The sequence below is a fragment of the Mustela erminea genome, chromosome 11, assembly GCF_009829155.1.
Source record: "Mustela erminea isolate mMusErm1 chromosome 11, mMusErm1.Pri, whole genome shotgun sequence".
NCBI lineage: Eukaryota > Metazoa > Chordata > Mammalia > Carnivora > Mustelidae > Mustela > Mustela erminea.
In genome coordinates this window covers 70,704,300-70,953,316 of record NC_045624.1, presented here as the reverse complement: position 1 = coordinate 70,953,316, position 249,017 = coordinate 70,704,300, and the positions used below count along the sequence as shown (strand labels likewise).

General features: G+C 41.1%; 1 protein-coding gene, 1 non-coding gene and 3 pseudogenes across 2 annotated transcripts; 1 reads left to right on the top strand and 4 right to left on the bottom strand.

Annotated features, from left to right (window-relative positions):
* Nucleotides 1-6,836: 6,836 nt before the first annotated feature.
* LOC116569703 lies at nt 6,837-6,955 on the top strand (annotated as a pseudogene).
* A 6,226-nt stretch (nt 6,956-13,181) lies between these two features.
* On the bottom strand, nt 13,182-245,823 carry CDK6 (cyclin dependent kinase 6). Its single transcript, XM_032305106.1, has 7 exons — nt 245,514-245,823; nt 182,823-182,958; nt 134,661-134,828; nt 81,070-81,179; nt 29,687-29,737; nt 24,019-24,154; nt 13,182-18,643 (listed from the first exon to the last, which is right to left on the bottom strand). Exons 1-7 carry the CDS (start codon nt 245,744-245,746, stop codon nt 18,497-18,499), a joined length of 981 nt encoding a protein of 326 aa, XP_032160997.1. The 5' UTR covers nt 245,747-245,823; the 3' UTR covers nt 13,182-18,496.
* Nucleotides 35,841-35,924, bottom strand: LOC116569714 (annotated as a pseudogene).
* Nucleotides 186,376-188,918, bottom strand: LOC116569100 (annotated as a pseudogene).
* On the bottom strand, nt 209,371-209,472 carry LOC116569744. Its single transcript, XR_004277173.1, has one exon. It is a non-coding gene; the product is annotated as a U6 spliceosomal RNA (small nuclear RNA).
* Nucleotides 245,824-249,017: the final 3,194 nt, after the last annotated feature.

The following is a 249,017-nucleotide window of genomic DNA, read 5'->3' as shown; positions in this document are numbered from 1 at the left end:
AGATCATGACCTGAGCTGAAACCAAAAGTCAGACACTCAACCAACTGAGACACTCAGGCACCCCTACAGGCAAAGTTTTTGAACAAAGGAATAAGATGAGCATGATAAAAGACAAAGCTTTAAATAATGATGGTCTAATAATAACAGTAACAGTATTTAATATTAATACTACTAATAATGATTCACTGGAGGAAGGATTTTTAACTTGAATAGCATTCAAAGACTTTAATTCGAAAGGCATCTTTGGTGCACCTGGGTGGCTACATTGCTTAAGCATCTGCCTTTGGCTCAGGTCATGATCCCGAAATCCGAGGATTGAACCCCATGTTGGGCTCCTTGATTCTCCCTCACCCACCTGCTCTTTCTCTCGCTCTCTCCCTCTCAAATGAATCAATAAAATCTTCAAAAAAAGGTCATCTTTAGGTACACTTGGACCGACTTGATCTGTATCCAAATTTAGTAGTATAAATGTTCTATACTTTTCATTGTTGTTGTGAGAAAAACCAAGAATTTCACATTGTATGTGAGAACATCAGCAAAAGAGACAACAGAAACCCAATCCACAAACTCAAGTGTTTGTTGTTGGAGTGGGCATAACCCTAGACTGGAAATGGAAGCATAGAGCTTTCATGTTTGAAGACATAGTCATTGTGATTATCCAACTATAGTAAGCATAACAGTAAAAGACAGGGAACAGGGTAAATATCCATTATAAGGGAGCTGGTTAAATAAAGTATGGCACATCCAGGCAATGGCCAACTATCCAGATATTTAGAAAGTGATATACAGCTGTATGTACTGATCTGGAAAAATGGCCACTATACAATATTAAGAGAATTTTAGAAGAATATATAGAATATGAGAGCATGAGCATTAACAAGAAGATATATTGGCTGAACCACATGAAATTGTTGATATTCAGCAATTTCTAACCTATAAGAATGGCAATTTCAAGCGATTTAACTTACTACATATATATGCTTGAATATGTCTAGGGAAATTTCTGAAACGTTTACACACTAAACTCTTCCTGGTGGTTACTTTATAATAGTATTAGTGAGTTGAAGCGGGGGGCATAAGAATTATTTTTTCACCAGATAGCCTTGTTTTCTGATTTATTTGATTATAAAACTGCTCAACTAATCAACTCCCCTTTCTCTGATTCCACACTCGCCATTTAGTTCTGGATATAATTTTACCTACACAGAGAGAAAAGAGTGACCATGATTATCTTGTGCTCCAAACAGGTATATGTCTCACTGTAAAAAAATATAAAGAGGATATATATATATTTAAAGATTTTGAATCATGAAAACCAAGTAGCCATTCACTTTATTTACTTACCTACTTCTTAATAGTCTTGAGTTCTTTTATTTTTTTACACTTATCAGCCATGAATTCATTGGGAATGGGCTCCAGCAGCTCAGTATCCTCTCCCCTGGTTCTCACAAAGTGGAGAAGGCTTAGCACTCCAGACAAACCCAAGGACCTTTCTCTTGGGGTCCTTCTTTTCCTGATCACACACTTCAGGAAGCCATTTTGGTTCTTGGAGTACTTAATAGGCTCAATACGTACATTAATTCTCAAGGCAAGAGTCTTGCCCTTGTTTGTTTACAACCATGTCAATAGCCATGCTGGGTAACACTGCAGACTCTTCAAGTCTTGCCATTGATAACATTTGTGGGGCATTCCTTTTTGAACAGTGCCATTCCCCTGATGTCTACAATATCACCTTTCTAATAGATTGGCATGTATGTGGCCCAAGGAACCACTCTGTGTCTTCTTAAAAGGCCTAGAGAACATAAAGTGGGTGCCTTTCCTCTTTCCCTTTGTGTTGGTCATTTTGGCAAATTACTGGAAGATGACGGTTCCGGGCGAAAGGGAGCACTTAAATTACATTTCCTTTTACAAACCTGTTGCTCAGTGCTATTATTAGGGCAGAGGCAGTGGAAGTTACCAACTACAGTGATTCAGAAAGGAAAATTCCTGATGTTCATTAGACCTTCAACCAAATCAATGCATGATAATTTTACTGTAACTCTCCTCTTGTTCCATCTCTATTGAGGTGACTCACAAGCTATAAAAGTTCTTCTCCAATTATTTCAGGTTGGCTTTTGTTAGCAATGAAAGAGAACACCTTTAATTAAAAAAATTAACTTGCTTGAGGTATAGCTTACATGCAATAGAATTCACCAGTTTAAAATGTATAGTTTGTTGAGTTTTGATAAATGCATAGTCATGTAAGTACCACTACAGTCAAAATATAGAACATTTTCATTTCTCTAAAAAAAGTTCCCTTACACTTAGCTTTGTGTTTTTTAGAATTTCATATAAATGCAATCAAATAAGAAGTATCCTTTCATGTCTGATTTCTTCCACTTATCATGATACTTTTTGAGATTCTCCTGTTCTGTGCATAGCAACAGTTGTTCCTTTTTATTGCTATGTAATATTCCACTCATTTATAAATCACAGTTCCCATCTTCATGGACACAGTGATGGCCATTTGGATTGTTTACAGTTTTTGCCTATTATGAATAAAGCTGCTATGAACATTCATATTAAAATGTTTGTGTGCACATATGTTTTCATTTTCTCTGAGTAAATACCTACCAGTGGGGTTGCTGGATTGAATTGTATGTTTAACTCCCAACTCTTTCCAAAATGGCATCCTGTATTGTTTTGCATTAATTACTGAGATCAATGGTGAGAGTTTCAGTTGTCCCATGTCCTCACCCACACTTGGTGTTGTCAAATTAAAAAAATTTAGCCATTCCAAGAGGTATGTAGTGATATCTCATTGTGGTTTATATTTGTGTTTCCTGAATGACTAATGTAGTTGTCCATCTTTTCAGGCACTTATTTTATTTATCTTCTTTGGTGAAGTTTTATTTCAAATCTTTTGCTTATTTAAAAAATTGGATTATTTGTCTGAATACCAATCCTTTGCCAGAATGTTTTGCAATATGCCCCCACCCCAATCTGTGGTCTGTCTTTTCATTTTCTTAATGATTTCTTTCTAAGAACAAAGTTTAAATTTTTTTTTAAAGTTTTATTTATTTATTTGAGAGAGAAAGAGAACATGAGCAGGGGGTTGGGGGACGGGGCAGATGGAGAGGGAGAGGGAGAGAGAGAATCCCAAGCAGACTTCCCACTGAGCATGGAGCCTGATGCAGGTCTCCATCCCAGGAAACTGAGATCATGACCTGAGCTGAAACTACAAGACTGATGCTTAATCAACTGAGCCACCCCAGTGCTCCTGTTCTGGTAGCTTTTTGTTTTGTAGGTTTTTTAGGAGTTTCTCCACAGACTCTCATGTTGTCTGTGAATAAGGACAACTTTGCTTTCTTTCCAATCTTATGCCTTCTGTCTTTTTGACTATTGTACTACTAGGATCCCTAACACAATATTGAATAGAAGTGCTGAAAACTGACATCTTGGCTTATTCTTGAACCTAAGAGGAAAGTAAGTTGAATTTAAATTCTATTTCGGTTCAACACTGTACCAGGTCTACTTTGTACCTCACACCTTTTACAATACACAAAATGAGAGTACCTCTCATTTTACATCTAACACTTTCCTCATCCATGTACCAACCAATTCTTCCTGAATCCACTCTGAAGGGAATTTTTACCCCTGCACCATTTCATCAGGACTTCTCTTCAAGGTCACTCATATTTTCCATATTGCTTAATCAATGGTCATTTCTCAGCCCTCATTTTTTTTTTTTTTTGGACCTACCAGTGGCATTTGTCACAATATCACTGTATTTTCCTCAAAAAATTTTCATCATTCTCCAGACATCATGTTCATCTGACATCACATGTTCATTCTTAAGGCCATTTAGGGCAGGCTACGGTGGAGGCTCAGTCAGTTAAGCGTCTGACTCTTGATTTCAGCTCAGGTCATGATCTTAGGGTCTTGAGATCAAGCTCCACAACAGGCACTGTGCTGAGTGCGGAGTCTGCTTGTCCCCCTCCTTCCAGTCTTCCCCCTGCTCTCTTTCCCTCTCGAATAAGTAAATAAACAAATAAAATCTTAAAAAAAAGTAAAGGCCATTTAGTCTTTGCTGCTTATTTTTCTTTATCTCTTTCTCTATAAACATCAGGGCCTGGTTCTGATTCTTCTCCTCTCAGTCAATGATAATTTGATCTTTCCAATTGCTCAGATCAAAATCCTTAGAGATGTTTTAGCAGCTTCTCTCTCATTGCCTGGAACAGAGTAAAGGTTCAGTGAATGCTGAGTGAGTGAGTGAGTTTCCAATGATCGATAGAGGACATACATCTAACTGACATGCTCAAATAGATGCATTCACAGACTACTGCTCCTGGAAACAGTATTTCATATACTGAACAAACAGGGTGGGCTGGGGAGAAATGTCTATCAGCAGGGGATCTGCTAAGTAAATTATAGTTCATTTACACAATGACATACATACTATGCAGCCATACTACGTAGTGATATAAATTTGTATTTACTGAAATGACAAATCATCCAGGATATTATATAAAGCAAATAAAATACCCCCAAAGCATAACTTATTGAAGGGTGGGCACAGTTCATTTCTGTGGTGTAAAATTATATTCATGTATCTAACATGTGTCTTTCTAAAGCTAGATATGTAGGAATTATTTATCAATATATTGACCATAGTTTTATCTAGGTGGTAGGATTTCAAATAACACGTTTTCTTTGGTTTTTGTATTTTTAGATATTTTATGGTCAACATGTAAGTTACACATAAATTGTCTCAGTCACTCATTCATTCAACACTATTGAACCTCCACTCAGTTTTAGACTCCCTAGACCCTAGAACATCCAATCACATTTAAAAAAAAGACTTGTTTAAGAGAGATCAACCATGAGCAGGAGGAGGGGAAGAGAGAGAGGAAGGGAGAGAATCTCAAGCAGACTCCCCTGTGAGCACAGAGCCCCAGGCAGGGCTCAATCTCATGACCTTGAGATCATGACCTGAGCTGAAACCAAGAGTGGGCTGCTTAACCGACTGAGCCACCCAGGTGCCCCAATCCCATTTCTTTCTTATCTGTTGTGTGCAACCTTATTTTAGGACTGTTTGAAGTTGACACCACCATCTACTTTTGACTCGGAGAGAACGACTTGAAGAAATAAGATAGTTTGTATTTGTAGGGCATGTCCGAGTATCTAGCACTTGGGGGATGGCTCTTTGAATATTAATTGCCTCCCATCTCCTCTTCAGAGAACCACTTTTGCTGCCCCACAGTTAAATAACACTGTATCACAGAGGCATCCTACAGGCAGGAGGGAAGGTCTATTGTCACAAACCATCACTCTGGATACTTTTGCCTCTTTGCATCGGGTGCTGTTTGAAAGCTGAGGCCAGTAGGTGTTGAGTGAATATAAGTAAACGTGACTTTATCAGCTTTCTGAATACACTGTCATAATAAATATCATTTTACAAGGAGGAATCCTGGAGATCACAGAAGTACAGGATTTAGAACACCAGACCCCATTCCCAGTGCTCATGTCTCCTCTATGCTGACGCAGTACTTCTCGAAGATGTTCTGCAGGAGTGAGTTGTAACGGGGGTGGTGTCTGGTGATGTGGTGGTTCTGTGCAGTTATTGAAGTCACAGAATGTCTTTGAAGTCCTCTATATTACTTAAAAAATTTGAATTTTGCATTTATTCCACCATTTATATACTTAAAAAAGCATCTTTCTTCAATGAAAACCATTTTTCTCTTTTAAGCAAAATTGATGCTTGAAGAAAGTAGATCTTTTTATCTGTGGCTTTGTATTCTCTCCCCACTGTATACTCCAGGTTTCTGGGAATTCCCATTTGAAAAGCGCAGGCTCCCCTAGCATTGCTTTTACCCACACTTAAATAAGGACACTACTCTTGCACTTAGTTTAGATTTGCTTTCCTTTCTCTCTTTTCTTCTTAAGATTTTATTTATCTGACAGAGGGACAATGAGAGAAGGAACACAAGCAGGGGGAGTGGGAGAGGGAGAAGCAGGCTTCCCGATGAGCAGGAAGCCCATGCAAGCCTCAATCCCAGGACCCCAGGAACACAACCTGAGCCAAAGGCAGACACCCAACTACTGAGCCACCCAGGCGCCCCTGTACTTAGCTTTCCAGTAGCTTGAAATTACAGTGCAGAGCAGCGGCCTCAAGCTATAGTACTGGTAGAGGGGAGAGGGAGCTGTACTAGGACTTCCGCAGCAATTGACAGAAATTTCCCCAAGCTACCTAAGTTCAATGGAGGAAAAAAAAAAAAGAAGCTAGAGACAGACTTCATTATAAGGATATGGGGAGTTCCCAAGCCTGGGGAAGATGAGTCAGAAAGCTGTCTGGCTTCAGCCTCTGCACATTACCAGCCCCCTCCCTAGGCCAGCACCTCAGGGTCCCCGTGCACACAGCAAGAAAAACAGCTATCTGCGGCTCTGAGTTTACAGGTAGCACTTGCAGACACCTAAGAGATGGACGCACTATCTCTTGGTCCCACATTCCATGGGATATGATGGTTGTTCCATTTGCTACATCCAAAAAAAGGGGGCATTTGTAGAACAAATAGGACCTCCTGGGGCCCATCCCTGCCATGAGTTCTTCCCTAGAGAGCAGGTAAACTGGGTCGATACAAGGGCAAATCAGTGGCAAAGGCCTTTGGCCTTTTAATGGAATGTTCTAAGTTAGAATAGCAGAGATAGCTAGGGATCAAGTGAAGGATCGTTCTGTACGCTGCTTTGATGTAAATGGTCTAGTCAAACCTGACTGCAGATGCCCACGGCTTGTGGAAATACGTGTAGTTATGCCTTAATCTAAAAACTTTCTATTTCTTTTTTTAAAAAATGTTTTGAGCTTTGCGCAGTGGCAGTATCGTAGCCAATGAGGTTTATCCGAGGCGCGATTATTGCTAATTGAAAAAACGTTTTGAGGTTTTATTTATTGAAGAAATCTCTACATTCCCATGTTGGGCTTGAACTCATGACCCCAGGATCAAGAGTCACATGCTCTTCCAACTGAGCCAGCCACCATCATCTTGATTTTCTATATTATCCCCCCCCGAATATTTCACGCAAATTTTAAAATGTAATTTAGGGCCTGTTAAACAAAATTAAGGTAAGTCCTGGAGGACTAATTAAAAAATACCTGGTATCAGGGCACCTGGGTAGCTCCGTCAATGAAACGGCTGACTTCTGATTTCAGCTCAGGGTCCTGGGACGGAGGCCTGCGTTAGGCTCCGTGCTCAGAGGGGAGTCTGCCCAAGACTCTCTCTTTCCCACTGTCCCACCACCCCCTCCCCCACCACACTTGCATGTGCTCTCTAAAACAAATCTTAAAAGGGTACCTGATATACACGAAGACAGGGCCATATCAGACGGCAACACTTCTGATTCATTGTATACTATATCAGCTTATCACCCTGTGTCAGTATATAAGCAGTTGAACCAAGAGGAACACACATTAATAGAAACGGTCTTCCTCTTTAACACCTTTCACTGGTTCCAAATCCCTTTATATGGATTCCAAAATCCCTTTATATATTCAACCTTTCCAACATCACCTCAAAACCCCTACACATACCCACCTCCCCTTACTAATTGTTCTCAAACATTATTAAGTCACCGCCTATTAGTGGGGTTGTGAAATCAGTTTAGTGGGTTGCCACCAGTGTTTTCAGAGTGAAGGATAATAAAAGAGAAAAGAGAAGCGAGGCACTCAGCATCATTTCGTGAGATCTAAGTTCCCAGTATATACATGTGTGCATCAGCTCGTGCATGTGGCTACCAGATCCTGTGGTGAGACTGGATTTCTCTCTGTAGGTTATGACCTGGATGTTAACAACCACGGCCCCAGGGGTGGCCTCACCAATCTTACTGCTTGTGCTTACATCACTGCATGCATTGCACACGCACAGTATTTCTGCTTGTATGCTTGGGAGACATTGATTTTCGGCTGAGTGCACTCAAGTACCACTTCCAGTGTGAACCCTTTGCTCATCTCCAGGTTATCAGCAGCTGGTTACACAAACCTTTTCATGGTCCCCATCTGGAAGCTTTGGAAAGGCCTGCCATGCTTTACTCGGTTTTATGCTGTCAGCGTTCAGATGATCAACTAGTAAGAGCTTACATTTGTTACTGCGGCTTTAAGCTCAATGAGCCGCTATTTAGTTTTTAAAAACATCTGAAACCTGAAATTGAGTCTCTTACAATGAAAGTTTTAAACACATTCTGCTAAAACTTGCTATTTAATTATGAGTTACTTTACTTACTGTAATTATATTCATTTTACATTAAGTAAAAAGAGCAGTGACAATAATTCATTCCCAAGAAAGCAGTCTAAGATGGCTGTTTTTATGATTTTTATTTGCTACCAATATTTTTATTGTAAGAAATACAAAAGGTATGACAAATATACAAACCATTCTCTTTTTGCTTCAATTTAGCTTGTGCATATGTGAAAACAATGAACTGGACAGTGATGTTTCAACACTAATTCTTAAAAAACAATGAATTCGATTACCCAACAATAAATACCTAAATTTGCATTCTAGCACCCAGTAAGACATCCAGTTTCCAAAGGATTTGTGATCTGCAACCCTCTAGATTTTCTGACATGTTACCTTTGCCATTGCAACAGAGTCAACATTGGCAGCTGTCCCTCTCCAAGTGAGTCCTAGAGTAAGGCGCATGCTAGAATGACTGCCCTTGACCTCGGGCAGTCCAGGTCATTTAAGCATCTTTGACTTGAGCTACTTTTTAGAACAGATTGCTAGTGATGGGGGATTTAATGTAAGTTTGGGTAGTCCTTGGATTATATATCTTACATGATACAAAAAATCTACTTTTCTATTTTCCTCTTCAGGTGGGAAGAGTCTAGATAAACTGACCTGTATTTTTATCTACCTAAAGGGAAAAAAGCAAGATCATTTAGCTCAGGGTGCTATGAAGGGGGTAACTTTACATATAAGCTTTTTTTTTTTTTTTTTGTCCCAGGAGAGCTTTTTGTATGGAGGGTCGCTTGCCAGAGCAAGAGAGCCCTTCCCATTCTGCTCCTATCTACACCCATGGCCACTTCTCTTTGGGGGCTAAATGATCTGGTACATAGGAAGGTCTCTGCTTTCAAAGAGCTGCGCACACCCCCATATGGGGAGAGCACAGGGTTTCTGTACTCTGTGAGAAAGGATACCCACGTGAACCCAACAGGCCAGTGTGGTAACTCTCAACCTTACCTACGGAGAGAAGAGCAGAAGCACTATCTATACCAAGCCATCGGCCAACATTCTCGTAAGACTGTGTTCCAGTGATTTCCATACCGCTCCTTTGACCTGCTCAATACAAAGCACCAAAACAGCATTCTGTAGCGATCTGAGCAAACGGAATGAGAGTCATTTTGCACCTTTAAGGAACATGCACCCTTGTAAGTTTGTACCCTGATATTAAAATAGCAGAATGAGTTTCAAGTACGAAGAAATACGGTAAAACTACGGCCTATAGATGGACAGAAAACAGCAGCCTGGAATGTGGTTTATAGTCTTGTTTCGTTTCTTTGTACCACAGCCAAAGTTGAATGCTCTGTAGGATGACTTGGTTTTGAAGTTAAGATGCACACAAACATGCCAGAGGGCATTTGGGATTGGTGCTGTAAGCACACTTCGTGCCCAGCCAAAGGTCAAGTAATAGTGGTGGCCAAGCCTGAGCAGGCACACCTGTGATGCCTGAAGCCTCCCTCTCATCATGTCCCCGCTGCCCAAAGAGCGGCAGAAGAGGATAAAGAGCACCACGCAGACAGGCCAGATGGGGGCAGGGAGCACCTCAGCGGGAGGGAGGGAGGATGCAGGGGAAGGGAGGGCACTGGTCATCCTGGGCTGGTTCACACAGCCTAGATTAGTATCTGACATGCGCATGCACACAATCTCTACATCTCCAGAACCGTGATTTCAAACACAGAAACCAACAGGTCAAATGTCCAAATTAAGATTTTTTTTTTCTACATTTAACACATTTTCTATTATAAAAGTTAAAAAAAAAAAAGCTTACTGGGTAGGACAGCCTTGCTGAAAACCTAGACTAAAGCTTTAACTAAGCCCTATGGGAATGCAGAAACACTACACTAAAACACTTTACAGTGAAAACATGCACTGACACATCTCTGACATGGTAATCCTATAAAACCCTCTAGATCTAATCTGCACTCTACAGGAACCAATATTGTGCTTTTCTTAACACATACTGCTCTTCTATACCAAACACTTGCCAATGAACCTTCAGATCAAAACCTAAAATAACCAGAAATGCCACAAGCTTCTGAGGTGTTGGGGACTGTTGGTTGTTAACACCCACTGCTGACGACTGTCCGTGCAGTCCTTGGGTTTGTTACCAGACTGAACTGCTTCTGTACAAAACCAAGTTGCTTGCAGCGCAGAAACTTGAATTTCTCCATCTGACACATTCTGGAAGCCCCAAGGCACAAGTTGACAGTTTGCTTCTACAGGAAACTCTCACACTGTTCTCCCTGTAACAGCTACTACCTGTTCCCACTACTGCACAGGACAACCACTGAGGGCACAAGCTCGCAGGGAGGAAGCTTCTCAAGGCCAGATATGAGAAGGCACCAGCCAGGCACCTGTCTCTGCCTGGCATCTTACTCTGATGGCCGTGTGGCCTAGTTCCCAGATTAAGGCAGTATTGGATGCTTTTCTATCTGGTTTTAATTTTTTTGCTGTATTTTCACACTATACGTCTCTGACAAAAGAACTACAAAGTCATTTGCTTTATTCCTTTACATAATGGTAAAACACCTAGACACAAAAATACTACCCCTACAGACTTGAATTCTACTCATCATGTTAAAATGCATGCAGTGCTTTCGGGGCTTCGGCTAATTTTAATTTACTTAGCTCTATCAAGACCTGATAATGAACATTAAATGTGAAACCTAATGCCATTTCCTTTCAGCTGTATTCTCACAGGACTAGTGTGATTCAGAAATAAATAACATACATGAATAATAATAGAAATAATTTATGCAAGTGTAGAACAACTTGAAATAGAAATTCTCCACCTTGATAAGTGCTGATTTTAGGGGTAGTTGCTGCTATTCATCCCAAGTACTAACTAATATATTTACTATTGGTCATAGTAAAACACATGAATACAAAATAAGTGAGAAACTGTAATATTCACGTGGATGTTGTTGCAAACACAGGACCAAACTGAGAAGCTGTATAATGTACTTGGTAGTGGGGGAGGGCAGTTCAAGAACTGTATTACTGCTGGGAACTATTTTCATTATTCAGACTTCAAGGTTAAATTAGAAGTTGCTGGTGATCACAGAAGTATTGCTAACTAATACATATTATTGCATTTCAAAAAAACTTAAGATTAGAAACTTTCAAGTACGATGGGTATCTTCAGGACTGTAACCTAAGCATGTCAGCAGAATTTGGCCAGAAACCACAGAGCGTTAGAAATTAAGTAACTGTGTGTGGCTCTATGCTCACTCCTTAGTGCTACAGTAATAGGTCCTTACTGCAATATGTAGTTATATGCCCCCTTTATCAAGGAAACCTGTATTTGACAATCCAAAGTCCTAAGGTAGAGGAGTTACTTGCTTGATGAAACAATTCATACACAAGGTCCTCTAAACAGGAAAATCTCCTACTATGTGAGATAATTGGTTTATTTACCCTTAGCTATTTGACACCCCCCCTCCAAAAAAAGGCAAAGTAGAAAGTAGAAACTAGAGAGTGAGGAGCTTTCGCCAAGGCAGAAAATAAACAAATTTTCAAAACAAAACTTTTCCACACATATCTTTTGCCACCATATATGTAGAATGATAGAAAATAAAAAAATAAAAAAATCTTTCTTGTAATTATACATCTTCTCTTAAAGAAAAAAAAAAAAAAAAAAAGCTGAGCTTAGCGCCTGAGAGATGCCCGGTACATGCTTCATACAGAGCGGCATCTCTTTATTATACTATTATTACTATACCCGAACTTTCAAAGAATTGTGTTGTACTTTATTTATGCACAGAAGACACCCGTTTGCTTCTAGGGACATTCTACTTCCTAGGACTGCAGAACAGATGCCTCTCTGAGACAGCAGCAGGGCACATGGACCGCCGACCGTACCCCGCCGGGTGTGTACTAGGTTTCAGGTCCCAGCCAGCTCCGCCCACTACCACTCGACTGCCAAAGGGGCGGGGTGACCGCGCGGCGTACCCTGTGGGGGGTGGGGGGGGTTTCAGATGGGCGTCTAGTGCTGACCACGAGCAAGTTGAGTTCAGACTGGCCCAACTGGTAACAAATTCGAGGTCTGAATTCGGCTTTCCATTTAGAGGCTTAAATTGGACTCTACTTTGGTGGGGTTTTGAGAAGACAGATAAGGCCGAGGAGTCCCCACAGAGCTCTGGCCAGCCCCTAGTGTGTGCGGTGTTTCGATTTAGAATGTATTAGTGAGACTTGCCTGCCGGCTACTCTGCAGGCAAGTTAAGCAAGCACTATGGAGTTTCCACCCCGCAGGAGGAGTAAACTGCCTTTGTTTTACCGTGCTAAGGCAACTCTGAAAAGTACTATAACTGTCTTCCTCCTAAATTAACACTTACTGAGGAAAAGGATTTCTAAAATTACCTAAAATCATCTGGGGGATGATCAGTCTCTGAGTAGACCTGTGAATTAAAACATAGCAGTGTATGGGTATATCTCTATATAGATACAGAGAGAAAGTTGTCAAAGAACTTCCCAAGTGGAGAAATGAAAGATTTATGTAAATATACTCCTAGGTTATTATGCTCACATGCTTGGACAGGATTTTTACAAAATTGCACTTCTTGTGAATTTACACGTGTGATGAAATTACCATGCCTTTTAGTGTATAAGGGCTCTGTTTCAGCATGGCCAATTCTTCAGAAAAAAATCATTTTGTCTATTTAAATACCAATGTTACTTATTTTACTCACCTGATTTCTAAATGAGGATTTAAAATTTTAATCAATGTATAAAGACATCATGGTACGAAAGGGGAAAACACCAGACGGGGGTACAGGTACTTTGGCTGAGGCCACAGGAGTTTTCCACTCCTAAGGAAACTATCCAGGTCACAGGTGAGTGTTGCCTTTTAACTATTAAGTCTATCTATCTTTGTAACTTCTGCACCTAGAAGAGTGAGGTAATTAGGTACCTCAAAAAAAATGCTTCTTGGAAAATAGGTCTTGGCTCTCTTTATGCACTTAAGTGATCAAAATGGGTGTATTATTCACTCTCAAGTACAACTCCCCTTCAGACAATTGTTCAGAACCTAGCGAATAACTAAAATATCAAGGTCAATCATCCCCAAAAAACAAGTGCTAAGCAAGAGTAAAATATGTGCAGAAAAATAAAGTTAGAATGAAGTCTTGCAAAGTACCTCTTTAGCCTTACTCAGATTCCACCCTCCCCCCGAAAGTGCCACCTTGTGGAATATATTGGAATGAAACAAGAAAGCCCATGTCTTAGGTCAGTGTGAAATTTAAAACAGACATTTGCAAGAAAAATCGTTTCCCTTTCCTACCTTACAACCTTCAAATTGCAGTAATAGTCTTTAAGTAGATGCTTGGGGGAAAAAAAATAAAAAGCCTGTATAAGTTTTCAAGAGGCTCTTGTTTTCTTCCTGAAGGCCCGAGCACCAGTATCAAAGGAAACATAAATATGTTGATGGAAGTTCATGCATTTATCTAAACTCCCTGGGAATGCTAAGAAATAGAAAACATTTTGAAAAAGCTGATTCATATTCATTAAGACAAACAAACAACTGAGAAAAAAAAACAACAACACTTAAAATCAGACCCCTCCTCTTTCACATATCTGCTGTATACAAACATCAGAAGATAGAAAAGGCCAGAGGAACCTTGTGGTTTATTTTCTGAAAAAGTACAAGTTAGAAATGCTTGAGATATAGGTATGTAACACAAAGAGGTTGAAAACTGCATGGATAAGAAATGAAAATGCTGTTTTCTTGTGCTTGTGGAGGAAAACACCACTGTTAATTGTCTGGGGGCTCACATTGCTGGATAGGCTTTTGGGTAGCCTCGAGAAGTTTCTCCATGGTGGGGAAGGAGCACATAGCTATGTTTCTAGTTATACATCTGAATTGTACTGGATGCACATGATTTGGGCTTCAGTTTTTCAAAAAAATCCTGGTGGCACAGGAAACGTGCCTTTTAAAAATTCAGTATGTATATGTATTTCTTACAACAAACACTCTTAGGCTTGTATAACAAGTGTAGCTTCTCCTAGCTGCTTCCTCCCACAAACTAAGAAAGGAGTACAGGTAGTTTAGTTTCTTCAGGCTGATAATTAAAATGGCAACTGCTTTGGAACAGCTTTTCTGTAAGACATGTTTTAGAACATATCGATTTCATAGTTGCCAGGGGACTGTAATATAAATTCTTACAATATATTTGTTAATATCTATCCTTCAAAATATATCTAACTTTGAAACTACCCTTTTTTGAAAACCTTCACTTTTTTCTGAATTTCCTCTATCCATTGTCCACTGTTTTAGGACTTTTAAAGATTTTGAAATCATGTCACATCTTTATTTTTATAAAATAAAGACACTGTTTTAACATGTCACAATGTAAAACATGCATTCTTCTGAATTCTATCAATACCTCAGAATTTATAATGTTTCAACATTTTCTTTCCAAGGTAAATATTCTATAGTTTCTGTACTAACACAATTAAGTAATTACAGTGGCTTGTTAACTTTTACTATTACTCTTTCTTAGACCTGATGATGCAACAAAAGCCTGCTTTTGGAAAATGTTAGACACTCTCTTGTGTGCTTATCATACAAATAGTCCAGTTGTCACTTATAAGAAGCAATTATTTGAAGAGCAGAATTTTAATGTTTGTATTAGAAGCTTACATGATTTTAATTTCCATAAAGGAATGAGGATTACATTACTGACTTTAATAGGCACCACTTTTAAGAGAAGCAGCTGTAGTTAAAAGCTCAATTTTAATACATAATTGAAGGTTCACAATGTTTGGTACTATTTAGGTTTTTTCCCAAGATGGACAGTACCGCATTCTGGAGTCATCAAACTAAAGATAAAATCTTTAGTAAGGGGTACAGATTCTCTTTATATCCCGTGCATTCTGAAATTTTCATTTTTACTTAAAAAGGTAAGGATTCTACTCTGAGGTAAATACTTTGAACTATTTTTCCATAAGACACAATGGGCTAAATGAAAAGTGTGCCATTCCTAGTGTGCGATTCCTGAGACAAAATCATGAGAATACAGAGGGATAAAATGGCTCGGAGCTCTTGTCCAAAACAGGTTCTTTGCTTCTTAGGTTCCTGTCCACTTTAAAGGAGAGACAAAAGTGGGAGGCGCCAAGGCACTGGGTTCTTAACAGCTCTTGGAAGCTATGTTTTTAAGGTTAGAAGATTAAGGCCTTATTTCCTTTGCCACATGATAGCTTATGATGCTGAAACGGACAGGTGTCTCTTTTATTCTTCAGTGGGACTGTTAGAATTCCAGCCTACACCACAGTTCCCACAGTGCCTGGACCACCAGAACAACTGTCACGTAGAAACCAGCAGCCACAGGCCAGCACCAGTTCTCTTATGAAATGCGAACGTGATTTTCAATCTGACCCCAGATTTTTCCTGTTATAAGAGGCTTCAGTATACCCCTGGGGCAGTGTGGCCTTTGCAGCTAACCATGCCTTCACTTTTGGCAAAGACCTTTGAAACCATATGTCACAGAAGAATAAGCTGTATTCAGTCACGTCCTATGCTGCTATACGTGTCCAGGTGCCCTAATGCTAAGGGTGCTTCTGTGGGATCTGCATTCGAGAATGGGTAGGCCAGATATACAAGACATAAAGCAGAGGGTAATCATTCAACTCCCAAGAAGTACGCATGGAAGAGCTGGGGTCAGACTCTGAAAGTTCAGAGAGGCTGAGGTGCCTCCTCCTCCTGCCTCTCCGAGGATAATCTGCAAGTATCCAATGCTGAAACTGTTTGTGCCTTTTTTTTTTTTTTTTAAATAAACACTACCAAGAAATGAACCAAAAGTATATGCTAGAAATAAAGTGGGGCTCTCTACTTGTTTAAAATTCTCAAGAATGCTGAAAAATTCCAGTTTAGAACAGCTGCATTTTTCTCGAGAGAACTTAGGAAAAACTTAAAAAAGGAGAGTCAAATTATGTACACTCTGATCGTGAATGTGAAACACAAAGCACATGACGAATCAGTGCAGTGAGTTTTAAAACTCTAATGTCTAGGCCCCAGCAAAAATGTCTTGTTATTCTGACCTGCCGTCAAAGGAAAAGCAGAGCTCACTGTTCCAAGAGAGACATCGCCCCCCAACCCCCAGGCTCTGGATTCATTATATCTCAAGCATTTATAAGGGATAACAAAGCATAATCAATATTGTGAACAATGAAGAAAGCGTAAAACAGTCATATGGCCCATCTTCTCATTTTGTATCCGGTTTTAGACAAATCTTCCTGCCCTTCAAGTTACTGAGTTAGAAAAATGTTAAACAACGTATATATTAAAAAAGAGTAATTCCCACCCCAAAAAAAGCTTTCCAGGAGAAAAGTCTCCTAATTTTTTTCTTGCTCAAGATGGTAGTATAGAAATACTGAGCTGTGAAGAATTCAGGAAGGCTTGACAACATATAAACATCATCTGGAACATTTTCTACTGAGGGAAGCAATGTTCATTTTTTGAAAACCCTAACTCTAAACATAGTCTAACTGTTGCACGCACTCAAATCACGAGTCAGAAAGCAAAGACAGCTAAACTTCCAGAAAGATGCTTAATCTCTGTGTCTTTGAGCACTAATCACATATAAGGCAGAGATGACACTGGAACATCAAGAACAGTAGAGAAAACGGCAAGAGAAAAAAATAAAGCTGTTCACAATGCCCAGGTCAGGCTGGCTCTACAGAGAGGAGGAGTAGGCACAAGGCACTAGGAATGAGCACAGCCTGGGGGATGGAGAAAAGATCATTTTAGAGAGTAGATATAGATTTCTAAACAACAGTTAAAGACATTCCCTCTGATTCTAACTGACAATATATTCTACAAAAATTGTAAAACACTAAGTAACTGTTTAAAGCAATCTATGTGCTGGTGATAAGAGAAGAACCAGTCCTCTACTCACTGCCTAGATAACAACAATGAATGCCAGGTAGGAAGATTGCATGAGAATGAGGACATACTGGGGGGGCCCTGTTAGGATCGCAAAATCGGAGCCACAAACCACAATCTGAATCTAAGTATTCACAAAAGGGCCACTGAAAGCAAGCAAGCAGGAGGTGTTTGTGAAAAGTGTGGGCAATCTGTTATCAGTTATGTAATGGTAGTACTATATATTAGAGGTCTTGGGGGATAGATAGGATGGACACTTTGCAAACAAGGCAGTGCATGGTACAAAATGTACAGTGTAATAGGGAAAACTTAAATGGTATTCCTGTCTCTGGTCAGAGAGAACTATTCTCCACACCAAGACAGCAAACAGTTTCTGACAAATTCCTAAAATCAAAAGCAAAATAAAGTAACAACAAAACCCAAGAAGGAAACAGATTTCAAATCAGGAAATAAAGGCTTTCTCTAATTTTTTTTTTGACAAATTTTACCTATTTGAGGTATACTCCCTAAATCTATAGCAAGTAAGAAAAAGCTTATAAGGGTATTTTTCAAAAATAAACAATAAAAGCATATAAAACAAGTTAAAATGGACTTATACTGAGTAAATTCAGCTTTTTTGGAAGAGTAACTAGAATGTATGCTTTAAAAAAACAGGTCTCTTAAAAGATACCAGTATTTTTTTTTCCTTTTGTTGTGTGTATAAAACCTCATCTAGATAGTGAACCTTTTAATGCTAGCAAACTTACTGCTTTTGACCATGAAATTCTGAGGACATGAGCTCAACTTTCTAATTCAAGAAGCCCATTCTGATAAATCACCTGTAGTCAACAGAAACCTGTTATTTATAGGTCGCTTTGAGTCTTTCAAATTCAATTCTTCTTGTTGTTTACAGAAAGTAACACTTTAAGAGAACAAGAATCACACACACACACATGCACGCACACACACACACTCTCACTCAAAAGTACCGAATCAGGCTAGGGCAGCTGCAGAGAGATTACATCATAACTCAGCTGTGCCTGGATTGCTCACTTCACACTGGCAGCATTCAAGGTTAGAAAAATGAAATGGCAGCACAATTGGTCAGCAGCTTCTCTTCTTCTGGAATTTTTCCAGGTTCTCGAAACAAACAGACAGACAAACAAACGAATGAACATAAAGCTGCAATCACTCTTGCATTGATTTCAAAACAGTAAACTAAGCGGTTTCCATGGAGAAGCAGAGCCCGTCCAGAAGACGGCAACTAGAAGGTCCCCAGCCAGTGATCCTCAGCAGCTCTGCTGGGGCTTACTCAGGGTGAGGGAGGGGTGGCATCAGCCACCAAGGGTGTTCTCCGGGTGATCAGCACAAGGCAGTGGCGGGGGCCTTAGGCTGTGTTCATGTCTGAGCTGTTCTGGTTGGGTGGCAGACGGGCGTCCAGGTTCTCCTTGCGCCTCTCCAGGTCATGGAAGTATGGGTGAGACAGGGCACTGTAGGCTGATATTCTTTTGGCTGGATTGAATGTTAAGCACTTCTGTGATAAAGAAGAATCATCGATTAATGTAAAACATGTCCATCTAAATCATATGTTTAGACAGTTACACATGTATTCACTACATGAATTAAGTGTGTTTAGAAAGAGAACAAGCATCTACTTCAAGGCACACTACAGGGCACCTGGGGGGCTCAGTTGGCTGAGCGGACAACTCTTGGTTTCGGCTTAGGTCATGATCTCACGGTGATGAGACGGAGCCCTTCATTGGACTTCATGCGTAGTAGGGAGTCTGCTTGGGATTCTCTCCCCCCCGCCTCCTGCTCCTGCTCGCTCTCTCTTTCTTTCTCTAAAATAAATAAGGGGGTGTCCGGGTGGCTCAGTTGGCTTAAGTGTCTGTCTTTGGCTCAGGTCATGATCTCAGGGTTTTGGGATTGAGTCCCATATTGGGCTCCCTGCTCAGCGGTGAGTCTGATTCTCCTTCTCCCTCTGTGATCTCTCCTGCTTTTGCGCTCTCTCAGATAAAGTCTTAAAAAAAAAAAAAAACCTTAAAAAAAAGGACACTAAACAAAAGGTATAGATACAGCCGTCTTATATATGACCTCAAGGTATAAACTGCCCTTCAGGAAAAGGTAACAGCTTTTGGGTTGCCTGTGGACTGTTACCTCCCCAGGCTTTCCCTTCAACCCACGCCGTATCCTTTAAAATATACTATTATTATTGTAGTATGTATACAACTTTATTTAGATAGTGATTTTTCTAATGCTAGCCAACTTAGTGCTACAGTCAGGACTAAGCTTTTAAACTTTTTACCCTCCCCCAAGGTTTACTGATGAGTCAGGAGTGGAAGGGGGGTTACCTTGCTCAGGGGTAAAAGGCTAATTAATCATTAACAGTTTCTGACATATTTCTATAATCAAAACTAAACCAAACCAACAACAGAAGAAACAAAAAAGGAAATACATTTTAAACCAGGAAATAAAGATGTTCTCTATTACGGAGGGGGCAAGTAAGGGCCAACCCCTAGGACCAACTTTTCTCAATCCACCAGCCAGCTAAGGACTCTGCCCCAGGGCTGGACCATCCTCCAGGTTCAGTTCTGGTACCGAACTCTATTCTGGGCTGTCAGCCCAAGTGCAGGCAGAAGGTCAAAGCGGGGGAACGCCAACCTCTGGAGCAGCAATCTCTACTCCCCAACTGCCGATTCACCATCAAGCAGGCGGAGCGCTTCCCTAACCTCAGCTCCGATTCCACTCCAATCCTGGGTGTCCTTCAAATCCTCTTCCTGTCTTTCCACCAACACCTCCACAGTACCTAGCAGGTGGCCAGCACTAGTGAAGGATGAGTCAGACCCACCCATCACCCAGGACACACAAGGAGCAGAAAAACCCTACCGGCTTCCCCATCCGTGTAATGCAGTGCACACTGCAGTGAGCTGGGGACCTGAAATGTCTATCAGTTTCAGTCCTATCTGTCATCTAAAGACTTCACATTACCATGGTTACGCTGACCTTGTCCATTTAACCTGGGTTTTTGCTCTCGAGGAGCTCAGAGTCTCAGTCAGGTCCTGACTACATTAGGACCCTCTCTAACATTCTGTTGAACACTACTGACCTGGAAAATTCTATATATAATTCCAGGCAAATTTTTGGGTCTCCTGAAATCTTAATTAAGCTGGGCTCCCCACCAGTCCGTGGATGGCGGTTTCTCACAACGTCTCCTGAAAACAAAAGCACCAAAGGGCGAGCAGAGGAAGGAGCTTATTGCTAGAATGGTCCTACTGTCTCTAATAGCAATAAACATCTAAGAGAAGTTTTACATGGGCTGGATTCCCTCATGACAGTAGAGCAGGGGCAAAATCCTTGAGCCTGAGTTTTCTCTTCCCCAGAGTCCAGGAAGGAGAAAATTAGGTAGTGACATTAGAAAAGGAAGCAGCCAGTTTAATCCCCAGGACATAGGGACAAAGAAAAAAAAAGTTGTGGGAACATGTTCAAGATAGAGAGACATGTCCCTAGAGGACTGTGAGGGAGGAAGCCCATCCCCACAGCTATCCTGATGGCTTAGAGCTGGGAAGAGGGTGGAGAGGAGAACTCCTTAGCCTAATGTGAGTGTGTGAGAATCTCAAGTTGGAAGTCTCTTTCTTTTTTTAACGATTTTATTTATTTGTTTGAGAGGGAGGGAGAGACACAGAGAGAGAGCGCACACCCGCACACCTGCGCTCAATGGTCTGGGAGGGGCAGAAGGAGAGGGAGAGGCAGACTCCCTGCCAAGTAGTGAGCCCATTTTGGGGCTTCATCCCAGGACCCTGGAATCATGACCTGAGCCGAAGGCAGGACGCTCAACTGACTGAGCCACCCAGGTGCCCCAAATTGGAAGTCTTAATACTTAAATCCTATAGAAACATTGATAGACATGGTGGCTAAGTCCCATCAGTGTTCTACCTCAACAGAGAAATTAGATGACTTGAGAATTAATTCAAAGTCTTGTGTAAGAATCTTGTTTCTCCAAGAAAATCTAATTTACTTGCCAAATAACTGATAAAATGAACTTCTGGAACTGCTGTTTAGTCAAGAATTGACTACTGTGATGGACTGGATCATTTTTCAACACGTATCCTCCTCCTTCCCACCCCTCCCTTCACGGAAGAAATATTCTTTCTTCTATTAGAGTTGGCCTTGGCCATGTAACTTACTTTGGCCAATGGAACGTGGACAGAAGCAGCAGGGTGCCTTCCAAGCCTAGGCCATTGGGGCCATCATGTGTTTCTGCTTGCCCTTCTCGGAGCATCCACCTTCTATTATGAGAAAAACATGCCCCAGGGACCCAAAGGGCCTCTTGTTCTGGGGCCCGGAATGAGACACACGGAGAACACTTGTCCTTGACTCACAGGCCGCAGCACAGTGGTCTCTGCCAATCTGCAGACCCGTGAGCAAGAAATAAATGCTTACTGCTGTATGCCAGGGAGATTTTTGGGTTGTATGTTATGCAGCAAAAGCATACTAATCCAAGGAAAACCCTTGTCTCCTAGTATGTGCCTCAAGGCTCTGAAAACAGTTCGACAGCAGAAACTTTTTTTAGCAAGAACTTCATACTTAGAATAAGTACCCAGCCTCCAAGTTAACCACGATAAAGGGGACAAAACTTATAAAGATGGGTAGGTTTTGGATGTTAAAAATAACCATCCCCCTGAATGGTCTTATGACTGTGCACTACTTATGTGTGTGAGAACATTTGTAAACACCAAGGTAGACATCCATCCGTACACGGCTGAGACACTAGAGTGTCAGCCTTGTTTTCAAATAAAATAAAGGACAATTCTCAGAGTGCTAAAACTCAAATGCTGTTTCTTAAATGAAACAACTTTCGGAAATACCTTTCCCTCTTTCATCCTTACTAAATCACTTTGAAAAGAGGCAACAAATATGGCTGGGGTTTCAGCTGCCTCTCTGGTACTGGACGGCTCTCTTTCTTCTGCTCCATAGTCCTCCCCTGTGTCCCTCTAGCAGGAAACAGTAAGATCTTTCAGGAGTTCTAAGCTTTGAGGTCCTGGGCTGTCCTCTCCTGGAATGCCCTTGAATTATTATGTTTTATCCTTATGTTTCTTCTAGTCCTGATGTCACTGGGGCTGCTTCTTGTTCCTTTGTTTTTTCTAATCTCTGCTGACACTGTCACCCTCTGCTTTGTGTCTCTGGTAGTCTCTTTGTGCCTTTTTCTTCTCTGTCTGCTACTTCTCTAGTTGAGCATGCGTGTGTTGTATGACTTGGAAAGTCACCACTAGTGGGAGACACTGAATGAGCCTGGGGCATTGTCTGCTATCTTTACATTTTAAGGTGATTCCTCCTGATGTTGGAATTAACAGATACCCTGAGCCGTCTCTGGGTATCCCAGTAGCTGAAGGAGTGGGATGCTTCACTACTAAAATTGGCTATCATTGTGATTCTGTGTCCAGAATCTTCTAAGAGGAGCATTCCATTCAAAGTTCTTGCTGAAAAGGAAAGCCCATGGCAGCCGTTTGTTTGTTTGTTTGTTTGTTTTTTAAACACATCGTCCCTTCCTGGCACAGCTGACTGGACCAGGAATGGTGACTCGGCTCTAGGCAGCAACTCTTATCATGGCTTGGCAAAAAGGTGAGGTGTGTCAGCCACATTCTTCCTTGTAGGAATCCGATATAGGAAATACTAACAGAACAAATGTGAGCAGTGGAGGTTAGAGCTCAAAGCATCCATGAGTTGGCTTAAGTTCTGAAGTCAAAGGGCCTGGCACAGCTAAGGGGGGCAGAAAGTACTACCGAAAAGAGGCAGCGAGGGGGAGAAAAGGCCTGCAAGGCAGAGACAAGCAGACACCCGGTGATGCTCTTAGCAGGACTGAGAGAGCATTCACACTCCGGGAGGCTTTCCACTGCCAGGCCACATGAAACATTCCATCAAACCCCCTTTTCCTAAGGTAATGCAAGTACTTGTCTGTTATCTGAAACCCGGGAAAATTTTTCCTGAACAGCAGGTGAGTCAGCAAGTGTGTCGGTACAGTGAGCCTCTGTACAGGAGACTATATTCTCCTTTCTAATGATAATAACTGATTTCCAAGGATCTGAGTCAAAGTCCTTAGTGAGTGTCTTAGGGAATAAAGCCATCCTTCCCCGTATCGTGGCGGCGCAGGCAATCTGAGTAAGCCGGAAAACGAGCCGCCATCAGGTGAAGATGGAATTAGGGCTTTCGCTGGGAGACCCCATGGCTCTACGAACATACCCATGAATGGCTGTGTCCACGAAGAGCTAAAGAAGAACATTTCTACCACAGCCTACAGACTCGTTGGTCTGCGTCGGAAATGTATACTGCTTCGGCAGAACGGAGCCCTGGTGCCTCCAGGTCCAGGAGCGCTTTCTTGGTGAGATATCAAAGGTTGTCAGTAGTAGGGAAAGGATACACTCATTACTCACTGGGTTCTGAACACCAAGGGTAGCTCAACAGGTCCACTCCTCTACCTTTGGTCTGTCCCCTGAGTGTAGGGAAGGATGTGGAAGGCCAAGTATTACGAGTCTGACTCTCAAACAGAACACGAGTCCTTATGTTCGGTGAGGTACTTTCTACCTGCACACCACCTTCACTGCCTATGGAAAGCGTGTGTCTAGATCAATCGAGAGGCTTCTGTGGCTGCGTTCAAATGAACATTGAAAGACGACCAACTGAAAGCGTGTGGATCAGACTCTTTCTCTTTCTGCAGGAAGCGAAGGTATTCCAGAGTCAGAGGCCACCAGCTCCCGCAGGTGTGGGAATGAAAGCTGAAGAGAGGTTGTGGCCTCTTGCTCTGTGCGTTTATGGTATGTGATGCCAAATGCTGCGTCCACCTCCCCGGGGACCACCTGGCGGACAGGTTACGTCCCTCAACAGCACCATATAGACCGACTCCGGTGAACTTACCAGAAGTAGGTCTTTGCCTTGTTCATCAATATCTGTTACAAACTTCTCAATCGGCTGAGGAGCTTTTGCGTGAAATGCCTGCCTGGGAAGGGCGACATCTCTAGGCCAGTCTTCTTCTCCTGGGAGTCCAATTACGCTACAAAAGAACCAGGTGTGAACGTTAGCATCATTAGCTGCCATGCTGAAGCTATTTCCCCGTCGAAATTCAGATGATGGTGAAGTCTGAGAGGCAGGCATGGGGTACACAGCATACTGGGGGCCCCTCACTGATGTTACTGGCCAGTCGGTCATCTCTGTTCTCCTGCGATACAGAGATCACAGAGTAGAGGGCCGTCTCACAGGAGCATTGTAAAATTCACCGGGAAGCGGTAAGAGAATCCTCTGGTGGCACATAGTAAACGTATGAGGGGATGCGGAAAGAGAAAACAGTATTATTACCAGTAAGTCCTGACATACTGACAGAGTAGGAGGCCCACACAGGCATTATTTTCCTTTATGCCCAAGACTGCTTTTTGTATTCTGATCATATTGACATGCTTTTATGATGCTCATCGAGCATGACTCATTAACAAATAAATTTGGTTGCACTTTGGGCTAAAGAATAATTCCCCAAACAGTAATTACATACATCAGAATCAGACCAAAAAGAGGCTAAAAAGGTATGTTAATCCTGTGCTAGGCAAACACTATTTTATCATTTAATTTCAAATCAAATTAATTTAGTTTATATATATTTTATATTAAAAATAAGTAATTTTTGTGTTTTAAAAGATTTTATTTATTTATTTTAGAGAGCAAGTGAGCAAGTGGGGGGAGGAACAGAGGGAGAGAGACAAGCAGACTCTGGGCTGAGCACAGTCTGACACAGGGCTTGGTTTCGCAACTTTGAGATCATGACCTGAGCCAAAATCAAGAGCCGGATGATTAACCGACTGAGCCACCCAGGTGCCCCTACAAAACTATTTTATGATATTCCAAAGTGAGCAAGCAATAAATAAAGGCAATATCATTTATGTTTCCCCCGAAAATTATTCTGGGGTCAGAAACATGGAGAGAGGATCAAGTGATACAGAAACAGTACAGGCATTGTATGTCAACTATATTTAAATACGAAAAATAAATTAAAAAAAAAAAAGCATAGGTTTTGGAAAAGGCAGAACTGGGTTCAAATTCTGGGTTCCACTAATTGGCAGGTAAGGACAAATTACTTAACTTCTGTGAGCCTCATAGCCTTCCTTGTCTTTATTTATTAACAATCGTAATTTACAGTGATAATTTATATGAAATGCATAGCACAGTGCCTGCCACACAGTACTTGTCAATATCAATACATTACCCATTGTTATTTTAAAGATTTTACTGATTTGAGACGGAGAGAGCGAGCATGAGAGAGGGGAGGGGCAGTGGAAGAAGGAGCAGCAGAATCCCCCAATGAGCAAGGAGCCCGACATGGGGCCGGATCCCAGGACTCCAGGATCATAACCTGAGATGAAGGCAGATACCCAACCAAATGAGGCACCCAGATGCCCCACCCATTATTATTATTGTAAGAGGCAAATAATGTTATTAATCTAAAATGCACAGGCAATGTATCACTACCACACTAAAAATACAAACTATTGAGTCCTATTGATATGTGACTTGAGGTTCTTCAGAAATGTTATTAGGTCAGTGGCTTTATACAACTTATACACTATGGAGATTTTTTAAAAAGAAGATTTTATTTACTTATTTGAAAGAGATAGCTCACGTGAATTGGGGGGCGGTGACAAGCAGAATCCATGTTTAGCACAGAGCCTGATGGGGGACAAAGGGGGCCACGTCCACCACTCTAAGATCACGACCCAACGTAAACCAAGAGTTCGAGCTCAACGGACTGAGCCACCCACGTGCCCCTGCACCATGGAGATATTATTTAAAGTGTATGTATATAGGGGTGCCTGGGTAAGTCACTTGGTTGAGCGTCTGCCTTTGGCTCAGGTCATGATCTCAGGGTCCTGGGATCTAGCCCTGAGTCGAGCTCCCTCCTCATTGGCAAGTCCGCTTCTCCCTCTCCCTCTATGATCTCTCTGACTTCCACTCTCTCTCAAATAAATACATAAAATCTTAAAAAAAAAAAAAGTCTATGTATAGATAGTAAGTAGGTTTGAACAAGGGAAATCAGGGGGTGCAAGAACTTAGGTATCTCACTTATAGACTCTAACTCCAAACTGAGAAGTTATAGTGTAGTGGACAGAATATACGGCTATTCAAATTCACCACACTTTTTTTTTAAGCTTTTATTTTTAAGTAATCTCTACACCCAATGTGGGGCTCGAACTTACAACCCTGAGATCAAGAGTTGCATGCTCTACCGAGCCAGCCAGATGCCCCGACCAAATTATTTTAATTACAGTTAGAAATGGTGCTAGCCTGCATCAGAGCCCTCTCCTTGGCCTGCACTCACTGGGACAAAGATCGAGAAGATATGTTCTCCCGAAGGGATTTCCAGGTTTCAGGAAGATGTGGCTGTCAACATCACAGGCTCTCTGTAAGGCTCTCTTTCCCCCTGCCTTCCCTCAACACAGCCCAGGTCACAGACCTCACCTGGGAAGAGCAGACACCTGTATTGTAATTGCACCTGTCACTGGGTGCCTGGGGAAAAGACACTGTAATCCTACCTCTGTTGGACATGCTGGGAGAGCTACAGTGTTGAAGCAAATAAAGACAGACTCATGGACACAGCTACCAGAACAAGTGAAGGGAAATGACAACTTGGGCAATACACAAATTTGCTTAATAGCAAGATCTAGAGTAAGAATAGAAAGAAAAAAGATACCACTATTAATTATGAAAGGATATATATATATATATATATATATATATATATGCTTGGAAAGAATGGGATAGGTAGAGGAAGAAGAGAATGCTTATGAAAGAACTTTATTTGCTTCATTTTTAGCTTTTCAGCTATTTTTATATATTTTTTGCATATCATCGCCAATCATCTAGAATCAATTATAAAAATTCTTAGTAATAATTTAAAATCTTTTCAAATATATTGAAATAAACCGGGTAGTATGAGCAGCTGTAGGCCAAGAGCAAAGCAGAGTGCCTCTGTGTGTACATGTATGTGTGGTTACATGTCCAGCTAGCTAGCTATATAATAACTTTCAAAAGTATTTCTAAATCTGTTGCCTCCTCTGATCCCATAATGACCTCCTGAGACACAAAGGTCATTATTACTTCCTTTTTATAGATGTGGAAACGAAGGGATGAGTGAAATTTATCAATCACACAGTGAAAGTTCAGCCACAGATCAGGAATGGGAGGGAACCCAGCTCTCCTTATTCCAAAGCCAATATTTTGTTTCCATTTAACTATGACTCTGCTCTGAAGAATGCTCTAAAATGTCACGAGCTAACAGCATTCAGTTTCACTTTCAAAGTACTTGCTGTTCTTTGAAGTATAAATCTTTCTAAATGCAGAAACAGTTCTCCCTGTAAGAGAATGTGAATGTGGCTTTCCTAAAAAAAAAAAAAAAAAAAAAAAAAATCTCTTTAATACAGAGTATGAACTCTAATGGCCCATATACGAATGTTCTGAGACTCTGATAGGTCCATTAAAAAGTGCTTGCATCAAATTTCAGTATTTGGACAGCTGAATATAAGCCTTAAAAGTTGACATTTGTACTATAAAGACTGACAGCACAAAATCTATAAATGGCAGAAGGGACAGAAATCATTTTTCAAGTCCTTTAGAAATGACACTAGGGTGCAGCATTGTCCCTTTTCTTTATGCCAAAGTAACAAATGCAGAGTAAACAGAACATAATCTCAGCAAACAGTGCCAGAAACCAAGAAGGAAATGCTGAAGGCATAAGGCCTACAGAACTTCACGGCTTCTTATTTGCTGGCAACCTAGGGTCTCAGGCCTTTGCCACAGCGGGGACTGGCTTTCCCTTGGGCGCAAGGTCAAACATGTTTGTCAGAGGTTCTTTCGGGTCCATCTCCCTGGCTTCAAATATGAAGGGGCACTAACAAGGCTAACAAGTCCATAGAGCCCAGAGCTAGAGGTGGACAGAACGCCCAGGTGATGTCCATAAGGGAAAGGCGGTGATGGGTTTAAGGTCTGGCAAGCTGCGTGCGGTCAAGATCACTTTCCCTTTTAACAGAGTCACTGGTGTGTCTGACTTTCCCGGTTCCTGCTTCAAGTTCACACTGCACACAAGCTACATTCAACAGTGATGGGGAAGACTAGAGGGGGGTTCATCACTTTATGAGCACAGAAGCTGACATCCAGAAGAAGAGAGAACATGAGTTTTGTCCTGAATCTGTCCATCTTATGAAGTGGCAGGAGGAGGTGGGGGAGGAGCGGGAGGAAGGTGACCCGGAGGAGGAGGAGGAGGAGGAGGAGGGGGAGGCGCGGGAGTCTTGGCAGCAGCCCTGGGCCAGGGAAGCCCCCACACAGTAACACCAACAAATATGTTTCAGGCCTTAAAGCCATGGGGTGTGAATCATCAGTGGACTGGCATCATCAGAAGTCTAGTGGAGCTTTCCAGTCACCAGAAGAACAAATTGAGGTTCCAGGTTTATTCTAACTGTTTTAAGCAGTCATGCTCCGGGGGATAGCATTAACATATAATTAGTTTCTTTACGGGTATTTTTCACCAGTTTTATGGACTGAAAATTTCATAAAGATCACTGAAATTCCTACAAAAATGTTACAGACCAATGATCGGGGCTACTTCTGGCTCTGGAACTCCCACTTTTTTTTTCTTACTTCACCCTGATTCTGGTGGGGCTTGGGAAGTGCACATACTTCATGCTTTCTGAGAGGAAAAGCCCCTTCTTAACATTCTAGAAACATGAAAGCATCCATACTCCCACAGGCACAAACATTTAGACATGAATAGAACTCTGCAAATCATTGAGCCAAGTAACAATTAGATCCAAAGAATTTGAGTGCAAGAAAGGATCTTAGAATTTACATCCAAAGTTTCATTATTCAGGTGAAGAAGTTAATGAACAAAAAGGTTAAACAATTAATGATGAATTATAACCACAGCTACCGTTTTAAAAGCATTCACTATGTACCAGGCATCGTGTATACACTTTACACAGCATTTTAAATGACTTTCTCAAGATTGCACAGAATTTAGCAACAAACATACGGTTAGAACCTGGAAGTCTCATTTTCTGTGTCGGTGCTCCAAAGAAAAATGGCTTGCGGAGCGTACCAACCGAAACAAAACAATGCCAAACCAATCTAGATGACTCAATGGGGATACTCAATGGGGACAGGAAGCCCAGAGGGCAAGGATGGGTTACCAGGCAACCAAGCACCTCACCTCAGATGGTGGATGCACGTGAAATGGCCCCAAGCAGACAATACATCTGAACTCAAGAAATGGAGCTCAGTGAAGTGGAGAAGGAGGATCCTGGAAAAGATTGACAGGAGCAACATAGAACCTTCCAGAGCTTCTATGTTAGGCCACACATGATGATGGACTCTGCGTAAAACAGCATGTCTGCCATGTCCCCACTCACCACACAAATAGTAAGACCAACTGAGGGGGCAGTGTGGGGAAGGAAAGACAAGAGATAAACGTTTATTATGAATGTCAGACGAAAGGCACTGCGATTGCTTTAAGGCTACGGATGTTGATGTAAAATTAGTTACTACTTACTCCAAGATTTTTCCAAGCTGATCGACATCTGAACTTCCCCGAAAAAGAGGCCTACAAGAATAAAGATACATATTAAACAGAGAATTTTCTCAAGTTACCATTCAGTCATATTGGTCATGATACCACTGGTCACAGGAAGCAAAAACATTCTTCAAGGGTGAGGAAGGTGTAAAGAAGCGAGACACCAATCCTTTGGACAGTGAAGGTTTTTCTTGCATTTCACTTCACGGTAAGGATCTCTCATCAGTATTTGCGGGTCCCTGACTCCCCGGTTTTATCACCATGGTGGGCATTCTATTCACACTCACTGCAACGGCAGTGCAGTTGGGGAGATACAGGCCTCGGTTTCAAAGCCCTACCCAACTTCCCGATAGTGTAGAACACATCACTGTTCTGGTCTGGAGCGTGGGGTAACGTGGGCTTCTTGGAACCTTGGAAACTTCTTGGAAACTTGGAAACTTCTTCTCTGAGCACCCTTTCCTCACCTCTCTGCTATCACAGGACTTCCTCAGGGCGAACCTCTCTCTCTAGGGGTCCTGATCCTGCAGTGTGACATGACCTCAGGACCCATTTTTCTAATTTTATCACCTTCCTTTCTCACAGCATTACGGAACTTAGCCATCACTCCGGGCTTCAGAGGCGACCATGAACACACAGCCCTCAGTGTCTACATTGAACATTTAACTGGTAATTAAATGAGCTCACTTGGTGATGTTTTTGGCATTTTCCCAAGTGGATCAATACCCCTGGAGGGCAAGAATTTCTCTTTCTCTAATTGCCCTTAGCCTTTGGCCTTGTGCTTTACCTAGTGCTTTGCCCTAATCTTTGGCCTAGTGCTTGGTTAATAAATATTTTATTTAATAAATTCCTATGGCACATGTGGAAATGTTTCCTAATCCCCTGCTCAATGACTGACTGATATTTTTCAACAATAATGTGCTTTAAAAAATGTCTGTAGCCTATGACCAGAAACCATGTTTTTAAAATGTTATGTATCGGGGCGCCTGGGTGGCTCAGTGGGTTAAGCCGCTGCCTTCGGCTCAGGTCATGATCTCAGGGTCCTGGGATCGAGCCCCGCATTGGGCTCTCTGCTCAGCAGGGAGCCTGCTTCCCTCTCTCTCTGCCTGCCTCTCCATCTACATGTGATTTCTCTCTGTCAAATAAATAAATAAAATCTTTAAAAAAAAAAAAAAATAAAATGTTATGTATCAATTATAAGTATAAATATTATATATCAATTTTAGAAAAGCCAAACAATGGAATCTTAACAGCTGTTATTTCTAGAACACTAATGTTGAACCTGACGTGATGCCATGTGCTTCCCAAACATTATCTCATTTAATTCTCACAAAAATTTCAGGGGGAAGGTAGTATTATTATCACCCCTATTTTCTGATGAGCATATAGGATTGGAGGTGTTTCATGACTTAGTGAAGGACAAATAAAATGCAGACTTAAAATTCAAACCAGGTCCGCCTTGCCCCAAAGCCTATCTGCTTCATCATTATATCGTAATACGTTTCTTTTGGTTACTAGTGTTCTCCACACTCACAGACAGCCCCTACAGCTGAGCCTCTGGGGTGAAACAGTGCAGAGACAGTATGAAGAGCACTTTATAGAGAACCCGGCGTCGCGCAAGCAGGTGCCTGTGGGCTTCTGTACTTGGACTGCTTTGCCAATGTCCAAGTGTCTTTAAATTCTTCCCCTGCTCTAACAAGGAACAAAGCAAGTCACCAGACTGATGGAAGTTCTCTATTCTTTCCATATACTTACTGTATTATGGCCTTTCTAAATTTTTTAAATTTAAGTTTTGGTTTTTTTTGAAGATTTTATTTTTAAGGAATCTCTATACCCAACACAGGGCTCGAGTTTACAGCCCTGAGATCAAGAGTTGCGTACTCAACTGACCGAGCCAGCTAGATGCCCCTTAATTAGGTTTCTGATTTTTAATTCTGGTATAGTCGACACACAGTGTTAGGCCCTTCTAGATTTTGACATTCTTCCCCCAGTGCAACTGTTTTACAACTGTTTTGCTCCCATCTTAATGGATAACACCATTTTTCTTTTCCTTTCCAAAGCACAGAACTTGGCTTGCACAGAAACAACAGTGTCCTTTCTTTTCACACTCCTGTTTCCTTAGTATTAAGGTATAAAATTACAAAACTACGTATAACCAGCATTCTGAGGTTTGGACAAACACAAACGACCCCTCTTTGTGTCGCACGTATCACACGTATCTTGGATGGCTTGACGGATGGGCACACTGGGTCAGCAGGCACAGAGGGAACCGAGGACACGCCTTTAATTTGAGGAGCTGATGAGGCAGCTTTGTAAACATAGCAAGCCCCTCACCTTGTGTGAAGAAGGCTGGTACCCACAGGATCATGGAGCCCCTTAAAAGAAACTGGCCATGGCTACTGGGACACAAACAAGGCAGGCTACCTTGAGTGGATTTGTTTCCAGGCAGAAGCACTAGCCCTCCTCTTTCCTGAGGTGGGTTCTGGGACCCCAGCCTGAACTCAGCTCTGGCAGAGCTCATGCTCTCACTGGTTTGCTTTGTGGCTCCCTTTTTGTTTTTCTCCCTTGGTAATATTGTAACATTTTTGCTAGCTCCACTATGCACTGAAGCAAATGCTTGCTATATTTTATCTTACATTCGCTATGTTTTAGCAGAGGGCTTTCAGATCATGTAGTCCACCATACTTCCAAAGCCTGAAGTCTTGCCCCTCTTGGCTGGACCTGGCCACACACAATGAAAGGTGCGTTTACATCCTTGAGTTAGAACTGGCTCATGAGTTTGGCCTGCTTTCATGAGTGCAAGAAGCAGAAAGGTCTGAATCCTAACCACTTCTCTGTGACCTTCTGTGGGGAATACTAGAAACTCCAAAGCAACAATTCACTGTATGGCTCAGAATGACTTTTGCCACATAGGAAGACCTGACATGGGACTGTGAGGTCTATTAATTGGGCTTGATGATGGATATGGATTGGCTTGCTACATACATCCTGAACCACTACATCCTGACCGTATGCAGTTAACTCCTCTAAAACAGTTGGGTGCAAAGACACAGTCACAAGGTAATGGCAATGAGCCACATGAAGGTGGAGGGCAAGTCTACCTGGAACTGGTACTCTTAGTTGACCAAAAGGTGGTCATGAATGTGATCAAATTCTTAGGACCATCCATTCAGTTTGGGGCTGAGAAAGTTTAAGTTGGTATGTAATAGAAGATGCTATGTTCATTAGACACATGCAGAATTGACAATGGATTTAGAGGAAAGATGAAAGCTTTCATCATGATTACCTCTTCGGGGTGCTATAGTGGAATCCCAAAATGTAAGAATAAGATTGTCTCAATTCTATGATACAATTTGTCTTTAAATAAGGCTCTGTGGTCAAAAGTCTTGGCTGTATCAGGTCTGTGACCTGGATGCATTAGGTACTGAGGACTGTATTTTTACTAAGGTTACTTTGCTATTTCTTCCTTCCTCAGATAAGCTGAGTTAAATACTCTTCAACTCATGTAATTTATGGCATATTTTAGGTGGACGATGATGGACATCTTTGACTATATTCTTTGATTTAGTGGCAAGGGAGAGTTTAATTTTACTGCCTTGAATAATTTTATAATTGTAGGAATGATTCAGCTAAAACACACACATACATGAGTCAAACTTGGCTGGTTCTTTATTACCATGACATAGGGCTGAGCTGGAAGGAAATAGAAGGCTGAAGGACCAACATGGGGGAGAACAAGACACAGAAAGAATGAAAGACAGCTGAACTAGAGATGGCCAGACAGAGACAATGTGAGGAGGTCCCAAATAACTCTGAACTCTGTTTCTTCCTACTGCCTAAACACCTACCTTTCCTGGAAATCTCAGGGCATATTTATATGGGCCCTTCACGATGACTGAAGATATGAGGGAATATTTTACTCTGTATCATGAGACAGAGGCTCATAAAATGAAAAAGTCATACATTTTTCAGTCACTGCAGGGAGAGGAACCACTAAGCTATCCTAGAAGCCTCCTGTCCCAGGTGACATACTTACTAATTCTTTTAAACTAATTACTTAAAAATAAAATTAACAAAAGAGATATTCTACTGAAAGCAGTAAATCTGAAGCCTGGTTTTATATTTTTTAAAAAACACTTCTTTTTTATATATAAATTTTGGGGGGGAGGTTAACTAGCAAAATGGGAAAGATTATACCTACCAAGAACATCCCCAAATAAAAACTGTGCAGTTATTTTATTGGATTAATAGACTAAAAAATCCCTTTATTATACACGGCATTACTGAAGGACAGTAACTTTTATGTATTTTACTATATCAAAAACTATAATTAATTAATTACTTCAGATGACTTCTTTCAGTAATTTAACCAAATGTTTGGGTAACGGTGCACAAACATTATCGGTAAAAGTCTTTTGTTCAATCTACATTTCACGGATCCATTTCTAATTTTATACATTTCCTTTCTCTTCACCTCAGCTATGATCCTCCTTTTTCCTCTGATTTTCTCCACACTCACTTCTTGGGATGATGAGCTTCTTTTGCATAAACCTCTTCCCATCTCTCATGGCCCTCAACTTCTTTTCTATTTCAAATTTCCACATAAACAAAACTGGACCCTACTGGAAGACTTGGCCATTCTACTCTTTGAAGTCAATTTATTTGACAAGATAAATAATATTTGGGGGAAAATATCTGAAACTGAACATTGTTATGTTTTTATGAAAGAGAATTTTAGGTTATTTCCAAGTATTTTCTTCAAATACCTTTCTTCACTATTATGCTTGATAATAGTTAATGCTGATAAGATAAACTTTCTACAAACAATAAATTTTAATTTATAAATATAAGCATTTTTTTTTAACTAAAAGGGGATTATTGCAAAATACAATGACTAATTGCATTCATTTCAAACCAGAGCAAAGTAAATTTTATTCTCATATGACCATAGGTGCTGCATGCCACAACAAAATGGTTCCTGGGGTTTTCTGTAGCAAGGATTTTTCCCAAAGCTTTTTTTGAATTTCAGCCCTTAATGCACACCACTCCCATCCCCCCCACATGTTGATTTTTCCAGGTATTTGTCAACCGGGGAAAGGGCACAGGCTTTGGTGATGAACTGTCCTGGGTGTGAATCGCTACTCAGTCATTTCTCTCTGAATGACCTTAGGAAAGTCACTTAGCCTCTATGAAGCTTATTTGCTTTATCTGTAAAATATCCAGGTTATAGGAGACCTACAGTAAGTGGCAACTAAACACACAAATACTTTCTCACACTCATACATGGTAGACATCTCTCTTGTTCCTGGCCACTGCTATACACAAATGACAACAAAGTGTTTCACATAGTGAACAAGAAAGGAAAGGGACACTTGTCACCACACAGTGGAAGCCCAAATCATAGTAAAGGCTAATAATTACTCCTCTGGGGTCACTATTCTCTACACCTGTTCCAACTCTTATACCTTTACCATCAGGAAAACAAAGAATGAATGTGGGCGCCTGGGTGGCTCAGTGGGTTAGGCCACTGCCTTCGGCTCAGGTCATGGTCTCAGGGTCCTGGGATCGAGTCCCGCATCGGGCTCTCTGCTCAGCAGGGAGCCTGCTTCCCCCTCTCTCTCTCTCTCTGCCTGCCTCTCTGTCTACTTGTGATCTCTCTCTGACAAATAAATAAATAAAATCTTTTAAAAGAAAAAAAGAATGAATGTCAGGTTTTCAAAAAAGGTTTGATTGACTTGGAATTGGCAAGATCATTTCTTCCTCTGTACGTAGTTTTAGCAACACTCACCACATCTTTTTTAAGCGTGAAGTGATTTTTCTTGGGTCAAATGACAAAGAACACCAAGTTTCAGAACACATGCCTTTTTAAACAAACTAAAAGAACATGTAACTATCATTCATAAGCTCAATAAACAGAAAACATTTAGAAGTAGGGTATGTTTTCTAGCAGATGAGACGTGTATGCTGATATGTCTGTTATGGGAAGGAAATGATTCATGCAGAAGGGAAGATGAAAGGTTTCGTTCAGTTACAGTACTTTCATTGTACTAAAAAGACGAGGAAGTCATGGATCACCCTATAGAACACCTCAGTAACCTGCATTTGACCTGCAGTTGTGCTGTAGCTGCTATCTTTCTTGATTAGCAGAGGAATTTTCAATTAGTAATAATCGTGCCTCAGATAAACCTCATTGGCTACTATACTGCCACTGCGCAAAGCTGGCAGAGGGATTTTCCATGTCCATAACATGACCTTTGGAAATATATTGCTTACTATTTTACGCTTGCTCCTGTGTTCAGGTATAGAGAGAGCGGTTATCTGTTAAGTTAAAAATGTTAACTTATCACTTTACAATTACCACCTATTCAAATAACCAGATTAAGCAGAAAATCAATTAACTGATTTGCTTCGTAAACACTAATTGAGTGATCACCCACTAAGCACACAAGACTGCATTAGATGCTGGGAGATAACCCTTCCCCCCAAATATATATTAAATATAAATATTATATAATATATGGTCTTACTATATAATATACATATATTTCAGTTACACATTTTAATACAAATATATAAAATATAAATTTATAATATCTATAAATATATATGTATATGTGTGTTTGTGTATGTATGTATATATATATAACAAACTACCATAATGATCCTTGCTTCTGTGGGAGACATGTGATACAAACGTGGGATCTTGAAATAAAGAAGTTTATCTCATGTTACTTTGGGAGACAAAAGCTCAAGACAATCATTTAATCTTTACTAAAATGTTGGGAGATAGTCTGACTGACTGCCTTTTACAGATGAGAAGTAAAGAAACTTAATCAAGGAAGCTCTGCTCAGTGAGTGGCAGAGTTGGTCTGCCTGACTCCAACGGACAACAAACAGAAGCAGTGTTTTAGAAAGATTGATTATGGCAGAGGTTTCCTGAGTCACTCAGAGGGGATGAAGACAGAGCCAGGGAGGCCAATGGGGAGGTCAGAGAATGAATCAGAGAGATCACAAGGACCTAACTCAGAGGGAGAGAGCAGATGGGAAAGGACGCAAAGACATATAAGGGAAGGTGATCTGAATTTGGTAAAAAACTCAACATGTCTTGGGGGGTTAGAAGCAGCATGGTTTTAAGCTTCCAGGCTGAATGAGAAAAAGGTGACGAGAGGGTGGTGTGGGAAGACCAGAAGATAACTGACTTAATTTTAAACATGTTCCTTTATAATAAAAAATAATGTATAGAAGAGTGCTTTGAAATCCGAGAATGAAAAACATGCAAAAGATTAGTTAAGCATACCAAGATAAATACTGGTAACGTATGTGCACGCAAACACTTGGACGTGGATGCGTGTGGTAGCACTCTTCATAACAGCCCCAAAGTGGAAACAACCCCAAGGTCCGTCAGCTGACAACGGGATAACAGAACGTCCTATAGCCATACAATGGAGTGTCGTTCAGTCATAACCAGCAATGAAGCAGGGGTGCCAGTGGCTCAGTAGGTTAAGCATCTGCCTTTGGCTCAGGTCATGATCCCAGGGTCCTAGGATCTATCTCACATGGCATCAGGATCCCTGCTCATAGGGGAGTCTGCTTCTCCCTCTTCCTCCGCCCCACCCCCTGCTCATGCTTTCTCTCTCTCTTTCTCTAAGAAATAAATATAATCTTTAAACAAACAAAAAAGGAATGAAGCAGTACTATGACATGAACAACACTTGAAAACAGTAGGCTAAAGAAGCAGCTGGTCACAAAATACCATGTATTTACTGCACGATTCCATTCATACAGAAGGGGCAAAGCTAGGAAAGTAGATTAATGGAGCCACCTAAGCCTGCGAGGCTTGGGGGGAATGAGATGTGCCTGTGCCTGTTAAAGGGAATCGAGTGTCTTGCTGGGTTGATGAAAACATTCTAAACTTGACTGTGGTAACAGGTGCCCAATTCTGTGGATATACTGAACTAAAAACCACCAAATTTTTATTGGTGAATTGTACAGTATATGCACTGTAAGTCAATAAAGTGGTTTAAAAAAAGTTAAGAAAATGTATTTCGAAGCAACAGATTCAGAAGGATGGTAAAAAACTGCTTTAGGGGACACCTGGGTGGTTCAGTCAGTTAAGTGTCTGCCTTCGGCTCAGGTCTTGATCCCAGGGTTCTGGGATAGAGCTCCCTGCTCAGCTGGGAGCCTGCTTCTCCCACTGCCTGTTGCTCCCTCTCTGCTTGTGCTCTCTCTCTCTTTGACAAATAATAAAAATCTTAAAAAAAAAAAATCAAAAACTTCTCTAAGCCCAAATACATAAAAAAGGCGTAAGTACATGGTGTTAGAGTGCAGTGACATTTATTTTACCATATATTCAGTCAAGCACCCATTTGGAGACATGTGCTCTGTATGTAATTTCTGAGTAACCTACTAAGAAGATCTCAATTTACCCCCAACACCTGACTCTATCAGATTAGAACTAATCTGATAAGCCAAAAAATATAATAAGCCAAAAATAATAAGCTAAAAAAGTCTCTGTATAAACAAGGGTTTTAACAGAACTCTCTTCTGCTTTCCTCTGGATGGCAAGATTATGGGTGATTTGTTTGTCTTCTGCATTTTTCTATCATTTTTTCCTCAGCATCTTTATGAGCACTAAAAACTTTTATAATCAGAAGTAACCCCCCCCCCAGCTCTGTAACTTGCTAGATAGTACCACTTGTATGCCTTCTGTTCACCCCACCTCTGTATCCCCTAGTCGTATGCTAACTCACTTCTACTCCTCAGTTCCCTGTTGGTCTGTCCCACCAAACTGAAAGTTCACTGTGGACAGGGCCAGCCCTTACTTGCTTCTGTATCCAGAGCACGTGATTAACTGCCAACTCTATTCAGGAGGGCACTCCTTTAACGAACAGGAATGGTTACTGTCCCCCCCACTGAGAAGGCCTTCTCTCCCTTCTTCCCATCTACTTCCACCCCTCCCATCTCAAAATTCGCACCCTTGGCTCGCCTGTGGGTAATTCAAGTGCGAGCCTGTGTATTTGCTTAGATATCTACACACGAACAGATGCATACTCATTTAGAGCCCAAACCGATTTGACTGATATTGTTGTATCCGTTTATGTTTTAACTGGTCTGTGGCACTAGACAGCACTGTCCTGCAAATAAGGGGTATTTATTTATTTATTTATTTTTTAAATGAATATTTTATTTCTTTCTTCGGCAGAGACAGATCACAAGTAGGCAGAGAGGCAGGCAGAGAGAGAGGAGGAAGCAGGCTCCCTGCCGAACAGAGAGTCCGATGCGGGGCTCGATCCCAGGACCCTGAGATCATGACCTGAGCCGAAGGCAGAGGCTTTAACCCACTGAGCCACCCAGGCACCCCAAAAAAGGGGTATTTAAAAAGGGGGGGGGAGGCTGGTTGACAATTAGTCTCCGAAATCTAAAATCTCACTAAAACCATCAGAGAAGTAGCAAGAGGCACACAAGAGAGGCACTTTGCCCTCAGGTGCTTTTAGATCACCCAGGTATGCAGGTCAGGGATGGGCTTCTTGGAAGACAAAGAAAGAGAAGGGTTGAGAAGAAGGGTAGAAGGAGGCCAAACAGCGTGAGGGATTAAAGAGGGTGTGGAGGGGAGAGAGGTTCCAGAAGGAAACCAGCCCAGAAAGGAAGGGGTGCGCTCTCTCTCTTTGACAAATAAATAAAGGTGGGAAAGGGCAGGGAGAAAAAAAATTTAAAGCCCAAGTCATACATGGCAAGGATGGGAGCAAAAAGAAGAATCTGAGATGAAGTTCTGTCCACGGAGACAGAGACTGACAGGAAAAAACCCTTACCAGGGAAGGGAGATGCTGCTGCCCTATCTGTCCACAGTAGAGGACTCGGAGTCTGGTCGTTTCCTTACAAATAAATAGCTGGATTAATTTTTCCTTGTTACCAGCTGTGAATAATTTATTTCTCCACAGAGGGCTCGTATTTTACTGGGCTATGTGTGAGTAACTTCCTTGAGAGCGAGCGAGCACTAAGAGAGGCAGACAGGAAAACCCTACCATTTTTTCAATTCAAAATTGAGAATTAAAATTAAACCAGACCTCACCAAACCACTGGAGACTCCTGAAACACTCACAAAACTTACAAATTAATATACTTACTGACTTAGTCAATTTTACAGATGACTCAAGAAGCCCAACTGGTCATTAAGATAAAAAAAAAATGATTTCTAACCACCTCAACAAGTATTATCTGTTGTATGCCAGAAATAATTATGCTCTAAATACTTATTTAATTAAAGAATTGCCTTTCTGTTGTTGCAGTGCTATCTTTTCTTGTCTCAGTGGACTTGGGCTGCTCTAACAAAAAACCACAGGCTGGGTGGCTTAAACAACAGAAATTTATTTCCTCTAGTTCTGGAGGCTGGATGTCTTGGATGAAGGTGCCAATAAGATTGGTGTCTGGTGAGGACTGTCTCCCTTTGCAGCCAGCCAGTTGTTTGCTGTGTACTCACATGGTAGAGGGAGACCAAGCTCCCTTGGGTCTCTAATAAGGGCACTAATGTCATCATGGGGTTCTCATCCTCCTGACGTAAAGAACCCTAACTAATCCCAAATAACATCAAAGTTGGGGGATAGGGCTTCAACACTGAGTTTGGTGGCTGCGGTGGTAAGACACACTTTCCTCCTCATGTTACTAAATACAGTATCTTTCCAACCTTTAAAATTAGAAACAAATTAGCCACCTGGACTCAAGTTGACCCAAATGAATCAAGTCTTCTCTCTCTGAAAATGTTCTTGTCCAAGACGAGCAATAAACATGATCTATCTCATTCTGTGTCTGCGATCCAAGTACTCATTTTATATACTTTGTGGTAAGTCCCCCCCCCCCCCCCCCATTATATGTTCATACTCTCACAGTGCCTTCCTTATCTCTTGTTCTCTGTTCACACTGCTCAGGTGAGTGTTTTTTTTTTTTTTTTAAATTAACATATAATGTATTATTAGCCCCAGGGGTACAGTTCTGTGAATCGTCAGCTGAGTTTTTTATTTATTTAACAGAGGGAGAGAGAAGAGTACAAGCAGGGAGAACATCAGGGAGAGAGGGAGATGCAGACTCTTCACAGAGCAGGGAGCCTGGCAGGGCGCTCCATTGCAGGACTCAGGGATCCTGACCTGAGCCAAAGGCAGACACCTAATCAACTGAGCCACCCAGGTGCCCTGCTCAGGGAAGTTAAGGCAGGAAAGAAATGTCATACATCAAGTGTTTTGTACAGGCTGGGTTCCTCGTTGTATTATTACATTTTCATCCTCACTCTTACCCAATATCAGACCAAGAACTACAATACTTTGCATTTGAAAGAAAGTTTTAGCGGAGGGAAAAGAAATCTGAGTAACTCGCAAGGGTGAAGCATTTCTATCATCAGACCCCATCATAAAATCATCTGTCTACCATCCCTAACCCTTTCTTTATATTGTGCCTTCCTAGGAGGGAAAGAAAAGCTGTTAACTGGGAGTTAGTTAGTCCATGAGTGAGAACCTTGGGACCCATGTTCCTCTCTGTACTTGGCCATTTGGGTAGGGCACCCAGGAAGAGTGTGACCAACCAGCGCAGTCTGCCCATGATGGCCCTAGTGTTAGCACTATCCCAGGAAGCTTCTCTGTTCTAGGGAGAAGGGGATTGTTGGCTACCCTCTACAGGAAACCCAGAACAAGAGGTTATAGAAAAAGAAATTAAAAAGAGAGAAAGAGACAGAGAAATCTTTTATTTTATTTTATTTATTTATTTGACAGACAGAGATCACAAGTAGGCAGAGAGGCAGGCAGAGAGAGAGAGAGAGAGAGAGAGAGAGAGAGGAGGAAGCAGGCTCCCCGCTGAGCAGAGAGCCGGATGCGGGGCTCAATCCCAGGACCCTGAGATCATAACCCGAGCCGAAGGCAGAGGCTTTTAACCCACTGAGCCACCCAGGCGCCCCGAGACAGAGAAATCGGGGAAAAAAAAAAAAAAAAAAACCATCGTTATTTCTAGGGCTGTTTTGAAAAATCCGATGAGCTTCTTTCAAAACAGTATGAATGAAGGTGGTCCAGACAGGTTTCATTCTTTTTTTTTTTTTCCTAACAACTCACTGCCATTATGTGATAAGGGACTAGATTATTGGTAAGCTCCCTCCTCATACCATAATTCAAGATGCTATGACTCTCTCTCAGCAAATGACTGTGTAAAAATATATACAGTTGACCCTTGAGCAACACAGGTTTGAACTACATAGGCTCACTTATATGTGGGCTTGTGTTTTAACAGTACTGTAAACATATTTTCTCTTGTGATTTTCTTAGTAACATTCTCTCTTTTCTACCTTCATTGGAAGGATACAGTGTCTAACACATGTAACATACAAACATGTTTTGAGACCCATGTTGTCAATAAGACTTTCTGTCAACAGCAGGCTATTAGTAGTTAAGTTCAAGGGGAGCTAAAAGGTATACATCCATTTTCAACTGCTCTGGGGAGGGGTTTGTGCCCTCAATTAACCCTTGTGTTGTTCAAGGGTCAACTGTAGCCTAAGGAAAGAGCATCACCAATTGACATGGAGAAACAGTTCTAAGGCAAGTGCATCTATCTGCTACAGAGACAGCCACCAAGAGAAATGGGGCGGAGCTACTTATCAAAGACAACAAGAAGTATCTTCACCTTGTCTAATCTAATTCACTGGTAGCAAGAGGCTTCAAGCTGGGCTGAGAAAGGATTCTAAATGCTGCCTAGGTGTAGCAGAATAGAGTGCTGAGATTAATCAGCAACACAAAGGGAAAACAAAATAGCCACGCAGACTTCAGGTGATACCAGCGAATCAAGTTTTCTCTCTCTGATGCACTGCCCTCCAAGGAATAAAAGTTAGCAAATGTAAAAGTCAGCCCATCTGATGACGACACACCCCAAGAGCAAATATTACATATAATAGCGGTACAAAAATGTGGCTTTCAAAGCCACTTCTTACATATATTCTAGGAATCCACTAGGCTTTGTCTACGACACAACATGTTCACCATGGAGAGTCTTACAAGCTCTACCGTGGGTATGCCTTTTAGTATATAATTCTGAGCACCTCTGTGCTCATGCACACATGCTTTCTCTTGCAAACACTCCAATATTGACATCAACCATCTGTCATCGAAATGACATAATCCAGGGCTGACGGTTTTAATGTTGATTCTGGGGGAAAATAATCACTAGAAATTTTCTCAAATAGAAGTGTCTGTTGGTTGAAGTGGCTTACTTAAAAAAAAAAAAAAAGCAGTTTTGCTCAAAAAAGAACCAAAAGTATCAACTCAGAGAGTATTACAAATGATCCAAAAATATCCTCAAATTGGATTCAATCTTTGGTTAAAAATACTCCAAATAGCAGAAGACTGATTTTCTCATTTTTCCTTAAAAAAAAAAAAAAAGAAAAAAAATGTCTTCTTAGCATACAAATATGGGTACTGGCCCTGTGATGCCGTCCCCATGTGACACTAGTATTGAGAGAGTAGTGCCGTGATCAGCAAAAGTTAGCATTTATTGTCTCAGGATAAAATTTTTCTGACCCAAAAGCCACCTTAATTTTTTTTAAGATTTATTTAGTACATTTATATTTTTAATGATGGGTGGGTACTTAAAAAAAAAATCACAAGCATTACCTCAATTCTTTTCTCTTTTTATAAACAAATGGATAAAATGGTATCTCTACAGATCTCCCCTCTTTTGCCAGACAAAGGAAGGCACCCTCCCTCAGAGCAGGATCTGAATCTGGGCTCCAGAGTCCTTGGTTTGAACCAGAACAAAGAGACAAGAAAGTGGCCAGCAGTCATAACAAAGCTGTGACTGAATACGATTCAAGCCTCTATGAAGACAAGAATCAAGGACATATTTAAAAAAAAAATTATCTGCACACACATTTCTACCTACCCTTTTAGACAGAGTTTTATCTTATGACAAGAAGCAATAATAATCTTTTTTTGTTTGTTTGTTTCTGAATGGTACAGACAACTGGTATCCTGTATGAATATAATATTCCTATCTAGCCCATTTTGGGCAGAATCCAATAATGTGTGATAACTCAACAATTTAACACAGGAAGCAAAGCCCACAACATTCCTTAGAAATTTCACAGACTATCTGGACAGAACAGACCCATATGAATGGGATTGTTTCAGTGATATTTGAAGAATGCCATTTTTCAGGGTGGACACCCTGGGTTTGTGACGGATACAAATTCAGATATGAAAAAAAAAACACAATTAAATGATTCAGACTCTTGCGTTGTGTTTCCACAGACCTTATTTCTGCACGGGTCAAACAAAGGAAAGTTGGTGTTTGACAACTGTGGGTGACTCATCAGAGGAAGTTCTTACCATATGGATGTGCTTGCTGAAATAAAGCTGGTTAACAAAGCCAGCCTTTTTTCTCCCTGTGGGCCACTGAGGGTTTCATTTTAGGAAATGGAAGTGTCAGTGTGGACAAACTGTCCTCAAGTATTTATAGCATAACGTGTAGTTTCCTTAAACTGTCTTTGAACAAAGAATATGTGAATGAAAAATAAGATTGACCTTTCTCTCATTCTCTTGGGTTGTCTGAATTGCATTCTGTTTATAAAACCTTAGCACTGTGACTTGGGCATAATGGGACAGGAAAGTGGTACAGCGACACTGAGGTATGCTGTGCGTTTCCCAATACATTTTAAGAGCTCTTTATTCATTAAGGAAATCATGACTTTCCCTTCTTCATTGCATACATACATTTTTCTCCAAGATGACCCAGTCCTTTTTAACTTCGAGGTATTTTAATTTTTTGATGAAGTTTTCCATTTTTATACAGTCAGGTATATTAATATTTTTCTTCCTGACTTAGAAAAAAGAAGATTTATTTTATTTGAGGCAGGGGAGGGGAACAGGGAGAGGCAGAGAAAGTCTCACTCAGGCTCTGCGCTGCAGGACCCTGAGATCATGACTAGAGCTGAAACCAAGAGTCGGATGCTTAACTGTCTGTGCCACCCAGGAGCCCCCCCTGTGACTTTTTTTTTTTTTTTAAGATTTGACAGAGAGAGATCACAAGCAGGTAGAGAGGCAGGCAGAGAGAAAGAGAGAGGGAAGCAGGCTCCCTGCTGAGCAGAGAGCCCGATCTGGGACTCGATTCCAGGACTCTGGGATCATGACCCGAGCCGAAGGCAGCAGCTTAACCCACTGAGCCACCCAGGCGCCCCCCTCTGTGACTTTTTAATGCATTGAAAGTCTAGTCCATTCTAGGGTCAGAAGGATTTCCTATAGTTTCTTTATCCTTTTATGGTTTCTTTTTTAACACTAAACTCTCTTAACTACCTCTTCATTTGCTCCTCCATAAGGAATAAAGACTCCAATGAGATTATCATTTCCCTCCCCCACCCCAAAAAGTTGACTAGTTACCCTAACTTATTTGTTAAACAAGCCATTCTGTCCTACAGGTTTTATGATTTTGATAAATCACATCACTTTCTAAATTGGGGTCTTTTGCTATGATTTCTTCTGCTAGTACTAGACTGCTTTTTAAAAAACCTATATATGTGTTTTTTTAAAGATTTTATTTATTTGTGAGAGAGAGAGAGAGAGAGAGAGAGTATGAGAGGGGGGAGGGTCAGAGGGAGAGGGAGTAGGAAGCCTGATGCAGAGCTCAATCCCAAGATCCTGACATTGTGACCTGAGCCAAATGCAGATGCACAACCAACTAAGCCACCCAAGTGCCCCTAGATTGTTTTTATTATTATAGCTGCAATTTAGGGCTTTGGGGTGGAAAACTTCCCTTCATATACATTTTTTTAAAATTCTTTGCTATTTTCACCAATTTAACTCTTCAAATGCATTTTAGAAAATCCCACTGGGATTCTGATTGGAGTTGCAAACCCACGAGTTAATTTGGAGAGATCCTGTATCTTTTCAATTTCCAATCTTCTTATTCAGGAAAATGTATCATCTTCCTATCATTTAACTATTCTCCACATCCATGCAGGTATTTTATCCCTCTCAAACTTAACAGTTTTCTCAATATAGGTCCCACACATTTGTTTACATTAGTCTACATTTTTAAATTTTACTGGGCATGAAATGGAGCTGCTACCAACTGGAGAAACTGTCCCTCTGCCGTCTGAGGCCATAATCCTGACTGCTGTCCCGAGTCATGGATTATTTCAGATTTGAAGAATGGAAGACGAAGGAAAAGAGGGGCATGTTGGGGGGTTTATACTCAGTAGTATGAAGACTGTAAGGCTCCCAGAAAGGCTAAAAAAGGTTAAAAAAAAAAACACACATGTAACCCAAAGCACTGGGGGTTGGTAAAAAAGAGAAATAATGTGCTAATAAGCAATCAGAGTGATGACTCATTGCATTGGATCATCCCTGGGAAACCACCTACTAAGCAGAATTAGCAGTTACAGTGTTATTTTTGGTGCAGGATTCATCACTACTTCCTCCTGGGGGAAAACAAAACTTATTAAATCCCAGCTCCCCAGAACACTTTCAAACGGTCATCCTGGCAGACGCTCCTGTCAGGTAACAAGGCTATTTCTAGAACAGGGTCGGGTTGTGCTACCAGTAGAGACTTCTTTAGAACAAGATAGCGGCACTTAGCCACGTGGAATGGAAAGGACTCTGGCTCCAACGCTGGCTCTGTAACTGATTAACGAATCAGGGAGTGCAGGCAGGGGGCCGCTTCACCTCCGCTCCTCTGGTAAAGGACAGATAATCAGGGCCTCTGACCCACTCTATACCCCAGACATGCCACAGAAATAATCAACTATGTGGATGCAGCAGTTAGAACGGCTGGGAGGTAAACTCGGCTTCTCAGCAGAGAATCAATCAAGGAGCAAACAGAATGAACTCTCACTCCAGAGTCATTTATTTTTGCTTAATACTATGTTACCTACCCCCCACCCGCACCCATCCATGGTTTCTCTTCTTTTTCTCACTGTGTCTAAATGTGCAAAGATTCAATGCTGTTGTTCAGGCCATATCTCTGGGCAAAATCTCTGAATTTAATTTACCTGTGATATTCTGCTGGGCTATTCACAAAGGTCACTGGCTCAGAAAATTTAGAGATGATGCAGTCAGGAAAATCACAAATATGGGGGGAAATGTGTTTTCTTACCCAGTATCCAGAGCAGTAAAGCTAATTAGTTAGACCATTTCCTCTCTCCCCTTCAATAAGGTAGTAAATGAAATACACTCTCTCTTTCTGAACGCATTAATAAATTATTGTTAGAATGCATGTTTCCCCAACTAGCAGTGAGTCTGAACATTTTATTTCTTATGTTTATTTATCATTCGCAACACTTCTGAGAATTTCTACTTCTCAATTCTAACACAGCCATATGCATTTTGCTTGATGAAATGGGGTAAGAACTATAGGTAAGACCTATTTTGCTAATGCTTACTGAAGCAACTCTGAAACAGTCATTACTAGCCTAATTTTATAGAGGAGGAAGCTGGGGCTGGGGAGAGTTTTGTACCTTAAACAGACACAGTCATGTATGTGGTAAGTGTAGGGGCTGGAATCAATATTGCTAATCATGATTGCCTATTGATACTATTTTATCATATATTCAGTGCAACCTACCACAGCACATTACAAAAAATTAATGTTATTGAACAAATATTAAAGTCAACCTTTGGCCTCAGCATGAAGTCTTTGTTTTATTTACGAAACAAATGAATTTTTAAGAACGAGGAGGTTGGGGACGCCTGGGTGGCTCAGTTGGTTAAGCGGCTGCCTTTGGTTCAGGTCATGATCCCAGCGTCCTGGGATCGAGTCCCATATCGGGCTTCTTGCTTGGCAGGGAGCCTGCTTCTCCCTCTGCCTCTGCCTGCCACTCTGTCTGCCTGTGCCTGCTTTCTCGCTCTCTCTCTCTCTGACAAATAAATAAAATCTTAAAAAAAAAAAAAAGAGAATGAGGAGGTTGAGGGCATATGACTCTTATGATGTTTGCACTGCACATTCTCTACTGGGGTAAATGGACAGGAGGTTTTAGGTCAGCCTTAGAAATGAAACATTTGGTTAAAAAAAGCACTTTCAGGTTGTGTCAAATTTAGTGCCTATGAACACACACATACACACACACACACACACACACACACACACACACACACCCCTTTGATTACTTTGGTTTTGCATGCTGAGAAGTCTAAAGGGCATTTACGTTTTCCTTTATGTGGTAACAGAATGGCTCTCCTTCAATTTACCTAAATATATCTTCAGTATATCTCTGATGTCATTTTTTATTAGCATGAGTACTATTTCTTTTATACATGATTAATTTCAAAAGATAAACTGGTCCCTGAGAGAAGCCCCCAGTACCAGGCAAGAGTCTGCAGGCTGGGCTTGGAGCCATGGAGCAACACGGCCACACCAATCCCACAGCCCTGTCCCAGAACGTCCTACTGTGTCAGGTTTCACCAACCCCCTCACTTCAGGCTGAATTTCCCTGGTACCTCTCCCCACTTGTTTGGGAGTCTTGCTTTGCAAGGCGTGGGCTCTGACAGGTGGCAGGACAACTCACCCCGTGCGGCCCCTCCAGGCCAGCCAGGACTCCAGCCTTACTCTGTCACCAGCCAGCTATGACCCAAGGGGATGACCTGAATTCTGAGCCTCAGTTTGCTTAGTCTACTCCCTGAATGTCCCAGGGAACGTCACTTACATCCTAACTTACAATAAAAATGTCCACAAATGAAATTTTGCCACTAATGCCCGAAAATGTCTTTGACCCCCAAAGTTAACCAGCTCTTAGATACCAATGATATGAAGAAAATGACTAACTTCTGTGTTTCAAGCAGAACTACCATATCTCATCAAATGGAAGATGCTACCGAATTGATTGCCAAGTTGCACACTGATCCAAAAAACATTCAAATATGAGAAAAATGAACATCTCAGAAACACTGAACTATGGTAGCATAGCTGATAGTTATTTTGTCACTCGAATGTAGTAAAATGTTCCACGTGTCTGTGTTCCAGATTCTCTCCAATATAACTCTGGAACTTATGTTTTCTGTTTTTTTATAGAGCCACTTAATTTTCTGGTTCACCGAGTACAGATATACTTAAGGTTTTTTTTTTTTTTTCTTTTTAAAGTATTAAAAAAATTTGACTCTCTGGTGAAAACACATGGAAAGCCAACAGTCTAAAGTTCTTAAAATAAAACAGCAAATGAGGATGCTGACTGCTAAGCACTTCTCAGTTACAATACACATTTCATTTTCTTCCTCCCCTGCCCTTTTTAAAAAAATATCTGTTTCTTTTAGAGAGAGAGAGAAAGAGCTAGGGAGAGGGGGCAGAGAAGGAGAGGGAGAGGGCATTCTAAGCAGGTTCCCCGCTGAGACAGAGCCTGATGTGGGGCTCGAACTCAGGACCCTGAGATGATGACCTGAGCTGAAACCAAGAGTCTGGCATTTAACCGACTGAGCCACCAGGCACCCCACAATAAGCATTTCTTGATAACTGATCAATGGTAGCAACTTCACTGAGTATTTGTTATACAAAATTCAGTAAAGAGGAAAATGGTATAAACTCTTAACACAATTAGGTGACCAGACCTCCAGCTGCCTTTGCATACTAGTGATCTGAGGAGCACGTTAGGAAGCTGATAAAAATAACTTCAGTTAAGCCCTAGTCATTCTCCTCCCTCAAGAGAAGCTTTCTTGCTCAGTATTACCAGAGAGCTGGGGTTTGGTACTTAAAGCCTTCCTGTTCTTACTGGAAAATTGGGAGTCCGTGCCTGAGCAACTACCATGCTAAGCCTCCTGCCTAGAGATCACACCGGACTGTGCAAGCTTAAACAGCTTTGTACAATTTCCTTTGACTCCCCCACCTTTTCTCTGATTTTTTTTTTTTGTTGTTGTTGTTTTATTGTTATGGGTAGTGACAGTTTCTGGTTTCTTTCCTTTATCAACGGTTTCCTTTACCACAGCCTCTATTCCTTCTGCTGGAAGGCTGGCACAATTGGAAGCTGGAAGAAAAACCACAACTGAATAGGCTGGCACTTGCTTTAACAGTCATTTCCAACCACAGATTAATTCTATTACTGGATCTGACTAACGGCTCTCACTCAGCCCAACTGTCATCACGGGAGAACATGAAAGCCAGTGAAGCCAAAAGGGAAAGTAGAAGCAAATCCACATCATGGTATAGTTCTACTGATTTCTCATCTTTTGGATGCCAGCGTAGCTCTCTGAATATCTTCTTCTTGGTTCTCCTTTATGATCTGTATCACGTATGGATCAGGTCGTAACAGCCTCCTGTTCCAACGAGCTGGAGGCTGAAGTCGGCTGGTCAGGGCTGCCTCGGGCACCAGCCTGCATGAGAGGGCAAACTGCTCAGCGGCCCACGGGGTACCTCTCTATCCTGCATCTTGCACTGTCCATCTCTGGAAACTGCACTGGGTGCTGGTGTTCAAGCATGTTAAGTTCAAGTGAAGGAAGCCCTCCTGGAGGTTCTGTGTTGACTGTAAAGCTGTTCCAATGCTAGCTCATCACAATCAGGAACCTGGTTTTTTTTCTCCATCATTTACCTTGGTGTGGCAGACTCCAGCTCCAGGCAGGGTGACCGGGTTTTCCAACAGATACTAAGAGAGGACTATATGGTATATGACAGGGCATATGACTGGGTCAACAAAAATCAGATTCTAGCCCACCTTGGAGCTTGTTGCATGAATAGAAATGCCATTATATGTGTAAAGCCTTTGGGAAACTGTCAGTGGTCCTCATCTTTTGGCCCGAACAGAATCTATTTGCACACAGAGAGAAGAGGACTTGACAGCTATTATTTTCTAACTGACAACGGTGAGGTCCTACTCTGGATGGCGTTTCACACACATTAATCCCAATCTTTCTCCTTAAAACTGTAGAGAAAGGCATATGCTTTATATACCACTGGTGGGAAAATAGAGTAGAAGAATCTTTCTGGAGGGCAAACTGGTTCCATGCATCAGTTAGGTTTTTGTTTTTTACTTTTAAGATTTTTATTTATTTGATAGAGAAACAGAGAGAAAGAAAGAAAAAGTACCCACGAATGGCAGGGAGGCAGAGAGAGAAGTAAACTTCCTGCTGAGCAAGGGGCTCCACCCCAGGACCCTGGGATCGTGACTTGAGCCAAGCAGACAGTTAACCGATTGAGCCACCTGGGCACCCTATCGATTAGGTTTTTGAATATCCTTTACCTCACTATTCCACTTCCAGGAATTAGTCTTGAGCAAATAGTCATGGGAATGTGGAAAACGTAAGTTACCAGAACAGATACCACAATCTTGCTTTGAAAATCCTAGCAAACTGCTAATAACTATTCACTACATGCTTACTGTGTGTTGGGGAGAATTTAAATACACATAAATAAGATCAGGAAATATTTTTACATGAGATAAGCAGGTTACAAAAAAGCATGAGCTCACTTTTTGAAGAAAACTGAAATGTTATAATGCATAGGAGAACAGTCAAAAGATATTTGTTAAACCATTAATAATGATAATCTTCGGGTCAGCGGTTTATGGTTTTTCTTTCTTCTACTTTCTTCTTACCTTCCTAAAAAAAAAAGTATTTTGTGGAGAGCAATTTTGAAATTATGTAAATCTTCTGATCTGTATCAAATGTTCACTCAGAGTCTTAGCATTCACTGATGACTTCCTATCAATTCCTTCTGTATTTATTAGTTAGCATTCCACTATTAAGAAAGTTTTTTCTTCCCTTTTGTTTATCTATTTGCATCAGTATGGACTCATGGATTTTGTTTTATTCAGTAAAAGAATTCATTATTTTAATGGGTCATAATCCATTGTAATAATCATGCATTTTTATGTTCAAATGGTCTCAGATTTGTCCAGGGGTCTCTTCAAGCCAACTTCTCTTTTATTATTTTATTTATTTACTTATTTACTTGAGAGCAAGCAAGAGAGCAGGGGAAGGGGCAGAGGAGCAAGGAGAGGGACAGGCAGACTCCGTGCTCAGCACCGAGCCTGAGTGGCGTTTGGTCTCATGGCCTTGAGACCACAAGCCCCACGACCTGAGCCGAAATCAAGAGTCAGACGCTCAACTGACTGAGCCACCCAGGTGCCCTCCATTGTTGTTATTATTTTGAAAACATTTTCTTACCTTCTAGTACAGCAAGATGCTCTAGGCTTCTCTTACATTCTTTATTCATATTTAAAAAACTGTTATACAACAATGTATTACTTTTGCTAAATGAAAGCATATGTATTATTTAAAACTAAAACTTACATAGGATGTAAGATTATTTAAAAAGTCAAGGAATGCCTGTTAAGTGTCTGCCTTTGGCTCAGATCATGATCTGGGGTCCTGGGATTAAGCCGCTCATTGAGCTCCGTGCCACTGGGGAGGCTGGTTGAGGATTCTGTCCCTTTCCCTCTGTTCCTACCGCTGCTCGTGTTCTCTCTCTCTCTCAAATAAATAAATCTTAAAACAAAACAAAACAAACAAGGCTCCTCTCTGAGTTCCAGCTGAGATGGGAGAGGGGAGCATCTGCCTTACAAACCAGTCTAAAAGGCAATTATATCCAGTGAGATCCTTAAATACCTAAATCATGGCTCTTTTCTTGATTGAAAACAGTGAGGCAGCCACACAACCCCAGATATGAAAGGAAACAGTTAAAGTACATTCTGTTCAATGAACTTCTCATAGCCAAATGTCTCTTCGTCACCCCCCCCACACACACCCCGCCTCAGAAAACTGCATTGAAGAAACAGTGAGCCAAAATCATTTTCATCTGTGATTGCGTTTCTTCCTGCTGACTGTTTGGAGTTTCCCTATGAGCCGGCATGAGGCACTGCTTCCTGGGGCTCAGAACAAGTCTCCATGAGGGCTGACAGGCCTCGAGGACTGCACTCTGGATTCTGTGAGGCACCAAGGAAAATAAAACCGAGCCTCTCCTCCCCTCCCCCATCCTCCCTTTCAAGGAGTGAGTAGACCTCTCCCCGAAGACAGCCCTGCCTGGTTTCTCTCACCTTATTAGATGGGTTTACTGCAACTCATGGTATGCTATGTACATGCTCTGCCAGACGCCAGGATCAGTTTTAGCCTTTGTGGTGACTCTGGTGGGGCGGAGGGGACACAGGGAGCCCTGTGACATATTAGTCATTACTTCAGTATTGAGTCATTTGGCCATACCACCCAGTCAGCTGTGACCTAAGTTCATGCTTTGTGTCCTAGGTGTGAGGTTCTGCCTAGAATCCCCGAACTCCAGGTCCTATCCGGGCTTTTTGACTGACTTCTCCCCATGTTCGATGTTACTTTTGACAAGAAGCCACCACTTATCCTGTTCTAGAAAAATGATACACCAAGGTTCTTTAATAACACGAACCATAGTAACAGTGGCTTAAGTTTTCCACCATAGATGCAAGGAAGGACCGAAAGCTCAGTGCTTATACGCACTCTTTCATTTGACCTCAGATCAACCTGAAGTGGGAAGTCTACATTAATACCCTCATTTTACAGCTGAGGAAATGAAGGTTGAGAGATTATGGTTAACAATGAGTCAGTGTCACCCAACCAAGTAGTGGCGGAGGCAGAACCCAATGCTCCAAAGCCCGTTCTTGCGACGCTGTCACGATACCGTGTCCTTCAGAGATGACTATGAAGCACTTAGTGGACATGAGTCTCTGCCTGAAGAAAAAGTCTACTTTTTTTTAAAAAAGAAAAATGAGTGAATGGAAACCACCCTGGTGAGCCTGTTGAGACCAAGTCATGGTCTTCAGTTGAAGCTAAGAAGAGAGGAGATCCTGAGGCACTACGAGTCTGCGGGGAATTTGGGGCCGGTCGGCCACCCTGGCCTTCAGGAACCCATCTGCTCCTTCTGCACATTTGTGGAACTGGGACGAACTCCTCACTGTGTTGAGCACAGGGACTATGTGGTCCCTGACCTCGTGGGGCTGGCAGTTCAGGGAGGGAGAAAGGAAAAGAACCCTTATGCAAGCAGTGAGTGCTGTGAAGAAACTAAGAGGCTTCTAGTGACGAAGAACAGAGCAGCGAGGAACGGCCACCTGAGGAGCTGCCATTTAACCTGGAGGATGACCCCAAAGAGGAAGAGCTGATGAGGTCTATTCGCGTCCCTTTCATCTGCAGTGGTGACTGGAGTTCTCAAGTGCTTTTCAAGAATGCCTTCCTTGGGTTCTGTTAAGCAGGTCAACCACTACTTTACAGTCCATGTGCTATATTACCAGTGCTTTCTCCACAGTTCAAAACATCCCACATAAGATACAACTGAGGTGGGGTGCTTGGGTGGCTCCATGGGTTAAAGCCTCTGCTTTTGGCTCAGGTCATGATCCCAGGGTCCTGGGATCGAGTCCCACATCGGGCTCTCTGCTCAGCAGGGAGCCTGCTTCCTCCTTTCTCTCTGCCTGCCTCTCTGCCTACTTGTGATCTCTGTCAAATAAATAAATAAAATCTTAAAAAAAAAAAAAAAGATACAACCGAGGTTTTACCATTCAGCCTAGGACTGTCCTCTTTTTTTTTTTTTTTTTTAAATACAGAAAATCACTTCAGAAGCAGGGGTAAGAGAGAAGCTCTTTGTGCTTTGCAGAGTTCATCCAAGTGTACCATTTGTTTCTTCCCTGCGGAATGGTCATATCAGTTCTAGGAAAGATGATGAAAGAAAAGAAATGGCTCCGGAGGGTCCTAAAAAAACAAGGCCAAGTGTGCTATTCACGTGGGCCCTGAGGGGGGACAGGAGAAGGCAGAAAAGCAGGGAGAGGGAGCCAGTTTTTTGGCCATCAGTGCTGTCTGTGCAGTGGTCAGATGCAGCACTCAGAACCCAGAGGCTTTTTCAGTCAGAACTGCTGAGTCCTGACCCAGCTTCTTCCTATTTCTTAAAGCGGTCATTTTATCATCTCACAAGTGGAGATTCTAGAGAGTCTGCTGAAGGCAACAGCACTGAAGACATAGGGTCATTCCTTACTAGAATCTGGCTGTATTTTCTCTGGGAGAAGGGACGCTCCCTACAGATAGGGGAACACCTCACCTGACCAGAAGCCATTCCTAAGAAGGGAGTATTTTTTGATGTTTACAGAATTCAAATCACGATTGTTTCCTTGTATTCCAAGCCTGTAATAAAAATGGTCACGCGCTCTTTTCGTGAAGCAGTGAAGCAATTCGATATTCTGGGACCCTCTCCTCCCTGGCTTCCAGAAGTCTATTTTTAACTCCATTATACTACTTCCTCTATGACGAATAATTAACCCTAAGGACTAATCCAGTCTCATAAAACAAAGGCTTGTGAAATCTGCTCCTGAGGCAGATTAAGTGCAGAATTACCCATCAAGTGATGTGTGCAGCCTGAGAAGGCCAAAATTCCTTTCCCAAGGCCTGCCCCACCGCCTCCACCCAACACCCCCCCCAAAAAGAAGGGAGGAAAGCCTGCACTCCAACGACTGGAGCAGCCATTTTGTTCCACACACGTCCAGGGCCTTCAAGGTTTCTTCCGTCCCACAGAAATGACATGGAGTGGCACGCGGTCCCGCTCTCTTTTGTCTGCGGAACTCCACACCAACGGACCGAAGCTGTCAGCACCCGTGGCTGCCAACGTGGGCCCCCAGACTGCGAGGCCACAGGGTCTGATATGTGGCCTGGCGCTGCGCCGGGGCAGGGCTGCGTCTCCAAAGGGGCCGGCAGCCAGGCAGAGCCCTTTCTGCCACGGCCTGGCCCCCTGTCTGCGGGGGAAGACAAATCCGATTTTACGAGGTCTGGCACAGAAAGCAAACTGTCTGCCTCCGTTTCCAAAAGCACTTGAGTGGCAGAAGCGAAGGAGGAGACAAGCACAGACCCCAGGTGCCAATATCAGAGTGGATCTCTCTGGAGATGAACTTCTGGTTAATTTGGTTTGGACTCCACAGTGTTTTCAACTCCGCTCTCTTTCACCTGAAACTGTCCTTCTTTAAGAAAGTTCTCTCAGCGAAGTCACTCAAAGCCAGAGAAATGGCATCACAGGGCTTTGACCTTTCCTGCTTTTTAAAGGCCATCAAAACCATCATTCCCCTCCCAGACCCATTCCGGAAGAAGAGGCTTATCTAGTTTTTAAGGTATCGTGTTACCAGCATTTCAATGGCACAAGGAAGATAAGTAAATGCTTGCAAAATAAGGTCTGGCCCAAGCCTCACCTGACAGGCAGTTTCCATCTCGCTGTGTGCACTTGATAATAAGACTTCAAACTCATTAGAAACTGCTGTTCCATCCAGAAGCAGGCTTCTGTGACACGGGGAGGGTTTCTGATTACTTTGCAGGGAAGCCACTGTCACAAACAGGATTTCCTAAAGAGGTCTTAGGGCAAGGAAGCTTCATTCTAAGTTCGGCTCTGCCATCTGGGCAGCCCTGCTGCTCCTCCCCTACTGTAAACAGGCAGTTGGAGGGGCCGGGGGAACAGGGGAACACTCTTTCCTATTGTTCTTCATGCCTCTCACTTCCCTTTCATCTCTGGTAATAGCTGGAATTTATGAGGACGCTGGATGACCTTCCAAGTCTTTCCTTTAGAGTTTATTTACTTCGTGGATACTCCTTAGAAGGGCTCTCCATCTTTTGGCCTCTCTCGTCCCAGCTGTATTTGCCCAAAGGTGTGGCTTCGTCGCCGTGCACTGTTAAACGGACTGGAAAGAAGTCATAAAGATGGTGTGTGCAGTTCTTAGAGTCCCACAGTGATTGTGCATAATTACACTATTTCCCAGCTTACACCTGACGCACCGGCCAGGACGTGCTTTTCCCAGAACACACAGTTATTTCTCTGGCTTGTAACATGTTTCCTGTTAAAGATCCAATTGCTCAGCTCCAAAATCCAGCTCCGGACTAACTTCGCGAAGCCTCTATTTTTCTAGTCCAGTTGAGAGCAGTGCTTAATTTTTCTAAGCTCTTGTAATATTTAAATGTCCCCATATTGGGTGGGAGGTTGGGTGAGCCTGGTGGTGGGTATTATGGAGGGCACGAATTGCACGGAACACTGGGTGTGGTACATAAACAATGAATTCTGGTACACTGAAAAGAAATTAAAAAAAATGCCCACATAGCTCATCACTTAAGCACGCATGGAGTCATGTACTGCCTACTAATTATTACACGCTAACACGTCATGTCCACTTTTCCTATTTGCTCATGTAGGTTATGACCTCCTTAAGGTCCTTGCCACAGACCTTTGTATATGTTAATGAGAAGTGGTCTTTCACGACTTTGCTATCTCCCATAGTGCCGAGAATAATCTTAACTACCTGCTAGGCTTTTCGAAGAAAAGCCATAGGAATCCCTGGTTTGGGGAAGTTTCATTTCCTTATGATGTACGTGGGTTGAATATATATATGTAAGTGTAAACATTAGACTTACCCAGAGGAAAGAATGCTAGAACCAGTAACTATTTAATATGCTTACATCATTTTGGGTAGTAAAATGATGTAACATTCCTAAATTTAAAATGAAGTGCTTTCTGAGAACACAAAATAAAATCCAAACTTCACTGAAGAAAAATTCTGAGATCGTTTGACCGGGAAGAATACGGCAAAACTATTTTGAGGAAGGCAAGGACCGAATACTTACTGCATTTGGTCTGCTTTATGCCCAAACTACTCAGAATGACAGGCTCTGAGCTGCAGACTTTTCGTTCAGTGCACTCATGCATTCATTCCTTGTTTGCGAAGGGCCTGCCTTATGCCACGCCATTAGATGCTAGGTGTATGGCGGTGAGCAAAAGAGACGCCCCCCAGATTCATGAGTGATGGGATAAATAGGTTTCAAAGCAGAAGACACTGTAATAAATAGGTCTTTGCTGGGTTAAGTGCTACAAAGGAAAAAAAACAAGGTGCTACTGCAGTGAAGCTATCACAGGGTTCCGATTTTATTCTGCATGAGAGAAGGCCTGTTTGAGGAAATAACATTTAAGATGAGACTTGAAGGATGAAATGGAGCAGTGAGGAGGTGAACTGGGGAGTTGGCGGGGAAGGGTTCAGGCAAGGACGTCAGGAATCATAGTGAGCAATCTCTCCAAGGCGCTGATGTAACTGGTGCATCTGCAGGGCAGAACCAAGACACACATGGATCCCAGGAAAAAGGAGCGAGGACATCCATGGGTGCCTTCAACAGATACTTATGGAACGCCGACTATGAGCGAGATCCAGTTCTATGCTCTTGGGCTATCCATGTAAACAAAGCAAATGTCCCTACCCTGTGGAGTTTCACGTTCTGTGACAAGACATAAAAGCATTAACTAAAGCATACATTTAATACTGCAGGGCTGGCCACAGATCTTGGTATATAATGAAAGCAGAGCAAAGAACCCTGATACAAGGGAGGGAGGAGACAGCTGTTACAATTCTAGATCTTTTGAGTTAGCTTTGGTCCTGGACTAGATTTTCAAGTGGGCAGTCTTGGAAGATAGAGATGGTGTGTCCTTCTGGAGTACGAGCAGGTCTGTTTACTCTTTAACAGAATGCATCCTGCTGGGGCAAAGATCAGAAGCGCCAAGTTCCTGAAGACTGGAGTTTGATTTGTGTAACACAACCTGTTGTGTGTACAGGCATCACTCAGCCCTCTTCTCATTTCCCTACGGGAGCTGGTGCACATGCTGGTCCTCTGGCTGCTGCTATTGCTGTGAGTATTAAACTGTCTTGTCTCTGACCCAGGAGTCTCGTGTCTTCTGCAAACATCCATGAAACTGGGGCGGGGTAATCTGTTAGCTTGCAAGGACAGTAAAATCTCAGATGCTTCACAGTTCTTGTGATCAGTCAACGGACAGACTGAAGAATGGGGACTTGTTAGTTTAGAAAGGCAAAACCCAAAAGAGGGGATAAGGCTCAAGTCTATAAAATCAATCAGAGGAAACTTGGTTCTGTTCACCAATTCTGAACATCAAATTAAGGGGTCAATCCCTAACATGTGGGAGAGGTTAAGTAGGGGACAAAGGAAAGGAATTTCTTTACATAGAGGAAACTGACTTTATAGATACCATCCCAATAAATGGCACTGGCTGAAAATACAAACTATTTTAAAAAGGCCTCACTCAACTTAGAGATGATAGACCTAGAACAGAATGCCCAATTCCGTATGTATGTGATGTCTCAGTCTTGGTCAAGTGGTGGAGCATGTCCCTCTAGAACATGAATTCTCATTATCTGTCAGGGTAGGACTACTGGGAAAGATAATTAATCTGACCTAGCCAGGGCCACTTTTGATCTACAAAATAAGGATTAGAACTCTTCACTGCTTTATGCAAGTCTAATTTGGATATATATGCAGAGAGACATATCTGGAATGTTTAACTATGAAATTTCCTTTAGAACAAGATGCAATTTGTAAAAATCTTAATTCATAAATCTGAAATAATCTTGGTAAAATATGCCCATATTTTAGAGCAGTTTTCTCTCAAATGAGGTGCTAGAACACTTCTAGGAAATTTTAACCGGCATTGAAAAGAAAGTTCTGTGATAAAATATGTTTGAAGAGCCTTGCACTATATATCCTGGAAATTCTAATATCTACATTAAGAGCTCTGAGGAGTCCTGAGTAAGGAAGCTTATGTTTACCCTGGAATTTATCCTATTATTTCAGGATTATCCTACCATTTCACAGCACGCCTTATATATCACATCTTATGAAACAGTATTCTTCGAAAGAGCGGGGAGAGAGATGTCCTTTAAAGGTGTTAAAAAATAAAGATTTTTAGGGTAAGTAATGCACTATAATGGCAAATTATCTATAAAATCTTACTAATTTGAACTGGAAAGTAACAGTGGACAAGGACAGAAAAGATTTCCTGGTTTGGATAGCTAATACAGGATGGTAGGGTCATCTCTACTTGGGGGAGATCCTGGGGATCTTTTGCTTCTTGGGTCCAGAAGTCAGATACCCCCAATTTCAGGAATATTTATATTTTTCAGCAAAGTGTAACAATCATAATGATACCTAACATTTATTGTGGCCTATCAATATGCTACGTACTATTCTGAACACTTTACATTAAATTCTCACAATAAATTAGGAGAGGTTCTCTTATTATCCACTTCCACAGAAAAGGAAACTGAGGCACAGGGAGGTTAAGTAACTGGCCCACACTTAACAGCTTACCACACTTACCACTTAACAGCTGGTAAGTGAAAGAACTGAGATTTCAACCCAGGCTGCCTGGCTCCAGAGGGGCAATCCATATGCTCTATCTGCAAACTTTCATATTACAAGTGCAATTTATATTACACTGTAATTCATCGTAACTTCCAGTTGGGTCAAAGCCTTAGGTAAGTAGTCTAGAAAACTCTACATTTACTGTTTATCCCACTGGCTTTATTGTTGTTGTGTTGCTATTCTTTTATATGTTGGTGTGTTTGTTAATTTTCTATTGCTGCTTAATATTTCTAATTAATTAATTAGAAAATTAATTACATTACTTAATGTTGATTAATATAATTAATATTTCTATTGCCATAACTTTCATGGCTTAAAACAACACCCACGATTCATCACTGAGTTCTGTAGATCAAATGTTTAGGGATGCCTTGGCTCAGTGGTTGGTTCTGTTAGGAATCTTACAAAGCTGAAACTGAGGTGTTGGCCTGGCTATAATCCATTCAGAAGCTTCTGGGAGGACCTGGCTTCCTGTCTCATTCAGGGAATCGGCTGAATTCAGTTCCAAATAGTTGATGTACTGAGGTTCCTGCTTTTTGGCTGACTGTCTAGTGGAGGTCACTCTTAGCTCCTGGAGACCTCACTCTGGTTCTTAATGTGGCCTCTACATTGCAGAGGCAGCAACACTGGGCTCAATCCTTCTCATGACTTCCCTGTTTGCCCCATCTTTTACCTCTAGCCTGAGAAAGGGCTCCTGTGATTTGATGAGGCCCACCCAGATAATCCAGAATAATCTCCCTATTTTTAGGTTCATAACCTTAATTACATCTGCCAAATTCATAGGGATTAGGGTGTAGACATATTTATGGACCACTGCAGGTACAACTTTTGGTGACTATTTCTGCACCAAGATTGCTAACATGGTGAATGATATGCTACCCCTGATTCAAAAAACAAATGAAACAAAGGAAGAATTTCACAGCTTCATGCTAAATTCCAAGTTTTACTGTTTGCAGAAATCTTTAGGTTCCGGAAATGGGGTCAAGATCAACAGCCAGTTCAGGATGGGTGGAAGGTCTCTGACATAAACTGCATAATGAATTGCCCGAGATCAGTAGTTGCTCAAATGGCAGCGGGAAGAAATGACGGCCAGAAGCAAAGGATAACTTTCAGGGACTTAAAGAGAATAGAGGGATTGCTGCAAATGTATATTCCTAGGAGTGCATCGCCACAAACTGATATAATAGTAAAAAACAAACAAACAAACGAACAACAACAACAAAAAGGATTAACATGGAAGGGCAGGAGGAAGAATTTGGACCAACACTGGCATGCCAGACGGTGACCCTTTATTTGGATCCTATGGAGGCCCAGGGGATCTTGGAAGAGTGGCAAGGGCATTTAGGAAGCTAGAATACTCTGGGTAGTGGATTCTGCACCAATGGGTATGGACATATGCCAACATTTTAGCAACGGGTATGAGATACAGTAATATTAACAACCCTAAGATATCCAACAATGCGACTCCCATTATATTCCTTGTTAAGTTATACTGATACAGTATTATTTTACTAAGCAATTCCACCAAAGCTGAACATTTTGGTGGATTCCACTTTTTGTATTAATGTAGATAATCTTTAAACAGAAAAAGTCAGTGTCTAGGAAGAATGAGAAGATGCCAGAAATTATGATATCAGAAGGAACAAATCACCCACCTGAAAATTTAACCCAGTCTGCCTTTTGTATCATTTCAGCAATTTCCTTAAGTGTCAGTTCAGCTCTCTGTGTCTCCTCGAGGGGACTGTAATTTGGCTATACCATTTTCTGTCTTTATAATTGTTCCTTATCCCATTCATCTCCGTTTCTATTTCATCTTTAGTTTTTCACTTTGACCTACTCTTCTCTTATTTTTTAAAGGCCTTTAGAGACCATTTCTTTCTAGTTATAGATGGGCTAAAACGAAACATAATTTTAGTCATATTTAATTAGACTTTTAAATCTGATGGTACACTCTGCCTGAAGCTTTTTCAGGGGAATTTCTGAAGTCCAATTACAGGGCTCGTCTCCTAATAAGGACTATTAATTCATAATGAAATTATTTGCTTTTAAGCTTCATCCAGATCCTGTTGTGAAAAATATACTAACCCAACCACATTCCTATAGGGTCATTAGTATGGCCAGTACAAACAGGTGAGGTCTGCTGAAGTCACAGTTCTCAGAATGTGTGAAGGGTTGGGTGTTGGATCTAGACAGCTCCTCAGGGAATGCCACCAGTCCTTTCATACTGTGGCCTTCCATTTCTTGATGTGCTAATTTTGATACCTCTTTCAGTTAGCTCAAGTTTGCCCAAACTGTATTTAACAAACAAACAATTAACTGCATCCTTGCACACAGGAACTTTTCTGTTGCCTTCATCTGTTTAAGACAATTCACTTGAGTACAAAGGTCTTGAGCACAGACTCCCTACTGCCCCAAAGCTAAAGGTGTTTCTTTATTATTTTGTGCCTTTTAGTTAAATAAAAAAGAAGTCTGAGGCCAGCCTGATTTCCCTACTTTTTCGTATAGCTTTCAAATAAATGTGTTTGTTCCTTGTAGGCTTTTCTCTTTCTCCATGAAGTTCAACCATTTGCCAGATGTGTTCCGTGTGGCAGATTCCATGGATTGCCTCTCCAGTATCCATTTTTCCCTTTTACCTTGTAAGAGAACTTGATGTTCTTCAGACCACCATCTACGTGGTCAACAGAATTCATGTCTCTGGTCTCAGTCCCTGGTTCAAGTGTAGGCATATACCAGAAGCAGTCCTAAGGATGAATTTTGGCACCTGCCTTGGAAGCCCAGGTAAAGAAGAATGTGTTCTTTGTCTGAGTGTCCTGGTGTTGCAGATGTGACACTTGGAACCGCTGTAACCACTTTGTCATGAGGGAAGAGAGTCTTCCAAGATGCTAAGACATAGCCAAGGGAATCTTAGAGAAATGGAGCTGTAGTTTCTGGATTAAGCCAATCCTGAAGCTTGCTCATCTCTGGAATCATTGTTCATGTGAGCTAGCAAATTCCTTATTCTTTAGTCCATCCAAACTGAATTTTCTGAACTCACAGCCCCGAGCACCCCAACTACTACGTTCTCTTTTTCAATGATTTCCCCCCAAATGTTGCGAGATCTTTTAATCCACATATTCAAATCTTGTCTCTCTTCAGGAATGTGTTTCTGTAATTATGTTTCCGATTACTGCATTTCAAGGTCATCAATTTCTTTTTTTTTTTTTTTAAAGATTTTATTTATTTATTTGACAGACAGAGATCACAAGCAGGCAGACAGGCAGGCAGAGAGAGGGAGAGGAGGAAGCAGGCTCCCCGCTGAGCAGAGAGCCCGATGCGGGGCTTGATCCCAGGACCCTGAGGTTAAGGCAGCGGCTTAACCCACTGAGCCACCCAGGTGCCCCAAGGTCATCAATTTCTTAAGCCACGTTTCCATTCTTTATCCTTCCTATTTGTCATTTTCTCACCATTGCAAACTTCTTGTTCTTTTTCTAAGCATTGTGTGAGAACGTCTCAATACTGTCCTTTAAATCAGTGATTCTGTGTCCTGTAGTATTAATCCTACTTTTTACTCCTTCCGACCAGCTTTTCTTTCTTTATTTTTTTTTGAGAGCTCAAGTTGTGTGTGTGTGGGGGAGGGGCAGAGGCAGCAGGAGACTCCTAAGCAGACTTTACCCTCAGTATGGAGCCCAACTTGGGGCTTGATACCACAACCTTGAGATCATGACCAGCCAGAAACCAAGAGTGCCACGATTAACTGACTGAGCCACTAGTACGCCCCTCCCTCCAACCAGGTTTTAGTCACGCCCGTGTAGGGGGTTTCCTTGCAACTGCACATAGCATCCACCTCCCTTCCCATCTCAGTTTACATTTCAGAATGCTCAGCACTTGCGGCCTTTGTTTCTGTTTTAGGAGCATGTCTTCTAGTGTTCTTTTGAGTTAGTCTACGAATTTTTAGAAATTTTCTTTTGATTTTACTAATCCTTTTCCAATTTTATATCTGTTTCTTGGGCTTCTGGATAATGTTACTTGCCTTGATCAGCAGTATTTTTTTTTTGAAAGCTGCAAGGACTGTGTTCTTTTAGTTGGTGTTCTCATTCTGAGAGGGGCGATCAACCTGGACAAGTTGTAGTCAACAAAATGTACTTTAAACTCATTTTGTAAACACGGCAATACTCTTTGAGTAGCTCTTAGATCAATTTTAACAGCTACCATGTTTCATCTAATATTGCGCTCACGGGTCTACCTCCTGAATGTCCCATTCTTCTTAGCTCCCTTGCTTCCTTTTTGCACCTGTTTTTCTGGGATATATATTCATATGAAACAGATATAATGCTGATAGGAGAAGGGAGGCAAGACACTGTGGAGATCTCAACAGGATCAGTGCTTGGGAACAGACTGACCATTTTTTTGAACTGGAGTCAACTTTGTCTTTCTGAAACAAGGAAAGGAGGGAGGGGGGATAAAGATCTATTTTTAAGTGACCATGAACAACACTGCATCACCAAATGGGTTTTAGATCTAGTTCTGGCTAAATGAGAATTTTTCCAAATAATTTTGATACTTATTTCATGGCCAGTCTGAATTCTGCTGTTGGAGGGTTTGTCTTTTTAGTAGGAACTGAGAGAGGGGCAGCAGGTATCATTTTAAACCAAAAGCTCTAAACATGTTTAATGACTTCTCACTGAGGGCTTAGAGACGCAATACAAGAAGCTGTTAGTACGCAATCTTTAAAAAGAGGTACCAGTTTAGAGAAAAAAAGTGCAAAATGTCCACATATTCAGTTCACTTCCATTTTTTTTTTAAATCTTTCTTATTTTATTTTATTTATTGACAGGCAGAGATCACAAGTAGGCAGAGAGGCAGGCAGAGAGAGAGGAAGGGAAGCAGGCTCCCTGCTGAGCAGAGAGCCCGATGCGGGACTCGATCCCAGGACCCTGAGATCATAACCTGAGCCGAAGGCAGAGGTTTAACCCATTGAGCCACCCAGGCGCCCCAGTTCACTTCCATTTTTAATCAGGACCATATACTGCTAAACTGAGTGCCTTTCAAATTAACTTTACTTCATGCTGATACCTGTAGAAATCAATATATGACTGACCAGAAAACACACAACAACTGGCTTTCAAGTTATTTCCAAGTATCAAAATATTACTATGTCGTATGATTATTAAATGGTGGGGCAACATAGCGCAAACACATTTGGCAGGCTCCCGATGCCTGACTTCCAAGGTTTTGGATCTTCTCCCAAGTCACGGATTGAGAATGTCCAGCAAACTCGAACTGTGCCAGCGATAGAAGAGCTAGTAGTATCCAATTCAGCTTGTAGTAAAAATCTTATTTCTGATGAAAACCTGCCATTCTGAATTGTCCTTTGCAATACTTGAATTAGCAAATAAATGTCGCCCATGTGTTTACAGCCGTCTCTGTCCCACCGTTCTTTCACATATTAAGCTTTTGTGACATGTCATAAGAAAACAAGACCCAGAAATAATAAACCAGTTTCCTGCTTCTATAGAAGTACATAGGCACATAGATGACACACATGTGTACACATAGGTACACCCCCCAAGCAGCTCTCAGGCCTATCCCGGAATAGATTCTAATCTTGAAAATTTAACTTAGCTAGCAAACTGGAACAATAAACCAGAAGCTAAGTACTATCATATATTATATATGGTAGTATATATTAAATGCCCTCTGTCTCCCATGGTTAAACTGGGGAGAAGGGAAGCCGGAGTGACTCAGGGAGAGTGGAAGGAAGAAAGAGAGAGGGGCAGAAGAGCAGTCTGAAAGGAGACAAGAGGCGAAAAGGTGAAAGGAGAGAAAGAAGAAAAACTAGGACACTTCTTAAATTTTTATAAGGAAAAATGTCCAGTGCTTCTCAGCAAAGCCAAATGCTGGGTCTTATCAGACAACGAGCTCCTCCAGTCACCAGGAGAAGGCCAGATGGGAGGCAGAAGCCCAGTGTGAAACAATGGAGCATGGGTCTCAGACAGACCAGACCACCCCACAGCACTGGGCCCCATGGAGTTACTGACAGATTGTCACTACACCCTATCTTTTTAGGACCAAGACAAAATGACATATTTGTCACATCTTACATTTGTTGTAATGTGGTGCCTTAATACTGTTCTGTGGAAAACTATCCAGGTATACAATAAAATCTCCTGAATTTATATTTATCTCAAATATCTTATCTTCTTCATAATGGTGTCTATTGTCCTGTCTAGTAAATTTGCATGAACATTATAAAGCAATGAAAGTAAACATTATACTTCAAAGAAATTACCAAGGACAGACGCAACTCAGACCAGAAGTCCAAACTCCAGCTAAAGTAATTCTGCACAGGCCCAGTACTTTCCATCTTGCAGGGCTGGGAGGTACCTCCTGCTCATGGGAGCCAGGGGACAACGAAGACAAGTTTGCCATGGACTGATCAGATTAGACTGGTATGCACTGTCTCTCACTGTAAAAAATAGCTATTTTCTCTGCTGATGTTTTATAATAAAAAGCGGATGGCGTCTTGTCTCAAACCAAGTATTTTCATCCAAAGCAATGGTTCAAAGATGTGACCTGGAAGACCTGAGCCTTTATGACCAAGGTAAGACACACACTGTGAGAGTCAATGCAAGTGCTTCCAATACAGACCCAATGAGTAGACCCAGAAGGCAAAATCTGAAGCAAAGATGCCTGAGGTCTGGAGAAGACTAAGAAGGGCGGGCAAGGTGAAGACAGGGCTATGTTCCAAGTCCTGCCTGGAAGGAAGATCACAGCTCAGGACACATAATTCTCTAAGCCCAGGTACTCTGGAGCTCTGCAGAATAACCTTCATGCTCTCTGTGCACTGGAAAAAAAAACGAGTCTGAAAAACTGCTTGGGGCTTGAATTTTAAGATAATTTTTTTTTTTTTTAACTGACAAAAGGAGGTTGATTCCTTCCCTATCGCTACACAACTGATAAAAAGGAAACCCACAGTGAATTTTACAGTTGAAGGAGGTCTCTTATGCTTCAAGCCAAGCTTAACACAGCTTTTATAAAATTACCATATTCCCTTATATTTCCCTCTTGATATTATTTTTAAATACAGATGAAGGAGATAACCAGGGCTTACATGAGTCCTTGTCTTTTAAAATTTTTCTTTCTTTCTTTTTTTTAAAAAAAGATTTTATTGATTTATTTGAGAGAGAGAGACAAAGCGTACACAGAAGCACGGGGGTGGGGGTGGGGGTGGTGGTGGTGAGGGGCAGAGGGAGAGGGAGGTGCAGACTCCTCATTGAGCAGGGAGCATGATGCAGGGCTTGAGCCCAGGACCCTGGGATCCTGACCTGAGCTGAAGGCAGATGCTTAACTGACTGAGCCATCTAGGTGCCCCTGTCCTGTTTTACTCTTGACAATGCTTCTTAATCTTTGAGAACCTCAATCCTATCTCTCACTTTAAACTTAAAACAGAGTTTAATGGAGGCTCTTTGGAGGGCAGTTTGGTTTAACTGGCAGAATTTTAAATATGCATGTTATCTGACCCTGTAATTTTGCTTCTGGAATTCACCATACAGAAATACTTAGACAAATGTTCCACAAAACAAGCAAAAGGATTTTAATGCAGAATTATGTGCAATAAGACCAAAACCAAATAGCCCCTAAATGTCCATCAATGGGAAATTATGAAATAAATGAACTGACAATTATTCAGCAGTTCAACCATGAGTTAGATCTCTATGAACTGATATAATACATTATAATAAAATAAAGCAAATAAGGCAATGTACAGAGTATGGTATATAGAGTAAGCCCACTTCTGTGAGATAAATTTATAGGTGTGCATGTGTATGTATATGTGTATGTATATATTCATTTATAAACACAAACACACACTTTTGAATTTGTAATAAACTGGAAATCTGGAAGATCTGGAAGTATAGCCAGAGGGTTCTCTTTGGGAAGTGGATTTTGGATGAGAGTACAGAAAAGAGAATATTCCCTTTTATACTTCTGTGCCATTTGGCATTTTTTTCGCAACCAGACTCTTCTACCTTGTGGCTAAAAGTTTTTCTTTAAAAAAAAAAAAAAAAAAAAAGCGAATTGGTGTCTAAATAAATCTCATTTGTTCCTGCCCTTAGCAATCCTCAGTTCCACAAGTGGCACGTGGAGAGATCACAGAGCGGTCGAGGCTCCAGGGGCAAGCAATTTTAGAGGAGGACGCGGCGGGGAGGATATGGGGGTCTGACAAACCCTCTTGAAGGTTGGTGTTCAAGTGCCACCAATTCGGGGACAAAGGCCAAGCAGCTGTTCTACACCAACTCTCTCAGTTCTACATACAAGGACCCCAACTGTTACAGCCTCTGCCAAACTAGAAAAGATGCAGGAGAGAGAATGAGGAACCTCACCGAGGTCCAGCGAGCCTCGGATGGAAGGGCGCTGACTCACTTTTCCTCCCCTTTCCAATAAACAGCAGTCTGGTTTTTCTTTCTTTTCCTTCTGTTTGATGGTTTAGACCTGTGCAGTCTAGTCCGTCCACGAGGCTACTGAGCATTTGAATTTGGCGAGTCTGAACTGACATGGGCTGTTAAGTGCAAACACACAGGGGCTCTGAAGACTGATTATGAAGAATGTAAAATATCTCATTCACATTTTTAAATATTCATTACATGTTGAAGTAATATTTTGGATATATTGTATTAAATAAAATATATGATTCAATCTAATTTTACCTGTTTCTTGTCACCTTTTTAAAGGGGGCTACTAGAAAATTCTAAGTTACACTGTGGCTCATGTTATGTTTCTTTCTTTTTGAAAATTATTTATTTATTTATTTGAGAGAGAGAGAGAGAGAGAGAGAGAATAAAAAAGAGAGCACGAGACGAGAGATGTCAGTGGGAGAAGTAGACTCCCTGCCCAGTAGGGAGTCTGATGTGGGACTTGATCCTGAGACTCCGGGATCATCACCTGAGCCAAAGGCAGTCGCTTAACCAACTGAGCCACCCGGGTGCCCTCATGTTATATTTCTGTTGGACAGAGCTGCTTTAGACCTTCTTGGATGGAATATCTATATATTTAAATGTTTATAAAAGGGAACAGCAGGGCGGAGAGGCAGGTATGAACAAACACACACCCACACACACCCTGACTGTTATAATGCTACTCTCTATGATCTTGATGCCTCTCTAATTTTTAGTGTTGCTTACTACAAATTCGGTTCAGGGTACCTGTTACAGGTCTGAGTTGTGTTATAGCTGGTACATAGGTACCTATTATATATACCTGTTATAGCTCTGAGTTCCCGGTCTGCCAAGGAGCAGATGTGGGATCCTGGGACGTCACTTGGGGAGATTTAAACTGAATAATGCATGTCAACTGTTCAGGACCATATACAAGGATATGTAATAACCCTCTGTCTGTTGACAAGCATTAGTTGTATTAGACGTGGGGGAGAGTTCCAGAAATCACCAAATCATGCCTCTACCAGAAGCAAACAATACCAGAGTTAGAATGAATCTTGGACAGTATCCACTGGTGTGTGTTAAAACTCTTACAAATCTCAGCAGCCAGATATATAAAAAAGAGGAAATCAAGTTGCTTTGAATGAAGCTCAGCATGGGAGCAAGAAAGGATGGTAACTCCTGAAGTCTGGGTGTGGGAGGTCTGAAGGCCACGGATGTGCTATCTTAACCTGGCCTTTCCCTTTGCTGGATAAAGACATGAAGCTCCAGGTTGATGACTTGCCTTCAGTCACAGAGCTGGCAAGGAGATAGGGCTGAAGCAGAGCAAAGCAGCGGATTGCTAAGAAAGAACACTGTGCTGCATCACATGGTTCCTGCCCCCAGTGTGGGCACGCACAGGAAGTGGCTGAGGAAAGCGCCACAAGACAGGGGTAGCCAGAATGCTGAGGGGCTACAGAGGTGTGGGGGAGGGCGGCAGGTCTCTCTCCGAGGAACCAGTTTCAAGGTGCAGTTCTAGAAAAAGAGGGCAGGTGGGCCCCCAGGTCAAGAGAAGCTTGTGGGTTCTATGGGAGAAAACCCCAAGGCCAATTTTGGGGACCAAAGGTAGGTCATTTTCATGAACATACAGTTACATCTTAGAGCAGAATATATGCTGAGGCCAGAAGAGAGATGGGGCTTCTTTAAAAGGTCCTGAGAGCCAAGGATCTTACACCAGCTTTCACAAGTTTTTGCAAAGGGTTGAGAATAGGAAAATGAACTTATGCTAAATCCATGAACAGGTAGGAGGCAGGAAAGCAGGCCGCCGCGTTACCGCTGTAGGCTGACTGTTAAGGACCAAACTGAGGCGATAGAAGTCCAGGTCTGAGGGATCCTGTGGAGACAGGGTCTACAGGACTTGGATGTATGAGAAGGATGAGGAGGATCCCAAATGACTTTAGGGACCTAGCTGGGTAACTGGGGGTATGTGGGTTTCATTAACGGGGAAAAAGATGGTGAGAGGAATTGCTGGTTTGGGGGTCTGATGAAGGCGGGGTGTCTGTGAGACGGTTGGTGGAGTGTCATTCCCTCAGAGAACTGAAATGGGGGTCTGGAGCCCATCTGCATCTGATCTAGACAGAAAGTCTTTGGGAACATCCAGGTTTGGGAGAGAAGGAAGAAGAGCGGTAAAGAGATAAAGGCAGTGTGCTCTTCACCGACAGCAAGGGCAGGGAGGGTGTAATGGAACCGGTGGTCACGAGATTCAGATACCGAAGACACTGAGCAACAGGAGAACGGAGAAATGGTCCTTATCTGCTCAGAAGGCAGCAGATGGATGCCAGGAGGATGGCGTGGTCAAATATGCCTGTGTTCAGAGCCTCTTCTCATCAGTCATTAGCTGTGGTACTCTGTACTACATGGTGTACATGTTGGGGGAGTCCAGAAGCAGGTGCATCAAGAACACAAGTCAAAGGACTTGTCTTGTAAGGGGAGAATGCAGCCTTCTTTGAAAAGGGAGAGAAAGGGGAGAGAAAGAGGGTCCCTGGGTGGTTCGGTCTGTCAAGCACCCAGCTCTTGATTTCTGCTCAGGTCACCATCTCAGGGTCTTGAGCCCGGATTCTCTCTCTTGCCCTTCCTCCCCTCCCTCACTTGTGCTCTCTCTCTCTCTCTCTCTCAAATAAATCTTTAAAAAAAAAAAAAAAAAGAAAAGAAAAGAAAAGGGAGAGAAGGAAGAGAGAGGGTGAGATAAAGAGAGATTTCTGAGCCAAACGAAGGCACAGAGGAACTCACTTTGGATAGCTTCACTCAACTCAATCAAGTGGAGATGTGGCTGAATGTTGGGTTGGGAGAATGGGAACAGACTGGGCTTAAGGACTGTGGGGGATAGAAGGGGAAGGAACTATGCATGGGACCAGGTCTGAGACCAAGAGAGAGAGGACCCAGAGGAGACGATAGAAACCCAGATGGCAAGTGTTGAAAAGCTTGTGGGCTCCTGTTGCCCTTACTTCTGCCTATGAGTGGAGCTTTATTTTTAATGGTGAAACACTTGTGAAACGATGAGCCCTAAGGTGCAGTGAGTGCCCCTGAGGAGTGAGCAGAGGACACAAGTCCGTCAGAAGGTCCCGAGTGCTTCAGCACAGGCTAGGGGATAGGGAGATGGTAAGCTGAACGATGCAGCGAAGCCAGTCAGGACCCCCAATCTGCTATTTCCTCCTCCGTGAAAAGCACTTCCATCAACAACAGTTCTTCTTACTCTGGAGTAGTTTAAGAAAGTGGCTATGCTTACACAAAAGCTCTATGTTTCAAAAAACAAAACAACAAAACAAAACAAAACCAAAATCACTAGTTCTCTATGTGACAGGTGAGGTAATGAAGACAGGGGAGACAGAAGGGAGAGAGGATGGCAAAAAGGAGCCAGGAGGCTTTGGCAGAACAGTGCCCTCAGCACCAGGTGGCCAAGAAAATCCCAGTTCTCTTCTCAAGGGAATAGAACATTGACAGAAAAGGGCCTGAAGGAGACTGCGAGGAAAAGTTCAGTGAAGTGGGGCCACCTGTGGCTCAGGACAGGGATTCCAAAGGACAGAGTGGAAAGGACTAACAGAAGTTGGGGGAGCCAGAGAGGGGGAAGGAGGTTGCTCAGAATAGGGATAAGACCATGGGGAGAAGTCACAGACCAGTAACCGTCAGTAAAAGGGAAGCGATGACTTAGGTAGCTGGAGGGAAGAACCGGCAGAACTGGCAGGAAGGGTCCTATTAAGATAAAATCTAGTTTGCAGAGAAGACCACAAAACAGGCAGCCCCAGGGTGCTAGACTGGAGTGGCCCTGGGTTGGGATGCTGGAGTCCCGCAGAGCTGCCCTGACAGGCAAGGGCCACGCCTGACGCCGGCTTCTCAGTACACATCACAAAAACAAATGCATTTTTCAAATTCGTGTTAAAGTAAGATATGTATTAAGAATAAGAGAGGGGCGCCTGGGTGGCTCAGTGGGTTAAAGCCTCTGCCTTAGGCTCAGGTGATGATCCCAGGGTCCTGGGATTGAGCACCACATCGGCTCTCAGCTCAGCGGTGAGCCTGCTTCCCCGTCTCTGTGCCTACTTGTGATCTCTCTCTCTCAAATAAATAAATAAAATCTTAAAAAAAAACAAAAAAGAATAAGAGAAATAATGCAACAACTGGGTGGCTCAGTTGGTTAAGCATATGCCTTCTGTTGGGGTCAGGATCTCAGGGTCCTAGGGATCAACTCCCACATGGGGCTCCTTGCTTGGTGGGGAGCCTGCTTCTTCCTCTACCTGTGGCTCCCCTTGCTTCTCTCTCTCTGACAAATAAATAAATAAATAAAATCTTTTAAAATATTAAAAAAAAGAAAGGATAAGAGAAATCAACATCGATTACCTTAAAAGCACTCATTCATTCTCAGAACTACCCTCATGCATTATTCAACCAAGATCAGTTCTTTTCCTTAGTACCATCCTGGGTATTTCCTTACACAAGAAAATGCTTCCTTAAAGCTATTCCTATTTGGTTGGTTCTTTTTTTTTTTTTTTTTTTAAAGATTTTATTTATTTATTTTGACAGAGATCAGAAGTAGTCAGGGAGGCAGACAGAAAGAGAGAGAGGAGGAAGCAGGCTCCCTGCGAAGCAGAGAGCCTGATGCAGGGCTCATCCCAGGACCCTGAGATCATGACCTGAGCTGAAGGCAGAGGCTTTAACCCACTGAGCCACCCAAGAGCCCCTGGTTGGTTCTTTAAAGGAAAAAAAAAAAAAAAAGGCCTAGGAAAGCATCCAAGAAGAGGTAAGAAATCTCAAGGCTCAGCGAAGTGCCCTGGTTTCCATACACGTGTTCTGACCTAACCTGTGGTGACGGGTTTCCACTCACAGGCTAGGGCTTGGGTGCCTTGGTGTTCAGGTCACTCTGTTAAAGACCTCATTTTACTGATGTCATTTTAGAGAGCACTCAAAGAAGGGGAAACACCAACAGAATAACCAACGGGAAAATTGGCAAGACACTCAGTGACATTTTAAAGACATTTGTTCACAGACCATTCAGCCACAAAGGATGGTTTCACTGTCAGTTTCTCAGCTACTGGGTGTTTAATTCATAGAAATCAATGACGACAAGTCGAGAGAGGCCACCATACATGGGATAATATAACCATGAAGCCTTGTTTGTTTCCTTCCAACAGTGACCGTATTTATTATATTGTTCCTGGCGGCATTTGGCATTTCTTAGCTAGGGATCAGTAGAGCAGGCAACTCAGAACTTCTAAGAATTACTATCTGCTTACCACAATCTCCATATTCAAAGAACTAGTTTGAGAATTAGTTTTTTTTTTTTTCCAAAGAATTAGCATGTTTTAATTTTTAAACGTGCATTTTCTTTTTATGAGTTTGCTATAACCTGGAAAACCCCATCATTTTCAAACCACTAACAAGAAGTCCGAGCAGGAGCACAAGATAACCTGGATAGCTAACAACTGTGAACTTAATTTGCTATGAAGTTAAAACCAATCTATCCTACCCATCCCTCATCCCTCCATCACTCCTATCCCACTGCATGTCATCCTTAACCTGACTAGTGTTTTTTGGTATTAAAATGTAACTCAATGTGGAGTTCAGATGGGCCACCTACAGACAAAGAGCTAATGGACGAAGATAAAAGGCTTCGACTCTTTATTCAATTCATAGCTGCTGCACCAAGTCATTGGTGGCAATCACTAAACCCAGATCATAGAGACAGAGAGTATTCAAACTCCCTGGCAACCCTTAATATCACAGAGCATCATTCAACCTTTCTAGTATAGGAAAAACTGGAAATCAAAACTATTAAGCATATGGTTTGCTTCTTGACCTTTCTAAAATGTCACAGCTGCCAAACTGCAATAACGCAGAAAACATTGCAGATAAAAATATGACCTAGCAGGTAAAACAGCAGCAAGAGCAGAAACATGACAGAGGGGGGAAAAAACGTCAAAGCATACAGAGTCAGGCAAACCTGAGTTCAAATTTGGCTCTGGTATTTAAGAGCCGTGTGCCCATGGTCAAGTTATCTACTCTCCTTGCTGAAGACTTTCGTTCGTCATCTGGAAACTCTGGAGGATAGTCCTCAGAACGTGGGTTTACTGAGGTAACACACGTGAAGGGCCTGGCCCTGGGTCTGTCATATGACAGACAAGTGTTACCTCCCTTTGTTTCTTATTTTTCTCCCCAGGTTATGGAGAATGGTGAGCCTTAACTAATGCAGAAATGACCATTCCTTAACGATTTTACATAAACAACTAGGATGTGACCTCTAAGGAAGGTTAATACTGACTTCTGGCCTTCCACTGAAAAACCTCTTTCCCTCTCCAGAAACAATATTCTCCTTATACCTATTCACAGAACCCTTTGCTTCTTCACAGGACTTACCCTGGCTGAGGTTAATCAACTAAATTGTGCATACAATGCCTCTCTTCCCCACTAGGATTTAATTTTTCTCTCTAAAATGGGTCTTGCATATAGTGGCCACGCAGTAAGTTATTTGTAGACTAAATGAAACACCTGTTACAAGGTTTCCAGCATGTGACATTTACCACTGGTAGTCTGTGAGAAAGATGATTTTAGGGCTTGAACATGGACTAAGTTTCTCAAGAATTTTAATGGTTATATATTTATTTGTGTGTGTACTAGACAAATAACTGGCTCATCAAATCTGTGATTTTATATATTTTTGCTTTGGATGAGACTAAAAAATAGTAAACTGTCTAGAAAATATAAAGAGGAACCAAATGGGGCTGAAGAATACAATAACCAAAATGAAAAATACATTAGAGGGAATCAATAGCAGGATTTGAGGGTACAGAAGAATCAATCAGTGATAGCGTCAAGGTAAGTGGAAATTACCCAACTGGAATAGCAAAAAGAAAAAGGAGTGAAAAAAATCAAGATAGTTTAAGGGACCTCTGGGGCACCATTAAGTATACTAACATTCATATTATGGGGCTCCTAAAAAGAGAAAAGAGACAGAAAAGGACAAAAAACCCATTTGAAAAAAATAATGGCTAAAAACTTCCCTAACCTGATGAAGGAAAAGACATCCAACTCCAGGAAGCACACAGAGAGCCCCAAATAAAAGGAACTCAAAGAGATCCACACCAAGACACATTATATTCAATGTGTCAACAGTTAAAAAGAGAATCTTAAAAGCAACAAGAGAGAAACAACTTATGGGAACCCCCACAAGACCATGAGCTGATTTTTCAGCAGAAACTTTATAGGCCAGAAGAGAGTGGCAGAATATATTGAGAGTGCTAAAACGGAAATATTTGCAACCAAGACTATTCTACCCAGCAAGATTATTCTTCAGTATAGAAGGAGAGATAAAGAGTTTTGCAGATAAGCAAAAGCTAAAAGAGTTTATCAACACCAAATTGGCCTTACAAGCAATGTTAAAGAGATTTCTTTAAGCGGAAAACAAAATGGCTAAGTAGTAAAATCATCTAGAGTTATAAATAATCAGGCAAGGAATACAAAAAATAATATGTAGAATATAATGTCAAAAACATAAAACATGGATGGGAGGGATTAAAAATGCTTTTAATCCCTGCTTTTAGAATGTGCTTGAACTTCAGCAACTGTCAACTTAAAATAGACTCCTATAATATATAGGACAGGATCTTGTATATGAATCTCATGGTAACCACAAACCAAATAGCTCTGATAGATACACAAAACATAAGGAGAAAGAAATATAAACATAACATTAAGGAAAGTCACCAAGTCACAAGGGAAGAGAACAAAAGAAGGAACCAGAACTATAAAAACAACCAGAAAACAATCAACAAAATGGCAATAAGTACATATCTATCGACAATTTACTTTAAAAGTAAATGGACTAAATGCTCCAATCAAAAGACACAGAGTGGTTGAATGGATAAAAAAACCAAGACCTATCTATATGTTGCCTACAAGAGACTCGCTTCAGATCTAAAGACATGCACACACTGAAAATAAAGGGATGGAAAAAGATATTCCATGCAAGTGGAAATGAAAAGAAAGCTAAAGTAGCAATACTCACATCACACAAAACGGATTTTAAAATAAAGACTGTAGGGGCACCTGGGTAGCTCAGTCAGTTAAGTGTCTGCCTTCTTTGGCTCAGGTCATAATCTCTGATCTTGGGATGGAGCCCTGCATCAGGCTCCCTGTTCCATGGGAAGCCTGCTTCTCTCCTACCTCTGCCCCTCCCCCTGCTTCTGCCCATCCCAATAAATAAATTAAAAATAAATAAATAAAATCTTTTTTAAAAAGCAAAGTTTAATAAGAAACAAAAACATTATATATTCATAAAGGATCAATCCAACAAGATAAATATCTACGCACCCAACATGGGGCTTCTAAACATATAAAGCAAATATTAGCAAAAATAAAGGGAGAAACTGACAGTAATATAGTAACAGCAGGGGACTTTAACACTCCACTTACACCAATGGATAGATCATTTAGACAGAAATATCAGTAAGGAAACACTGGCCTAAATGACCCATTAGACCAGATGAACTTCACAGATATTTATAGGATATAACATCCCAAGGCAGCAGAGTATACATTCTTTTCAAGTCCACATGGAACATTTTCCAGGAGAGATCACACGTTAAGCCACAAACCAAGTCTTTATAAATTTAAGGATTAAAAGCATATAAAAACATCTTTCAAACCCCAATGGTATGAAACTATAAATCAATCATAAGAAGAAAACTGGAAGAAACACAAACACATGGAGGCTAAACAATCTACCTAACAACCCACAGGTAAATGAAAAAAATCGAAGAGGAAATCAAAATATGCCTTGAGAAATGAAAGGTAACCACAATAGTCCAAAATCTAAAAGACACAGCAAAAGCCAAAATTTTAGAGTGAGACAGGTCTACCACAAGAAGCAAGCATCCACCCTCACCCCTAAAAGAACAGAAAAAGAATAGTCTAAAGTTAGTGGAAGGAAAATAATAATAAAGATGAGAGCAGAAATAAATGAAATACAGCCAAATCTAAGGTATCGTGGGTTTGTTTCTAGACCACTCTAATAGAGTGAGTATCAATAAAGTGAATCAAATGAATATTTTTGGTTTCCTAGGGCATATAAAAATCATGTTTTTACATACGCTGTTGTCCATTAAGTGTGTAATAGCATTATGTCTTAAAAAAAATCCAATGTATATACCTTAATTAAAAATACTTTATTGCTAAAAAATGATGGCCATTGTGTTTAGTGAGTTATAATCACTGGTCATAGATCACCATAACAAACATAATAATGAACAAGTCTGAAATATTGCAAGGATTACCAAAGTGTGACAGACACACGAAGTCATAAGCAAATGCTGTTGGAAAAATGTTGTGGACAGACTTGCCTGAGTCAGGATTGCCACAAAGCATTTGTAAAAAAAAAATGCAGTATCTGCAAAGCACAATAAAATGAGGTATGGCTGTAGTTAGTAATATATAACAAGTTTGAATGGTGAAAAATAGTAGCTAGATTTAACGTAGTGATTGATTTGTAATACACATGAATGTTCAATCACTAGATTGTACACCTGAAACTAACATATTATTGTATGTCAATTATACTTCAATTTAAAAAAGTAAATTGTTTAGGGTAAACAATTATGTAAGTATAGTTATTTTAAGAATATGGCAAAAACCATGAAGGTATTAAGAAAGATGACAACATGTGGGAAAACTGCCATTGTAACAGGTGGGAACCCAGAGTGGACACATGCCACGATTCTCTGATTTAGGGTTATAGCCTAAGGTAATGAGGAAGACTGCTTTCAGAATCTCTGGCTCGCAAATTCTCCGCAGGACAATGTAATAGGCGTGTCAGCGCTGACCCAGGAATCAAGCTAGAGTTAGGTCAAGCAGGCAGTTGGACCCCCAAAACTCATCTGGCATGAGTAAGAAGCATGCACATTCAGATATCTTGGTGTAATTATAAGAAATACCAAACATGAAGAGAGCAGGAACAAGGGTCAGATCCCATGGCTAGATTCAAGGTCAAAACCAAACCAGCAGGAACTACCTACGAGAGAAAGCACCTAGCCCAGGAACTATGTGTGGTAGGTCTGGATTCACTCTCCTTCAGCCATAAAGGCATATGGGCCTGGATTCTGATACTGCTTCCACCTTCAGGCAGTTAATTCTCAATTTAGTACCTCTACACAAGGCTCCAAGAGAGAGGATAGCTTTCTTTTGTGCACATCTAAAGAGCCAATGGGTCTCTACCAACCATCTCCCTTTCTAAGCAAACTGAAGCCAGCTGTTGCTGCCATCATGAAAGGAGCCTTTCTCTGAGCCTCCAACCTTAGGTTCCCCCTTCTGGTGCTGGGTGAAGGGAAGGGTATCCCTGTCATCCTGGATTGGAACAGAGAATGAATTTTCCCATGGAAAAAAATGTCATCCAGAGACAATAGGTTTTGATGGATTAGCACAAATAACATTTCATATATATTCCAGGTTATATAGAATTCTGCAAGCTAGATGGGGCCACTTCAGTGGGAAAATGTTTTAATGCGATAAAATGAAAACTCAGGTTGTAATTGTTCTGTAAGTACTGACCAGCTATACTTAGAAATACCGCAAATTCCTTACTAGTGAATGCTTAATACTATATATCTTAAATTTTACTTTTAACATCTTTCAGGAAAATACTGGTTGTTTCATCAAGAGTGGCTGTGCTCAAGTCTTATCCTACTGAAAAATAACGGATCACTCTCCTCCCATTACAAAAGGGCTCAATCGTTGTATTTGAGGACACTTCTAGACACATAAAGGTAATTCTTTTTTTTTTTTCATATAAAGGTAATTCTAATAGACATTTCTCTCATCAGTTCTCAGCTAAATGAACTTATTTATGGGATGAACTAGAATGAGTCTCCTCTGACTTTCACCCTGCTTATTTCCTGTTCTGACCATAATCCTTAATTTTTAAAAGGTTTTATTTATTTACTTATTTGAGAGAGCACACACAAGTACATGCCCTTGAGCAGGCAGGTGGGGGGAGCAGAGGGAGAGGGATAAGCAGACTCCCAGCCAAGGGGGGAGCCGGCCACGGAGCTTAAAGTCATCACCTGAGTCCAAATAAGAGTCGGGTGCTCAACTGACCAAGCCGCCCAGGCACTCCTGACCATAATCCTGTAAGCTCATGTTTTCTACACTTGTCTGATGAAAAGAATTACATGACGTGCTTTTTTAAAAACAAGAATGCCTGGCCCCATCCCAGTAATGAATCAGAATCTCTAAAGGAGAGGTCCGGAGTTGCACATTCGAAGTCTGCTCATCCCTGGTGATCCTGTCATCCAACCCAGTGGTTCTTGCCCTGGAGAATGAATTAGCATCACCTTAAGGGCTTGTTCAAACACAGGTTGCTGAGCTCCAGCCCAAGAAGTTCTGATCAGGTGGGTGGGCCGGGGGGAGGTGGGAATTTGATTTCTACCAAGGTCTTTAGGGATGCTCTAAAACACTTATTCAACCTGTTTGGCAAACACTAAAGCTGAAATCAACATTACTTTTTCCTTCCCTGCTTGGTACAGAAACAACACTGAATTAAAACGCACAAGCTTCATTTGGGGCAATGCCCCTGCTCCTTTTTAGCTGCTTGATGTTGGACAAATAAATCTGTCCCTGCACCTCTGCTATCTTTCATGGTGAGGCATAAAAAGTAACAGAAGCGAAGAGGTTTGGTACTGTACTTGGCACAGAGTAGGCCAACATCAAACATCTATGTACTCTGATTTCTTGGGCATGATCCCCTCCTGTGAGCTGCATTTACGAAAATGCTGAGTTCTAAAAATAGGTCCCAAAATTTATGACATGCACCAAACTTCATTTGGTTAAAACAAAGCACAGACAGACAGGCAAGGAATGGCCGACCGGTTCTTTTCCTTGGGAGCTACCATGTAACTAACATTTTGAATGTAACATGTACAACAGGAATATACTCAGCTTTCCAGCTCACATTTCCCATGGAAACAAAAATAGAAAACAAGGAGCTAATAGATTACAATTAGGTTCTCTGCTTCATTTTTGATTTGCTGAATTTAGTACCCATGTATGGATTATTTTCCGGGCAGATCTTTATTATATTGTTTTGCCTATTTCTTGTGACCTGAAAATAAAACAAATGAATCATAGCTCTCAGAGTCAGAGGTTCCTGGAGGTCCTCTAGCCTATTAATGCCACCGAGACACCTCCCATGTGTGGCAGTCCAGTTTCTTCTTGGAACACCCAATGAGAACCCCTATCTTCTCTTCAGATAACTGTCCAATGTTAGATTTTTCCTAGGTCTGAGCAAAAACCTTTACTTCTATCATTTCCCTATCCCTGGTCCCGGTTTTGCTCTGTCGTGCCTAAATATGTCTAATCTCTCCTCATTCCAACAGCACTTTCAGTATTCTGAAGTAGTGCTAACATCTTCCTCGCCTTGTCCTTTTCATCCTGAACATTCTGTGTAAGCCACTATTCTCACCATCAAAATTTCCATATATGTAATAGCCCCGGTCCTTCTCCTGTGGACAAGGTCCACCTTGAGGATATTTCTAGATCCTATCATCAGCAACAAAAATAAGCTGTAAGAACAATGGCATGTTTCTTTCCAGAGTTTCCAAGAGCTGGAAGCTAGAGTCCTACAAAACTACACTGTTCAGGACTGAGAAAGCGTTTCCAGGACAGGCTTGGACGTGGCAGCCCAAAGCAGGGGGATCGGAATATCTGTGTATCTGTATATATCATGACCTTACTTGCAAAAGAAATGCTATGCTGACACTTAAATTATCGAAGACCCAAAAAGTCTTTCCAAGGAAGACAGAATAAAACGAAAGGCATTTCTTACTTTCTACGAAACATTTCTGCAAATATGCAGCCAACACTCCAGAGGTCCACGGGGGTGGCGTAGCTGGACTGAAGCAGGACTTCTGGAGCTCTGTACCACAGCGTGACGACCTGCAAAGGCAAATGGATTGGAGTGTTACTGAGGGAGACGGCTGGTTGCTTCAACTTCTCATCTCAGCCGGTTTAATGCCAGCTCAGCAAGGTGCCTGGCATCATATGGGGACACTGAGATAGAAGCAGTAAGTAATTCAGATTCATTGCTGACAGGCCAGGAAATGACGTCATCCCCACAACCTGGGTTCCCAGCTCAGACGCTGTTTCTTACGAGGATGGTTAAACAACTGAGTTTTAGGAAGCAAAGCAAAGACTTAAAAAAAAAAAAAACAACAAAACCCACGGATCTTAACACTGTTTTTTTTTTTTTTCTGAAGAGGCTTAAAAAAACAATACATGGAGAACAGGTGTCAGCAAGGATTCCAGCTCAGTTCCTACGTCAGCATTATTGGGAAATCAGAAGAGGATTCCAGTGATTGCTGGGTGCTGACCTTGAAGTATAAAGAGCACCCAGGACAAGTCAAAACTACTCTTATCATGAGACTGTGGGGAATCAAAATAAAGCCCCCTTCAATGCCACTCTTTTCAGAAAACAAATTAAGAAACCAAGAACTTGAGAATGTGTAACTCAACTGTCTACACCAATGTGTAAAAAAGTCATCCAGAGGATAGGATTCCTCAATAGGAAGAATCTCACTTAATACAAGAGTAGTGTCCACTGCTGTGGCTCTATCCGCAAGGCTGAGAGGTCTGCAAGGCAGAACGCCTATAAAAGGTTCAAGTGCTTCTCTTTTGGGGGCACAGAGATTCTACAGATGGCTGAAATAAAGGAATATTCTTTGCTGTCACACAAGGAATTCAATACATAAATCTACTATATAAGCATTTTATATTATTCAGATTCCCTTTATCCTTACTTACTATTTGGTCTAATTGCACTTCTGGGGACATCTATCAAAATTTCCTACAATTCTCCTTTATGTATTTTGACGCTGTAGTACTTGGTGCATTCAGATCGCAGTTGCAATTCTCCAGAACATGATTGCCATCTGTTTCCTTCCTTCCTTACAGACACACACTACCCCTCCCAGCAAGAGACAGAGGCTGGGGCGCCTTGGGGGCTCAGCTGGGGGAAGAGCTAGGTTCTTGGTTTTGGCCAGATCATAATCTCATGGTCATGAGACTAAACCCCAAGTTGGGCTCTGTGCTCAGCGTGGAGTCTGCTTCAGATTCCCTCTCCCTCTCCCTCCCCCCCCTCAAATAAATAAATTTTAAAAATCGTGTCTAAAAAAAAAAAAAGAAGAGAGAGAATTTAAGTCACCTTCTGTTGAAAATGAGTTGGTCTTAGTGAGTTGGTTGTCTAAACTAACAGAATTTTTCTGAGACCACCAAAACTAGGTCAGCAGAAGCCTAGTAGTCTGGGTTGTCTTCTTTAAGATTTTATTTTTAAGTACTCTCTACATCCAATGTGGGGCTTGAACTCACAACCCCGAGACCAAGAGCTGCACGCGCCACTGACTGAGCCAGCCAGGTGCCCCATAGTCTTGCTTTTGAAACGCTTCCTCTGGAATCCAAATATCATGTGGTGAGAAGCCCACAAAGATGGTCCAGAGGACAGCCCCAGCTAATTCTCAGCTGAAAGCCAGGCAAGTGAGCCATCTTGGACATTCAAGTTGGACTGATCCCCCACACGACTGTGGTCCGCCCGCCCCTGCCAATGTCACAAGGAGCAGAAGGGCCCAGCTGAGTCCAGTCAACTCATAGGATTATAAATGGCAATAAAGTGATTGTTGTTTTAAGTTTGGGTGAGATTATATAGCAATATCTAACTGAAAGAAGATTCTTGACTGGTTCCTCCTCTTCATCTCATTTAATAGGTTTTGTTTTGAATTCACACGGTCAAATTTTGTGTAATGGATATCTATCTGGTTGACATCTAATAGAGGAATGGTGGTGATGTAACAGAAATGTAAAAAAAAGAAGCAAACAAAACCCAAATAACTGAACAGTTTCACTCAGTTATCACTGGTTCCAATATATCTTTCCAAAAGCATATCCCGCAGTATCTCCATAACCCTTCTAGCCTTGTTACATACATAGACCACAGCACTGGATGTCCACTCTGACTCTGCATCAGAATCATCTACTGGGATTGTAGAAAAATATGTGTCTAGGGGCACTTGGGTGGATCAGTCGGTTAAGCAACTGACTCTTGATTTTGGCTCAGGTAATGATCTCAGGGTCACGGGATCGAGCCCCGCACTGGGCTCCCCGCTCAATAGGGGGCCTACTTGAGATTCTCTCCCTCTCCCTGCTCTTGCTTTCCTCTCTCTAAAATAAATCAATCAATCTAGAAAGAAAGAAAGAACGAACGAACAGACGAACATGCGTCTTGGCCTTATCTCTCCCTCACTGAATTAGATCTCCATGATGGGGGGCCTGGAGTTTTTCCTTTACTTTTTTTATTTCTTCTCTCTCTCTCTTTTCTTTTTTTTTAAACAAAGTTCTTCAGGTAACACTAACCCTTGGCTAGGTCTGAACACCACTCAGTGATATAAATAAACCCTCCAGCTCCTGCCTCCATGCTTTGGTTGGCACTGTTCTCATCAGATGAGAAGCTCTTCCTTCTCCTCCCCACATCTGGAAATTCTACTTATCCTGCAAAGCCTAGCTCTGATGCTATCACCTCCCTGAACTCACTGACATCTGAAAATCATATCCTGTAACACAGTTCATAATATGGATCGTTCCAGGCTGCATGGACCCAATTTTATCCAAGGCTATGTCTGTAAATACCCAATACAATATCGCTCACATAACAACTGGGTTTTAGCAAACACCAAATTGACAATTTTAAGGCAATCACTGCTAGAAGATAACCAGACAAAATTCAGTTATCAGTGATCCCCCAGAAAGAAGGTACTTACTACATTCGCTAAAAAGAGCATCCAGTTCTGGGCTCTAGTTTTTACTTCCTTATTATTTCTCTATGCTTTGTCGAACTCTGGAAGAGAACTGAAGTTTTGTTTTCCTTCTCCCAGAATCTCAGTATTTCTAAGAGTTTCTGTCCTATACACATTGGCCTTATTTGGGTAAATAAAACTTATGACAGCAAAAATTTTATTAAGATATAATAATTTAGATAATGATGGACATAAGATATAAATACACAAATCCTATGTAAGTTGGTTATGAAATATAATGCAAAAAGGTTACCATTCACAAAATATTGAACGATTTAAAAAAGCAAAACCTATATAAATAAAATGACATACTATTGTTGAAGAATTTAAAAACTAAATAAATGAGACAGACTATGACTAAGATGGGAAAAACATAAAGATAACTGTCATTCCTATATTAACAAAGTTTAAGACAATGCAATGATTTGCGGGGAGGAATTTAACTTCTGACAATATGGGGCTTCTGGCAGAATAATGCTTTAAGAAGAGCCAAAAATAGTTTGAGAAGTAAGGATGAAGAGACTCTGCTCTCTGTTACCAAAACACACTCTAAGGTACAGAAAGCAAAATAGTAGGTGCCAGCAGGTTAAACAGAAAGTCCAGAAAGAGAATGATCTATTTATGGGATTTAACATTCTTCTAGGCGCTGAATGTCATCTTAATGAGAGAAAAAATGTACGTCAGGCCCAGACAACTGGCCTTCCATTGGGAAGAAAGTTAAGTTTGAGCCTTACTTTACACCATGTATAAAGAGACACTGTATATTCATAAAAAATCTATGTGTACAAAGCAGAGCTAGAAAAAATGTATTACAGGAAAACAGAAGAGAACCTTGGGATACGGAGGCCTTTTTCAGCAGGAAGGGAAATCTAGAAGCTTGAGATGAAAAGATTAACGGATCCCACTAGTTCAGACTGCAATTCTCTTTGGCAAACACTATAAAACAAAGACAAAGACAAATAACAACCTGGGATGAAACACCTAAAACAAATTACATAAATAAAACAACAGAAAAACGGATGAAGAGTATAACGGTAGTTGACCAAAAAAAAGCACACTATCAAAGATACGTCACCTCATTAAAAGAAAGCAAGGAATAAAGGCAGAAAGTCATCAAAATAAAGGGCTATCCTTTTTGTCTGATGAGCAAAAGTGAACAGAACAACACTATTCCCGGCTGGCCATGGTATGGGGAAACTGTTCCCAACCACCAACCGGCTCAACTTCTTTAGAGGACAGCTTGATGGTACTCACAAGATGAATAGCACCGATGTCACCGAACCAGAGTTCCACTTGCAGGAATGTATCTTAAATATTGTCTAGTTTTTATCAACAGATTATGTGTGGGTGTAATACAATAATCGTATCTGCATATAGGAATGTGGGCCAGGGCTCTCTATGTGGACATGAAGCTTTCAAAGAACGGTTGCCACAAAAACATGGCAAAGCAGGAGGTGAAACGTGGAAAGGAAAAGGGGCGGGAGGATGATTTCAGGGCACAAGATCAGGCAGCTGCTGTCAGTAAGCACATTTGATAGCTGAGAACACTGAATTTCAGAGGGGCTGAGTCATTTGGCCAGAAACACTGAGCTGAGATGTGGAGGAGCTGGGATTCTCACCAGGACTGTCTGCTTTCAACTCAGTACTCAGCATCCAACACATTTCATTTCAGGATTCCAAACATCCACAAATCAACAGGCAAGCATGCAGGTTGTACGCAGATAATCGAGAGGAAAATATTTTAAATTTACATAGAGATATTTTACCAGGAACTTCAAAAGACTTGACAGTTACAGATCTCAAAATTCAGTTATCCTTTGGGGTTAAATGATTTCCTTAAAAAAGGCTTAAGAAAAAGGTTTCAAAATATAGTTCTGAAGAACACCAGTGCTCTGAATGGTAGGACATCTATTTGTCAAATTCCCATTTAATAATTTCAATTAAAAAATATTTAAAAAGTTCTTTGGTAATCCAAAGATTTTTGGTTGGTCTATCTGTAAATCATTTTAACAGTGGGAAGAATCAGATTTATTAATTAGGTGTGTGCTTATACTCTATTTGAACTATTAGCATTTGACTACAGAGACACTTTTTGGTTTAGTTTTTGTGGAATTCAACATGCTTGAATTCCAAAAGAAAGTATGAACTGTATAAGACTTACATTTCTATTTAATTCTCAAAAAAAAAAAAACCCAACAATGTTTAATGTTTCTTATTTAAAAATAACAAATTACACTTTTTGCAATAGATACAAATCTAATAGTTGTTCCCTAGTTTATGTAATATTATCTCGTATGTCAGCTGTGTCCCCAGTTTTAATTTGCTAATTTATGTGGCTGTTCCACATTCTCTGATTTAGAGTCCTTCAGTCCTCACTTTACATGACCATAATTTTAAAAATATCTCAAATGATGACAATTTCTACAACTTCATGGGATTTAAGATATGTAAATTCCAAGTTTTTGAGAATAAATTGTAACAATTTTTCCTGACAGTAAAATAAAAATTCTATTTGCTTTGGAATTATTACACTTCTGTGCCTCTATAATTTTCTTATGGAAGACTGCCTAACTTAAAATCAGTTTGTCACACGTAAGCAGATTTATTAATTTTTTTACTCCAAAGCTTTTTAAGGAACGGACAAAACTGAAAAAAATATTTCAAGGTCTTAGTGCATGAGGTAAGGAATGTTCTCAACAATGTAATCAATGCTGCCTGAAAGTTCTCTGTGTTTAATAATTCTATATATTCTTAAAAATAAAATATCACTGGGAGCTTGAATTTAAAAACATGTAGAGAGAATCCATGAATGCAATGTATAAAGATCAACATTTAGAAATCTATCACAAAGGTAGCCTCTTTGATACATGATAACAATGCAGTTGTCTACTAAGCAAAGACAATAGGAACTCTGGACAGAGTTTAGTGGTTGGAGCCAGCTGGAACCAAAGCAAATATGATGTTTAGTACAATCACTACATGTATTAACAGCCTCTAGAGGTGCTGAATGGATCTGGCAACAGGACGGGGAGCGGAAGATGGGGGGAGGGGGACTTCAAGGATATTTACCCAAGTGGATGTATCTGTTTAAACTGCTTTGATCTCTATTCACCGTTTTTTTTTTAACCAGTCCAATAACAGTGTGAGATCAAGTAGAGCCAAAGCCAACTCTGACTCAAAATATGTAAGAGTAAACCACTCTCACTTAATATTAGGTTCAACAGTCTTTTATTCATGTTTTTTTCACCAAGATCCTGAAAATACCTGTAGATGTTATCTGAAGCATCCTCACCATACAGCTGGTACATGAAGAGTAGAAAAGCACATAATGAACACTGTGCGGGTCGTCTTTCCTTTGCCACTCTGGATGGTGTCTGCCTTGGGGGGCTGGAGGTGGATCTCTTCCCACCCATGTGCCTCCAGCTTCTTACTGGGTTTGGCCAATAGGAAGCCTAAGCAGGAGTTCAGGCAGAGGGAGAAGGGCGAGGCAGAGTTTCCCCGGTTTCCGCATTGTCTAGAGTTGGCTGTGCCACCATTGCGAAGTCTCTGTCCATCCTGGGCACTACCTGATTCCAGGAACTGCTCCCCCTCTTTCCTGTCAAGCTTGGGAATGGTAAAAGCTTGGCTGCAATGAGACCCAAATTCCAGGACCATCCACTGCACTTCCCCTAAACCCCCTTTGTAAATCTTGTCTCTGTAAACAAAACTTCCTTGAATTATTTTGAGTTGTGCACCGGGACCCATCTCCCGGTGGGACCTTGACTAATACATTCAGTTTGCAAATGAAGAAATGAGCATGGATGACAAATTCTTGTGTAAGCCTCATTTTCCTCTCTGTCAGTGAGGGCATTTGGACTAGATGATTTGTAAGGTGACTTCTGGTAGAATTCGAAAAATCCCTACACAATGTGGCAATGGTCATGAAGCCTTAGCAAGGTACATATAGTATGGACCCAAGAACGCTTATCTTTGGACATCCTTGCCTGTCTTTTGGGGCAGGAATAACTTGGGGCAGATATCAGTACAGTGATCTTCTCCTTTTGGGGTCGGCTACAACATCATGTCTTAAATGCAAACACGGATAAGGATTTCTGAAGAATATGGGTACAATGCCAAGGTGAAGGCTTTCCGAACTATGCTCTCAGCTGTTTACTTGCTTCAAACCAATATAAAACTCTCTGGTATATATGTTTTTTCCTTCTGGAAGGCCACTATGGTTTTGCCAAATGAAAATAAAAATTAGTGGCAATTTCATGGACTTTTCATAAAGGGTCTCAAAATTCAGTCCTTTAAAGTTACATATTTAAATTAATATCATAATCAGAATTCTAATTCTGCCAAGCCAGTTCAATGGAAAACGATTAAGAATTAAATACCAGTAAGAGTTAACACACAAAGTACTTTTTAGCAAATAATCAAGGAGTCATCTCCAATAGACTCATTTATAATCTAAGGGCCAGCACAAGATGTTTTGATAGATAAGGTGACAAAAAATTGTCAAGGTCTACACAAAAATGAGATTCTCAGCACTGAGCACTGTCCTAATAATGTTCTTGGCCTGTGCTCTCATGTACCCATTATCAGGAGCAAAGCCGTCTGTCCTTTCCAGAACCTAGAGTTGTCCCCCCTGGCTCACAAGTGGAGCTTCTGGCTCCCATCAAGATGTGCCGATTTCCAACCACCTGGCCACTGCTTCTGTGCTTCTCTCTGTGGGATATTCTTTCCCTGAGTCTCTGCACATCTGAAGTCTGAATCTTTACATATCGCTTCTTTCATGAAGCCCTTCCTGCTCTCCCCTCTGGAAATGACTGCTGTCTCCTCAACTTCAACCACATTTCTTATTTTTAAATTAAAAAAATATATAGTTTGTTTATTTTTAGACAGAGAGAGGTGGGGGAAGCTTGTGCGTGCACAAGGGGGAAGGGGCAGAGGGAGAGGAGAGAGAGAATCTCAAGCAGACTCTTTGCTGAGTGTGGAGCCCGAGATGGGGCTCCATCCCACAACACTGAGATCATGACCTGAGCCAAAACAGAGTCAGATGCTTAACCGACTGGGCCACCCAGGCGCCCCAACCTCCCCGCATTTCTATAGCACTTGAACCTTCTATTTTCCATTATAGTCATTCGACTTATTGGTCACAGTGTACAATCAGTGTCCTGCCTGAAAGGTGCTCAGTAATCATCTGATGGCTGGATGTATGAACGAAGCACAGGCAACTAACTCTCTGGGGAGGGCTGATGGTGGACAGAGGCAGCCGGCTAGCCTGGAGAATATGGATACAATAATGTCTAATTATCACTGGGTACTTTAGAGTAATCACATGTCTTTCAAAAAGAAAGGGGATCTGTGGAGGAAGGTAAGGCCGAACCCAATTCGATTCGGGGGACGTGTAAGATTTGAAGGGCAATGACGTTCTGTCCACGTGGAGATGAAAGGAATCTTTGCGGACCAGTCACTCAGCAGTCAGAGGCCTGTGTACTATGCTTACAGGGCAATGACGATGACCCATGGAAGGGCAGACAAGGGTGTTCAGGGATCCAGGCTTCTGAATTTTCATGATACCAGCGGTCCTTACCATCTCTTTCTGAGTCTTACATGTCTCTTACAACTTTCGCTGTTTCAACAGATCAACCTAAAAAAAGGTTTTACTCCAGACTTTAAGGCTTCAAAGTCCAAGTGAGCTTCAGTCCAAGTCATCACACTAGTGCCACCGGTCAGTCCTCAACGGGGGGGTCACAAACTAGGGAAGCAGCAAGTCAAAGGAGTTGGGTGAAGAACCACGGGAGTGGGGAACGGCTGTAGTGATTTAAATGAAGAACGTGAGGGTCCTGTCCTAGAGTCCCTTCCACTTGAAGGTCTCATCCCCCATCAGTCCCTTAAAATAATTCTTTCCTTTAAGGTTAAGACCTTCAGGCGGTAACTCTTCTTCCGTGATGCATACCCCCTGGGGAGCATGATAGGTGGAAGCCCTTCAGCATGACCACACGGTAGCCAGAACTCTGCAGACCCACAGATCCAACGGCCTCCTGGACATCACCACTTAGGTCTCCCAGGGGTATTTCAACTTCAAAGTGCATGTGTTGTCTTCCCCCTAAAACTTGCGCTGCCAGATCTGGCAGTTCCACTGTGCACACCTGTGTCCTCTCCTGAGGGCCACAACAACTTCCTCTGGGATCTTCCCCTACCAGTCGACCTCCTTCCACTCTGCCCTCTCTACTGCATCTGAAGCCATGCTCACGACACTTCTGTGTAAAATCCATCCACTCTCCAGAGCTTTTAGGGTCAAGTTCAAGTCCAGTTTACCCACAATGCCCTTATGATTTGGCTCTCACCCTCTCCGGTTTTATCGCCTGCTCCTCCTTCACACGAAGGCTTTCCTCAACCTGCTCAGAGGCTTTATGGTTGTTCAATATACGTGCTGTGTCATGCCTCTGGCCTTGCCATGTGCTGAGATCTTTCTCTGGAATGTTTTCTCATAATACCGTGCTTGATTCTTGTGAACCATGCCCCACCTAGTCCTTCCTTAGTGACACGTAATCCCAGCACTTATCACAGTGTATCCCATTTGCTGTGTACTTACTGCCTACAAGACCCAAAGCCAGTCCTTGGAGGGTAGAGACCATTTCTAAGTGCACTTTCCACCCACAGCACCTCCCAGAGCACTGTGTCTAGCAGGCACAAAATAAATGTATATTCCAACCAATGTGTGGGTAGCCAGAACACAGCCGAATGGAGGATTACGGGGGTAGGAGGTCAGGCTTCTATTATAGGGCTTCTATTACACCACAAACTTATAAATCATGGTCATAACCCCACACCTACACCAGGTATTCTGAGCGTCCACCAACACCACCTTCGGTCAACACACAACTTTTTAATGAAGCTGAAGACCATTTTAGTTTCGTGAAGTAACGTTTCAAAATGCCCAAAGGGCCCATGTTTTCCTTCAGGCTGTACTGTTTAAATTTCATCTTGAACTTATGAAACTTAAAATAGTTAGCCCTTGCTAAATGTCTATTATGTTTCAAGCAACCAACCGACTCTCTCGAAGTACAGTATAGTGTAGTTTTGATTTTGACACTAAACAATCACACACTTGATCTCTCTCTGCCTTCACCATAGAAACCAAGCAAATATTTGTAGACATTCCTTCAACCTTCACAGATAAGTAGAAATGAAATTATTCTGCGCACAGGATACAGCAGGCTATGGAGCTCATCATTTCCTTCTGAACGTTGTTTTAACTCAAGAAAATCTATATGCTCCGGGAGGTGACCTAATCACTCAGATTTGTAAGAGAATTTAAAACCTGACTTCTTACCATGAAAAGAGTCAAATGTCTCTGAAGTCCATACCTCCCCTGTAAACCTACTGAATGAGCACTGGGAAAGTTATATGGTCAGTACGAGTCACCACAAAAATGGAAAAGCACAGTTTTGAAATCTAAGTTCAGCCTCAAACATTCCCCAACATTTTAAAATTTAGTGGGGGAGGGAGAGGCTGCCTTCCTTAAATGAGAAGAATTTGGAGCTCCTTAGCAGGAAGGAGCTAAAAAGGTAATGTTTCCTTCTGCAGTCTTCCTGGTCCCGCCATCTCAGCTGCACATCTCCATCTACAAAGGCTCACTAAGATGCATGCAGGCAAAGAAAACCAGCCATACAATTTCCACCTAATCTGGGCCACCAGAAAAGAACTACCAAGGATTCTGGAGCTCCCACTGTATTTTGTGCTTTCAGCTATTAAAGACAAGAATGAAAGAAAATACACTTCTGAAGATGAGGTTGTCTCATGCTGTGCATTTAGCAAGAGTACAACGCAAACAGAAAAGAAGAAGGGCTTGACCGAGAGAAGCAGTGGGCTTGCAGCATTAGGAACAGGGTAGTTAGACAGAAGGAAGTTATTTTCTGACAAGAACTGTTAAATGGCAGATGGATGATTGTGGGATTTTGTGATCCTTCCTCTAAAACCTTTTTACTTTCATCCCACCTGGGCGCAAAGAAGTGCGCTAGGGAAGAAGGGGAAGAACACAGTGATGGGGTACAGAAGAGATGGAAGTACTGTGTTGGACTGACTTCCTCTGTTGCCTTACACGGTCTCACTTTAATGGTATGGGGTGAGTACCAATGAATCTGTCTTTAGAGATGGGGAAGTTGAGACTCAGAGAAGTGAAGCAGGGCTTATCCAACTCAAGATGGTTCTCACAGAGCAGACTGAATGACCTCAGGTCTTTTTCTTGTTTGTCTTAGGCCTAATGAAAATTTTTTAAAGTCCGTATTTCCAGAACAATCATTTCCACAGCAGTGTAGGTTTAACAGAAAAGCTGACAAGAACAAAAGAAATCATCTTTCTAGAACATTGGTGTCCCAAAGGATTTCACCCAGATGGCCCCCACTTGAGGCATCAAGGTCAAGGATGTGCAAATGGTTGGGGCTGGGCGCAGGGCAGGGAAAGTCTCCCTAACCTACATGCTCTGCACAGGGACCTGGTCTGGTGCAGTATGCACAGTGTTTCTGCTGACAAACGCTTTCATGGCTGTCCTCTCAGAACATTCCTTCCCTGGAGACCACAACAATGTCCTTCCTCCCAAAGTTGTTCTTCTTTTGTATTCCCTATCTCTGCAAATGACGGTACCATCTAACCAGTTCCTCAAGTCAGGCTCTTCCTCAAACTCACCCCTCATGGTCTATGAAGACCCAGGGTGAAGAGGGCGCTTTCTCATCTCTTTAAGAGAGCAAAACACACATTTGACTAGAGTTGTGGACACAGGGACTGGAAAATACCGTTTGGAGAACCTCCTCACTTTCATCACCCATTTTAAAACACTGTCCCCAAGTCAAAGAAAAAATTCCCCTCACCTGACCCAAGAAATTTTCAGGTTTGACCATGCTGTGCAATTGTATGGATGTGACGACATCACTCTAGATTTTACTATCTGATTTCAAAGTTACTAAAAACAAGAAAAGTTACAAGCAAACACGTGTTCTAGCTCTCGATTTTCCTCCTTTCTTCTATAAATTTTATTCTTTTAATCTTTTCTTATTTTATGTAATTTCCCCCCTCCTTTCTCTTATAAAGCACTTTTCTACACTTCTAGGATTTTTAATAACTTTATATCTTCTCTGAGCCAAGGGGAAGGATCACTTTAAAAGCATGCAGCTCTGTTAATTAAATAGGTAATTATAAGACATGCAAATTCATCTTCTCTTGATAAGCTGCAATGCTTGTCTTAAAATTGTCTCAGTTTCTAGGAAGAACCACACTAATACCAAGGACCTTACAGAGTATTTCTAGGTACATCCGCTATTAGGAGAAATACATGTGTGAACATAAAAACCAGCGGAAGGCTTCTCTCACCTTGGCTTGGGGCTCATGCTGCACATGTGTTTGGGGCAGTGTGGTTGCTGCATGCGAACATGACTTGAAAGGAAAAGTAACCCTCCAGTTTGAGTAAAACTTGGCTTTTACCTCAGAACTAACTCAAAGAAATACTACTTTTCCACTTATAAACATTTCAAAGAATGTTGCTGCTTTCTAGAAATCCGTGGCAGGAAGATTCTTTTATCTTTGAAACTGCTAGGACTTTGAACTTGTCTAAAGTGATTACGGTGATATCTAAGAAAATATGTACATCATACAACATATTTTGATGAGCCTTTAATAACTGAAAAGTAGTCTTAAGTCATCACTGTAGATGGTTAAAATAGAGAAGACCCTAATTTATGGTAAAAAAAAAGCAGGGCCCAGCGACCCTTCTGTGAAAGGCTTCCAGAACATTCTCAGCCAGGGAGAATCTGTTCCCTGTTCTACACTTCCATGGCACACAGCTCTTACAGCCTCTGAGGATGTGTGGTGTGACCACAAGAAGCTGCTTCCATCTCTATCATCCCCATGAGACTGAATGACAGGGACTGAGACTTAACTATCTTTGGATCTCCAAAGCTTGGCACAGTGTCTGGTACACATCAGGCATTCAATGACTGTTTGTTAAATGCATGACCAGAAGTTCAAATTTGCTCCCAAGCTACAAAATCAAAACAAAAGCAGAAAGGAAAAAAAGAATCCATACATCTTTGAATTATTCCATGGATACAAAAGGTGTTGTGGATTCATAAATATGGCAAGAGAATCCAATTTAGACATAATACCCTAGAGGAAATTCCTTGTAAAGAGCAAATAAGTTGTAGCTACTTACTGGCTTATATACATACAGGTACGTGTATGTATGCATCCACCTACGTACCTATCTATTGCTTAAAGCATTCATTCATTTATTTATAGTAAGGTATACACAAATCCTAAAGTGTACAATGTATTTTTACGTAGGCACACATCTATGTAACCACCACTTACATGAAAGATAGGCACAGGAGGCCCTCTTACACCTTTCCTAGTCAATAGGAGGAATCCTGTATACTGATACTTTACGTATCAGTAGTTTGTTGCCTTTCACTTTTATGTAGGGTTCCATCGTGTCAACATGCCAGAATTTATTTAGCCATTTTTGTCTTCTGTTGATGGGTGTTTCTAGTTCTTGGCTATGCTGAATGATCATTCCGCCATGAACATTTCTGTGTATGTCCACTATGTTGGACATATTAGCTAATTTCTCTTGGTTATCTCTCTCTCTCCCCCCATCCATCCACCTGAGAGAAAAGGAGAGGGAGTAGGCATATGTTTGGCAGATACTGTAAAATAGTTTTTCCAAGAGTTGAACCATTTAACGGTCCCATTAGGAACACAGGACACTTCTAGGTTGATAGGCACAACCATTCAGGTTAGTGTGTAGTGTCACTTTATGTACTTCTGATTAGCCAATTTATAAGAATATACGGTTCTAAAGAAATGGTAATAGAGTCTGGATTTATTAAAGCACTAATCAGGTTCTCTTTGTAGTGACAGACTAAATAGTGGTACCTATCATTTCTGTATAGATGCATGACTCAATAGTTGAAGATAATTTTTAAAATGTCAGGTTTCTCTTCTCACTTTTGCCCTTGCTACATCTGACTTGAAGCAAATTCCCAACCCTTTAAGCATCTGCTTGTTCTCTTCCTGAGGTGTACAGACTATATATTTACACAGAATTCTTAGACAATCTGTGCACAAAACAAGGGAACTAAACTGTAAAGTATTTTGAAATGTTGGTGCCCAGATTCTAAGTTATAATATAATAATGTAAACATTTTAGAAGCTGCTGGATGGTGGTTTTTACTAGATTTCCTCCATGGTCAAAGTTTGGACACATCATTATGAATGAAATGACAGAACCATACCTGTCAGTATATAGTCCCGTGGTTTAGTTAAGAGGCAAACCCAAAGCTATTAGCCCGTGTTGCCTCACTTCCTTCTGCAGAGATCATGCAGTCACGTTTCCATTTGTGGTGAGCCTGCGTTCACATTCACCCAGGCATGAAATTTAAACATGGGGAACCGCGGCGACAATATCAGGGGTGGGGAGGGCTGCGGGACCTTAATCAGTGTACATGTGGCACCGTTCTCCCTTGTTTAGAAACTTCAACTGACTGTAGAAATTACTTTTCTTCATTTAGTGGATAAACATTTGCAGAGTGCTGGCTGGTGTCTGGCCCCCAGTGCTGGTGAATGAACCATGGTTCCTGCCCTGCTGGGGCTTCTAGCCTGGCTGACCGCAGAAGTGGAGTGGGAAGACAGGAAGGAATACTTTGACTCAGCCCCGAACGTGAAGTTTATTGAGGTAAACCTACAAAATCTGTGAGATTCTACATCCAACTTAAAAAATAAATGGATACAAAAGAATCCCACCAATATTTTCTATTAACAAAGACATTCCCGGGAAGAGGCAAATATTGACAGTATCTTGGAAAAGATGTGGGAGGAAGCCATTTGGTTATACCATTAAGTCTTCATTGTCCCACTGAGGACAATAATGCCCAGAGATGTTTCATGAGAAACAGTTCTAAATCAAACCCATTTGGGAATATGCTGAATCCACTCACGAAATTCACATTTTCATCCTGACACACTAAAGGCTCTGAGAAATTCTACAGTCAAAACAGAAACCTATGTAATGTAACATTTGCCAAGCAATGTCCACGGAATGATTCCCATCCGTCCCCCAAACACCTATTACCATCCTATAGAATTAGACTTCCCTTGGAAAATGCTTTGAAAAGCAACAGTCTATGACACTGTACTGAGTTAGGAGCACAAATAATCCAAAATAAATTCTGGAATGTATGCATGCATGCAATTCAATATCCTATATCCCAACATCAATTTAAAAATTAAGAGCTGGAAAAAAAAAAGAGCTGGGATATCTTGCTTTAGGCAAGCAACATTTAGGAAAATCTGGTTTTGCATTGAAAATGAAGTATAGAATGTAAATAAAAGTTACAACGGTACCCGTCAGGGCTAACGGTATAACCACTGTAACATCTTTTTTTTTTTTTTTTTTTTTAAGATTTTATTTATTTATTTGACAGAGAGAAATCACAAGTAGTCGAAGAGGCAGGCAGAGAGAGAGAGAGGGAAGCAGGCTCCCCGCTGAGCTGAGAGCCCAATGCAGGACTCGATCCCAGGACCCTGAGATCATGACCTGAGCCGAAGGCAGCGGCTTACCCCACTGAGCCACCCAGGCGCCCCTCATCTTTTATCACTATATAATATTATGGATGCACATCATGAAGAAGTCTTGCTATGTCTGTATTAGTACAGACAGGCTCACATTTAGGAAGCGGCTGTTCTGAATAAACACCTCATTTACTTTCAATCACCTCTTTAGGGTAAAAGTACAATGCAGAAAAAATTCTGGTTGCTTCAACTTTCTGTCTGTATGCACCCCATTTGGGAAGAAGTTTATTGTAATATAATGTTGAAGTTAACCAATATTTACAGGGCATCCTAGCATGAAAGGGACTGAGACTATAAAGACAAATAATAGATAATGCCTGTTCTGGAGGAGTTCATAGTCTAGTGAGGCAAATATAAAAAGAAATAACTAATACAGCATGGTTGGACCTCTAATAAGGCATGGAGAAAGTGCCATGAAAACACAGATGACTTCATTAAAGAGAATGGGTGATTTATTTCTCCTACAATAAAGTGCACACAAACTGTATACAATAAAAATATGATTGCAATCAAGAAATTAATAAATATTTATTGAGCACCTATTATATACTATAAATCTGCGTGCCAGACTTTCTCAAATGTCAAATTACTACTAAGTCTCATAGAATTTCATATTGTTCTCAAAAGGAATGTAAAATATTTCTCAGATTCTCGGGCAATTTTATATCCAGAATCAGAGGGAGCCAAACTAAAGTTTAATTTTACACTTCGGAAAAAGTCTAAGGCAAAGGACATCATACGCAAGCAATCCCTGGGAAGTGTAATCATTTCGCAGTCAGAGCCAGCAGAGGGAGTCAACCTTGTAGAAGAAAAGTCTCAAGTATATAAGGCGAAATTTAAGACTTCAGATGCAAAGTAAACATTTGACATAAAAGAAAAGGAGGGCGCAGAGACACATATTTCAAGAGGAGGCAAATAATTTAACTACATTTTTAAAATTCCTGAAACATAATGCCGGAGAGTCATAAGCCATCCCTGAAATAAACTAAGGATGTCATCTTACTACTCTAATGAGACCCATAGAACTAAACGTATGAACTCTGCCGTCTGAAAGTGATGGCAATCACCAATTTCTGTAAAACGCATCCCGCTGCAAAATCTAACTAATTGGCATTAATAGGAAGGAACTTCAATCGTGCAGTCACTAATTAGCAAGAGCTACCGTCTGCAGAATGCCAGTGTCACTCTCAAGACAAGTCCATATACACCAATCACGACAGTACATTTCTGCCTCAATTTCCAAGACTGAGAAGCTGCCACCTGTGAAGAGAACGGAAGCTTTCACCGTAGCATTCCCAAATCCTTTGTGACTGTTAGAACAGATTCATTTTAAAACACAACTACATGGGACTAACCCTTTCTAGGATTTTCCTAATGGGGAGTACTGTGACAAAAAAGTTTTATTAACGAAGAGCAGGCATTTTTAGCCATTCACCTCCGGTAGATAGGTAATATTTTTATCATCGTCACCCTTTACAGGGCACCTCTTGTACCTCTCCAGCTGGTATTTTTCCCACATTTGGCTCACCCACCAAACTACGAACTTCTCAAGCGTATCCTGTGTCTCCTAACACCGCATACCCCCACGACTGAGTTAGCTCCTCATGCCTTACACAAAGGTGAGGTGCGGTCAGTATTGGCTGAGAAGGAGTTTGGAAAGTTCTAACCAGTATCTGTTTTGCTCAGTCCCAAACTCTTTTCGGTAGGCTAAATTTTCTCCATTCTCTTGCTTGTGTGAATGAACGCTGCATGACGATCCTCTTTTGTTACCCACGTTAATGGAAAGGGACACAGAGGGAGAAATGGGGGCACCGAGTTTGAGGACTGGTGACAGGCTGAGTTCACAGGAGAAGCCCTGAGGCTCCAGTTTACTCTGATAAGCATTCCTTCCTAGTCTATTTGATTCAGTCTTGTAGGTGGCCAGTTCTTTCCAGGGCTCTGCTACCCAGCAGAAGAGCTGAGTGATATGCTCCCTAACTGTATTCCCTTTTTTCTTGATTAGCTTTGTCTAATCAAGAATTGCCTTTGCTATTAGTCTTCATGAGGGACCAATTCTTAGGTTTATTTTTCCATTCTACTCTTATTTTATTTTCTAATTCACTCATTTGTATTTATTTATACATTTATTTATTTATTTGATAGATTTTATTTATTTATTTGACAGAGGGAGATCACAAGTAGGCAGAGAGGCCGGCAGAGAGAGAGGGAGGAAGCAGGCTCCCTGCTGAGCAGAGAGCCCGATGTGGGGCTCGATCCCAGGACCCTGAGATCATGACCTGAGCCAAAGGCAGAGGCTTTAACCCACTGAGCCACCCAGGTGCCCCTATTTATATATTTTTAAAAGATTTATTTTTGAGAGAGAGCACATGTATGAATGGGCATTGGGGGTGGGGGTGTGGTGGGAAGGAGGGGCAGAGGGAGAAGCAGACTCCCCAGTGAGCAGGGAGCCCAAGGTGGGACTCAATTCCAGGACCCCTGGATCATGACCTGAGTCAAAGGTCAGCCTGATGGATGGAGCCAACCTGGGCTCCCATCGTTCATTTTTATTTATTTGTTTAAAAGATTTTATTTATTTATTTGTCAGAGAGTACAAGCAGGGAAAGCAGCAGGCAGAGCAGGCAGATGAAGAAGCAGGCTTCTCTCTGAGCAGGGAGGCCGATGTGGGACTTGGCCCCAGGACCCTGGACCATGACACTTAACCGACTGAGCCACCCAGGTGCCCCTCATTCATTTATATTTAAAACTTTACTCCTGTCTCCTGATATATAAAGGTACTTCTCTAATTTATCATGATGTTTCATAATGAGTATATATAACATTCATCTTTAGAAAACAATACTGTTCAATAGTCGCTTGCGGAAAAGAATTCTTTTTCTTTTATGGTCCTTGGATTGAAGGCTTTTATCTTCATGTTCAATCCTTCTTATCTAGTCATAAAAGCATTTAGCACTCTGAATTAGCCCGTGTGCACGGCTCTGGTGATAGTGTCACAGCTTTGACGTGGAGCTCACTGCTACACTGTGAAGTCACTAGCACTTGAGGACAAGTTAAACAGGCAAGAGAAAAAGAAGATCCTACAGAGATCTTGAGAAACTCATCGCAGTGAAATTGAGATATGACAAGCTGATGAGCTGAACAGTGGAAACGCCAGTTACCAAATGCCTCGGAAACAAGTAAAGACCGAGACTTCATGTTACCACCTGCTCAGTGTACGTAACATGTGCTCACAATCACTTAGGCGTACTTCTTCCTGCTGAGGTACACCCCAGATGCAAATATCAGATGTCTACTCATCTCGTCTTTGGTCATCCATGAACTCCGCATACAGAACAGGGGGTCCAGGACTGGAGGGAATACAGGAAAGACTCCTGCATCGAGATCTGGAGCCCTGGGTTTTAGTCTCAGACACACCACTAAATAACCTCTGTGAATTAATTAGCTTGCAAAAAAAAGAAAAAAGAAAAAAAAAAAAAGAAGAATTAATTTTATACCAATGGGCCCCAGGTGCCCCAACTATAAAATCAAGGGGTCACATAAGATTCTTTCCTTTTTTTTTTTTTTTTTTTTTTTGGTCTGGCAGGTTTTACTTTTTTAAAGATTTTATTCACCTACTCGACAGAGACAGAGATCACAAGTAGGCAGAGCGGCAGGCAGAGAGAGCCGGGAAAGCAAGCTCCCCGCTGAGCAGAGAGCCTGACGTGGGGCTCAATCCCAGGACCCCGAGACCATGACCCAAGCTGAAGGCAGCGGCCTAATTCACTGAGCCACCCAGGAGCTCCACGTAAGATTATTTCTGAAGTCTTCAACCCTAGAATCCTAAAATCAAGAACGAAGAATTTCTACGTGCTCAGTGACACTCTCTGGACATTGTACTGTGTACCCATTCATCCAGGTCAATGACGCTATTCAGAGAAAACTCTACATTTAAAGAAATGGACTGTGGATCAAGATGAACATTTAAAGCACATTAATTAGTACCAAATAGAGGTTTGGTTTTTTGTTTTTTGTTAAAGATTTTGTTTATTTATTTGATAGAGAGAGAATGCAAGTGTGAGCCTGAGCAGGTGGAAGGCGCAGAGGGAAAGGGAAAAGTAGACTCCCCACTGAGCAGGGGATCCCCACCCCACACGGGGCTCCATCCCTTTGGCCTGAGCCAAAGGCAGACGCTTAACCGACTGAGCCACCCAGGCACCTCCCAATAGAATTTTTGACTCCATAAAGCAAAACTGGAATTCCGAAAGAGACTGTGAAGAACCATAACGAGTTATTACACTGAAAGGTTATCTCTTGTCAACTGCAGTCATAGGCCAGACAGTACTCATGTCTGCATGTCTGTGCAGTGCGGCAGGGGCTGTTGTCTGTCTTGGATTCTTTTTAGAATCCAGCATCGTTATTCGCATAGGAATGCATGGTGACTGGCTGCACTTCAGGCAGGCAAGCATTCACATTTGTTAAAAAATATGCGCATAACAGCCATTTCAGAAGAAAGGGGTAAGATTTTATAGGTCTGCCTGTGAAGTACAGTCCCTTCTAAAAAAAGGCCACAGGAGAAAGGAGTAGGATAGTGTGTACTTTTCCCTCCCCTACCTGCTGTAACATATGGATCTCTCAACACGAATTCTCCATTCGTGTCTTTAGAAATTACTGAAAAGTTATTAGATCAAGTGAGTGAAATTACTGCTAGATGGAAGGGTATGAACCCACACACAACATATTATTAAGATCAGGAGGGAGAAATTTAAGCTGCCCATGAGAGTTCTGGAAGTTCCATTCTGTTTCCATGCAACTCAATCAATGAAGGTTATTATAGTCAGCTGCATGGATAACAGACTTTTGAGGAATCAGGTATAAATGAGAGCATAAACCTATGAATCCCCTCTTGGTTTCTTTTAAACATCATGAAGCGAGGACTAAGACATCTATATGGAAATTTTAAAGAACCCCCACAACTTTTTGTTGGCCGCTGGAGAACTCTGTTTTAAAGAACAAAAATAAGAAGCAATGCTCAAGGTAATGAGTGCTTTCATGTTACTAGTTCCCATATCCAAGGGCACTGGATCAAGCGAAAGGACAAAGAGATAAGGGCAATATTGCTAGTTACTAACAAATGGCAGATAAAAGAGCTCTTCTGGGTTCTGATTAAGTGACAGCATTCTACACATTCTTTTGACTTGAGAAAGTCAGACCGAGAGAGAGAGCGCGGCAGCTCAGTTACACGGGAAACACCGCTGAATAAGCCTATCTGTGTGCTTTCACATTCCAGCAGGACAGGATTCCTCCCCTTGCACTGAACAGAAACACGTTCTCTGTGCTCACAGCAATAACGCGCCTTTGCTTCAGCTTCCATAAAAAAGCATAAATGTATATGCTGAAAGCACAGAGAAGTTTTGTGCTGTGGGACGGGGTGGCTGGGAGCCAATGTTTACAATCCCCTGGGTGGGAAAGGCAGGGTGAAAGGCTCAGGACGGCAGGCTTTAAAAAGTCTTTGCTGTTGCCGCCAGTGACCTTCGCCTCTGTTTTCAAAGCAGCTCTCAGGTTAACCCCTTGGGTTCTGTGTGCACTGGTGCTGCACAAAGGAAATACCTTTCTTGGAAGGACACCTCTCTCACGCACATCGGTTTCTGATTTCAGTCGGGGCAGCTCAGAAACACTGGCTCGAGAGGCATGTATTCAATCTGCGATCGGACCCGCGGGCACGTCAGGGGCACTGGATCTGGATTTCGATGTGTGCCTTGTGCTACAAAGTGAAAGTTTCCAGCTTCAGGCAATGGACTCAAGCTTACAAACCAGGGGACTGTGAAACATGAGCATATTCGGTCTCCAGGGGAGAAGGAAGCATCCAATTTATGCAGAAATGCTCTTTTCCCAGCTAGCCAATGAGAGGCAAGGCTATGAGAGGGGGGCTTCCTATAGGGATCTCGGGACTGGAAGAATGGTGCTTAAAATTAAGGACAGGCGAAATTGCTAACAGCCCAACTTAAAAAGCAGCGGAAGAGAAAAAGCCAATTGTAGAAATGGAAAGGGAGTTTTCCAGTTCTTAAGTTAAAGCTGACCACATTCGCCTTATTATTATAGTAGCTGTTATAGTTTTGGTGAGGGAGAATTAATCATCTTTTATTCCTAATGCTGAGAAGTAAAGATCCCATTAAAAAAAAAAACCTGCTACATATGTGCATGTTTTATTGCAGTCTTTACTAAATGACTCAAAAGATGTGATTCAACAGGAGTATTATTTAAGGCCTCAAAACATTTTCAGGATATTAAGATTTACTTTGAGAAAAGTTAAGTGGCATGCATTGAGATCCCTTTTAACAAACGCTCCAGCCTGTGAGATGTTTTGTGGATTTAAAAATGTCTGGTGCCCATACGTTCATCATTAATACTGTCGTCCCTTTACTGAAGGGACAGTGCCCTGAATTCCTGGGGTATGGGAATGAATCACGCAACCCTAACGTTCTGAGTCGACAAACCCCCTCACACAGGTTTAAGGTTAAGGGTTAAGACTTCTGGGGATGCAAATGACCAACAGCAAACACCAGTGTAATTGCCCTGCACGAAAGTCATTAAAATAAGCCCTATGAAAATCATTTAATCAAATATGAGACAGTAATAAGAGAGGATTTTCCCTTAACGTTTGGAGATGAAGTCATGGCCTTTGTACTAGCAGGCAGCTGCCTCTAACATCAGAAAGTATGCGTATCCTGTAGTTAGAAGTCCATTCCCAGAAGAATGACGCTATTTGAGAATACAGCTTTTCAGTTTCCTCAACTAATAACTGGGCCATAATAAGGTCTTCTGTAAAGTCACTAAAAATTTCAGCTTCAGCAAGAAGGCTTAGGAATCATCAAAACACCGCCCCAGTTTTCATTACCCACTGAACGTGTTCCTTGCTGTCCCCGCAGAAGTCAATGGCAATGAAGTACATATATTCAACTCAAATAGAAATAATGTTTTGAGGGTCCATAAGAACGCCCAGAGAAGATGTAAATAATAACAGCTGAAGTTTACTGTGGCTTTTCCATATGTCTGCCAATTCACCCAAGACTTCATAAACTTTAAGTCATTTAAATCCTGCAATAACGTGGGAGGTGGGCACTGCATTTTTTACCTGTATTCGAGATTAAGACACTGATGCTCAGAACATGCTAAGAACTGTAGCAAAGCCCCATGGCCGGCCATGTGTTGGAGCTAGAACCAAACCCAGTATAACTCCAGGGTTGCAGGTGGAAGCACACAGGCAGACAGATAACCACCCATGCAAGAGAAACCCCCGGCAGACATGCTTCACAGCTCTAACACTGTGGTACTACATGATTATTATTATTATTGGCGACTCCAAGGCTTATCGATCTATCAAGAAGACAGCTGGGTGTAGCCGGAGTTTTCTCATTCTATTACTGCGTTAAAGCAGTAACATACGATTTCTCACTGAGCTTGGTTTCTGCAAGAGATTTGCTAATATGTGTACATTACGTTTGCATTTCAAATGGAATCTCAAAGTAGCAAAGGGGATTATCCCTATCACAAATTTTTATGTTTTATAAACCAGTTGGGCAATATTTTAGGTGCGGGCTACAAAATCTCATCACTTTCAGTCTGGACCTGCTACTCCTATCCCAAGACTGTTTCTAATTTATCTCCACAAATCAATCAACTTTAAAAAAACAAAAACAAAAACCAACAACAACTTGTGAAATTGAAGAAAATAATTGTTGCCATCTTTTATACAGTAACGACATGTCACTTAAAAAGGGTTGTCGACTTAAGACTTCGTTTTTGAAGCAGCTTCTAAATAACGAAGAGCGTAACAGCCAACCATGAACTTTAATTATTGCAATATAATTATCAGGAACAGCTAGTTACAACTGAGCTTCTCCGCACACAGTATAAAGTTAAAACTGTACAAATGAAGCCAAAATATGCACAGCTAAAAGGAATGTTACAGGGGGGCCTCTCTTAGTGAACAAAGCAAGCTCAGTTTGGCTCTTTTTCCCTTGCGCTACCACATCCGCACATCGTTAGTTGGAAAATTCCTGATATATGCTGTAATTTTTTGTGCTTTTTTTCCCCCCAGTACGCTTGGGGCTTTAATGTCCAGATGCCATTTTCCCCCTTATCTGTCCCTGTTTGGTGCTCTGCCAACTATGGTCAACAATTAATACAGCCGAAGAAAAAATACAGTACGCTCCCTGGCAACTGGTACAGCCTCGCAGGAAATACCAAATAAAAACTTGATTATGTATTGTTTAACCATTTTGTTTGCCTGTAGGCCACCCCGTCGTTGGTGTAATTCAGACGAGCATGCTTCATCTGGACGGTCTGTGCGCGGCACCATTGTTCCCAGAGTCTGTCACGCACAATCACCGGCTTCAGCCTGTGGTCCTCTAAATGAAAGGAGCAGATTTGTGGCAGCTTTCCAACCTGCATTCCTTTTAATTAGTCAACTTGTGGCCCAATGTTATAATAGATAAGTAACCTCTTAATATTCATGTAATTAATTAATTTTTTTCTCATTCAGTTATAAGCCTTTGCATGGGGAGGGAAAAAAACAAAAAAGCTCTTTCCTATATGGGCTCTGATTTATGAAATAAGCATGCTACTATTACGAAGAACATCGGAGGCCATGTTTCAGGGATTCTCCACAAGCAAGGACAGTTCCAGAAACCACCAGAGGCCCCTACCTATATTTTAAGCATATTATTCTTACATGTAAAATAGTAGCTGCAATCCTTCTGATATACACATTTGACCTATGCAAGATGAATAATGTTGCTAACTTTAACTGGGAAGCATCCTTTCTATTTTAACTGATAAACGAATTTACCCCTGGAAGATGGAAAGCTTACACTTGCTTAAGATCCCTTACAAAACAGAGCCAATATGTAAAGTGACCGGCAGTTCTCAAAGTACAGGGAAGTCTGTCTGCTCTAGATCTCAATTAAATCAGTAATTAAACTGCCGACGCTGTTAGCTATTAGCACAGGACGAACCCTTTAAAAGATAAGTTGTGTCCTGTAAATATTAACAATTTTTGTTGCTAACAGGAATAAAAACGACTTTTATATAAAGCACAATATAAGTTCTTTCCACTGTTTAAACCATACTCTCCTCCAAGGCAGTAACAACACTTTTACTTCTGTTAGGTCCTCATGGACAAAATACATGGTAGGGGAAACACACGAATGGCTGTACTACCCCTACACACTCTTACTATCACTTCTCCTGCAGTTGATGAGACACTTACAGTGACACTTCAATGATTCATTCATTCATTCATTCATTCATTCATTCATTCATTCATTCTCTCATTCATACACATACTAATGTGCCTGCTGAGTGATGCGGTCGAGACCCCAGTTACAGAGATGATACAAGAGGACAGAAGGCATGGTTATCTGCACTCAAAAGCTCAAAGCTTAGCGGCAGAGGCACACGTGTAACTACCAACTGCAGAAGCTCCTGTGCCAGGCAGAAGTGTATGACTTAGGAGAGAGGGTTCAGGTCCTGGCTCCTTTTTCATGAGCTGCATCACCTTGGCCAAATATCGCAGCCTCTCGGTGCCTCTGTTTTGTCATCTGCAAAATGGAGAACCATAGTACCTGCTTCACCTAACCGTGGTAGAGGCCTCAGAGAGGAGATGCCAAGCCCTCCGGTGGGGGGAGAAACTTGAGCACAAAGTTCAGGAGCCTGACCAATGTGGACCAGATCACAAAGGGTCAGATGACAGAACTGAGACTTTGTACTGAAGGGAAGGGAAGCACTGAAGAGTTTTACGCAGTTTTATGCAGAGGATGGATGTCACGTTTGCACTTCAGAATCCACATTCTGGTAACTACGTGGGATGAAGCAGGAGGCGACCCTTGAGGCAGGGAGCGTTATTAAAAGACTGTGACGATCCAGGTGCCCCGGGAAGAAGACCTACAGACCTGTAACACTGAGGACAGCAAAGGCAAGAGAAATCATCTGAAATGAGTCAAATGAAGCAGAAGGGGAGAGAAAAGAAATCTAGGATAAGCCCCAGATTTTTGGCCTGGTGTCAGAGTGGATGGCGGGAGGCCGGGGGGTGGGGGGGTGTCACAGTCAAGACCTGAATGGGAATCCAGAAGGAGAATGCGGGCTGGCTTGCTGCTTGTGATGACATCACAAGTCGGAGATGAGGGTCTGGGGTTCAAGGGAGAGGGGTGAGTTGGGAGTTGGACAGAAGATGAGCTCTCTTCCTTCAGGATCATCTCCAGAAGCAGAGGAGACTCCTGAGGGAGAGAGCACATCTAGGACAGAACCCATGGGGACAAAAAAGGAGGGCATTCAGCGAAAAGTGTGAGATAGGTAGGAGCAAAAGCAGGAAACTATGGTGTCAAAGAAGCCAAGGCACACTTTTATAAGAAATAAAGAACAGAGAAGTTGACATGTACCAGCTGTAGATGCTAAGCTAGATGAGGACCTCAGAGTGTTTACTGTACTAACACGGTGGGAGCAGAAGGCTGTCTGCATGAAACCAAAGGGTAACGATATCTTGGGTGAGGGCCACTAAGTGCAACCTGACGTAAGGGGAAATGGGATGGGTGGAGGTATGTGTGGGGGACCAGCTGCATTTAAAAAATGCAATAATCTGCAATTAAAATAAAGACTGTATGAACACACTATTGGGGCCTTCCCTGTGGCCTTGGTGTGGGCTATGGCTGGAAGTGAGGGGCTCTGAACTGAAAGCCCGTTAGGCACAGGACATCCACTTCTGATCATCCGGACCAGCCAAACTCTACTGAGTTATGAGTAATGACTTCTTTTGAAGTTCTTTTTATACTGTATAATAATTAATGATACTACTACGCATTTCACACACATACTGCAAATCTCAGGATCGGCAAAAACACATTTCAAATGTCCTGCCTCATCATTACCGTATCATTTCCGGTTAAGTAATGAAAGCACAAAATGAGCAGCCTCGATTCTCTGGATAAAAATGTCACATTTTCAGGACACAGATGTGTCACGACAAGACTATATAGTGTTTGTGCGCATGCAAGTGAGTACAAACATGCCTCTAACTGGTACTTTAATGTCTTACTTTCGCGGAAGATGAGTAAAGAACTGGATACAACGAAATTCCCCAGAATACTTAGGTTTCTCTTTTTAAGCTCTGAAAAGGTATTGTTGTAATCGTTTACATTTTTTCTTGCTTATTTCCTATTATCAATTGTCTTTTCTCCTGCTGTTAGGCTGCCTGTGTTTTTGGACTAGGATGCTATCCAAAGCCCTCAGGAGGCTTCCTATAATACTTAAAATCAATTCAAACACTTTCAGTAGTCCCTCTCCCTTTCCAGAGCAGGAACCCCAACTACCTCCCTGACCTCAGCCTTGACCACTGGCCCTCTCACTCACTCCGCCTCAGCCATTCTGACCTTGCTTTGCGTCTGCCCCTCAGTTCCATCATGAGAGACCTGTTCTCTGACCACTCTCCCTCTTTAAAAGAGATTCCTGGTCTCTCATATTCCATCCCATCAGAAATTATCCGAGAATTTATCACTGCCTGAAATGACACGCTAGTTTGTTTCTCTGTTTATCCAATCCACCTTCCCCACCAGACGGAGGGGCGATTTTTATCTGTGTCCTCAACTGACACTCTCAATTCAGTGCCTGGCTGGCTGGAACCATAGAGCAGAACTTTTAAAAATCACGTTATATGGAGGAATCTAAGTAAAAGCCCAAGGGGTAAGTAAGTGTAAGCCTTTCACACTGGAGCAGCTCCTGGGTGCTGAGAGCCCTTCTCCCTTTCTGTTGGTGTACACTCCGCTCTCCTCCCTTCCTCCCCTGCTTCTTTACCCCCGCCCCAACATTCACCCATGTTGCTGCCTATAGCTATAGCTCATTCCCATTTTCTTTCCTTTTTTTGGGGGGGGGGTAATTTTTATTTATTTATTTATTTTTAAAAGGTTTTATTTATTTGTTTGACAGACAGAGATCACAAATAGGCAGAGAAGTAGGCAGAGAGAGAGAGAGAGGAAGGGAAGCAGACTCCCCGTTGAGCAGACAGCCCGATGCGGGGCTCGATCCTAGAACCCTGGGATCGTGACCTGAGCTGAAGGCAGAGGCTTTAACCCACTGAGCCACCCAGGCGCCCCTCATGCTCATTTTCACTGCTGTATAATTCTACTGTGTGAAGAAACCAGAGTTGACTTAATCATTCTTCTGTCCTCTTAGACTGGCGTGGTTTCTGCTGTTAAGAACAACGGTGCTCTGCATATTCTTTGGTGTGACTCTTGGTGTACATCTGTGCAAACTTTCATGACATACGGAATTGTGCAAGGAACTGCAGGGTTTCATGCTATGTGCATGTTCAACTACATAGTTAATATCAAATTACTTACCAAGGCAGTGTACTACTTCACATTCCTGCCAGCATTAGACCAAAAGCTGTAGGTGTTGCTTGAAAAAGCACAAAGTTGGGGTTGGGTAAACACTTAAAAAAAAAAAAAAATCCGGGCGCCTGGGTGGCTCAGTGGGTTAAGCCGCTGCCTTTGGCTCAGGTCATGATCTCAGGGTCCTGGGATCGAGTCCCGTATCGGGCTCTCTGCTCAGCGGGGAGCCTGCTTCCTCCTCTCTCTCTCTGCCTGCCTCTCTGCATACTTGTGATCTCTGTCTGTCAAATAAATAAATAAATCTTTAAAAAAAAATCCAATCTAACATTCTCTACCTTTTTTCCTTTTTAAAAAAGATTTATTTATTTATTTGAGAGACAGAGAGATCGAGCAGGGCGAGGGGGAGAGGGGTGAGGGGAAGGGAGGAGGAGAGAAGCAGAGTTCCGCTGAGCACGGAGCCCCAAGACCCTGAAATCATGACCTGAGCGGAGATCAAGAGTCAGATGCTCAACCAGTTGAGTCACACCCGTGCCTCCAACCTTCTCTATCTTTTAACTGGTGAGCTCTGTACATTTTACACTTAACGGGATAAACGACAATTTATTTGGACATTTTTACCAATTTATATCCTCACCATTCTTTCTTGCATCTCAGATACTCCTTTCGGGCTTAGTTTCATTCTTTTCGAAGAATGTCCCTTAGAAGTTCCTGTAGTGAAAAGTTGGTGGTAAACTCCCTAGGTTTCAGGTTATCTGAACATGTCTATCCTGTGAGTGTATTCTGTACTTGGAATTCTACATATACATGGTAAGAGTAACAGAATATCTGGAATAGTGGTGGTATTTCCACTACAATGTCCGACAGGCACCAAGAGAAGAAGAGTATAGAGAAGTCGTTATTTACCAAGCAATCAACCTTCTCCTCAGTCTCAGGCTCACACTAATGATGCTAAGCCTGCATAGCAAACACAAGTCATCGTTCCTGAGCTCAAGGAGCTTTGAGCAGCATGGAAATATAAATAAATAAATAAATAGTTTTTTTAAAAAAGAAGAAGTTGTTACAGGAAAGTTAAGCAGAGGGCAAAGCTTCATGTCAAGGCTGAACTGGGTGGCTTACGAAGGGCTCCACGAGTTCAGAGCAGGAAGTGTCTGAAGAGAGCTGGATTCCAGTCAGGTCATGTCGCAGAAGCTCCTGAATTACATTTCCACACAACACTGTTTCTGTGGCCAAGCCATACCTTTCCCTTGAATCGAAGAAAAGCCCAGAGTACATTTTCCTCAGAGACAGTATCATGCTTTCATCTGAATCCTGAACTGGGCCCTTGATAGGTAACAGCAATACTGAGACAAATGTTCGCAAGCAGCCGTACAAAATTCCGCACGCACATTCCCTGAATGGCCAGCTGGATATGCCACTGAGTTATTAGATTAGTACCAACTCCTTTTGTGAATGGGGGGGGGGCATTCCTGAATGGCTTTGTAAAACAAAACAAGACAGTGCAGGTTACCTAAGGGCTGGGCTGAGAGCCTCAGGAATTTCTTTTAACTAATTTTTCTGAAAGGGTAATAGCTGAAGAGTTCTACTGGCATGCATCTTAAGCAGACTATGGGAAGGAAGCGTATGTTATTTGTGACATTAATTCCTAATCCGGGACTGGTACAATGAGTCACTTATTGACCAGAGAAGAATCTAACCTCTCTGGGAAATGAAACTTTCTGAATATTAACTACTGAGCACCTACTCCCAAGAGCAAGTAGTCACCAGAGTACAAAATGGTTTTATTTAGTACAGATTTAAGCCCATTTCGACTACTGTAAGGAAAGAAATTAACTTTGGTAACTTTACAATTGTTATTGTTCAGGGCGTCTGGGTGGCTCAGCTGCTTGGACATCAGGAACTCTTGATTTTGGCTCAGGTCATGATCTCAGGGTTCTGAGATCGAGCCCTGCACTGGGCTCTGCACTGAGTATGGAGCCTACTTAAGATTGCCTCTTCCTCTCTTTCTTCCCCTCCCCAACTAACCCAGAGAGGGCTCTCTCTCTCAAAAAAAAAAAAAAAAAAAAAAAAAAAGTTACTTTTCTGTCACCTACCTTCCTCTCTATAGAGATTAAATACAGAACATGTCCTTCCTGAAAAAATTTTTTCTTATCTTTCTAGAGTCTGTCCTGTAGGTGGTAAAGAAGAAAGTAGACTCATGAAGGTTTTTGCTATATAGGGTCAAACTTGGTTTCTCTTTTCCTACCTTCTGTTACTGGGTTGAAGCACTGTGTTTCTGGGACTTGGGTCTCACACAGAAATAGTGCCTGAAAATTAGTTTATACTGTCCATGAAATTCACCCACCGTAACACACTCACCCATTTTCAGTCTTGTTAGTAAAATTCTACACCTATCTGGATTTGCATATTTGATTTTCGATCCCTGAAGACACGGCTGTATGTATGCTCTTGGAAAGAATATATTTTATTTTTCCTAAACTTAGCACTGTTTAAAGAATACTAATAGTGGAAAGCTTTCCTCAGCATACTCATTTCAGAAATACTAGAAAGTCTCCCTTTTGAGAGACACTTAGGTAATAATGAAAAAGGAGAGATGGTCTCCCTGGGATGCTAGTCATCTGAACTCTAATAAGAGTGGTCCCAAGTAACTAGCTAGTAGGAGGAAAGTGATTTAATTAGTTATACTCATTTCTGTATCTTTCTTCATGTTCAGGTGCAAAGATGAATACCACCATTACGTAATTCAGTTATAACGCTGTACTGGGTGCTTATTCTTTTCATGTATTAACTTACTTAATTCCCATAATGATGCTATAATGTAAGTTCAATTATCTTCCCCATTTTAACAAACAAGAAACCCAGAATACAGAGAGGCTAAAGAATCGACTCAAGCTCACTCAGCCTTTTTTTTTTTTTTTTTTAAAGATTTTATTTATTTATTTGACAGAGAGAGACCAAGCAGGCAGAGAGGCAGGCAGAGAGAGAGAGAGAGGAGGAAGCAGGCTCCCCGCCAAGCAGAGAGCCCAATGCAGGACTCGATCCCAGGACCCTGAGATCATGACCTGAGCCGAAGGCAGAGGCTTAACCCACTGAGCCACCAGGCGCCCCCTCACTCAGCTTTTTAAATAACAAGATAAACTTCCAATAACAAGTCTGGTTCCAGAATCTGTCCTCTTAACCAATCTCCTGGACTGTGCTGTGTACAATGCGCTGTGCTGTATTGCCTCTTGAATGAAGCAAGATTTTTGGGGAGGGGAACCTCTTTGCTGATAGCTGAAAATGGTAGAAGAGAAAAAGGAGTATTCCAAGAACACGTGAACAAATTTAAGACTTTAAAAACAATGCTGCCAAGAAGGAAAAGAGAAACAAGGGAAGAAATTCTAAAACACAATCAATGGAATCACTGTTCAAAGAAAAGAAAGAACTTACTCTCTTGGGAGGGTGTGTATTCAACAATAACCTCATGAGATATAAAACACACACACACACACACACACACACACACAGAGACAGGTAAACCACTGCAATATCAGAAAAAACACCAGGCATATATAATGTTTTAAATTCTGATATCTTCCCAAACTTCTCCAATTTAACAACATCTGGCCCCAAGAAAGTAACACTGTTCTTTTAAGAGAACGGCTACTATCGAGTGTAGGCTATTTGGGGGAGTTGGGGGGGGGGAGGTGTTGACAGTGAAACTTCTTAGTTTTTAAAAAATTCTCAAATTCAACGGACTCTTACTGGAATTCTATTCATTATCTAGTTTCTAAACTTGATACTCCTTAGGAACGGGGAAGGAAGAAAGATGAAGGTAAGCAGCCCCAAGTCTAACAGAGGGCTGGAAAAATATTTTATACTTTTATTTACTGACATCTTTCTTTCAGACTTCACTTTGGCTTTCTGACTTCGAAAACTGAAAAACAAATCCACCTTACCATTTTCAAAAAATGGGCAAACTGAACCAAGAGGATGGAGAAGGGGATAACCCAAGACTATACAAATTTGCCTATAATGAGTGTATATTACTTTGATATAGACATAAACATCTGAAAAGTACATCATCATTACCAATTACTGTTTGGTGAGCACAATATACGGGATGCCCACAAGGTGCTTGTTGTCTAAGAAAGAGAGTAAGTTGTGGCATTTTGAGGCTGCTTACATTGCATAACCTCATTAGGGCTTAGACATATAATGAACACATGTGAGGTATGTAATTTGCCAACTTCAGGAAAATCTGGATTATGAGGATGAAAACGGAGAAACAGAAAGACAGGTGGCTAATGAGCTAGAACATAAACGTGTTACACAGTCTTTAGTTCTAATAAACTAAAGCATCTAAGTCTTTTTTTTTTTTTTTTAAGATTTTATTTATTTGACAGAGAGAGACAGCGAGAGAGGGAACACAAGCAGGGGGAGTGGGAGACGGGGAAGCAGGATCCTCCCTGAGCAGGGAGCCTGTTTTGGGGCTCAATCCCAGGACCCGGGATCATGACCTCAGCGGAAGGCAGACGCTTAATAACTGAGCCACCCAGGAGCCCCTAGAGCATCTAAGTCCTAAGGAAAAGATGTATTTTTAGGAAAAGTTTGTGTTTATAATTGGAAAAAATAATTTTCTGATAGACTCATACTAACTATAATTGGGATTAAATGTTAAACCATTAGAAAATTTCTGATTGACGCTACTGGTTAGGGGTCTTATGCAGACTCCACATTATACAATCTATTTTGAATGGACCTGTTCATCATACTGACATTACTATGTTTATTTATACAACTGCCAATAACAAAACAGTAATGATTACGTCAATTTGTTGCCACTGTGTCCTGAGCATGCTGTCTACGTGATTATCCATGGTAGGGTAATACAAAGAGAATGATGACCATGGATACTTACCCGACTTAAAGCTATGAATTATTTCTTTTTTTATAAGGTAAATTCCTATCAGACTTTGGCATGTGATGCGTTTCCCTCCTTTTCTCCGTATCTACACTGAAATATGTTCAATTTCTATCTCCTCTTTCCTGCCTTCATTTCGGCCCTCATCCTATATCTCTCTTCAAACAGTCTCCACGCTGCTCCCTCCTGCTTGCGATTTCTTAATTTACACCAAACCCTCCTTATCGATTCACGCATCACACTGCATTAGAGTTATCTTTCTGGAAAGAAAAAAACCGAGAAAGAAAGGAAGAGTCTGATCGTATTCTCTCCCAAGACACCTTGCTCACCAACTCACACACTTCTGCTTTGTGAATACGCTCTGCCCTTTCTCAATTCTCTTCCCAGGTGCCACATTGCTCCTTTGCTGGGCAGACTCCTCATTCTTGAGAATGTGGCTCAACAGTCACCTCCCCTGTGAGGCATTCCCTGACCTCTCAGGTGTAACAACACTTGCCTCCTCATTCACTGGGTTTATGTGGCCAGACAGAAGATGGTCAGGCAACTTCAGACTCATACATTCATATGTTTTAATAAACACCCTTACTTTATTATTTATTTTTAAAAAGATTGTATTTATTTGCCAGAGGAGAGCGAGAGTACAGGACGGGGAGGAGCAGGCAGAGGCAGAGGCAGAGGGAGAAGCAGGCTCTCCGCTGAGCAAGGAACTTGATGTGAGACTCAATCCCAGGACCCCGAGATCATGACCTGAGCCGAAGGCAGCTGCTTAACCAACCGAGACACCCAGGCATCCTCCAAATAGCCTTACTTTTAAAACATATATTAATATATTAGTTGAGTAAGAGAAATAGTAATATAGTAATGTATTTAAATAATATATTAGTGAAAGTAAAATCTTTTAGAAAGTAATTGGTTTAACAAAATATTTCTTGCTGCTTCGCTGTTCTAAAAACCACCCTTGGCTTCTGATATACCTTACCGAATTTGCATGTGAAGATATTAACCTGCAGATTACTTGTAGGTTATTTATGTTCCCTAAGCGTACATTAATTGCTGTTACTGAAGAGCAAGCAATCACAGTCCTGGTGGGCACGGTTAAGCATTCACTCTTAGCCTCATTAACATTCCCATAAAATTCTGAATTTTCTGCTTACTAACATATGTAGAGCACGAAGGGAAAGAGCACTGTATGTCATAAAATATTTTATTAGGGGTCACTGAATATATCTGTGTACCTCTGAAAGGAACCAACAGTACAAGCTCCTACCTATGTAGTGGCCCCAATGCCTTGGGGAATTTTCTGAATCAATGAAGGCCTGTCTTGGTGGGTTGTCTACCAACAGCCATTCCCCCTCTTCCTGTCAAACCTAACCTGATTTTCTTTGGGTAGCAGTATGCTTACCTGCAGTGCAAGTGGTCTACGGGTAGGTAAATGATCCAGTTCTGGGAGAGAAAATGTAAGGCAGAATCTGAAAAGAGTCTTTGGACAAGACTTTCTTCCCCCATCAATCCTCTCTGGCGCCTCCTTCCTTACTCACTGCTTAGACTACAGCGCTATGAGGAGGTGATACCTGAGGCAGCAGCATCCTGACACCTTGAGAGAAAACATGATTCACCGAGGAGGGAAGGATGGAACTTTCTCACTGTGGTTACAGGAGTCAAATGGACACCACTTAGGTCAGATTTTTAAATTATTTCAAGATACCTTATTTTTAAATTATTATTACTCAACACAGGTTTGACTGAGTAATTCTGCACTTGTAACCCAAATGAAATGCTGACACAAATGGGTCCAGAAGAAACCCTGAGCATTCTAGCTTTGGTGATAACTAGGAATAAGGAAAGGAAAATGAAGCAGAATAGCCTGGGACCGTGACTGACATTTTTGTCATAGTCTTGTTTCTGTCACTGGTGGACACCAAGCGGAGATGTAAAGTGGAGGGAAGCAGAATTCGTCACCACAAAACACGTCACTTTGGCTAACGTGACCAAAAGCATGTTACTTGGAAATGAAAGTATTTAAACTCAGCAGATTCAGGAAAAGCTCTTTACTTTCCCCTCCACTGCCTACATTTACACTGGAGAAGGGGCCTGCATCAGGAAGAGAATTATTACCAGAGATACCTTTACTGGAGAAACTTTCTGCATAATAGGGGCTACCTTTGCTTTCTAAAGATCTCCTCTACCTTCCTGGGAATGGCCTTCCTCTCCTCTGTCTCCCCAGACCCCTACCCCTTTCCTCAGTGCACGGTAATTATTTTAGCCTCAATGATCTTGCTAGTGCCTTTTGGGTGTCATATTTTTATGGAGTTCCTGTATATACAAAATCTGCTTTTCTGCTGTTAATCTTTTATCAATTTAAATTATTAGACCAGCCAAAGAACCTAGAAGGGGGGGGGTGGGCAGGGAAAATTCTTTCACCCCTATGGTTGGTGACCACAAAGGGATGGACCTTCAGTGGCTGGACAAGGCCGGCTCTGGGTTTGCTTACAGCTGAGAGATCCTGGGACCTCTGACAAGACTGGCAGAAGGTGAGAATCCTTGACCAAGTCAGTCTCTGGAACCTTGCATGCAGGGTCTGACAGAAGTGAGAGTGGGGGAGAGACCTCTGCTTTTTTCTCAGCTCAGATTAACAAGAGAAAATACTTGGGTGAACTTGTTCCTTGAGTCTACCGACTCTGGCAAAAATTTGTTAGGAGTACTAGCTTCCTACTGACACGTTTACTTCCAGAGCTGGCCACCATTTTTGTCTTTTGTGTTGTTTGTCATTGAGGAGGAAAATGACAGCGTCTACCACAAGCAGGCACAGGTCCTATGAGCCCACTGTCGGAGCTGGCCTCACAGACCCGTGAGTTCATAGTTCTTAGCAGACAGGCACTGCTGAGACAGACTTCACTGTTTAATGGCACAAGAGGTAAAGGCTATTTCTAACTAGAAGCAAAAAGCCACAAAACAGGCGGGCACAGGCTGAGCACTTAGCTGTTAAAGTGCTTGCCACCCAACTGCGAGACTCCCGTGATAGAGTCAATGTAGTGACAGCTGGTGAGTCAGAATCACTGGTAACCTGGCCTCCCAACTCCATCTCTTTGTCTGTCATAAGGTGTCCTGATCCGTAAAGGGCCCATACGGTCTCAGCCTTCACAGTCTCATTCTGGATCCTGGAGGGCTGTATCTTTTCTAGTCTCCTTTGGATTGCCTCTTGTGCCCACGATTAAGCCTTAAGAAGGCTTAATTGATTTAAGGTGCTATTTAGATTAACCTAAGATCCTACCTGTCATTGGTGGAAACTGGACAATGGATCCTCTGACTTGGCTACATTTGAAATAATTTTTTTTTAAATTTTTTAAATTTTAAAGATTTTATTTATTTATTTGACACAGAGAGAGATCACAAGTAGGCAGAGAGGCAGAGAGAGAGAGGAGGAAGCAGGCTCCCTGCTGAGCAGAGAGCCTGATGTGGGACTCGATCCCAGGACCCTGAGATCATGACCTGAGCCGAAGGCAGCGGCTTAACCCACTGAGCCACCCAGGCGCTCTTTTTTTTTTTTTTTAAGAGAGCTCTCATCCTAAACAATTGTTTCATTGGCACCTACAGAAACACTAAGTTGAAGGGTGAATACAGGAGTAGAAAGGCTAGCTGTAGGGACTTCCTTAATAATATGGAAGAACAAAAATTAAAACCCACCATCTAATGTAAATTCCCATTCTCTACCCTCTTAATACAAGCCTTTATCCCCAATTCCCTCTCCCTGACCTCTGGATCTCTTGGCCCCTACTCTAAGAACCCCCTTCTCAAAGTCCAGCCCCACTGCTTCGGCCAAGTCTCTTGGTCCCTCAAACTCCTCTCACTTCCACAGAAAAATCCCTCAAACACCCCGCTTCCCATTTGACTTTCTTGTCTTTTTTCTTTTTTTTTTAAACAAGATTTGCAGAAAGCATTCCAGCCTGATCTTCAGATGTGGGGTGTTCAGGTTACTCATGTAAATAATAAAAGCCAGGAGATAATTTAGCAGAAGTACCAGAGAGGGGTGGTAGGGGTAATGATTCTTCCTACTTTCCAGGGCTCTGTAATCAGGCTCTGCCAGCTCTGGGCCTTCCCATGCAATGTCGTCTGCAAAGGTACCCTGGACCCCCACCTCAAAGAATTCATGTCCTTTGGGAAAGAGCAAATCTTTGAAATTACAAAGCCTTTTAAACCACTACTTTCAGAAGATCCTACCAAATTCATAGAGGAACTGGAGAGATGAGTGGCCATTCACAACCCTACTCACAGGGTCCTTGATTTACTGCGAAGGGGTGCTCTTGTCACCCATGATTATACTGCAGGTACTGGACAAGCGATGGCCTCCTAGGGAAAACCTCCCCTTCACAGAGGAAATAGATATCCGGAATTTCTCCCAGGCCCTCCTACAAATGATCCCAGACATGGAGCAGCCAAGGCCAATGTTCAGGGGCTGATTGAAGCAACAGTAAAAGTCTTTTCCCTTAAAGGAATTGGTTCAATGCTGAACTGTGCACTCGGAAAGGAGGCCTCTGTTAAACACTTTACACAGACTTTTTGAGATGTACTGCATTAAACCCTGAAGCTCTAGAAATCTCTTATTTCTGGGCTGGAAATTCCCCCAATACAAAGAAGCAAGTTTAAGTGGATGGCCCGGTCAATCCCTTGATATTTAGGATACAACCCAGTTTTTTGAGGAATTAGAACCTCTCATCTTGCAAATTTGGACACAGCCAGAAATAGGGCTCTAAGAAGCCATTCAAAGCCGACCTATCCTTATGAATCACCAAACCTCTTCTTTCATGCAAAATACAGGTATTGTAAACATTAAACAGAACTGTCCAGCACTTAAGCAAAGGAAAAATTTAAATAGTAATTACCCTAGACTTCTGATAAAAGGCAAATATACTCTCAAAAAACCCATCCAGGAGAAAACCTGGGTATCTTCTTTGTGTCTTTCTGATGTAGATTTTCCACCCTCATTTTCTCGAGGACCTAACAGCCATTCTTTAAAAGGCAAATTTTATGGAGATGCTTCTCTTCGGAAGAAACAAAAAGGTGGGAGTAAGTATTTGGATATTGGGCAAAGGAAAAAAAATCCTCTATGTCCTCTTCTACAAATATTTTTAAGAGCTTTAGCTATCTCAGGTGAACTAAAATCATTCCAACTGCCAAAAAATAATTGAATTCAACTGTTCTATAAACTAGTGAGTTTTGTATTGTACCTGTCTCATGGCTAAAATTTTATTTTATTTATTTATTTATTTTAAAGATTTCATCTATTTGAGAGAGAAAGAGAGAGAGAGAGAGGTGGGGGGTTGGGGAAGAGTGACAGAGGGAGAAACAGACTCCAACTGAGCAGGGAGCCTACTCAGGGCCCCATCCCAGGACTGGGCTCGTGACGTGAGCCAAAGGCAGACACTTAACTAACTCAGCCACCCAGGTGTCCCATGGCTAAAAAAAATTTTTTTTAAAAATTCTATTTATTTATTTGAGAGAGAGAGAGAGAACACGAGAAGGGAAGGGTCAGAGGGAGAAGCAGACTCCCTGCTGAGCAGAGAGCCTGAGGCAGGACTCCATCCCAGGACTCCAGGATCATGACCTGAGCCAAAGGCAGTCCCTTAATCACCTGAGCCACCCAGGCACCCCCTGTGGCTAAAATTTTAAAACAAAAGCTGTAAGTCTCTGTTTGCATCTGCTTGTATGCTTATATGTGTATGTGTATTATAGATGTGTGATATATTTCTGTCTCTGGATGTTATTGCCAAAATTAATACTGTAAAGAGCTTTAGTTAATGGACTTAAAATTAAGCACTTATAAATAAACTGAATATTCCCTAATGTTCTCAGAAATATAACAGAAACTAACCCAAATATTTTTTAGGTTTATGTGATCTGAAAATACTATTAAAGCTAGTTTAAGTTGTTTTAATTAAAATAGACATGTCTTTAGAGTTATCAATACTTAATATAATGCAGGCATTTAACTTTTACTTGACTAGTAAACTCAGGAAGAGTAAGTTCATGTTAAAGGGCTGACAAAAATCTGAAAGCAAGAGAAATAGCTTGGGGTGATGGCAGACTTTGTCTAAAGTCTCATGAAGTTTTTGTGGGGAGCTGAAACAATTGTTGGGAGCAAGTGATTTAGACAGAGGTTAAGTGAGATAAAGAGTTTTTTAGGTGAACTTTTTACCAACAGTTATGTTTTACGGTATGTATACTTAAAAATAGCTTCCCAAATCTCTTTGTTAACTTGAAACTTTCAAGTTCTGCTAAGGTAAATTAAATGATGGGAAGCTCAATGAACATCTAGATCATTTCCAAATAAAATAAAATAAAATACTGAACACTAATTATGGAATATTAGTTTATCTACTTTTGTTTTTTTATTATAGAGGGACTAAAGATAAATTTGGGTCCATTTGTAAACATGTCTTGTATCATAATGAAAGACTAGTATTCTTTTTAAAAAATATCATTTACTTGAGTGAGCAAGAGTGGGTAGGTGGAATCGGAGGGGCAGAGGAAGAGGCAGAAGCAGACTCCCTCCCTGACCAGCAGAAGCTGGATGCAGGGCTCTATCCTGATCCCAGGGCCTCTGAGATCATGACCTGAGCCAAAGTCAGATACTTAATCAATCGAACTACTCAAGCACCCCTGAAAGACTATACTATTGAAAAGCATATGCTTCTAGAAATCATGAAATGTATTCATAAATCTCCCAATCTAAAGAACACTGCTGTGAGAGTTCATAACTGCTCACTCACTAGTTTTCGCTAGAAAATTAAGGCTTCTAAAGGTCTAAAATTTTAATTAATACATGTAATTAAAGCTACTAGAAATAACAAGCGACACCTCTGTCTGTAAGGAAAGTAGCATGTGTTTTTGGCTTAAAAAAAAAAAAGCATACAAGGTATGGAGATTAGTTTCTGAGAGAAAAGAAAAGTAAATTTGTCCTAAAAATAAAAGTGGGTTCTTTCAGAATGGGGAAGAGGAGAGTAAGGGACAGAATGGTATAGAAAGTTGGCAAGGGAAAGAAAGAAGAGAGAAGGGATTTTACTTGGTGTAACCAAGCTGCCTAAAGCTGAATTGCTATAAAAGTTTTTAAAATTAAGCTTTAATATTAATGGCTTGGCACTATCAGATTCTGAAATGGCCATATTCACTAAAGCAACAATGAAATACTACCAAGTACCTATTAGAAGGGCCAAGATTCAAAACACTGACACCACCAAATGCTGATGAAGATGTGGAGCAACAGAACTCTTGTTCCTGCTGGGGGCAGGGCATGGAAAATGTTACAGCTACTTTAAAAGGCAGTTTGGCAGTTTCCTGGGGGCACCTGGGTGGCTCAGTCTGCTAAGCCTCTGACTCTTGATCTCAGGGTCATGAGTTCAAGCCCTATGTTGGGCTCTATGCTGGGCATGGAACCTACTTTAAAAAACAAAAAAGGCATCTGGCAGTTTCTTATAAACAAAACATTTAAAAAAGGGGGAAAATGTGCATATTCTTCATCTTTTGGTAATGCAATTTCTTGAAAATTAGCCTACAAAAATATTGGTATTTGAGTGAGAACCTGTAAGCCCAAGGATGCTCAATGCAGCCAAACAAGGAGAAACTACTGCAAGGTTCATCCTAGGAGACCAGGTGAAAAATGTCAGGCATATTCACACAGTGAAGGTAAGGGAATAATAAATAAGCTACAATGTTAGATATGGAAAAATGTGCAAGATAAACTGTAATAAGTCCACAAAAGACTCTGAACAAACAAAAATAATGTACATTTATACTATAAGCATACTGTCTCCACATGCAGAGAATTGCATAAAAATATAAAAAGGGGTAAATGTTCATTCACCAAATGGTTAACAGTGGCTTTTTCTGGGAGGAAACATTATTGAGAAGCTTTTCTTTACTTTTTTTTTTTTTTTTTTTTTTAAATACCTGGGTTGTTTGAATTTTACAATAACTGCAGCAATTAAAAAGGAATGTAGATTTAAAAAATTGACTGAGGAAGGAAAAGGGTTTAGAGGAGGGTTCTGACTCATGCATACACATGCCACAGAGGAAATGGCAGAACATGTCTCTGGATTTGGTGAATTGTATCTTACAAATAGAGTGGGCCCCCCTTATCTGTGGTTTTGTCTTCTGTGGTTTCAGTTACCAGTGGTCAACTGTGGTCTGGAAGCAGATGATCATTCTGAGGTATCATCAGAAGGTCAACAGAAGCCTAAAGCTACGTCACAGTCATTCCCCTCATGTCATCGCATCACACAGGCATTTTGTGCCCTCACATCATCACCAACAAGGGGAGGAAAGACGAACATACAGTACAAGATATGCTGAGGGAGACCACATTCACATAACTTCTACACATTTATTATTACCGTTTTATTTTTATTAGTTATTGCTGCTAATCTCTTAGGGTGCCTGATTTATAAATTAAACTTTATCACAGATATGTATGTATAGGAAGAAACAATAACATAAATGGGGCTGCCAACTGTCGGCAGTTTCAGGATCCACTGGGAGTCTTGAAACGTATCCCCTGTGGATAAGGCAGGGCTAACTCTAATGCTGTTTCTCTCTCAAAAATGTCTCCCATCCCCCCTTTCATATGCATGTTCTCTCCCTCTCTCGAATAAATAAATAGTCCAAACTAAATTCTTTATAAAGTCTCCTGATACCAAGTTTCTAAACATAAAATTACAAAGAAAATGAATGCTATAAATATCAGATGTTTAAAGTGATTGATGAATATCATATGACTAACAATACTTGTGAACTATAATTAAATACTGGGAAAATCTGATGCCTTTAAAAACAGGAGCACATAAACCACCAATGAAAAAGAAACCTGACAGAAAATACAAATTTTCTGATACTCTAGGTATGGTAGCAGCAACATGCCATTTAACTCCATGTCCTAAAATCAAAGAGTCCTTTTAGATACAAAAGTAGAACAAAAGATATAAAAAATATATAGATATAAAAGATACATCAAAAAAATATATATTTTATATATATAAATATATATATATATAGAGAGAGAGAGAGAGAGAGAGAGAGAGACTGACTTGCTATAAAACTGGTAAAGAAAGTTCACACCTGAAGAAGCTTTACTCACCTCAAGTGGATTGATTATTCAACCTTGTAAAAAATCTTCAATGTTCTTTTCTTTCTTTTTTCTCTTTTTTAGATTTTACTTACTTGAAAGAGAGAGACAGAGCTAGAGAGGGAATATAAGCGGGGGAGTGGGAGAGGGAGAAGCAGGCTTCCCACTAAGCAAGGAGCCCAACGTCGGGGTCGACCCCAGGACCCTGGGATCATGACCTGAGCCAAAGGCAGATGCTTAATGACTGAGCCACCTAGCCCCCAAATCTTAAATGTTCTGCTACATTTTTAATCTTAACTTGCCAGTAAAAGGGACGACTGTGGCCAATTTGTGTTTGGGTAAAAGAACATGTGAGTCTTAACACTTTTATTTCATTTTATTTATTCATTTTTTGGTGGGGAAGGGTAGAGGGAGAGAGAGATTCTCAAGCAGGCTCCAAGCCCAGCACAGAGCCTGACATGGGGCTTGATCTCATGACCCTGAGATCATGACCTGAGCGGAAATCAAGAGTCAGATCGACTTAGCCACCTAGACAACTGCCCTCCCCCCACCCCCATTTAACACCTTTAAACTCCCAATAGACTTTTTAGCTATTGTTAACTATCGCTGCACATGCAGTAAGAAAGTGAGTGGCCAGACAGAATAAGAAGCTTTACATAATATATATAATCCTGAAATGGTTTAAGGAAATGCATCTTTATCTATTAAGTTATATTATATATTTTTAAAAGATTTGCTTATTTACTTGAGGGAGAGCAAGGGGATCAGTGGGGAGGAGCAGAGAGTGTCCACAGCAGACTCCCTGTTGGGGCTGGGGGCTGGATCTCATGACCCTGAGCCAAAATCAAGAGTTAGTCACTTCACAGAGTGAGCTGTCCAGGAGCCCCTGTTAAATTATATTTTAATTTTGCACAGGCTCTTTTTGGAAAACCTTTGCCACGATCCCATCTGCAAAGTACTTGATTATTTATCTATTTTACACATGAGGGTTGTTTTTTTTTTAAAAAAACTTAACACAGTTCTCTTAAAGCTATATTATGTTTTAGAACACAAGATTTAGTCATTACTGTAATTCCACTAAAAATATTTCCCCAGGGGCGCCTGGGTGGCTCAGTGGGTTAAAGCCTCTGCCTTCAGCTCAGGTCATGATCCCAGGGTCCGGGGATCGAGCCCCGCATCGGGCTGTCTGCTCCGCAGAGAGCCTGCTTCCTCCTCTCTTTCTCTCTGCCTGCCTCTCTGCCTACTTGTGATCTCCGTCTGTCAAATAAATAAATAAAATCTTAAAAAAAAATTAAAAAAAAAATTTCCCCAATTTAGGTTATTATTGATAGGTTAACTATTTAATGTTAAAAACAGTTATGACCAGATAAAGCATCATTGAGACCTAGCATACTCTGATAATACCTAACCAACTAACTACCAGTCATGCACCTGAGCAAAAGCAATCAAGTCTTGGTTTTCCAGAATGCCACTGAAATACAGTCACAAGGTTTTAGCAGTTGAGAGTGATCCATAAAACAAGTTTGATTCCTGGTGCTATAATTTCAAAATGGATGCAGATACAAGTTGTAATGATACCTTTCAGGGAAGCTGACGTTTAGGGGAAGCATTGCTTTCCCCAATGCACTCTGTATCCCCCAGTGCATCCTCCCTCCACCTCCCCGACTCTGAACCTCTTATTTCAGAACACACACACACACACACACACACACACACACACACACACACACGGGCTCCCCCTTTTACACTCACAGAGCAGCACAGTGTGCCTGTGTGTTGTTACCCCAAGTGCTTAAACGGATATGACATCTACTTATCTTAGAGGCAAATTAAAAGTGCACAGGAAAGGAATGCCCAGCTTTATCCTAGAGAGTCTGGCTGACTTCAGGGAGGAGACGGCATCTGCATTGTCTTGAGGAATGAGTAGGTATCTGTGAGGCTGAGAAGGGGGGAAAGGCGACAACATCTAAGTGGAGAGAGAATGCCTAAGGCACGAGGCACAGCATCTAATCGCATGCTGTTTCAAGCAGGAGGACAGAGGTCTGGAGTGGCGAGAGCACAGGGCGTGCGGACGGGTTTGGGGTGGTGGGACAGCAGGGATGGAGAGGAAAGTTAGGAACAAACTGCTGCAGAGTATCTAGACTTTCTAACCTGTGGGCAATGGGGAGTCCGTGGCAATTTTCACTCTTTCTTTCTCCCCAAGCTTACTGGTTTCCCATAGCGGGTCTACGCTCTGCGGCCCCTCCCACAGCTTTTTTCTATAAGCCAGTCTTGGCTTTCCAGGAAAAAGCAGCTCTGCTTTCCTGACGGACTGTAATCCTGCTCTTTCATCCACTCTGGAAGGGTGGGACTTTACAGTCATCTAAGGAAATGTTCATGCACATATGTGAAGACCATCTTTTTTGGAATGTATCTCATCTTCTTCACAGTAACTTTTTCCATTCTTCAGCAAGTTTTAATTGTAATTTTTCTAATCTGCTTTTCCTAAACTAGTAAAAGCTAGTTTTCTGGAACTAGGTTACAGACAGACTTTGGCCCATTTAACAAGGTCAGACTGTTTATTCTTGACAGAATTCTTTCCCACTGTAAAAAGGTACTTTTAAATGCCACATTCCAAGAGCGGTGCCAGTAAGCCACTGAAGCATATTTTCCCACAAGAACTGATACCATGTGCGGTCCCCACCTCACTGAAATCACCCGGTGTTACATAAGGTACAGATAGTATTCAACGTCACTGTGAAATCTATCAACCAAAGTCTACCAGCAAGCATTCAGAAAACACTTCTTTCCATGCGTTTCAAAGCATCGTAACCTTTCAAAAGTAATCAAAACAAAAAGAAGAAAGAAGAAAGGGAAGGGTGGCTTTAGAATATTAAAAAAAAAAAAATTTTTTTTTAAGATGGCAGAAGAATAGAAACCTTGTAGCTTTATATAAGTATCCAAACCTAGAAGTAGTAGAGACTTTTTCTCCCTTATTTTGGGGCTTTTATGGCCAAGTTGTTAAATTTACAGCCCCACTTTTAGATTCTGCCAACCTTCAAAATAAATATATGAGCAGCGCTAAAGTAAATTCTCCTACGCTTTCCCCTTCTTTCTTTTGGATGTTTCCCTGAGACCTGAAGGTAGATTATTCCTCCACAGCCAACTGTAAAATTTAACATTCAAATTTATGAGGGATTTAAAAATCATCAGTATCCTTACAGACACCCGGGGCAACAATGTCACTCAAATTCTGTGCTTCACGCACTGGAGGAAAGGAAAACAGAAAGCGGGAGCAACAAGAGGAATAGCTCAGCCACCCAAAGAGCATCACTCAGAAACAAACGTGCCATCTTAGCAAGAAGGTCGATGAAACAGGAAAGATAATTCATCATCACAAAGCAATCATATAAAAGTCTGAGCTTTACTTTTAGAAAGACCTTCACAGATGAACACCAACACGTACCTAATCTACCTCATCTCCCTAAGAACCCAAGTCAACTAAATAAGAAACTACAACGCAGACATTCTCAACCTTTTCCTGTAACATCATGGTTGTTCCAAAGATGCCTAGAGATCTTAATTTTTAATTAAAACATACCATACAGAAAATGTTAAGTGTACAAGCGGGGGAGGTGTATGAAGGTGTGTGATCTTGAAGGAGGATGAAGGACAATGATTATCTGAAAGTTAGGAATGGCTGCCCAGACAGACATTCAAAGCGCAAATGCTACTTCTCAGGGCTCAAGTTGCTATGAGGAAGTGAAGCACGCAACTGGGAAGATAGGCTAATAAAAGTCACGTCTAAAACAAAACAAAACAACACAAAAAACAAAACAAAACCTCCAAAAGACCCCCCAAAAAAACCCAACCCCAAACAAAAAAATCAAAAACAAATAAAACAAACAACAACAAAACCCTAACCCAAAACCAAAACAAACAGAAAATAAAGCAAAAAAAAAAAACAAATAAAAACCCCAAAAACAACCACACACACACAAACACAAACACTTTAGATGCTTATAACTGATGATGCTGTGACTCCAGCAGCAACATGGAAAATGTGGTTGGAAATTCATTCACTGATTCACTGGTGAAAGCCGGGAGCTGGGGAAGAACTTAATGAAGTTCAAGGAGAAATTTAGTGCGGTTAGACAACAGGGAATAGGTGTTGATGTGAATGGGGCTGGTCTCTGAGTGGGAGGGCAGGAGGGTAGGGTTGGGGCTACACTACAAAAAGCCTTCGCACGGCATGCTTACAGGGTTGGCGCTCACTCTTCAGACACTGGAGAATCGTGAAGATTCATTTTATTAACTCATCACGTATTTATCAAGTGCCCACCATGTGTCAGGAAGGTGCTGTGGGAAACACTAGAATAGCATAAGATGTGGATTGAAGGAATAAAAATGGATATATCCAATGTAACAGAAGTTCAGTAACATATCTCAACAAAGGAACGTACACCAGGAGTCTGTCAAAACCTAAGCAAAGTGATGACACTGCCACCTCTCCTCACCTGGATGTAAGTAATGACATTTATAAAACCACAGAAGCTCACATATCCAAAGAATATGTGAAAGAGGAGGTAAAAGTACAAGTTACAGAAACACTGTTTTACATTCAGTTCCAAGGACTGTGCCTTCTACTCCTCTGGATGAACATGAACATATCCGAGTTAGGCAAATTTTGGGGAGATGAATGAAAAGATCTCATTAAATAGGCTCTTCTGACCAGCCCCTGACCAAGCAAAGAAGGCACATTCCCGTAAGAGTTATGGGTTAAACATAAGACCCAACAAAACTTCTTCCATCTTCTGGATCCCTGAGAAACCTCTGCCTGCAAAACCTTTCTATAGTACTTGGTCTTGTCAACCTTAAGTTAGTGCTTTGTCTGGACACTCAGACTGGGCCTCAGGTTCTGAGATTTGAATGGCTTCACACAGGGTGCTTCCATAACAGTATATGAAAAATCAGGTGACAACCAGACCATGTCTATATGGTACCTTGACAGGACATGGTGGCCAAATGGATACACGGAATCAGAGAACATCCTGTCCTTTCTTCGAGTAAAACACCCTTCAGGCAATAGCATTACAGTTAAACTGTTTTCATCCAGAATTAACTGGCAACAGTGATCACTTAGGAAGGAGCTAGAATTAGGTGAGTCAAATGAATGACTATTGTTTATAAACAAGGAAAGCAGTCATTTCATTAACTTCACAAGTATACATGGTTCAGCTACACACCCACGTGAACAGACATACACCCACACAGCAGCCTTCCGTACAGCATGGAGATGCTCAGCTTCCCACACAGGAGAAATTCTCACCGCAGTCTTCAATGCTTGCTTTCACTGGGGAGGCAGAATTCACCTATCAGATGGCAACTCAAAATGGGTTTTACTGCCACTGAGAATGTGCGCTGAAGGATCTGGATGGGTTCTCATGTTTGTGTTGGCTCTGGCATTTTCCACGTACCCAGCCCTGGGAATCCTAAAGAAAATGTGTCCTGTTCCCAGCTCTGTGCACTGCCCCATTGTGTTCCACTTCCCTCACTGGTGAAAGTGAAAACGAAACCAGCACAAACACTCCATTGTTCACTATGAAATATGTACTGGCAACTGGAAATGTTCACAAAACAGACCTGGTTGTGTCATGGCAAGGGGATGTGGAGTGGGGAGGGAGTTACAGGAGCCTTTCCGGCTTCAGAGGTGTGTCCTGCACTTTCGCTGAGGTGCTGAGGCGACAGACCTTTGGGTTTTTTCCATTATACTTGACTCAGGCTCCTGGTCTGATTTACTCAGTATGCACTGGCAGCGTCTGCAGGCTTCTGTGGGAGCAGCTCGGCTGCCCGAGCTGAGGCACAGACCTTGCCAGGTCTCCGTAGGAAATACAACACGCACGAAGAGGAAACAAGCATCAACAATTTATTTGCTCTTGTAAAAGATGACATTGTTCTGCCATCTCTGGTCCCACCTCACTTTGTCAACTTGGTGGTGCTGGCGGGGTACTGTGAAGTGAACTATTTCAAACACAAACAGAGAAAGCGAGTGCAGGCTGCCTCAGGACAATGCTGCTGACCTCTCTCAGCATCTCACTGCCCTGCAAGGGTGCGCGAGGAGAGCTTCCCTGATCCCCAGCCTACAAGGGTTCCTCAGACACAGGACCCAATCAGACTGTGTCCCTTCCCTTTACTGGATGTCAGTTTCTATCTATTCATTTCTTTTTGTGATCATTGTGATGAGATCATGAACTCCATGAAAGCAAAGACTGTGTCCACTTCTAGTCCACATCATCCCTCAGGTTCACTGACAGTGGTCGGCACAGGGAAAGGCAGCAGCAATTATCTGCTGACTGAATGCTCAGTCCATTTCATGACTCTCCTCCCTTAGGCTTATCATCAAGTTTTTGAATATGCACTGGTTCTCTAGTGTTTACTAAATGCTACCAAACTAGGGTTAGAGTAGGAAACCACCCATTGCTGAAGGCGTGAGAGTGGGATGTGAGGAATTGGAGTTTTTATAATATTGAGGTTTTAAATAAATGAATGATCTTAAATAATTTGGGGAATTACTCTCCAAGTGAATCCTTCTAATTTGTAGGGCTGTCAAATGAAGTATTCCATGTTTACTGTTTATTTGTTGTTTTTTGGTGATTTCTACAGAGAGGAAGATGTTTTCAGAACAAGTCTCTCTCTCTTTTTAAGATTTTGTTTATTTGAGAGAGAGAGCGAGCGAGCGAGCGCAAGCATGGGGAGGGGCAGAGAGAAAATTCCAAGCTGACTCTGCGCGGAGCAGGGACCCGGTCGCAGGGCTGGATCCCATGACCCTGAGATCACAATCCAAGCTGAAATCAAGAGCTGGATGCTTAACAGACTGAGCCACCCAGGCAGCCCCACAAGCATCTCTTAATAGAATAGATGATATGGGGGGAAAAAAAAACCCTTGGAGAGGGGAATTTAATTCATTTAGTGAAAATTTCATTAAGTCATTACAAAAACGGGAGAATTTCTTACTCTTCCATTATGGTACAAAGTAGAATTCTCCTCCAAACTGTGTATTACACACAAACACTGGAGGGAAAATGCTAATTGTACCTTTTTCTAATGGTTGTAGAAAGGCCCTCCAATTGCCCTGAAAAGTCACTGTAAGGCTTGTTCCCTGCAGAGCAGAGATAGGTATATGGCAGGCCATTCCTGGACTTGACCTCAGCATGTGAAGTTACAGAGACACTAAAAGGCACAACCTCACTTTAAGGTGTAGAATCCTCTCTCTCCACAGGCAGCTTTCTGGTGACTGTCCTGGGAGAGCGTCTGGGTCTTCTGGCAATGACATCTGGATATAAAACCGTTAACACTGGCATTGCTCTGGACGGTCCTCGAAAAGTTCCATGTTTGGTGAGTGTAGCATGGTGTGTGCACGGCTGGGATTATACTCTTGGTGATTTTTAAGGGGGCAGACACACACAGGAGTGAATCAAGAGAATGCTTGGGTTTTCCTAAGCAACAATCCATTTATAAGATGTTCAAGTCTGCGCACATGTGGCAGAAGTTTTATTCTGAGGTCTACATAAAAAAATCATTGAGCCAGGGGAAGCCTGGGTGACTCAGTCCCTTGAGCATCCGACTCCTGATTGCGACTCAGGTCTCGAACTCAGTCAGGGTCCTGAGATTGAGCTTATACTGGGATCTGTGCTGGGCATGGAGCCTGCTTGAGATTCTCTGTCCCTCTCCCTTTCCCCTCTCTCTGCTCTCTATTTCTTTCTCTTAAACAGCATGACCACCACTACCAACAAAGGTAATTTAGCCAGGAGGTACAAGTTCATGCCTCCATGTTCTCTACTGTGTCAAAAATGTGGCATGAGCTAGTTGTTTTTAATAAGACTTAAAATATATTTTAAAAAATACACTGTTGGGACTTTTGTGGACTTTCTGGTTGCCCTTTGTAGGACCCAGTAACTCCACAGAACACAGTCTCATGTCCTCTGAGGTACTGGCCTACGGTGTGGGGAGGAGGAAGGGAGTGGGGGCGGGAGGTGAGAGCCAGAATATTAGTTCAATTTAAATTAGTTACATTTCCCCAAGCTGTTTACAATCTGTTTGGTGAGTTCAGATTCAACCTGGTCACAAACTGCTTATCCGAGTCTCAGTTTCCCCACCTGCCAAACAAGGCAGTTGGTAGAGAGCTCTCCAAACACTGCATCCAACGGCAATAGTACCGTGTCACCCTGTGTGCTGCGTAGACCAATTCAGGAAAACAGTAATAAACATTTGACAACACAGAACTATGAAGACTGCTCCCTCCCTGGGCTGCGGGTCACAGTGCTTCATGATGATCAGAGTCATCATCACACTGCTGGTGATGTCCCAGGTCCTGCTCCTCAGACTCTCCGCAGCAGACCTGCGAGCACAACCACGTGTGACCAAAACTGCTGGCTGAGTGGTCGGTTGCTCTTTCTCTCTTTTATCCTGACAGACGAAAATGAGTTGCACCATACACTGCATAAGACATGGAAAGTACTTAGAAATGTCGACTTTAGAACGACTCTAAATATCATTTTAGCTAGCCTTGTAGTCATTCCACTGAATAAGCATGTATTACTCAAACACTTCTGTCATCGAGATTATATAACCCATGAGTCATGATTCTTATACACGTCACTTCCATGCAATGGAAAGAACCTCCCTGTAACCTACTCTCTTCATCCACAAACGTCGTAGTATTTCAATACTGGTCATAGGAATTGATGCTCACGGTTTCAGAGACATTTCTGATGAAAAGAGCCCACGGCAGGTATTAGGGGTAATGGGGGTCCCACCGCGCTTCACAGCCCCAGCTCCTTCCTGCAGCACAAGATCTCACACACACAGTTATGTGCGTCCCAAGCCCAGTGTGCCTGCAAACTGTTGCCCTCAGACTTGGGTGAACACATAGGTGGTACAATCTACCGTCCGGAGGAAGGACCCATTCGGTCAGGGAACTGCAATGCCCTGAGTGTGGTGGGGTGAGGGTAGGAGTCTTGGACTCCAGTCAGAGTATCTCCAGCTGGATTCGATGCTCCACGGACAGAGGCCCAGCTGGCGCAGGGCCAGTGCGGGCTCCCGGCAAGTACGAGATCCAGGCCAGGGGCCCTGCCTGCCTGAGTCTAAGGCATTCATGGTAGCCATTCGCATCTTCATTCTACAATCTTTAAATAAACAGGTTACTGTTACACAGCCTAAGTCACGCATCACCCACAGCTATGACTATGGTCCACTCTTACAAGAACTGCCCTCAATTTTTTCTCAAAAGACCAATTCCTTCAAGGAGCATACAGCCTGATACAGAGGACCCTAAAAATAATTACAAACAAGCTAGAAAACAGTATTATGAAAGACATGAGTAAGATGTCCCTCTGGAAACACTGAGGGACTGATTTCTGCAGGGAGTACCCGAAGGGGACATCTGAGTCTGGCTTTGGAAGAGAATGAAGGTAGTAGCATTTCTCATGGCCCTAAGATGGGAGTTTCGAATCAGTTAACTTGTAATTCCTTTAACATTCCACAGATTAAGTTGATTCCCAGGTCCTGTATGACATAACCCACTAAAAAATGTTTATTTCCAGGAAGTGGAGTGCAGTCTTTTCTCTTCAAGAAATTCTAAAAATAAATACCAGTTCAGTCTGAAAAACTGATTTTAAGTCTTTATATATCACCACGTCTATGTTAACTAATGCATCACTAAACTAAATGGACTTTTCCTTAAATAGAAAAACAGAAAACAATGGGAAAAATTTTAAATGCAGTACCCTTTAGGAATCATAACCTTTATTACCGACATTAAATTCCAGCTATCATTCTTGCAAATAACGTCCAATTTGTTGCAGTGTCTTTCCCAGCTGCTAGTATTTTTTACTTTCTATCACCACAGGAAATACAGAATATAGAGTACAAATCAGACATTGAAAAATCAGGTATTTATGACAACCCTTTCCCTTTTCTCTATGAAATAATCTGTCTACATTTTCCTGCCTGAACATATCAACTTTCCGCAAGAATGGAATGTTAATTGATGTTACGCACAAGCTGGGCTATCATTCCTCAAATTTAGTAAGAAAAAAAAAAAAAACCACCCAGAAAACAAACAAAAAATCCCAAAACAAAACCAATTGGGTTTCCTGTTTTTATTTATGGTTTTTTGTGCCCATGCTTCCCTCAATGAAAGTACTCAAGGAGCTCAGCTCCTTCCATTTGCTCCCCTGATAACCACTGGAATGACAAAGCCTATTTTAAGCTTTTCCTCAGGGACTCCAAACACCATGCACAACTATATTCTAGGGAAGCCCACAGCCTACCTAACCCTTCCCACCAGGGAAACCCACAGACTCAGCAGTTCGGCTGTGATCATATACGAATACAAGGGCTCACTCCACCCAGCCCAAAGCTGAGGCGTATCCTTTAAATACAATCTACTGTCTTGTCTTCTGAAAAGTATGATTTATCTTTCAACAATGGTGACACACTCCAAGGAAGCTTCTGTAAAAATTCTGATGCCCCAGGTAAAGCATAAAATGCTGAGAAAGTATGTGGTCTTACATGTCCAAGATGTAGTCTCCATATTCTGGGGGTGGGGAAATGGAACATTTTTGTAAACTGGACGTTTTCCTAAGACAAGTTACCTCAGTGAATGTCTAACTGCCCTTCTGTCTATTTCTCAGCTGAGGCATTACTGGAATTTGGGTAAACAATTCTTTGGTGGGCAAAGTATCAGCCTCCTTGTAGCCACTGCCATCCCTCAAGTCATTAGGATGACCAAAGATGCCGCTATAAATTTCTCAACAGTGCCCTCCACCCAGGACCGTGTGGCCCCTCATTGAGAATCGCTTCAAGGCTAGAGATGGACTATGTAAAAAATGGCATACTGACCCAAGAAGAGTCTTTCTCTTAAGGTTTAATCTAATGCTTTGAGGACAATTTTTATAGTCTTCATGGACCCAAGGGGATTCTCAGCATCAACCTCCTACCCCAAGGAAGTAGGACAGTAGAGGGACATTCCTTGGCTTTTTGTATTTCCACATGAATTCACTACATGTAAAACAGGTCTTTCAAAGACAAATATTATCAGTGCCTACTGACAGGCAGCGGTGCGCTTGGCGGGGTGGGAGGGATGGGTGCTGCTTGTTCATGGGGCATCTTGGTTCACTGTAAATTTAATTTCTTCTTCATAGTTAGCACCAGAGCTTCAGAAGAGAGCTTTCACGAACAGACAGATCAACATTCCTGGAGCTCTTCCTCCCTAAACCCTTGAGCTGTGTTTCCCCAGACTCTCTGTATGCAGCTCTGAAAACAGTGGTTATGAGAAAAAGCATTTGGAAATTTTTAACTGATTCCTTTCTAGTGGCAACAACATAACAGACTATTTCTGCAATGGATCCTGTCCATGACGAGCCAAGTCTGGATGTGCCTGTAGTTGTAAGCAAAACCCTTTCTTTCTAGCCCTGCTTTTTAAAGGGCGCAAAGACATTTTGTACCCCAACCTAACCAGAGGCAGTGATAATCTCAGGGGCATGGTATGGGGGCAGTACATCATTTAATAGAGGAAATATAAGCTTAATGAAACAACAGCACATTCCCACTCACCACTGAGGTAAGAGCCATCTGGAAACTGTAGATGCGGGCAAGGCCGAAGTCAGCCAGCTTTATTTGTCCGCTGCTGGTCACCAGAATGTTCTGCGGTTTTAGGTCACGATGCACTACTCGGTGAGAATGAAGAAAATCTAGACCTCGGAGAAGCTGAAACATCATGTCCTAAATAAAATGAAAAAAGAAAATCAAGAAACTGTCAAAACAGAATTCAACATGCGGAATCATTAGCACTGGAAAGCATTTGACAAGTGTTTACGGAAGAAATCCATCTGTCTCCCTTCCCACCTCTCCAGTCTCCCATTCTCAAGGTCACTAACAAAAAATTTCACAATGACCTGTATTCTATGAAAGGAAAATTTAAAATAGTTTCAGGTGGCACTGGAAATATTCTGGAGGAAGAATATCAAACTGGTGTCTACAGTAAACTGGGGGGAAGAAGTAAGCAGTAAGACCGAGATACTTTTTATTTCATGAATTTTTATATGGTTTAATATGTTATACAATTAAAACCAAGTAAATGGTAGTAATATAATGGGAATCCCTATTATTTTTATAGCACCTAACACTAAGCAATCACTACATGTCAAGCACTGTTCTAAACACATTCTGTTTAGGAACTCAATATACAACCCAACACTGGGTTAATGACAGCATTACCCTCATTTTATAGGCCAAGAAACTGATTCACAGGTATATACAATTATCTCAAAGTAACAACACTAGCCAAGAAGTCAGTCGTGATTCAAACCACAGTCTAGAAAAAGTGGGTTCAAATCCCCAAAGAACTCCTTTATTAGATCAATGTCAGAATGAGTATAAAGCCAAGTAAGCCATTTAACATGCCCCAAGCCTCCATTCTGGTCTGTAAAACGGGAAAGCAACAAAACTTACTTCACAGGATCATTGTTTGTAAAGCACTTAGCAAAGTAGTAAGCATTCAATAAATGGCAGCTCTTAATGCTATCACTACCAACCAGCATGGATCCGGCAGTAGGGGGGACTTCCAAAAAATAAACCAATGTCCCATCTTTCTCTAACTTTGGAACTGGTAAAATGAGAAGTTTTAAACCTCAGAAACAGTGTGTGAAAGTAGGAATTCAAGATACTGACTATTTGATCCTTTGAAATCTTGGGTTAACCAGACTGACCTACCCTCCCAAATATTGTACAAATGGTGTATACAAGGGAGGATGGAATTATTTTGTTCATATAAGGATTAGACAAATGGGAAGGCAGCATCATGGGCTTCAGAGCTGGCAGAGGCTGTGCGGACATCCTTGTTCATCAGATGGACCTTATTTGGTTACTGGTTGTCAGTACTGGTTTTTCCTTCAGAGCTGGGAGTTCTGTCTTTACGTGAGGTCTTGTTGAAAACCAAAGCCTCGGTTTTCCAGAAAGCGAAGAGAAGACAGTGCTCACTTTTTATAATATTATGAAATTACATGAAGTAACATCTGCCAAGGGCGGGGGGGAGCTTTGTAGAACATGGTAAGCATTCAGTCAGTGACAATCACTCAAGTGTCCTGTTTCCCCAGGGAGACAGACACAAACAACTCTAAGAAAATGTGGCCAATGACAAGGTCAGCGAATCTGCTGAATCCTTAGCATTGGAAATTCAATGTCACAGGTGTACTAGAATCCCTTGGAGATGCCCATCTATGGACATTCTGAACTAGGAGGGTTTACCTTCTAGGTTTTCAAAGGAAGAACTCTTTAGAGAAAACTGCACTGTTGAGGGTCAGTCCTTTAAGACCTGGGAACCACTGCAGGTCACACACCTCACAATGCACACACTTCTGGTGTGAAAATGAAGCATGTGATGTTTACAAAAGTAGTGGGGCAGATCAGTCATTACCGGAAATGTATGCACATGACTTGTAAGGCCTGGATTTTAAACAGCATGATTAACCTAAAGTAATGCCATGCTAGCCTACCATCTTTCCCTTCTTCTACCCTAAACACCACCCATTTAACACTGCACAAAGAATAAATCGGTTTGCTTCATTTTTCAGTGCTCAGATAGTTTAAGCAGGTCATTAACAGAATAAAAATTTTAAAATTTGAACTAGTTAATTAACAGTAAAGCCCATCTAAAGTTTATAAAAAGCCTGAACCACAGAGTTAAAAAACAAAAAGTGTGCATGGCTTTTATTTGTGTATTTATTTATACAAGATGTACATCTTTCTTAACTACTAAATCGGTACATGCTTAATGCAGAAATTGTTTTAAAAATCCAGAGGATGGTGGAGCCTGGATGGCTCAGTTGGTTAAGCATCTAACTCTTTTTTTTTTTTTTTTAAAGATTTTATTTATTTATTTGACACAGAGAGAGAGAGATCACAAGTAGACAGACAGGCAGGCAGAGAGAGAGGGGGAAGCGAGAGCCTGATGTGGGCCTTGATCTCAGGACCCTGAGATTATGACCTGAGCCAAAGGCAGAGGCTTAACCCACTGAGCCACCCAGGTACCCTAAGCATCTAACTCTAGATTTCTGCTCAGGTCATGATCTCAGGGTCATGAGATGGAGTCCCATGTGGGGCTCCATGCTCAGCATGCAGTCTGTTTGTCCCTCTCTGTTCCTCTCCCTGTTCTCTCTCTGTTTCTCTCTCAAATAAATAAATAAACAAATATTTTTTAAAAATCCAGAGGAAGAACATAAATCACTCAAAATCCTACCATTTAGAGAACAGAGAAAACTTTACCATTAAACAATTTTGTCTTTCTGGTCTTTCAAAAATTACAGATGTTGCTATAGTTATAGGAATAAATATATAGTATTTACAACTATATACAACATATAGCACATATAAAGAATATTAATATACACATGTATTTATAAATAAAAATTATTATTCTGTACACGTTATTCTGGGGTTGTTTTAAAGGCATTTAACAATTCAATATGCATATTTTTGCCATGTCAACAAAATTCTACTATATATATATGTGTGTGTGTGTGTGTGTGTTTTTAATAGAACATTATTTTTTAAGATTTTATTTATTTGAGAGATCACAAGTAGGCAGAGAGGCAGGCAGAGAGAGAAAGGGAAGCAGGCTCCCCTCTGAGCAGAGAGCCCGATGTGGGGCTCGATCCCAGGACCCTGGGATCATGACCTGAGCTGAAGGCAGAGGCTTTAACCCACTGAGCCACCCAGGTGCCCCTAGAACATGATTTTTTTTTTTTTTTTAAGATTTTATTTATTTGTCAGAGAGAGAGAGGGAGCGAGAGCGAGCACAGACAGACAAAATGGCAGGCAGAGACAGAGGGAGAAGCAGGCTCCCTGCCGAGCAAGGAGCCCGATGTGGGACTCGATCCCAGGACGCTGGGATCATGACCTGAGCCGAAGGCAGCTGCTTAACCAACTGAGCCACCCAGGCGTCCCTAGAACATGATTTTTAATGGCTGCATGGTTTTCTTCCCTGGGGTATGCCATCATCATTATTTGGTTTTAGTTACATTATTTTGGAACTTCTACCAAGAGTCTGGTCCCCCTTCATTTAAAGGCTGGGGTACATGAGAATGGCTTGTTACCATTTTAAGTATTACAACCAGCACAGTTTAAGTAGTGTCAACCCATGTAATGCTGATTCCATGTAAATGATGCTTATAGATTTATGTTAAGTTGATTTTATGTAAGATTAATATTCTTCAGATTTTACTAGGCTATTAAATCTTTTTTTTTTTTTTGTGGTGAGCATACAGGGTTTTCTTTTAATCCTACAATATTCAGCTACAAAAGAGTTTTGAACTCTGTGAGCTTTGAATTAAATGATTTAAAATTTTTCGCCCAAGTCTCATGATCTTCATTAATTCAACTGTGAGGTAGTTTGAGGCATGTTATAGACTTATAGTAAGTGTGATGTGGAAACCCTCCTCAATCTTTAGTGTCTTTCACTGGAACACCTAATCTCAAAGGGAAAATACACTCAGCTATGTCAGGGACTCCAGTCACAAAGAAGAGTAAGGCATGGTCCCAATTCCTGAGAATGATATGAACGAATAAAACTGTTACACTAAACATGGCAGGAAAAAACCCTTTCCTTCAGAATCAGAAGAAGTGCTTGGATCAAAGACATTTCAAAGGACTCTTAAGCTTATTACCTGTTCGATCTCAGTTTACAGTATTGTGAGACATACTTGTCTTTCACTGGAACACCTAATCTCAAAGGGAAAATACACTCAGCTATGTCAGGGACTCCAGTCACAAAGAAGAGTAAGACATGGTCCCAATTCCTGAGAATGATATGAACGAATAAACTGTTACACTAAACATGGCAGGAAAAAACCCTTTCCTTCAGAATCAGAAGAGTGCTTGGATCAAAGACATTTCAAAGGACTCTTAAGCTTATTACCTGTTCGATCTCAGTTTACAGTATTGTGAGACATACTTTTAAATTAGCTCTTCAAGATTTTAATCTAAATTAATCTATTTTATATGAAACACATATTTCACAGTAATCCTGGTGATATAAGGCAATGAAACTACAGATACTGCCAATTAAGGCTCTTTAAGTTAAATACAGATTTAAACCTTTTAACATTACAATGCATAATTCTGGTTGAAAAGGTTTAAACATCTAGTCATGCTTACGATAAATAGTCACTTGGGGCCCTCACTCCATCTTTCTGAAGCAGGTGTCGTGGAAGTATGTTTCAACAGGACACCATCATGGAATGAAGTCTGGCTCCCAGTGACTTTGGGTGGGGTTTTGTCCTTGGTGACATACTCGTAGAAGATTCTGGACTTTACTCTGAATACTAGAAATCTATAAAGCTGTGTAATCATTTCTTAAAGGTGTTCTAGAGGTTCAGTCCTGTCATTTCTTTAAAAACAAAACAAACAAGCAAACTGAAAACTTGCCTCAAGCTTTTCTAATGGGAAAAACTTGTATTATTGGGTCTTTTTCCAACTACAAGGTGTAATCAGTACCAAAAGATACTAAAACACACAATTTATACCATACAGTAAATCACAGAAATGAAAACTTTCAACGGACAATTCTGGATTTTTGGCTTTATCTATGTTGACAAAGTCATGCCCTCAAGGTTTAAGTGACAAAAATATACATCAACAATCTAACTACTTAAAAACAAAAAATAAGGCATAAACAACCACAGTCAATGATAATCATTTTTGTCCTCCTTATAATGTGTAAATTATAGTATTTTCAAATTTGTTATTCAAGTTTCAAGTATCTTCATAATGATTTGTCGTTTCTTCCAAAGTCCTCCTATCTGGTTTGTTTTGTATGAAGGGTATTACAGGAGTCCACAGTTTAAAATGGATCACATAGGGCAGGGGCACCTGGGTGGCTCAGTGGGTTAAGCCACTGCCTTCAGCTCAGGTCATGATCTCAGGGTCCTGGGATCGAGTCCCGCATCGGGCTCTCTGCTCAGCAGGGAGCCTACCTCCCTCTTTCTCTCTCTGCCTTGCCTCTGTCTACTTATAATCTCTGTCAAATAAATAAATAAAATCTTTAAAAAAACAATAAAAAATGGATCATATACAACAAAGGTACTGTACATTAAACTGGTAACACATTGATTTAATGTGTTATTAAATGTTTAGGAATAGAAATAAAAGATCACGATCATCTACACATAAAAGGTGATGGTAAAAGCCGTAAAGAAAAGAAGAGCTCTTTAATAATAATGAGGGCTGGTCCTAGAATCTTTTTTTGTTTTTGTGGATCAAGAGTATATATTTTAAAATTCTTAATCATGGTAAAATACACATAAACACTAAACTGACCAGCTTAACAGTTCTTGAGTGCAGAGTTTAGTACTAAGTATATCCACACTGTAGTGCAACCAAGCTCCAGAATTTTTCCATCTTGCAAAACTTAAACTATACCCATTGAACAATTCTCCATTTCTCCCTCCACTCCGGACCCTGGCAACCACTCTCCTAACTCTCTGTCTCCATGAATTTGACTACTCCAGATACCTCAATGTAACTGGAATCATACTGTATTTGTCTTTTTGTGACTTGCTTACTTCACCTAGTATAATATCCTCAAGATTCAACCATGTGGTAGCGTATGCCAGAATGTCCATCCTTTTTAAGGCTGAATGATATTCCACTGTATGTATTTTCCACATTTTGCTTATCCATTCATCTGCTGATGGACCTATGGGTCGTTTCCACCTTTTGGCTACTGTGAATAATGCTGCCATGAGCGTGGGTGTCCAAAGATCTTTGTAACCCTGCTTTGAATTATTTGGGATAACACACACACACACACACACACACACACACCCTCTCCATCCAGAAGTGGAACTGCCAGATCTAGTCCCAGCATCTTTTAAAATCACAGTTCTCCCGTAAAGTGTGGTACAGTGTTACTACATAAAGCAATGGAGTAGAGACTAACAAAGCCATGTCTGGGTCGGTTGGCAGGTCATTTCACTCACTCCTATCTCTGTGTCAGGCAGAATCTGCTGTCTCCACATGAAGCTTACTGTGTGGCACACACCTTTATCCTACTTCAAAACTTGATAGAAGTTCCTTCATGCTTCCACTGATTAATTCCCCCACAAGAACAATGGACTGCAAAGACTGCTTTATAAATAGGTTCCCCCCGCTTCTCATTTTGATCAGAAGTACCCAAAGAATGGCCATCCAAAATCACAAATGGCAAAACAAATTCTGACAAAGCAAAGTGGGGGAGGTGGCTAAAGGAGGTTCCTTAAAACTTCAGATGAACTGAAAAGTTGTAATTCATGAATTCAAAGCAAGCAATAAATGGGAAGATCTGGAGAGGAGCTACAAGAGTCCCATGTGAGCTCTGTTCCAGTCAAGCTGTCTGGTCTTCCTGTCACTTCATCACACCGTGCACCGGCCGGGCCAGGGTGGGGTGGGGGATATGGGATAACTGAGTAAGGGCAACACATCACTGTGGGACTCTTCAGCAGCAACAAAGGCAAGGCCTCTAATTGCAAGTGCTGACTTTCTATTTTTACTGCTTCTAGGCAACTGGATAAAAGCATAATAGAAGTGGCTTTGTATGCCAATTTTATTAATAAAATATGTATTCTAAAGAGGGAATGAAAAGAATCCATATATTATTCATTCCTGGAAGTGATGATAATGCCAAAGTAAGAAAAGAATCAGTCTCAACTAACTAGAAATAAGAAAAGAACAACTAATTTTCACCAAGCCTGGAAATGTTGGTATGTGAAGGAGAATGTCATGACTAAACGGACAGTCTGAAAGAAGGAATCATTACGCCACAATGATGGCTATTATTAACCCACAGTGAAAAGTCATCGGGAATTGAAACTACAAATAGCAATGTGAATTATAACTTTTTTTCAGAGCAGGATATAAAAATCAGCATTGCATAAATAAGAAAATACAAAGCACAAGTGCCTAGAGGTTATTGACTAATGATCTAAATGATTTTTGTCCCTATGCACACTGTTTTGTGATCTTTTTAAAAACATTTAACAACACACTGTGGATATTTCCCCATTTCAACACATATTCTTCATAATAATTTTTTAAAACAATATGCTTTTTAATGGCTGCATCTGGAAAAATACCTTCTTATCTTTCCCCATTCTTCCTTCTGATTTCCATCTTTTGAGAATTTTCCCCTCATTTAGTACTTCCCTCCTCTCCAAATGAGGTAATGTGTTACAAAAGTTGGTTTTCTGCTCCAAAGCGGAGCATATTATTATTTGCCTACTGCAGTAGACATTATTGGTTGTCAGCCATGATGAACTGGTCCAAGGTAATCATATTCCCATTTGTTAGGAACTGACCCAGGGATGGACATGAGACCTGGCCAATGAGACATATGGGCAAATTTGCTCTAGAGTTTCAGGAAGTGTTTTCCCCTTTATAAGAGGACCACAGCAGAAAATTCTTGCTGTACTCCCTCCTCACCTCCCAGCCTCCACCCCACCATCCGTGCATCTTACACTAAGTGCTACTGTTTGAGGATATTAACTTGCAGTTGTAATAACCATCTTGAAACAGAAAGAGAGACATCATCGCACTCATAAAATGCCTGAGTGTAATGAGGTTAAGGATCTGGGTTTTTGATGATATTGTGGAATAGTTGAATCAACTTTGGGGCTGCCCACCTCTGGCCCTGTTACAGCAATAATGCCCGTATTTAAAGCTATTTTGCAGTTGAAAATTATTCTAACAGGAGTGCCTGGGTGGCTTAGTCGGTTAAGAGTCTGCCTTCGGCTCAAGTCATGATCCTGGAGTCCCAGGATCGAGCCCCATTGGGTTCCCTGCTCAGCGCAGAGTCTGCTTCTCCCTCTTCCACTCCCCCTGCTCATGCTCTCTCTCTGTCTCAAATAAATAAATAAAATCTTTAAAAAAAACAGAGAGAGAAAGAAAACTATTCTAACACATCACACTTAACTAAAATTATATTAACTAAAACCTGTTAAGGTCACTATCTCTCATTTACAGCCCTCTTTGCCTAACACCTCCCCCCAGCCCCCCCCAAAGGGGCTTGTCCCAGTATTCTTTTCTTGTTGCCCAATTATCACTTCCAGGTGGTTATCTTTCTCTCTTTGAGACTTATACCTCCTTCAAGTTACTGTCACCACATCCTCTTCCTTATCGCTATCATCTGCTATCAGTCCTCCATATTCCTCAGGGTCTGTGGCTCATCCTCTCTAACCTACACTCACCATTCTCCGGCAGAACTTCAACATTATGCAGCTAGGATGCTCTAGGGAGCACCTTAACTTCAGAGACCTTTGGCTTCTTTGACCCCATTCCATTATTTGCCATTTATTTCCATGGCTAAAAACCAGGAATGTGTGATCACTCAAGTCTGATGTAAAATATTTTAAATTAAAAAATGTTTATATTACTTTAATTACATTTATTGGGATATCAACACATCACTTAAATTTACATAAGCTTATTAGACAGCATATCTAATTAAATTTGGGGAGCAACTTCTTCATACACCATTTGCTAGATCTGCCAATTTGCTCATCTCTCTTGTTGGTCATTTTATCTTATCTTCTATACAAAGCTTAATCCTCCATTAGCCCAACCACTCTTTCTTTCTTGGCTGTTATACCTATGTTGCAGAGCACTATTTGCCGGTAGGGAGAAATGATCATGTATGTGTCCGTCATCAATATGAAGTCAGCCTTCAATCCTGATTATCACAGTGCCACCAGGCAATCCTACTGGTCCCTAATAAACCCTCCTGCTGTCCTTATAGGCCAGTCTGAATTTTTACGGCTGCCTCCTTACCTTATCTCCCTGTCTTCTCTTAGCACTCTGGCCTACACTCCACTATAGGGAGAAACGCAGACCGTCAAGGGAATGCTATTACATCCCTTGCGTCCACCTATAAATTTATAAGCACTGGCATCTTGCCCTGTCCTTTATCTTCTGATAGGAAGGATTTCCTGCCTTCTACCCAGTATTCACCTTCCCGCTATGCTCTGGGTCTTATTCAGTTCAGCTTATTCAAGTCACCATTGCTCTACTAGCCATTCCCCTACCAAGCCTTCTTCCCTCTCTATTGTCCCTTGACCAATAAATGACCCAAGCGACTCCCTTCCTTTTTTAAGAAATCTCTACACCTAACATGGGGCTTGAACTTACCATCTCGAGATCAAGAGTCACATGCTCCACCAACTGAGGCAGCCAGGTATCTCTCCCCTTCTTTTTTCAGACAATGATCTTTACACAGTAATGCACATTTTCCTATTTCTCATCCACATCACATCACTACAGTGAGTGGAGAGGCAGCAGCTCATGCAAGATCACCAATGACCACTCGTCTGCCACAACCAATGGGACATTCTACTCCGAACTTAATCTTGCCATGGCATTTCATACTGGGTCCCTCTCCCAGCCTCACTGTTCTCCCAAAGAAAAAGAACTTCTATGTTTCTGATTAGAAATGTTAACACATATTCACTGTTAACATAAAAAAAAAAAAATCAAAACACAAGGGAAAACATAAATATCACCCACAATTCTCCTATCCAAGGATAACCAAAATTAACATACTGGTGTATCCTCCCCAAATATTTCTCTCTATATATTTTCATATAAAAAGTTATTTTCTGTTTTATAAATGGTGTATTAGTGTATGTGATTTTGTAACTGCCTTTTTCACATCACAATGTATACTGAAGTCATTTGCATATCAAGGAATACAGATCTATTGCTCAATTTTTAATGGTTGTGTGCTATTCTACTTTTATTTGCACACTATCGCTAGCTAAAAGGCTTTTTAAAGAAGATTTATTTATTTATTTTTAGAGAGAGGGATAGGGTGAGAGAGAGTTGTTGGGGGGGGTGGAATCTGGAGCAGCCTCCCTGCTGAGTGTGGAGCCCAAAGCTGGGCTCCATTTCCTGACCCTGAGGTCATGACCTGAGCCAAAATCAAGAGTTGGCTTTTTAACAGACTAAGCCACCCAGGTGCCCTTAGCCTGATCTTTTTAACATGCAGACCTGATCCCACCCCATCATTCTCATGCTTGAATGCCTTCAGACAAAGCCCACCTGGCTCTCTGGTCTTGGACTCCTGGGGCCGTCCCTCCATCTTTACTCACTCACTGCTCTATGGCCCCATCTTCTTAAAGAAGGCTCTGCTTTAATCACTCTTCCTTCAGATGTACTAGACTTCCTAGGACACTGTATTAACAGGCCTCTATAAACGTTTAATGGCTTTTCACGGAGGAGTGAGACCCAAACTCAACTCGAAATGACTATGAAATCTATAAAAACCATGAGCTTAAAAAGAACTCACTGACTCTTCCCAACAAGGAATAGTTTAGCAGGTGATAAAACTCTAGGGAAATCAGAAAAAGTAGTTTTGGATTAGGGCACAGGAACAAAGAGGCATAGCAGAAATCAGTATTCCTACCTGCAAGCCATTAGAGCACCTTCCTACGAGTGTTAAGACTTTTGGTTCATTATTTCAGAAATACAATACCCCTAGGTCTATAATGAACACTGAAGCATGGAGTAAAAACAGGGGAAGATGTTTTCTTCCTATCTTACCACCTCTATCCAAAATTCCTGCCACCTGACATAGATTTTAGCACTGTTCCACAATCAGAGGTATGACTCGAAGTCAATCACTTACCTTTTCTCATCCCTAAGAGTAACATTATATGGATCAAAGCACTTTGCTTAACATATCACTTAGGTACAAAATTAGACCACTGGCTAAATCTCCTAATACCTTAATTTCATATCACCACATCAATGTTTCTCTAAGTGTGGTTTCTTAATCCAGTACTACTGAGTTCCATTTCAAACTGACTAACCAGGGCCCACCTATTCTGAACCTAGTTTTTTATTCATAAAAATCAGGATGGGGCGCCTGGATGGCTCAATCAGTTAAGCGTCTGCCTTCAGCTCAGGTTATGATCTCAGGGTCCCGGGATCAAGCCCACATTGGGCTCCACATTCAGTGAGGAGTTTGCTTCTCCCTCTGCTTGTGCTCCTATTCTCTCTCTCTCTAATAAAATGAATAAAATCTTTAAAAAAAAATCAGGATGAATTCTGCCCTGCCTCCAGAGACATTGTTATTATTAATAAATATTAGATATTTGATTTGTTTTTTAAATTGTCAAGTGCTACTGAGCAACATTGTAAATTTCTTGAGAAATAGAAATGCCTGGCTTGTTTATACTCTCCACAGAATCCAACAAGGCACCTCCTTCCACAGAGGCCTGCTGATTTTACTTGATTTGATGAATTACCTAACAGTGCATAGACAGGCATGAAGATGCAGTATAATGACTTGTGCTCTTGGATCCACGCACGGGAGTTATATAAAACATCCTCACCAATTATGCTGATTCCTGAGTCGTTAGTGAAAAGGCTACAATCCTTCACTGTGGTTTACTGGGTATTCACTAAGAATTTATCGAGTTGTTTGCCAAGTGGAAAGACAGAAGAAAATTCTCTTGGAAATGTATATAACCTAAGCATGCCACCTGCATGTGGGATCTAAATTTCCATTTTTGAGGGCAGTATGACTTAAAAAGAAAGGCCACTGAATTTAGAGCTAAAAGCTTGCATCTGAATTTCTGCTTACTAGTTACATAGTTTAAGGCAAGTCATTTGCAACAGTTGTGGGCCCCAGTTTTCACATCTATAAAAATGGAAATAACCTTGAGGAGACTTAATAAGATATTATATATTTATATATAATTATGTATATTGTAATAATACATAATTATGTATAATAAGCAGGACATGAAATATTTAAGTATTTTATATGGTGTAAAGTGCACACAACGCATTGCTACCACTTATTCTAAAGAAGTATGATGTCCCTACTGTGTGTCAGGCATTGTGTAGGTGACGTTATACACACACACACACACACACACACACACCCCTGAGACAGAGACTCAGGGCACTGTTGTCTGGGAAGAAAAGATAGAAATCTACACCCACGAGTTTCAAGTCAGTACGGGGCAAGGACTACAAATGGCATAGGTGCTATAGGCACTGACTTTAAGCACCAAGGAAGAAGCAGTGTGCACACTGACCTTGGAGTACTATCAGGTTTGATGCTGGGGAAGCATCTGCCTGGAAGACCTCAGTAACAGAGGCTTCAGAGAACAAGTGCCTATGTACATTCAAGGACCAGCAACACCTCTGGACTGCTAAACGAGACCACCTTGCAAAGGGGTTTACGGCTGGGCCTGTGTAGAGAGTTTAGACAGACTTATCTTGTAGTCAGCAGGAAACTAGTGAAACTTTAAAAGAATGGTGTGTTCTTACGGATGCTTTAGCACACAGAATAGATGGGAGGCACTATAAGGAAGCTATTATTCTACTCTAGACCTAAGACAGTAGAGTCTGTACTAGAACCAGAAGGGGGAAACAAGAGGAAAGTCAAGAGCCAAATGCAGTGTGTGCATGTTTTCATGGGTCAGCCTTAACAGGCCACCTTCTGAGGGCTCCGCTACATCTCTAGGTTACATGCTGGGGGGCCTTGGGTCCGTTATTTAAGTTCCCCTCCCCTAGCATCCAGCCTCAGTCTCCTCATCTGAGAAATGGGGATAACATTTTCTAGTAGGGTGGTTGTGAAGATTCAAACTCGTGTGTGAGCCTCCCAGCTTGGGTAACAGTCTCCGGACTGGTGCCACTTAGTCAAGAAGAGGACCCATCATCAACAATGGCATCCGGCTAAGTTCAGAGCCATCTAGTTTTCTCCTGTTAGTACATGGACAGCCTCCCATCTTTCCAAACAGTCATCATTAAGATCAACAAACACTATGATGTGCATATTAGATGGCACAAACCTTAAAATATTTATTTTAATTAAATCAAATGTTATGCTGCCTTTTCCTTATTTTGAAAGCCTAAAGACTATAAGCATCTTAGATCTAGAAGCATCCTTAGAAATTAACTGTTATTATTCACTGAATGCATGACAGGCCTCTTTTTGTAAATAACCCAACTTTCGAAGGGGGTTTTAAATTGCTTTTTACCTTGTACCTGAACTGATTTATCTACGAGGCCCCCAACTGGGGAGGTTCCCTCAGTCTGATGGGTTCTTTCATGTGCTCTTAACCATTTACTCTAAGAACGCAACATAAATTTTAACTTCATCAACATATATATTCAGAAGCTACTCCTGAGTAGGGAAAAACATTACTAATGAATTTTATTACATAATTAACTTTGGTTGCTTCCCCAGTTTAACAAATAAGAACTAGAATTTGTGATATTATTTCCTTATGTTATCCATTAATGCTGAACTCTGTGCATTCCAATACAGAGAGGGGGAGAGGAGCAAATGAGGACTCTGAAAAGAACACTTAGCTTCATTTGGTCAAAAAATGGTCTTTACAAGGGTTTTTATTATAGGTCATAAAACACTGCTTACCACAACGTACCTCTTTCCTTGAAAAAGAAAAGATATCCTTGCAGTGGTGAGAAGCTGAAAACAACACACTGTGTATTCATGCTTCCTTCCCATAAACACATCTGTGCATATTATCTGTTTTGGGTAAAGCTGCATGCACAGCTGTTTATGCGGGCTCAACATTTTTTATTCCGTGTTGTTGCAAGGACTGAATTTTTAAGCTGAGCCTGTTGGGAGAGAGCAAATGCATCTCCAGGGGGAGGAGAACCATATGCTCCTCACTAGTAACTCCTTCCATTTACAGGAAGAAGAGGCTCTGGGTGGTCGTATCTTGTCAGGAAAAGCACGGAGGCCAAGAGCACAGGGGATCTTTAAGCTAAATGGAACCGAAGAGCTATGCACCAAGGCAAAACTGAACAAGAGGTTAAGAATCTAAAGACCGTCTTAGAAGAATTCAGCGAGTTCACATTAAAATAGGCAGTGCAACAGGAATTGTCCAGGGAAAGGTGGGCGGCCCTATTGGCTAGAAAACGTTAATATTAAGAGTATCCAGGTGTAGGTACATAAAGACACTGAGTGCTGCTCTGATTTAAGGATGTTCCTCCCCCAAACTTCTTGGACTGATCGTTGTCTTAAACAGGCCCCTCTTGCCCTCAAGTCCTTTCCTGGCCCACCCGAAATTCCCAGTCGGTATTTCTGATCATTCTCTTTCCAGGCACCACAAAATCATCTCGCACTTCTCACACCGATCCTCCAAGGCCTCACCCTAGTTAACTGTCTGCCCATCCCTACTCCTACAATTAAAGCTGTTGAGAGAAAACCACCATATCACGGTCTCCACTTTCATCTGGGCTTTCACTATTGCCTTCTCTGGGTTTCTAGTAAGCTCCCTGTTCTTTTACCTACAGTGGTTACTACATTCGCCATTAGTTTGTGTTCCCAATTATGTGTCTCAAAAGTATCTTAAATTCTAAATTCTGCCTTAACCTCCTCACCGTATTCATTTATGGCTCCAACATTTGGACATATTCTGAGGTATCGCAAGTCATAATGGTGGCGGGGACTGCTCTCTTGAGCTTCAGACATGCAGATTTCAAAGCTTCCTATTCATGTTTTCTAGAATATTCCACAGCAACTGCAATCTCAGTATGTCCCTAAAAAGTAACAATTTTTTTCATCTCCATCAAACTCTGTTCTTCAGCCTCTGTATTTCTTACCTTATAAATGATATCACCCTCCACCTAAATGCTCAAGTCAAAATCTGACATTTTAGATTCCTTCTCTTCTTCTGACCACACAGCTAATCAGTCACCAAATCCTGGTAATTATAGTTCCTAAATTACATTTCAAATCAGTCCTTCTCTCCCATTTCCATGGTCATTGTCAAGTTGCCAGTATCTCTTGCCTGGTTGGTTGTAATAGTGTTCCAACACAAGTAAGCTATCTATCTCTGGACTGAAGCACCTTTAATCTTTTCTTCACAGTGTCGACTCAAATATATATCTAAAATATAAGTCTGAATCATATAGAAGTCCTCTACTGTTCACTATAAGACAAAGGCAGAACTTAGCTTGCGACCTAAAGCACTTTAATGTCTGATCTCTAACCACCTCTGGTTTTATTTCTGGTTGTTTCTATGGTCCAAAGGTGATAGACTCTATTATATCTTTTTTTAAAAAGATTTTATTTACTTATTTGAAAGAGAGACAAAGAGCGTAAAAGAGAGAACATGAACAGGGGGGCGGGGCAGAGGGAGAAACAGGCTCCCCACTGAGCAGGGAGCTTGACAAGGGGCTTGATCCAGGATCCTGAGATCGTGATCTGAGCTGAAGGCAGATGCTTAAGCAATTGAGCCACAGGTGCCCCAATATCTTGCCCCTTTTCAATGCTGTTTCCTCTGCCTGGGATGTTCCTTCCATTGCCTTTTTTCCCTAATACACACACATCTGTCTGTCTGGCTCTTTCCAATTTATCTTTGAAGACATACTTTAAGTAGATCTTGTCCAAGTCCTGGGCAATTCTCCTCACACCCTCAGGCTAAGTTAGGCGCCCTCTTCTGTCATCCCAGAGCCCTCTAAGTACAGTTCTATTACAGAACTTACCCTACTTCGCTGTACCATGCTGTCTCCCTCACTAAGTTAGAGGCCCTTAATGCTAAGGGAGGAACTGGAAACGGCGGTGGATGACAAAAATTAGCATCCCAGGCACTTTGCAGACGTTGTTTCATTTAACCCCCCTCACAATAAGCCCTTCAGTAAATCCAGAGTCATTCATTCTAAATTCGTGTCACAAGTCACCTTTCCTGGCAGGCACTGGGCCACAATGGGGAACAACAGTGCCTGGTATCATGACTCGGACAATGGAGGGGAGGCTGGTTCTGAGAGGTCCAGCGCGGTGTCTACACCGAACCATCAGCTCCGCCTGGGTTCCTCCTGACCTGCACTTCAGGTGCACCTGGCCCTCAGCTGCCCACGCCGTGGGCCCTGGTGAATAAGTATAAAGGAACTGAACAATGTTTTTTAAAACACGATAGGACTTCTAGGAATTCACCCTACAGAAGCAGCAACATGAGTCTATAATAAGTGAATACGCAGAGGATCAATGGTAGGTTGTTTCAAAGAATAAAAAAAAAAAAGGAAATACCTAAGATGTCTACCAATAGGAGGAGAGAGAGAGATAAGTGGTGAGTCTACGCTGCCATATGAAGCAGCCATTAGGAAGAACCTTGGTAATTCTGTAAGCTAGCTAAATCAACAGTACAAGGCATAAGCCTCGGGGATTACATACAGCTTGATCTGAGTCTGATAAAAGGCAAGTGTACACGTTAATGTACATGTGGCTATGTCTGCATCTGGGTGGCCAGATAAAACACAGTACACTCAGTTAGATTGTAATTTCAGATGAACAACAAAGACTCTTTGAGTTTAACTATGTCCCATGCAATATGTGAGATTATTTATATGGAGAAGAAGTTGTTCATCTGAAATTCAAATTCAACCGAGTGTCTTCATCTGCTAAATGTGGTAACCTTATCTGAACACATATGAAAATTTTGGGAAGGATCTACAGTTAAAAGTTGTTCCACTGGAGGTGAGGGTAGGAAGGAGGAACAATAGGAGGGACTTCTGCTTTTTTCTGTCAAGTGTTTAAATTGGTAGGATTGTGGGTGATTTTTTTTTTTTTTTTTGAGAGAGAGAGAGAGAGAGAGAGACCATGCACATGACCATGGGGGAGGGGTAGAGAGAGAAGGAGAGAGAATCTTAAGCAGAGCCCCACCTGGGGCTCAAACTCAAGACCCTGAGATCATGACCCCAGCCAAAATCAAGAGTCCACACTTAAACCAATGAGCCACTCAGATACCCCCAGACCTTTTTCCTTAAGTAGGCTTCATACCCAGTATGGAGCCCAATGCAGTGTTTGAACTCATGACCCTGGGATCAAGACCTGAGCGGAGGTGAAGAGTTGGGACACTCAACCAACTAAGCCTGATTTTTACTTTTTGATGTTCTTCAGTGTTGCCAGTTGAAATTTTTTATATATATATATATTTATTTATTTATAAAAATACATTTTAATAACACTTTATATAATGTAATGATGTATAATTTTAATATTTAATACAATTTAATATGAATATACATATAAATGTCCCTTCTGCCAACCATGTTTAAGTTAATAGGCAGCAATCTTTGGAAAATATAAAAATTAGGGGCACCAGGCAACTTTCAGCACAGATTTTCTAGTCATTACAATCTGTCAGACACGACACATATTGGGGTTTGCCAAGAGGTAATAGGTCTGCCAGTGCTTACTGGTGTTTCCTTAATACCTTATACTTGAATGGGATTTACTTTTATCTTATACTATTACACATCTAAGAACAATACGGTATTTACACCCCCTAACACACACACAAACACATGCATGCGCGCGCACACACACACACACACACACACACACACACACACAATGTATTTATAAAGCAGAGCAGTGGGTAAGCCGAAAGAATTGTTCCTCATACTTAAAGTTCTTAAAACTCTTCTCATCTGGCATTGTATTTTCAGCATTTTGGGGGTATGTAAAATGCACAATGGAAAAGTTTCCAACATAAATGTCTAGTTATGAGGTTTCACTATGTCACATATGTTTAGTTTGTAGTTAAAAATATTTTACTACATACTTAAAATTGTCAAAATAGTAAAAAAGCATTAGGGAAATGTCCTGCCTCTCTATATTTTAAAGTGTTTGGATAAGAGGGATGCCAGTGATGATCAAATCATGTTTGATGCGCGGAGTGGAGAGGAGAAGGATCCCATTAAAAAATTCCTACACACTGGGTGAAGACTTTAGCGCTGTACATTATCTGATAAAGGACTTACAAATATACAAAGAGCCCTCAATACACAAAGAACTCCTAGAAATCAATCAGAAAAAGGGCATACAACACAGTCTTTAAAAGTGGTGGAAGACGTGACTAGGCACTTCACAAAAGAGGAAATCCAAATGTCCAGAAGCTTATTAAGAGGTGCTTACCCTTATTAGTCACCATGGAATTGAAAATCAAAAGCATAACTAGACACCATTACAATGGCTTAAGTTGACAACACCAAGTGTTGACAAAGCTTTGGAGCAACTGACCCTCTCACGGCACTGATGGAGAAATACAAATTAGTTTAAACCACTAGGAAACTGGTACAACTACCGGTACACAGAAAAATAAAAACTTCTCTCACAGATATGATGTTGAGTAATTAAAGCTGTACACAAGAAGGTGCACACTTTTATACGAAAAAGCCAGTGTTGTCATTACCTCTAGGGAGAAGGAAGGGGCATGAAGAAGCCTTTGGAAATTTTCTCATTCTTGATCTGGGTGGTGGTGGCATTCAGGTTGAATACACGCTTGAGATGAGTGCATTTCTTTATTGTATGCTTCTTTAACCTCAATTAGAAAACAAATCCCTGACTTTCCAATGTCCATCCAAATCTGGGATATTATCCAGCGTACTCATGCTTTTCAGGACCTGTCTGGCAGGCTGAACGTTAGAGGCTTCGTGGACTACACTCTCGGTTTTCCTTTGGGATCTGTTCATTCTTCCTTCTTAGCAGTATAATTATTTTGCCTAATTTCCACTTGTATCAGTGTCTTCACTGGTCAATGGGAGGAGGACATGGGGTGACACATCCTGTTACATAATCAGGTAATGTGCATGTATGTAAGTGCACTGGAAAGTACCATACGTGTTATATAGATGTAATATTAACCACTGTTTATCTGGCATTTGGAGGACTCAAGGTTTCTCCAAATAACGTTAAAGACACGATATTTTGTTTTGTTTTGTTTTAAAGACATGAGATTTTTTATCACTGCCATTTCCCTGACAATTCTCAAATTCTTGAAATGCAAAACACTAATTATGAGTAAGGTTAAAAAGTGTCCAATCCTATTCCCTACATGGTTCACCACAGTGCCTCAGGGGATGGGCTTATGAGGTTCTGACTGTACCTTTCCCACTAGGTGAAACTAGGTATCTTTGTGTATTTCACCGAATCTAAAACACTACCATCTATTTTAAGATTTACTATTATTTTAATGGACCACTAAAGAAGAAAAACAACTGCCAATTAAACTGTGACACAACTCTTTCTTATCACATAGAAGCTTTAGTTACACTTAGTAAAAGGACTCCTTAGACTTTTCAGGTTTGGATTTTTATTATGTATCATTCGTGAACATACACCACAATTAACATTTGAGTGAAATAATTGGGTTAAAATTTTTCTCCCTCATAGTTCTGTTCTCTCACATCACTTTTCCATTCAAGAGTTTTTGATGTCTGTGTTTTCCCACATGATTCCCCCTGTATCGGCAGGATTTTCATCCAAGTCACGGACTAATTCGGCAAGTTCTCCAGCACGTGCGCAGTCAGTACCAACTCAGTCGTGACTGGAGCCTGTTGGCAGTGACTGTACAGTGCGCTCCAAATGGACATTTTAGAAGTGATGAAATGTGACAGTTACCCTCTTTGAACCCCAGTTTCCTCTTTAATAAAACAAGAGTCATCCTCACAGAATTATTTATTTTTCAGAGAGAGAGAGAGAGAGAGACAGCACAAGCAGGGGGAAGGAGAAGCAGACTCCCCGCTGAGCAAGGAGCCATGATGTAGGACTCGATCCCCGGACCCTGGGATCATGACCTGAGCCAAATGCAGATGCTTAACCTCTGCTTCACCAACTGAGCCACCCAGGCACTCCTATACTAAACATTTCTGTTGCTGTTTATCTGATACTAGAATTTAACCAGTTACCTTTTTTTTTTCTTTAAATTTGCTACATCTGTCCAATTTACCACCTATTCTAACCTTAGTACCTTCCAAAGAGATGGCCACTTATCATCAGTTTGTTGCACACTCTTCCAGACTTGGTTTTATAATTATATGAGATACATAACTATTTCAGAAAAATGGAACCAAGCTGTCCTTACAGTTCTAAAACTGGCTCTTTTCTCCCTTACCACACTCAACACTATGCTTTAAAGGTAATTCCTTACAGATTAACAACATGCTTTTTAAATTGTCACCCAGAATTCCATTTGGTATCACAGTCTATTTGGCCATCACATTACTGATGAGCCCTTAGGTTATTTCTATGTTTTTCCTTTATAGTTAATGTTACAGCAAACTCTCTTATTCATACCGCCTTTGGCCCTAGTGTCAGGGTATCTCTGAGAGGTGAAACTGCTTGGTCACTGAATAGATATTCATTTTTAGTTTTAATAGATACTGTCACATTGCCTCCAAAATTCTGTATCCGTTCATATTCCCACCAACAGTACACCACTTGCTACCCTGCTAGCAGAGACCTTGATCGTCTCCTTCTTAAACCACTGGAGCAACTTTGAATGAACCCCTGCTTTATCTGCTCCTAAATGAGTACATCACCACCAAATCAATCTGTTTAAAACACGACAGCAACAGAGTCAGCCGCCCACCCAAATGCCTGTCACTATTCCCAGTGCCTACACGATCACATTTGTCTCTCTCTTGCTTAACTCACTTCTTGTCCTTATCTCTCGCGATGTGCCCAGCCTCATGCCGTCTTTCCTCAAGCGGAAACGGGCCATTCTTGAGACAGACTCCCCAGTCCTGGCTTCCGGTCTGTGTCACTGGTGCCTTAGAGCAACATGGCCGACGTACCAGACCAGTGCGAGCTTCTTCCTGAAGCCTGTCTTTGTTCTTCCCTACTTGGGAGTTCCTGCAGCACTTCTCATCTGTAACCCTCATGTGGCATTTGTCATGCACTGCTGCTTTCTGCGCTGGCTAGTTCTTTCTCTAGTTTACTCTCCCTTTCTGGATTTCAAACCACGTATAAATTGTGTTCATATGACATATTCATATTATTTAGCCCAGTGGCTTGATGTTCTGCTAAACAAGAGCTTATAGAATAAATCAGATACACAACTGGAATGTATCTTCTGGCTAGAAAGGCTTCCTTGTTTTTGTTTCAACTATAAAATAAAAGGTGCATCTGAGGTATATCCAGTATTAGAATATATATATATTTTTAAAGATTTTATTTATTTATTTCAGAGAGAGAGGGGGGGTGTGAGCAAGCAGGGGGAGGAAACGGGAATCGGAAGCGGACTCTGCACTGAGCACGGATCACAGAGCCCGACAGAGGGCTTGATCCCAGGACCGTGAGATCATGACCTGAGCCAAAACCAAGAGTCAGACGCCCAAGTGACTGAGCCACCCAGGCACCTGCATCTCCATCTGGTCAGCTGCTATCAGGAAAACATAATTAAAAACTGAGGGAAAATGCACAGATGTGAAATATACTATTCGCAAGCCTTTACCTTGTAAGTGTGCCAGAACACAAGACAGAACTCTGAAAACCAACTCCCCAGTATCATGAGGGCACACTGTGTGTTCTGTACTTGGAAATTTCGGAGGTAAGTTTATAGGATTTCATGTTCCAGAGAATCTGAAGATTGGTTTTTTGGTAGCAATTCAGGAGGTAACTGTTATAGTAGCAGTAAAAAATACACGCAAGGACATGCAAAAAGGCATTTCATAATCAGTGAAGGCCCAAACCGAGGCAAGAAAGACCATTAGCAATACCACATAGATCAAGTGATCTTTGTGGGTCACTAAGGCCTCCATGCATCATCTGCTTGGTATCATTTTGGAGAAGCCACTGTAACTGCTGCTCAGATCTTGGCGTAGTGCTATGATCCATTTGGGTCCCTACGTTTGAAAAATACACACAGGTAACTAGAAAGTTCCCTAGGTGAAAAATCACCACCCCTTCTATGAGTAAGAGGCTGCACCCTTTAACAGTATTTTATACATTTGTAACTAATTTGACTTGCACATTTTAATCCTTATTTATAGATATGAAAACCGAAGGTTTGGAGAAGTTAAGTAACTTGCTCAGGTCACATGGCCGGTAACCATCTTGTTGCCATGGGACCCTCTTTCTCCACATCAAATAAATAAAAAGAAATAAGCAGTGTTTCCTGGGCCTTAAGACCTTCAAGTATTGTAGTACTTCCCCAAATCTAGTTGAGGCGTTGCTTTCTGAGACTCCATAGAAGGCAAAAATACATAACTACTTCTACTCCCCTCCCCTACTTCCCTGACCACACCTGTAGAATTAATGAATGTTCATGCAAAGTTTGCAAGGTGATTTTTGCAACTTAAAGTCAACTGATTCTAACAAGCTACTTGCAGCTGCTCACAGCACAGTGTTTTTCAGTGAATGGAAGTGATACAAATTCCATAATGTATGTAGTTGAAGCCTTTCGAAGGTGCTGTAATGAACATGTCCTTAACAAAGGTAAAAAAAAAAAAAAAAAAAAAAAGGTCAACTGAGAAATAAAATATATGTCTTTGTCCAAACACAAAACCTGAAATCCCTCAAGGCAGGCATGCTAAATTTTCATTCTTTTAACCACGTGTGCACTTTTTAAAGAAAGATTACTTATTAGAGAGAGAGGGGAACAGAGGGAAAGGGACAAGCAAACTGTGCCGATTACTGAGTCTGATGCGGGCCTTGATCTCACAACCCTGAGCTCATGACCTGAGCGGAAACCAAGAGTCGGACACTTAACTGACTGAGCCACTCAGGTGCCCCACATGGCATTTTTGAACCTTCTAGCTTCTATTGCACTTCCTTTCCCTCCTTTACGTATCCCACGGGGACTATGTGATGCTCGGCAGCACTTGTCCTGGGCGCCCTGTGAGACTGAGGGCATTTTGCTTTACTTATTTCAGACATCTCTAGTCCTAGTCCTTTGACGGCGCAGTGTTTCGCGTATAGTAGATGCACAATAAAGGTTTCTTGAATTGAATAAAAGCCATGTGTTAATCTGACATATATTCTTACTTGACAAATGCGGTGGTGGCTGTGCTAGAAGCTACCAGGGAAAGAGTAAGAATAACTTCTGCATGAGCATGATTGAAATGAAATAGGTAATACAGAAATCACTACAACTCTTCATGGACCAAAAAGAAACACATTTAGAATGAGGTTCTAGTTGAAGAGACTAAAAATGCTAAGAATGAAAGTGCTGGCAAAGGAAACATTACAAATTCTGAGGTTAGGTCAGTAAAAACAAGGGCAAAGTTCAAACTAATATTGTTTTTAGAAGAATGTGCAACTAAGTATGGTAATTCATTCCAACCAATAATAAAATGTTTCAAGGATAGGTTATTACAGCAAGTAATTCTATATAAATGAGAACAAAACCACATTCGGAGAGCCCTTGGGAAGTCTACCGGGCTAGAATAATAGGACTTGGGTTACTATTCTAGTACTAGTTTATCTAACTGTATGACTTTGGGCAGCTCACCCTACCTCTTTGGGACTCATTTCCTTAAATGTATTGTTTGGAAACTGGACTAAATACCTTCCAAGGCATTTTCCAATTTGAAAATTTTATAATTTCATTAATTTGTGTGTAAATGATGTCTTCAACCTTCTAAAAAGACCCTCCTGAGTAGATTTTAAATGATTCCTCCAGTTTTGTTGAAGATCCTACTAGAGAAACCTGATCAACTTCTTGAAATTTCAAGTTGAGTTGGTACTATACCATATTTAGAAAATTACCAGGAGGAGTAAGATGGGAATGGTTTGGAGGCACACCCTCTTTAAAGAGTAACACAGAGTCCCGAAGACAATTCCGTACTACAACAAGCCATTTCTGAAGAAAAGTAGAACAAAGAAGTGGAATTAGTCACAGGGTAGAAGGTGGACCTTTTTCAACATTCTAGCTTCAGGGACCTGACAGACCAACTAGATTGCTGCCTAGAAAATCTGTCCTGTTAACATTTGCGATGGAAATTTCAGGTGCATTCTAACAGATTTTTACAAAGTGTGCTTTGGTTTAGCACAGCTATCACCATGTAAGAATTGAGCCCGGTGATGGGTATTAAGGAAGGCATGTATTGCACGGAGCACTGGGCATTATACACAAACAATGAATCATGGAACACTACAACAAAAACTAATGATGGGGTGCCTGGGTGGCTCAGTGGGTTAAAGCCCCTGCCTTCAGCTCAGGTCATGATCCCAGGGTCTTGGCATCGAGCCCCACATGAGTCTCTCAGCTCAGCAGGGAGCTGCTTACCCCTCTCTCTCTGCCTGCCTCTCTGCCTACTTGCGATCTCTTCCTGTCAAAAAACAACAACAAAAACTATGATGTACTATATGGTGACTAACATAACATCATCATCATCATCATCATCATCATCATCATCATCATCATAAAAGAATTTACCTGGCATAAATTAAATTTTTAAAGAAGGATTTACTGATATTTACTGACAGATTTTACAATGGCTTGTTAAAATAACTCCTAAATTTTGGATCACCAGCGAAAGAACTGTAAGATCTATCTTCTATAAGAGCACTGTATTTGCTCCTTACAAAAGTTGATAGTAAAAATTACAACCTGTGAGGCCTTCCTATTTTTAACAAAGGAAGCAGACACAGATTCTACTACCTACAAGACACTAAATAAACAAAGAAATCCCCGGAGTGGTTTCTGAACTGCTTGCAGGGGGAACAGTGCAATACAATAATTCCCTCAGAATACTAAGACTCCATTTTCAGTGGTCTCTCAAAATCTTCATTTGTTCTCAAGTAAAGGCATTAAATACTAAGTGACACAAGAAAAACTGCTAAGAACTCTTCATGTGATAATGAATCTTCTTTTTCAGATGCTACATTATGACTGATATTTTAAGGAGAAAAGGGGTGGGAGTGGGATAAATTTTTGTCTTGAACTAAGTTGGGCTCTAATTCACAACTGTGTTAAAGTTCCCCTGTCATTCTCCTACAATTAAAAAAAAAAAAAAAGGATAGGGCAGGATTCTTTTACTGGAGAGTAGAAAACTTCACTAGAGGTTATCTTCACGTGGACTCTTCTCTGGACAGCAATACGGCAACAGTAACCACAAATGAGTGACAATTTACAGATTTCTGAGGAAGCTCATACAAGTAGTGATCAGGTAGGCAGTTCTGCTAAATTTCTACAGGATTCTTATGTTACAGAAACGAGCTGTATCTCTGAAAACATGCTGCATATTCCTTAATGGTTTAATAGTAAATTTGCAGAAGTAAGGGGATGTTCTCCTTAACTCTGCATCTACTTTTCAAGGTGTTGAACAAAACACAATCTATGAAATGAACAGCCAGTATCTACTGAAAAGCTTTTATTTTGGAATCCTATCACTGACACCACTGGGTTTAATAATATTAATAAAATTAAATATATCTGTCTTCACTTTTTTACGAATTTATTTTATACACATAGAGGCTTATAATAATTAAAATCATAAAAATAAACTGCCTCAATGACCCAGAGGGCATAGAAATACTAAAACATTTATGTAAATAGGACTTACTCATTAAATAGCACTGACAAAGCTATATAAATTATATTTAATTCTACCATGGTGACTTAGATTAAAACCATCTAGTGGATTGTGCAAGAGTCACAAATCTAGCTCCTGGCTTTTTACTTGTGTGAACTTGGGCAAGTCATTAATTAGCTGGTTATTCCATCTGCAAAATGAGGACAGTGCTACTTCTCAGCTGCGCAAAAATGTCGCAGGCTCAGCTTCAAGAAGCTTCCCCTAGAATTTAATCCTTTCAAAAAGCCAAATCCAATTAAGTTATTAATGTACAGGAAATATTAATTGTCCTTGTATTTGCAGACTAGCTAATGTCTTCCAATGGCATTACTGAAGTTGAGCTCTTCAACTGCTGATGAAAATAGTCACACTTATTGATTCCCTAGGCTCATGTCTACTTGAGAAGGCTGAGGGCAAACAGGGGATATGTTCTGGGGAAAAGAATGCAGTGAATCATTAGGACTAGAAGTGAAATGAAACGTTATACCAAATCCTGTCAAAACTTTAGAGCTTAAAGTGAGAAATAACTTTTTCCCATGAGAACTCAGTAATTATAATTGTCATGAGTGCTAGGAAAGGTTTTCAAGTTCTTGGCTGACATGTAAATATCAGCATTTTCAATGAAATCTGCCATTTTATAAAATATAACACTATTAATTAGTTCCAAAAGCCAGAGAATTTTTATGGAATTACATATTACAGATCCATGACTACCAAAGTGGTTCATCATGATTGATGTTATGATTCTGAATACCACGGGAGTTAGTAATGATTCGGTGACTTCCCATGAAATTCAACCCAGTGTTTTTTTTGGTCAAATTGGCTCATCATTGTTCACCAAATTGGTATTTTCTCTGCTATCCTGTTTCCAATCATCTGGTATTCCTCTGGAGCCTACACAATCTTCAGGTATGGGCTTTAATTAAAGCCTGATACTGTATGACAGACCCTGAAATCAGGCCTAAGGAACAATTTTGACAAAACAATGCTATTTTCAACATGAGTAGCTAGGGGCACATGGGTGGCTGAGTTGGTTAAGTGTTGGCCTTCAGCTCAGGCTATGATCCCAGGGTCCTAGGATCTAGCCCCACATTGGGCTCCCTGCTAAGTGGGGAGCCTACTTCTCCCTCTCCCTCTGTCTCCCACTCCCACTACTTGTGCTCTCTGTCAAAGAAATAAATAAAATCTTTAAAAAAATAATAAAGTAAACATGAATAAGTATAACTTAGTTTCTACATGTTTTCCTTTTTAACTGAAATAAAAATCTACTTTGTAGTGAACAAATCCACTTTTGAACACCAAAATGGGACATTTATTAGTTTATTAAATTATATGCTTCTATATTCACCTGAGCTCAAGCAGAAGTCAATTACCAATCATCCCTAAAATCAGAGATCAATAACATGAATAACAGAAAAACTCATATACAATCTACTCATGTACAAGACAAGAGATCCCATAGTTAGGGACTGAACATATATTCATGTGAACTCACATTTACATATACTTCACTGATTCTCCTTTGCAATCTACATTGTAAAATATTATGAATACCTAAAGAGGCAAATTCCCCTAGGTCTATATATTCTTTTGACACTAAAACTAAGAAATAGGGACGCCTGGGTGGCTCAGTCGGTTAGGCCACTGCCTTCGGTTCGGGTCATGATCCCAGGGTCCTGGGATTGAGTCCCACGTTGGGCTCCTTGTCCAGCGGGGAGCCTGCTTCTCTCTCTGCCTCTGCCTGCGACTCTGCCTGCTTGTGCTCTCTCTCTGACAATAAATAAATTTTTAAAAAATCTTAAAAAAAAAAACTAAGAAATATTTTTATGTGTTACTAGATACACTTAAAATTGTACAGGAAGGCCATCTTTTAAAATTAGTGTCTCTTGTGCCAACAAGGCCAACTTAAAATGGGTACATGAAATATACAGCCTGACATTATGGCAAAAGTTGACTGTGCCCTTGCTGAAGACAGTCACCTCTACCCCAGATTTGTGGTTCCCTCTCACTCCCTGCTGTCAACAGGGCAGGGAGACCCCTCTGTTGCAGCTGAGGTTGGCTAGGAGTCCTGTCGTACTGACTCAGCCTATAGAATGATATGAACAGTTCACCTGTGAAGGAGAGCCATGAGTGCTCTCTGCTTCACTGTGAGCTCTCAGACAAGTCCCTAACCTCTCTGAGCTTCTGGTTTTTAATATGTAAAAGGAGGGTCTCCCAACTAGATGATGCAATAGAATTGGAACAGCTCTAACATCCATCAGTGACATCTCCAAGCTGTCCTTAGTGATCATGCCACCACTTCTTCCACAGAAGAGATGAAGTTCAGATAAAAATGACACAGTGTTGGGGTGCCTGGGTGGCTCAGTGGGTTAAGCCTCTGCCTTTGGCTCAGGTCATGATCTCAGGGTCCTGGGATCGAGCCCTGCATCAGCTCTCTGCTCAGCAGGGAGCATGCTTCCCCACCCCCCCATCTCTGCCTGCCTCTCTGCCTACCTGTGATTTCTCTCTCTGTCAAATAAATAAATAAAATCTTAAAAAAAAATGACATAGTGCTTTTTCTACTCAATTATCCTACTGGTTGCTTCTAGCCCTCACTTAAAGTTATGTTAAATGGTGCTAGGATTTTCCTGAGGAACGTGAAGTAAGAACTCCGTGAAAACCAAAGTATGATTATTCCCTCCAGTGTTTTGTCCTCGGTGCAATCACACAGATGACCATGAGCTCATAGTCATAGATCATCACTGCTAGTCACTTTCAGAACACCTGTCTGATAAACGCTCATTCCCCTCAAGCAAAACGGTATCTTTTCAGAAGAGAAACCTTCCAAGGACACAAATATGAACTCAGTCACCTGTTGGGAGGTTCAAAACTGTAATAAACATTCTCTATTTCTCTCTAAACCACTTCTAATGATGAGTTCAGACAAATAAGTTTCCACAAACATAGTTCCACAGGGAACCATCTCATTATCCATCCTTCCATACCGGCAATCAGATCTTCACGAGAGAAAAATCTACCCCAACGCAAAGTATGTGCTTACAAAAAGGTCAGTCATGGGACTCTATCTGGATTAAGAGCACCTTAAGCATTTCCATCTTTCAAGAACTAAAAACAGTTTTTGAAAGCTTCTAAATTATCTCACTGTTTTCTCATCTTGGATGGCCTGCCTCCTCTAAAACTGGCTCTCCTTCCCCAATGTGCTGGTCTGTGTTCTCAAAGCCGCCACAGCTCTTGGTGAAGACGGCCTGACAAAAGTCAGTCAGCAAGATGGATCTCTCTGGAAATGGCGGCTGTCTGGCGTCCACCAACTTTAACGACTTTGGTTTGAACTGAAGAGGAGTTTATTGCCCTCCGGCCCCTGTCCCTGGGGCACTAAATCACCCACGATTAAAGGGCCAGTTTCCCCTCACCCTCCTCACCTCCATCACTCTCCTCTGCTCCCGGCAGAGGCATAAAAAACCCTCCCCAAAGGACAAAACCTGCCACCAAGGCAGCAGCACTGTGGTAATTTCCCAAGGCATTATGATTGATAATGATCAGCAGAGCGTGGGATAATAGCTCCCCTCAATTTACCGGTCCCTTTGAAGGGTTAAAATCTGGCAGATGTTGATAGCTGACACTCCTTGCTAACAGGAAAGACACATTGCTGTGGGGCCCACTTCTAGGCTTTCCCGTCCCTGCAGCTGTCTGTGTAGAGCTAATTGTATCCACTTGTTTAACCTCGGGGAACGTCTGGAGGGGACCCAGTGCCACAAGGGTACCTTTTTTTTTTTAACGGTCATTTCCTCTCTGGTGTAACTTGCATGACAGTATGTGACAAGCAGAAATTAATGGGGACACTGCTGTGCCAATTCCTCCTGAATTGCTGACACTGGCTACAGGCTGCCTGTTTGCCACCCAGCCAAGACCTCACATGAAACATGGCGAGGGGCCCACAGCTCTATTCACCAACCAGCCAGCTGGTCAGTGATGAGAGGAGCCACAACAATGTAGGGCGCACAAACCAGGAAGAAAATGCTTTACAAACCGCTTCACACCAAGGAGGTAGCGTTTGCTGGGAGTTCATATGCCGGTTTATTTTCCTGAGTGACAAACCGCAAGGCTCCCATGGACAAAGTACTTTCAACAGAAGAAGTATTCCTCTCCCAAGGTCTTCTCAAGTTTGGGGCCGGAACATCATCTGGGCAAAGGGAAGCCACCCGAGATTCATCTCCAAGGAGGCTTTTCCAGCAGACGGCTTCCAGGAAGGCCTAGGCGCCAACAGGGTATCTCTTGCCTCTAGCTAACTACCATGCTGCTGTCCAGTTTAAAAATTCTAGGCATGGGGGTCTCTTTCACTCTTTCTCACACACACAGGCACACATACAAAGGGATCTCGAGTTCAAGCCCATTATGTGTCTGCAACGTTTTACAAGGTTGGGGAATCTGCCCCAACCTTGGCAAGATCCACTTTCTCCTCTTAATATAATCAGAAACCAAACTCTGCCGGTGGTCACTTAAAATGGTGGCTCCCTTAGCAATCAGGCCCTACTGATTTCAGCTCAAACAAATCAAGGCTCATAAATTTAAAAAGCAAAACAAAAACCGGCATGGTAGAAAAGTCACCTAACCATGATCTTGGGTACAACTCAAAAGTCAAGTTGAGGGAGAGACACGGGAAGTTGTAATAGGAAAATTAGACTAGTTCGTGTTTTATAATATACTTGGGAAGCCCTAAGGGCATTTCAAAAAGGCACAAGAAAGAGGCTCCTCCATTTTATGTCTGGACATGGCTTGGGGTGAAATTCTGGTGCTCTGAAGTAGAGGATACTCTCACATAAACAAGAATCTATTCAACTCACTTTTTTCTTCCATCCCAAGTTTTAAAGCGTATTAGATACAAAGAGGGAGCCAGGTTCTAAGAAATCAAGGAACACTCACAGCAGCCAGGACATCCAGCAAAATGAACGATGTGCAGATTCTGATCTAAGTTAGAGTGGCCTCTTGTTTTTGCGGGGGGCAGGAATTAAGGGGGAAGAGAACACAAGAGCCTACAGCATTACCAAGCTGACCCTGCAGATTAAGAGGATGTGGTTTCCATTACAAGAGGACCTCTCAAAGCCAACATGAGAGTGGGGTCCTCAGGATGGTCATTCCTTGGCTACAAAGAGTTAGTTGCAGAAAAGAGGCATCCTACCTTTCCACCAGCAAATGGGATTAATAAAATTCTCCAACTCACCCTGACAAGGAGCACAAGACCAGAGAGAAAATGAAATAGTATGCGTGCACCCACCCACCAAATAGTGGATTGGCTGTTATTTCTGTAAATATAATCTGTGAGAGATCCACTGCATTTATGAAAGGTGTAAAATGTTTCTAACTCAGACTGGACCACAGGCCTGGAAAAAACACAGAGGAAGAGGTTATGGAAATGGAAATGCTAATTTCTTAAACAAGCACATTTCCAAAATATACTATATAATGCTATATACTATACTATATATAAATATACTGAGCCTTATAATTTTTTTAAAGATTTATTTATTTTAGAGAGAGAGAGTACGAGCAGGAGGGAGGAGCAGAGGAAGAGGGATAAGCAGACTCCCCTCTGAGCACAGAAACCGATGCAGGGCTCAAGCCAGGACCTTGAGATAAGGACTTGAGCCAAAGTCAAGTCAAATCAAGTCAAACGCTTAACCTACTGTGCTGTCCAGGCACCCCCAGAGTACTACACTGAACCTTTTTTAAATAGTCACTGCGGGCATAGTCTTTAAGGACCCCTGCTTTCTCATCAATAAGTGGTAATTTTAATTCAAATTCAAACATTCTGAATCCGAAGGATGCTGAGAACATACTATCTAAATAATAGGTCTTTACGGCCAAGACTAATGCCGAAATGTTAACAGACAGGAATCCCATTCGACTTCGGACATTCCCTCTTATGTGACAAGTGGGTGGCATGAATTGGAATCTCTCAGAATCCCTTCCGCAAATGTTACTAAGACCCGTGCAGGACCTGAGCTCGAGATGTGATGCCCACAGTCTCTGCTACAGCTCTGTCAGGAGGGGTGCTGTAGGTGGGTGGGGGGGGGGGCTGCTTCTCACCTTGTTTCCCATTAACTACAATAATATTTGCATTGATGAGTTTAGCTCCAGCTTACATTTCTGAACTCCCAAGTTTTTCCAGACTATAAATACCCAATTTAACAATGCCAGACGGAGTAAAAGAACTCTGCATGTCTAATTTCATCACAGAGACATGTTCTAGAAATGAGTATTTTTAAGTTAAATGGGGGATACCTGTACTTATTAAAAGAGCCCCTCTCAGCTCAAATGCCACGTTGCAGTGGTCAAAAAGTTGCACAGCTTGTTAAACGTTACTGGCTTGCACACATGTTTGATTTGTGAGTTAGGAAACTACAAACCGTATTTTAAAAGGCAATGCAGCAAGCAGCTGGATATAACATTTCCAGGCTTCCCAGCCCTTCTGGATGCTTCGTTAGGCCTCTTATCAGAAGAAGAAGAATAGAGATCTCTGTTATGGCTTTCCTGTGGCAAGGAAAAGACAAGGCGATGATTTTCCAGTCCATTTCCCCTGGTAACATGCTCATCAATCACCGGAGGCTAGGACTTTGTTATTTGGGCTGGAGGAAAGAGAGCTCAGTGGTTTCTATCCCAGTGGAATGAGACTCTCTCCTATGCAATGCTTTAGGTTACTATCAAGGGTGTGTTGCCTCTACCTTAAGAGTATTTGGCTCTGACGGCTTGTGGCTCACAGGGCTCGGCGGGAACACAGCAATGACTACTGACTGACATCGATTGCTGATTCAGGCTGGGATTAAAGTGGTTTTGGAACAGCTTGCTTGGTGATGCCAGTTTTCCGAATCCAACAAGGGGACTACCAAAGCTGTAGGGATTTCTTGTTCTGAAAACGACGTATCCTTAACAATTTTCATTTACTATCACCCACACTGGTCTATGTTCATCTTCATATGTTCAAAAGGACTACAATGGAAAAGGATGACAGACTTTAAAGGAAGGTTCCCCTCCCCCCCCAACATTCAGAAAATAACAAACAAACATACATTCAAATTTTTTTTGGCAGCACTTCCCCCGCTTTAACTTTGAAGAAATACAGGTTGTCCTAAGCGTTATTCATGTTCTCGTGAGGGCAGGTACATGTTCCAAAGATCACTGTTAGCGTTTCGAGTCTCAGATATTCTACTTCAGGAAAAATTGGAAAGACGTCTGACAACCCTTCATTAAATCAATTTTGCATTCATTATATCTTATCCATTTATCTATCTATCTCATCTATTTGGCCTGTATAGGTAATCTCCCTGTACAGACCAATCCAGGGTTTGAAAGAAATGTTCCATTTTTATTTTTAAAAATTTTTTGCAGGTACAGAATAAACACAAATATCCAAAAAAGCCTTTCCTTAACTATACAATGTTAACTGTTAGGAGCTCATTTTAATAAGAGGATGAAAAGCTGATCTGAGGTAAAAAACAGTGAAAACATTCCATGCGCACTAAAGAAATCCACGCCTATGCCTGCCACTGTAGTAAAAATAGACTTGTAAATTCATTCTATAGAGTTTACTACTCAGTAGTAATTACCTCCGTTTACAATCAAGTGAAATTCCCCCATAGCCCAATTATTCTATTTAATGGTAATATGACAATAAGATTAAAGGAGACAACAATGGTGTCAGTAAATCTTATTAGGAAACCAATCATTTTTTTTCCTACTCTTTCAATGTTTGTCGTTTTATCATTATTAGCATCAATAGGCATGTACTAAATGCTTTTAATGTATATACATTGATTATTTTACAAAATCAGTCTTACTGTGTTGCCTAACAGCAAAGGAAATGATACTATGTTGATAATTCTTATGCTTAGCCATGAAGAAAAGATTCAGATGTAAGAACTCAAACTTCTCTGTAACAGAGTGTATTCCCCATTAAAAAAAAAAAAAAAAAAACGATGTTGAAACACCCTTGTCAGATGTTAAGACTATTAGGCTGAATTATAGGAAATTTCTATTTTTGTAGGGCAAAAGCAGTCAACTACTGACAATTCATATGGCTTTGTGTAGTAATAGTACATGCTCACTCTAGACTTTAGACTTTTTTTGTTTATATATATAAACAACCTATAATATCTCCACAGAGATACATGTTTTTAGTGTTTCAGTATATTTCCTTCTGGTTTTCAATATATGCACTTGAGATGGACTTCAAACTTAGGATCATATTGTATAAACAGTTTGAAGCTTGTCTTTCTTTATGCAATTATTCTTCAAAAATTTTTTTTGCAAAAATCATTGTTAGATGAATTTTTGTAATTTATTTAATCTTAGTACATCCTCCTTTTTCATGTGTATTTCTCTGATTATCTGTAAGGCTGAGGATTTCCCCTATCTTTCAACCATTCCATGTAGATGTGTTTCTTCCTGACTGCACATTCCTTCTCTATATCTAAATTGGGTAATTTCTTATTGGATTATAAAAGCTTTTTATATGTTAAGGATACTAAACTTGTCATATTTTTAAAATCATTTTATTTGCCTTTTAGTTTTATTTATAATAATTTAAGATTTTTATAGTCTAGTCCATGAATTGTTTCCTTTGTGATAATATCTATAGTGTTTTGCTTAGAAAACTTGACTCTCAGATCTGATATTTGCTTATATGTTATTCTATTCATTAAAAAAATTAACAGTGACCCCCCCATACACACATGCCTTTTGAAACTATAGAGTGTTTATTAGACTTTAAACAAAACCATAAAAGAGGGCACTTGCTTGGTATCCAAAGCTGAAAGTTCTGTCTTCAGTCTCCTAACCAGCACTAAATGTTACTAAATCAGGCCTGTTTCTAGCAAAATTTACAAGCAAACTCAGCTGTCTCTTTTCTAAGGAAAATTTCCTGCTGTACAAAGGGTTACCTCTGAACAGTATCTCCATTATTTCACCCATGACTCCATTCCTAATTTTCTGTTTTCTGGCAGCTGCTCTCTGACTTACAAATAATGCGTGTCTTTGTTTAGAGTTCCTTAAAAAAACTGTATATTCTAAATGTGGAAGAAAGCTCAATTTATTTTACTTTGAAACCTGAGAAATCAATAACATGAACCATATGTTAATTATGGAACTTAGTGATAAATAAAGTAAGAAGGTCCTGAGAAACCTTGCTGGTGAAAGTGATGGTAGTATTGCAACAGAAAAGGAAAGAAGTCCTTTCTCTCGGTGGGTGATGCTTTCATAAATCTCTCTGCTTGGGAGGATACCAAAATGCAACTCTTTTCTTAATTCATTCTAATGTAATTTATATTTCACTTTCTTCCGGTTCCTAAGTGTTTTCCATCAAGGCCTTAACAGTAATGATGAGTTGATTACCAAGGACCATTAGTACAGGAGCCACGTTTAGAACAGATGATGTTAAAGACAGAACTTAACTGGTATTTTTGTCCTTTCATATCATTTATTGGCATTATATAGTTTTTGCACTGAAGACATGCATCAACCAATCCTTAATATCTGGTGGAAAATATCAGAGAACTTACTAGGTTTACAAGATAAATTGCTGTGACTGGGGTAATACTCATAATGCGGGAATAAGAGTCATATAATGTTTCAGATATTTACATTTGACATAATCACACGCTTTTTAAAAAAGCTACTTTTGGGGGGTTATTGTGGGTTATAAATATCTTCTTTTTCCCTTGGGCCAATTCAATTAATCGTCTTGTTACCACCAACTCATTTCTTCCCTTTCTTGTACCCTGTCCTGCTGAGAGGAACATATTTTCATAGGAGGCGGTAGAGGGAAGCAGGGCCCTTTCTTATGGCCTTTACACCAAATTAGTCTCAACAAACACATCAGGTCTTCAGCTATGGGTGATGTGAATTTCTCAGTTCCAGATTTGAACATTAAAACGTCATATATAAGTGAAATTAAAATGTCAACAAAGAGCACTTCAAGCGTTCATTCCATACTAGACATAGCCAAAGAACATCTTAGACTGAGGGTAACTGTTTCCAAATCAATCAAAATCTGACTGCTCAATGCAGACTTAATTAACCGGTAATGTCGCAGTTCCCAAACTTAATTCACAGTGAAAGCTCCTATGCCCTGTGGTCCCCAATTTCCTGCTAAGTTCTATTTTAGCCTTCCAATCTAAAAGTGGTATGACTCTACTGGAATAGAATGATAAATATTTCTTTGGTTTGTCCAAGAAAGGAAAAATGAACAAGTATGGTTAAGGACAGCAGAGAGCAATGGTAAATATAAAAATCAACAAAGCTACCAGCTTGTATTTGTTAAAAGCTTCTAATGACATGATCTCAGGGTTCTGGGATCGAGTCCCATGTTGGCGCCGTGCTCAGTGGGGAGTCTGTTAGAGATTCCCTCTCTCCATTTCCCTCTGCCCCCCACCCCTGCTCACGTGCCCTCTCTTTTCTTCTCTCTAAATAAATCTTTTTAAAAAAGAAAGTTTATAATGACAGCTGGAAGAAATTTGAGCACTCATTGCTTCTAATATGGGAGTACCTGAATACTATGTTTGGCACTGCTGTCAATGCTAAAAAAGCTATCACCCACCTAACTTTCACATGGATTTGGTTCCTTACCTGTAAAACAGGTTAAGAATTCTGGACCAGTTACATTTGCAAGTCTGGTAACAGTCTGTTAATTCAAGACCACTGAGAACTATGAAAACATAAGTGAAATGAAACAAAAAGCGTCTTCCAAAGGTCAAATCGTGATGTGTCATTAAGAATTTTTTTTAAAGAATAAGATTTCAGAGTGGCTTAAGAATTTCTAGTTAGAGGGGCGCCTGGGTGGCTCAGTGGGTTAAAGCCTCTGCCTTCAGACCAGGTCATGATCTCGGGGTCCTGGGATCGATCTCTGCATCGGGCTCTCTGCTTAGTGGGGAGCCTACTTCCACCTCTCTCTCTCTCTGCCTGCCTCTCTGCCTACTTGTGATCTCTATCTATCAAACAATTAAATAAAATCTAAAAAAAAAAAAGAAGAAGAAGAATTTCTAGTTAGAATCCTCATATTCCCAAGTGTTTTCTTTTTTAATTTTTATTAGTGAGTTACATTTGCCAATAGAACATCTTAAGGAATACAACCTCAGTGTTCTCTCTTTTTTTTAAAGACTTTTTTATTTATTTGACAGAGAGAGAGAGAGAGAGAGAAAGACAAGAGCAAGCCCAAGCAGGGGGAGCAGCAAGACGGAGAGGGAGAAGCAGGCTCCCTGCCAGGGAGCCGGATGTGGGGCTCAATCTCAGGACCCTGGGATCACAACCTGGGCAGAAGGCACATACTTAACTGACTGAGCCACCCAGACACCCCTAAAACCTGGGTGTTATTAAACAGGTGTTGTACGTATGGGTGACTTTAGTTAAAATGCCACACTGGACTTCACCTGGGCTGAGATCTGAACCTTCTGGTGGCTGGCATTACTCAGGCACAACAAGCAAGTATTTCAGAGGGTTGAGTCATCTCAGAATGTATTCCATTCCTCATGCCAGTCCTGCCATAAGTCACACATAAAGATATTTTTTAAACCGCGGTGTCTAGGGGTGCCTGGGTGGCTCAGTGGGTTAAGCCTATGCCTTCGGCTCAGGTCATGATCCCAGGATCCTGGGACTGAGCCCCGCATCGGGCTCTCTGCTCGGCAGGGAGCCTGCTTCCCCCTCTCTCTATCTGCTTCTCTGCCTACTTCTGATCTCTCTCTCTCTCTCTCTGTCAAATAAATAAATAAAATCTTTTAAAAAATAAATAAATAAACTGCGGTGTCTATAAGCATCACCAGAGGGTACTTACTAGACACTCCTTCCGAGAGCAGGTTGGAGAATTGGTTAGGGCAGGATGACTGTTTTAAAGGAGCACTAGAGGCAGTGGTTATGTAGCTGATTCACGACCACACTTGGAGAAACATCATGTTTACCTACCCTCATTAACCCTTTATTCCATGGAACTCCTTTTTTGCAAAATGTGTTGGGTTAGTCTATTTTCCAGGCATCTCAATTAAGCTTACTATTGCATGGCAGTAGTGAGACTTTTTAGAGATTAGATTTATACTTGATTATTTCTAACAGTCCAGAATTATCTTTTACTTCCTAAGACTTCAAGTGTCACAGTATCCAGATGCTTGGCATCAGCCCCTGATGTAGATACAGAAGTCCAAATTCAGGTCAAGTTCTCCTCATTTCATATTCCACTGGAGTCGATCTTTTTGGAGAATTTTTCTCTTTTAGAATGATGATGAGAAAGAGGAAGAGCAGAATGAGAGGAATCGCAACAACAGTTCATACACTGGAGGTATTTGAGTCTCACGACTGCCGCTATCGGGTTTTCAAGGGCTCGTTACACAAGTGTTTGTGAAAGCATCATTCATTTGACAAATATTTACTAGAACCAAGAACGATTTTCTTAACTGCAATGAAAGAACTGATTAATCCTTTCCACCTTGCTTAGGAATGAGGAATAAAATGCTATTTTAGATAACTGGTGGATACCATCTTTATAGACCTTTCACTAATTTAAAATGTAGTGACTGTAAATTGTTAACAACTGTTCCAGCGGAACGGTGCTATCTTAACTTCCAAACTCCCCAGTGCATAGAAGTATCTGTAATTCGGGGGTAAGAAGGATCAAAATGCAAATGAATAAACAGAGGACAGTATTTTCAGTTAGATTTTGTAAAGTCACTTAACTTCAAAACTGTGACTTCTCCTGGGGGGGATGAGGAGGAACTCTGGACACAATGCTGAACGTATCCTTACGGCAAACTTAGCTTCAGATTTTAAAAAATGTATAACTACTGAATTATTTTTTACATATATATCCCGCGGAGACGAGAAGAGGGTCTGCACTTCATAGCGTCAATCATTCTCTTCATTGGACTTGGTTTCCGATCCTTAGTAAAAAACCTATTTAACAGAATCCAACATGGAAAGATGGTAGTTTCTGGAATTTTGGTAAGTCAGTAGTACACGAACAGAGGCAACACTTTATAGTTCTAGTGGAGATCAGTTATTGGCTTTAGACTACATCTAAACCAAGCCAATGAGGTGAATCCTTAGTTACAATGTGGATAATCCCAACGCCCTGCCCACTGTAAAGAATGTGCAGGCACAAAGTGGATGTGTTGAGACAGGACGTACCACATGGACTTATTCTTCTACGTGTGTGGATGCATAATTACATACACAATCTAACCTTGAAAAAGTACAACTTACTAACTTGTACCATGGGTCCACTGATTCCTACATTTCAGAATAAATTCGAGGATTAGTTGAGGTAAGCACCTTAGTATAGTGACCAACCTCTGTTCATCAACCTAGGAGTGTCCCTTACATTCCAGACAGCACACTAGTATTGGCGTAAGTGCAATCAACTGCAGTCCTAACCCCAAAGCTCTTACCTTCCAGTTGGGAAAGACAAACACATACAAGAAAATGAATGAGATAACTTCAGCTCAGAGTTATGAAGAAGATAAAACAGAACAACAGGGGAGGGAGAGGTGTGGAACATTCCAAACAGCACTAACAGTCAGTACATTACACTCCAAGCTGGAAGCATGGCAGGAGAACAGAAAGAAAGCAGGTGTGGCCGGGGAACAGTGGACCAGAGAAGGGTGGAGGCACACTGGAATTCGAAGGGTGGAGGAAGAAAGAGCCCTCCGTCATGTAGGACTCCTGATTTTATTCTACAGGTCATGGGAAACCACTGGAGAAAAGTTTTCAATGGGGGAGTAACACTTTATGTTTTAGTAAGGTCCCACTGGTTGTTATACCGAGGATGATGAATAAAAGGCGCAGGAATGGAAGACAGCATACTGGGTTACAAAGCTGGTCTGATGGATTAAGACTAGAGCTTTAGCAATAAAGATACTGAAAAGTAGTTGGACTGGGGATATCTTTGGGGGAATAAAGCCAAAAGTACTTTCTTGGGTAGGAGAAGAATAAATGAAACAAGATGGGATCAGGAGGGAGACAAACCGTAAGAGACTCTTAATGTCACAAAACAAACTGAGGGTTGCTGGGGGCAGCGGGGGAGGGAGAGGGTGGTGGGTTGTGGACATTGGGGAGGGTATGTGCTACGGTGAGTGCCGTGAAGTGTGTAAACCTGGTGATTCACAGACCTGTACCCCTGGGGATAAAAATACATTATATGTTTATTTAAAGAAAAGAAAAAAAGAAGTACTTTCATGGACTGGATGAAGACTGTGAAGGAAAGCAAGAAACCAAGAATAATGCCTAAGAGTGGGGCTCAAACAATGGGGGCCCCTGGGGAAGGCTTCAACTGGTAAGAGGATCCTTGGGCAATGTTTTGGTTATGAGATATCATATGGTGCACTGAGAGCATGGGGGAGAGCTCAGCCTGGAGGATATATGATATCTGAAGATTCTAGATGGAATGACATCACCTGGCCAGAAAGTATAGACAGCAAAGAAAAGAGGGCAGAGGGTGAGGCCTTGAGTGTTCCAACACTGAGAGGAAAAGAGTCAGAAAAAAGACTATAACCAGGGAGCTTGGGCACATGCTAAATTTAGATGAGGAATATCCCTGTTCTATGCAGAGCCTCTCTCTGCTGTGTGTCACCACAGTGAAACACACTGGGTATACACTGCCTGTGACTTTTTAATGGGCTCTATAAACAGATTCAATGCCTAAGGTGAAGAAACATTTTCTAAAGCGATTCCAACTTACCTGTTATTAGCTTGATCAAAGTGTCGTTTGCTTACTTTAGTGAGTCAGTATTTATTTTAAGTGAGTCAGTCTTACAGTACACCTTTAGAAAGACACTAGCTTTTTTTTTTTAACCCCTATTTCCTGTTAGGAAAAGAAAAATCCAAACCAGCAAGTAACTGTTATAATTGTTATTATCTACTTTTAGATAATCATGTATTTGCATAACTCTGTCCTTTGTCTCCTGATGTTTTCAGCTTACTCCAGGGCTTGGGAAACTGTCTAAGGATTTTCTTCTGGGGGAGTCCTCAAAATCTAGATTATCTAAGTATGTTCTTCCTGAAGAAGTTTCTTGATTCACTGAAAGTTACCACAAGTTTAGCTCATACACTCTATATTTCCCCCCAAATTTGGGGAAAACTCAGAGTTGACTCACTTCCTTCTGAGGATCTCTCCTCCTGGAGTCAATGGCCAACTGTGGGTGCTACGCTGCTGGCTGTTCTTAGACTGGCTGCTTACGTCTTCCTCAGAGCAATAGAGCTGATGTTCCTCTTAAAGATATCCCCTTCCAATTCTATGTGTATGTGTCAGGAGAACACATACATAGTGAAGGGTGTGGTCTGTGTGCAGAAAATACTGCTGTTGAGTCAAAAGACTGTATTTGGAGCGGACTTTCCATAGGAAAAAAATCTATCATCTAGGTTGCATTCCTGATGGAAAGTCCAGATGCCTTTTTTTTTTTTTTTTAAAAGAATACTTCCAAGCACAATGGTTAATACACTGTGAATGATGTGCCTTTTTAAGATTTATGTATTTTTTTTTAGAGAGAGAGAAAAAGAGAGAGTGAGTGAGCGCACATGTGTAAGCACAGGGTGGGGGGCAGAGGGAGAGAGAGAATTCCAAGCAGACTTCCTGCTGAGCAGGAAGCCGCACACAGGCTCCATCTCACAACCCCAAGATCACGACCTGAGCCGAAATCAAGAGTCGGACGCTTAACCAACTGAGCCACCCAGACACCCTGAATGATATGCTTCTTATAGGGCATCATAAGGGTCTAGAATGTGCATACATGGATTAGAAAAAACACTGTAACAGCGGGTCCTATCAAGTATTGTTACCTCAATGTGGTGAAGACGCCTAGGACGCAGGCTGGAGAGAGCCCAAAGCCGGGGACAGAAGAGAGGGCTGGTGCAGAGCTATGCAGAGCCCAGTAAAGCTAAGCATGGGGAGAGTGGGGGTGTGGTGACAGTGGTGGTGGTGGAGAAAGCAACAGGTGGGAGAAGCAGTGGAGGGAAAGGGTATAGGGAACATAGGATCTTGAGTACTAAAGAAAATTAATGGTCTGGGAAACAGCACTGGTAAGCAACGAGCCCTGAGCGATCCAACTGTACGACAGGAGTGAACTATCTGAATTTAAATTGCTGGGTCCATCACAGAGTAAAAATCAACACTGGCGTGACTGCCCTATGAGCTCCTTTGCCCTGGAACTAGTGTTATTAGGACATTCTACTTTGCTTATTAAAATTAATTTTATTAAACAGTCTTCTCAGACAGCTGTCCCATGGGCGTTTTCTTTCAAAATTATTTCACGTTACTACAAAAAGCAGCATTAAACACAAGGACAGATGTGTGTACGTACATGTATGTTTTTAAAAACATGGTCTATTCAATTAGTCCAGCCATGACACTAGATGGAAAAAACTGTCCTTCCAGGATCCTTATCGTTATTGTGGAGTATGTGTTCTTTGAATTTCTTGCCTTGTTTTTGGGATCACCTTATTATGCAACATCTGCTCTGAATTTCCAATGTGATAAACAGAGTATGAGTGTCGGTGGCAGATGGCTAATGACCAGCAGCGACAGGGCATTCAAGCCTGCCTTGTTTTCTGAGAAGCGATATTTTCATGTTAATTTGCTCTGTGTCCTGCAAAGATGAGACAAATCACCTGCTCATAATTCAGGCAAAGTGGAGACCACCAGGAGCCGAGAAGGGGCAACGGCTTGATTCCTTTAGGGGTGAGAGGAGAGAAGGGTCTGGGGGACTTTTCCTCATCCGGAGTGGCAGGGGACCCATCAGTCACTCTGCGTTATGTCAGATGGAGAAAGACAGCGCAGCCCCGGGCATCCCATACTGACACCAGAGCCACTGTTTACTGCAAGCAGATATTATTCATGAAAACAGATATTTCCCAGAGGCAGAAAACAGGTGCTATTAAGACTGTGTGTCAGTCTCTGAAGTCTGGGTTTTGTAAAATAAACCAAATAGTATATTTTATCTCCTAGGGAAGAGATTACAACCAACAGAAATCTGTAAGAAACATTCAATTGAAGATAAAACGAAATCTAATTCACAGGGAAAATGACCCAAACAGACACATAAACTTTGAGCTTTTGGGCCTTCTCAAGCCCTATAGAATTCATTTATCATAGAAATACATAAGTAAAATGTAATTTTTATTCCAAGATTGAGTCATACAAAGGGGCCATATGGTCCCGAGCTAAAAGACCCCTGTCCTGTTTTGGAGAGGCAGCTGATCTTTTCCGACTGATCTTTCAGTGCCTTGGATTTCTACTTGAGAAATTATACTGCCAATTTCAACAAACATGTTATAGGCACAGAATGTCCAAAGAAGGAGTTTATAAGATGTTGAGAAGCCATTCCATATACTAGGAAATACACTGTACTATTACAGGCAAGCCTAAGCACCAAATGAGTAGTTCAGTAAAACAGGGCATTTCATTTTAAAACCCTATAAAACAGAAGACTTTACATGGAAGTCTCTCCTGATACAAAACCTGCCATATAGTTCATTTTCTGGGTAGCAGTTACAATGGTTAAAGAACAAGAAGACAGATTTTATTTACAGGTTCTTTCTGATTCCCTCTTACAGGGCAGCTGACAAAGGCATGAAAGAGAAAAAAAAATCTGGAAGCTCCTTTTTCTCATAAAGTCCTCATAAATGAAAAGTGCTATCTAAGCACAGAGACTCTAAATTTATCTTGAACCCTAAAAAAATAATAACCATTAAGATGTCAATTATTGTTTCCTAAAGTTTAAGCATGAAAGTCTACAAAGACAATGTCAAATCTCAAAGAAAAATAAAGATGGCACTGACTCTCCCCATAATCAAGTACGTTGAAAGATAACATTCAGAATTAAAAAGAGGAAAACAAGATAGGGCAATGACAAGCCAATGAATATTTGCTGACTTTAAAGTACAACAGGCAACAGGCTCCTCTAAGCAAATGTCATTGTGATCACCAACGCATGCGCCTTACCACGTCAAGAAGAGGTGATGAAGGGGCGCCTGGGTGGCTCCGTGGGTTAAAGCCTCTGCCTTCGGCTCAGGTCATGATCCCAGGGTCCTGGGATCGAGCCCCACATCGGACTCTCTGCTCTGCGGGGAGCCTGCTTCCTCCTCTCTCTCTCTCTCCCTGCCTGCTTCTCTGCCTGCTTGTGATCTCTGTCTCTCAAATAAATAAATAAATAAAAATCTTAAAAAAGAAAAAAAGAAGAGGTGATGAAGACCTCAAGATGAAGTATGCACTAGATGTATGTATGCATTTATTTATTTTTATAATACAGTGTATTTTAAAATGGGAAGAACCACCCAATGATTTTATTTTATTCTCATGAGCCTCTCAATGGCAAGTTCCCGTTCAGGCCTCTACCACACTTCACTTACTTTATCAAAGCCTAACGTGAATACCACGTAGTCATCACAGGCTTTTCCCAGTGAGTTCACCCAACTATCAACCTTCACAAATACGTAGGGCTCCAGGGTGTTTTTCCCTTTTTGTTGTTGTTGTTGTTAACAAATGGTATTTAAAAGAATTTGAAAAATTGTTATGTGATCTATGTAATAAGCACATCACATAAGCCCATCCTGGGTTCTTTTCTAACAAATATGTTCATGAAAATACTAAACAAAAAGATGTGACCTCTATCATACCAAGTCAGAGACCACGGAACAATCTGTTTTATTCAAGTACTGCTCACCTCCTGTAATTTATGTCCTGAGTGGGCACCAGAGCATCCTGAACTTAAGTGGGTAACAGGTAAACAGTGCCCCAGAAAACGTGGTAGAACACAGGGTGTTGAGGAAGACTCAACCTAAAAGATCTTACAGGAGGTCTTTTCTTGATTTCTGTTTTGTATTTATTTCATGTTAAGATTTTCTTGCATATTTATGATTATTTTACAGTATGGCATGTTCTGACACTTGTAAGACTATGTCAGTACTAATATCTACATTTTTTAAGAACATTTTAGAAAATATTTTGGTACTGTAATACAAAGAATTAGCTGTAGACGGTGCTCATTCGTGAGCGAGTCATGTTTTTTTTTTTCTTTTTACCTGTAAACACTCCCTAAACTATTGAAATAACCATAGGAAAATGTGTACTGCATGTTTCTGGGTATAGAGTAAGCTTCTTGGCTAATTCATTTTTGTTGTTCCCCAAAGGCTGACACAAAACTCTCTGTAAATATTCAATAAATATTTGTACCAATATACTCAGAAAAACTCTTACTACAACAAAAAATTCTATGTAAGAATCTGACTGTGTTCCCAATAGGTTGTTCATAAAAGCAATATTCTCTTGATCTAGTTATCTAGTTATTGAGACTGCCCATAAATAAGTCTATATAACAAAACGTTTTCTGTTTTCTGAGTCCTTACCAAATTCAATTAACCAGAACCCCAACTAACCAGAACCTCCTCCTTAGCAGATGTTTATCCTGCATACCAACTCTCTTTTTTTTTTTTTTTTTTTTTTAAGATTTTATTTATTTGTCAGAGAGAGCAAGCACAAGCAGGGGGAGAAGCAGACAGAGGAAGAAGCAGACAGAGGGAGAAGCAGACTCCCCACTGAGCAGGTAGCCTGATGTAGGACTCAGTCTCAGGACCCTGGGATCACGACCTGAGCCAAAGGCAGATGCTTAACTGACTGAGCTACCCAGGCGCCCCTATATACCAACTCATTAAAAAAGAAATCAATCACAAGAACAAAAGTACAAGTTTTTACTAAAAATAATTTTGTATCATTTCCATATAAGGCTTAAAACTATACATCTGATGGTTTTATAGTGCTTTTACCATGATTATTCATGTTTTAAATAATGGCCTTACCAGATCACAGTCAAATTACTTAAAAACTCTTACATTTGATAAGGAAGAAAAGCAGATTAGCATAGTATAGTTCAGAAAATTTTTAAAAGTTAAAGATGAAGACAAAAGAGATCTTTTGACTAGCCTTTAAGTTAGGAAAATGTTCAATTAACCACTGACATGTACATTAATTGCCTAAAGTATTTCATAATTTACTATGAAAGCATCAATATACCATTAAACACTAACCTTAAATAACCAGACCCCCTTGCCTCCACCTCTACCAGCAAACTTGGTCCCTATATGATCATTGGGGGTATTACCCCTAAAGGCTGAAGAAATTTAAGAGACTCTGGGAGAATTTCCTGTTCAATACAGAATGAGTGATATTTCCTTTCCCAAGAGATGGATGAAAAACTTAGAAATACTTTTAACAGTTCATTTTATCAAAACCTTCCGATAACCAGCATTATTTCCCCCTCTTGCCCTCCTAAAAATAATTGTGAAGTAATTACATCTGAAGAAAGGCTGTCAATGTGTCTTATTTACTGAGTACCTATGTGTAAAAATCATTGTGTAGTGACTGTCAGGATACAAAGATGAATGAATATGGACATAAATAATCACAATTAAAGGTAGAAAATAGGGGGCACCTGAGTGGCTCAGTGGGTTAAAGCCTTTGCCTTCGGCTTGGGTCATGATCCCAGGGTCCTGGGATCGATCCCCGCATCGGGATTTCTGCTCCTCTGGGAGCCTGCTTCCTCCTCTCTCTGCCTGCCTCTCTGACTACTTGTGGTTTCTCTCTCTCTGTCAAATACATAAAATCTTAATAAAAAAAAAAAAAAAAGGTAGAAAATAGGACCAAAAGGGGGAGATGTGTAGAACAAGCACTGTTAAGACCAATGAGATTACATCCAGCTGTGAAAGTTGATCAAAAACTATCTGGGGTGAGCCTGGTAGTTCAGCAGATTTACTGGTTTGGGGGGGGAAGCAAAGAAATGACCATGAGGAGGAGGATGAATGACACAGGTAAGAAATCGTGAACCACACAGAGTCTAACTTGGCAAGTAACAGAGTCCACGAGAAGGGGCTCTGCCCTGTGGGATGAACATAGGGTTTCAGACAGACTCATAGAGGAAAGCACTGAGGCCACACTGGAAAGAAAGTGAGAGGAACGAGGGATGCAGGGATAGAGGAGAAGAGGGCCAAGAGAGGTAAGAAGGAATACCTACTTTTTTTTTTTTTTTTTTAAGATTTTATTCACTGAGAGAGAGAGAGAGAGAGAGCCGGCAAGGGGCACGGCTGGGGGTGGTGAGGAGCAGACTAATCTCAAGAGGTTTCCACGCTGAGCGCAGGGCTTGATCTCATGACCCTGATATCATGACCTGAGCGGAAATCAAGAATCAAGACACTTAACCAACTGAGCCACCCAGGCGCTCCAGGAATGCCTACATTTAAAGGGCCTTTAAGTCCCTAACACTGCTCAGAAAGAGACGAGTGCACACTACTGAGCATCATATTCTTTCATGAAAGGCAGATGGGAATAAATCCTTTATCAATGTAAAACCAAAGGAACAAATCATTCAGCATCAAGTTCTAAATGTGTCAGCATCTGAAAACACCACCTTGCTATCATTAGAAGTCAAGTATTTCCATTAAAGTATTTCCACATAAAGTATTTCCAGCTATTACCTCTTATCTAAAATGATGCTGAATTTTAGAAACCATTTCTAAACAAGGACTGGTGAGGTTAGAAGCCGGTTTCATTAAGTCACCTAATAGATATAAATGAAAAGGTCATCTTGAAGACCCGCCCACCCACCACACTCACTTATCGAAGAGATATACTGAGAAGTTCCATTAAGCAGGACAGAAGTATGACCAATAAAACTTCCTAAGTAGGTTTTCCCGCTATAGGGAAAAGAAGGGTTATTGAAGGAAGGGTTGAAGGAAGAAAGGACTTCTGGATGATCTCTAAGGAGTCTTAAGTCATTCCTGCATCCCAAGGGTTTAGGACCGTACCTGGCACTGAGGCTTCCTCTAAGTGTTTCATGAGTGAGAAAAAAAAAAAAATGGAGAACGAAGGGTCTAAGAACCAGTATTTCAGATTTACACCGTATACTTTATGTTCTGGAGTCATTATACAATTACAATATGCAACATGCTCAAGGCGAAGTTTCAAATTATGTCCCTCAGAGTCTGTGATCAGAAAAAGACTGAGCTGTATTTATGACACTATACCTTCTAAGATTAGGGCCAGATAATGTACGTAGAGATACTTTTCAAAAATTTTAATATGTATGAACACTACAAAGGTTTTTTCACTCAGCTCTATAATTAATGAGCTAGAATATATCTCATTCTTTGAACATCTCACTTAGCTGGTACATTTTAATTATCTACAGAGTTCCAAAAGCTCTAATTCTCGCAATATATATTTTTTTAAAGTAAGCTCTACACCCTGAGACCCTGAGATCAAGAGTCACATGTTCCACTGACCGAACCAGCTAGGCACCCCCTGGCAATTTTCATAGGAAAGAAATACGATTGAGTAATAGACTATAATAATGTGACTATTTAATCAAGCAGAGAGACGATTCTTGGTACCTTTATGGTTTCAGTGGGCACACCAGGCTCCGGGACTTTATCCAAGTAAGTGGTCAAGTCTTGATCGACGTGTTCAAACACTAATGTCAGTTTGGTTTCTCTGTCTGTTCGTGAAACTGTGCATACATCAAACAACCTAAAAGAAGAAAAGAAAGAGATATTAAGTCAGTAACAATAGGCAAAGAAGTAATTTGTACATCTTACATATATCCTGCAATTCGGTCATACAATACGAATAAAAAAAAAAAAACAGCAGTGTTGATCACTAGGATATGTAAGGGTACCTAATGGGATCTGATACTCTAAAAGTAATCAGATTCAGGAGAGAAGCACTTGGTTAAGGGATGACAAAATCCATAGCAGCAAAGAGAAAACAACATGACTGGAGCATAGGAATGTTTGCCTGGAGAGTTTCCTTAGTTAAGACCTTACTTACGTACAACTTGCCAATGGAGATAGCTTAAAAAACTGCAGCCTAGGAAAAATAGGGTTCTTTTTTGCACACAGTTCAAGAATTATTAAAGGAGCAGATTAAGCATTCTTCGGAGATGCTGGGCTCTGAGATGAAGACTTTTCTGGAATTTAAGGTGTCACTATCAGGCCTATGAAAATGAGGATGATGAAATACAGAGAAATTTGGATTATTTCTAAGAGAGACTTCTCATTCTGGTGAATCAAATCATTTCCCTGGAAAGCGCATAAATACTTGGTTTAAAAAATTCCAAATAGCATGCTAATGAAAACTGAAATTATAACATTTTCTGTGGGTGAGAGGCGGTATTTGAAAATGCATTAACAAACTAAATTACCCTTAAATAATAAAGACTGATTAACAGACTTTATAATTAAGTTTGGATGGGCGAATCTAATGTCTTCCATACAATTCCACGACTAAGTCAAAACTCAAGTATTTAAAAGCAAAGCCGTCAGTAGTCGAGAGCATTTTCAAGCCCAAGGACAAATTCTTCTTTACTTTGAACCACAGACAGTACACTATCCAGCACATGAGACGCTCACCATGTTTGAATAATTAAACAAACCACCCGTAAACAAGCTGTAAGTAAATTTGACAAGAATGTAATATAAATACTAAGGCTAATAAAATGCTATTCTTAGTCTTTTCTTTCATTTTTAGAAACCGAATAAACACTCTTTCTCTTCAAAGAAACTAACCATAAATGTGCACATAACCTGCCACTAGAATGCAGGGTTGACTCTCAATTATGTACTTTGTATTTTACCTCTGTTGAATTCTTCATGCCAAGCTGGTTCACCATGTCAGCCCACGGCATTTCTGGGCTAAATGGGGCCCCACAACATTTGGTACTTCTCTGTGAATTTAAATTAAACTGTAAAATAAACTAAAGAACACTATCATTAAGTCTGGTGGGATGAACACCACAACCGACCGCACACACTTCACAGCCAGATCCACGCTACTCTTTAATGACGGGCAGTTGGGAAGAGTTCTACGACTCTACTAAAATCAATCAAGATCAACTGAATTTCTTCTCACTTTTATTTACTTCTAAATATTCTGATTTTGGCTGCCTTCAGCTCAGGTCATGATCCCGGGGTTCTGGGATCGAATCCTACATTGGGCTCCTTGCTCAGTGGGGAGGCTGCTTCTTCCTCTCCCTCTGCCTGCCGCTCCCTTGTTTGTGCTCTCTCTTTCTCTCTGACAAATAAATACATAAAATCTTAAAAAAAAAAAATACTCTGATTTCTAAGTTTTTGTTTTTGTTTTAGATATTTATTTGAGAGAGCACAAGCAAGAGAGAGAGCACAAGCTGCGTGGAGGGGCGGGGAATGAGAGAGGCAGATTCCCTGTTGAGCTAGGAGCCCGACGCAGGGCTGGTTCCCAGTACCCCCAGGACTATGACCTGAACCAAAGGCAGCTGCTTAGCCAACTGAGCCACCCAGGTGCCCTCATTTCTAAGTTTTAAAGATTTCATTTTAATATTTATTTGAGAAGGAGAGAGCAAACGTGCACACAGACCTGGGAGCAGGGGGAGAGGGGCAGGGGGAAATAGAGGGAGAGAGACTCTTAAGCAGAGTCAAGCCTGACTGGGGTGGATCCCAGGACTGGAAGATGATGACCTGAACTAAAACCAAGAGTTGGATGCCCAACTGACTGACTCATCCAGGTGCTTGATTTCTAAGTTTTATTATTAAAAAAACGAAAAAAAAAATTTTTTTTAAAGACTTTATGTGGGCAGAGGGAGAAGCAGACTGCCTGGTGATCAGAGAGCCCGATGTGGGGACTGATCCCAGGACCCTGCATTCATGACCTGAGTGAAAGGCAGATGCTTAACAGACTGAGCCACCCAAGCACCCTTATTTCTAAGTTTTAATCATCTACTTCTAAACTTGATTTTTTTGAAATCCCAGAGTCTTCTGATGTCACTAATGTGACTTATTCTGGAAAACTATTCTGATAAAGCAAAAACTCTTACTAAATTTATTGACGGTAATGCCATTAATCATGTGAGTGCCATACTGTGATAGTGATGACTGCCGTCAGGGATGAATTTGCCATTTGGGAAGTTTATCAAAATAACTCCATCAGTTTGGTAAAGTGAGGCAACTACCATTTATTCGTGGCTCCTTTGAACCATCTTCTTTCCATTGTAAAGCCCACATACTTTGCGAGCTTCGCCTTTTTCCTTCCTTTTGCAGAAGAAAAAGCAGTTCCACAATCACCAAGCTTCTTTCTATAGGTTACTTCTATTTTTGTAAATGAGATAAAACCACAATGAATCAAAAATGACATGTACTAAATTCAAACACAAACGCGGAACTGCAGCACTACAGTAGTGCTTCTTAAATGTTACTTTTAAAATGTTTCCACTATAATTAATATATTTCCTTCATGAAAAAAAAATATTTTTTTTTACCACTGCCTCAGGGCAACACTGATTTTAGCAACTCCAGTTTTTCCTGCACTTACAGTTTTGAATATATGACATTTCAGTAATTTCCAGAAGAAAAGAAAAAGTTGAACGGGGACATAACTGGAATATAAAATAATCATAAAACGCTGCTGAACCAAAAGGTCGCCTGCTTCCAAACCGTTGTTGTTACCTAACTGCCGTGGCAGCAGGCTCTGTTGCTTCATTTTACTGTTCGTGTGACACAATTCAAGAATAACATCTAACCCACCCAAGTTACTTTCCTCAAAGTTGTATTATTCTCTTCAAAATATGAAGACTCACTGATGGTACCTAAGGCCACTGGACTCCACACATGAGACGGGCAGAGGTGAGCTCATGGAAGCCACTGCCCATTGCTCTTGATTATAAGCCATGGAGAAAAGGCACTAATTTTAACAGGCAATTTTTTTTTAAAGATCTTATTATTTGAGAGAGTGAACAAGAGAGCGCGCATACAGGAGCACAGGGAGGGGTGACAGAAAGGAAAAACTCCCTGCTAGCAGGGAGCCCGATGCGGGGCTCCATTCCAGAACCCTGGAATCATGACCTGAGCTGAAGGCAGATGCTTAACTGACTGAGCCACCCAGGTGCCCCTAACCGGCAATTTTTAAAATGTGGAATGTTGGGGCATGTCACTCACTGCATAGGTAATTTAGGTCTCTTCTATGTCTCCACTAAAGTACTATCGAATTATCTAGGAATCAAATTTAAATGAAATATCCTAAAGGTAGCTCACATGATGGGTATAAACTAAATGATCTTACTAAATTTATTCCTTGCTCCTCAATAAAGTACAGTGACTCCAGATACATATTCCACAGAGCAATGATTTCTTTTCTTCTGCCAGTGCAGAAATGTAATTTGTACTTCCCAAAAGTACCTTTTTGCATTTTTCTGTGAAGAGAGCTTCCTTTTGTTTGCCTTTGACTTATTTTGATATAATTCATAGGTTTATAAACTTTTCCAGTGACTTTACTTCAGCATTTACTTCATCAGGTAACATTTGAGAGGGTATTTTTATTTTACAGGTTCACTATTTTAAATTCACTGCTAACTAAGTTAATAGTAGTAGACAGTTTTCTCGTAAAGAGTGATTCTACATACACTGAATAGATGCCTGGTAGCTCTCATCAATAGGCTGTAGCTCCTGTCCTTTCCCTGTATTTGAGAACCACATACTACTTTATTGCCCATGCCTCAGGTACCAGGCCACAAAGGATTATTGGAAGGAAAAGGAATATGGGATCAAATTGGTCATTTCTTCCCACCCCTTCCAAAAGGCACAGACATTTCAATGGCGAAGTTTTCAAGTGTTCTTAACTAGAATGAAACATGAGTTTTAGGGGAATTACTGATTTAGTTGAAGGGAGAAAGCAATAAGTAACACAGTATTTTGGGAAAGTGTAACAATTTTGTGAAGACTATGTATCAGTTCATGTTGCCCTAAGCTTTGCCAGTTTTTAAATGAAATTTTTAAATGGCAAGGGAATGTGCTTAAACTTGGGAAGTAAAATACAGGTCAGTCCATTATCTACATATTCTTCATCTTGGCCATGATGTCTTTCAAGCTTTCACCAGAATCTTCCACAGTTACCTCAGGCATAGAACCTTCTTACTTTTTGGGAATTGTATATGGCAAGGTCAATCCTTCAGGTAAGTCAGGAACTGGGCCTGAAGAATTGAGCAATTCGTCTTCTGAAACCTCAGATACCAACTCAATACCTCAACCCTTGTCTTCACCTATTATCTCTTCCTCTTGTTGAACAACCTTCTGTTCTTGTAGTCTTCTGTTGCTTCCTGCAATTTCTGTCAATACACTAAGGATTTGGCTTCACGGACTCAGAAGGGAAAAGAATCATTCACTGCATTATATCCAAGGTAAAAACTCACAGTACCAAACTTTTAACAGAAACTTTTAACACATTTTGCACCAAGATCCCAGCAACCATGCCGACAGTGGCGGGAAGACTGGATGCACAGCACCATCTCATTTGAAGGTCTTTTCATTGGTATTTACAGCAATTTGGTGGAGCCCATGCCAAACAAGCAGATTCTCCAAGAATTATGAGCTGTATATGCCCTGAAGCTGCATTTTCACTGACCCCAGACTCCAGCCACGTTTGCCCAAGTTCACCACAAGCCATGTTTATTGTCATCCAAGCTTCCAAACCGTCCGCACAGCTAAAAACTGGGTCAAGGGGTTTTCCCTCTTCTCATCTGCCATTACTTATTCTTACCCATGCAATGCTGAAAGTCTTCTACTAGAGTTATACTGTAGTTGTGTACTTCCTAAAGAACACCAGGGTTAATGTTCCTCAAAGCATATACTGCTGCTTGAACTTCACTTAATCCTGCTTGATTGGAAGGACAGGTTGGAAGAAAGGTCTATTCATACTGGCCAGCTCCTCCTTGTCGTGGCCAAAGAGTAGCAACGTAGTGAGGCCACCTCAGCAGTCACACCACTCCGCCAACACTTACTATTGCTACAGCAAGGGTACAGATTTCCTCCTTGCAGTCCAATTCAATTCCCATTTGGCTCAGCGCCATCAGGAACCCTGTAGGGGTTGGAGTCCACCACCTCTGGGCCCAGCTTATTGATGAGAAGGCCGCCCACAGCCCACCGACTTCTCTCCCGGGTGGGTTCCCACTCCAGCTCCTGGGTCCACTGCTGCGACCACTCGCTCCCCAGACTCAGCCATGGCTGGGACCCTTGGCCGCCACTCTCCCAGCGCTGAACCCTGGGAAAGTGCTCCCAGGTCTCTGCCGCTCCTGCGGGCCTCCCACCCTACTGCCTCTGGGGCCCCACAGCCATCGCTCCCCCCAGAAGAAATCCTGAGCCTCCTTCCTCTATCAGGTCTTGAGAGACGGGCCACAGCAGGGCCAGAGTCATCAGTGTCTGGAGCCGGTGGCCCTGCAGGGTTGCCTTTCCAGCTGGTTAGGATGCTGGTATGAATTTCCTTAGGAAAATGCAGCGTACTACTTTCTCCTTAGAAATCCCCAAGTGACATCAAGGGAAGGAGAGGTCCTGGGAGGACCCGTAGGACACCCGTCTTTTTTGGCTCCAGTGCTGACGGTTAACCCCTTACAGAGCCACGACTCCACCGAAAACATTTTGGGAAATGCCGCTCTACACTAATGTACAAAATCCAGTCTGACATGTTTAGTGAATACTATCACTGTTAAAAAAAAAAAAAGTTATATTAGTCTATATAGTTTACACTATATAATGTGTATGATGAAATGCATTCTGAGTCAATGATTATAAATACAGGTATCCCCCAAGTCTTTGAAAGTGCACGCCACTACCCTTTTACTTTTTTACCAAAGTCCTACATTAGTACACCTGTTCTCGCTAACTGAAGAAATCTCAGAGGGTTTTTGCTTTTAGGAAAAAAGGAGAAAATTGAAAAGAGCACTCAATATGTGAGCCTTTACAGAGGCAGCACGCACCGCAAACAGTGAATAGGGGATACCCTCAGACTCCTTCTACACAAGGATACTCAGCCTCAGGGCATCAAGTCGCCTTAGCTTGGAGGCTCTCTCTGAGCATCTGTGCTTTATCTTGATTTATTTTGTGCACCCGTTAGCAAGATGTGTCCTAAGGTATCAGAAAACCCAAGAGAGGTTCTGGGAACACTCAAAAGACTTTCCATACAAATTAATGGTAATTGATTCTTCACTTTACACCATTTCAGCCTACAAAAGCTTTCACAGGAACATTCTACTTTCAAATAGCAGGAAAGGCCTGTATTCATCTGAGGAATTTTAGAACATAATATTTATGGTGCTTTATTGTCTACAATGACTCCCTCTGGAATTATCCCAAATCAAATAAATAACAGTCAATGTGGTGGGCAATAAAGAGGACATAGATATTTTAATATAACAAATACGACTCACATAAAGCAACTGAGCTAAAGCAAGAACTGAAATCCCTGGTATTTGGCAGGAGGTTAACAATCTGTAATATATTTATATAAAATCAATGAGGAATGTGGCCAGGCTGCCTAGAACCCCTACACTTGCAAAACAAAGAGCCAGACAGGTCTGAACATCTGAACAGAAAGACTGGAAAGTAACTTTAACTATGATTCCTTGTGTTGACCAATATCTTGAGACTTTTTGAAAACTTTTTTTTTTTTTTTTTGCTATTCAGTAAATTGACAAAAATACCACTTCAGTGATTACATGACTGCAGTTCCATAAGCAAAATACATTCGCACTGTGTTGAATGTGAACAAAATATCTCAGATGACTTTCAGAGGAAATCAAAACCACCATTCGATATGCAACCATGAGAGCTTAGCTTTCTGTAATCCAAGGAAATGTTCAGAAGTGAAAAGTGGTTCTCAGCATTCACTAAGTCTCCGAACCCAGCTGAGCTATGAAAAACGCAATCCAAAAAAGTCAGCTAGGTCATTACCATCTCACAATTAAGCCAGCCAAGCCCCTAACTCTCCCATAAAGTTGAGTTCTCTCCCTGTCTCTACAGTCCTGACCCCTTATAGCCCTCAGCTTTCCAGCTGTCCTAGTGATGTCATTATCTCATAACAAAATATCTCCATGAATTAGCTCTGCATCCTACCCATTGTAATTCTTAATGACTGCTTCCTGTTCATATTTTCCATTTAACTTGCTGTTCTGGATCTCTGTGGCATAGGCAAGCTGCCTTCATCTAATGGATGGGATTACATCCAATAGGTTTGGGATTTCCAAAGATTACAATTTACAGAGGTCTCCCAAACAAAATGCTTTGTAAACACAAGACCTGCCTTTCTGCTGTGGTTATAATAAAAGGGAAATCTGCATTATTTGCTGTGATTAAACTTTGACCTGTCACAGGAAGTTCTATGAGGATTTTTTTCCTGTCACCTTTTTTTTCATAGTCTTGAATGTTTGGACATCAAATAGTTCAAGAGCTGAGAGATGTCTGGCACAGCTGCCTAAGGGCGCTAAACAAAATTTTATTTGAACTACAGCCAGTCTTTGGAATTGAGAAGAATTCTTTTTTATCTTTCTCTATAGTCCACGGAGCACATTCTGTGCCTATAGCTTGCATGCACCCAAGGTTACGTTCACGCATCCTGCTTGCCCTATGCAACTGGATACTGGCCAGGGTGTTCTCCACATGCTCATTAAATGGGCTGTGTGTGCACTTGTTCTAAACCAACACTGAATGGTGTTAACTCCAGAGGTATTTGCCACCAACAATAATGAAAATGCTCCTAGAAGGAACCAGCCGTTTCCACAGCGTCCATAAACCTTTATGAGTACCTACCACGTGCAGGTGTAGTACTGTACGTTTTAGAGATTCCAAAAGATCTATGATGGGTACGGTCTTTAAGATCTTTACCATCTAGCTGGGGGAGAGGGGAGAGAAGACTGATACATAAAACTGTAAGTAATGGTGTATGGCTGTGTATCAGTTCCAAACAAAATCTATAAACGTAACATGAAACATCAAAGTAAATTTATTCTGCATTCTAATATTCAGTAGACATCTGTGATGTCTGCCTTTCCGACACCTATTCCCTCTTCTGTAAACCATATCCTCATTTGTTTTTGACGAACCCTTCCTGACTTAGTTAATACGGTTGTGGGGACAAGAGTGTGTCATGGCATTTAACCTCCCCTATAGAGAGTGAGTGATATGGGCTGATTCAGGGATGGACAGGATCATGTGAATCAGTCCCAGGATTTTTACTAAAACTTCTGGGAGAGTAGAGCTCTCTTTATTCTGGGATTACCAAACTGGCAACATCTAAGCCTGCAGCTGCCGATGGCTGTCTTTGCCACCACTTTAGTGAGCATACCATGGACTGCAGCCAACAGGGCAGACAGCCAGCGAGGAGAAATGATAGGCAAGAGATTCTGGAGAACAGTGGTTAAGCACCGGCCCCACTTGTGCCGATACAACCCGGGATTTATTCATTATGTTAGCTAGTAACATCACTTTCACACTTACCCACTTTTGAGTTGCGCTTCTCTTACTTACAAAAAAAAAATAGTCCTAAGACATTTATACGTATCTTGAAGTGATTAAAATTATTTTGAAACATCAATATCTGACCTCAAATATGTCTTACATATTAGACAAAATGAATTAAGGACAAGCATATAAACAGCAGTGGTTTCCTCTAGGTGACTGAACCAGTCCTGACTGGCTGGGACAATTCCCCTTATATTGTCCCTCTAGGCACATGTCCACTGGACAAGCGTAACTGACAGCTCCAAAGAAGACGAATTCATCTCTCCTAAGGATTCCTATTTGAGGTTTCTGGTCTGACTGCAGAAGCTTTTTGTGGAGAAAAAGCAGAGAAAGGCAGAAGACAACATACGGATGAGTTCACAGCATATTAGGAATATATAACCTAGAGCAGGAAAGGACTCAGTGGGGTAAGAGGAAGTGAGGAGGCAAGAAGTAGTATTTTAAAACAACATAAAGTTTTAATTTAAAGTTTAATTTAAAGGCTGCATCCCAATGAGCTATGGTCTCCTAGAACCCTGATTTACGCAACCTCACTACCTACTGCTGAAAAGGGGACATGCCCAGGGAAGGTGATCCTTGGGCAATGCAGAGCTTAGGGGGGCTGACCTCCCTGTAGTCAAAAATCCACATGTAACTTTTTATTTTATTTTATTTTTAGATTTTATTTATTTATTTGACAGACAGATCACAAGTTGGCAGAGAGGCAGGCAGAGAGAGAGGGGGAAGCAGGCTCCCTGCTGAGCAGAGAGCCCAATGCGGGGCTTGATCCCAGGAACCTGAGATCTTGACCTGGGGTGAAGGCAGAGGCTTAACTCGCTGAGCCACCCAGGCGCCCCATTTCACGTGTAACTTTTGATTCCCCCAAAACTCAACTTCTAATAAGTCTACTGCTGACTGGATGCCTTACTGAGAACACAGTGGAGTAACACATATTATGTATGTTATATGTATTACATACTGAATTTTTTTAAGTAAAGTAAGCTGGCGTTCGCTTCCGCAGCACATATACTAAAATCGGCCCCCATGCAAGGATGACAGGCAAATCTATGAAATGGTCCATATTAAAAAAAAAAAAAAAAAAAGATAGCAAAGAAAATGTTATTAGGAAAATGATAAGGAAGAGAAAATACATTTACTGTACTGTATTTACAGGGAAAAATCTGCATATATGTGGGTGAATGCATTCAAACCTATGTTAATCCAAGGGTCAAGTGAAATGTCAGATCGTAACTCCAAAGCAGGGAAATCTCTGGTCATGCTGCTAATTTCAAGGCTACCATCATCTTATGAAGGAATACAAAGTCAGCATCTCTGATTTACTAAATCACTCGGTTCTTTATAGCCTTAAAGAGTGTGTTCATAAGAAAGTTTCGTGATTCATCTTCTTCTAGTTCATCTTCAGAGTTTCTACTAATCTGAGTTTCTACTAATTCAGAGTTTCTACTAATTTGGTTCTGGTGAACCAAAAAATGTTTTACAAGTTCAATGGGAATCCCCCAAATTGGGCAAGCTCACAAGATACAGGCTTGCATGACAGTAAATATTTAAAACAGAGCAAACAGTAAAACTCCTATATATGGAAACACACTGCTACCATATGACGGCAGATGACAGGACAAAACTGGTATACTATTAGTGAGGCCCCAAATAAGCTCTGTGGAAGTCCTAATGGGCATATAGGGGGGCCTGCAGACGACTCCGCTCATTTTCAAGATGAATTCCTGAAATGGACATTAAGCAACAGAATCCAAACTTCTTCCCTAATCCTACAGCAAGCACCAAAGGCACTCTTCCGTTATCAAACAGTTCTTCGAACTGCTAAGGCATTTTGTCTGAATGAAAGGCAGAGAGAAGAATGAGGTAGTAGCATCACTCTGTTAGGCTAACTATGCTATTATAGGAAAAAGGAAACACTACTTCAGAGCTCAAACAAATGAGGAAATCATAAAAACATATTTGTTCTCTTACAGGGCAAAGAATGGTGGCAGAGGCAAAATAGTCAACACGTGTATTCTAAGTCACCATGCAAATCACTATCCACACAAAGTCAAGAGACAGAAAACACAGGCAGCCAGATGATGCTGAGCTGATTATTTTTGCGGAGTCCAGTACCAACACAAAATAGTTCCGTACGTTCAAAAAGAACGTAAAGTTGACTCTACCCAAAAGAAGAAACCTGGGGCGCCTGGGTGGCTCAGTGGGTTAAGCCGCTGCCTTCGGCTCAGGTCATGATCTCAGGGTCCTGGATCGAGCCCCGCATCGGGCTCTCTGCTCGGCAGGGGGCCTGCTTCCTTCTCTCTCTCTGCCTGTCTCTGACCACTTGTGATCTCTGTCTGTCAAATAAATAAATAAAAAATCTTAAAAAAAAAAAAAGAAGAAGAAGAAACCTACAAATTGAAAAAATCAGGAACTTCTCCATAGGGATTAGAATAGACATCACTGATCACCCCCACAACAGCGCAGGAATGAGCTACTAACTACTATTACCTGTTGGGTTCTACACTGAGACTCAGTAGCCTTATTTCCACAACAGTCAGCTTCCATTTGCCTCTTGACAAATATAGATATGCTGGTTAAAACAAAGGCATGACAAAAGTGAAAGGATTAAGAGACGCCCAAACGTGTAGCATTTGGTGAGAAATGGGATTCAGGGGCCCTAAGTCCTAAACCTTCCTGGCAGGTCAGAGGTTGCAGATTAGCAAACTAAAGACAGCCTTTAACTGGAAAAGCTTCTCCACACTTTGGTTTACTCTGTTCTTTTAATTCTCCACGGTACCTGGGATAGCAGGTGTTCAAGAAATGTTTACTAAATGAATTAAACTTCTCAGAAAACTGTAACTCAGGGAGAAGTCAGCAGTGAAGTAAAACAGAGGATCTTCGGAGATGTCCACAGGAAAGAAAGCATGGCATCCTGAGTAAGCCAAATCCTGTCACTGAGGTGAAGCGAGGGCATACACTCATAAATTGCATTTATTAACTAACACTGATAGTTTGCTCCCTATCTACTCGCTACTACTACATTATTTGGACTTTTTCAGTCCTCACAACAATTCTATGAAATGGTGCCTACTTTACAAATAAAGAAACAGACGTACATCAACAAATGTTCACCACAGCCTCATTCATAATAGCGAAAAACGTAGAAACCACCCACGTGTCCATCAATGGGTGCATGGATAACGAGAAAGCGGTATATCCATGTAACAGAGTATCATTTGACAATAAAAAGGAATGAAGTACAGATACATGGTACGGCATGGATAAATCTTGAAAAGATTACACTAAGTGAAAAGAGCTGGTCACAGAAGGCCATATATTGCATGATTTCTTTTATATGAAAGGTCCAGAGTAGGCAGGTCCATGGAGACTGAAAGTGGGTTGGTGGTTGCCTAGGCCTGAAGGTGCTGGGGCAGGGAGAGGAACAGAAAATAACCACAAATGGGTACCGGGGTATTTTCAGGGTGATAAAATGGTCTAAAATTAGATCATGGTGATGGCTGGACAACTCAGTAAATGGACCAAAAACCACTGAATTGTTTATACAGATAAATTTGATGTAGGTAGTAAAGTGTATCTTAATAAAGCTGTTGAGAAACAAAAGGAGGAAAGAAACAGCCAGAATGAGGTTCAGTACGTTGCCTAAAGCATAGGACCGTAAGTGGTGGAGACAGGATCTGAAGTCAGGCTGTCTGGCTCCAGAGTGGGATTTCCTAACCACTGTGCAATCCTGCCTCTGCAGCACTTGGGTCGGAGAGCTCTCTATGGCACAGGAGGCACACTGGCTGACGGGAGCTGGCTTCATGCCAACCCCCCAGAGGCCTCTGGTAAACCTGGACATAGTAGTATATGCTTTTCATGCTGGACTGAAAACAATACATGTTCAGAAAATTCACAGGAAAAATAAAGTGGAAGACTATTGATCCCCCAGGCCCTCTTACATCCTTCCCTTAACTAGTTAGAAAAATGACCCACTTCAGTTCCCCCAACAGAGCCAGAAAAAGATATTCTGATCTCAAAAATACAAGATCTCAAATGATCTTTTTGAAAGTAAAGTCAACAGCTCTGGCTTGAGTCAGAGAGAGTGCTGGATTCTGGAAAACTTTCAACATCCAGTTCTGTCTCCATTTCTGACCTGTAAAAGCCCCGTTCTCCAGCTTTGGGCCTCTCTTGAGGAAAAACGACGAATCAGCCCAAACTAGGCAGCTGTCTGTGCTGAAGGCTGTCTGCTGGGTCTTAGAAGAAAGCTAACCAAACTTTACCAACACCATAAGCCAAAAATCTTTCATAATCACATCCTTATGAGGTGAGTAAATTTATCCCAGCACTAAGTCACGCAGGTACTTAGGATTAGGTTCTTATCTAATAAAACCACCACCAAAGTGAGTTCCTTTTAAGGAAACATAAAGGACTGTAAACATATGAGAAAATGTTAAACTATAGTAATAACTTAATGAAACATAAATGAAAACATCAGCAATACACTATTTAAGTTCCTCAAACTGGGTAAGGAATTTTTAATGATAAAATGGCATAGCATCTGGAAGGGTTTGTGAAATGGATCCACATCACTGTGGGAGTACAAATTGGCAAAAACAACACAAAAAACCACAACCAACCAACCAACCAAACAAAAACCTTTCTGGAGAGTAATCCAGGAAGATAGATGGATATGTAAATAGATACCTATAGATCATATGGCCTTTAAAAAAATGATTCAGATTCATATTTACTGAACATGGAAAGGTGTTCATAATATATTAAAAGAAAATGAGGGTTTCAGAAGAATATGTACAGCTTGATTCTGCATGTATGTATACACAATGGTTGAAAGATGAATCAAGATGCTAACAGTGGTTATCTCTGGGTGATGAGCTTACTGAGCTGTGTTTCCTGTTATTTGTTCAGATTTTCTACAATGAGAGCGTATCAATTGTAAATAATAAAAAAGAATCATCATTTTAAAAACAAGAATTATAAAAGCTTCTTTTCTCATTTAAGTTTTCTTTCTCCCATCACTCACATACTTTTCTTCAACCTGCTCCTCTGAGTTACTGACAAAATCCTGCTCCTCAATCCTGAAATGGCAAGTTTTTAAAATTAAATTATGTTAACAACGTTAAGTTCTTAAATTTGTTCTAGGAGAAAAAAATACTATGGATGTATTACTGCCTCAGTGAAGGGATGAGATTTTAATCTTTCTCCAATATGTAGCAACTCCATAAAAGAGCTTGTAGGAAAAATAAAACTATTTTCTGATCCCTGGCTAAATGTTAGGGCAAAAGTAACAGAATTATCATGATATAAAAGAGAAACAATGACAGCCCATAAATTCTTTAAATTACTCTAATGTTTATCATAGAAGCCAGAGAAAAGTCCTACATGAGAGAATTATGGAATTTTGAAAGTATGGGGAACTTCACAGATTATCTGGCTCCATACAATTGTTTTACAGAGAAAGAAGCACAGGCTAAGAGAATGCAGATGGGCAAAGCAATAGAAGGAGTAAGAAACCTGGGTCTCATGACTAAGATAAGAATTCAGTGCCCTTTCTAATAGAACAAGGTATAAGCAACCAAAATAACAAAAGCATGTTTTTTCTTTAAAAAAAAAAAAATCCATTATAAAAATTAACACCTAACATCTTACATTCTATTTTATTTTTCTTAAGATTTTTTTTATTTATTGGAGAGAGCGAGCATGCACATGTGCACACAGGCAGAGGAAAAGGGGGAGAATCCTCAAACAGACGCCCCAGTGAGCACATACGGAGCTGATGTGGAGCTCGATCCCAGGACTCTGAGATCATGACCTGAGCTGAAATCAAGAGCTGGCCCCCACAACCGACTAAACCAGGCCCCTCTAACATATTACATTCTAAAATTAGATCTGTTAAAGCCAAATTTCCAAAAACTACTGTGCTAAGAACTGAAAAAAAGAGGCACCTGTGGGCTCAGTCAGTGAAGTATATTCCCTTGGCTTAGATCGTGATCCCAGAGTCCTGGGATTGAGCCCCTTATCGGACACCCTCCTCATTGGGCAGTCTGCTTCTCCTTCTACCTCTCCCTGCCGCTCTGGCTACTTGTACTCTCTCTCTGTCAAATAAATAAATAAAGTCTTTAAAAAAAAAAAGAACGGGAAAAAATCTATAAAGGACACCATCAGGAAACTATATTAAAAGGTAAGAAAACAGAACATAGTGGAAAAGTTAAAAGAACTGACAACTCTATCAACTGCCAAACTTAGGCATCTGAAATTAGGTTGTTTTGTTCAGATGTAAAAATGTGTAATATTAAGTTATGATTTAGTATGCTTACATATAAATTTTATTTTAAAATTTTAATTTTAAAGTTTTAAAAGTTTAATCTTTGTTCTAGGAATATTTCATCTAATAAGGTAAATATTTCATGTTGAGAGCAGTTAAAAACTAAAGAAGAATTTGTACATGTAGCTCCAACTACATGTCCCCTAAGGAACAATATTTCTTTTGCAAAGACATAGGAACAACTCATATTTAGACTCTGTAAGGGAATTACCCACATTAAGTGAGAATTTTTCATACCCGATTCTTACCCACTGTAATCCCTCAAACAATTTTTAAAAATCAAAGTTTTTAATGGGTTTCTCTGTAGCATGCATTGAACATTTTCTTGGCTTTTTAAGCACAATATACTGATTGTGTTCTACCGATGGATCATTTGTAGTCATTACTGTTATTATTTAATTTATTTATTTAATTTGCTACATTATTATGATCCTTTGAGTGCTTTCTAGGCACATTAATGTGATGCCAGGAGAGCCACACTGAGAGACATTATACATCAAGCTGCCAAAAAGCAAAAAAAAGAATGTGGAAACAGCAAGGATAAGCTACTCACCACCTACAAAGGAAATTCAGTACATTGTTTACGAGCCAACACCTCATCAGAACCACGGAAGATAGGGGCCTGGGTGGCTCAGTTTGTTAAGGGTCTGCCTTTGGCTCAGGTCATGATCCCAGAGTTCTGGAATGGAGCTCTGCATCAGGATCCTTACTCTACCAGCTGCTCCCTCTGCCCACCCTTTCCCTGCTTGTGCTCTCTGGCCTGCCCCAATGCACCACCCCTGCCCTGGTCAAATAAATTAAAAAAAAAAAAGAACCATGGAAGACAGAGGGCAGTGGATGACACATTTAAAGGCTGAGAGAAAAAGCTGTTAACCAAGCATTCTATATCCAGACAAACTATCCTTCAAAAATGAAGGTGAAATTAAGACATGCTCAGATGAACAAAAACTGAGGGAGTCTGTTGCCAGTAGATTTCCCTCAAAGAAATGCTATAGGGAGTCCCTCAGATTGAAATGAAAGGACAGGAGAGTAACTCAAAGCTGCATAAAGAAAGAAAGAACAATGGCAAAGGTAATTAGCTACATAGGTAAAAATTTTAAAAGCCAGTATTATTGTAGTTTCTTTTTGGAACTATTTTCTTCCCTAATATGATTAAAAAGACAAACGCATATGACAATAAGTATCAATCTATGGTCGTACACTGTATAAAGATGGAACGTGTGACAATAATAGCATAAAAGGGGGTAGATGGAGCTGTATAGGAAAAATGGTTTCCATACACTATACAAGCTAAGTTTGTGTTATTTAAAACTAAATTGTTTTAGGTTTAAGATATTAACTATAATCTCCAATGTAATCACTAAGAAAAATTGTTTTGAAACTATCTCCAGGTCCTGAGAAATATTTTCATGAATCTTTTCTCTATCATTTATGAGCCCCTAGAGTGAGCCTAGGACCGTACCTGAGACTTTTCACATGCAAACTCATTGAATTCCTTTAATATCCCAATTAAGTGGTTATTCTTACTTTCATCTGATAGATGGAAACTGTAAGACACTTAACCTGGATTTCAATTAAAACCTTCACATGCTTCTTTCTCCTTGATCTGGACCTCCAGTATCTAGAAGCTCATGGTCCCATTCTTTTCCCACCCAGTGCACCACCACCTCTGCGACATAGCCAACAACAAATGATAATTATCTCCCCTGTGGCCAAGACTTTATATAGTACCTACAGGTTGCAGAATCCCCAACCTCTCTCTCCAAAACAGTTCTTTCTACAAATGCCACAGTCAGTCAGTCACCTCTTGGACAACTTGAACCAATATTCTCAACATCAATTTCATAGTGTCTAGAACAGAACTTACCCCTGTTGGTGAACCACACCACCAACCAACCAATTTTCTAAGCCCAGAAACCTTTAAGTAATCCTAGGTTCTTTCATGACCTCATACATCTAACCAAGCACCAATTCCACCACCTAAATGTTTCTCTATCCACTGCTACTTCCTGAGTTCAGGTACCCATCACTCTTACCTAAACCTCCATAGAAGGCCTTTATCCCGTTCGCTGCCTTGTGGAGACTTCTGTACTCAGCCCCTCACTCTGGTCCATAAACCTTCCACATTGTACACCCAATTGTAATATCAAACAAATGCTTTTGGCCAACAAACGTTTACTTAGTATTTGTTATTTTCTAGCATTGTATGGGGTGTGCTAGGGATAGAAAGATGAAAGGAAGAAAGACATTTTCTTAAGCTGTTCAGAGTCTAGTGGGCAGGCAGACATGAAAAGATGAATTATCAACTAATGTGGAAATGCTGAGGTAGAGAGATATACAAGGTATTTTAAGAGTAATAAAGAGCACCTAACTCAGACTTGCAGGAAAGAGTTCACAGAGGAAGTGACAACTGAACTTACCCAGAAGTTGCCCAAGAAAGTGGTAAAGAAAGGGCAGGAGACAGTGTGAACAGAGGATAGCAAGAAGTCCCACTAGAGAAAAACCTTGTATGCCATAAGGAACTTCCATCCTGTGGAAAACAGATTACCTGCTTCTGATTTTTTAAACGGCTCGTTCTGATGCGCATGGGTAAGAGGGGAACAGTGGCAAGAAGACCAGTCAGGAGACTGCTGCAGTTGTACAGAGAAAATAAAGAGGGCCTGTCCTAAGGAATTGGCAGCAAGGACGGAGAGGAGAGTGCAGATTCCAGAAATATTTAGGAGGTTGAATTGGCAGGACTTGCTAAGTGTCTGAATGTGGCGGGGGTGGAGGGATGAGGAAAGAGGAGAAGCCAAGGATGACTCATAGGCTTTTGACTTTGGGGACTTGGTGCCACCCCATGAGATACAGCACTGTTCCCAGACCTTTGGTTTTCAGGGAACTGTAAAATTTCCAACAAATTTTGGGCTCTGACAGAATGTTGTCAACTGAAGACATAAATGTACCCTACCATCTACTACCAACATCATTTCATTAGAAAAAGCACATTTTAACACCCAAAATGTAAACAGATTTAGCTTTCTGAAAAATTCACCACAGGGCCCTTATTTTTCTAATTTCATCACAGATGAAAGGAAATTGGTACCAGGCCTCAGACCCAAACTGGGAAGCCCTGAGAGGGAGATAAAGCAGAAGTCCGTTCAGCAGTAAGATGATGAGTTAAAGGCAGAAGAATATAGTCCCTGCCCTCACTAACTCACTAGCCCTAAAGAGATGTCTATCTCCTGTACATTAAGGGTTACAAAAGAGTTCAGGAGTTATGGAAGCCCTGCAGAAGAGGCACTCCTATGCTGCTAGAGAGGGGTGTAGCTGGGGCACAGGATCTCAAAGGATGAGATAAACTAGGGAAGTTTGGCATGGTCTGGGCAAAAGGAACAGCATGTCCAAAGGTAGGTAGGTATGCAGGAAAATTCATATTTGGGGAATTGTGGATAGTTTGGCATGACATGGTGATTATCTTGGAAAATGGCAAGAGAAGAGCTGGAAAAGTACACAGAAGTGAAATTACAAAGGGGTTGGTAATCCAGGCTAGAAGTCTGGAAATTATCTTAGGAGCACTGGGGAAGAACTAAAGGATGTTACTTACAGTAGGCAATGCCATGGCCACATTTACCACTTGGAAATACACTCTGACTGTAGAGCAGAAGTTGGACAGTAGGGGATAAAACTGGAGGCGAGGAAAACAAGTTGGAAGTGTCTGCAGAAGCCCAGGTTAAGAAATACAGACAGATTAAGGCAAGAGAAGCAGTAAAGAGAGAGAGACCAATACCACCAACAAATATTTACTGAGCTCCTACTCTCTTCTGGGGGTATCAATGTCAGTGAGACAAGATCCCTGCTCCCTTGGAGCTTATTTCTATTGTTGCTCAAGAAAAAGAGAATCACACTTTACATAAATGTTTTGTAATTAAAATATTTCACCAACTATCAGATGCTTTCACAAGTCTCTCTATATGCATGCTTACATATGATAAAACCACTTTTATTTTATTTTATTTTTTAAAAAAGATTTTGTTTATTTATTTGACAGAGATCACAAGTAGGCAGAGAGACAGGCAGAGAGAGAGAGGAGGAAGCAGGCTCCCTGCTGAGCAGAGAGCCCGACGAGGGGCTCCATCCCAGGACCCTGAGATCATGAACTGAGCCGAAGGCAGAGGCTTAACCCACTGAGCCACCCAGGTGCCCCATAAAACCACTTTTAAATTGCACTAAATTTATGTGAATTATTCAACCATTCCCCTATTCTTGTAACATTGGCTCATTACGTGATGGTAAACTCCTGTACGTGACATTGCAAAAATCAAAACTTACATACTTTTCTGAATCAAAATGCATGTACTTTAAAAAAGTTCTTGATCCAGGGACGCCTGGGTGGCAAAGTCAGTTAAGTGTCTGATGCTTGGTTTCCGCCCAGGTGGTGATCTTGGTGTCCTGGGATCGAGCCCCACGCTGGGTTCCATGCCCAGTAATTTATACTCCTATGGTAACATCTAGGAGGTAGAATCCCTAGGAATCCAAGGAAGAACTGTAAACACACACTTGGAGCTTTGGATACGGGTCCAGTAACAGTTTGGAAAGTCAGAATCCTGGGGACTGTAAGATGCAACAGAAAGAGCAGCACCCCTGAGCAAATCAGAGACGAGCAAGAACGCAGCTGAGAAAATGTTGTCACCAAGAAAACAAGGTAATTAAGAAAATAATTTCACTTACAAGAGCATCAAAAAAAGAACAAAATAAGAATAAATTTAAGAAAAGAAGTTCACTGCACACTGAAAACTAACGATGTTAAGAGAAATTAAAGAGGATCTACATAAGTGGAAAGACATATGTATTCACGAGAGGGAGGGACTTGGTGTTAAGGGGCAGTACTCCCAAAACTGATCTGTGGCTTCCATGCAATCTGTATCAGAATCCCAGACTGTTAGCAGAAACTGACAACAAGCTGACCCTAAAACTCATACAGAAATGCGAGGGACCCAGAATAGCCAAAATAATCTTGAGAAAGAAAAAGCTGGACACTATAGAACTACTATAGAACTACTAGACACTATAGAACTCAAGACAGGGTGGTACTGCCATAAAGACACACATATAGAGCAACAGAAGAGAATGAAGAGTCCAGAAATTAACTCTAGTGTGTATGCTCAACTGATTTCCAACAAGCGTGCCCAAAAAAGATGGGGGAAAGGATAGACTCTTTGAGGAACAATGCCATAATAACTGGACAGTCACACACCAAATACTGAAGTTGGATCCGTACCTTAAAACAAACATAAAAATTAACTCAAAATGGATCACAAACTTAACTGTGAGAGCTAAAGCTATAAAACTCTTAGAAAACAATGTTAAAAGTAAAGCTTCATGACCTTGAGTTAGGCTATGGTATCTTGGATAGGACACCAAAGGCAAAAACAACAAAAGAAAGAATAGGTAAATTGGATTCGTCAGATGATGGCCCTTTGTGCCATAAAGGACATCATCAAGAAAATGAGGTGCCAACCCAAAGATGGGGACAAACTATTTGCAAATCATGTATCTGGTAAGAGTCTTGGAACCAGAATACATTAAAAAATCCTTGCAACTCAATAATCAAGACAACCCAACTTAAAAATGGGCCAAGGTTATACCTCAATAAAGCTGAAAATAAAGTGAAATTAAAAAAAAAAAAAACAGGGAAAGGATTTGAATAGACACTTCAATAAGGGCCAAAAAGCACAGGAGAAGATGTTCACACATCATTAGTCACTAGACAAATGCAAAGCAGAACCACGAGATACCACCTCATATATACCAAGGCCACTAAAATTAAAAAGATAATAAAAATACTGGCAAAGATGGAGAGAAAGTGGAACCCTCATACGGTTCTACACCAGCGATGTAATTAGGTGCAGCCACTCTGCAGAAACAGTTTGGCAGTTCCTCAAACTCTTAGGCATAGATTTGCTGCATTAATTCTACTCCTCTATATATGCCTAAGAGAAATGAAAACACATGTCTGCACAACGACTAGCACAGGAAAGTTCACAGCTCCAAGATTCATAATAACCAACAACTAGAAACAACCCAAATGGTCTATCAGTGGATGATAAATAATAAAATGTGATAAATAAATAAGATGTGCAATACACATATAGTGGGGTACCATTCCATTCCAAAAAAGAGGGACCGATACATGCTACAATGTGGGTAACTCCTGAAAACCGTATGTTAAGTGAAAGAAGACAGTCCTAAAAGACTATGTATTGAATGATTCCATGTATATGAAATGGCCAGAGCAGGCGAATCTTTAAGAACAGAAAGTAAATCAGAGGTTGCCTAGGGTGAGTGGTAGCAGGTGGATGGAAGAAACAGGGATTGACTGCTAATGGGGATGGTGTTTCTTTTAGGGGGAATGAAAATGTTCTAAAATTAGATTATGGTGATAGGTTGCACAACCCTGTGAATACACTAAAATCACTGAATCACCCACTTCCAATGGGGGAACTGTATGGCATGTCAACTATGTGTCAAAAAGCTATTTGAAAAAGAAAAAACGAGGGAAGAGACTACCTCAAGAAGAGAGGAGGAGTTAATGCTACACAAGGCAAAAAAGTATATTCCACTCTTTAAAATACTTCCATTATTGTTTCCTGCCCACAGGACAAAGCAGCAGGACAAAAATCTAACATTTACTGAGTATTTACTATATATGTCAGACATGATTAAGAACTTTATCTGAAAAAAAAATTAAATAAAAATTTTAAAAAGAGCTTTAAAAAAAAAAAGGATTTTATTTATTTGAGATAGAGAGTGAGAGAAAGAGTGCACAAGCAGGGGGAGCAGCAGGCAGAGGGGGAAGCAGGCTCCCCACTCAGCAGGGAGTCCGACCCAGGGCTCCATCTCAGGACCCTGGGATCATGACCTGAGCAGAAGGCAGACGCTCAACCGACTGAGCCACCCAGGGCCCCTAAAAAAAGAACTTTATCTGTATCTATGTATTTAAACCTCTTAACCCTATAAAGTGGGCATCATCTCTTTTACAGATGAAAAGAACTAAGGCTGGAAGATTCAGAGATTGCCCAGTGTCATAAAGCTTATAAATGAAGGAGCCAGAATTTGAACTCAGATAATCAGGCAGGAGAACCCTCACTCTTAACCACTGTACCTTCCATTCCACGGCTTACGAAGGCCTTCACGATCTCACTCTAATTACCAATCCATTCTCATCATTTAAAAACTTTTATTTATTTGAGAGGAAGAGCAGAGCAAGAGAGGGGCACGCATGAGTGGGGGCGGGGGTGTGGAGAGGGGAGCAGAGAGACAGGGAAGAGCAGACTCCCCGCTGAGCTGGGAGCCCAACAGAGGGCTCGATCCCAGCACCCTGGGATCATGACCTGAGCTGAAGGCAGCTGCTTAACTGACTGAGCTGCCCAGGCGCCCCTCATTTTCATCTTTTAACTAGATTCTAGCACGAACTGGTATCTCTGTCCATCTGGTAACCTCCTGCTCCTGTGCAAAGACTGCTCAAGGTATCTTCTCTGGTCCTCGCTGATCTTCCTTCTCCCCTCCCATTTCCAGGGTCAGACTCTCATGTGTCATCCCAGCACACCTGACTCAATGAAGGCACTCAGCCTCCATCACTGAGTGAATAAATAAATGAATAAAAATATTCAATTGTCCTATCAAAAAGCACACTGTATTCTGGAAATAGGCTGAGCCAAGTCTGATAAATTAAGTGGGGGATCAGGCTGAGTAATATTCTTTTGGGTCCAAAAAGAGGTGTGATAATAAAGTAAAGATGTCGATTTTGGGGTTTGGCTCATAAAACAGTTCTGAAGACACTTTCAAAAGAGTCTGAAAACGTTTTGCTCAATTAGAACAGAGCTAGAAACACTGGACTGCCTCCTGTGGGACAAGATTTATTTGGCCATATAAGCTCTAGTCTGGTGTTTTTCATTTTTTTCTATGTCTCATTATTTTCGCGTCACACAGTATATAAGGCTATTGCACTTTTATTAAATACATTTCATTTCCTAAACAGTAAGCCCCTATGGGGCTTATAAGTTATCCCCATTTCCCCCCTCCTTTCTTTTCTTAGTAACTATCTTGACATGCTAAAGAAATATTTTATCATCAGAGGGTGATTCTGTTTATTTCCAAAAGAGGGAACAATTTGCTACTCTTTAGTATAAATCTCCCCTTAACTCCAAGGAATGTCTTGCTCAAGGTCTAGAACCTACTAACCTGTGATCCATCGCCTTCAGAGCAATCCACGTTCGGCATATATTTGAGTTCACGTAGCTATTAGAGCAAAGCCTAAATCCCCTGTGTGTTTGCCAGTACAAAAGTATACTTAAGCCTAAACTAGGTCACAAAATGTTTTAACGTGACAGCATGTTTCACTCTTCCAACATTTTGAGAAATTTCCAAGGAACTACTGAAAGAGAGCTTCCGGAAACAAACAACCTCAATATCCTAGATCGCATCCAAGATAATCCCTGCCCCAATGTGGGTTCAGAGCACTATGAGAACAACAAAAGATAGCTAACCTATACCACAGCACACATCTGATCTTTCTGCTTCTTCCAAGTGTCAATCCTGACACACCAATAAACCCATCCATGATTCTGTCCACTTCTCTAAGCACACCTATCCATGTATTTTAATGTAACCAGTTTCTCTTGTGTCAGAATTTTATGGATTTTTACATTATGCCTATGGAAGCAGTATACACAAAGGTTAGAGCTCAGCACTGGCTGACTGAACACGAATCTGCTAACGTCAGTGTAAGCATTTCCTGGCTGTTAATAGGATATCACTTAAAATATTTCCATTTTGCTGGATAATGAACAATAGTTTTGAAAACTAGGACCTTGGGAGTAGACAATACTTACACAACTTCTAAAAGGTTGCAGACATGTAGTTAGTTAATCACTGCCCTCTTAGCTTCTATTTCTTTGTTAAAAGTAAAGCCAAAAAGCAAAACTGGCTACACAGCCCCCTTTATGTAACAGAGAAATGAGCAGGTAACAAGTTGCTCTAGGACATCACAGTTTTTACTGACCTGATCTGACATCCTAGAAGGGTAATTAATACATGAGAGTTCATACAGTCTCTTCTCAGTCCTTCTAGTCATCCTTATTGAATAACCTGAGAGATAATCCTGTTTTGCAAGTGGTTAAATGTATAAATACTGTTTATTTACTGTATTTTATTGATCCTGACCTCCTTCTTTGATATTTCACTTCTCTTTTCTACATTTTTCAAATACAGCATATATTTCCCTTTCAGAATTAGAACAGCAGTTTCTTAAAGAAAAACTGAGTTGGTAAGAGTAGGACATTCCCCCTTCAACAGATACATCTTATTTTTTAGATACTCGGAAGAAAATCACCCATGGAAATTCTAGAACAGCAAAGTACAGAATTTATACTTTAGTACCTGTTAACCACAGAGGTAAATAAAATACTAGAGACCTCTAAAATACTTCACTTACATACCAGCTGCACATTTTTCAAATGCCACTGTTAAAGGATATGCCCTAAAGTTATCTGTCGGAGGTTAGTTTTCAGTCAGGGATCTCAGGTGAATGAAGAGACACAACAGTGTGCATAAGGGGCAAGAAAACATGTTGGCCCCCAAGTCAAACGAAGGAACAACTCTGAGAAGCCGGGAAAATCCAAATGTAAGTGACCAGGATGAGATTGCCAACAGCCAAGACCAATAGATGAGGAGCACCTCAAATCTAAGGGACAGGGCTATGATGGCAACTAACAGAGCACAGTTACTCAATCCAACTTACGTCTACAGAAAGTTGGTATTTCATCTTTACAAAAGCCAACTCTGGGAAAGACCCAAGTTGGCAGTGTGGCTCGGACCCTGTCACAGGTGAGGGAGTTTGTGTGACTAACAGCACTTCCTCCCCTCTAGTCACGATGGCTGCGCTGAGCGCAGGGCTGGAAGGCCCCCAAGACATTAAGATCCTTAGCCACCTCCCAGCAGGGGCGCCACACACCAGGTCCGACTGCCCCGCTGTCCTCTGGCTCCGCCACCGATAAGCATACAAGGAAAGGCAGTGCCTCGGTTGGCAGATCTGAGCACACTTGAGAAGTACAGCTTTTATTGGAAAAGAGTAAATTAACATTTTGGTTCAAGCCTCAGTTTCTTATGAGGCTGGCATGAATCTGTCATCCCTGGGCTCTCAATCCCTCTAGGTTTACTAATAAAATTGGGCTTCCAGCCTTTAATGCCAGGCAGATCCTGGAACATGGCAACCACACCACAGAATTGGCTCGCTGTCTCTGGGCAGCCAGCCATCATTCTCACTGACTCCTGAAAAGGCAACCGTGGTTACCTTGACCTTGAGACATACTTTTTCTTCACACTGTTAACAGAATGTTTCTGCATTTTGACTTCTAATTCATGCAACTTTTGAACTGTAAGAATAAAGACAGTACCTCACACATATTCACCCAGGTTTGCTGGACAAACTTTGGAAGCGACCATCTCTTTGGGCAGCACATAGGAGCACTTCTGAGAAGGCAAATACTTAGACTTAGTGGATACTGAATGAACTGCCTCATGGGGTGGGAAGTGCTGAACGGTGAGGACCAAACACTATAGAATCCCTCGTGGGCCTTGTCGAACATTCTTCCTTTCCCTCCACTGAGAATCAACCAATTCATCAAGAGTAGGTTCCTGAGCACCTTGGACATGCCAACACTGGAGATACGCCAATTAGCAAAACTGTCCCCGCATTATTGGGTTCACTATCTCGGGCAGCCACTATACCTTAAGAGCCTACTTCCTTGCCTGGGTATGCTGGGGTAGAAGGAAGATTGAAAATGACTCTTCCCGGGTGAGATTCGACTTTTCAAGTGAATTTCTGCCAATGCAGTTACAGAGAATTTTGTTCCTGGCTTTAAACTATTCAAAACACAAATCTGTTCTATTCGTCTGATGTAAGACTAAACAAAAGCATTCATTAATAAAAAGCAGAGAAGACATAATGCCAAAATCTTTGTATATTTTAGAACATAATACATTTATCTTTTTCTAGGCAAATGGCAGACAACTTTTTCTAATTCAAAGAAAGATAATGGAAAGAACTGTTTACAGGAGAACAATCTTCAATAATTCAGAGCTTGATGATCTAATGAAATTATTCTAAAGTGTCAAATGTCAAAATGCTGTATTAAATCTCTTCTTTTGCATTTCCGTACTTAAGTTAACATTTTGAGGAAAAAGGAATTCAACAAATAGTAGCTGTTTTATGGAAGGCTCACCCACTTCTTACTAAGCCCAATCAAGAGGATTAATTTCTTTTTTAATATGGATCGCTTCACAAATCTACATATCATCCTTGTGCAGGGCCATGCTAATCTTTGTATCATTCTGATTATAGTATATGTGCTGCTGAATGAGCATAAATTTTCACAGACTGGCTATGTAAGAGCTCTTTAAATACTTTATATTTTTTATAAAATATGTCACCCTGATTTTTACAAACATCACACGCAATTTTTAAGTATCTACACGTAAGTTAATTAATCTACTCTTCCTATAGGCCAAAAAATTATCTGTGTGTGTCTCTGTGTGTGTATACACAATTTATACAATATTGTATACAATGTATACATATATGTACAATAAACAAAGACCACAAAACAAGAAAACTACTTACATAAAGGTAAATTCACCCACATAGCAGAGTTGCTGCAAAAATGAAACCATTCACAACAGGCAAAATCGGGTTTCAGACATGTTAAGTGTTTAGTTAAAGATTAGTTGTGAGATGGTAATGATGATGATGAACATGACTTATTCTCAGAATTTTAGTTTTTATTTCATTTATTAGAACAATTGTTTTTAAGCATAAGGCTTCTCTTGATGCATACATTTAGCACATTATAAAGCCTTCATTTCTAGGTGAATGAAGGACACTCTCTCTAAGGCTTAGTAGGGACTTCAGGGATGTTAATCACTTTCGATTCCTCCACCTGTGCAGGTTCCCTTAGGACAGCCAATTTCTCCACTTCCTTGTCTTCAACATGTGGCTTTTCTTCCTCCATCATCTCTACCTAATTCCAGATACTTCCTTCAGACTTCACTTAGGGCTCCCAATTCCTCTCTGCTCTCTGCATATGGTGTTTCCTTGTAACAGAAGAAAATCAAAGCCATTTGCCTCATCCCTGGGTCTTCTGTCTCTCATGTTTCACAGCAAAGTATCCTCCTCGTCAAGAAGAGGTATGTATCCCCCACCAACTGTGCCCTCCACCCTCTGCTAAGTCCTCATTTCATCAATTTTTACTCTTTTCTAAAAAGATTTATTTATTTGAGAGGGAGAGAGAGAGAGAGCACACAGAGAAGTTAACGGAGAAGCAGACTCCCCACCAAGCAGAGAGCCCCGTGCGGGACTCAATCCCAGGACCCCGGGATCATGAACTGAGCTGAAGGCAAATGCTTAACTCTCTAAGCCACCCAGGTGCCCCTCAATTTGTACTCTTTATCATAGCTCTCCAATCTCTCCTCTGCATCTATAAACACACTCATATTTGTATAAGGATGCTAAAAATGTTAAACCACTTTTATTTGTATAAGGATGCTAAAAATGTTAAACCACTTTTATTTCAACCTGGTTGTCATTCTACCAACATTCCACCCCTTCAGTTTATTTAATCATAGTCTACATTCTGTGGTACACGTCCTTATTCCTTTGTTATCTGCCCCCCACCCCTCCACCCCCCCCCCCGCCCACAACCCTGCTCTTCCAGTATGTCTCTCAAAGACATACTGGTAACTTCCTACTACTAAATGCAATCTCTTCAACCTCCGGACAGTGCTGAGATACCTGAAGGTAATGCCTCCTTCGCCTCGAAACTCTCCCCTCCCAAGACTTCCCTGAGCCTTCTTGCATTTCTTCCTCTACTTCTTTGGTCTCTGCCCTCTCTGACCTTCTTCCTCCCTCAGTCCTAAATGCAGGTAATCTCAAGGTTCCATTCTCAGTCTTATTTTTCCCCTCAACATATGGGTGCTCTTGCTCAGTCACTGATTTAATCTGGGGTATCCGATTTGACAGAAACCTTAAGGATCTACTACAGAGAGCAACTGTTTTGAGGCATGATTTGAAAACACCTGTGCCTGTGAAAACTGATGGGTGTTAACAAGTCGTTTTAGTTGGCAACACAAGCCTACTCGTGTGCTCAGTTTCCACATGGGGCGTATGTGGGTTGCTCCCTGCAGGCGGACACATTATGTGCAATATGGTATTCCAAATGAGGGACTCAAAAAGATCTAGAATCTCAGGAAACAAACTGAGGGCTGTTGGGGGTGAGTTGGGGAGGGGGGATAGGGTGGCTGGGTTATGGACATCAGAGAGGGTATGGGCTATGGTGAGTGCTATGAATTGTGTAACACAGAAGATTCACAGACCTGTACCCCTGAAGCAAACAATACATTATATGTTAATTAAAAATTTTAAAAAGATCTAGGTCTCCTTTAAGAATGTCACAGGCTTTTTGGACTCCTCTCTGGAGCTTGCAATTTCCTGTACTTCAACTCTAACTCTGCCTTGGCTACTTCTTGAGAGCACATATAAATCAACATGTTCAAAACAGAACTCACTGGTATCCCTCAAACCTGCTCCTTCTCCTGGGAGTCCTATTTCTAACAGGAGGGCCACCATTCTCTCATGTAAGCTAACCACCCCCAATTCATCTTGCTGACACTATGGCCATGCTCACACCCAACTAGCTACCCAGACTGGCCAATTCTTGCACTCAACTCTCATACTTAACCCTTCCTCTCATTTCGAGGAAACTATCCCAATTTAGGCCACCATTTTCTTTCTATCTCCCCCAGAAATGCTCTATCTCCTAACTAGCTTGCTAGTCTCTAGATTCTATTTCAACCTGATTTATTCTATTATTATTCCTACCACTGCTCGGGTCAACTCAACACCTCAGACTCAACTGGCATACATCATACGCTGTTCATCTCCACTTTTGTGATTCTGCTCATTGTCTACCTCTTCTGTGGAGTCTAACTTTCCTGCTGCCACAGGTTAAATAATTCTGCCTTCTGCGGTAGCCTAGAATTGTATATGTGACTGCGAATGGTCCATATTACTTTATTCTTTGTATTACAGTAATTTGCAGGGGTCCCATGTCTTTCTTCTTGCTAGGTCCTGAACTCACTGAAAATAGGAACCATTAATTCACCTTCTGACTCCCCAGTGTACATATTACTTATGGTGCTTACGGTAAGTGCCTTGCACTCAGGAGGTGTTTCGTTAACCTCTGCGAGACGGAAAGTCATGTAAGGCACTATTTTATGACTGTATCCGATGTTACATAGTGCTATTCCCTGTAGGCAATGTTAACTCTGGGAATGAGATCCAAACCGTAGCTGGAAGCCTTAGCATCTTTGGGTCCATCCAAAAAGCATCTTCAAATCAGGCAATCCTGACACCCAAGTTCTAGAATATGCCCCTGTGGAAACTGGAATATGCCAGAACCAACTTCCCAGTCTCTTCAGAATAGAGAGACACCACAAAAGCAAGCTTCATTTCTTGGGATATTACAACATCCCCAATTTTGTGAGTACCTGAATTGCCACTTTAGGAAAAAGGAGGAAACTTCAAGGTTCCATTTCATTTTCCATGCAACAAATAGGAAAGCTTCATCCTTTCATCCAGAGCCCAATAACCTACTAAATGGTAGACTAAAAACCATAATAAAGCTTTCAAATGTGTTTTACCTCTACAAATAGCAAATTTCTGGAAGCATGGAGCTAAACCTTAATTATGTGAAAAACTCAGCATTATTAGTACTATTAAAATGTTTTCTTTATACTTAAGTATAAACACATCAAAGAAAATGGGCAAAATTTTCAAAATTATATAACAATACCATCTTAAAATCAGCTGTAAATTTTATTCGACACTTTTTATTTTGTTTGGAGGTGGGGACAACTTTTATTTATAACAGGAATTCCTTTCTTTCTTCAAACATTGGGAGTGAGCCTTTGTAGAAAGATTATTTCTTTAGTTTCTAAGAAACAAACTGGAATAATTGATGCCTTCAAAATTTCTCTCATAAAAGAGAGATTGTTTGCACAAACAATCTCTCTCTTTTTTTTTACTATCTGATACTAAAACTATAGGAACACAGAATTTTAAAGCCAAAGGTCATCAAGTCTTAGTCCTCCTTTTTGAAAATGAGGAAATGGTGGGGGTGGGGGCAGTGGGGAGGCAAGGTCAAGGCGACCTGCCTAGGATCCCTCTGTGAACTATCCGCCCACTGTATCATTCTGCCACTAAATGCAGCAAAAGTACCTGGCGAAGTTAATTTCAGGAGGGAAAGCATACTATTCTTATACCTTAAAAACTATCAAGTATTCTTCAAGGAAGCTTTAAAAATATTTGAAAAAACAAAGATGCATGCTTTGGCATTCTAACATTAACTATCAAAACCCTCAGATGAATTCTAGCCTATTAAAAACGTAACTTTCAAAATGCAATATCCAAATACATCTTTCTGGGTTAGCAAAGTCCTCTCATTTTCAAAATCATGGAAAGGTGCATTCCGACTTCAAAGAATTCTCTCAATTTATCGTCCTCTCCTCCTAAAGTCATGGCCAAACCCGTTTATTACACAAGCAGCTAGCTATCACACAGCTTTTTAACTGTCGGACCATGCTGGTTTATGTATAAAGCTGCAGTTCCCACTGTTCCGGAATTTGTAACACAGAACTGTTTCTTCCGTATAAAAATAGGCACTGCTTTTTTGCTTGTTCTCATTCCTTTAGGTGGTGAAGGACGCTCATGGTGGTGTCCTCACAAGTCTATGGATAGGGGTGTCTCAAATGCGGCACTATTCACATTTGAGGCCAGACCACGCTGTTGTGGGGAACTGCCGTGGGCATTTAGGGTGTTTAGATGCATACTTGGCCTCTACCCACTAGATACCAGTAGTATCCCACCAACTGTCAACCAAAGAGTATCTGCAGACATTGCCAAATGTCCTCTGGGGGCAAAATGTCCCTCGGTTGAGAAACTACTGCTATTCAGGGATAGCGTTCACTTCTGCATATGTTCTGATACTATTTTTAAAACCTACCATTTCCATGTAACCCCATGTTAGGATGGCCAGTAGTAATTAACCTTCTCAAGTTTTTTTTTTTTTCCCTTAACTATCCCATTATTGTGACTGCCTTTGTGCATATTATTTTGATGTATTTCTAAAGAAATAGAATATCTCACACAATCCACTAAACAATAAGCATTTATTAAGCACCTGCAGCATGCTAACCACCAAAGGAAGTCGGAAGCTCTATCCACAAAGATCTGTCATTACAGATGAAGGGAAGATGACATGCAGACATGACACAAGCACGGGCCTCACAGCACAAGACATAATACAGAGTTAAACCAGGGGGAGCAAACTTAATGACCAGTGGAAGCACTCACATTTCCAGAAATGCTCTTAACGGAGCTGATGAGATCAGAGCCTAACCTTTGAAGACCAGTACATATCAAACAGGTAAACCTCTTGGGCTTGGTGAGTATCAGACCACGTCAAGCAGAAGGGAACCTAATCCTCTAGATCAAGTCTAGATGAGTATAAAAACAGGTGAAGCCTCAAGCTATCGATGTCATCTACTACATTCATAAACTTCAGAATCACTCAATTCATCTTACGAGTTCTTCTCTGCCAGTTATTTAACTTAATCCCCTCATACGGGTTAATAACATTTTATAAATGGAGGCATTGGAAGGAAGGAAAGGCATTGGAAGGAAAACCATAAAACCTGATAGACCAGCCACTGTGGTAAACATAAAGACAATACAGCAGGCAATGAACCCAGAAGCTGGAGGGGGGCTCTAATCAGAGGTGTCAATTGTCTGGAACGATCTTAGGATTTCTTGACTTGAGGATGAGTGTATGAGTGTATCCTCCTGTAAAGAAGTGTATATGTCCTTAGTCCTTTTTCAAAAATCTCAGATTCCCGGGGCGCCTGGGTGGTTCAGTGGGTTAAAGCCTGCTGCTTTCGGCCTAGGTCATGATCCCAGGGTCCTGGGATCGAGCCCCCCATCAGGCTCTAGCCTGCTTCCTCCTCTCTCTTCTTGCCTACTTATAATCTCTATCTGTCAAATAAATAAATAAAATCTTTTTAAAAAAAATCTCAGATTCCCTAGCAGGGATAAAATAAAACCAATGAAAATTCACTAAACAGACAAATGCACTGACCTTTAACTTTCTGCCCTTCATCCTGGATTCTATCTAGTCCCAAACTACACCCTTAAGGAAATCCCAATTTTTCCAGTTGTCCTTAGTTCCATCCATCTCAGCCGTCTCACATTGCTTCCAATTAAACAATTTAGGAAGAAGGTTATTCCTACTCTGGGTTTTCCTCTTCTCACCCATGGATGGTAAGAGAAAGTACTAACGTCACAGTGCAGATTGTGTGAATGTTAACCTTATTAATGCTAGATAGTATTGGGCCTCTGTGCTTTCCCCAATTCATACCAGACTTTTGCCATCTTCTGCCTCCTACAAATTGATGTTAGCCAGTGCCTTTCTGTAATGCAGGGCCTTCTGAACCTCAGCACCATCAACATTCTGTGTTGTCTTTGCAGTAGGGAGCTGTCCTGTGCCTTGTAGGATATTTAACAGCATCATGACCTTCACCTATTAGATGCCAGGAGCAACACCCTTCCCCAGCTATGACAAAGAAAATGCATCCAGACTGCCGAATATCCCTCCGAGAGGTAAAACCACTCCCAGAAGAAGACCACTACTGTAATGTGATCTTGGGAGAGAACTACCGGTCAAGCAGTGCTTGTACAGATAATCCCAGTTCAAAGACGGAACAAATGAGTACAAGTAGCTCCGAAAGTCTATAGCTTCTCCAACTCTAAACATATGGCCCCTTCTCTCAATTCAAGGGTGCTTAAAACTCCAATGGAAGAGAGCTTATCACATAACCAGTGCCCCCAAAGCAGGCACACACGGAGTGGCAGGGCTAAACCTGGGAGGGGTTGCCTGCCCCTCTAGCATCATTGCCATGTTGCTCCTTCTCTGGGCTCCAGTCTTCCAGGATCAGAAGAGACACTGCTCATTTGGGTGTGTTGACAAAGGCCATTGGCCAGTGAGTTAATGATACCTAAGGTGTCTCCTAGCCAGCATGAAGCCACGCAGCATTTCCGCTCCAAGGTTTAAAATAAAAAATCCATTTTCTGTAATGATGTTCTAATTTTTCAATCTGAAGAGCAGGACTTTCCTGCAATTTTAAACCTCTTTAGGAACACACAAATGGCTTTGAAACGCTTAGTCAAACATCAAAGTGATATAAGAATTATCCTAAAGCTGCATTTTCATGACATTTGCTTCTTAAAGACTCAGATGTTCTCTAGAACAACAAAGAATCAAATGTCAACCAATTTTCTTCACCATGTAAAAACAGGGTGAAAATCCAGTCCTTCCTAGACTGGGGCTTGCTTCCCCCACATGGTGCCTCAGACGTTCTGAAATATGAACGAAGAACCAGTGTCTGCAAGCTGGTGTGGGGGCACCACACCAAAAACCTCACACAGATCCAGAGCTGTGAAGACCACCACAGGCCCCTGGATGTGGAGGTTATGAGGAAGCCCTGGGTATGAAGACACACAGGAAGTAGTGCGGACAAACACTTAGAGGCAACTCCCTGGTGCAAGACAGACCACAAGCACTCCTTATAGGGTTCTGCAGTCCAGAAGCCCTGTCCCAAGACGACCAACGTGTAAAGATTCTCAAGAAGGGCCTGTGCATTTACAGTAACATCCTTCTTTCTTGAGCTAGCTTTAGTGGGTCTCTAATATCTCTATTCCTAACACCAAGCCTACTGGCTAGATAATGAACTACTTACTGCCTGGTTCTCATCTGGTCACAAAATGTCATTTACAAATCTATCTTCTTGGGGTGCCTGGGTGGCTCAGTAGATTAAGCATCTCTTCGGCTCAGGTCATGATCCCAGGGTCCTGGGATGGAGCCCTGCGTCAGGCTCCCTGCTCAGTGGGGAGTCTGCTTCTCCCTCTGCCCCTCCCCTTGTTCATGTTCCTTGCTGTCTCTCTCTCAGTCAAATAAATAAAACCTTTAAATAAATAAAAAATAAAATAAAATAAACAAATAAAAATCTATCTTCCTGTGAGAGAGGGGGAAATAAAATTCTGGGGCTGGATGGAGGTCATGGGTCCACAATAATGTGGATGTATTTAATGTCACTGAATTGTACACCTGGAAATGGTTAAAATGTTAACTTTTATGTAATGCATATTTTACTAAAAAGAAAAAAAATTTTAAAAACCTACCTTCTTGAAAAAGGTATGATCACAATATCCTATCCCTAGAAGCTTCTTATCCTTGACATCAAGTAAAACTAGGTAGCTGGAGATTTTCCCCTTACAAAATATATATAAAATATATCTTCCAGGGGCGCCTGGGTGGCTCAGTCAGTTGAGCATCAGACTCTGAATTTCAGCTCAGGTCATGATCTCAGGGTACTGGGAGAGAGCCCTGCACTGAGCCCTGCACTCAGCACTGGGTCTTCTTGAGCTTCCCTCCTTCTGCCCCTGCTTGCCCACATGTGTTTCCTCGCTCTCTCTCAAATAAATAAACCTTTAAAATATGTATGTGTGTGTATATATGTGTATGTATGTATGTGTGTGTGTGTGTGTGTATATATATATATATATATATATATATATATATATATATATATATGTATCTTCCAAACTCCCACCAAATTTAGCAACGTATTTTGAGAATATATCTAGCACTGTTAAAAATATATCCCTTGTAAAAAATAACAACTGTAAACTCTTCTTTTAAAACAAATTTTTACCTATTTATTATTTGAGAGAGAGTGAGTGGGCGTGGGCATGTGAGAGAGCATGAGCAGGGGGAGCAGCAGGCAGAGGGAGAGGGAGAAGCAGGCGCCCCACTGAGCAAGGAGCCCCACGCGGGGCTTGATCCCAGGACTCCAGGATCATGACAACAGCTGCAGGCAGATGCTTAACCAGCTGAGCCATCCAGGTGCCCCTACAATTGTAGACTCATTAGTGACTGTTTTTTAGTGATTCTCCACCACCACTATTCCTTTATCTTTATCACTACTTACTACTTGATTAGTGTCTTTATTAAGGGCAAAATGGATATGCACACATTCCCACAGGAAGAGTGGCATGGATGTGAAGGAAAAATGAGGAATCCAACATCCTAAACTGATTACCACTTGTATGTATGTTTAAAAGGAGTCAGTTCACATTTTAACATCATATGACAAGAGTTTCTCTGTAACTCCATAACAGGCACAAGATACCACATATAATAATGCCACAGGAATTTTACAACATGTAGAACAGACCAAAAACTCTTATTTGCATGTCAAGTAGAACAACATTTTTATCCATATTTTCCTACTCTAAGACCAAAAGCTGATGAATGCAAGATGAATTTACTTTATGTTTCCCCACCAAAAACATAACATGAAAAGAACAAACAAATGTAGGTTTTGGGTAAGACGTCGACAATTTAAGATAAACCACACTGAAGTTGTAGCTCTTACCAATTCTGGATCCAAACTCATTTTAATTTTTAATTACTTTCTTGTACATTTAGGTGTTTTTTACTTTCCTTCTACTTTTTTCTTTAACATCATTTCTGTCTGTCTAGTCTAGGGAGAGATACTCTCTCAGAATCTGCCATCCTAAATTTGAATTTCTCGTGACATTTCAAAACTTTAAGAAATAATTTATTTAATTCAATCTCTTCTAAATTTTTTGGTCATTCTCTATTTTATTTACCTCTATACATCCAGAATTTTCTTACACATTTGTCTTCCAGGCTATTCTCTACCTAAACTCTCTGCTTGCTCTTCACTACTCCCATCTCAGCCTTTCCCTCCATCTCCATCTCTAGACTTAAAAGAGTCTTAGGGGCATCCGGGTGGCTCAGTCAGACAAGCATCCGGCTCTCGTATCTAGGCTCAGGTCATGATCTCAGTGCGGTGAGACAGAGCACCACGACGAGTTCCAAGCTCAGTGTGGAATTAGCTTAAGATTCTCTCTCCCTCAGCCCCTCCCCTCCCTCTCTAGAAAACAAGAATGAAATTTTCTATCTAACCAAAACATAATGCAATAGGTTTTGTTTCTTCAACAGACAAGACGTAAGGCCTCTCCTCTTTCATGGAGAGCCAAGTCACATAACCAAGTTAACATTTTATCAACTGTAATTCTCTAAATAGTAGGAATAGGCACACAGACCGTAACTGTAGTTGGGAAGGATTATAATAGAGAGTAAATCTTAAAGTATTCTCTCAATGATCGATGAAGTATTAAATTACAAGTTTTAGTGTTCAGTGTATTTGTCATACTCTTACTCTTTGAAAATAGGTCTTAACTGTCGCAACTTTCAATTAACTAGGTTTTCCTATTAATTGGAGCACGCAATTCCTAATTAGGCAACTAAACAAAAAGACTTTCCTGTAAATGTAAAAAATTACAAAAATTAGAAATCTCATCTGGTGGGTGCCTGGGTGGCTCCGTCTTAAGTGTCTGCCTTCAGCCTGGTCCTGACCCAGGCTCCTGGGATCGAGCCCAACACTGGGCTTTAGCCCAACACTCTCCCTCTGCTTCTCCCTCACCCCCCTATTTGTGCTCTCCCTCTCTCAAATAAATAAAATCTAAAAAAAAGAAATCTCATATAGTAGTTTTCTTCTTTAGTGATAAGTACCCAATATGCAGAATGCTTACTAAATCAGCAGATGAGAAAATGCAAAAGCAATCGAAATGTCAGTTTCTGTACCATGGGAAGCACCAGAGGCTAGAGTCTAAGCAAATGCTACCAACCCTCAGATTCCCACAGCAGCATCTCTGAGAACACCCAAGAAAAGAAGCGGTTTCATTAGTTTTTGCCCGTACTGGTCATAATTCTCATACTCTTTGTAATGATTCGTGATGCTTCTGAATGCTCTATTCCCTAATGCTGAGCTGCCCAAAGAATCTGGTAGAGATGCTTGTAGACCTGTCTGAAACAAATGACCCCCACACCAAGTACCTTCTAGAAAGTAAATGCTCTTTAAAATGATTTACTGCTGACTTGACAGGTGTTCTGTCTGGCAAAACCTGGGTTTTTAAATTCTGCTTATTTTCTCCCATTATCTGTTTTTTATTTTAATCAACTATGGAGTGAAATTCCATGTTCAGTTTTGCAATGGTCTGACTCTCTCTGAAAATGTTAGGCTTTGGAATGAAGCTCTTCATATAATTTGTCAAGTATTTTGAGGTTGGGTGGTTAGATGAAACAACCAGAGAGCATAATTCATTTTCAGCTGGTAGGAGAGTCAAATAAACAAAAATATGTTTCTGAATGAAAGACATTCAAAGGAATACATATTCCAGCATATTTTCAGTATGATTATGTAACAAGACACCACTTCAAAGCTAACTTTTCATTTGGATTACATGTGCAAAAAGGTCAGGGCTATGTTTTCTGTAGGAATTTTTACTTTTGCTTACTTGGAAGCAGTTAAGTTCTTGCTATTTAGGGGCCTCTGTAAAGATAAAAACACATAAAGAAGCATTTAATAATAAAAGTCTGTGTTAAATACAGCATTGTTTTTGCTGTAAGTACCTCTTCACTGTAAACTACTGTTTTAAAATTGTCTTCAATAATAAAAATTTATTTCTAGGGAAAGTTTATGTCTGGATAATGTATAAAGTAACTTTAAAACTGCTTCATAAATTTTTAAACAATTTGGCAGTTGACATGGGTAAACTCTGAACTGTGTCCTATAGTTAATGTTATAACAGCCCAGGAAAACAGGTAAAAAAATTTCAAGTTTTCTAAAATTTTCAAGGCTTTCTGAAAGGCTTCGGCCTCCAGATGTCTCAGAACTAATAGCTTTTTAGTCTAGTAATTTTGGCTAATTCTAAATATAAAGCTAATTAGTAAATACAATTTGATCTCACAGAGGGGGCTGTGCTGGACTATTCAGAGAGCAATGAGGGGGACAATGGAACGGATCACAGTTTCCCTGCCTGCTCCACACCCTGGGTCCCTAAGCCTTGCCTACAATCAATGTAGCGAAGACACTACAAAATGTAGTTGGAACTTCATTTCCTCCCTCCTCTGCCCCAGTCATCGGACTGCACAGAAACAATACGGAGACCAAGAGAATTCTATATATTGTTATATAGCCTTACATTGAGAGGTAAGGATGTATTTATTTATTATACTCCAGAGCCAAAGCTACTTCTGATCTTAAGAACAAAAAGCAGGTAATCCGGCACAAAATACAATGGCTCATCCCTAGTCCCGTTAATTAATGTGCAACAGAAAGGAAAGAATGATTTCTGATCTCAAATGTCTGATGATGAGGAAACCAAAGGTTCCCTGAAACACTTAGTCTGGACCAAGGTCATATGGTATTATTAGCCCTAGCACAGCAACAGAGAGAAACCAGGAAGTGCTGAGTCATCAGGAGCACAAGTGACAAGCTCGTCAGCACTTCTGGTGCCAGGTTCAGAGGTGAGTGTACTTCCTTTGACCTGCCACACTCTTCCTTTTCTCAGGGGAGGCAAGGCCATGGAAAGCAGACTGACTGCTCCCATGTTGAGCAGCAGGAACCCTAACAAGTAACTCTTATTTAACAGTCCCAATTCCATAAGCATCTGTCTCTATGTTGGACTATTATTAAAACCAATTATTAGAAAAATCAAAATATAGGTGGCATTTAATATGTCAAAATAAATGATTATACCCTCAGCTCTTGGTAATGGAAGCCAGTTTCCTCCTTAAATAATCAGTGTTCCCTTGCCAGCATCCAGTTTATTTGTATCCAGTTCCCAAATTAAGTCATATCCAAATGATCCCAGCAGGACTAGAGCATCTGGAGGACTAGAGAGAAAACCCTAAGATGTGGGAAATAACACCTGGAGCCAAGGTGACCTTGAACAGGCCATTTCAATTCTCTGTGTCAGTTTCATTATCTATAAAATGGGAGTAACAATCCCTACCAGCTGTGAGGATAACTCAATTAGTAGCACTTAAGCAACCACCAGGCAAAAAAGGAATGAGACTTTCATTATTGAAAAAACGGAACAAGAGGCACCTGGGTGGCTCAACTGGTTAAGCGGTTAAGCATCTGCTTTGGGCTCAGGTATGATCCCGGGGTCCTGGGATCAAGCCCCATGTCAGAATCCCTGCTCAGCGGGAAGCCTGCTTTTCCCTCTCCCTCTGCCTGCCACTCTGCCTACTTGTGTTCTATCTCTGTCAAATAAATGAATAAAAAATCTTAAAAAAAAAAAGTTAAATAAAAATAAAAAATAAAAAACGGAATAAAACCAAATCTTGGTCTCAGGCTCCAAGCAATTCATTAGATGAGTACAATAATTTCACTGGATTGAATGTTTACATTGTCACCCAAATTAGAGTCCACACAAGAAGTAAATATGGAAACACTAACAGTAGAACACGGACAGTATTCAGTAGTACTGGGCTATATAAAAGTGCATTTTTAAAAAGGTGATTTTATATGAGAAATACCACAATAATACTTTACTAAAGAAAAAGAAAATTTGAAGTGACATAAAAAATTAGCACTCAGCATTTTTTAAAAAAGATTTTATTTATTTATTTGACAGAGAGAGAGGGAACCCAAGCACAGGGAGTGGGAGTGGGAGAGGGAGAAGCAGGCCTCCCACACAGCAGGGAGCCCAACATGGGGGCTCCATCCCAGGACCCTGGCATCATGACCTGAGCCGAAGGCAGACGCTTAACAACTGAACCACCCAGGCGCCCCAGCACTCAGCATTTCTCTGCAGAATCTCTACAGGTCTCCAAAAACATATTCAAATTAAATCAACTTTTCCTCAATCACTGGTAATTAACTTTTAAAATCTTGTTTAACGTTGTAATTTTGGTAACTGAACAAAACAAACACAGCAGGCATCACTTTTTGCACTATTTTATTGCACTGAGGTAATTTTTTTTCAGTTATATTATGGAACAAAACAGCATTGTGAGCTAGCCAGGGATTCAACTACATGTACCAAGTTGAATCTACTCGGTATCTTGGATCGCCAAATCCCAGATATAGCAGTGGCCTTTGGACAATTATCTTTGCAGCCCTTCTGCAGTCTCTGTCCACTTAGATGACCCAGACATGACTGAAAAAAGATTTACATTCTCCCAACTATGTGTGAAAACAAAACAGGAAGATTGTCTCTTGGCCTTAACTCTCAAAAGGAAGAACAGACCACGGTGACTTCATTGAATCTTGAGATTAAATGTGGAAATGATTTTAGCACCCAGAGATGACACAAGATGGAAAAGAATTCAAGATGACAACATAACTCTACCAACCAGCTAACATTTGCTGAACAATTAATTTCCATATCTGCTGTGCTCACATCTTAACTAGTACCTGAAACAAGGTCTGCCTAGGGCTGCTTCTCCATAGGAAAGCTGGATGGACTTAATGGAGTCTTGCTGGACTTAATAATTTCTGTCCAAGAGAATGAGAGCTGCACATTATACCAGAAATTCAAGAGGACTCTGTTGAGTTTGGCCACATACTGCATGAACAAAACCCACTCTCCCTCCAAACATTCCAAGTAGCCAAACACCAAACACCAAGAATGGTGATACCAAGAAGGAGAGGCAGAGGCAGTGAGGTAACTAAGTATTTGCCAAGTGTCAAACATGTAACAGGAACCTAAATTCAGAAACATCATTTAGTATGTGTCCTAATTTTACAAATGAAGAAACTAAAGCTCAGACAGGTGAGAAGGACAATGTCGCCAAGTCACATGGTCAGGTGGGAGAATGAGAATGTGAGCACACATCTGACCTTGACTCTTGAGTTATCAATAATATCCAAGACTCAATTAATAATAACGTGACTGTAGTTCCAAGACTCCAGGTGCACCCTCATGCTTTTTATTTAAAATTTCACAGTCAAACTTTTTAGGATGCCACCATAGGACCTTCCCAAGAACACCATATATTACACTGCTTAACTGTGGTTCATGACACGGTTTACCCTACTAAGCCCCTGCTCAATCATTTCCAATAACATGAAAAAAGTGGATGCCAACCCACAATGAGCAGAATGTATTTTCAACTGTCATACTGACTGGGTGATGAGACTTTCTTCCATCCCAGAAAGATATACATGTGAGATAATTAATAACCATCTAGCACTAGGACTGCAGGCTTCTGACAGAATGCGCAACTTTTGACTCAATTCCCAACCTTGGTCTGTGCACACATGGTCAAAAACTTTTTCAGCCACTCAACGGTGGCCAAGAAAGCATGTCCAATTCACAGTCATTTATGCTTGGGGTTTTCTTTTTATATAAAAATGGGAGAATTTTTTGAGAACCTCCAAGTCCTTCAAATCACATTAGGGTAGAATTCTACCTCTGCCACAGTCAGTTTATTGGAAATGCTAAGGAAAAGCCTGTGAAAGGGGGACAGAGGTGAAAATCAAGGTTGTAGAAAATTTGGGAGAGAGAGAGAAAGAGAATAAATCATATAGAACACTGTTAGGCTTAAAAAAAAAAAAAAGGCAAAAAAACCCAACAAAACAAAACAAAACAAAAAAACAAAAACAACTGCACCAAAGCGGTCTCCATTTGAGCCGTTGGTTTTGTTCCCTGACTGCTCCCCCACATATCTAAGTGCAGTGAGTACATTCCCAACTCCTACTGCCAAGTTAAAATGAAAACGTTCTCAGTCTAGAAATGATTGAGGTGGTTTTCTTTAATCAAATTAGAGCAGCCAAATGTTCCTTTCAAAGGTAACTGTCTACTCTGCAGCTGTATGCAAACTACCACATCAAATGTGAGGGAAAAAATAGCGATAGAATTGTGTCCTTACAGTACAGCGCTGGTCGCAGAGACGGAGAAACAAAAGCATCAGTACAGCTAAGAATTACATTCACAGTGAGCTTCCAGAAATATGCTGACTTCACAAACTGCGAACAATGTCCTGAAACTTCAGTACATAATTAGCTATTTTGGGGAAGGGAGGAGCATGGGGGGAAATTCCCCCTAAAAAACAGCTAAGCGGCAAGAGATACCTTGAGTCATTTACCCTAGCGACCAAAGCCTCAATGAGAAACATTAAAAGACTGGCTGAGACTTCATGCACAAAAAAAATCTCATAGACCTTGCTTTTTCACTTCCTGTCTCCATCAGAAACACACCACAGTGAGTAATCTTGAGTATCCAACAAGCTTCAATTAAGCTTGTAATGATTCATTTACATGCAGAATTTATTCTTTTAAGTCATCAGACATGGGAAATTCCTGCAAAGAATTAATTCATAGTGGGCTTATTTTTTTCAGTTGGTTTCTCTGAAGAAAAATCAATTGGCTAACATTCCCACTGTGATGTCAAATTAGTTTACTGCATGTTACGGGTTTGCACCAGCTGTTGGGATGCTACATGAAAACCTAGAAATGATAGTATGAAAACCAAGAACGACCACGATTGTAGATCACCAGGTGCAACGGGCAACTGGAAGACAGTGACAATGTTCTTTCTACATACACAGCTCTTTTCCAGAATGTCAGCAAAATTAAGGCATGCCACAAAAATCAGGGGAAAATCCATCTCACATGATTTCCATATGTCTCCAGAGCATATGTTCTATGTTTTTTGCTCCTGGTGAAATGTATGGGCTATTCCTTGAGTCACACTACTACTGATCTATCCGAATGTGAAGACTGCTACATAAATAAAACTTCTTATAGGTTATAAGCAATTTTCAGGCCACCACCTTTGGCGACACCCTGCTGCTCCCGCTCAGGAAAGCAAAATGAACTGCAAGAAATAATGACATTTTAGTTATTTAATGTTTTATTTTAAGAAATAGATTGGATGGGACTTCCACTTCAAAATGGCAGCTGCAAGGGCACCTGGGTGGGTCAATCTTCTAAGTGTCCAACTCTTGATTCTGGCTCAGGTCATGATCTCAGGGTTAGGGGATGAAGGCCTGCCTAGGGCTCCATGCTGGGCATTGGAGCCTGATTAAGATTCACTCTCTCCCTCTGTCCCTCCCCACTCCCTCTCTAAAAACAACAACAACAAAAATGGCAGACCCATTGCAAATACTTGCCTCCAGTCTTTCTCAATATACTGCTAAAGAAAAAGAAAAACCCATTACGTAAAGAAAGATGCCATCAAAAAATTGAGAGTTTAGTAGATTTTCTGGATGACTGAAAATAAACAGAAGCAAGCTGATTGAAGAAACTGACAGAGAAAGTCACCAATAAGACACTGGTCCCTAGATTGGTGAATATGTAATTCAGGAACCATATTAAGAAAATACCTTTTAATTACAGGCTATTTTTTTTTATTTTTTCATTTCAAAATCATTTTAAAATCATTTTTGTGCATTTTAACATATACATATTATATATTGTATATAACATATATATTATTTATATATTATATATGCATTGTGTAACTTTTGTAAGTCAGTGAGTATCAGGGGCTCGAATATTTCTACTGAAGGGAAGGCCAGTGCCCTAGAACAAGCTATAAGGGCACTGTGGAGGAAGCAGGAGCAGGACTGAGCCTGCAGATGTGATGGACAAAGAGAGAGAGAGATGCAGCCCAAGCAGGGGAGTCAATTGAAGGAAGGTCTGTAACAGGTAACTGCACTGGTCAGCATCCCCACTGTCATCCCAATACCAAGGACACTGGGATAAAACTGTTCTTATTATGGTATTTGGAGGTTCTTCCTCATCCTGACAGCCAGTTTTCCTATTCATTCAAAAATAAAGCCATTCACTCACCCCTACTCTAAGTGAGTGTGATTGAAGATACTCCATCCCTGCTCCAAGTGGGCCTCCCAGATTTTCTACTCAGAAATGAGATCTTAGGGCACCAGGGTGGCTCAGTCGATTAGGCATCTGCCTTCAGCTCAGGTCATGATCACAGAGTCCTGGAATCAGACTAATCCTCACATCAGGCTCCCTGCTCAGCTGGGAGTCTGCTTCTACTTCTCCCTCTGCTCCTCCCCCTGCTTGTGCTCTCTCTCTCTCAAATAAATGAATTTTAAAAAAGAAAAAGAAAAAGAAATGAGATTTAGCAGGGAGGAAAAGTCTTATTTAACAGCCATATCAGCTACCCAGTTTTTATAAAAAAGAACAAAAAAAACACTAACAGATACACAAGGCAGTAAGAGAGCAAGAGAGTTAAGACTTACCTGCCACAAACATCAAAACTAGAAAAAGATATAAAACAACTGTTTTCAAACACCAGATTCTAGGTAGTACAGAACAGTGATCCCTGAGAGCAGGGAAATGCCCTCGCGGCTTTCTGTACGGATGCCATTTCCAGACCACAGGCACAAAGTGAGGAGGAGGAACCAAAGTGAGGATTATAGTATCACTGAGTTGAGTAGGAAGATATCAAGAAGCTAAGATGACAAGGAGGTTAAGGTGACTAAAATTTATAAGACAAAGTACTGAACAAAAAGCCACCCAGAAGAAGAGCTTCAGAAATCTACACGGCGGGGCGAGGGTTGTCTACTGAGTCCTTTCCTGTATATCAACCTGCATAAACAGCACAAGACCAGGCAAAAACTACTTCTGAGGAAAGAACGATGACTAGGAAGTTGTAAACTGAATGATTCCTAGAGCTCACAAAGGGCAAGAAATCTTCAGTTTGTTCCCATCAGCCAGAGAAGAAAAGAATACAAAAGGCTAATGCCTTGGTAGTCAGCCTACACTAGCCCTAAAGTAAAGCCTACACTAGATCCCCTCCCCATAAAAGGAACAAAAACAAAAACTATAAATAAGGGTTGAAGGATCAAACTGAACCACAAGTAACTTTACTGTCCACCAGAACAAAGTCCAAAACCCTTTAAAAGAAGAGAACAAAACCCAGCAGTCAACAATGTAACATTCATGTTTGGCATCCAATAAAAAGTATTAAACATGCAGACATACAGGAAAATGTAGCCCATAACCAAGAGAAAATTCAATCAACAGAAATGGACACAGAAAAGACCGAGATTATGGAATACCAAAGGAATCAAAGCAACCCTTCTAAATACTATAAATATGCTGGAAGACCTAAAGGAAAATGTGAACACAATGAGGGAGGAAAAGAAAGATGCTTAAAAAGAATCAAATGTAAAATGTACCAAGATCAACTACACAGACCAAAAGAAGTCTTAATAAATTGAAAAAGGATTAAAATCATACAGAGTTGTTCTCTGATCACAACAGAATTTTAGACAGAAAGGAATTTGAAAAATCCTGTATGTGTTTGGAAATTAAAGAACACAAATCTAAGTAACCCATGGGTCAAAGAAAAATCACCAAAATAAAGTTGAAATATTTTGAACTGAATGAAAATGGAACCAAAATATACCAAAATTTATGGGAGGAAAATAAAGCAACATAAATGGTTACATTAGAAAAGAAGAAAATACTAAATGAATGAACTAAAAGTTTCTATTTTAGGATGTAAAAGAGCAAATTAAACCCAAAGTAAATAGGAAAAGGAAATAAAAATAAAAGTAAATATAAACTGTACAAAAGACAAATGATAAAGGAAATTAATGAAACCAAAAACTGATTTATCATCAATAAAACTGCCAAAACTCTACCTGCATGGTTAAGAAAAAAAAGGGGGGGAGGGACATACAAATTACCAATATCAAGAATGAAAAGATTCTGCAGACATTAAAGATAAAAGAGGATAAAGAATTTATACCAATAAAATAAAAAACCCATGAAATACACACATACCTTGAAAAATACAAATTACAAAAAGTAATTCTACCTACATGGCCTGATGTTCATTAAGGAAATAGAAATTGTAGTTAAAACCTTCCCAAAATGAAATACTAAGCCCAGATAACTTCCCAGTAAATTCTATTAAAGGTATAAGAAGGAATTAATATTAATGCTACAGAAAATCTGTCAGAGAAGCTGTAAACACTTACCAACCCATTTTATAAGGCCAGTATTACCACAAAACCAAAATCTAAGACATCATGAAAAAAAGAAAATTACAGAATATCCTTCATAAACACAGATGTAAAAATTCTTAGCAAAATTTCAAAAGGCAAAATTGCAAAAAAAAAATTTTAAAAACAAGAACAAAGTTGGAAAACTAATACTACCTAATTTCAAGACCTACTGTGAAACTACAGTAAATAAAACATTATGGCAGTGGCAAAAAGATACACAAATCAATGGAACAGAATGGAGTCCAGAAATAGACCCAAATGTATATGGTCAACTGATTTTTTACAAAGTTGCCAATGTAATCCAAATTGAAGAAAGCACAGACTTTTCAACAAATGGTCCTAGGACAGCTGGGTTCTATACAAGGAGAAAAATGAACTCTTACCTCAAGCCACACACAAAGATTTAACTTGAATGTATCACAGACTTAACATAAAAGCAAAAAACTGTTAAAATTCCAGAAGTAAAGTGTATGTGCTTTTGGGGTATGCAAAGATTTCTTAGATGGCATATAAAAGGACAAACCATCAGAGAAAAAAATGGTAAGTCAGACTTTTGAAAAAATTAAAATCTTCTGTTTGAGAGACATCATTAAAAAAAAGAAAAAGAAAAAGGCAAGCTATACGCCTGAGAAATGAAAGATATTTATATATTCTGGAAAAGACTTTTCCAGAATATATAAATATCTTTTACAATACAGTAAGATAACCCAGTTTTAAATAATGGTCGAATATTTGAATAGATTATTTCCCAAAGGAAGTTAAGAGACCTGCCAATAAGCAAATGGAATGATGTTCAACAACATCAGTCATTAGGTAAATGCAAATTAAAACCACAATGTAGTATCAGTTCACACCCAATACAGAATGGTTAAAATTAAAAAGACTGACAACATAAAGTGTTGAACAGAATGCAAATCAAATGAAATCTTCACACATTACTGGTGAAAATACAGACTGGTACAACCAGTTTGGAAAAGTTTGGCCATTTCTTTAAAAATTAAACACATTTGCCATACAAGCCAGAAGACCACATCTAGGTATTCATGCAAACGAAATGAATGCATATATCATATCAACATAAAGACCTGTATATGAATGTTTAGAGCAGCGTTATTCATAAAAGCCCCAAACTAGAAGCAACACAAATAACTATCAACATGCAGAAGGATATACAAATTGTGGCAAAGCCACATACTGGGAAAGAATGAACTACTGACACAATAAACATGAAAGAATTTCGTAATAACCATGTATACAGAACCCTAGAAAGCACAAATATAATCTGTAATGACAGAAAGAAGTTTAGTGGTTGGTTGCCAGGGGTCCAGGTAGAGAGAGGAGACTGCAAAGGGGTCTGCGGGAACTTTCAGGGTAATGGAATTGTTTTAGATCTTGATTTTGATGGTGGTTATGTGGGCATATAAATTTTTCAGGACTCATAAAAATATACTCTTAAAATGGATGTCTTTTACTGTATATAAACTCCATTTCAATAAACTTGATTTTTTAAAAACCAAAGGATATCCAAACATCACCAGGCATTGAAACAATCCAGCAATAGGAAAACAAAGTTAAAAACTAAACATTTACTAAAACAAAGATAATGTGGAGAAGTTTTTAAACATTTAGAACTATTCAAGGACATATTACACCCATGAAACCAGAATGAAATACTTTTAAAAAAAAGCAAGCTGAGAACAAAACAATAAAAAAAAGATACTCTGAGGTTAAAATATAATTGCCAAGAGTAAATTCAATAGACAGTTGGGAAAATAATAGAGAAGATTTCTTTAGAATACAGAGCAAAACAAAACCAAAGCAAACAGAATAGTTAGAAAATAGAGGAAAAGAAGGCAAGACACACACAGAGATCCAATCTGCAAAACTGAACTTTAAGAGACTTTCAAGGTCCCAATTGAAATATCAAGTATCTGACTAGCAGGAGAACCTCAGAAAGAAAGAATAGAATAAATACAGAAGTAATTTTTAAAAGTAAAATGAAACAAATCTGCATATAGATCTCACAGAATGCCCAGCAAGTTAAATTCATCAATTAATTTTTTTATTTTTTAAAGATTTTATTTATTTACTTGACAGACATCACAAGCAGGCAGAGAGAGAAGGGGAAGCAGGTTCCCCGCAGTGCAGAGAGACTAAAGCAGGGGCGATCTCAGGACTATGGGATCATGACCCGAGACAAAGGCAGAGGTTTTAACCCACTGAGCCACCCAGGTGCCCCTAATTTTTTTATTTTGAAGATTTATTTATTCATCTCAGAGAGCACAAGTGGAAGGGGCAGAGAGAAAGGGAGAGAGAGTCCCAAGGAGACTCCCCACTGAGTGTGGAGCCCAATGCAGGCTTTGATCTAATGATCCTGAGGCTCTGACCAGAGCCAAAACCAGGAGCTGAATGGTCAACCGACTGTGCCACCCAGGCACCCCCCAGCAAATTTTTTTTTTTAAGATTTTATTTATATATTTGACAGACAGAGAGAGAGAGATCACAAGTAGGCACAGAGAGGAGGAAGCAGGCTCCCTGCTGAGCAGAGAGCCCAATTCGGGGCTTGATCCCAGGACCCTGAGACCATGACCTGAGCCGAAGTCACAGGCTTAACCCACTGAGCCACCCAGGCACCCCACCCCCAGCAAATTTAATTTAAGAAAGCACCACACATAGAAACATATTTCTGGAGAACACATCTAGTAGTTCCCAGAGAGAAAAGTTACTAAAAACTAATTAGAAAATCATACTGGCAGATAATTTCTCATTGGCAAACTTCATCAGAGAGAGAACAATGGCTTTCAAGTTCAACAGTAAAATTTTTCATCCTAGACTTCTAAAAACAGTCAAACTATAATCAAATATGAGGAACAATAAAAATGTTTTCAAATTGGTGAGGATTCAGAAAGCTTATCTTCAATACACAATTTCTTAGGAAGTTACTTGCAAACATAAACTTGCAAAACAAGGGTGTGAACCACTAAAGAGGAAAGGCCAGGATGCAGGAATAAGTGGCTCTAACCCAGAGGGCAGTGAAAAAGTCTCAGGAAGAGAACTGTTCATCAGGCCCAGTAAATAACCAGTCCAGAATAAACCAAAACTTCAGAGAAACTTCAGGAAATGGGCAATTCAACAGAAATGGGTGGTATGATAAAGTGTTTGAAAAAAAAGTTTAGGCTGTGATAAAGGCGAACAGTGCATGAAAAAATAGAAAGGCAATTGTAAACTCCAGGAAAAACAAAACAGTATAAAAACGCTCTGGTCTAAACAAGAAGTCTACTAAAATAGGGTACAACTTTTAAAAAGTGATGCAGAGTAAGAAATGGGAATCCAGATGTCCATGTTTAAGAAAGACTCCTCTGACCTCATGGAATTAAAACACTGGACCCGCAGTTGTGGTTGCAGAACAGAATGGAAATCTTTAACTTCAACAAAGTAGATGATAAAAGTTGTAATGTTAAAACGAATACAAAGGATAGGAGGATAAAATATCCTTCTCTTATTAAATGGAGAATCAATTGTTTACTGCCAAAAACGAACAAAAAACTGACGTTTAAGGATAAATTATCTTAAGTTATTATATGAAATAAAAACAGCCCTAACAAAAGGTGAAAAAAATGAACAGGGAGTAGTATTAATGAGCTAAATCCTCATTTTTCAGAGCAGGAAGCCAACAGTTTAAATATCAAGAAATGGAAGTTTAAGTCTCAAGAAACGGAGCATAGTATTTTATCTAGATTAACAGATCCAACTACCAGAAGCACCAAAAACAGAGTTAAAAGAAGCTGTACTTGAGTACGGGAAATACAGATAATTGGGGTAGGAGCCTTGCCTTTTTCTTTTTTCTTTTTTTAAAATCATAATCCTTCTGTACTAATCACCAAGTACGAATGTCATGATGACAGAAAAAAGAGAAAGAGGAAGACACAAATTCTTTAACATTCTTTCCAATAAAAGACAATATATGCCCCATTCCTTTGTATCTGTAAGGCTTTGAACTCACTTGTCACCAACAGAATGTGGCAGAAATAACACTGCCTGTTCCTAGGGCCCCCTGACTGGCTTTCAGTGCCATGAGCCATCCCTAAGTCCAACTACTCTGAAGCCTTGATGCCGAGAGGGAGCCCAGACCAGAAGGAGCAGTAAGGTGGGACTACAGTCCCGGCTCAGGTCCTGTTCTACATCATCCAACTCATAGGAAACAACAGATTTGAGGGTAAAGACATCTCCAGCTGACTAAACCCCCTACCTGCTTCTTTATCCCCACTTCAAGCATTTAGACATCACGAAGCAAGAGATTTAACATTCTCACTGTGCTCTGTCAAAATTCCCCACCCTCTGAATCTTTGAGCGTAAGAAAATGGCTGCTTTCAGCCCCTGAATTTTGGGCCAATTTATTACACAGCAATAAGAACCAGAACAATTAACAGAAAATTTTAATTACTTGAAACAAAAACTGCTAACAAGTCCCCTAGTATTCTACTTTAGTAACAACTCCCAGCAATATACCGGATATTCTATTCTACTCCTCTTCCTTTTCCTTCCTTCTTTCCTTTTTTCCTTCCTTCCCTAGCCCCACCGCCCTCCCCCCAGCCTTCTCCTTAGACTTCTCCCTTTTCTTCTTGTCATTATAGCTGGTCTTGACCAAGTAATGTCAGATTCCTTACACGATCACCATCAACTGATTTAAGCAGAGAAGGAAGGTGCTTGTAATGCTAATACCAAATAGAAGGGCTGGGGGATGTTCAAGTTGGGACTGGCCACTTGGGCTTCACTACTTGCGAGGACAACAATAACCACTTATACAAAGGCTTGCCAGCTACGTCAAATTCTTCAGAAGAGCATGTAACAACCCTTTTTATAAAACTTCGTAACTCAGAGACTCTGAAACCATGTCTTAAAACTTCCACCAAAACATCTAAATCAATTCTGCTACAAATGATATAACCATTTGAGGTATCACTTAAAATTTTCATGTAAAATTATATTTTTATATAAAATTGTAACTCAGAATTTCACATAAAACTCTAACTCATAACTAATGAAAACATTAGTGGAAAAATTAGTTTAAAAGGAATATTATCTTAGTATCCAATCTACTTGCTAACCATTAAATTATTTAAGTAACTCCCACTTCCTAAGTCAAAATCCAATTTACTACTATAATTATTAGAGACCATCTAATGCTGAAGAGTTTTAAGTGCAATACTAATGAATGAATAGAAAAATGACGTATCTGCTAAATTTTGGTGCTAATTTACACTTTTGCTGTCAATAAAATTACTGGAAAAAGAGTAATCTTTAGTCATAGCTTAACTATTCATTCAGTTGTTCTTCAGCAGACATTTACTGAACAATGTGCCAAGTACTGTTCTAGATATTGGGAATAAAGCAGTGAACAAAACAAATTATTTCTGCCCATATGAAGCTTATGTTCTAATGGGAAGCATGTGTTCTGTTACGTCACACATCACATTCACAAATATCTGAGTGCTAAGCATAAGGACAATGTGAAGATGGCAGAAATAAACTTCCCAAGAAAAAGTCATCAGAATATAAAATTCCATTTTATTATTATGGAATGAAAGATTTGAGCAAATAACTGCTGGAGGCCTTCCCAAATATGGCAGAACTCTACTTTCAGATCACTGGGTTTTAGATTCTGAAGTCTAAAAGACCGGATTTACCTAAGCTATCCCAGGTTATATGACCATATTACATCTTCCCCTCACTCTCTCACTTCTACCTCAACCCCATCTTACCTCATCTTCTGCCACACCTTGAAAGCATGAGGTCTTTTCTGATCACAAGATACAGCTCCAGACCGTTCTTTATGTGCCTAATGATGGATTCACCTCCCAATTTTATTTTACCAACTAAGGAAAAGTACCCTTTCAATAAACAATGATGCTACTCTTAACTAATTTCAAAAGTCCTGTTTTTCTTGGATTCAGAATTATTACCACTGTGTCAAGCATGCTTTTTTATTCTCCCCCAGATTTTTCTAGTTATTTATTTGAGAGAGAGAGAGTTTTGGGTTTTTTTGTTTGTTTTTTAGATTTTTCTATTTATTTATTTGAGAGCGAGAGAGCGAGCAGTGTGTGAGAATACAAGTGGGGAGGGGAAGGGCAGAGGGAGAGGGAGCAGCAGGTTCCTCATTGAGCAGGGTCCTCCTAATCCCAGGACCCTGGGATCATGACCTGAGCTGAAGGCAGACATTTAACCAACTGAGCCACCCAGGCAAGCCTCAACCATGCTCTTATATGGTTCTTCTTGAGATGAATCCCATCATTCTGAGTTAGCTGACATTTAAAGGATAGAGAGTAATGCCTCTGAAACAGAATTTTTTTTCTCTTTGCAATACTAACTGTTTTAGCTTACCCAAATAGCAGCAACAACCCCAATCTCTAGTCTAATGTACTAGTAGTTGGCTAAATTACCACTGATTAAATCCCATGGGTTTAAAATAATTTGTAATGACTAGCAGGCTTTTCAATTGTGTCTTAATGTGTAATAGGTGTGTTATTTCAAAGAAAGGATGCTTTCTTTCCTAGTTCTGTAAGTGGACTTCCATAATTTAAATACAGTTAAATACAGTTCATTCATGATTAGCACTGGGAGCCCCCTCTAGCCCAATCTTTCAATCTATCTCTTGGTTTCTCAAGGCTCAATAAGAAAACACCCCATTTTTACCCAAGGCTACTTAATAACTACATTTAAACGAGTCTACGTAGTTGGAATGTAGACGACATTATTTAAAAGCTCGAAACCACTCAGATAATTTCTTGATTTCCACTAAAAAGTTTTAAAAATGGGGGTGCTTGGGTGGCTCAGTCAGTTGAGTGTTTGACTCCTGATTTCTGCTCAGACTGTGATCTCAGGGTTGCGAGATCCAGCCTCCAGCTGGGCTCCACGCTCAGTGGGGAGTCTGCTTGAGATTCTCCCTTCATTTCCTCTGTCCCTCTTCCTATCCCTGCTCTCTCTCCCTCTCAAACAATAAATCAATCTTCAAAAGAAAAAGATTTAGGGGTGCAGGAGTGGCTCAGTCAGTTAAGCGACTCACTCTTGGCTTTGGATCATGATCTCAGGGTTGTGAAATGGAGCCCCATGACAGATCTGCACTCAGCAGGAAGTCTTCTTGGGATTCTCTCCCCTCGCCCCTCACCCTCAAATAAATACATATTTTTTTAAAAAGCCAATGTGTGACATAAAAAGGAATAATTTTGTTTGAGATTTGAAATTTAAAGAGAGGAAAAGGGAACCTGGCTGAGTCAGACGGAAGAGTACACAACTCTTGACATTGGGGTTGTAAGTTCAAACCCCATATTGGGTATACAGATTACTTAAAAATAAAATCTTTAGAAAAGAGTGAAAGAGGGCACCTGGGTGGCTCAATTGTTCAAGCAACTGCCTTCAGTTCAGGTCATGGTCCTGTAGTCCCAGAATCAAGTTCTGCATTGGGCTCCCTGCTCAGTGGGGAGCCTGGTTCTCTCTCTGACCCTCTCCCCTCTCCTGCTCTCCCTCTCTCATTGTCTCTCTCTCAAATACATAAATAAAACCTTAAAAAAAAAAAAAAGAGTGAGAGAGAGAGAAAAAAAAAACAAAGAATTCAACTTCTTGTTCATCTGAACAGTGAAATACAGAAGAAATCATCAAACTGCCACCAGTCTGATAGCATGTTCCCAGGAGCACTTTGTCCTCAGATCCTCCTACAATAATCCATTAATAAAAAGGATACAGCACTGGGTAAACTTGATACCAATTACCAATACCCAGATTAAAGACTGTATTTTACTAAAATTACTATAAATCCAATGTACATCTTTTCAGAAATGACTAGCTTTCATCATACTTTCAACCCGTAAGATGAAAAAAATGAAAGTACATACTCCCCATCTGTCATACAGAGATCTGTGTACATGCTCGTGTCCTCCACAAAATTACAAACTTCTTGAGGGCAGGAATTCATTTTGTTAGTAACACCTTCTATCTGCGTAACATCTGATCTTCACATACACTACTTCATTTGATCACAGGAACTCTCTAAGCTCAAAAGAGTAGCAACAACTCCAGATTTTATGGTGGGAAACCCATCATGAAGAGACATGAGGAATTTACTCCAGGTCACTCAGCTAATAGGTGAAGGAAGTCAAAAAGAAAAGCAAAGTATTCCAACCACTATTCACTGACTAGGAACATATTTGAAGCTTATGATGAAAAATTTCAACCATACACAAATGAAGAGAGAAGAATACAATGAACTTCTACAGCTTCAACAACGGTCAACTTGTTTCAGCTAGACTCCATTTTCAAACAGCTTCCCGATCTAATACCACTTTTTGGGTAAATATTTCAAGATGTAGGTCGATCATATTGAATAAAATGCTGAATGACAGATAACCAATAAATACTTGTTTAATGCTATGAATCTCATATATGCTTTCAGACATATTATCCAATTCTGACTAAAAAAGTAAAATCTGAATTCCTAGACAGTACATAATCATTCATTCATTCATTGACAAATATTTATTCTGGGATACAAGATGCCAGTCACCACACTAAATGCTTGGCATACAGGGAATGCAACAAGAAAATACCATTCCTTCTTTCAGAGATCTTGCATTCAACTGCTCTGGATATGCACGTGCGCACACGTGCGCGCGCGCACACACACACACACACACACACACACACCACACCCACATGTGTCTTGAGGAACTGGAATTAGTTTGGCTGGAAGACTACTTAACTAAACCTACCAGTTTGTCAAGGTGGAATCCAAATTCTCTGTACACAAATTATGAAATGGAGTAGAAGACTGTTTTAACAGAATTCCGAGTCTTGATATTCTTTTAGAAACTATCAGGAAGGTCTTGCTTAATTTTGCTCCTCCTCAGTTTTTCCAGTAAAGAAAGCCAACAATATTAAGATTAGTGGGGGGAAAAAACAAAATAATTCAAGCAATTGATTAAAATGTATTCAGAATATCTTCCACTCTTATATTTAAAGATGTTCCAAACATTTTCATCTTTTACTAAATGTGTGTACATTTCCTAATGTTCATGTCTTTACTACAGTATAGAAATCAAGTCCAAGACTGTACAGTTAATGATGGGAATTACTTAAATTTTGAAACTCACTTCAATCTAAGCTATACAGGTTGGAGTAAAACAAAATGAAATGTTCTCTTTTTTCAGTATTTTTTTTATTATTCCCATGAAACCAAGTAAGTATAATCCTACAAACAGATCCCTTTTCCCTTTTTATTTGACACTCCTTAGTATTAACCTTCATGTGACAGAAATAATCCATTTGGTCCCCTCCTTAATAAATGAACCTCTTTTCCATTATTTTGTTCATTTGTTCATTTATTCATTTTATTTCCACTGGATAAACGATGCAAGTGGACATGACCACAAGATACTCTCTGTCTTAAGGAGCTTACACAACTAGGGTGTGAAAAGGTAGAAGGTGGTTGGGAGAAGATTAACAGTATATCTTACATAACCAACATAATAATATAAAGGGGCAGACATATACGGAGTGTCACAAAGGAGGGCCAAAGACGTCAGGGTTCAAAAGAAACAGAAATTTTATTCAAATGTAGGTATTCAGGAGCAGACCACACACAAAGAAGATGGCATCAGGGCTTGGCTCTGAAGCATGGGTAGCATTTCAACAGGTAGAAACAGCAGTACAGGGGAGGGCACAGAGCGCACATTCTGAAATCAGCCCCAGCTGAAGTCCCAGAGGTGGATTTGCAAGGAGCAAAGTCAGGATAAAATAAGTCGTCTGCGTACCTGTAGGCTACCCGGAGCAAACGCAGAGGAAGACCTTCCAAAACCAATGCTAGCAGTGAAGACCAAAAAATGGGTATCTGACTCATAAAAATGGATATAAGTATTTGAAAGTTCTTACTAAATAGTCTTGGTGTGCAGATGCATTGCAGTTAATCTCCAGTAATTTCCCCATGTTTAGCTGGAGGTACTTGCTAACACTTTACGCAGCTCTAAAAGGATGAAAAGTTCTCATCTCAGGGGTTCATAATTTAATTTATTTGACCTCATTCATTCAGAAAATATACACTGGGAACTAACAGTTATAGATGCTGTTGTTACTTATAGATATAAGAGAGATAATCCTGGACTCAAGTCAGAAACATACAATCCTTAAACTGAAAATAATTTTTATGTCCTAAGAGTCTGTTTTCTGATACGTAATGACCACTAACATCCTGTCCTGCTAACATTGGCTCTAAACCTGCATCTGAACCTTGGCCATCGTCACTTTCTATCAACAATGCATGCAATGGTGGAATAAAAGAGTTGAAAAATAAGACAATTGTTTTACATATTTACAAAACAATTCCTACAAAGACCAAAGGGAGTTTAGACTAGGCTCTATTGAAGATCCCTTCCAATTCAGAAATCCATAACTGTGATTCTAATTCTACTGCATTAAAGTCCTTTAGGAAGGCCAGATAATAAGAACTAAGAAATTAAAAGAGCTACTTAAATGACAAAGCCAACAGTTGGTCAAGCATAGGTAAATTACTAAAATGTTTAGTAATAACCCTACCCCACATGGACCTCTAGGCCACTGCTGCACACTCACATGGATTCTGCCACGTGCCTTAAGGTTCTGACTTCACCTCTCGGTAGAGAGCTGCCTGTGCAGATGGTGAAACGAAATCAAGTGTGGCAGCAAGCTGGTGATACTCAAAACAACTGCTCAGTGTCTCTTACAAAACTGACTGCTGCCTTACCTGCCCCAGCAGGCTTGGAATCCACAATTCATCACACAAACATGATGAATTCATGAAGGTGACCTTCATGTAGGCATGCTTGTTACCAATCACTTCCAGTAGCCACTTTCAATGGTGCCTCTTGGCCCTTGGACAAAGACCAACACTAAGCATACCACCCTGTCCTGTCACCAAACCTCCTGCACCCAGATTTCGTGTCTGCCATGTTCTATTACACCAAGAAGCTCACAATATCCTTCCGAGGAAGACAAGCTCATCTGAACCTTCCTACAAATAGAGCAACAGTGAGGATAGTTCTTCAGGAAGCATTAGCACTGTATTTGCTTCTGTATGAAGAGGTTGTTATGCTGCCTAATTTTCAAGTATTCTGATGTTTGTTTCATTATATGGGTAGTAGATACCAGAGCCCACATTATGTAACAGTTCATTCATCAGACAAGCATTTTGATCTTTCCTACTGTTTTGTCTAAAATTAATTCACTATTATTACTCAAGTGTATTATTAACCTGTGTTATTTTTTAACTACAGCTGTTTATATGATCATAGTTATTACTTAAATTCTTTAAAGGCAGAATTTAATGGATAATCATCATACTTTTATTCTGCATACTGCAGAATTCAGGAATTTACTGAATTGATATGTCATTTATTCCTGGCAAACCAGCACCTTTGGCTACATATAGCTCATTTCTTCCAAACTAGAAATGTACTCACTCTTTTAGCTTCTTCCATCAAACAAACAAAAAGAATTTTTTAAAAAAAATTGGTACTCAGATCTTAGAACAAGTCACCAACTTATAAACTGCACGATGGACAAGCTTCTTGACCTCTGACCCTATTTCTTTACCTAAAACATAAAAGGGCTGAAAGATTTCCAAAGTCCTTCCAACTCTAATAATGTCCATGAGTTTACAATGACACAATTTAAGTATTAAAGGTTTCAATCTGAAAGAACATTCCTAAGGAATCACTGATAGTGAGGCATTAAAAAAACAACAACAGATAATTTACTTTTAACAGGGAGTCTGTTTTCAGATATTCACTTGTTCATATCTTAAATATAGGAGAAATATACCAAGAGATATTCAAATTTATACAAATTTCCTTCTATAAGCCATTTTCCTCCTTAATAGAGAAATTCTAATAATTCCAAGGTGTTAACAGTTATGTAAAAAGGATACAAGTGCAAAGCCAACAATTCAACATTACCAAGTTCTTCAGCAGGAACAAGGAATGGGCAGAACGTAATTGTGAAAATGTTTATTTCTTTTCTTTTTTTTTTTTTAAAGATTTTATTTATTTATTTGACAGAGAGAGAGATCACAAGTAGGCAGAGAGGCAGGCAGGCAGAGAGAGAGGAGGAAGCAGGCTCCCTGCTGAGCAGAGAGCTCGATGCGGGACTCGATCCCAGGACCCTGAGATCATGACCTGAGCCGAAGACAGCAGCTTAACCCACTGAGCCACCCAGGCGCCCGAAAATGTTTATTTCTTAAAGAACCTTGATAAATTGGAAACTTTTCAAGGGACTCTTAAAGAATGAAGGGGCAAACATACTTCTAACATACTGAGACTTTAAAAAAAGCAAATTAAACCCCTGTTTTTCCTGCTCTCACTAAAACAAGCCCTTAACAGACATTATTATTCACCCACAAAGTAATACTTTGATTCAGGATTCCCATGAACTAACCCACCTGAGAATTCAGCTTTATGCTGCACCAAATAGTATGCCATGTTTCTTCTACCCTGTTAATGATTTGGTTTCCCTAGAGAAAATCACATTATTATTTTCCTTTTATACTGTAAGTTACTGAGCTCTTTAAAAAGAGAAAATTGGAAAACTCTCCTTGAATACCTTATCACTGAAGTGCATGGATTTTTCTGACGTTTTTTCTTAAAGCCATATTAAATATGCCAACAATAATAATTTAACATATTCAGATATCCTAAGTTTATCCACTGATAAATGCCATTAGTTTCAATTTCTGAACCAGGACTTGATCTGAATTACGCTAATAAATTTAATCCCTGGGGACAATGCTGGTGGCGCTTACCAGGATCTTTGTAATGACACAATATTGCCACGAATCAGGGTTTGGTGATCATCTTACTCCTTCAAACAAGGGGGGAATTATTTGAGGGAAGTAGGCGTGATTTACCCAAGTATCATTCCTAGCACCTAACCTCCTGGTAACCAGTAGGTCCTTCCTAAATCCCTCTTAGATACATGGAGCCCAAATGTTCATATCTATTAGTTACATGTCAATAATGTCTTGTGGACATCTATCTCTAGGTCTCTTCCTAATGCTTCAAAAAGCATTTGATTCTGATTAGTGTTTTGGTTATATTAGTTACTCAATCACTAAATTCCTGGTAACTAAATTATCGTAAGTATTAGTTGCTCTACACAACTAGTGAGGCTAAATATGGCACAACAAGTGCTTGGAAATAAAGAGAAGTGAATTTCAAAAGAGAAAAAAGAACGACAAACTACGAAGTAAGTTCTAAAAGTATGGAGACTTTTTCTGACCTGTTCACTGATGAATCCCCAGATTCTAGCAGTGTCTGGTACACAACAAGCCATCATTACATATTTGGTGAATCAAGAGACTGCTGATAGAACATATTATTTTATCTACCCATACACAAATTGAGTTCAGAAGGTAAAACAGAGGAGTCTTTTGTGGAGTGCAGAAGCTCTAACACAGGTTCACACAGAATTCTGGCAAAGGCTCTAGGATTTGGGATTACTGACAATAAAATAAGAGTAAATTTACATCCTAGACATTGACTGGCTGATCAAGCCCAGGCCTGGGATACATCAAGCACAGGGAAACAAGAATTTCAAGTCATTACCTCTGTGCATAAAGGCAGTACAGCAGTAACAAGTCAGCCTTTCTGGCAAATCCATCAAAATCAAATCTCAACTTTTGAAAAATCTAGTATGTTTATCATGTTCCTTCAAGCTTACAGGCTTAACTACCTGTGGGAAGGGCCTATAATTATGACCAATTACTTAAGACTTGAAGGCACTTACAAAGACATCTGTCCTTTTAAGAAGTCTTTAAAGAACCAGCCATAGCACTGTCTACTGGTCCTGTGGGGCACCAATAAGCCAGGTATGGGGAGGGTGGTCCAACTTTGACAACTCTCCCCTGGAAAGAAAAGAAGTATTGTCTTCTGTCCTTGATTTTTGACCCTACCTCAATAAATATTAGCCACCTGCAAAATCTTGAGTTCCTCGTCTAGTTAGGCAAGTCATGGGGACCAATGATTGCCCCAATGCAGAGGTGGAAGAAGAGAAAAGGAAGGAAACAAAATGGAACAGAGATATGTAGCTCGTGAAGATGACATCATCAAGTCACTGAATTTCATGACATGACTGATGGTCTTTTCTGACCATTATATCCAAGTAGTTTCTTGGTTTCAGAGCCTGTAGTGTCTGGGTTTGAGTATGATTTGTTATACTGAAAAGGTAAGGGGAATAGATGCTTTACTGGGAACTTGTATCGAGATGAGGGCCCCATTAACTAGTACGAAAACAAATAATACTTGGACATTAAAAGCATTTTTAAATTTACACAGTGCTCTCATCTACACTATCTCAGCTCTTCCTCGCAACTCCTAAGAGGTAGGCATCATCATCAGCACTTAATCTGTCAAAATAAGGTTTTTAAAAACCTTTAGATAATTTCATCTTGAATTTATTAAGTATTGTCTCCTGAAATTTCTCGGTACAGAATCCAAGTCATGGGTCAGTTAGAAATCTTTAAACACAAATCAATTTCAAGAGCATAAATCAAGAGAATAAGAATGGATTAGCCCAAATCTACCAACACAATGGAAAAAACCATCCTGTTACAGGAGCAGTGCTTTGTAGGAGACAGCATTACATAGGGGTGCTTCTATAACACCTCTAGGTTGGAAGGACAGTATTTTATCTATTTACAAATAAGGGTCCTTAACTGGACACACTGCACAGGCAACAGACAAGAGAACAAAAACTTGGATCCTAAAATTATAGGGGTAGAATTTATCTTTTGGGAAGTACCTAGGTGATTCCTCCAGGAAGATAACTAAGTTACAGGGGACAAAATGTATACTCCCTTTTCTCCTCCAATATCACAAAGACTCACAGGAACAGTTTCTCTTGGTTTTTAACGAAGAAAACACACACAAAAGGTAATCTATTGCTGTTACATATGACCCCATCTTCCTTAAAACAATCATTCTCCTGGCCTCATTATTCTTCACCCCTTCTTTTTTACTGGCTCAAGCAGAAGTTTATAATGGGGGTCCTATTTTCATAGCCATTTACTACCTTATTTACGTATTTATGATTCTTTGCAGCCTTCTAGCCTTAGTCTAACTGTGTTGGTAACAAAGCACCACACAAATCACATAGGTTAAGGGGAGACAAGTCAAAACCTCCCAGGAAGATTGGTAGACACTCGGGCTCTCCGAGTCTCTGTAGGTCTTGGTATTTCAAAGGTCAGTCTCAGGTCTCTTGACTTTGATGACTAATCTTAAATTGTTTGACTTTTTACAAAAATATTTAGCTGTGCTTATTTACATAATTTCATCTACAGCACACACAGTAGGCATGTATTTGTTGAAAAGAATCCCCAGATAGATGAGAGGACAGGAAGAACACCCCAAGACTTCCTTTTTCAAACACTTTCCTAAGGGCTGAGATAGGTAAAAGTCACACCCAAATTTGTAGACCCTTCTATGCATTCCTTTTCTGCTTAAAACTAAGCATATCTGTTCAAAAAAGAAAAGCATGACACACCACACAATCTCAACCACACAATGGGGAAATTCCAGGATCACTGAGAAAACACCATTATCCTAGTCACACACACTTCAGTTTAATTACTGGTTACAACACAGGAGAGGCTTTAAGAAATGCTGTCTCTCCATCCACTTTCCACATCTCCTCCAGAAGACGCAAAAGCAGAACGTTTACCCTCTGACCCTCTGAAGATTCCACATCTTAGATTCACACATCACTAATTCTAAGAAGCAGTGTGAGGACCATGCTAGACTAGAGACATTTCGTAATACACACAAACAAGCAATATTTGTGGAAGAAAATGTTCAGGCGCCCCTGCTTGACACTTATTTATCACCATATAACTTCAATAAGAAAAACTAGACGTGACTGGCAATAATATTCTTAAGTTGTTATTTTAAAAAAACAAACCAAAACAAAACAAAAAAACCTTTATTTATACTTGGCTCCATGAGGAAAGTTCTCATCCTACTGATTTTCACACACCCTGCCACTTCTCTTATTCTCAGGCTCTTAAAAATTCCCCAAAGGCCAGGGAAAATATGCGGGGGCTGGCAGGGCACGTCTCAGGTTGGCTCGTTCCCTAAAAGGGACCCAACTTCCTGGACCCCCTTTTCGGGGACAGCAGGGAGAAAACAGAGCACTTGGCACCGCCGCGGGGAAGCCTGCGCAGGTCCCATTTCCTGACTCGTCTTTCTGCTCGCTGCGTGGGAAGGTCGCCGGCTCTGGCTTGCGACTCGGTCGACCAAACTTACGCTCACTCTGTAAGGGCAACAGGCCGTGCCTCCCCAGCCGCCCTCCGGCCTCAAGGGTCCCCGGCCCTTCCCCCGCGCGCTCGGCCTCCGACGGCGCGGGCGCCGCTCCCCCGCTCACCTGACCACGTTGGGGTGCTCGAAGGTCTCCAGGTGCCTCAGCACCGCCACCTCGCGGATGGTAGAGAGCGGCATGCCCTCCTCGCCCGTCTGCACCCGCACGCGCTTCAGCGCCACGAAACGGCCTCCGTTCTTCAGGTCCCGGGCCTTGAACACCTTCCCATAGGCGCCCTCCCCGATCTCCGCCACGCACTCGTACTGCTGGTCCGCGCGGCTCAGGCCGTCCTTCTCCATGCCGCCCAGACGCCGCCCGGCGCGGCACCGCTGGCACGGGCGGGGGGCGCGCTTGGCTAGCTCGAGACCGCCGCTCGCCTCTTCCCGGACTCCCCGGCCCGCTCCCTCACGCCCCGGAGCTCGGTCTCGCTCTCCCTCGCCCCCGCTGACTACCGCGTTCAGGCGCTCGGGTTCTCGCGGCCGCTGGGGCTGGATGGAGCGACCTCCCCGCGGGCGGGCGCAACGCCGGTGCCGCCGCGAAACTCCGCCTGCCGAGTCGCCAAGGAGCGAGCCGATCCCTCCTCTGCCCTCCCTGAAGAGCCGTCCTCTGCACAGACACCGAGGCGATTACATAGTCTCTGCCCGAGCGCGTCTCAATCCACAATCCTTCCACCTAAAAAAAGAGACGGGAGGACAAGAAAAAGTGCAATCAGACATCCCAGGCGCCTTCCTCCGGGTTCCCGCAGACTCCCCTCCTCCTACTTCATAAAGACCCCAACGCTACCCTCGGCGCGCTCCTGCCCTCTCCCAGGCTGCTTAATCCTTCCTGGTTCCTCCGAGAAAAGCGAAGTTACTTTTCTTTCCCTGCAGAGCTGGAGCCGTCTTAGCGCGGAGAGGTTGCAGGGGCCCCTCGGGGATGAGCGCTCGGCGCGGGACGCAGTGGAACGGGAGGGGGCGTGCCGAGCAGCCCAGAGTGTGCCGGGAGCGCGGGGGAGGGGAGGTGCCGGGCACGTCAATGTCACGGCTTAATATTTATCCCTACATCATTGTGTTGCACTGCTACCCACCCCTCCTCCCCGGGCCTGGACGTGCAGGGAGAGGGGCTCCCGGGGTGCCCTGGGGCTTTCAGGTATTGTGCACAAGCGGCCGTGGAGGGACTGTGGGTCCACCCGTGTGGGGCTGCAGAATGTGGGTGGGGGCTCCCAGGACCCTGTAACCCGATGCTGGGAGTGTGCGAGAAGGGGTGGTCAGACATCTGCTAGGAAATTGCTTCCTTTCTTTCTACTTTCAGTTTTTCTACGAGGAGACATTAAAAAACGACTTGCACACACAAATGGTCTTTTTGGGGTAAAGAAGTCTGGATTGGAAACGGAATTCTTCCTCCGACTCGGAGGACCTCCCTGGTGGAAACCCATGAGGTCGGGAGGGCTGGGGCTCCCGCTACTCGGGAGAGGAGGAACGGTGGGGCCCTGGAGCGGGGGGGTGGAGGGGGTGTGGGAGTCGCCCACGAGACCATAAGGGTGGGAGAAAGGGGTATCGTCGCACTCTACCTTATCATCTCCTTAAAGAATAACTTCGGGAGGAAGGTAGCATAACCGTCTCGCCCTGAAATTCTCAACTAATTTCAACCTCATCAAAACTCACCCTCGTCTTAAAAAGTCTGGGAATGGGAGGAGTAAATGCCAAGCCTCGGGGGTGAGAAAGAGGGGACTGCGCCCTCGGGGCCAGCACTCGCGAACCTTTTCCCACTCCCTGGATCTTCTCCAGATCTTCTGGATCTTAAATAGCAGAGGTGGTGGCTCCATTCCTCTTTCGGCTTAAGGCCTGGTCTCATCAAAAGCCAAACGCGCCAACCCCTCCCACCCCCGCCCCGGAGCCCGCCGCACAACAAAGTGCGGGGGTGGGGAGGTAGGGTAGGGGCACGCTTCCCTTCACCATACAGTTGAAATCCAGTACCTAGCGAGCCTCCAACCCAAGGCCGCCGCGGCCTCAGTCGGACATTCGCCACGCCGGCCGCGTGCCTGGAATCCCCGGGACACCACGGAATTACCTGCCCCGCAACCGCTGGCCCGCTCGCCTGCTGCCAGGAATTAAAGAAACAAATGGCGCGATCCCCACGGTGTGCTGGCAGAAGGGACCGCAGCGAGCGCAGAGACCCTCACACACACTCCATTCAAAGCTCTCCTTAAAAGGTGAAGGCAAATCCTGGGGGAGCCAAGGACCGAGCCCCCCCCCCCCCCGAGCCTGCACGAGGGTCTGAGCCAGGCCTAGGGCCACACAGGTAGCCGAGGAGCCGCCGCCGCCTGCGCAGCCCGCCCCTCCCGCATCCCCCTCCCGCCCCAGTCCAACCGGAGGCTCAGCAGCTAAAGCAGCGTCGCGGACGTCCCACCCCCGCAGGGAGCTGCGCCCCAGGCCCCGGCCCGGCCCCGCACCGCCCGCCCTGGCTCTCCCCCCTCGTTCCCCGGACGGTCGGCTCCGGAGTAGAGAAACGGGAGCAACAGTGCCTTTTTCCCCCCTCTCCTCCACTTTTTTTTGTTGTTGTTGTTGCTTTCCCACGCTGGCTGAATGTGACTTGACCCCATTTCAAAAAAGTTTGACATAGTGCTTCAACATTTCCGCATTCCTCCGCGACTACAAAGGCTGCAGCCGCCTCCTTCTGCTTTCTGTCTCTGCTCTCTGTCTTCACACTCAATGAAATCCTTCATGTGCCTCTCCCGAAGCCTGCCAAGCACCGCAAGGGTCGCCACCAGCGCAGCGACAAGAGGCCGCACTGGGACCACGACTCCCGCGTGTGCGCACACGCAGATGCGCCCCACGTGCACACTGCGGGGCGCGCTGCGGGGCCCGGAGCTGCTCACCGCAGGGTGTGCGTTTTAACTGGGATATTTTAAATTATAAAAGTAAACTGGGAAGCTAAAGCAAACGTGCGTCCTTGTGGGGCTTCAAGCCTGTGCACGGGCCGCCTCTGCCCTCCTAAGTGTGCATAACACCCCCGCAGGGGGTGGCAGCAAGAAGCCTGCGTTAACATTTATCTCTTGGTGGAGTAGGTGGAGGCCACACCCACACCTCCGCGAGCTGGAGAGTGAGCTTTAGTGGGGAAATGAATGTGGGGCACGTTAACACAAAGTCCCGCATGGAGTCCCCAGAGGCAGTGCATTTTAAAGTGTGGATTATTGTATGAGTGTCCGAGTAGAGTTTATATTCCTCTTTAGGAAGCTTCACGAGTGTGTGGGTGTTTGTGCGCATGGCTACTTGGGAGCGGGCACAGGCTCTTAGTATTGGGGGTGTCCCTGCTGTGGGATGTCCTCCTCTTGCCAGATTAGGGGAGACTCCTCTAACTCCCCAAAACTGGTCCCCGTAACTAGCCTGCCTCGGCTCGTAAGGGGTTAACTAAAGCCGATTCGGAAGACATACACCCCCCACACACACACACACCACAGTCACCCCCACCCACACTCTCGCTTCCGACCCCGGCCAGGCTCCCAAATCTCCCCGTGGGACCCCCACCCCACCCCGCAGCCCACCCACCCGAACGCACAGCCCTTACCTGAGGGGCCCGGCAGCTTCGGGC

Excerpts from the sequence above, each read along its gene's own strand:
- CDK6 (XM_032305106.1), bottom strand. The coding sequence starts at position 245,746 with ATGGAGAAGGACGGCCTGAGCCGCGCGGACCAGCAGTACGAGTGCGTG. Across the intron at positions 182,959-245,513 it reads GAGCACCCCAACGTGGTCAG|GTTGTTTGATGTATGCACAG; the intron begins GTGAGCGGGGGA and ends TTCTTCTTTTAG. Across the intron at positions 134,829-182,822 it reads TGCCCACTGAAACCATAAAG|GACATGATGTTTCAGCTTCT; the intron begins GTACCAAGAATC and ends CATTTTATTTAG.